General features: G+C 44.4%; 1 protein-coding gene across 2 annotated transcripts; it reads right to left on the minus strand.

The window, feature by feature from the left end:
• Positions 1-35,383: 35,383 nt before the first annotated feature.
• CCDC91 (coiled-coil domain containing 91) lies at positions 35,384-176,106 on the minus strand. 2 transcript variants are annotated; one of them, XM_080914761.1, is made up of 13 exons: positions 175,938-176,106; positions 143,336-143,370; positions 140,639-140,717; positions 118,810-118,967; positions 117,383-117,586; positions 115,681-115,785; positions 96,371-96,448; positions 83,057-83,164; positions 74,775-74,867; positions 74,246-74,314; positions 72,551-72,727; positions 59,191-59,304; positions 35,384-36,242 (listed from the first exon to the last, which is right to left on the minus strand). In XM_080914761.1, the coding sequence occupies exons 2-13, from the start codon at positions 143,363-143,365 to the stop codon at positions 36,132-36,134; spliced, it is 1,326 nt and encodes a 441-aa protein (XP_080770887.1). In that variant the 5' UTR covers positions 143,366-143,370; positions 175,938-176,106; the 3' UTR covers positions 35,384-36,131. The 2 variants fall into 2 exon arrangements, with proteins under 2 accessions (XP_080770887.1, XP_080770888.1); XM_080914762.1 differs by lacking the exons at positions 143,336-143,370; positions 175,938-176,106 and adding an exon at positions 119,662-119,748 and having other exon boundaries at positions 140,639-140,692.
• Positions 176,107-288,358: the final 112,252 nt, after the last annotated feature.

The raw sequence follows: 288,358 nt of genomic DNA on the forward strand, positions 1-288,358 counted from the left end.
AGCTGCCCTTCTCCGCTTATACCATCCCGGATCCCAGCCAGGGACTGGAGCCGCCCACAGTGGACAGTTTGACTACCTCAGCTAATTCAATCAGGACGTGCCTACAGATATGCCCCACAGCTCATCTGCCACGTGACTTGAGATCTTTTCACTGACAGTCACACATGAGTTCTTTCCCTTGAAAGTGAAGCCTTTGAAAATAACAAAATAAAGACAGCGTTGCTTAGAGGAAGGCAGTGTAGACACTGTAGGTGGACTTGACAGTCAGGCTGTATGCACTTTATCTATGTCATATGCGGATATAAGTTGTTTGTTGGCCCAGCAGGGCATTCTGTCCTCTGTTTGGATCTTACCACTTTCCTGCCTCTGCCTGTGTTGACTATAATCAGGGGAAGGATTATCTGCAGCTCTGCCCACACTTGCTCTGTCGAGGGGAAAAACTTCCTCCTTAGTGACCACATACGACTGAGTGTCCAAACCCTTCACTCCTGTCTTTCCCGGGGCCCCAGATGTCCTTGGCCATTGAACCAACAACCCTCTAGAGGCAGGACAGATTGCATGCAGTCTAAGAGTGTCAGTTGCTATGACTCGGCATGTTCTGTCAAGGACAAGCATGCTCTCATCCAGTCTGAGGCGGTGTGAGCAGGGACACTGGTGGGTACTGACCTTCCCAAGACTGTGCTGAGGACTCTGGGAGAGCGGGGGCACAACACCACAAAAGCAGCACGGTGCCTCCGCTGATGAGCTGGAACGTAAAGACGTGGTCCTAATACTGAAGGTGGGTCAGCACTAACCCTTCTCAATCCACATACTCACTTGGTCACGGAAACTTATACAAGGTTAATAGCAAATATATCTTGTAAGTAAAATTACGTAGCTCAATAAAAATGTAGCGAAGCTGCTTTACTGGGCCACTTCCACCTCACCCCCATCCTCCCCGTTCTTAGGCATCGGCCACGGAGCTGGAGTCATGCCCCTGTATAATATAACTCAACAGAACAGGACTTTTGACATGTTTAATAGCCGTATGAAATAGTATTCCCTCAAGTCTCTGGAATACAAAAGCAGCACCATATTGGCAACTTGAAGATTCTTTTGAGTACATGGCTTTGAGTGGAAAAAGACTTGAAGAAAAATCAGATTAACCAAAACCTTTGGCTTGGCTTTGCTAAATACAGTGATCTCTGTTTACTGTAGACACTCTGATAGAAGAGGGGCAGAGACTCACTTCTGTGAAAACCCCCCAACTTTCCAGGCTCAGATTCCTGTGCCTTCAACTATTGTGTAATCAATAATATTACAGAAAGGGTCATTCCGTCCTACCTTCTTCCTTCCCGTCTCCTCTGTCCCCTCTTCGAAGTCTCTGGAAAACACAGTGAAGTAGCAGGTCCACACCCTTCTCCCACTGGATGGTCAAATGATATTAATATTTTACTTTATTGGCTTCGGTTTTCCCCCTCTAAACACATTTAAAAATTACAAAGATATTGTGTGACTAGTGACTACATAGCATTCTTACAAGTAAATCTGTCTGAGCTGGGCTTAATGGAACAAACCCATAATCCAGACACTTGGTGATACTTACTGAGGGCACCCCAGCAGCTCGGGTGGGCTGTTCCAGCTCAGTCAAGTGCTCCTTAATTACAGCGCTCCTTTTTAAGTTCTTCATTTTTGACTTTATACACATTACACTAATATAGTTCTCTCTGTCTTCTCCTTCCTCCTTCTTTCCCCTCCCCATTCTCTCTCCCTTTCCCCTCCCCCTCTCTTTTCCTCCCCCTCCCTTTCCCTTCCTCTCCCCTTTTCCTTCCCCTCCCCCTCCTCTCCTCTTCCCCTCCCTCTCCCCCCTCCCCCTCCTCTCCTTTTCCCTTCCTCTTCCCCCTCCCCCTCCTCTCCTTTTCCCTTCCTCTTCCCCCTCCCCCTTCCCCCTCTCCCTTCTGTTCCCCCTTCCCCCTCCCCCTCCCCCTCTCCCTCCATTTCCCCTCTCCCTCCCTTCTCCACTCCCCTATCCCCCTTCTCCTCCTCCCCTTCCCCCTCTCCCTTTCCCCCTCCCCTTCCTTCCCCTCTCTCCATCTCCCTCTTCAGGATCCACTGATCTGCATTCTTTGGTGCCTGGCTGCCTCATTATAGGCCAGAACATGAGAGTACACTCTAGTCCTCTCCCTCCTCAGGGATCACTGAGAACATACCCTAGTCCTCTCCCTCCTTGGGGAGCACTGAGATCATACTCTAGTCCTCTCTCTCCTTGGGGAGCACTGAGATCATACTCTAGTCCTCTCTCTCCTTGGGGAGCACTGAGATCATACTCTAGTTCTCTCCTTCCTTGGGGAACATTGAGATCATACTCTAGTCATCTCCTTCCTTGGGGAGCACTGGTGTGTTGCATGTCTTCTCCCAATTTTGCTATTTCATGCAAGTGACAGAAGTTTCATCTTTCTTTTGTTTTGGACCCAGCTTTGACAAGGACGTCTATTTTTTTTTAACTAAACAAAAATATGAGGAAGAAGAATCTGTAGAGATGGCTCTGTGGTTAAGAACATTCACTGCTTTTGCAGAGAACCTGAGTTTGGTTCCCAGCACCCACATGGAGGCTCACAACCATTGTCTGTAATGCCAGACACAGTATGCACATGGTATACATACATATATGGGCAAACCACTCATGCATAGACACTATGCACATGGTATACATAACTACACACATGGACATACACTCATACACATAAAAAGTAAAATAAATGTTAAAGATGTTGACATTTTAATAGGTGCTTGGCTGTCCTCTCACTGGAGCAAGGCAAAGATCAGCTCCCTGGGATGCACAATTCTTACGCACTGGGAGTGCACTCTGATCTTTCCTCCCCACTGAGGGAGAAGCCGAGTCACCTGATCCCAGACTCCTGCCAGTACTGCAAAGCCCTTTGGTGCTCATCCCTAGCTGTCTACAGCATCTTTACTACGCTGGCCCTATCCGTGCACAAGGCAGGGGACATTGAGGCATGCTTCATCTTATCTTTCTTCTCTGAGGAAGAAGACACCAACTAAGTCAGCTGGCTTGGGAGAGGGGCTGATATGGTTGCCTGTTTCAATGTGGATCACACTGGACACAGCAGGTCCTTAATGGACACACCCTTCTATATGTTATTAATGTAGCACTCGTTGACAAACCAAGGACGTGGTGACACATCGTGCTGATGTCACTCCCTTGCAGCAGGGCTGAATTACACTTATTCATCTTAATTGGCATTTGATTGGAGGACCAGGGAATGGAATATGTCTCCCAAGGCAATCCAAGACAGGAGCTGCCAATGGCAGCTAACGCCAGAAAAATCACAACACAGCAGAGGATGGCTCCAGGGTCAGAGCATTGTGAGTAAGCCATTGAAAATTACAGCAAAGAGGGGCATGCCATCGGGAGGCACGGGAGGACAGGGCAGGGGTGTAGGCAGAGGGTGGGGAGGGTGGGGTGGCAGGCTAAAGTGTAGGCAGAAGGAGAGAGGGAGCTCAGGGCTGGGGTACAGCCAGAGGGAGGACGAAGACAACAGGCTGGGGTGTAGGCAGAGGTATATTCCCAGAGTTCACATCATTCTTGCCGAGTGGGGTGGTTTTACAGCACATGTCTCATCTGGAACATTCCAGACGCTCAGTTGCTGACAAATGTGTTTGCTTCCCTGGCCCTAGCCTTCAAAGCTAAATCAACAAGGCTCTCTTAAAATCGATCAGTTATGTTTGCTTTCTGGCTCCTCGTGAGCACCACAGAGGAATCGAACTTTTTAATTTCTTTCTCTCCCCACTGGCCCCGAATCTTCTTAGTCCTCTATCGCCAGCACCCCCTGCCCCAGCACCTAACAAGTTTTGAGCAGACAGTAGACATGGTGGTCAGAGGACGTGAATTTGGAAAGAACATCACACAGGCTTCAATCCTGCAATTCTTTAGAAAGTATATGGAAAATTCCTTTTGTAGCAACGCACATGTTTAAATATCTGTGTACACACTCCTGTAGAATCCAGTGTGTGAGACCAGGGAGCACATGCTGGTGACCGTCCAGTCAGCGGGGTCCTTGCTTCCGAACAGGTCAAGAGATTCCTGCTAGAGTGGTTCTCCACAGCTGCAGTGGTCACTGACATGAGGGAGTTAGAAGTCTCCTGCAGTGCTGAGCCACCCTCACGAAAAGAACGGCGAGGGACCTACGCCAAGAGGTGCTACGGCCACAAGGGCTGCAGAAGATTAGCTCTACCCTCAACGATGAGTTTCCCTGGGCCGCTGAGAGATGTACAGAAGTGTGTCAAGGAAAAGAGTGTGCAGCCCCAGCTGGCCAGTGCAGTCACAGCGAAGAAAGCACCGAGCCAGCGCCTCACAGTGTGGCTTCGCTGTGAGGGTGTAAGAGACAGGAGCATGGAGACGCTGGGTTGCTCTTGCAATGGCATCCAAGGCTTTGCCCTTCTCAGCTGCTACTTTAAATTTGGACCGAGTCCTTTCTGACTAAAATTAGCTGCCACGTGAGACCTTAGAGGACTTGGCAGGGCTAATCGGTCATCTCATCCCAGCCACCAAGAGAACTGACCTCACATGTGGGGCAACCTCCAAAAAGCCCCCCCCCCCGTGAATACACGGGGTCACACATAGTGGAAGGAGTCGACCTTCAGAAAGGCGGGGGCAGAAGAGGGAGAGGCAGTGAAAGATAAAATTCTTCCAAGACAAGCTAAATTTTCCAGTCAGGCTTAAGGAAGGTCACGGTGGGGGCTGGCAAGGAGAGCTGAGTTCAGATCCTCAGCATGCACATGAGAAGCTGTGCCCAGTCACATACGTCCTCCCAGTGCTCAGAAGGCAGAGACACAAGGATCCCTGTGGCACACTGGCCAACCTGTACGGCAAGTTGGTGAGCCCCATTTTTGTCTAGAGAACCATCCTCAAAAAGAATAAGGTGGATTGGCTGAAGAAGCCTCTGATATTGAGCTCTGGCATCTACAAGCATATGCATATATATACAGTACACATACATGTGCACAAACACATACAAGCATGTACACACACATACATGTGCACTCGCTACACATGCATACTTGTGGATGCCCACATACGTGTGTGCACACACATACATGTACATATACCGACACGAATGGCAAGGTGGAGAAGGGAGAGGGAACCACATGGCAGATGGTTTCAATGTGTCTATAACTGTGAAGAAGAGAAAGGCAAAGACTGGTGTGTAACAGGCTTTCCAGGATCACATCCCATGCAAGGGTGCCACTCACATTCTTCCCGCCTCAGTGAGAGACCTCTCACACCCTCACAGACACGTCTCTCCTGCAGTTCCCAGTGCTGTCAGGTAGACCTGCAGCATGAGCAACCACAGCATCCACGAGATGCTAAGAGCTCGTGAGCACCCTTAAGCCTGGAGCCAGTCCTGATGTCTGGAGAAGAACAGAAGGAAGACAGAGCCAGAAAAGAAAAAAAAAAAGCCACACTGTGAATACTGCAGACGTCCCCCCAGGGGAAGCTTCCTATGGCTTTGATCCACGGCATGTCCGCTTATACCCGGCACTGAGAACACAGCGTCTACTCATCTAAGGCAGTGGAAGCTCTGAAAACTGCCGGACGACGGCGGGGTAGCATGCAGTCCACAGACCTTCGTAGTTCCAGTTTCCCCCTTCATCTGTCATCTTCTCAGATCATAATCATTAACTCAGGAGGAGAACAGGAGACCCCGCCTCTACCTAAACACCCATTAATAGGCAACTGACTCCATTACAGGCCTTGCCTGCCTGGTACATTCACTCATTTTTGCTGGAAACCACCCAGGAAAAAAAATTCATAGGAAAAAAAGACTTTTATTTTTAAATTGGAAAAAACCCTACAATCTACTGTCCTAACATAACAAGAGGATAGATCACTTTTCCTGGGGCAGTTCAGGGCACCGTGTGCCCAATGGCCATGGTCGGCAGGCCCAAGGGTGGATCCACAGGCTGAAGTTTGCTCTTATGGAATTGTTGATGATGCTTCTACACTCTGAACAGAATGAAGTAGGGGCTTCTGACTGATTACCTGCCTTCAATGTGCAGGGCATGCCTGTGCTGGGCCAGAGACACTGCACAGAGATCTAAAAAGCTGAGATGGGGTCTACCCTGGGGTGATTAGAAACAGAGTTTCTACCCTTGTAAAGACCCAGGAAAAGTCACAATATGGAGGATGCTGGGTAATTACCCACATTGCAGTTTCGGGGTGCAGTAAAAAACATCGAACTCCCTTTTTTTCTGATCCCCAAAGGCCAGTCACTTTCAGCAAGGAAAAAAAAGCAAACGTCCCACCACATCCTAAACTCTCTGAACTCTCTGTCCACGAATCATGGAACTAGACTTCCAGCCTGCAAGCCCAAGGAGGATGTGAGGTGTGTTCACATTCACCGCGATGACTTGCTCAGTATTCATTGTTGTTTCTGGGAGAGCAAGGACGCATTTACCCTGCTCACATTGTCTGACAGGTACCAGACAGTCATTAGTTCCTGGGTGTCTTGAGGAAATGAATGAATGAGAATAGAGACAGCTTGGTGCATAAAGTGCCTGTCATTCAAATATGAAGACTCAAGTTCAATCCCCAGATCCCACATAAAAATCTGGGGTGGGGCATACCCCAGCTCTGCAGAGGTCCAGAGGAAGTAAATCCTTGTGGCTTAGCAGTCAGAACAACCAGAGGGGTCCAGGTCTTAGAGAGAAGCCCCATCTCAAGAAGCAATGTAGACGTTGCTTGAGGATACACACACACACACACACACACACACACACACACACACACACACACACACGAGTTACATTAGAAGAACAAGACACAGAGGAATCTACATACAATGAATATAAACAAGGACTTTGTGCTGAAACAAACAAATGAAGGGTCTGTTATCCACATACACGAATGGCCAGGAATCAGCCTTGTTTTGCCTCATGAAAGTCTTCAAAACGTTAATATGACTTTTACTCTTCTGCCTTAATTAAAATCTCAGAGCCTTTCTGTCACCCAGATTCCTGCCCTGCCTTGAAATGACTGACTCAAGAGGGTCCTCCTCACCACCCCACTGTTATTACCAGATAATTGCTCAGCATTTTCTGAAGATAATTAATCTTGCCTTTGAAGTGGAAGAAATCCCTAAATTGAGCAGTATCATGAAGGCCATACTTTTATGTAACTTAGGTCCCATCAGCCAGTGCCCGCCGTTAAGTACACCCAGTTCTGGCTCAAATGCAGTGAGGAGAGTTAGCCATGGAGATATTTTAAATTAAAGAAACAAACCCCAAACCTTGAGGTTCTTAGTACTGCTGATGTAAATTTCTTCAGGGCAGAATGTCCTCTTTTCTGACTGTCAGAAGTCAGTGGCTCCGGGTGAGCCCCACGTGCCCACCTTGATAAAGGGCTTTTGTTCAAATGAGTCTGAGAGCTTACCACGACTTAGGAGTCCTGGACAAAACTGTTTCACTGTATCCTTGAAAAACAAATCGGACACATTACACAGCTCTCTCATATTCTACTACTTAACACCCACTAGCACTGGCTCGTTTTGTCCCAGGTCTTTTTTTAATGAGTGAGCAGCCTCGAAGGTAATGTCATGGGGCTTCACAAGTCCACCATCCTCTGCCTCCACTCGAGGGTGTGCCCATGTGACTTTGGGCTGACAGGTGCCAGCACTTCCTCCTGCAAAGCAGAAGGTTTGTGGGGTGGAGACCAAATATGCCTGGCATCTCATTCCAAGGGCTGTGAGGCTCTGAACTAGCAAACCCCTTTGTAGACTAGTTAGATGCTCGGTGGCTCTGTGGTTATCTGGAGAGATGTTTACCATGAGGTCTGTATCACACAGCTAGGTGACCCAGGGCCACTATCCAAACAAGAGGGAGGCTTTCTTGACCCTTTGGGGATTCAGAGAACACAAAGTGGACCTACATGTGAGAAAAACAGGTACACAATGGTCTCTTTGGCGCCCTCTAGGGGCAAGATTCCACCACCTTGTAGATTGCGCAAGAGCGCACAGAGGCGGGCTTGTTGGATGTTAATGTGGAGACAAACATCTTGTCAGCGATTTCCTCATTTCCTCCTATGGCTTACCAGCAACCTTTCCACATTCTCCGTGTTGATTATTTTATATGACCACAGGATCTCTTTTTCTCATGGAAACTTCATCATGAAAGCCTGGACCAAGGGGAAAAAAAATTAAAACGACCACTAACAAAATGAAAGCCAGAGATGTTGGTCATGTCCATCAGTACTGTTTATTTTGATGCAAGCATTGGAAGGCAGTGCTTCGGCCCCGCTTTAGAATACTTCAGATTCATAAACATGTGACTAGAGGTGGTTTCACTCCTTCTGACGAGTGGGGGGGGGATTCTCTTACGAGAGGCTTTAGGTTTAGGAACATGGTGCTTGGAGTCTAACTGCCTTTGATTTCCAACCATGAATGCCTGCCTTTGGGTGAGTCACCCAACTTCTGTGCAGACGGGTAAAATAAGATGGCCTCCCTCCCTCACAAAATTGCTATAAGATTAAGGAGTTTCATCCATCTCAATGTGCCACCCCACATATTAATGTTTCTAGGAACCCAGGACAGTAGACAGGAAGAAATGAAGAAGTCAAATTACGAAAGTGTTCATCTTGTAAGGTGCTGAAAGCTTCAAATTAGTGAATCCTGGCACCTGGCTAGCATTCCACCACACTTACCTTTCTTTCCGTTTTCTGTGGAGCAAAACAACAACAGAGAGGAGAAGGCACTTCCTCTCAAAACAGATGCTACTCAGCACAGTCAGGAAGTAAGGACTGGCCCCAGACACCCTCATGCTCTCTCCACACCCAGTAACTATTGCAGCAAGATTCTTTGACAAGACAGATACATTTCAAGTGGGCTTGCTATTGCTTCTCTGAAAAGAAGTTTTTAGTTCAACAGCCCATGGGATGAATACACCACAGAAAGATCAATCTATTCCCAGAGACACATCCAAGCCAACCACCATTCCACAGAATTCCAGGGCACTAGGCAGATTCCTCACCTATATTATGAGAGGAGATGGTTTTTCCATCTGCAAAGTCTTTGGGTTGGTTAGTGTCTATTTTCTAGCTTCCTCCCCTTAAATAAAACACTTATTCAGGACTCAGACAGTAAGCAAAACTCACAAGCCTCAGGAAACTCCTGAAACATACAGGACTTAGAGGTGTCCTCCATAAGGTTATATGCACAGGGCTGGAGAGCATGGATTCCCTGGCCAGCCTAGGGACTCAGAAGTTATGTAGAAAGACCCCAGGGAATGCATCTGTTGTGGGTAGCCACTAATGCTGGACTGAGGCTGCAAGTAACACAGATGTCCCTGAGTCACCAATGCTCCTCTAAGTAGCTCCAATAAACTCACAGGTTCACCAAGCTGCCCCTGAGAGAAATCATTTGTCTTGTCTCTTGTTGGGGAGTCCTTTTGGCAAAGAGATGTTTGTTCACACCTTCCTGGGAAAAGTCACACAGTGTGTGTTAGTTACATTTGCCCTGCATTGCTGAGGCCAAAATCTCTGACTAGAGCAACATAAGGGAAATGTATTTGACTCCTGTTTCAGAGGACTTCAGTGTACCTGGCAGAGGGAATGGCCGCAGAAGTCTGTGGCAGAGGCTCTTCTTATTGGGGCCAGTCAGGAAGTAGGCGGTGTTGCCAGAACTGGGGCTGGGTATGGCCTTCATCAGGCCCTGCCTTCTTGAGGGTCCATAGCCTCCCTCCATCAGCATCTAAGAATTCAAAGCAGGAGTCTGTGGTAGACAGTTCATACTCCAATCCCAGCAGCTGGGAAGAGGACAAATGACAGAGGGGGTTTCAATAACGTGGAAATTCAGAAGATATATAACGTGTATATCCCTGCTGAGGTAAGCTGTGCCATGCTGGGTGCCTACTGGCTCTAACATAAGTCAGTCTAACATCTGAGGGGATGGCTAGGAATGTCTAGGACAGAGGACACTGGGAGGACCCTTAGAAGTGTATTCATTGTCACCATGGAGCTCAGATGGGGAGTCCTATGTTCTATGTTGACCCCGGCTTCTGAGAGTTCAAAATAAATGATACCCAGGACATATGGCCTCCTTCTGTGACGTCTGTGAGAATCTTACAGAGTACCATCCAAGCCATGAAACCCAGAGTCTTCCCAACATACAGATTTCCCACTGGGTGTAGTTTCCAAGAAGGCATTTCAAAGGAGGTAATGAAGTACTTATGACCAGATGGTTTCTGTTGAGGGACAGTCCTCAGCTTCTGGGGCTGGAGAAACTCAGGTCCCCAAGGGCAGAGAGCTAAAGCTAAATTGTTGTTTGGGGACTGGGGAAAGATACTTTCTCCTTAGACTTGTTGAAGGTAAGGGACAAGAGGAAATCACTGTGTTGGAAAACAACCAGGATTTTTCTTCTACTGAGAGGCTCGTCATATGTATTTAAAGTGATACTTTGTAGCCAGGCACAGTGGATCAGCAGTAAGGAAAAGATAATCAGTTCTCTCCTCCAGGAAAACTCAAAGTTCCTCTGTCAGATATCAGATGATATCTCCTTTGTCTTATTCTCTGAAAGAACAGGTAGGGAAACAAACTTGTATCTTTGTTACTAAAGGACACAGAACAAGTCTTTTCATGAAATAACACACATATTTCTTCTAGCATTTGGTACCTTTCCCTTTCAGATAAAGTGTTGAATCCCAGTAAGATGAATGTAGTATCCCTTGGGAGAAGGGAGGCAGGATTTTGTGGGTGTGGCCATCAACTTCATGGCCAGCGGGCATTCATTACAAGCCTGTTTTCTCTGCAGGCAAATGGCTCCGCAGCTCACACATCCCTTTGGTCCTCCGTGTGAAGCTTGTTTGGGTAAATAACTAGAGGTGCTTTCAGAAACCACGGAAGCTGGAAAGATTGACATTGGAGGGACAATGGAACACAGGTGGAGGTTCAAAGCAAGGGAAGATTCTAGAAGGAGAAGAGAAAATGGGTCTGTTTCTTAAGTACAGTGGGACGGCCAATGGAGCTTCTGGCCAGGAATGAAGCACATGCCATTTTACCCTCACTCATTCTCCAGCTTCTGGCAAGACATAAGGGCACCTGCCATGTCTTAACTGCACACACTGCTTCCCCTCAACATGCCCTGCCCCCACTGCAGCTCCAGTGCAGGCTCCCAGAGCCTCACTCCTGACTCTTCTCCAGGGTTTGCACTTAAACTATGGTCTTTCAAAACCCCTACTTTTCCCACTCTGCATATCTCTGAGAACCCCCAACCCCTCAAGACAGCCTAACCACCCCCCCAGGGAATCTACTGTTTCAGGATTTACCCCTTGGCCAGTAAGGTATTAACATCAAAATTAATGGAGGTCCTTCTGAGGAGTGGGCAGGGGAGGGGAGGCTGTTCTTACTTCCACTAGGACACAGCTCTTTGAACTGTGAGTCCCAGCCCTGTGGGATGGCACTGAATGTAAGTTCGTGAAGAAGTCAATAAAGTGAAAGGTTGACATATTGACCGAAATTAAATCATAGTCACATCGGAATCTGGGTTGTTGCCAGCAGAGCTGACAGAAGTTGTGTCACATGATGTCATTGCAGCCTTGGTTCTGACCACATGGCTTTGTGCAGTGACACTAAAACTGCCTGAAACACCACAGCTCCTGGTCGAGATGACATTGTGAGCTGCAGGGTTTGCTGCATGTGCAAAGACTTCTGCTCCTCAAAAGCAGAAAATCAAAACTTCACTCTCACTGTATCAAATTAGTTTTTCTTCAGATTGCATTGTGCTAGCTAGTACATTTGACTTTGAAAAAAATGCTCTTTGAATTGCTGATTTGAGTTTCATTAAAAAAAATGGTAAGTGGATTTTGACTTGGTATGAAGACTAAAGTTTTAAGATAATTTCAAATTTGGCCCTAAACACACTCCTCCCATTTGTCTCCTGTATTTGTACAACAGTATTTGGGGCATAAATCATAAAATCCAGGCATCCAGCTGAGAAATGGTGAAGATGGTCTGTGTTCCTTCAGTATCAAATATCCAGCCAAGACTTAAGCCTTTATGTAAAATTAAACATGTCCATCTCGTCAACATGCAAATTTGATTTCATTTAAGAAGTGGTAAAACATCAGTGTGCTAACAAATGTTAGGGTGAATAGGCTTGTGACTTATTTTTAATAAGTATTAGGTATGTGTAGCCCACATGTCCAGGGTTGCATACACATCTCTGGGGGTGACCACAAATGCAAACAGTTTAGGAAGCCATGTTCCAGGATGCCCAAGTCGGTCCTTAGGAGACAATACCTTTTTCTTGGCACCATAGTCTTTGACAAAGTGAAGACAGAGTGGCCTTGCTTTCGGGGTATCAGCCAAGACTCTCATTTTAAAGAGAGGCATTAGCATCAGTAGCCACACCCATCCTGGGCTCAGGGGAGCCCACTGACCTGGAGGAAGATGCAGCTGGGAGACAACAGAACTCTGTGGGATCCGTCTTCACTCAGCATCTTCACACAGTGTGGAGATGACCCCTGAGAGATGCTCGTCCTAGAGAGACCACCATGCTTTTACCCCTTCCTACAAATTGGTTTAATTAACCTGTTTCTTTCCTTGTGCCACCAAGGCCTCTGACACAGGAGTTATAAGCTGAGAGTGAACTGGGAGCCTTGACTGTCAGGACCAGAAGTAGAAAGGTAAATGTTCATGGAGGGGGAGGAAGATCTCAGCTTGGACACCGGATGCCAAAGGCCTGCTAGGCGGAAGGGAAAGCTGGTGTCTGAGGCCTGTCCTTAGTTTCTCTGGTTTTCTTTGCCTGCAGTTCTGAGTCAGCTCTCAGCACCTCCTCCAAGTGCCTCCATGTTTGCAGTGACACAGGTGTCCATGTTTGCCCTGGCTCTTACACTACACCCAGCCATGGTGGTATCTGGAGGCATTATACACCCCCCCCATCTTTAAACTTGAGAATTTGGTTCCCAGTGGAGAGAGGCCTGATTTCTCCTTGGATGGAAATGTCTTTGCCAGAGAGGTCTGTGTCAGATTATCTCATCTGTTAACAGCAGAGCCGGAAGATAATGAGGACTATTTGACAGAGACCAACACTGACAAATGGCCCACATTTTTGAACTCATTTCAAAGTACGAATTCTGATTTCCTTTCATTTTCTGGATCTCTGAGAAACTTATAGACAATTTAATTGGCTATATTTGAGGCAGGGAATTCCTAAAATGCTGGGTATAATATTTGGATTTAAAGAAACAGATACTATAATAGAGGCCATTGTTCAAGTAAATGGAGACAGGTTCATGTATTCCAAACCTTGGATAACATGTAAAGAAGATTATTGAGCCTGAATTTGAAAGAATTCTGTTGAAAGACAGAAAATGATCCACAGGGGAACTTGAGAAAGAATTCTAGTGTTTGATGGACAATTGCTTGCTAAGACACATTTACTTTATATCACTTTTTAATGAGAGTGGACTATAAAACTGTTTAAAATTCCACTGGAAACATTTGGATTATCAAAATAAAACATTTAGATTATGGAACACAAATGTGTTTACTCTTTTATTCTTCCATGTAGATTGGATTACTCACGGGAGACAGTGGAAAGAATCTAAGACAGGCTGCTTTGAAGCAGCAGCCTGACCCCTTTCAGAAATGTTATAGACTTCATAAATGGGTATGAAATTTGGACAGGCTTGCAGGAGCTGCATGGAGTGTGTGTGGGAAAGTACAGGCATTAAAGATTCCACAAGCAGCAGAGGGAGCCTCTGGAAGAGAGTGGCACACATCATTCTTCTCTTCGGAACAATGTGTCTGTCTAACAAACACAGAACATCTTTATTTTGTTTTGTTAAATGCTGTGCTGCCAGCATAAGTCCATTCTTAACCTGTGTGATAATTTATGATATGACAACACCAATCTGGACTCACGATGCTATTCCTGAAGCTGCTCCCAAGCACCTGAGCCCATCTCCTGACAAACACAAACCTAAGTCTGTCTAGAACAAGATTCTGTCCTTTGGTTGATGTGAAAGTTACATTTGGTTATTCATTGGAACACCAAAGAAGTGTCGCTCTCTCTGTGTTGTAACTGAGATCCAGGGTTGGAATTCACATCTGCCTGCGGGTGATTCTCGGGCAATCAAGAGCTGGTGTTGAGGACTCAGTGACTTACCCTTCTCCAACAGGTACACTGATTCTATGGCACACGTTCTTAGCTTAGGTCACACTCTTCCCACAGTGCCGTGAGTATCTTGGAGAGGATGACTCAAAAGTCATGACACTTACTTTGTGGTAGCCCAAAGGAACCAGTCAGAAACATTGTGTTCCATTTCCTTCAGATCTGTTGAACTTCTAACGCAGAATACACATGAATTTCACACCAGGTGCTCACTCTTGCATGACTGAGACAAGCCACGTGTGACCACGACCCTGCCACCATTTATTCCAATAGGCCACGGTCACATTCTCTTCTTTGGTGTACTGGTTACACTTCCTGTTGCTATAATAAAATATATGGAGAAAAACCGACCTAAGGAAAGGTTTATTTTGACTCAAGGTTCGAGGTCTGCCTGGTGGGAAACATGGCAACTGGAGGAGGCAGCTGGTTACATTGTGTCTAGAGCCAGGAAGCTGAGAGATACAAACTGATACCTTTTATATAATCAGAACCCAGCCCAAGAAATGGATGACCCACAGCTAAGGTGGATCTTCCCACCTTAATCAACCTAATGTAGATACCCTCCCAGGTGCACTGAGAACTTTAGTGATTGAGTCATAGAGTTTTGATCTGTTCATGAAAATTAGAGTATAAGCTGCCTCACAGACCTGAGTCACATCCAGCACCAGGCCTGGCCTCGAGGAGGGGAGAAAAAGTGTCAACAAAAGGATGGACAGCCATGTTATTTTCATTAATTTGAAGCTACATATATAGTTCTCATTAATCTAAAATTAGTTTCTTGCTGGATGTGGTGGTGTATATCTATAATCGCAGCACCTTTGAGGTGGAGGCAAGAGAATGCATGTATGATATAATGTATGTATAAAACCCTATCACAAACCAAACTCGTGAGAGAAAGGACTGGAGGGTGTCTGTGAGACAGGGTATGTCTCTGTAGCTCTCGCCATCCTAGAGCTTGTTCTATAGTCTAGGCTGGCCTCAAACTCAGAGATCCACCTATCTCTGCCTCCCAAAGGCTGGGACTAAAGGCATGTGCCACCATAGCTACATGGGGGGGGGGGAGACTTATTTAAAGGCCAGGGTAGCTAGAATGTGACATGAAGCTCTGTAATCACACATAAGGCTGCACAGTTACCTCTCCTTGGTCCCAATAGCCATCTAGTTAGGTTTGGCCCCAACCCCATCCATGTCAGGCTTTCTCTGTGTCAGACTCACACACTGGACAGTTGAAGAGTCATCAAGATTCCCTTCCCACACCAGCTACAAATGGAACATTGAATTCTTAATTTAAACATCAGCAACTTTTGAGGCTAAAAGTCCTCTTCCATAGCTATGATGTAGCCCAGGTTTATTTAGAGCCTTTTAGTTTCTTGTCTCCTTGGTGACTTGTAACTGTCCTTTACAGCCACTATAAGTATGTGAGAGAATAACATGTTTTTTATTCAATGGTTTAAATATGAATTTCATAGACGCAAGTTGTGTTTTTCCACAGCTTACACAATTTGAGTTTTGGTGCAATAGCAAGTTAATTTAAGCATCTGGGTCCCATCGCATACATGTTCTGTCCTGTGAATATTTTGAAAGAAAGCTTAGAAATGCTTCTTTAGCAGACAAAGTACAATATCTTTATTTGTACTATAGATATTACTGTACACCCTGTCCTTGCAGTGGACATCATCAGTGTTTCACGACTAGAAAGGAACATTTACTAACATTACTCGGGGAAAAGGTTTATTAGCTTCTGCGTTGAGGTGCTGTAAAAATTCTAAATAGCGTAACACAAAATTTGAGGAGACAACATTCTCCTGAATCTGGACAAAGATGGGAGCGGTGGGGGAGGGGTGGTTTACCTGGAGGAAGTGAGGGAGACTATGGTCTTAAAGTCCCTTCCCAGGGTACATTGTTGCAATTGACTAGGACTTCTCATGACCCCCCACTTAATGTCCCACACTTAAATTGTCACCCTGAGGCAGAACCTTGTAATATATCCCTAGCAAGCTGCACACAGCATCCATTGTTTTGGGAGGTTGATTGGCTAATCTGCAGGTCACATAGACAGGAAGGAAAGATGCTAAATGTGACTTGCGTTTGTGTTTCTCAACCACTCCCTCCACACACACACTCGATTTTGTTTCTGTTTCCTTTGAAGCGGTGCCTTTAGGCACCTATAGTCCCCTGGACATCACGGCTGAGCAGGAACACAGGAAGGCTAGGCCCAGACACAAATATCAAGGGCCCAGGAATCCTGAAGAGATGAACTCTGATCTTGGCAGGTGTCCATTCAGACAGGTATGCTCATCTACCAGCTAAGAGGAATCTCAGGATGCCTGGACCAAGTAAGCCAGGAAGCTAGCCACGGATTAGCCCGACATACTGACAGGTTTGAACTGAACCAGAAGTTGCCTGAAGGGAGAGGAAACGTTGCCCTTGGGAGTAATGCTTCGGTTTTTTTACCTTTGACCTGCTGGGTATATTCTGACTCTTTCCACTCTTACAGTTTGGCCTTATTGCTAGCATGGTTTATCTCTTGACGTCAGTCTGAACCCTTAGTTTGGGGAGTTGGTGGGTTTATCCTGTCTCTATGGAACACTGATTCTGATCCACCACCACCAGGCAGACCAGCAACTTGTGTGTGTGTGTGTGTGTGTGTGTGTGTGTGTGTGTGTTGTCTTTGCCTAACTTCCATTATGGGTAGAGAAGTTCTTACCACTGAAGTCAGCCACTTCATCTCTGAGCAGCTGTTGGAAATATGTTCCTTTCGAAAGGTTGGAGTTAGCTGAGGTCAACCTGCCCTTTTCAGATTTGGATGAGACTTTTCAGAGTTCTCCTTCCTCATGTGAGCATCCACCCTTTACATGGCCAGCCCTTTGAACAACCTTTCAGAGGCCCTGAAACCTCTGATGGATGGGCAGAGTGTCTACAACCATCCTTGGCTGTTTCTCCCAGAGGCTTGATCACTCCATTAATGGGTGCCCTGCCCCTCCTTCCCACATCTTGGTACTCTCTGCGTGCCATGGACCCGTCATTTTGAATGTTCTTCCTGTTTGGATGTGCCTCTCAGACCTGTGTGAGTCAGGGTTGGAGGTGGTAGCACACCATCTTACCAGGAGAATTAAGGAAGCACATGGAGTCTTGCCTGTGATAGACTGCCTTCCTTCACAGGGCCCCTCTACTCTTTCTAAACCAGGACAACTCCTAGAAACTTTTCTTCCTAGTCTCCTCAACCACCCCCCCACACACATGATTTTGTTTTTGTTTCCTTTGAAGCTGTTCCTTGAGGTTCCTACAGACCCTTGGACATCACTGTTGAGTAGAACACAGGAAGGCTAGGCCTAAACACAAATATCAAGGGCCCAGGAATCCTGACACCTTCACTTTGGAAACTCTCCCCTTATCTGTTGGTTCTAACACCAAATTGCTGTTAACTTCTCCTACATGGAAAGTTTATTTTATCTTAGTCTTTCTCTAGACTTTGACCTTGGGACTACAAGCTCTGTGTCTTGGGAAGTCTGTCTAAACGTCTCCCCCCCCCCCAAACACACCATTCCCTGACAGTCTTTTGCAAGCATTTACCCTGCTTCTAGGTGGCTTCAGAAAGCCCAAATCTGGCTATATTTGGTGTCCATGCAGCTCATTAAAATCCATCCTCTCTCAGGTAACATCTTAGTCTGTAGTCATTGCTGAGAATGGAGAGAACACAGGATTTGAACCCTAGATCTGCTGCCCGTGAGTTGAATGACTCCTGTTACGCTACCTTTTCAGACTGTTTCTCAGCCATGACACCATTAACAGATCTGCATGAGGATCGAGGTGATGTCAGCATCCAGCACCTTGGTGGATACATAGCATGGTGGACACCCTTTGATCCTTCCCAACCAGCCTCATACATTGGGGCTGCAAAGGGCAGACTTCCCTCAGCTTGATTATTCTGTCTGCTTTGTTCTCATCACAGATACCTGATACTTTCATTGTCTTGAGTGCTTTGTTTAGCTTCTGCTTTTATTCATAGCTTTGGATTTGATTTCACAGCAACTTCTGCCCCAGGCTGCACGTGTATGGAGTGGCTTTGAATCTCATTGAGTCATCTCTGAAACTTTCTGCTTTTGTTTTCCTGCTCAGACAGCTGCTACTCCAATCTCAGTTAGATATTCCATCTTCCAGACAGCTCCCTGGGATTTTCCAAGGCCAATTTGAGTACCACTGTTACCCATTCCTCTCATACCCCGATTTATCCTCACGGCAGCGTTCAGTAAGCTTTACAATCCTGTGTTACTTGGCCACTCTATAGCTCACCAGCTTCCTGGGAAGATGCCACATCTTCATCAAAGTCAAGACCCCCAGCAGGTGGTGGTTTGTCATTAATTTGAAACTTCCTGTCTTGCTTTCTTGTTATGTGATTATCCACCCCTTTCAAGACTGTCAGTCACAACAGCTTAGTCAGAAAAGTCAGCCTCCTTCCCCCTCCCCATTCCATGCTCTCCCCATCCCTTCTCATCACAGAGATACTGAGCAACACAGCATTGCTGCACAGGACTGCACCAAAGATGAGTGTCTGTCTCAGTTACTGATAAGAGAATTCAAACCACAGGAACAAGATCTCTACCATGCTAAGTTGCAGGGGAAACGTGAATGGGTACCTAGATGGTTTAGTAAAGGATCTGGTCCTTGTGGAAAGAAGGGGAATCGTGTCAGGAAGAACTGTGGAAAAGATGGAGACAGGCAGGTAAAGTTCTGCACACTCAGCACAAGCCCGGACCTCTGCTGCACGCTGTGACTAATGTTATGTGTGAGTTACAAGAAAAGACACCTATCCGTCTGCCTACTCTCTGTTTATAATATGACCTGCCTAACTTGCAAATAGCTTTAGAGATGAAGTTGTGGCATTGATTAGGGTTGAGGCTCATCTAGAAATGTCTAAGTGGCACTGGAATCTGAGGCCACTGTAAAGTGAGGGCCTCTTACTTTTTTTGTGGAGAGGCAGGAAATGTGTGAGGGAAGGTTGAGAGAAGCTTGGTCCTCTTTCTCCTCCCCATAGAGCTTGTAAAAGCCCCTCAGTAGCCAGAAAAGGAAGTACAGCCAGATGACAGGAGGGGTCACAGCCCACGGTTCACCAGCACACATCAGTTCACACATTTAAGAGGAGGAACAAAATACCTCAGGATATACTTTGTAGCTGCTTTAAATACACAACATTCCAAACATAAGCCCTAGATACTAGTATTAGATTTGCTATTGAGCAAAGATGATAATTTTGAAGGTTTATTGATCTATGATGCAGGTCATCCTAATTTCCCAGATTCCTTGGGGCTTTGATGTGGCTAGAGGCTGAGGAAGGAGCTGCATGAAGGTGCAGCTAGCCCTGTGTATTTACTGACAGGAAAGCTGAGCCGGGCAGAAGTCCCAGAAGGCATCATAGCCGAGATGCTGAGCCCTGCCCTACAGATAGACTAAGGCAGATTATTTCTTTTGATTTGTACCAGGCTACAAGAGTGAACACAGGGAGAGTGAAGGTAGAGACAGAGTTTTTCTCCTGACATACACTGTACCCAAGCCCCGTACAGTTGGGAGGTGGCTCCGGTGTGAGAGCCTCCCATGCTGATTCTCACCAATCTGCAGATCTTGCCTCAGTGGTGGATTGACAGTTCCCAACTCTAAGCCGTCCTCCAGTGTTTAAGCCAGAGGGAAATTGAGGGACTAGGAGGGGCCCAAGGCACTTCCTTATATGGGTCTGGCTCCCATCTCATTGGCTAGCACCAGTCAAGTGGCAATCAGTTGGTAAGAGGGGAAAGGGAGTTTTTCTTGATGCCATTGGCCCAACCAGAGCACAGGACTTATCTTCCTAATGGTACCAATAGGTGCTCTCCAGCCAAGCTAGGGGCCCCTGGGTTCCATTTTTATATTCTTCATGTGATTGACAGGAATGGGTTCATATCATCACAGGGCACACTCAGCTGTCTGCCATTCCCATAGTGCTTTGCTGTGGGATCCATATTTGCAGTTAGGGGATATACTTATATCTCCACTGTTCTCAGGATAAGCATTTATTGATCCAGGGGCTGAAATCCACTTTGAAACCGTAGAAGAGAATTTAGCTTCTCCACCCCTGGAAGTGTTCCTTGGATTCTCAGATGGTGTTCTGATCCCCCAGGTAGAGAGGCACTCTGAGAGACAGGTGTCATCTATGCCACCAATGACCTCATCCCCAATGACCTCATCACTGATGACCTCATCACTGATGACCTCATCCCTGATGACTTCATCACCAATGACCTCGTCACCAGCAGCAACAGCAGCCACGTCTATCATTTCAAAGTGTGAGTTCACAATCATTTAGTTACAACTACACACTAGGAATGACTGCACATGGACCAAGTCCAAGACGTGTCATTAGACAAGGCATTAAACCTAGTCAGGTGGCAGCAACTTCCTGTGCAAATGAGTGAATGACAGTGTCCAAACTCAGGTCCTCATGCTTGCACAGCAAGTGGAAGGGTGCTTTACCCACAGAGTCATCTCCCCAGCTCCACGACATTCAATTTTTGCATTTAGTAGTATATGGCCATCATTACAGTCCTTGCATTTCATGGGAGGGTCACCCATTCCCAGGCCTCAAAGGAAAAAGAATCTGATTGGCCATCATATAATACATATAATCCATCAGAGCAGTTCATGAGCTCACCATAGTCTTAGCTGCGAGATCTACGGGTATGCTAGGGCTTTGTGGGGAGTTAGTAGCAGAGTTAATGCTAATCCTTGGGTTTAGGGGCTCCTGGTACCAACTTATAAATCCCCTGATGTCTTAGACATCTACATCATAAAATGGAAGCACTCCTGAAAATCACCTGCACGTATGCCTTTTGTTTGTTCATTTTTTTAATCAAAAAGGTTAAGGCTGGAGATGATGAAACACATCCTTGTTGTGTATATGATGCCATACTGTGCAAAGACTGCATTCTTGGGGAGTTTGTGATATGACAAATGACTTCAAAGAATCTTCTGTGTGTAGAGTGCCTTGTGTCCAGGGCATTGGGAATGTCACTTGGGAATGTTGTAGGGAGGTGACTTAAACCATCTTGGAAGAGAGTGCCTTCTGCAAATACTGCAATGCCTGTGAAAGATCCTAAAACAGCCCTTCCTGGCTGAGGAAAGAAGGAAGGGCTGCCTCTCTCATGATATGCTCTTTATAAGGGAGAACACTGTGGGAATGAATTACTTCACATGTCTGAGAGGAGAGCTGTGCTCAGACTGGAGAGGAGCCAGCAGGTGGCTGCAGGCTGCACAGATGGAAGGCTGGGTGACAAGTATACAGTGCAAGGCTTAAGGATGTGTCTTTAAACCCAGGGAAGTGACTATTTACCCAAGCTGTGGGCCCAGACAAGGCTGCAGCAGCCTCCTGAGAAAAAATCAGGATTGGCAGCTTTCTTTCCAGCTCTGAGGCTCAGTGGCATGACAGGTCCCACTCTTCAGGTGTCTTCCAGGACAGTCTCGAGCCTCACATGATTTCTCATCTTCTCCAGGGCACATTTAACAACACCACAGCTTACAGTGTCAACGGCAGTGAAGGGTCATACTCTCAAGAGCATGAGTTAAGAATACAGCCAGACACTTGAATATGCATAGGTCATGGGGTAGAGATCACCCAGTGGCAAAGTGCTTAGTGTAACCATGAGGATTCGAGTCCAAGCCCCAGCATCAATGGGAAAGGGATCATGGTGGCACATACCTACAACCCCAGTGCTGGAGAAGAGGGTCCCTAAGACATCCTGGCCAGCCCATACAGCCACGTGTGTGTATTCAAAGTTCAGTGTCATACCCTGTAACACAAATTAAGGTAGAGTGTGATGGGGGAGACAGGAGACAGGCAACCATGACCTCTGGCCTCCACACATATGCTCGCGCACACACACATGGACCTGCACACACAGTCAACATACTCATGGCAGAGTACCCAGCTCAACAAGGGATCTTCACCAGGCGTAGGGACAATGGTGTGATGAGTCCACGTCAGCTAATTAATGTCCTGTTACCAGGATAATGGATTTAGAAAATATTTTTAAGAGAATCTATAAGTTTGGACATTTATGTGCAATATCATGAATTTCAAAATGTGCTGGCATTCCATATATATATATGTATGTGTGTGTGTGTGTGTGTGTGTGTGTGTATAAAATGCCCAGGATCAGCAGGGCATCCTGTCTTCAGGATGTCATGTGTTACAATTTCTTTAGCTGCAGACTGTCTCAGTAATAAATGCATGTGGTTTAGCTGAAAGTAGATAGTCCTCTTTCTACATCTAGTTATCTGAGCTACAGCTCAGCAGGTCAAGGTTAACCCCTTTTGTGCCCACACATCAGTGTGGTGAAGTGGATAAATCATTAAATTAAATACTATGTTATTGCAAAGGCCCAAGGCTAGAAGCCAGGTGTCCTAACTCTGGGTCCCAAAATCTTTGAAAAGGGAGGGGGGTAAGATGTGGAAGAGAGAGCCAGATGTACTATCAGAGGCTCTACCAGATGTGTTTCCCCAGAAGCTAGCCTCCTGTCTTAGTCAGGTTTCCTATTTCTTCACAAAACATCATGACCAAGAAGAAAGTTGGGGAGGAAAGGGTTTATTCATCTTACACTTCCACATTGCTGTTCATCATCAAAGGAAGTCAGGACTAGAACTCGAGCAGGTCAGGAAGCAGGAGCTGATGCAGAGGCCATGGGGGGATGTTGCTTACTGGTTTGCTTCCCCTGGCTTTCTCAGCATGCTTTCTTATAGAACCCAGGTCTACCAGCCCAGGGATGGCACCACCCACAATGGGCTGGGCCAGGGATGGCTCCACCCACAATGGGCTGGGCCAGGGATGGCTCCACCCACAATGGGCTGGGCCCTCCCCCCTTGATCACTAGTTGAGAAAATGCCTTACAGCTGGATCTCATGGAGGCATTTCTTCAAGGGCAGCTCCTTTCTCTGTGATAACTCCAGCCTGTGTCAAGTTGACACAGAACCAGCCAGCACATCTGCACATCTTCCAAACATGTCTGGGAAGCATTAGCTGGAATGGGGGACCTGAATTACAGGCCACATGAGGGGATCTGTGGCCTCTCAACCGTGAGGTGTGTGCTGGAGGACCACAGAACACTCTCCTGCAGGCAGCAGTGGGCACCTCACAGTTCACAAGGGGCCTGGAGCCGAAGCACGATGCTGGCTTAGCAAAGCACAGAGCTGATCAAGGGCTCCCCGGGCTCCCGCACATGGTCAGAAACCACGTCACTGTTAATTACTAACCTGAACTCGTGGCGTTAAGGTGAAGCTGCAAGGTTGGGGAGATGGCTCTGTTGGGGAAATGCTTGCAGCACAAGCATGAGGAAAACGAGTTTGATCTGTGGAACCAACATTAAACAAACAAACACCCAGATGTGGCAGCACTCTCATGGTCCCAGTCCTGTGCAGGCAAAGGCAAGAAGGCCCATGCGACATGTTGGCCAGGCAGCCTAACCACAGAGAGCTCCATGCCAGTGGGAGACCCCGTCTCAAACCGCAACAAGGTGGAGAGTCTTGAGGAAGAACACCTAAGGTTGACCTCAAGTTTCTGGACATACAGGCACTTCCTCCCCACAGGAGACACTCAACAATCAGATACAATAAAAAGTAAATTCTAACAAAGCCTCAGGGCTAAAGCTGTCTCCAGTTCTACCAAGTCTGTTCCGGTGTTCAGGTTGACTCCACTTACTGACCTGAATGCCTTCTTCTCTCAGCTCTCTGTCTAGCATGGCTGCTGCTGGAGGTTACAACAGTAACTTTGTATCAGCTTTCAGGAGATTCTTTTCCTGTTAATTATCATGTTTGGACTGGCAGGATCTCTGGGCCCACCATGAGCATCATTCTGGTGGTGCCGTCTGGGTAGAGAGAGGGCACGGCTCAGGTTGCCAGCTCCTGACGGTCGCTGGGAGGCTTGAGCAGGCTCCGCAGTTTTCGGTGTAATGATAGTCTGAGTTACACACAGGATGTAATTACCAACAGTTATTTGCAACAGAAGAAGTCCATGTGCTTACTTTTCCATTAATATGACACTGCCCTTTGTGGAATGCGCAAACCACCCTTTCCTTACAGCTCAGCTGAAACCTTACTCCCCCTTAGGCTTCCCAGCCGGCATCTTCCCTAGTGTCCCATAGTTACTAGGTGGGCACCACGGTCTGTCTGCTCTGTCACTTTCTGTGTGACACGAGCCTCGGAGGAAGGACATTTCTACTTTTCCTTCCTCTCTGCAAAACAATCAAGACTTCTTGTGTGATTTTTTTAAACCCCCCCCCCCCACTGTACATCCCAGTGTCCTCTATTAGGAGGGTTCACAGTTGTGGGCTTCTGTGAGGGACAGGGCCTGCTAAATGCCATGTTACTTCCCCGTGATTAACACTTAGAGGAAAAAGCAGAGCAATAGGTGGCCAAGGGGTGAGCTGGAAGACAGCTTGGGGTGCAGGGTGGCTGAACAGTGCAAAGGGCTGCCTTCCCTTGGGGAGAATCTGCCCCCCACAGGTGCAACGCCCTCCCAAAGGAAGGACAGTTAGCAATGACAACCATACTCCTTGCGGATTAGCCAACCTGAAGATTAGTCTATCTGCTTCCAGGGCAGTAAAGGGCAAGGCCTGTCTTTTAAGCGATAGTGACTCCAAGCTTTGAACACACCTCTTTCAAAACTTGTCCCAAACTAACAGAACCATTAGTATTATTTATTGGTCACTGTGGCATTGCTTGTCTGTGCAGGATTTACACCTTGGCATCTTAGTCTCTTAGCTGGACTGTGTATCTTTCACTTACTGGTCCACAGGATGAAACTCCATGTCCCCCAGCCTAACACTAGCACTTAACCAGGGATGTGTATGGACCCGGAGCTGGTAGGAACTTTCTGAAAAGAGAGCAGCCTTATATGGCTGAGAGCTTGGGATGAGTTACAGCCCCAGCAGAGAGAACACTGACACAGATGGTGTTGACTGCAAAGGGTACAGGAAAGGAGGGAGCTATAAACCAGAAAGGAAATGGTTGGAGCTGAGACAAGCCTGCGAACCAGCTACTTTTGGTGTTTAGAGATAGCTGGCCATACACTTAACCATGCTAGTTGGGTATTCATTTGTTTTTTTCTCTCTCTGTCTGAACCCCACCTCAGTGTGTATGTGTGTGTGCAAGCATGTGTGTATGTGTGTGTGTGAGCATATGTGAGTATGTTTGTGTGAACATGTGTGAGCATGTGTTTGTGACATCTGTGTGAAAGAGTATATGTTGACATTTGTGGGTGTGAACATGTGTGCCAGCTTGTGTGAGCATGTGTGGGAACATGTGTGTGTGTGGAAAAGCAGTGGTTGGTGTCAGGTGTCTTTCTTTACTGCTATCCACTTAAGTTTTCAAGGCCAGCCAGTGAGCTTCAGAGATTTCCTGTCTCTACTCCACCAGTGCACACAATGCTGCTCTGGGCTTCTTTGCACAGGGGCTGGGGATCTAAACTCAGGCCCTCAGGCTTTCCTAGTAAGCATTTTACCGACTAACCCATCTCCACAGCCGCAAACAATTGCCTGTTTTCTTGTGCATCATAGAAGGAACCTTTTCCCACATCTGTATATTTTCTGTAAAAAACACACATTGGAACCAACAAAAGGCCAAATCTTCCATGACCCCGTACTCACAGTGGCATGCAGGCCGCCTCCTTTTCCTAATTCCTGTTTCTGTGAATAACCCGCGGAACTGCACAGCATGTGGATGACACATGGAGCTCAGACTTACTGGTTTTGCCTACAAACTGCCTCCAGATGGTCAGCAATGGACACAGCTTTGTATCCTCCCGTTCAGCTACCTGTTGGGTGGAATCTGATTCCACGACTCTCCTGATGCCACTTGGGTTGTGAGCACCTGGAATATTCTCACTGGGTTAAAAGAGGTTAGTCTTCTGAGAACATAGGGAAGGAAGCACAAACAAGCAATGCCCAGCACCCTAACATCGCTGCTTAGAATGGAGCAGTTTATGCTTACTCTGAAGAGCACGGCACAGTAGGACCAGCACAAAGACCTGGATATGGTCACCAGGCCCTGCTGCTTTGATTCAAACTGACTGAGGGGGAGACAGAACCTCTGAGGGACTGAAAAGTAGCTGGGAAGCTGGAAACAAACCACAAGGCAGGGTAATTGGGTGGATGAAACAGTGGCTTTGGAGTCACCAGAACATGGCCGTTCTGCCATTGACTAATCCACTGGCCTTTGGCAATACAGGGACCAGCTGTGACTCAGGGTTTTTTTTTTTTTTTTTTTTTTTTGACTGGAAAACAGGATATTATTACTTCCGATGAAAGGGTTGTGTGCGAAGGTTGTTGTCAAACACTGTCCTGCCCTCCACCCATCTGACCGTCTGACAGCCCTGTTGGGTTGCTTAGAACACCTGCCTGTTTCCTCAGAATAAACCTCTTGATACGTCTTGATTTTACCAGTTCCTAAAGTGCTTTTTCCACATCTTAATTTTTTAACCAAACCAAACCAAAACTTGCTATTTTGTGTAACATTATCATATTTTTAAAAATAAGTAATATTTCGAATCAACAAAATGACGATTGTATGTGTGTTTATGTGACATGTGGTATTTCATGTATATTCACGCTTTGGAATGATCAAGTTCAATTGATTAACACATCTATCACTTTAGCACCCGAGCATTTCCTTGCTGTGGTAAAAGCGTGTGCAATCCAATTTCAGTAGTTCTGAAATATAGCCACTAACGCTTAAAGTCAGCCTGGAAATTAGAGGCTGGCTGCATCTTTGCCCTTTCACCTTTGCCCTTTCTCCAGCCATTCCACTTCACCTTCCTTATCAGATCACCTCAAGATCAGCCCATCTGTTTATAAGCATGTTCAGTACTTCTTCCAGCCACATGTCAGACCAAAGCTTCTAAGACCCCATCACCTCTCTGTCTGTCTCTCTGTCTGTCTGTCTGTCTGTCTCTCTGTCACTGTGTCTGGCTTCTGCTATAGCTGAGCTTAGTTCTCTCTTTAGACTCTTGACACAGTGACAAGGGCAATGTCAAAGAGACTTGCTGATGTGCTCTTTTGACTGAGTCACAATCACCTTTGTGATGATGACTTACACACACTGCTTTCATGTGTAACACTGTACTATTATGTCTGTGCACACATCTCAATATCATTTTTCTTTTCCCCCTTTCTTATCTCTTCTTCACTCTTCTTGCCTCCTCCTTGTCCCCTCCACCACTTCCAGCCCACTTCTGGGTACCACATTCACCTGAACATACACATGCACACAGATGTTCATGAGTGCAAACACACACACAAACATGCATATACACACATATATGCTCATAATACAGATACACATACATGCACAGAAATAACAAGCATAGACAATATGCATACATATACATGTGCACACATATAGTACACATACAAACACATCACACACACACACACACACACACACACAAAGGCTGAGAACTGACTTGATTCTCCGAGGGTGCTTTACAGTGCTGTCTTTTGGACTCTTTATAAACTAGATGCCACATAGATTTTAAAAAAGAAGAAGAGGGAAAAAATCAAAACAAAAACCCCCAAAACCCAAGCAAATGACCAAACCTGCACCTGACTCATAAAGTTGGCACCAAGAATTTAGATCCCAATTGCTAAGATCATTTCTCATCTCCAGTTTCCTCCCACAGGAGTGGAATTGAGCTGAGGGGTCTAGCTATTGGAACTGGATAGAAGTCGTGAGTAAGAAAAAAAGCCATATGGATTTGCGGGAAATTGAACCCAAGCTGCAGATTAGCCTCTGAGTAAAATGGTTTCTAGTCACAGTTAACTTTGCTTGATGTATTCAGGGAGTCATGAAGTACCACCTGTGTGAACATCTCCAAGGCAGTGCCCTTGGGATGTGCTGGGTGGGCAAAGCCTGCAATTCCTCTCCAGACCTGGGGGTTGAGCTGTAGATGGAATGTCCAATTTTGACACTGGCTGAGCCAGAAGAGGATTTAATGTTACATTCAGAGAGGTACTCAAGTTGTCAAGAAACCTTCAATAAAACAGCACTGTAATCACACTCAAACAGCCGGCGGAGTCCGCAGGGTGGAACTGAGGAACGCAGATGGGGCTCACCGCTGGCAACGTGTTTTCAGGGTTCACACACTGGGTGGTTTTGCTATTTACAAGACAGCCAATTTCCACCCCGCCCCTCTGCTTTGGGTTTGACACATGTCCAAGTCTTCAATGGGACTTGGTTTGACTGTGGTCTAGTTCAGATTAGATTTTGTCACCACTAGTCATGGCAGACAGGAGCCCAGCAGCTGGGCGAGGAAGAAGGAGGGAGGAAGGATGGATGGAGCGATACCTGGAGAGGCTGAACACACCGGTCTCAGGTGTGCAGTCCAACAGCATCTAGATCAGTGTTGGGGAAGAGAGCATCTCAGAGTCCTAGGACATTTGTTCTAGATGTGTGCACGTGTGGTGCACTAATGGACTATTACGAACTCACTCTGAAAAGGCCCAGTTACTGACAAATAACATGAGCAGACCTTAGGAACAGACGGGCTTTTGGTCTTCAGTGATCTCCTTGTAACTTTGACATGGTTTAACAGATGTCAATGGTAACACAGACTTGGCCAAGCACTAATATTCTGTCAACTGTTGAAGCACGTAGGTGCTTCTTTTACTTTAAGCGCTTCACCCACAAACCAAGATGTCAGGGAATGAACAATTTTGAATACTTACAATTCATTAGATTTAATTCCCCCACCTTCCTCTGTGTGTGTGTGTCTGTGTGTGTGATGTGTGGAGAGGTAATCTCAGGTAGCCCAGGCTAACCTTAAATTCTTTAATTCTTCACTGTGACTGAAGCATCTGCAGCTGAAGACCTGACACTTACTGGGACCCCTGGGGAAAGTTAACTGGTAAGTCTCAGAGTGTGCCCTAGAGAGGTTTCTTTTCTGAGGTCAGAAATTATTTACACCCTATGTTCTGAGCCTTGAACTCTAAGATATAACCCAGATATTTTTGGAGTGTACTGGTTTGCTTTCCCTTAAGCTAGCCAGAGCCCATGTGAATTACTTGCACCAAAGAAACATGGGTGAATGCTGTCCAAAAGAGCCAACACACAGTTGCCGGATACCCAGCGAGTTCCGGTTCCTAGTCCACACTGGGAGAACTGAGAGTGTTGGTAAGGAATATATACGTGAGCCAGTCTCTCACTGTCTGACAAAGCTGAGAAAGGCACAGACCCCTAGAATGAGTGGACAGTGCCCCGCGTAGACATTTTGTCAATGAGAATCAGTGCTGAGCAAAGTCCTGTCCTTAGCTAAGTGCTGACTCATGCCAGAGTTCAAGGCGCTGACTTAGCAATTTCCCTAGGGTTGGTTATACTGCAGAGCCAGGTATCCATAATTATGACTTCTTTTAAATGTTTTAATATAGTTTTACAGTTAAACTGGATTAAGTTATAAAATCCTGTTTAAACAGTAAAAGCCAAAGCACTTTTCTGGGGGGGGGGAAGAGAAAGAATTTTGTATAGCAAATTCCAAGGGAGGAAGCGCGCGCGCGCGCGCACACACACACACACACACACACACACACACACACACACACACACACACACACACACACCCCTAAGAGACATCTTTAAAACTGAGGGAAGAAAAGTTAGGTGAAAGCTCTTATGACAGTAAACAGCTCTCTGCTGTGTCTCAAAGGTTGTTGACAACACACAGAAAAGCAGTGAGCCAAGCATCCGTAGGCCACTGACCAAACACTGCAGGCATCACCGGCCCCTTTAGTAACAACACCATCATCTCTGGTCCCTTAGCAACAGCACCAGCATCATAGGCCCTTTGCCTCAGCAATACCACCAGTGGTAGGCAGTAAGGAGAAGCATCTCAGACTACCAGACATTGAAAGCCAGCAAACTAAAACTATACTTCTTTTTAAATACCTTTGTTTCACACCTTTGGCTCCTAACAAAATCTGTTTAGTCAGTCTTTGGGTTTTCTATGTGCACAGGAGGGAAGGTGTTCGTTGTTCTTGGGTCATTTCTGCCTGTTTTCTCCCAGTGAGCTAGAAGGTTCTATCCCCAGTAGGATGCCTGCTATCAGTGCCACTGAATCGCCATGTGGATCATCACCATAATTAAACGTCACCATGTGTTCTTATGTACTGACCTGTGTCCCCAGTCCCTACACTGTAAAGAATTTTAGAGTGGCTGCTTCTAATGACCTCAATATATATTTCACTTAATAACCAAACCAGTAAATAAAACATTCACAATAATTAATCATCCAATACCCAGCTAATAGATCCTGACTATTGTTTAACATGATTTAGCTAAAGTCACTATATTACTAATATTACTAAATCACTAAGTAAGGTCCCCTAAGAACCTGGAGTGACCCACATAAAACAGTACCCAGCCTGTGATAAATTACCAGAGTCTGAAAACTTGAAAGCAAATCCAGCCTGTGTTAAAATACCAGTCTGAGAACTCTAAAGTAAAATGTTCATTTCCTGCTGTTGTTCAGTGAGGTAATTGTTACTCAAATTCACAACATTGTACTGGATGAGGAACAGGGAAGGATTATGTGGCAATTTCTATATAAAATAACCTTGGGGTGTGGGGTACCCTATAGGAGCCAGGAAGCATCTACATTTGAGGGACTAGGCTCTGAGCTCCATTGGAATGGGAAAGAAGGCTGAGGGGGGTTTTAGCTTCCAAGGTGGGATGTTACAGTGAGAAGGGAGGCATCAGGTCAGATTGGAGCAAAGGGTCTTCAGGTGCTTCTAAAAACAGGCTGAACCCGGACAGGAGCTGTTTAAAATCTCTCTCTGATCCCCAAATGTGACACAGACTAGCCCATATGGGGAAATACACAGAAATCAAGAAACACTTTTATTCTGAAGGAAGGAAACTTTGACTCAGTACTGGCAAACATTCAGTTGCCGGAAGTCTGGAAGCTGACTTAGAAAAAAAAATAATAATACAGCCACAGAATGTACAAATCGCTGACTTTAACACAACTCACCGAGACAGATTCTAGAAAATTCTTTGTGGCAAGATATGTATGTGACGAATGTTGACTCTTTGTCCACTTCATTGAGGTATTGTTTTCTAAAAATGATAGTAACTCTGGTCATGGGGACAACACTGACCTTTATAAACCATTTACCCTGAAGTGTTTTTGGCTGATGCCTATTTCTCATAAATGCCAGAAATATAAGTGTTGAAAGTCTATTATAATGTTGACCACTTTGATATCAGATTAGTAAATAGATGGCTAGTAGTGCATTGTGCACTTTTGTTGCTCTGGGATGTGCCCTGATGCCAGTTCTCCACTGGAGGAGGATTCAGTCTCAGAAATGTGGTTTATACCTGTTTGCAATCACAAGCACATTTTCTGTTGTTTGTAAAATATAGTCCACAAAGAAGCCTAAACATTCTTCATCACCCATAATACAGTGCTGTCTGAACTCCACCCCAAGTTTAAGGGCTGGTCACCCCATCCATGTTTTTGGTATTTTTGTAATGATCTATTGGAGGGGTGCTCACACACACAGGCACACACACATGTGCTCATGCACAGAAGCTAGAGGGCTTCTCTCCCTTAGCTACTTCCATGGGTGGTAAAAGCCTAGCTCTGGCCAGGATTTCACAGCAAGAGCTCACAACCACCAAGCCATCTCTCCAGCCCCTCATTTGCTTCTTAGCCTCTCCACACTGGGATCCTAAGGGGCTGGCAACCACCAAACACATGTCTTCCTTAGTTCTACATCTTCATTTAGCTGCCTACTTAATGTATCGCCTGATGTTCGCCTTATGACAACCAGAAGTCTTCACCCCTGGAGGTTTAGGGCTGAAATCCTGCCTCCTGAAGCCCTGAGCAGGCAAGGTGGAGCCGTCCATCCCAACGTGTCGATGGAAGAGAGGGGAAATGGTGAAGAGCAAGCAAAAAGGATTTAATATATTTTAGGAAGAAGGATGAGTAAAGATAACCCCAAGTTTACCTTCAAGTATTGACATGAACTTCAGGCTTAAAGAGAAAGAACCGGGACCAGGGGCAGGGCTGTGAAATCAAACAGCAGAAGGTCTGGCCCAACACTGGCTCAGAACTAATGGTGTAAGGAGTTGGTGGACTGTGGACTACGTCACTGCCTTCTCAGCAGAGGTGGGGGACAGTTTGGTTCTTGCAGTGGGACCTGCTTCTGGCTTCAGCCTCTGCAACAAAGATGACAGTTCCTATCCAGGGGACATACTGTCCTGTGAGCTGGAATCCAGGGTGACAGCAGGTTTAGCACTGTCTCTGTGTGATTTAGCCTTAAATGGGAATGAGCTATTAGGCAGCAGCTATTCTTAGTGACTAACAAATGTGCAGAGCTGACTGGAGTCTGGCCTAAAAAGGAGGAGCCACAGAAAGGTGGCAAAGAAGCCAGCTTCACCCTGCTTTTTATTTCTATGTGGACCCAAGTAAGGTGTCACTGCTTTTCAGCACAAGCAGGGGATGCATACCTGTGATGTGCCTCTAAGGACTTTTCTAGGATTTAGTAGACAGAAAGCCACACTCAATCACACCCACACCCCCACACACACACACACACACACACACACACACTCAATCACATGCATACACACACGCACTCACACACAAGCAACCATACACATGCATACACACACAATCACACTCAATCACACACACACATGCACACTCAATCACACACACATGCATACATGCACACAATCACGCACACACTTGGTTGCATCACTCCATAGTAGCCTGGGGCACCCACTTCCCCCAGCCATCCTAGCCAGTTCTTGCCCAGTGTCTTTATGCCCCCTTACCTAGGGGTCTGAATCAGGATGCAGATGATCTTTGTTCCACACTTGCTCCCCAGAATCTAAATGCCACACTGACTGAGCGGAGCTGAAGTCTCCAGAAAGATGTGTTGACTATATCATCTTGGGTTGCAGGGTCATAGCCAGTGAAGAGCGTCAGGTATTGGTGATGCCTTGTCTCTGGGGTGACAGCACGGTGACCGACCATGAATGGACACCTGGAGTACTTTGGCAGATGAGCAGCAGGGATCCTATGGACCTCCGATCCTGGTCCCTGTGATCTCTGCCGCTGCTGCATCCTGTCCATGTTTACTGGTGCAACTCTTGATCTGCCTTTGTCTTCCTGGGATCAGAATTCAATGTCATGAGCACACAATCGCTCACAAGTCAATGGTTTCACCTCGAACAGAGAAGTGGAACCCTCCCAGGCCCGTTCGCGGTGCTCTCTCCTTGCCTTTGACACAACACCGACCTGACAGGCAGATGGTGGTGGATATGGCCGGGGAATGTTCAGCAGGGGGCATTGACAGCTGAAGTGGACAAACAGGGTTGTGTGGGTCTTTTTTCCTTTTGTTTATATACATCCAACACTGAGTTCTCCCAGTGTGGACTAGGAACCGGAACTCGCTGGGTATCCGGCAACTGTGTGTTGGCTCTTTTGGACAGCATTCACCCATGTTTCTTTGGTGCAAGTAATTCACATGGGCTCTGGCTAGCTTAAGGGAAAGCAAACCAGTACACTCCAAAAATATCTGGGTTATATCGTAGAGTTCAAGGCTCAGAACATAGGGTGTAAATAATTTCTGACCTCAGAAAAGAAACCTCTCTAGGGCACACTCTGAGACTTACCAGTTAACTTTCCCCAGGGGTCCCAGTGTCAGGTCTTCAGCTGCAGATGCCTCAGTCACAGTGAAGAATTAAAGATAACAGTTTAAGTGTTTGCCTGTGGCCAACACCCTCAGTTTTGCAGGGGTTTATCATTGTGCAGAGATGGTCACATCAGCAAGGCTCCTTATACAGAGAACGGCATTGTTTCATACCTAAAAATAATTTCCGAGCCTTCAGTGGCTAGGCTGTGTCTATGAAGAAGGTCACACGTAGAATGCAGCTGGCTTGGGATACTGAGATAAGCCAGGATGCGCACGTGAGGTGCTGCTGCTCTGGAGAGATCACCCGGCCACAGCGGCCTAAAACAGCAGAGGCCAGTGTTAAAAGGCCCAAGGTTGAATCCCACATGAGAAACTCAGTCCATTACCTTAATAATCTCCAACATGTCACCTCCTACCCAGGGTCACTCACATCACAGGAAATCACAGTTCCACTCGTGGGGTTGGGGGATCTTTTCCACCCAAGAATGGTTGTGTCACATTTGTAATTTGTGCATCTGTCAAAAAGGCAACTGATGGGCTTTCAACCTTTTATGAGACTCTGAGGGGGTTCATGTCTCTAGGATAGATTCTTACCTTGGCAGTAGGAAGTGATCATTTCATTCTCCTAATGTTTGCCACCTGAGGTGGTCTAGGCTCTTCTGATGACCACACAAAGATCACAAGGCATTTAACTGAAATTACACCTTGAACATCACTCAGTACCATTAGCTAATTCAGCCTGAAGAATCCACATACACATCAGACTTCACATACAACTTCCAGGTATCTTTAAGGACAGGATACACCCCCACGCCCCCTGGAAAAGGCACGTCAACAACCCCAAGTGAAGTAGCATGGGACCTGGCTAGTGTTCCCCAGTCTCTATACACTGACAGATCTAAGTTACTCCGAGTGTTTTCAGATAATGCACTCTGTGTAGACAACAAAAGCTGGAACCTCAATCAGAAAAAGACACAGCCTCCTGTGGTGGTCTGGTGAGGCAGACTGGAGACTAGATACTCTCCTGGTATCTCTGACTCTGTACCTCAGCAACAGTGACCGACACCCCACACTAACCTAAGGCCAATCTGAATGATGTGTGACGGTTCCCCAACATGTAATTTGGAAAGAAAGCATCAAGTGAACTTAATACTGGGCCCAGCTCTTCTAGCTTCCGTCTGAATTCAGAATTCCCCTTACTTTTTCCCATGCAGCAATTCAGGCTAATGGCTTGCTCACTGTGAACTTTGGTTTCTATGATAACTAAGGAGCTGTTAAGATTCTTGGTAAGGACTGTCACTATTTAAGGGGAGGTGTCCACAAAATACAACCAATCATGGTTTGAGAAAGAAAGAATGTTTTTAAAGAATAATAGTCTAGCATGGTGGAACAAGACTTTCCTAACACATAGGAAACTGAAGCAGGACTATACAGTGAGGCCCTGACCTAAAAAAAAAATCTTAAAGAAAACATGACAAATGAAAACAGCTTTTTGGAGTTCCTTTTATTACACTGAGAAGAAATCCCAGAAAGACACAAGGCCCCAGGAAGTAGAAGCAGTGCAGGAAGTGAGCACAGCATCCCCACTGGAGTATACTGCTCATGAGATATGACCGTCCCCACTTACCCGGTAAGTCTGTATTTGATTAAACAGATGCGTTATGTTCTTTCCCGATATTAGATTATGAGACATGACCTCCAGCCTTGGAAGAATGGCAGGAGCACAGCTGGGCCACACATCCCAGCTAGTGTTGTTCACTTTTGGTAAGGCTATGGAAACATGTGGGGTCAGGTCAGTGAGAACAGTAGCCATGCCAACGTCTCTGCGCTTTCTACTTAGAATCCAGTAAGTGCATGGTTACACAGTGCTTGTTTCCTGAACACCACCTTGAGGTGTCATCAGGTTACCTGACGCTGTACAGTTGACCTGATGAACTATGGGTAACACAGAACTTTTCCGTGACTTTGGGTCACATTCTTCCATAGCTACTCATGTGAAATAGCAGAGAATATGTTAGATCTGTTGATGGGTCTTCTGGATACTGCTCTGGCTCATCCTGGAACTGGTTTAAGCAGAAAACAAAAGCGTTTGTCTAAGTCACAGCATCTACCTTAGAAGCCTAGTGATGGACGCAGTGGCCAGGGCAAGGCAGCCCATCGTGTTCCCTTTATTCACCGTCACCAGGCTCTATGAGTGAACAGCACTCACGAGCAGCTTCACAGCGGGCAGAACAACCGGGACGGATCAGAGCTGCCTCTACTCAATGTCGACAGGCTCCGTGGCGATTAATGCACTCAGCTGCTTCTGGGCGCAGGAGAGGAACAGCTCCAGGCTGGACAGGCTACGCTGGCGAGTGACTTGATCGAGCTGTTGATTGTTTAGAAAGAGAGAAAGAGAAGCTTCAGTTGGGAGAATTCCAATCTGGTGCCAGTGGAAAACACCAGGACCTGAAGCGCTGTGGGGCTCCAACCGTCTGCCTGTGTGGTCAGGGCTGCTCACCTGTCCCCAGGCTGACAGGGTGACACTGCTCTCACAGAAGACTGTGCTATGCAGTCACTGGAGAAGTCAGATGTACAGCATCAGAATGAACACCCTCAAAGATCCTATGAGGCCACAGAGGCACAGAGCACAGAGACCAGCCAAAGCCGTCATGCTTCTGTGGGTGGATTGCTGTTTAGGGCTAAGAGTGGTGCTGCTTTTACACAGGACTAGAGTTTGGTCCCCAGTACCTATATATAGGCTCATAACTACCTTAACTCCAGTTCCGGGGGACCTGATGCCCTCCCTGGATTCTGAAAGTACATGTCCCTACCACACAGACACAAACATAAGTAATAATAAAATAAATCTTTGAAAAGAATATTTGATAATGTTGAAACCTGTATGATTTATTCCCCCTGTTGAGAGGTTTTAAATTAGGGTTATAGGGATGAAAACGAGGATCCGCAAAGATGGTTAAGTGGGTTATCTGCTGAGAATGTTCTGGATGATGATGAAGATCATGTTGCTAATGGGGCAGAAAGAAATATGCTAACAGTGAGAAAGAAGCCAGGGCCCAACAATGAGAGAGCTGTGGGGTTCTCTGTTATACTATAGGCCTGTCTTACATCCTTCCTGTAAGCACCTCTACATCCAAGTGAGGATTCTCTATTAAAATGCACTTCCACAAGCCTCTGAAATGCAGGATCATTGACCAGAACACAAAACTTTCATAGTATCCAAGAGTCAAATGACAAAGAATGAAATCTAACAAAACAGTTGTGTAACAGGACTGGGCTGGACAAGACTCTCTTCAATTCTGAGATTTCCATAAATGTATAGCAGAGGTCCTGCTGGTCTTCCTCCTTCAACCTTCCTTCCTTTGTCATGTGTAGATACAAAATCAAATACCATTGCACTCACAGAATTATACACAGAACAACCTTCGATCCCAGGTGAGCAGACACTGTATCTGCTCTCAGCTTCCAGAAATAGGCCTGGGCATGTCAGGCACTTGTCAAGTTTTATGAGACTGACTGAACTGATTGGTGTATAAGCCCAGTAAAGGCCACAACATCTACTGGGAATGGCTGACGTATAGTGAATCCCAAGAGTGACAAGAGGGGTGGCCTCATCCACAAGATGGGATGTTATACAGCCATTTTAATATGTGCTGGGCTCTCCCTCCCTCCCGTCTCTGTTTTATTATCTCTGAAGCAATAAGGAAATTTAAAATCCAAGTGCATACCATTCAGATGAGAAGATGTTCCCAACTATCCTGGACAGATTCAGCATGTGGAATTTCTATGGTATATAAACTGTCCAAGTTGTAACAGGTGTGACCAGAGTGAGGATACCTGGTCATCAGTCCCAGCATGAGGGACTCTGGCCCCACCCCACCCTGTTCTTTTAAGCAGCTCTATACTTCCTACTGCTATGTTATGGTACTACATAGTCCCACTGTGCATTTACTGTGTATTTAACACAGCTATTAACACTCTAGTGCTCACACAGGCTGACCTATGGTGGGTTTCCTTGGTTGACAGTGAGTGTGGGAGGAGCCAGATCACTGGGTAGTACTACCTGTGAGCAGGTGGTCCTGGGCTCTGTAAAAGAGCAGGCTGAGCAAGCCAGTAAGCATCACTCCTCTATGAACTCTACGTCACTTCCTGTTCCCTCAGTGATGGCAGAGGGTGACGCTCTAAGCTGAAATAGATCTTTCTTCCCCAACCTGCCTTTGTCATATTTTTAACCACAGCCACAGACATCCTAACAAAGACACACAGAGTCCAGTTTGTAGCAACTGCTTAGGCCGCAGACCGCTGTCTACAAGGTGACGTCCCTGCATGTGTGCTGGTAGCAGGCGTCCTCGCTTGTCTCCACACGGAGTCCCACCAATAAACTAATTTATCACATCCGGTCATCAGTAGACCTGGGTAACAATAGTAACAATAGTAACATCTCTCAGGAAGAGACCAGACAGAGCCTTAACCTTTTCAAAAGCACTCAGAAGTATATTCTCAGATAATAAAACACAGGCTGAAACGCTTTCCTTCCTTTTTGGTGGTTTGGAGATAGATTTATGGCTGACCTACAACAAAACAAGAAAAAAAAAGCTTTCCAGAAAAACCTAAAGCTCAAGCAGGAGCTCCATTTAAAACTAAACAGATGACCCTTCTCAGGTGTCAGATAAAGTCAAGCATTAGCATCTGAGGAGTGAGGAGAGGCACAGTACTTAAACTAGCATCTGCTAGTCCAAACCCAGAGCTGTGAGTGTGCCCTCATTTAGGAAAAGGGTCTCTCTATAGAGTAAGATGGCTTCCTACAGGGTTAGTGCAACCACCTCTGTAAGAGACACCAAGACAGAACACAGAGGGGCTGTCGAAGACTGGAGTTGGGAGAAGCCACATGGCAAAGCTGTCACCAGAGACAGAGGCCAGGGCTCCAGTGTCCCCTGGTGACTTCATGGAGAACCAGGCTCTGACATCTGGGTTTCGAGCTTCATGCCTCCAGTAGTGGACGAGAATGTCTTTTCCTTTTAAATCTGTTGTAAACTCATTAGTACCTTAGACGGCTCAGGTGAGGTATGACAGCTTCTCACCCCGTGTCCTGTGGGGACCGTGTCAGGGCAGCTTCTCACTCTGTTACCTATGCAGCTTTGTGCAGTAAGAATTCTGTTCACCGAGGGGCTTTCTGTTGAGTTTGTGAAATGCACATTCTCAATGGTGCATTGTTTGCTACTTTGGTATTAGCATGCAAATTTACAGACTTCTCTATCACGTCCTTCCAACAGGATTTGTTGAGCCTCCTGTGACCTTTCACCCTTGGCTGCCCCCACATTCACGTTACACGTGTTCTGTTGTCTACCTCCCTTCCTCACAACGGCTTTATCCCCTCTTGTGGTCCCCCTTCTGGCTTTATGGCCTGTCCCCACAGTCCCAGGCACACACAGACATATTTGAAGGTTAACTGTGAAGATGAGTACATGACAGAGAAATGTGGTACTTTCCTTTCTCAGTCTGAGTTACTCGGTTTCGTATAATAATTTCCAGACCAATCCATTCATCCTGCAAGCTTCACTTTGCTTTATGGCTGATAAAATTCTATTGCACACACACACTTAATTTCTTCATTATTCATCTGTCAACAGATGTCTAGGCTGAGTCTATTTCTCTGTTGTTACTATGAATAGAGCAGAAATAAACAGGGAAGTACAAACATTTCTGTGGGGACACAGCATCCTTAGGGGTGTCCCTGTGTGTGATGTAGCTAGGCTGTCTGGTAGTTATTTTAGAGATTTTCCCCCTGGAGCCTCCGGAAATCACGTGGAATGATTGAGAAGCATCTTAGGGTTTCTATTGCTATGGTGCTTACCAAAGGCCAACTGGGGATGAAAGGGCTAATTTCATTTTATTCTTACAGTCCATCATTAGGAAAGTCAGGGCAGGAACCTGGAAGCAGGAACTAAAGCAAAGGTCACAGTGGAGACCTGCTTAGTGGCCTTCGGTTTGCTTACCCTCATGGAAGGTCATCACACCTAGAGGACTGGGCCCTTCCACAGCCATAAAACAAGAAAATGTCCCATGGGCTTTCCCACAGGCCAATGGGAACATTTTCTCAACTGAGAGTCCTTCTTCCCAAATGCCTAGCTTGTGTCAAGCTGACTAAATAATGAAGAAGTCCCTGAATTCTATTACTAATATTACTAAATACTAACACCTGGTACAGGTAATAGTTCCCTTTCTAAATCATGGACATATAAAACAAAAATTGAAAAATACCCTGCCATCTTATTTCTTCTCAAAGTTTGTCAAGACCTGAGTCAAACAAATCACAAACAGAACACTGAACAGCTTCAGTGCTTGTATGGTTGGGAGCTTCAGTGGTGACACCGAACAGCACAGTCTAACTTTCCCACGTGGCAGTGTGGAGAACAGGCTTCTGAGGAGTTAGGAGTCCAGGCTTGCATCCTTGACAGTCCTCTGTATTAAAGAAGCAACAACCCAGCCCTTAAAAGGATATTTAATGCACTGGAATGGCTGTTGTGTATCAAGGAGAGTCTTCCATGTTTGTTTCTGATAAGATAGGTTCTGTAGATGTTCATTCCTAAAGCCCCTGCTCTATGCCCAGAGGGACATGGGAAAGTTTCAGATGATAAGACAACACCCTGTCCTGACTTAAGACCACCACCAAGTCCCAGATGCAGCTCATGTGTGTGTTCGTGCACACACACACACACACACATACTCACTCATAAACACGTACAGACATACACATACATGCACACAAACATACACATGCACACACACAAACATGCACATACACGAAAATGTGGGTGGACACACATATACACACAAACACATACACATGCACATACACACACAAACATGAACATACACACAAATGTGGGTGAGCACACACACACATGCATACACATGTAAGATCCTGGGCTTTTTCTGAGCCATCCATCAGATTCTTCTGTGGCGGTTTGCACTGTGGTGCCTGGATGTTTCCAGATGCATACTGCCACCTTTCCTGTGCCCTGTGTCACCATAGCGTGCTTACTCAGCAGAGCTGAAGGACAATCACAGTAACCTGTCTGGTTGCTCTACCAGAGGCTCCCTGGTCTTACACTAGTATGCACATGCCTGCCATAAGGAGTTTTTCTATTAAAAGGACTTTTCTATTTTTAGATAAATAAATAAGTCTGATGTTAGAGTCCACATTGTATAAAACACTAAATGTCAGATGCAGAGTCCCTCTCTGGGAACAAATTTGTGGCATTATCATAATCTTGTTGACAGAAACTTTTTAATCAACTTCAGGGAAATTAGTGTCACATAAAATAAATGTTTAGAATAAATCAGACTTGAAGGATTCAACAGTCTGGGCAGTGGTTTGACCTGAGGCTATGTCAGCTGCCTTAATCTTGAACTTGTGAGTGTGTGGGTCGGGCCTCTTCATCAGAACACTCACTGTCCACATCTACACCCCACAATGACTGCCAGCTCAGAGTACGTCTCAATGCATCCCAGAAGTCACCACAAAAAGAAGTCCTGTAACTTTCTCACGTTCCAGATGGACTGCAGATGCTTGTCAGGAGTAAATGAAAAGGGTACAGTCTAAAACGCACAAGCCACAACTGAAGGGCTGTTGCTGTGTTTTACGGTAAGAACTTCTCTGTTCTTGAATCATCTTAAGCACTTTTATGTAGCAGCTCTGCCCTGTCATCTCAGACCACCACAGAGCCCACGGAAATGTAAGCACTCACTCTGTTCTTCACTAAAGCGACGATACACACTGTGGAACATCACACACCTCAGCACACAATCGCGCTCAACTTCACAGGCTCAGTAGCAGTGCTTGGCCAGAAAGAGCACCCTGGAGAAGACATGGGGCTGGCAGGGACTTCCTGTGCTGTCAGGAACATGCCTCCTGAGGAGAGGCCTGGTTCCAGCCGTCCTAGATCTGCCAACGGCAATTTCAACACAACCAGAAAATAAGAGCATGGATTTAGAGTTCACAGAGATGGAAAGCTAATTACTGCTTCCCAGAGTGTCTCTGGCTCAACAATCTGGATGCTGTCACTTGGGGGTTTGACACTCATTTCCAGACTGTCTGAGGCTTCCCTGTGTGTCTGAGGAGCAGGACACCACCTCCTAAGGTGCCTCTGTCTTGGGAGCCTGTCTCAAGTCATGATTCTATTCTCCTGGCAACGGTGTGAGTGGGGCAACTGGGCCTTGAAAGGTTATGACCTGCCCAAGTGGAAGGGTGTGTGTGGTCACTGAACTCCAGGTTTGTGAGACACCCAAACCTACTCTCCAACCTCAGTGTGCGTGGCCTTCTCAGAGACGAGCTTCCGTTATGACTGGGGGCCTTGGCGCAGGGTCTATTTTGCTATAAATACACAGGGGTTCTTTATGTCTCATTACTGAAGTGCAAAAGCCTGTCAAGGTGCCAAAAGCCTGGCAGAGGCAGCCATCAAACAATGCAGTCCTCATCCCTCCACAGAGATTCAGTAAGTTTCTAAAATCAACACACAAAAAGATCCCTGAAAACATACCTCATTCAATTTAAGGGAAATCCAACTTATTAAATACACCATGAAAAGAAGCATTTCCTGGAAATGTCAGCAGCTATACAGAAAAAGTATAACCTCTCTCCTGTTCCTAATGAGAGGCTTTCAGTCTGACTGACACTATGTGGTACTAGGCACACTTTGCCACTTAAGACTGGGTGACTTCTGCATTTTTAACAGGTAAAGTAGGGAGTCTCATGACTTAGGACCCAAACAGAACACATGCCGCTTCATTAAAGCACCATTTAACTGAATGGACGTTACTGTGATTATGTTTTTTCCTTTGAAATCTTCTCCATCTTCATGGGCTTTTATACTGTATACATGATCATGACAATCTGATCACTAAATGATACCAATCACCTGGCACATCTTAAACAGGCTTATGCTATCCAGGGACTGGAGAAGGAAGCACCTTCCCTGTTGTCCTTTCTCAGAATCGCTGCTGCTGCCTCCCAGGTGGGTCTGAGAGTGGAGGAATCAAGTAACCTTTCCAGAACAAATGAAGGAGGCGTTACTTTCGCTCCAAGTTAAACTCAGAAGATACTGAAAAAGTAGAAATAAAAATGGGCAGAACCTGCTCAGACCGGCTTACTGTGACTCGTGCTCCTATCTCCTTCCACAGGTAGGAATCTGGGACAGCGCATATGCCTTCTAGTCACTGCTGGTCCTACGGTGTTTCTCTGCTGTGATAAACACTATGAACAAAGGCGACCGTGGAGGAAAGGTCTTACTGCTGCTTGCAGCTGCATTCTATCATAAAGGAACTTAAGGCAGGAACCTGGAGAGTCGGAGCTGCTTCCTCATGGTTTGCTTTGTCTGCTTTCCTGTACAACCCATAACCACTTGCTCAGGGGCAGCGCCCTCCATAGTGAACAGGGCCTTTGTGTAATCATTAATAAAGAAAATGCCCCGAAGACTTGCCTTCTCCCAGATAACTCCAGCTTGTGTTAAGTTGACAAAAACCAACCACGACCACATGGTTTCTGGTGATGGAGCTCCAAGACAGAGCCTTATAGGGGACAGACATCTATCTGTTCTTCCCACTTATGATCTTGTGTTTCTTGTCACCTCACTTCAGAAATGTACCTGCTAGAGAGCGAGCTGGCATGTGGCATGAATGATGCAGTCAGGTACCTAGACCCAAGCACCCTGGCCAGAGAGAGTACCTAGCCCCAGCAGCTCCAAGTCAGACCCTACTCGACCCTTGTGTTCCTCTGGACTTCAGACTTTGGTGTCCTTCCACTGCTGCTGATTTAGCCTTTATGATGAGGGAAGCACCTGCCCCTTCCAGAAATGAAAGCTTAACTTTTATTTTACTTTTTACAAGATTTTTAATCATGGGTCTGTTTGAGTATTTGTGTAAGTTTGTGTGTATGTTTTGGAGTGCACGTGCATGCAGTTAAAAGTGTCTGTGAGCCATCTGAGGAAGGTCCTTATGGCAGAGCAGCAGGTGACTGGAACCTGAACGACCTCACCAGCCTTGAAAACTCAGCTTTTAGATCATGAACACGACTGTGGTGGCAGGCTCAACATGTTAAGTGGACAACACAGGAGATTTTGCTTAGCTGGAAATTGTAGCTTAGGGGTTGAACGAGCAATCATTAGAACATAATTTCTGATAATGATTAGGAGTCCACAAAGGGAACTAGGTGAGTGTGGTCTCACATGCATGTAGTGTCAGGACTTGACAGGATGAAGAATGAAGATTCCCAAGGCCAGCCCAGACCACACTGAGCCAGAGAGGGAGGGGTAGAGGGACAGAGAAAGGGGGAGGGGGATGGAGAGAGGCACCAAGGAAGAAATGATGCTTTTTAGTTTTCTAATGTCTGTTGAACATTACATTGCAGAGCAGAGTTGACAGGTTTTTATGGGAGGGGTGTGGGGAGAGTTTATGAATCCATGGTGAGCCTGGCTTAGAAGCTCTCAGGCGTGGCTGGTCCTCCTACTTTAGTCATTTTCTTGTCAACTCTGATCAACTGATTTGATTTCTATTCATCCCAAACAAGCTAAAAAGAATATTCCTAAGAACCAAGCAAACAAAACCAGCCTGGACGTTCCCCATTTGGGTATTCTCAGCTGATAAGACTTCCTGCTTCCCTCTTAATATTTATAGGATGATTATATATACTAAGTTTTATATATATATATATATATATATATATATATATATATATGTTGATTAATATATTAACATTATTGGCAAAGTTACTTAAACTTTCTCATGTCTTTCCTAACACTCTATTATGTTGTGCTGGGAGACAGGATTAGTAAGGGGCAGGAACACTCTTTCTGACAACTTAAGTGCACACTTGAGGAAGTAAGTGTGAAGTGGGCTTAGCCTCAGGTCACCAGAGTGTGTCTGTGGGTGCAAGTTCATTCTCCAAGGACCTGGTTAATTAAGGCGACAGAGCAAAGATGGAAAAACTCTTTCCTTCTGTCTTAATGTAAATCTGTGACATCTGGCAGGGACTGGAAGGGTCAGCTGCAGGGCACCGACGTCCATTATACTCACTTCTCTCAGTGACCTGTCCATCTCTACAGCTCACACTGTCCTTGAATGCAGACTAAAGATGGCCTTGGCAGCACATGTCCAGATTCCTCTGAATGAGACATAGAGTTTAAAGTCCTTGAGAAATGCCAATGCACAGAACAGGGCCGTGTGCAAGTGAAATCTGTTCAGAGTACACATGGTGAGCTGCCAGTCTGACCTTATGGTCCCTGAGCATCTGGGACTCTTATCTCCTCTCACTGAAGATCCTCTCACTGAAGATCTAGCATAGGAGGACCTTCCATTCTACAACTCTATTTCTTCAAAGAAAGAGCAAAACTCTATTTGCAAAGGGCGTGTTTCAGAATCCAAACCTTACAAATAGGTAGTCTTTGGGTGGTAGAAAGGGGCTTAGATAAAGTGTCTAGTGTAAGCTAGTTGGGTTAGGTATAAAAGAAATGGGAATGTCTCACTGCTCACCTGGGAGCATTCTTGCTGCCGCACTTTCTTCAAATGTAGGATAAAAGGCATAGTGACCAAAGTTCAGCAGTTCAAAGTTTAGTCTGAAAGGCAACCATATGGTGCTCATTCTTACAAGAGTCCTAGACTGCGGATGAGACACATTTGGGGCTTGCTCAGGGGAAGGGTGTGGCTTACAAGAGTGTTAAGAATAGTTTCTGCATCTATCCTGCTAGGACAAATAAAATCACAAGTGGCAAGGTATTCGACTGGCTACATCCCAGAAGCACCAACGTGATAGACGGGCTACATCCCAAATGCCCCAGGGTGACACACCAGGTACATGGCAGAGCCACCGGCAGCTTTGTGTCACTGTCTCATGACCACTTCACACGGCTTCCTGCATAGACGATGCAAGTGACCTGCCACAGCTGTCAATTTAAACTCTGCACAGGGGCTGTACAACTTCAGTGCCCAGCTTCATGGGCTCTGTTCTGTGGAAGAAACCTGTAATCCTAGCATTTGGGAGGCGGAAGCAGGGGGGTTAGTTAAGTCCAAGGCCAGCCCAGGCTACAGAGTGAAACCCCATCTCAAAAGTCAAAGCAAAACAGAACAGAGTCTGTCTGAAAACCAGCAAAGTCTGCCTCATACTTCTACACAGTGGGAATAACAGCGGTGGAAAGTGATTTTTCTAAAGGAACTCATTAAGTTCTTTAAAATGAACGAACAATTCAGCACAAACTACCCACTCCCCAAATACGTGATGATATACAGGGCTTGGTTCGGTTGCTCAACTGTTTCTGCTGCCCTTGCAGAGGAGCAGAATTCATTTTCCAGCATTCACGTGGTAGCTCACAACATCCTGTAATTCCAGTTCTAGTGGAATCCAATGCCCTCCTCTGGTCTCTGTGGACACTGTAAGTAACACACATACACACACGCACACACACACGTATAATACACATAAAATGAATTAATATTTTTAAAGTACATTGAAAAAACTAATTGATCAGAAAATACCTCTAGTGAAAAAGAGTACAAGGGGCTTTGATCAAATAGTAAAGCTACAGTAGAGGCTAAAGAGACACCTTAACACAGCTCAAAATAAATAAACCCATCCCTGAAAGGAAGACTTTTAAAATCTGCAGCCTTCAGAGGCAAGAAGTAGGGAGCATGGTGAATATTTAGGGTCATTCTAACATCCAATTACTCTGAAATGTACTTCTAAACAACATATACCTCAAGCAAACCTTGGGTGATAAAAGAAGTACATTTGAAAGATAGTCATGGAGCAAGATATCAAAACCATAGTTACAAATGACAACAAATGACTAACTACCAAATTCACTTTATAAAGACAGACTACAAAAAGCTTGAAGTATTCAAAAAGTAGTATGTGTTTTATAGGCAATTAAGGCGTGCATAGGAAATTAACAAATTTACTTAGTAAAAATAAAAGCATTTGGTTTGCAGATAGAACTGCTTCTACAAATTCTAACAAAGAGGGCGGGGCTATGGCACACTGTGGAATGACTACAGTGGAAGAGGCAGTGCCCTGGTTATAAATGAAGTGTGCTTTATGGATATTAAGGAAATTTATGGATGTAATTCCCACATGAAATACAGGCTGGGGTCACCATCAGTAACTGCAAGGGCCCAAACCCCACATTCCGCAGGGGGCCCATAACCACAGGTATTAACAAAGATCTCTAGAGAGAGAAAATGCTGTTCCTACTATGTGCACCGCAGGGGAACCCATAACCACAGGTATTAACAAAGATCTCTAGAGAGAGAAAATGCTGTTCCTACTATGTGCACTGAGAAGTTCTTCAAAGGATGAGAATTCATGTCCATGATGTTCTGACATGACCGTGACCTTCACTCTTCTGGGTTTCTTAGCTACAGCTTCCACCAATGTAAAGCTATGCTAATCTATTACTTTTGAAGAGACACAATGTTTATGTCTCCCTTCTCTTTAGGGACTTATCCATGTGTCCTTTAGCCTTTCTTTTAGGTCTGATACTCCATCTTAGCCATAAAACTCCAGGGGATTATTCTATCTTACATCTCTAACATAGATATGTGCATTTTAATTAAAAGAAACTGCTGCAGTCATAAATCTATCCATTCTCTCCAGGGATTAAAATGATATGTGAGTTCTTTCAACATAGACTCAGATATTATATTAATTAAAGGTTGCTCATTTTTTTATCCATATTTTGTTTGACAAATTTACAGTATTTGATAAAATATTCAAACCTCCAAAGTCATTTTCTCCTCTCTTTTTTTCTGCTTTCATCCGATGTTCTATCCCTTGCTCAACTCCTTTGCTGCCCTGCGTCTGCCTGGACTTCCCTCAGGGCTCCCCGGGTCCTCTCTGTGCTCAGCATGCTCCGTGTCTGTGAGTCTCGACCATTCTCGGCTCAGCTCTTCTTGCCTGTTGGCTCTGTTCACTCAGAAAGCCTCCTGCTCCGCCCTCCCAACACTTACTCACAGTCCTCATCTTTTCAAGGTCTTCTTAGAGTACTACTGTGCTTTCTGTCAGTTTTATGTAAGTTCTCTAAGGAAAAAGGGCTTCTGGAATGTTTACTTCTATGGCTTCAAGGTCCATTTCCTGACTCAGTGGGAGTGGCACTGGGGCAGCATCTAGAAGACTAGACGGCTAGGTGCTTGTTGTCGTTTGGATGAAGCATCCTTTAAAAAGCAAATGTGTGCCTTTGCCCTGATGCAATGCTCACATGTGGAAGGGCTCATCCTTGTGTGATGCTTTTGTGGGAGAGAGAGACTGAACCTGTTTCAATGCCCCCTTATGGGAGGGTTGGTCCTGATGTGACGCTCACATGTGGGAAGGGTTAGTGCTGATGTCTGAAGTGGTGTTTTGGGGGAGCAAGAACATCATGAGAGCTTTGACTTTATCAATGGATTAGTTTACAGATGGATTTAAGACCTCATTGCAATATTGGATGCTGGTAGATAAAGAAGGGGCACCTACTTAGAAGTAGACAACACATCCTTGGATCTAGTGTCTCCAGGGTGGCTCCAGTTTGGTTCACAGCTTGAAGGCTCAAGTCTGTGAGTAGAGGCAGGGTTACATTATTTATCAGCATATAACACATGTTTTTGGAGGGCCAGATAGCAGATATTTTAGGCTTTAAGAATCATGGAGTCACTGTTATATGGCTGTCTGAAGGACACACAGCCCAGGGTCTGCAGAGTCTTTTAGGAATGCTCCCTCCCCAACCTCAGTCCTGTCAGATCTTGAGTGAGATTCCCACCCTGGTTGAAAATTGTTTCTCCCATCCAAAGCGAGGATTAAACAGCTCTCTTCTTGGCACACACTTGGGATCAAACACAAGAGCGTTCGAGGAACAGGTTCTTTGGGGAATCCCACCACCTGAAGGCATAGTAGTGTGTTGAACACAATTGTTCTGCCACTAGGCCTGATGTTCCCTTTCAAGTGGCAACTTAAATTTCATTTTGGGAATTCTTTCTTCTTCTGTGGAAGGAGTCTGCTTGTCTTTCCTAATGATCCAAGTGGGTTAGAGACTATAGAGAATTGGGGTGGGGTGGTGGTGGCCATCTTTTCTTCCTTATTTGTCTTTCTGGGGTTATCATTAATGTTGCTGCCTGTAGCTTCCAAGACATCTTGCTTCATTTCTTCTTAACTCGTCTGGTATACAATGCTAACCAACTCTGCTGCCTTTCAGTGAATTCCTATTTCCTAGAGTTGGGCTGGTCCAGCTTCTAACACTCGCAAGCGAAGAACCAGGACCCTCAGTGGCTGTGTATGCTTCCTCTAATTAGTGCTGAACTAAATTATATATAACCACTCACTGTTTCGCCTCTGCTTTCAGCTCCAGCATACACCACTGTGGGCAGGACCTACAAAGGAATGCAATCCTTCTGGAAAGAAGCTTCCTCTGGCCCAGAGGTGTCAACAATCAGCACTGCTCCCAAGGAAAACAAAGCCACTGTGCAAGTCCTATGCTATAGGCACACCTGACATCTTATCTAGGGCTCTTCTGGATCTTGGGGCAGCTTGGGCTACAGAATAAAGTGTTCCAAGGCAGCCTGAGCACAGTGTGAGACAAACAAGTTAGTAAGATTAGCAGGATCATTTTGTCTGCTTCAAAGCTCAAAGAAAGATATATTCCAAAGTATTTCATCTCAAGCACAGAGCTCAGAAAGTTCTATCTAAAGACAACATCAGGAAAACCACCAGTGGACTAGAAGGTTCTATGTGTGAAGATCAGTGTCACATGCTGGTGGGAGCTATTAACCTTAGTATCAAACAGTGAGGCAGAAGGAAAAGACAGCGGTAAATCTACCTCACACAGCCAGGACTTCAGCCACCCTTTCCCAGGTTCTACTCCCCCAGGCTTAGGCCAGCAGTTGGCTGGCTGGCTGGTCCTTAGTGAACTCTGGGCCTTAGACATGCTAAGCAAACATTCTGCTACTGAGCTATTGCCCCAGCCTAGGTAACAGGTTTAAAATGGCAAGAACATAGAAAAGATAAAAAAAGGAGAGACTCCCTAACAGAGACTCTTAGCTATAAATAGAGAACAGAGATAACCCGAGGGGCCAGGAAACATGTTGGGATTTAACCCAATGCATTCTGTGGAAAACCAAGTCGACACGTTCCTTATCCTGAGGAGCTCTGTAGTGAGCCTTCAATGAGGAAGACTATGTGACCATTACACACAAGACACCCCAGATTGTATGGGGGGGTGCTGATGGTTAAAGCAAGACAATAGCAGAATCACAGACACCTGCAAACACCCACCTGAGACACAGCTTCTCTGTCAAACACTGCAGAGCTTCTGGAACATGCCACAAAACTTGGGCATCAGCTACAGAAACTCACAGAAAGTTTAGGATTACTGTTGCGGCCAAGTGGAAACATTCGCTAAGATGCCTGACAATCACTCTGGCTCTGTTTTAATAAGAATGACCATGCCACCCCCAGCATGACTTCAAAGATCAGTTTTAGAAGTAGCTGAGAGGATAAAAAACTAGAAATATTTCTACAGTAACCATGGTGATGTGGAAGAAATGCACAAAGTATGTGGTGGTAATTTGTAAATGCTTCCTGATTTCTGACATCCTTCCTGTTTGGAGGGGGGCACACAATATTCAAGTAGGCCTGAGCATCTCATCTTAGATGAACTGTAAACACTGAGAGGTAGATGTTACAATAAAAATCAGCTTTAGGTGCTGGGCAGAGAGCTGACTGCTGACAGGCAGGCACTGCTATAAGGAAAGGCCTGGGCAGTTCCCACGTTCACACTGGTTGGTGGCTCACCATCTGCAGCTCCACTTCCAGGAGGATCCGACACCCTCTGTCTCCAGGGGAAATGTCATGCATATTAAAAGAAAACATTTAAAATGAGTTTACAGGGTGCAAGGCAACATGGGCTCTGAGTTTGAGGCACATGGCAGAGGATGACAGACTTTCACGGAATCACAGCTCGACCAGTTGGCAATGAGGGAAGAAAACCAGGAGTCACTAGCACAAGGATCCCCACAACCAGAGAGGGAGATGGGGAGGGGGAGAGAGAAAAAAGAGAGAGATAGGGAGGGGGAGGGAAGAGAATGAGGGAGGGAGGGGGAGGGGAGGAGGGAGGAAGAAGGGGGAGAGAGAGAGACAGAGAAAGTGGGGGGAGAGGGGGTAGCTTCACAGGACACCACAGCCCCAAAGGTGGTGAGAGCTAGCAGAATTCCCCCTGTGACTATGTGGTTAGAAATCCCTGATGAAGAAATAGCAAAAGAATATCTGTAATTTTAGTCAAAGGTAAAGCCAGACTTGTACCCACAAACGATGGACTTCATTCAGAAACAAAATGGTGACTAGAGATGAACCATCCCCCTTCTCTTCACAGACTGGTCTTCCTGCAGAAGTGGGAGCCCAGAGGCAGTGACCACTGTGGCTTATGACTCAGCAGCACACAGACTGGCAGGAAGGTCAGTTTTGTCTCTGAAGGAGAAGAGGCACCACATTCCTCAGAAAAGGACGTTTTCATGATGTTCTTAAGACAGTATTAGTTACAACGGTATTTTTTCTTTTTTGGTTAATTTTTTCCTTTCTTTTAAGAAAAGGAATGATGGTTGTAGAGACACACAGAATAGAAAAAATAACGGCACAATAAATCAACAGATTAAGACACTGCCAAGTGTCCTTTAGTGTAGTGGGTTGGCCTGATGCTGCTTGTTTTCTAAGGCTAATACTGGCTCTCAAGATCCGGTTGCCCCCTGAGTAGACCGGTCCTGACATGCACCCAGTGGTGCTATGTAAACCTCACTCCCCAATTTAACTGGGCAATAAAAGGCTAGAGCCTGTATGTGACGGGCAGTGGAGGGAGGAAGGAGGGACTGGAGCACAGAATGAGGGGGTTTCTGGTAGGGAGAGAGGAGAAAGGAAGAAAGGACACAGGTGGAGGGGCTGCCATGAGAGGAAGTGGACCATGAACACATGGCCAGGGGAAACAGCAAGTAACAAGGGACACAGCAGCTGGAAACTTAGATAGCTCCAAACAACCCCATCTAGTCTCACAGCTTATAGATAAAATACCTGGATTGTGTGTCTTTTACATGGGCTAGCTAGAATGTTTCAATCTTGTTATAATTTAGCCATGAAGCTATTTCCTTTCCACTCGAAATAAGGAAATAAGATGATAATTCCTGGAGGTACTATTTGGAAGGTAGTGCCTGCCTCACAGTCACGCTAAGGCACAGTCTTCATCAACACGTGGGTATTAATACCTGCTACTGCTACCCTGCAACCCTGCATCCGATTCCTAGGGGGGCTCTGCATGCCCCGGGGAAGCATGACGTGAAGTGAGTTGGGCATCATGCTCAAGAACGTGAAGTCCTGTTGGAGGCTTCGGAGCTAAGTCCTTATTCCCTCCATGTGAGGATAGCGTACAGCTGGAGGCATGGAAGGCAGGCAGAATCTGACAATTAGCAGGAAGGAATGAGCTACTGACCATGGACAGATTTCACACTTGAAATAGAAAATAACCCTGCACAGCCTCTGCAGTAAAGACAGGGCAGTTTGTGAAAACGAGATTTGGTCTCTTACAGGAGTAAGCAAACCTGCATATGGAGATGTTGCTGTACCCGTCTTTCCTGGGGGTTCTTGGTGCAATGTGAGGTCTTTGCCCAATGAGCACGGTAACTAGCAGAACAATATGGGGGGCAGGTCTGTGGTACTGGTGGGGGTCTGTGGTACTGGTGGGGGCAGGTCTGTGGTACTGGTGGGGGTCTGTGGTACTGGTGGGGGCAGGTCTGTGGTACTGGTTGGGGTTTCTGTGGTACTGGTGGGGGGCAGGTCTGTGGTACTGGTGGGGGGGGGTCTGTGGTACTGGTGGGGGGGTCTGTGGTACTGGTGGGGGGCAGGTCTGTGGTACTGGTGGGGGGGTCTGTGGTACTAGTGGGGGTCAGGTCTGTGGTGCTGGTGGTAGAGCTGTAGTTGAACCAATTTAAATTATCCCTGTCTAGCTTACTAATGAGTGAGACTCAGACTGTGGTGGTTTTATTTGGCTTCGACAATTACTGGGGATAATCCCTAATCTATTTTTCTAGCTGCTGGCTTCGCCACCTCCCCGGTGGTGTACCCCAGATACCTGCTGTCTCCTGGCTGTGTGCTCAGGTCCGTTTCCTCTCATGGCTGCTTCCTTCTCCCCTGTGCCCTTCTTCCTTCTCTCTGCAACCCTCAAGAAGCTCACTTAAAGCCCACCTGCCTCTAATCCTTCCACTATTGGCTGTAGCCACTTTTATATAACCAATAGTTTTAAATTAAGAAACAAGGTTTGCACAACAAAAGCTGGTAAATGTGAGCATCTACTTGCTTATAGGCTACTAGATCTCTGGGTGCAGAATTTAGCATTGCAATACATAGCAACAGATCAAACCTCTGGAGAGGTAGGCAGGGCTTCTGTTCCCAGGATTGGGGTCTAAGGAGAAAGAGTAAGAAAGGAAGGGGAGGAGGAGGACACGGCCATGAGAGATGTTTCATGAGCGCATGGCCATAAGGACCAGCCTGAGAACATGGGAAGACATCCTGGGGATCCTGATAGAGAAATAAACAAAATGGCATATAGGGTTGATACCTGTCCAGCTCTAGGGCTTTAAGGCTTATTGTAAAATATAAAGGTTTGTGTCTTCCATTTGGGAACTAAATGATCTAAGGCTAGATAGAAACCCCCAAATAATATTTACCATAAAACTGGACTTTGGTGAAATCTTACTTTGGTGTACCACCAGTGAGCCATCTGGGCAGAAGAGAAGTTCACTGTGTTTTCCCAGAAAAGGTTACCATGGAGATTTTATTCAATGTTTTCTAGATTTTTGATAGACTTTTTGGGTGTAGTTCTCTGGATGCTTTGGTTCATGAAACTCAGATTACTTTGACTGGACTATGGAGATTAAAATTTACTGTGATGATTTCACTTTATCGGGTCTGTTTATCTGATAGCTATTCTTAGTTTTAAGCACACAGACATATACACTTGTGCACACACATACATAGTTCATTTACTTAGTGGCTAAGTATTAAGTATCTCAATTCTAACTATTAAGGATCTCAATTCTTCATTATGCTATCTTCACTAAACCATCCTGGTGCTGAGAGGAAAGATGCAGGAAAAGCTTCATGTATCTACAGGGGGACATCCTACTTCCTCATGTATCCACAGGGGGACAATCTACTTCTTCACGTATCCACAGGGGGACAATCTACTTCCTCACATATCCACAGGGGGACATCCTACTTCCTCATGTATCCACAGGGGGACATCCTATTTTGTCTATTCTTCCCTGTTTCGCATGTTTGAGCCCCATGCTCAAGACATAAAGATGAAGATCACCTGGACAGGATTTATATTTCCGATATCAATAATGGGGGGAAAAGGCATACATTTGGGATCTCATGTAGTTTGGGATAGCCTGGAACTTACTGTGCATTTGAACTTTGAACTCCACCTCCAGCATGCTGGGATTACAGGCAGGCACCACCACACCTAGCTTCATTTCGTTTCCATCCTGCCCAGTGGATGCTCACCCCAAGTCAATGCACAGACTTAGGAATCTGAGTGCCACTTTCTGCCTCTGTGACTTAGAGATTGTTACTACTGGTTTCTGGGGTGTGGAGACTCAGAGCTGCATGCTCTCTCCTCAGATCTTCTGAGATTAGTAGGCGGCTTTGGGAGATGACATATGAGCAGCTTCAGCACCACTGTCATCACAGCATGTTCTGACTTCAGACCTCCACAACTTCCAGAGGCAGTCTTTGTACGTCCTTCCTGGGGATCCATTATTTGCATCATGAGGCTTTTAGCCACTATTAGCACAACACTCCCTGTTTGAACCACTTCAAAATATTGTCATCAAAAACATAAGCCCTCAATAGCAGTGTGATGGCCGCATGTGATGGTCTGATGGACAGACAGATGGTGTGGCCCCTGCTCACATGTCTGTGAATAATACCAGGAGTGAGCTTATGCAAGAACACTTTAGATCAGGAATCAGGTCAAGAGGGTGACACTCAGCTATGCTGAGGTTCAGTGTGCTTACAAGGAGGGATACAGGACAGCAATCAGTGTGCAGAGCACATCTGTACTGACACGGAAGCCACGGGTCCCTTTCAACCTGCACAGATTGCTGGCTCTGCCAGGCTTTCTTCTCCATGATGCTTCCCTTCAGGAAGGATGCTCATGGGGGCCTCTTGGCAAGGCAGCTACAACTGGCTGATCTTACTGACTCTGGTGGTATAAATTAAACCAGAGAACTGAGAAACCTCTCAACAGGACACAGTCTTCAATGTCACGTGCCTCATTTCAGGAAAGCAATCTCAAATTATGACATCCAAATCAAAAGTCACGGTTGGTCTTGTGGGCCTCGACACTGACATTCCCTGAGATTATCCTTTTCCGTCTACAGAGCTGGTCCAGGCCACACAGGAGGAATGATTGATTAGGACGAGGGAAGTGGGCAGGGTGAGGGGGCAGAAGAATGGCACGGCCTCCACAGAGACTTACAAACAATGCGAAGAAAAACTCCCACAATGCAACTGACTTATACCAGGAACTGAAAAGGCCTCAGCATGCTCAGCAGCTGCCAGGAACATGTCGCTCACACTCTCCGTGGAATGTCAGAACCATGGGGAGACTTAGAACAGCAGAAGTGTCAATGTCGTGACAGGCTCTCTAGTGAGGGTAACTATCAGAAGTAAAGCTCTCGTTGGCTCATCGCTGCTTGTAATGGCCTCAAGTGAAATCTCAGAGGACTGCAGCAAGGCTGGTCTTAAAGAGCTTGGCCATAATTAAAAAAATTCTAACAATGTCTTGGCCACAAACCTTTGAAATAAAGATAATTGCTCCTTACTCCCCTCTAAAGATCTAAATTAAAAAAATCCTCCCAAGTGAAGGTTATTTTCCTGGAGGTGATTTTGAAAACACAGGCCATAATTCTGGTTCTTAAGAGGAAAAAAAATAATCTTTTATTACATTTGGATGAGGTTTTATTTTTAGGAATCTCCGCCTGGCTGTGAGTGGCTGCTGCCCGCTGGATGTTGTTCAGACTTCCTCCGTCACAGCGAGCTCATGTGTAACAGTCTGAACTTACGGGATGGGCTGGGACCCTTCAATCAGGTCTAAGGGCTATCATCTCTATAAACCACAAACTCTTCCTCCCTCACGAAGTGTCTGGATGAGGCCTTTCCATTTCTCTGTGACCTCGTTTATACAAAATGAAGCCTGTGGTACTGCTGACTACACCACTGGGCCAGGCAGTCTGTACGATGAGGGAAAGATTTCTCCAGAACACCAGGGAGTGCCAACTGCCGGGTTCCACGGTGGGAGGACAGGAGTGTTAGGGCGGAGGGCCCTTCGACACCTGACTGAAGACAGTGCTGCTTCAATAGGAGACAGCAGAGGCTCTCTTCTGCCCATTCCTTGATCTAAAATTGCTGCTGCTCCAAGAGTCTCAAAGCACAATTAAACTTGATTAGGACATAGTAAGGTTGCAAAGCAAGTCAGTGTACCTGCTGATACATTTCCAGTTCTCACAGTAAAGATCTGGCTCCAGCTTCTCCGGCTTTCCTGTATGTAGTTCCTTCTCTGCCATGTAAACAGCACAGATAACTAGGCCCACTGACTAGCAGACAACCAGCAGATACTACAGAAAACTTTTGGAATGCTAAGCCAAAAACTGACATCTTTTTCATACCAAATTTAGAAAATTAACATTTTCCTTTCAGTAGTAGGTTTTGCAGAAAAAAATTTTTTGAATCATTTTAAAAACTTAATCTTATATTTTTTACTTTTTCAATTTATATCTCACTCACTGCCCATCCCCCACAACCCTTCCCCCATTCCCTTCTCCTCTGAGTAGGTGGGGGCCCCTCTGGGTATCCTTCCCCCGAGCCCTGGCACTTCAACTCTTACCCAGAGATTTTTAAAAAATATGACAGGGCTGAGTATTCATAACCATTTTAAGCACACAAAATGATGCATTAATAATTTTTCCGATTAATCATGAAATTCTTAGTAGCAGGATGTTTCAATAATATGATGATTTTTTTTTTTTGGTGGTACGGACCAGAAACTCAGTCTGTGCCACTGCTTGAGTGACAGTGCTGGAGGCATCTGAGCATGCACTGACAGCAGGGTCTCAGGGCTTACCCTGCAGGAGGCCGCTCCAGCGCCGTCCTGGACACACATGTTCGTCAGTGAAACCCACTTAGCAACAAGTAGTCCATAACTAGTGCAGAACTAAGTCCAGATGCTTGCACCAGATGGGTGACAGCCATACTTAAAGTTTAGTAACATCTCTGTTGATGACATTGATAAAAAAACAAAAATGTCACCAGAAATGTTTTCACAGAATAAAATTGATCCTGGCTTCATCCTGGGTGTATTTTTAACACCCCATAGTCTTGAGTAATTGATGTCTACCGATAGATATTTACAAAAAGGCTGCTTGCCATATTATATGAAAAACTCTTAAATTATTAAGGGAATTTAGCATTTTGAATCTTCCATTCCACAATAACTAAGTACTTTGAAGGTAGAAGCAAACGGGGAAATGTGGGGTGGGGAAGTTCAATCTGACTTCCCAGGCTTTGTGGAAGGGCTGGTGAGCTGAAGGACCCCAGAGCTGAGCCTTCTCCAAGACAACGCCCCATAGGCATGGACTATCTGCACAGGAGACTTCTTCCAGTAGAGACTTCTCAAAGTTCCAAGACTGGGACCTACAACTACAGGCTTCTGAGGTGTCTGAGGTTAGGAATCTTAAGCTTGATCTAGCTTGTTATTTATTTACTTCAAGCTGGGGGAAAGAAAAGGACATTTTTTTTTAAATCCTGAAAATGAACTTTGATCAAAAAAACTAAACTAAACCAAGTCAATCCAAGCCAACCAACCAAAACAAACAAAAACAAATAAACACTAAACCAAAAGCCTATCATGCAAAGGAAGAAGTGGAGAAGAGCTGCCTCAATTTAGGTTTTTGTTGTTGTTTGCAGTTTTTGGAAAGAGACAAGAATAGTAAGAATTTGTTAAAACAAAAAGAATGAAAACTGTTTCCTCTAAGCTGGTTTATAGACTATGAATGTCCTTTACTTTCCAAAATTTCTCTAAGTCCTACGATGACACATTAAAATTGTCTTGAGACAGTATGGGTATCATTCTAGAGGAAGAAGGAGATACAGAATCGAGAAGCTAAAGTTTAAAGTAGAGACATATAAAGTGGCCGGCAGTCACTGGCTTCACTTTCGGTATTGCCTTGTACTTTTCCAAGTTAGTGTTTCTCTTTGGGAGAGAGAAACACCCACACATTCAAGTTTCCCCAGTGTCACTCACACACCTGCAATCCCATAGCAAGGAGTAACGTCCCCATGAGCCCACAGCTCGCCCTCCTGTGTGTCAGTGACAGGACTGGAAGAAGGTCTCAGGGCTTACCCTGCAGCACCAGCGCCATCCTGAACACACACTTTCGTCAGTGACACCTACCTAGCAACAAGTGGCTTCTGGGAACTTTTATGACCGTGCCGAAGGCAATGCTCAGAACAGCACTGATGCGGCAAAGAGTGTGTCCTTACTCCCTCTGCCGGGCCCTGACTCATGACTACTCTACAACAAGGGTGATGACACTGACGATGACAAGTCAAACGAGGCTACTTCCCACAGGCAGGCAACTGACGGCCCTTAGATGGACTTAAAGACGCACAGGTCAAATGGCTGAGTCTATAATTGGTTCTTTAGACAACTGACACACAAGGATCAGGGACCAGAAGAAAAGCCTCTTACTCTAGAAGCTTTTCCTGATTCCACATAGTGCCTTTGACGGAAGAGTAATACAGCCTTGAAAAAACTAATTTTCTTTGTTACATATTCTTTGTTTAGATTAACATCTCAAATATGGATTGGTTGATTCAGGAAAGTATATTAAGTATGGAGAAAGGACCCAGATGTTTACCAACAGACAAATAAAGAAAATATACACATACAACCAACCAAATCTGCAAATGCAAATCTGCAAATACATGGCGGTATTCCCCGCCCCCTCACACCACAGGTCTAGAACTATCTTTCTGAGTAGGGACCCAGGGACCCAGCCAGAAACTGCTTCTTGTTGCTGTTATCTGATGGGGTGCTTACAGAGCTAACTGCTTCACAGGAGTATTCGGGGAGCCCACCTTCCTGGGAGAGTACCCATCGTACACTGAGGCACTGATCAGTATCTCCACTCCACAGCCTGTGGAGGCTCTGCCATCACAGAGGCACGACACTGGGACCAGACAGGCCGCTTACCCTTCTCTGCTCCCTCACGTACTCCACCAGCTCGTCTCTTGTTCTCTTCACTGCCTCCTCCATGGCCTTTTCACTTCGCCTCTGCTCCTCTACGATGGCTGCCTTGACGGCTTCCTGTTTGGGAAGGAGAGCACAGTGAGTGTGGCACACCCCAGGAAACATCGGTGCAGCTCACATGGATGTGTAAAAGGCCTCTCTGACAGGAGCAACTCTTTCTGTGCCAGGCTTTACAGAGGAATATCCCCTTTCAGTGGGTTTTGGGAACCGTTAGAGGCTTTGGGAGAAAGAAATGGAATTAGCTGTTTACCATAGGACGTGGTGAGGCAAACAGGGGTTCCATGTCCTAACTGGGTTCCTCTGCAGCCTGTCGCTTCTGCTTTCTATCAGACTGCCCCCCGTCCTCTGTGTTCACACAAGACTTGAAACTCAACACGTACTCTTCCAAGAACACCCTGAAGTTCAGTGGCTGCACCCACATTGAGCTCTGCCACAGCACAGTAATCAGATGTGGTCTGGGTAGTAAGTTACTGCTTTAGCCTTGTGCCAGGTCAAGATGCTGAGACGGACACCAGGTTAACTCCACCCTGTTAGCTGCAGGGAGGGAAGAGGAACTCATTGCCTCACTGATAGGTAATATTCCAAGAATATTGCAAGACTTCTCAGAAAGCAACAATATCTTCTACAAAGTAGTATTTTATTGTTCTATTTGTACATAAAAATAAATATGAAGATAGTGAGTGACTTTAATGAATGCTAGAACGCACAAGTACTTAACTCCCAGCATGCTTGGCGTGTTTTCACTGGGTAACAGTGCCAAGTGTTTTCTTCACTTCTGATTCTTGACAGCTCTTCCCAACAGAAGGTCCATGTATATTTTCTCAAACACTTCAGACATCTATGTATGACCCAGAAAATATAAAACAAGGCTTCACAGTTACAACTTTCTTTCCTGTAGAAATTCTGTCATAGCTCACCAACAGGACATCGGAAGCTCCAGGGTCTTATCCACACAGAACAGAAACGGCAGTGTAATAACAGATTTCAAAAGACATCTGGGCCAATGGGTGGTGCTGGCACGAATTCCAGGAGTTTCTAGGAAAGATGTCACATGTCTGCACAGCCACACAGCAGTGACTGCGTTCAGGGCTCTCAGTACCGAATGTGCACCGCTTATGTTCCTGCCATGCAGGTTGGCAAATGTGGGTGTGGTCAATCCCTATGGCCACCTGAGCCTCTCTCCAAAGCAGGCCTCTACTTGGCCTTCTCACCATATTCTTCAAACTCAATCATTCACGGAAAAAGGAGAACTGTGAGTGAATTCTCACTCCCTTTACTGTGGAGAATGGGTGGTTACAGTTTGGGCCCCGGTCTGTATGTTGAATGCCAAGAAAGCAATGAATAAGCTAGAATTAGAAGGGACATCTGGACAGGCCCAATAATTGGGAACACAGATGCTTCAGTGTGGTAGGTGGTGTGATCTGGAGTAACGAGCACAAACGGAAGCTGGGTGAGTGCTAAGGTTTGGGCCTCAGTGTCCCCAGAGGGGTGGACCCTGATGGAAGGTAGCTACATCACTGAGGAATTCCAGAAGTGACTAGTCTTGACCCAGTAGGCTCCTAGTTATGCAAGCCTGAGTTTATTAAACATATTATATATATAAATGTGTATGTATGTATGTATGTATGTATGTATGTATGTATGTATGTATATATGTATGTATGTATGTATGTATCTCATTCCTGGCCTCTGAACTCCTCAGTTCCTGGCTCACCACTGTTGTTCTGCCATAGGCCTGCAGTGAAAGGACCCAGAGCCCTCATTGGAGACAAATGGCAATACTGTCTTTGCTATGCTTTCAGCTTCCATCCAAATCAGTGAAATAATTTTTGTTTTCTCTTCATAATTTTGAGCATCAGTTGTATTACCACTCCCTCCCACACACCCAGACACAGCCTCCCCCCCCCCCACACACACACACAGGGACACAGCCACACATGCAAAGGTCTTGGCTATGGAAAGAGATTGTTTTCAAGGACAGAGTTCTGGTGTCCTACAGAACAGTGGGATGACTACAGTGAAAACGTTGAATTGGATCTTCAAAATAAAAGTGGCAAGTGTAAGAAGAGGAATATGTCAGACACCCTGATGTACCACACAATATGTACATGAATTGAGACAACAGATCTCACCATCAGACACTTGGGCGCCTCCAACAGTAGGAGCTGAGTTTGAGGCCTTGTCTTAAGCAGAGAGAGGAGACTGGTGGGCTGGCCTGACACAGACCTCTTGCTGCCCCTTTCCCTGTTGCCAGGTGAAATCACTGCACTAGAAAGTGCCTTACTGGCTGAGTTACAAGTAGCAGTGTGTAAACAGAATCAGAGGAATTTTTCGTACGTTTGTGTCAACAGACCTTCATTTCCGCACACACTTGAAGCTCAGACTGGTTCAGAAGGGTTTTCTAGACACTGAGAGGAAAAAGAAGATCCATGCACTGTGCTATAAAAGCCTTTTGGGCCATCCTGACTTTGAATTAGTCTGCACTGGCACTGAATGCCAGAGGACATTGAGAGGACACAGGGACCGATGCTCTCCATCAACTGGGATGTGAGCCCTGGAAACTCAGACGATGGGAACAGCGGACCCTGAAATACATTTGAGCAAAATGAAACCCTCAATCAGAAACTTATTCTTTGCATTAGAGAGTCTATACCAGTTTAAAAAACAAAAACACAACAAACTATCATCCATTGTTCCATTATTTGCTTATTGATACACTGATTTCCACTATTATTATAAACATTTCCCATTGTATTAGAAGCTTATTTTGTTAAACTACTTGGACCAGAAACCCTGCAAGATCCAATCCCTGGTATGTTAGAAAGGCATCTGCCAGCACCTGGTTTCAGCCATGGTTTTCCATGCTGGGGGGCTGGGCTGGGCTCTACAGGTCCTTGCATCTGTCTGGGATCAGTTGTTGAGTTTACTATGACTGTCCACAAGTACAGTGACCTAAAAAGATGTGTGTCAAAGGCAGAGACGGCTTTCTTTTTGTGATCTCCCATCCTCTAGAAAGGAAGATGCTTAAAATCATTCATTCATTCATTCATTCTGTAGGAAAGCCAGATGTACTTTCAGAACAGAGTGGCAGGCTGGAGGCCATCTAGGACTGGCTAGGGGACAGCACAGCTATGGGCGGTCACCGTGCTGCTTTCTCGTTCTCACTCATCTGTGGCCTTCTCAGGAACATCCAAGGCGCCAGGCATGTCTTGAGGACTTGCTAGCCTCTGCAGACATCCTGGGCTCTCCCTCAGCCACATTCCTGGGATTCTCTGCATCTCTTTTCAGCAGTCTCTAGACTCCAGGTCCATGAACTGCTTCTAACTGGTTGGTTCTTGTCTTTGGCAGACTGTCTCCTGGAGGTTCTTACAGCAAGCTCTGTGTCTGAAAATGCCCTTGTTTCTCCTCACCATGCAGCTGGTGATCTGGATTCTTCCGTAGCTGTTGACACTGCTGAGATCCTGATCCAGCTGGTTCCTCCTCACTGCAACACTGCTGAGGTTTACTCTAGAGTTACAACTCTTTGACCCTGCACATCACCTGCAACAGAGTTCACACTCAAGAGCCAGGAGTTTGAGTTTAAAAAAACAAACTGTAAAAACATCAAACTTAAATTTTTTATTGGGCTCAATTCCTACCTATTTTGGGGCAGTGGGACCTGTGGACTACAGGTTGGGTCCATTGTCAGGAGTCTGAGAGAATACTTACATATTTTCTTCATTTCTCAAAGGTTTCCCTAGCTATGGGCTGATCCAAACATGAGCTTTAATAATCAAGAAAGCTGCACATTTTAATTCTGGATTTAATAAAGTGATTAAAAACATCACTACAGAGTCACAACTTCCCAGTTTGATTGCTTAAACTTAAAAAAGTTTCTTAAAGCTGCAGGGGGCTTTTAATGGACTGCCTTGGTCTTTTTCATATCTGCATGGACTTATTTTTAGCGTTTTAAACTATCATTTCTATTTTAATTAAAGTATAATTACATTTACGACCGTTCCTTCTGTATCTTCCTCATACTCCCAAACTGACAGCTTCTTTATTATTGTTGCATAAACCTATGTTATTTGAAGGTAAATATACACATAGAATTACAACAGTTTGTGTGGATCTGGATTCAGGGCTGACCGCTCTGCACTGAACATCCAGAACACAGCCCATCCCTAAGAGGTGCCCCCTCTCCTTCCCACAGAAGTCGTTAGTTTGCCCACTGCTGTTCTTCTCAGGGCCGGCCCATGAGGTTTGCCCCCGGTCCATTTCTGCACGCCTACTGACACTGCCATGGCTTTGTTTATGCAGAGTTTCTAGGAGAGGCTGTGTCACATCAGGACGCCTGGAATTCTGGGTCCTGCACTCTGTCTCTCTTCCTCGGTTGCCTGAGCCATGAAAGCCGGAGTCGTGACACACACGTACCCACTGGAGATGGGCTCCACACAATCTGCTGATCTCTGCAATGGGTCCAGTTGTGGATTTTCTGGGACAGTCTCTACTTGTTCTATACATAGCCTTATTTGATGAGGAATGGCAGCCACACTTACCCGGCACCGGTGTCTCAAGGACAAGAAGGGATGTGAGGCCAAGCTTCTCAAGTTGGGCTTATAGATTTGTTGATGGTGGCAGGCTGAGGGACCACACTGGCCACTTCTGTCTGTCCTCCTCCCTGGAAGACATCTACGACTTTGTCTTTGGACTCCTGGGCTTGATATTTTTAACATGTGTTCTTATTCTCCTGCTTAAAAAGTACGGCCGCCTGGACTGGAGAGATGGCTCCGCTGTTAGAAATACTTACTGGCTGCTCTTCCAGAGGACCCATGTTCAATTCCCAGCCCAGACATGGCAGCCTACACTGTCTGTAAGTCCAGCTCTGGGCCCGGCATCTTTCTCTGGCCTCCATGTGTGCCAGGCGTACTTGTACACAGACATGTATGCAGGCAAAACACATACAATAAAATTAAAATAAAAAAATCTTTTTATAAAGAAATACAGACTCTTCTTTGTTTCTGCTAAGGAATCAAGGGGAGCTTTTTAATAACTTATCTTCCCCAAATCTTTCTTTCACTCTTTGTGCTCACAAGCAACCATCTCTGTTCATACTTGACTCTGCTGTGTTTAAGGACTGCACACAAGAGCCTTGTGCCTAAAGCCACAGCTTGTGCCAGGCCTTGAGAACAGAGCAATCTGGCCACCTTGCTTCCATGGGGCCATTTCTTGTAACAATGTACTTAGGTCTTCTATCTTGGCTGTCCAGATTCCTAAAGAAAAAGAAATCTTTTATTTCCCATGGCTCTCAGCCTGATGAAAACGGAGCTGGGGTCACTGGGGAGGCCAAGGTTCTCAACACTCAGCACGGGCGCTCAGTTACAGCAGGGCCTCCTGCTCCTGGTTCCCAGACCTTCGTCTCCTTCCTTTCAGTCTTTTGTTCAGTTTGGAAGCCAAACCTTCCCTTATGTAGTCTCCCTGTGGACCAGCTGAAAACTCTCTCTAGCATCCCCATGTTGGCGCGAGGCTTTGAGAGGGGAAGCATCAGCAACTCTATTACACACACTTCCCACTGGAGGTGCACGTGTGACTCTAGAGGTCTCGACGGTTTCAGATACACAGAAATGTCACAGACACGGCAGCTCCACACAGACACGACAGCTCCACAGACACGGCAGCTCCACACAGACACGACAGCTCCACAGACACAGCAGCTCCACACAGACACGGCAGCTCCACACAGACACGGCAGCTCCACAGACACGGCAGCTCCACAGACACGGCAGCTCCACAGACACGGCAGCTCCACAGACACAGCAGCTCCACAGACACGGCAGCTCCACAGACACGGCAGCTCCACACAGACACGGCAGGTCCACACAGACACGGCAGCTCCACACAGACACGACAGCTCCACACAGACACGGCAGCTCCACATAGACACGGCAGCTCCACAGACACGGCAGCTCCACAGACACGACAGCTCCACAGACACAGCAGCTCCACACAGACACGACAGCTCCACACAGACACGGCAGCTCCACAGACACGGCAGCTCCACACAGACACGGCAACTCCACACAGACACGGCAGCTCCACAGACACGACAGCTCCACACAGACACGGCAGCTCCACACAGACACGGCAGCTCCACAGACACGGCAGGTCCACAGACACGACAGCTCCACACAGACACGGCAGCTCCACACAGAAACGGCAGCTCCACACAGACACAGCAGCTCCACACAGACACGGCAGCTCCACAGACACGGCAGCTGGCACTCAAGTCATCCTGAATTTTCACTGTATTCACCTCCCTTTTCTGCTTCAGATGTAAGCTGGAAGGAGGACACACTTAAACATCACACCCAAGTCCCAGCCAAAATGCAAATCTTAGAAGTATGGGGTTCATCCTTGTCCTGGTTGCCAGGTTTGTAGTTTCCAACATGTTTTTCCAGGTTTGTCTTCTCCCATGCCTGTCTGTTCCTCCTCTCCCATTTCAGCTGCCACCACACAATCCAGGAGGCCATCTTCCTGCACATTGAATATCCAGTCATTTCCAGAAAGCGTTTGCAATGCTCCTGTTTGGATAAGTCATACTCAGGGCTATCTCTGGAATGTGGCCAAGGGTGCTTAGCTCTTGTCAGTAGTCATTAAGTTCTAAGTTGACCTCATTCAGGCTCTCAGGACATTGGTGATGTGATGACATCATTAGGCTCTCAGGACACTGGTGATGTGATGACATCTAGTGAGATTACCAAGGGCTCCTGTGGCATCTGGAGCTCAGAGAGTGGAGCCTTCACTGTTCATGCTTCCCCTCTGCAGTTGCTAATCTCGGAAAGTACTTGCTTAATCCCCCTGGTTCAATTCCCAGCACCCACACAGCAGTTCACAGCCATCTTACTCCTAACACAATGGTAGGTATGTTTCCTGCTTGTGTGCTCCTGTGTCCCCAGGTGATGTCACCATGGGCACAGAGGGCTCACTGGGCAGGAGGCTTGCGCTTCCCTTTAGGCTTGCTTACGTAGGCTGATTCTGCCATCTTCCACCCTTCTCTCATTCCTGTTGGGCTCAGCAGCCAACAGAAGGTGTTATTCCCATCAACATGGGTCACTTTCAGGTCTCCTGTTTCTCTGAATAACTGGGTCACACAGAGTTTGGGGCCACTCTCCGGGGACCCCCATACTGCCAGGTACTGCTAAAGGGGCTGACAGAGCCAGCACTGGCCCGTTACTCAGTTGTGCACACTGGAAACTGAGCATGGCCTAGTTCATCCTATGTGAATCCAAGTGTGTGGTCACAGTCACCTCCACTACCACAGACAATAATCTGAAACAAACTTATTAATAGTTAGCAGATGACAACACACCATAAAAATGTCACAGAGCCCTATCCAGAAAGTTTTTAATTTGTTCTAAATAGCACCTGTACCGTATCCATTCCATAGTACCTTACTGAGGCATCTGACTTCACACCAGTATTTCTTTCAAGAATTAAAATTAAAATTTTCATTTAAAAAATTTAAAACTAGAGTAATAAGTTTTTGACACCTCAAAGGGATCACCTGGATACTTCCAAGCAGAATTAGTTTTAGTTTCTCCTTCTCTATTCACTAGTGCTCACCCATTCCTCATGCCCTGCCCACTCCCCTCACTCTTTCTGCCCATCCCTCAGTCCTCTCGAAGCTTTACACCCTCTTTCACCTCTACTTACTCTTTAGGTTTTAGCCACGTTCCCTCCTGTCCATCACACACATCTATATTAGCAGAACGGTCTAGGATCCAGTCACAAGCAAGAATGTGAACCCTTGCATGTTTGGGGTTGGTTTGGTTGGGTTTGGTTTGATCTAGTCTGAGTTTGGGTCTCCTCCATTAACATACTACTTTCCAGATACATCTCTTTTCCTGCAAAGTTCCTCTGTGCAGCTGCGTCAAAGCTGATGTGTTCCCAATACATTTCCACCGTCCATCATCTGTTGTTGATGGACATCAAGGTCAATTCCACTTTCTTGTAACAGTGGCGCCAATAGCCATGGGTGCACAGGTGCCTTTAGAGCATGGTGCAATAAGCCTGTGTCTCCAGCTACCTACTCTCTTCTCTAGGATCATCTATAGATTGTCAACAGGCATCACAAACCTAATACAAAGCAGATTCTTAATCCCAACAAAACTCGGCGCTTTCTGAAAATTTACTGTAATAGGAATTTGTTCTTAAAAACCACAATATTCTAGGGAATGGCTATGATGATTGATAGGTCTGGCCAAATGTAACCATCTGAGTTCAATTATCACCTGACAGGAGCTGCCACAGTGGAGGTTATTCTGAGTGGTGCCACGTAACCTGCATATTAATTCCTCGACTCTGGCTTCCTTCCTGTGCCTACGACTTCTCCACTCAGTCAAACAAACACACAGCCGTAATCTTCCCCTTCACAGCTCACAACACTGCATCAGACTCAGCTTGTTTACCACAGTTCCTTCTCAACTGTGCTTACACTTCACAAGGGCCATGGACTTGCCTATTGTCATCAGATCTGTGTGCCCACACCTCCTTTACACATGACCCGTGGATGGTGCTCAGAGAAAAGACAGGATAAGTGAGCAGCGTGAGGAACTGTCCAGCTACGGATTTTCTTGTGCAGTTTTCTATTCCCACCTAAGACAAACCTGCATTTTATATGAAGATGGGAAGCTCCAGGTGGAGAGGTGGGGGTGGCAAACTTCAAGACCTCTAGAGACAGGCCCTCTAGGATAAGTTATAGAACCATAATAACTTCATGGTGGTATGGGCATGGTAGGGCTGGAGTAACAGCTCAGTAAGCCTGAGGAACTAAGGTTTACAGAGGTTCCGCCTGCAGAACCCAAGTAAAGATCTGAGCGTAGGAATGCATGCTTAGGTCTCGGTATGTCCGGACAGACAGGAGTCTCTGGGGCTCCTGCAGTTACTCCAGGACCACTCTGAGAGCCTAGATCACAGAGAAACAGCCCATCTCGGAGAGGAGTAGCTAGCCATACCAACAAATAAGATGGTTGGTCCCCAGCCTCCACAGACACAGACAGGAACCCACGTAAGAAGCTTGCACGGGAGCGATGGCAGTACCTGCCTCACAAGTCAAGTCAGACACAGCATTGAATGACCAGAAAATAGCTGCCACTCACTGGAGGTGGTGACCCAGGGCTGGGACAGTCAGTGATCATGTCAGGACAACCACAGCCAGCTCCTCACAAGACTTCTACTTCCTACAGGAAGCCGTCCCTCTCCTCCTCCTCCTCCGAATCCTTACAGTGGCTTCTTTGTCTGAAACAGCCTATAAAATCATGGGGAATAAAACTACCGGTGTAATCCTGAACATGAAGACCACCACTGTTCTCTGTTACACGATACAACAATGTCTCATCAACTTTTGAAATACTGTACATTTGAGGGACTTTCCTAAGGAGAACAAGGACATTAGTTATGAATCTAAAACACACAGCTATGGCGCTTCAGGGTAGGAACAGAAAGTAGAAGATTTTAGATTCCTATCACTAATAAACCAAGGGGAAGTCTATTTATGAATTATGTTTCTGGCCTAACCACATAACTCATTGAGAAAAATTAATTAAACTCCTAGGAAAAACTTTAGGGCAGTTTCTAACAATTCATTGCATTTTTATTTTTTTTTTAAACTAATTTTCTCTGGGGAGTGCAATTAATTCATAATGTGATGTCTACAAATTTATTAAAAAATTCGGGGTAAGGCCTGGGATCCCAGCACTCAGGAGACAGAAGCAGGAGGATCAGGTCTACACACACCCACAGAAAGGGACTGAGAAAATGTAGCAGCTAGTAGGTAAAGCCTGGTGACTCACAGGAGGAGATCCAGCAAGAGCCAATGCAGAGACAGGTATAGGTGTGACCAGCAGAAACCTGGGGACACTGATGGGTTTTAAGGGCACATCTGTACCAGGGAATGGCTGCTGCACAGGATACACAGAGACATTTCTACATGAAACCTCCATGTGACTCCTGATCCTATTTACCAACAGCCAAGCAAACACCATCAAACCCACCCAATGGCACTGTGGATGATCACACAGAATGTGTGAGGTCAGATGGCCACTCACATAGGGTTAACTACAGGAGACTTCAGTTCCTGACTTGTCTTAGGACATGACTTTTTCTGGAACACATGTGGCGAGCTAGACACTACTTGAACCTCCTAGGAGATATGGGGTGGGCAGAGGTAAGATGTAAAGCTCTCAAGAAAGGTCAGTCAATCAAGCAAACACATGAATCAATACAGGTCTGAGAGAAAGTAATGGTGGGGACATGTAACCTGGGTGGCTGCACTCAGGGGAGCAGTAGGAAGTCTGATGTGGCTGTGACACAAATATTGTGTGTACTGAGAGTGGAAAGCACAACTCTCAAAGTGCACAAGCAGCCTGCAAAAGAACTGCGATTTTAGAGGGGCCCAGGTCCTGATATAGATGACCACAGCTTATGGATTCAGAAAACCATACCTCTGAGCTCCTTGTGCAGAGTAAAGTCTTAAGTCTTTTAAGCCATTATTAGGGATCACTTGCTAATTTTCTGCCTATGTGTGGACTGTATTTCCTGTTTCTTTGATATTATTTTTAGTTTTTAACAATGCACATTTAAAGCAATACAAAGCAGGTTCAGAGTCAGATCTTTTCTGTCCCTTCACACTAATTCCCCGCCACGTGGTTGCTTTGGTATAGTTTATTTGTGAGTCTTGTGAGGTAAGTTCCTGAGACAAATTCTGCAAAGCCTGTGCTGTTCCTATGTCCTGACTAACGTTTCTTGTCAGTGCTTTAGCTGGGGGACGGGGCGCAGAGTTTGCTTCTCTCTTGATTCACTGAACTTTAGGGATCTGCTGTGTCTGGAGAACACAGATTTCCTTACTCTCTGGAGCCATGGAGTCAGTGATCTTTTTCTGGAAGATTCCCTTGCTGGGGCAGCCAGGACACAGTCATTACAACTGGGAATCACAGTCTTTACTCTGCGTCTCTGCCCCGTGAGCCAGTTGACTGACCTGCTCAGGTTGTGTGTGACCCTCAAGAACGCACAGCTTTCCAAAGCCATTTATGGAAATGAGATTTCCCTCAGATCTGATAAGGATCACCATTTCCTGAAACCGACAAACATCTTAGACTTAGAGCGTCTAAGGGGCAGTGGGGATCTGTTAGGAGTTAGGGACAGGAGTGGGGATATGACCACAGTACATGACATTCATGTATGAAATCCTCAAGAATTAATAAATGTACTACACTGAAGAAGACAAACAGCAGGTTTCCCAAGCCGCAGAACCTGTACAGAAACAGTCCACAGGTGTGCAGCTTCTGTGGGGTTGCAAACGTTGCACCTTAGTAGGCCCTAAGATTGGATTTTCATACTTAATGCCCTGTCCATACTTTGCAGCAAGGGAGAAGAAAATGAGAAGAAAACTGGTTAAAAGTTTATAAAGCTAGCTTAGTAATATTTAACCATTTTTGAATAAACACTGATGGCTACAAAAATTTAGAAAGATATGATTTTGATAGTTTTTGCTAAATTTTTTCTACTTTTATAAAGCGATTTTACTTGCACTTAATCCACTGCTCTGACAGGCTTGCTCAGGGTCTTCCTTTCAAAGAATGTTAATATTTTCCCGATTGCTTTTTAGATAAATATAATTTATATTTTAAATATTTAATCAATTTGAAATAGATTTCACATACAAAGTTCAGAAGGCAATGGGAAGCCAATTGCAATATTTCTTAAAAGTTCCTAATTAAAATAATTTTAAGAATTTAATAAAAGCATAAATTGTCTTTGCAGAAAAATCTGCACAAATGTACATTTTTTGTGTAATTTTAATAAATGCCCAGACTTTCTAGGCCCCTTCCAGGGGATCCAGACTGGGAGTCAGGATGTGCACAGGGCGGCCTGGCTGGCGCTGTCACGTGACAGTATGGAGGGACCAGGTGGCTCTGGACTGTGCCTGCTCTACTGTCCTAACTGTTTACTGTCAGGTGATAGCACAGTTCAGCTAAACCAAGCATGTTTCTGCCTTGTTCTCTGCTGAAACATTCTCCTGTTCATAGCAAGCCCCTCACACCTCCCACTTGGCATGACCAACACTTGGCGTGGCCAGCAGCCACTTAACCTTAGTTAACTTCCTCATCTCCACTAAAAAGGCTGGGCTACTGTTTTTCTACCTCTGCATCTAAAGAAACACACGAGGGAGAAACAGGAAGCCACATCAGCTACTGCTGCAACAAATTAGAGTGTAAGTTCGGTCGCAGCTTACTGATTATCCTAAATAACGCCATTTTCAGTTTCTGTGAGCAGGCTTTAAGCAGTGGCGTGGCAGCTGACCACCCTGAAGTCAACATGTGGCTCTCAGTCTCTGACAGGCAGCTCAGTCATGCTGCTGCCTCAGCCCACTCCCGGCCCCAGTGCTTCCTGCCCCTCACACAGCTCCTACCAGAACCTTATGCTTCTAAGAATCTTCAGTTCGCTCTCAGCTCACAGGGGACATATTTCCTGCGGTCTGTGCTTTGTCTGAGTCAATGTCCTTCGTAGCCCAGGCTGGACTCAAACTTGCTATACTGAGGTCAGTCTTCACGTGCTGACCTTCTTGCCTCTACTTCCTGAGAGCTAGGACTATGGGTGGGCAGGACTGTGCCCAACTTCGGAGGGGACACATTTTAAAGTATAAGGCATGTTGTGCTATGTCTTATAGCTGCCGGGCAACCAGCACAGAAAATGGGCTTCCGGGAGGGCTGGCGTTGCCGCTCTACACTTCTGCCCACAGGAAGCCTGGGTCACCGTAAAACACAGCATGCAAGCTCAACGGTGAGGATGAGGCTTCGGAGGGTCAGTGGGCAGAGGCTATTCTGCAGGACAAGATGGCTCACCGAGGTGTTCCTCTCATGGGACCCTGGGGATACCTGTGAGGTTGTGTTACCATTGCTGCCAATCTACAGTGCATAGGTATGTAAGTCAGACATTAATTTATGAGTCTCACAGATAATTACTTATTGTGTGAGTGTGCACCCATTTCTGCACACATGTATGTGTGTATGCATGAAAGGTGGAAGGGGAGAAAAAGAATGGATGGGGAGCTTAACACGGTTAGAATGTTAAAATGGGAACATGGATTCTGATCCTCCCGAAATAGAAGGAAAAGGCAAAATATGTCATAGAATTCTTAATATAGGAAAGGGGAAAATTATGGGAGTATGTAAGAGAATAGGTCAGAATAGAGACACTGTGATGTGAGCTGACCTCTGCAAGGGGTGGGGACAGAAGGAACCAGGCTTCTGTGTGACTTTCTCACCTGACTCATCCTCTGCTGCTCCTGCACAGCGGCCTGGATGGCCTCCGCTACCCTCTCTTGATCTCTCGCGTGCTCTGTCTTCCACATTTCCCTCTCTTCAGCGTGAACTTTCTCCAGATTTTCCCTTTCTTCCTCCACTGCTTTAGCAATGACATCTTTCATGGCTTCTTTCTCAAGCTTCAGAACAAAATGACAGAAGCAGAAACATTAACAATGAGGCCAAACTCCAGCCACGGAACCGCCCAACGCCACTGGTTTTATGCATATTAAGTGCATTCATCATTTTTAAACAGGTTTTCATCCTGCACCCTGACATTTCTGTCCTTTAAAGAAATCAAGCCTTAGCACCAAGCAGCAGGCATCAAAGCGTAGGTCTTAAATTAGTTGTGATAAGGAAAATACTAGCAAACTGAAACATGTTACTACACAATTCTTTTCCTGAATTTTCAAAGGCCACAGTGATTGATGAGTGATTTCTACACAGCTGGTATCTGGAAGTCTGCACATCTATATGTGACCTCTGCACATGTGTGTGTGACCTCTGCACATCTGTGTGACCTCTGCACATCTGTGTGTGACCTCTGCACATCTGTGTGTGACCTCTGCACATTTATATGTGACCTCTGCACATGTGTGTGTGACCTCTGCACATCTGTGTGACCTCTGCACATCTGTGTATGACCTCTGCACATCTGTGTGTGACCTCTGCACATGTGTGTGACCTCTGCACATCTATGTGTGACCTCTGCACATCTGTGTGTGACCTCTGCACATGTGTGTGACCTCTGCACATCTGTGTGTGACCTCGCACATCTGTGTGTGACCTAACAGACGCTACTCATACTCACCCACAGTACCCATCCCACACCAACCTCCCTCAGTCCTGGACAGCAAGTGGGAACTTTCCCAACTACACTCAGTCTACCCCAGTCTCTACTCAAGGATGGGGCCTCCTCCCCACTCCCGCCCCGGGTTCACTGTCCTTGCTCAGAACTTGGCAGGCATCCTAACAGACTTGCTGGATTCACTTTACAACCACTGGCTCCTCTCTGGCAACTCACTTGTCCCTTACTTCATGCTCTCGTGCCCTAACCAGCGCTGTCCTGGGTCAGCCTCCTGCTCCCTGCAGCTAAGGCCTGTTTCCTAGAATAACACACAACTCACAGCTCCTCACATCTTCCTTAGCTGCACACCCAGACCCCCCGGCTCAGCTGCTTCTCAAGGCTCAATCCCTTGGTGAGTTATCACCGAAACACATTTGAATGCAGGTATACAACTTACGTGGCCAGATAATTTAGTCCCTCACTGCCTTGCTGGTGTCATATTTTTATCCAACTGTCAGTTTCATAAGGAAAAGACAAGGTGAGATGACTTTCTAGTCACAGCATGTCTGTTTATTTGTCTTCCTGTCTCTCTGCTGACAGTCACTGCACTGGAGGTGGCTATCCTAACATAACTAGTTTTAAGGAAGGTAACTAATAATTTATGTTGTAAAGCCTTCCAGTGCCATCCTGTCATAGAATATGAATCAACAGGAAAATGAATGGTCAAAAAATGTGAGGAAAAATGGATTCTGGAATGAAGCATTGTTCAATGATACTGTTACTCCATTAATGAGATGGGTGCAATTCCACCGAGGAAGAGCACCAGCATTATGGCCGGGCATATCCTCACAGCCTGGACAGGCATGTCTACCTTCACAGCGGACTCCAGTGTTTCTTTGTTCCTCTGCATTTCTTCTTGTAGGCACTTTTCCAGTGTTTCCTGCAAACAAGAATGCAGCATGGAGGATGGAGGATGGAGCATGCAGGCAGAATGGGGGATGCAGGCAGCATGGGGATGCAGGCAGCATGGGGGATGCAGGCAGCATGGGGGATTCAGGCAGCATGGGGGATGGAGCATGCAGGCAGCATGGGGGATTCAGGCAGCATGGGGGATGAAGGCAGCATGGGGGATGCAGGCAGCATGGGGATGCAGGCAGCCTGGGGGATGGAGCATGCAGGCAGCATGGGGGATTCAGGCAGCATGGGGGATGCAGGATGGAGCATGCAGGCAGCATGGGGGATGCAGGCAGCATGGGGGATGCAGGATGCAGGCAGCATGGGGATGCAGGATGGAGCATGCAGGCAGCATGGGGATGCAGGCAGCATGGGGATGCAGGATGCAGGCAGTGAAGGCAGCAGACACACTCCTCCCCAGCCCTGCCAGGTACACAAAGTCTTACCTTCTGTTCCTGTGACTGCTGAGTCAAAGCTTCCTGGATTTTTTCTCTTAATAGTTCCTTTTCAGTGTCCAGCACTTCTAGGAGTCTCTGGTGCTACAAAGAAAGACACCTGAGCTATGATGTGGCTCTGAAAATCTACCAGGGAGGAAAGCAGAGAGTATCTGTACCAGGTAATGGGACAACTGAAGGAAACATGGCAAAGTGAGAGTGGAGGGTACGGGAAACTGGAGCTGGCACGTCTCAAGCCACGGGACCTTCCTGCATTCTCAGGCTTAGCCAAGCATGTGTCTCAAGCTCTGGTTACACATGATGACCTCACACTGACCACTCAATTGTAACATGAATGTGTGCACAGAGCCCCGCTTGGAGAGAGGGCTCCTAAAACACTGAGTATTATCACACAGCAGCAGAAGCACTCGGAGCTCAGATGAGAAAAACAAGTTGCTGTCTTGAGATACACCTGTGGAGTAGACACATGTCTCTGTGTCTAGCTAAGCTCTGTGGAAGACAGAGAGATGACCAGTTTTTCTCACTCCAAGATTTCACCAGTTTCTAAATTGGAATCTGTGAAATCAAAGAACATCAGGTGTGCAGAGCTCACTCCATACACACGGGCCCGCACACCAGTCACTGATGTGTGCTGTCTGAACAGAGGTTCCTAACAATGTTCTGCCTTTAGGGCTTCAACAGAATGACCCGGGGCCTGGATGAGGACATCAGTGATTCTCTGATTACAATGTTATTTCCCATCTCATATTTGAAAAGCAGTAAGAATGTAGTTTCTCCTGTAATTCCAACATATCACAACTGCCAATACAACCCGAAGGAAAGAGAGAATTACCTTAATTTTTGACTGATAAAAATAAGCAACCATTTTTTATTTTTTTACAAAGTACAGTGAAAGGAAAAGAAGGCTGGCACCTCTCTAACCCTGTAGACATTATACTGAGCCTCCCTAAATCACGTGATCTGCAAGGTTCCCTGGTGAACACCACCGCTGACCATTCATTGTCCCCAGACAACGTTGGGAAACAGCTGTGGGTAAGATTTACACAGACCAGCAATGCACTAAAACTACATGGCTGGCTCAGTGCAAAGCCAGGTCAGAGGTAATAAGAGATAAAAGGTAGATGTACAATAAGAAAGAAAAGGCTCCCTGCCCACTCCTCACCTTTGGGCAGACAGTCTTGTGATCATGAAGGAGAAGACTCACCACGGCTTGAGCTGCCTAAACACTAAGTGATCAGAATGTGTGGACTGAGGTAAGACCAGCTTGAAAATGACGTATCTTCATGTCTTTATTGTCTTTAGCTGAGGCAAATAACTTAGTGCTACTGAATATCACTAATGCCCTAGTTCCCTGAAGGATCGTGTGCTTCATATCAGATACTGCTGGAGATGTGCAGAGCAGAGCCTAGTGTGAGGCTAGTGTAAGGCTGGTGTGAGGCTGGTGTAAGGCTGGTATGAGGCCAGTGTGAGGCTGGTGTGAGGCTGGTGTGAGGCTAGTGTGAGGCTGGTATGAGGTTAGTGTGCGGTTGGTATGAGGCTAGTGTGAGGTTAGTGTAAAGCTGGTGTGAGGCTAGTGTAAGGCTGGTGTGAGGCTGGTGTGAGGCTGGTGTGAGGTTAGTGTGAGGCTGGTGTGAGGCCAGTTCGAGGCTGGTGTGAGGTCAGTGTGAGGCTGGTGTGAGGCTGGTGTGAGACTAGTGTGAGGCTAGTGTGAGGTTAGTGTGAGGTTAGTGTGAGGCTGGTGTGAGGCTGGTGTGAGACTAGTGTGAGGCTGGTGTGAGGTTAGTGTGAGGTTAGTGTGAGGCTGGTGTGAGGTTAGTGTGAGGCTGGTGTGAGGCTGGTGTGAGGTTAGTGTGAGGCTGGTGTGAGGCTGGTGTAAGGTTAGTGTGAGGCTGGTGTGAGGCTGGTGGGAGAGTAGCATGGGGTCCTGTCTTTTATAGAACAAATAACATCAATAAAACCCACTGTCTCTCCTCTATAGGCAAAAAACATGTATTAGCTAGAAAGGGGGAATTTAAATCCTAATATTTTATTTCCTAAAGTAGAAAAAAACCCATATTTTACAGTTTCCCTCAGAAGTTATACACACAGTAAGATCAACATAAACAGGGGACATGAGGTGACTGAGTAACGGACTCAGTTACACACAGCCCCCTCCTCACACAGGCGCGCACACCAGACATGTCTTCGGCAGAGTGTGCTCCAGACCGTTGGTCATCACATTCTGCAGGGGAGAGTTCTAGAAACTCCCACTCCTAATTCATCTTTGTAAGTTTTAAGTTTGAGAGTAACTTACGGTGCAACACTGTTCATAATGCAGCAAGGAAATATAGTAATTTGATATTTACAACCAATAATATTTAAATATGAGTATTACATGAGTTAATGCAGTAAAATGCTTTGAGCACATACACACACTGTGTAACACAGTCACATATGGGTTTTGAGGGACAGAGCACATATGCTTTAGATAATTTTATAATCTGAACCTCACTTACTAATTTGCTCCTTTGATGATATGCAAATGTTATGTCTGCTACAGTAAAGGTGTATGTGGACTCATGCACATTCAAGTAAACTCACCATATGTAATGAACCTTTATTTCCTCAAACAGCTGTAAAAGGGGTTCAAATGGTGATACTGAATGCTTGGTCCAGAGAAGCCTTCGCACAGTGTTACAACACTCCTGCATACTGAGAGTCTATGTATTAAAGGTAGGCCTCTATTAACTCAATTTTAATAATTCTGGGCTACAAGGCCCCAAAAACAACAAATAACTCTAACTCTTTGTTTGGGAGGGAATCTGCTAACACAGACCTTTCTCTTGCATGTTCAATAAATAGCTGTCACCCAGCACCTCTAGTCATAGAAACGGAGACTCTGTAGAAGCCAGGAGCTGTTTATTTCCCCGTCTTTCTCCAAGTTTCTTTGGATATTTTCCTGCTGAAAGCTAATAAGTGTATCATAGCAAATTACTGTAAATAATAACCCACGGGAACACTTGGACAGATACATTTTTCTGAAGAGATAATGGGATTCCTGAACTATTAAGGTAAAGACAGCAAGGTCATCAAAAACACTCCCAGTACAAGGGGGAATGAACAGCCACCACCACACAGTGTCCTTTTTGGGTCTTTCAGTCTAGAGGGAAGTTAACTTGCCCTAAAAAGGGACAATGTTCTCACTTGGGAGCAATGGTGCTGAGGTGACAGTAGCTGAGGGGAACGAGGGTCCCCACTAAGGAAAGGACAATGTGGTGTGAAGATCCAGAGTTGTTTCCAGAGCCATGGAAGCAAACCTGAAGAATATTCGTAAGCCAGACTCTGAGCTTAGGTAAAACCCAAGTGGGAACCAGACTTTCACCCTCTGTGATTCTAGCACTGGAATTCATTCCTTTACTTACGCAGACTGCAGGGTGGACACCGGGACACCGGACATCAGACAGTGCTAGGGTAAGAAGGTTACAGCCTTGAATACAGGCTCCCAACACCTCTGTGGCCTCTGCTGATGGCTATCTAAGGCACTACAGACAAGAACTCAGACATGTACAGAGAAAAGCCAGGTGCGGTGGGGCGTCCCAGGCTTCATATCGACCACAGGTGGATGAGGAGAGCCTATGGGTACACATCACTAAGGATATGGTTCACCAGAGAACCATACTAACTGGCTGAGAGGATAGGAAGAGGCAAGGAGAGGAGTCAGTGGGGTGGATGTGCAAGAGCACGGGGAACTCAGACAAGGCCACACTGCGGTGCAGCGAGTACTTCTGTGTCGGGAAGTACTTAAAAAGCTTCCAAGTGACTGAGCTTAGAACTGAGAGTAAGACATCATGCCAGCCTTCAGAGTGTTTACCCTTTTCTCTCTTCAGGTGTGTCTGTATCTACATATGTGCGTTCTTCCTTAAACCTCACACCCTCTTCCACACTGCATCTCTCTGTCCCGCTTGCAAGTTCCTTCTGGACTCTGAAGTTGGAAGAAAGTTCTGACTGCAGTGGTAAATTGTTTAAGTCACAGCTCAACCTCTGTGAAACTTCCATTTCCTTGAAGTTTTCAGCCTTTGCTAAGCAATGCAGCTACATTAAAAGCTATTTTCTAACAGCACATTATTAATCTGTGATACAAATCCTATTTGTCACAAGTTTCTAAATACATTTTGTCTGAGAAACTGAGCAATGAAAATACACTTTTTTAAATCTATTCTCATGACAGTCTGATCCACTGAGGTCACAGCTGTAGGGAAGCAAAGCCCCCTCAACTTTTATTTCATAAAATGAATCTACTTCAGGAAAATAAGTTGTCACAATACATGTCTACATTTTCCTTGCTTTCTGATTTCGATTCCTTCAGTCTTGTTTCTTAATTCTTAATTAGGAAGAACTCAAGTTCTTCCCTGCTGAAAACCCAGTGCCTACACTGTTACCCACTGGAAGTGACTGAAGGAATGTGCTTTGCCAGGCCTGGGGCAGGGGCAGTGCATGGCTGAGTGTACCAACCAAGGCAAGCAGGCTACTCCAGGGACAACTGCAGGGTGGATCAGCAGACAGCCAGGAGAGAGAGGCATAGGAACAAGGTAGCTAGTGCTTGAGAAAACAACCCATGGTTGGAGATACACACCCAAGAAAAAGGTCCAACTAAATCTCACAGAAGAGATAGTGGAAAACACCCTTCAACACACTGGTACAGAAGACAATTGCCTGAACAGAACACTAATAGCTCAGGCTCTAAGGTCAACAACTGATCAATGGGACCTCTTGAAAGTGAAAAGCTTTTATAAGGCAAAGGACACTGTCACTAAGACAAAACAGCAGCCCACATACTGAGAAAAGATCCTCATCGACCCTACATCTGACATAGGGCTAATATTCAATATTTATAAGTAACTCAAGAATTTAAACACCAATAATCCAAATAACACAATTAAAATAAGGGATACAGAGAATTTTGAACAGAGGATCTTGAATGGCCAAGAATCATATAGAGAAATGTTCAAAGTCCTTAGTCATTAGGAAAATGCAAAACAAAACAACTCTGAGATTCCATCCTCTGCCTGTCAGATGGCTAAGATCAAAAGCTCAGGTGACAGCACATGCTGGTGAGAATGAGCACTCAGCCATTGCTAGTGGGACTACAAACTTGTACAACCACTTTGGAAATCAATTTGGCAGTTAAAAAAACAAACAAACAAACAAACTGGGAATAGTTCTGAGGGCCCAGCTATACCACTCCTGGGCATATACCCAAAAGATGCCCCAACACCCCACAAAGACACTTGCTCGACTATGTTCATAGCAGCTTAATTTGTAATAGCCAGAAATTGGAAACAACCCAGATGTCCCTCAACTAAAGAACAGATAAAGAAAAGGTGGCGCATCTACACAATGGAATAATATTCAGCTATTGGAAACAAAGACATCATGAATTTTGCAGCCAAATGAATCTTGAGAATATAATCTTGAGAGAGGGAACTCAGTCTCAAAAGGACATGCATGGTATGCATTCACTCATAAGTGTATATTAACAGTAAAATACAGGATGCCTATGCTATACTCCACAGACCCAAGGAGTCTAGACAGGAAGGAAGGCACAAGCAAGAACACTTGAGCAACACTTGGAAGGAGAAATGGAATGTGAATGGTCGTGGAAAACAGATAGAGGGAGGGAACTGGGAGAGTGTGGGATGGTTGGATGGCCATGAGAGATGGAGACCTGGGACAGAGGAGGTGCCCAAGAATCAATGGGGGTGTCCTTAGCTATGGCTCACAGCACTGGAAATATGAAGCCTGGGAGGCCTGTTAGCATTCTGTCTAAGCTCCACCCCACAGTTACCTGTATGCCTGACACTATAAAAGGGGCTGCTTGCCCCTTCCTCACTCTCTTGCTCTTGCCTTCCTTCCCCTGCTCTCTCCTCCCCCCTTCCCCCCTCTCTCTTCACATGCTCAAGGCCAGCTTCCACTTCTTCTCTACTCCTCTCTCTCTCTCTCTCTCCCTCCCTCCCTCCCTCTCTCTACCTCTCTCTGTCTCTACTACGCTCGTAACTCCCCTCCTCATACCCTGAATAAACTCTATTCTATACTATACCATCCTATGGCTGGTCCCTCTGGGGAAGGGATGCCTCAGCATGAGCCTATGAGCCTGCTGCTGCTGCCCTTCCCCTATACATCAGCACACCTCCACAGAACATGTTCCCCTCTCTTTATCTTTTTATAAACACATCAGAGTCTACCTCCTGTGACCAGACAGGAACCTTTCTGGAGTGATAGGGACACTAGTCCACCTATAAAACTTTCTAACTTAATCCTGCCTATAAGAAACACACAGGGACAAATGTGGAGCAGAGACTGAGGGAAAAGCCAACCAATAACTGGCTCAATTTGAGACCCATGCCAAGCACCAATCTCTGATATAACTAATGATACTCTGTGATGCTTGCAGATAGGAGTGTAGCATGGCTGTCCTCTGAAAGGCTCCACCCAGCAGCTGACTCAGACAGATGCAGAGACCCACAGCCAAACAGTGGGTGGAGCTTGGGGACTCTTACGGAAGAATAGAAGGAAGGATTGCAGGCCCCAAAGGGGATAGGAATTCCACAGGAAGACTAACACAATCAACTAACCTGGACCTTTGGGATGCTCTGAGACTGAACCCACAAACCAAAGAACATACATAGGCTAAACCTAGGCCTCCCTGAACATATGTAACAGGTGTGCAACTTGGTCTTCATGAGGGTCCTGAACAACTGGGACAGGGGCTGTCCTAAAAGCTGTTGCCCGTATATGGGATATGTTCTAGCTGGGCTGCCTTGTTTGGCCTCATTGGGAGAGGATGTACCTAGCTTTGTAGAGAATTATGTGCAAGGGTTGAGAGACGCCCTGGAGGACCCCCATCCACACAGAGAAGGTAGTGAGGAAATTGGGGAAGGGTTATGGGAGTGGGTAACTGGAAAGGGGGCAGTGAATGAGATGCAAATTAATTAAAATTATTTTAAAAGGGAGCTTGATCTATTTCAGATAACATATGCATTAATAAGTTTAAACTGATAGACATCAATATACTTACATACCTCCAAAGCGGAAATCATTTAAAAGGAAACATAGAGAACATTTTGAGACGGAATTAGGTGAAAGCTGTTTACCAAAGAGACTGAGACCATGGTAGGTGTCTCTTGACAACCAACCTCCCTGTCAGACAACTTCCTGCATGCTGCAGCCTCTGGCTAGTGGGACATGTCTGTACCCACAGCCTTACCCTGACATTCATTATCCCCACACCTTGAGACGTCTGAATGTGGGATACAGAAACAGCCAATGGCCATATGAGCAGAGCTGACTGTAGCAGAGCAGTGAGAGGCCAAAGAGACTGCTGGCTACACAGAATGTTCCTCTGCATACACACACATATACACACACAGACACACACACATACACATATACTCACACACATACAGAAACACAGACACACACTCAAACAGACACAGAGACACATACACACACACACACTCATATAGACACACTCACACTCATACACACACAGACACACATTTACACACTCACACACACACATTCACACACTCACACATATTCACACACACATACAGTCATAAACACACACACACACACACACACACAGAGAGAATGATCTCTAACAGAACAGAGCCCTACTTGACTCTAGCCTATCCACAAACCTCCATCAAATTTTATACCTAATTTTGATTCCTCCATTGTAGTGCATGTTCTTCCTAACTATGAAAAAGTTGCTTTCATTTTCCAAGTTTTACATCATAAAGCATCACAAAAGAGTATCTTACAAGCATTACTGACTATGGTATACCCATAAAAGCTTTTTGATTGACGGCTTTATTAATGTAAAGGAGCTTAGTGGTTTGGCATTTAAAAACACTAAGAAGTTCAAGCAGAAACTAGTACTTTAGAGAATTATTAAAAACTCTAAAATTAACAGGTTGTTTCCCTGTTAGTATATTTTGTTTTTATGCATCAATTAAAATTAATTTTACAGCTATCTCTCTGCTTCTGTGACTCTGTCTACCTTAATATGACCTGAAAATGGAAATAAGAGTGACCATGGATTAAGGGGAAGCCCACGCAGTGTAGGCCTTTGTAGTCTATCCTAAAGTTCTTGAGCTACATCTATTTAAGGGTACTTGTTCTCCACAATTCGTCAAGGATCATGAGCAGCTGGAAGCTGACAGAGGAGAGCCTACAGTCTGGAGGAGGGAGGCGGAGGGAGCGCTGGTGTGTGGAGGGCACACAGTCAGTACCTGAGCATGCAGGAGCTCCTCACACCGGTGAGCTTGTTTCTCGATTGCAGACACATACTGCTTCTCGATGGCATCTAGCTGCTGCTTAACTGAAGACTGCAGAAGTGCCTGGCGAGGGAAAGAGCTTGGATCAGACAACCTGGAGCTGACAGCTGGCACGGAGTCCGACAGCTCTGCATCTGCAGAACCCACATGCACGGCAGCAGGGTGCAGAGACAGGGGTACTAAGCATCTATCTTCAGGTCTGATTGCTGCTAATACTACACTTTCTTGGCCCATCGTCTACACACCTTTTCCTTTAAAAAGCCAAGCCATAGAGAATGGTAAAGAGAGTAAATACTTTTGTTAAATAGCAATCTAGTCCAGCAGAGACCACACAGGATGAGGGGCAAATGAAAGGGGGGGGGGGCGAGGAGAGGAAGAAAAGCCAGACATATTTCACTGGCTGACAAAACTCCACATCCTCTGGGCACACTGCAGTACCCATGGGCCAAGCATGATCTTCGAGACCACAAGGCAAGTGGAAGCAGATGGAGGCTCTGAGCAGCTTCACTCAAGCCTGCCCCCCAGGGTGCTCATGCCCCCAACACGCAAGCAAGGGTGGAGGCGGGGTACGCGGAGGGCCAGCAGAGCTTGTGATACACAACTGTATAATGTGGACTTGGGAAGCCAGGAAGGACATAAGGAAGTCAGCAAGCGGCGGTGCCAACAGCCCCTTCCTGGACATGTTCACACGCCACCTCTTCTTCCCCTTCTCAGCACTGTGTGAGTCTAACGTGTTTCCACGTCTTATGTGCTATTTATAGACTCTAACATCCTAAACGTGCATAAGGGCTCTTTAGCACACACTCTGTTGATAGACCCATGCTATAATAAACTACTCACAGTCAGAACAGCAACTGAAGGCAGACACATCTTATGGGAAACAGACCTTTGGCATATTCGCCAGTAAAAGAAAAGTGAGCCAAATCTCTTAATCTTTGTTTTGAAAATAGACTTATTCAGTTGGAAACAACATGCATCAAAATCCTAAATAAATAGGCACGCATTTATTTATTTATTTACAAAACTAAAAATACTTTCTAAACCTCTGGCTATGTCTCAAGATGCTCGGAGGCGGGGGGGATGGTTCTTTTGCAATGGGGGCTGTGAGGTCGCTGTCCCAGCTCCATTTCGGGTCTGAGCAGAGCACCAGGGGTGAGGGCCAGTGCCTGTGGGAAGGAGAGGACATGGTGCTCCCAAAGTGAGTGCTATCTGGAGCAGTAGAAGCAATGGTGGACAGAGAAACCAAAATTAAGCCTCTGGGCTGGAACTAGATGCTCTAAATCTCCAGTTTTCCTCTCACAAAATTCATTATTTATTAGGTTTTAAGAAAATTCTTTTCAGTGTTTTGTTCTGTTTTGTTTGAGATAGGAACTCATTATGCATGTAGTCTTGCTTGGCCTGAAACTGGCTATATAGACCAGGGTGGTGTTGGAGTCACAGAAATCTGCCTGCCTTTGCCTTTCAAATTCTGAGATTAAAGGTGTGTCACCATGTTTGGCATAAAAAGTAATTAAAGGATGATATAGATAATTTTCTTGAAATGACAGGTCCTAAGGAGTATCTTGTTTTGAAAAGGGGTGTTAAATAGCCAAGGATTCCCCCTCAAACTCATTATACTGCTAAGGTACCTTTCCTGCCCCCACCTCACATGTCCTGGGCATTCTCTTCTGGGACGTGACAGAACTGTTCAGTGGAAAGAGGTGTTCTCTCTTCCCAACTTGCCATGGCCTAAAGCTACCCCAAATTCAAATGGCTAGTTCTAATTTCTGGTCAGTTATGTTTTCAGAAAGACAATAAATAAAACAGCCTCTTCCCACAGCAGAGCATCATCTGAACAGCCTACAGCTACTGAGTCATGTTCTCCCTCTTCTGAAGAGCTGTTGAGAATGAGTTGCTTGGTATCAGGAAGGAAAAGCCACATGACAGGCCAGCACCCCATCCCTGCACGCTCCTGTCCACATTACACTTTTCTGCCTCCCGGAGCGTGAACAGTCATTCGGATACGCAGTGTGGGTGTTGGGGTCTATAAGGCCGGCATGGCAGCTGGCACGAGGAAGCCAGAGGCCAGGACGGAGGCAAGTGCACAAAGCGGAGGTGACACAGGGGAGTTAAGCAGGAGCCAGGCTAAACTTCCAACTCAGGTCACTGAGCACAGGGGCTGCTCTGCCTGGCTCCAGGCTTCCTGTGTAACTATATAAAACAGCAGTTGTCTTCCTGTGTGAAATACTCACGGACTTTATGTCAAAAAGGGGCATATTAATATTAACCTTCTGTAACTTGTCTCCAGCAATCATCTTTACAGACAACTGCACGGAACAAAGGCTTCAGTCTGGATGCAGGGTGTCCAGTTACTGCATCCTGGCTCCTGAGTCAGGCAGAGACCATTCAGACCCCATATACTCAACCTCTGAATAGAAGGTACAAGTGCCGTCTCAGGAGTGACCACTGTGCCCGAGGAGAGCTAATACACATTTGATTCTGTCATTTCACCAAAAAAAAAAAAAAAAAAAAAAAAAAAAAGTAAAAACCTATTGTCTAAGTTTCTTAACAACAATTGAGACATCAAAGTTTCTCTGGTTTTTCCATTTTTTTCTCCCTTTTTCTGTTTTTAGTAAGAACACCAGCAAGGTCACACAGAGGCTGCTGGAGTGCTGGAGCTGTCTCTTACCATGGCGGGTGTGTGGAGAAGTGCTGGCATGTAGTGTGTGTGTGTGTCAGAGTCTTACAGGCTCTTCTGTAGATGAAGGACCAGTGCAGCATTCATACACAATTCAAAGAGAAGAATGTTAGGTGATGGGCGTGGATCTTAGCGGAAATTCACTACAGTCTAGCCATGCTATAAAGTGCTTCGGAGGCTGCGAAGGCCAAAGAAAACCATCAGGACAGAGGGAGTGGCTCCTGCTGGCCTTGTCGTTACAGGATTCTAGTAACATAAGAGTCCTTACCTCAAACACCACACAAGCCTCCCAGTGAAAATTTCTTTTGTGCCATGGACAACACATTAAAATTAAGAAGTTTCTAAAATTAAGCACAGTGCAGAGGCTATGTGTGTCTGCCTTCCAGATACCTCAACCTTTGGAAAAGCTACCATGTGGGCTGGCCTCCCTCTGATGCCACAATCTTGTTCCTTGTGACTTGAATCACAACTATGGTTTCAGTTGAAAGAACAAAGAAATTAAAGCAAGAGCTACTTCTGCCTGAAACAGCATCCTCCTGCTGAGTCCTCAGAGGATTAAATGAAGTACAGGGTCACTAGAGCAGGAAGAGAGACAGTGGGAAGGTGGCGTTGGGGAGACATCTGTGGAGCTGGAATGGACAGGTCTGAACTTCCCAAGCACAAGCAAGCCCTACATCAATCAGTTCAGGAGGGATAAAGCTTTTACTATAAATCACCCTCCTTCACATGTTCACCTGCATTTATCACCACTTCGCCTCTTGTCCCTATGTTGCCATGGTAACTGGGAAGAACTTCAGACTCTCCCCCTCGGTGATGATGCTCTGTCTTATAACAGAGGCAGCTTCACCTTCTTATTAGTGAAGTTACACAATAGAATGCTCTAACATCTTTCTGCCTGATCCGTGGTTTAGGCTCCGCACTGTATACACATGAAATGGAACCAAATAGTATCAGCATTACTTTTAGTAGTTGCTAGATTTAAAATCAGTACTTTTTCCAACTTGGAGGGATCAACTTATGAAGTACAGGTCTCTCAGGAAAGTAGAAAAGGTTCCTCATATTCGACCTTCGCCAGCACTGAGAGCTGAGAGGCTGGCCTCAAATCAGCTAATCACCACAAAGGCCCAGAGAGACCTGTACTTTGTGAGTTACTCCTTCAGGTCTTGGCCTTACTGCAGTGACTTCTGTCATCTGCTGTCACCTCATAACTGTTCCTCACATCAAGGTCTTGATCTGCCCAGACTCAAGCCTCCTCGGGAGTGAGGAGAGGCCCCATGGACTGTCAGAACGAGCACAGAAGAGTCTCTGTTGAATGGTGTGAGGTGCCCTGGCAGCCTTGCCATCAACCCAAGCTGGTCTTTACAGACATTCTAAGGAGGGGAGGACCACATGGATACCCCACATGAAACCAAGGGGTTCTGCTACTGAGCGTAGGGTGGAGTCATGGGTTACTCTTCCCCAGAAATCCCATCTCACCAAGACAGGGAACCTTACAACTCTTCATAAATCAGAGACAAAAAGACCTGAAGTTCCTACCTCTGAAAAGACAAATATTTTCCAAATTATTCACTGTGTATGCTAGCATGCAACCTCCCAAAAAAGGCCAAATAGCTTTAGTAAGGCAAATTCTTTAATATTATATAATTGTATAGAGAATTCTATGTTCTTACACACTGGGTGTACACAGAAATCTGGCCTCAATTTAAGAATTAAAACCCAACTTGGCCTCTCTGATCTAAGTGGTAGGTTGCACACTACTTAGAAACAAGATAGACAGTTAAAGGATTTTTATGGGGTCTGTTACACAATAAAGAAGAAACTGAACCACTTCTCTCTTATATCTGTCAAACAGGCAAGAAATTCCAAAGACAAATGCATTCTCATAGACAGTGCCCTGCACAGAGATGTCTGTCATACCCCCATCTGCAGGTAGAGTTCAACTGAACAGCAAATTCTCATCTGTTTTCTCTGCTAGCGACACCCATTCCTGTCCACACTGAATGGACACTGTTGACAAGTGAGCAGTAAGTCTATGTGACAAGTAGGTTTACTCTTTGTCCAGGCTGATCCCTGTGTCCCAGGCACTTCTAAGCTGGGTCCATGGATGTGTACTCCCGGGGACTTAAACCGCATGGCTGACACACGACACTAATCAAGGTCCCCCGAAAATGTGTTTTTATAGATGCTCTTCCTAAAGCATTAGCTGAGATGGGCACTGTTGGGTCAGCTTGGATTTCCAGCTGCGCACTCCATTAGAACATGGGGTTTATTAGCTGTGGATTCACGGTCCTGACCCGTTACTAACAGAAGGTTCAGGGTGACAGGGAGAAGCTGGCCATCTGTCCTGTCTGGAAGAATAAGATGGACACTGACCAAAGCTCATCATAGAACAGTGCTGTTTGTACAGTGAATGCTCAGAGTGGGGGAAGGCAGGTGTTGATTACTCTGGGATCACCCAGGAAAAGCAAACCTGGTTCATTCTCAACTTCACTATACTGGGAGTTTTTCCTGGAGATCTGCAATACAATGAAGGAAGGAGAGGAAGGGGAAGGAATAGGGGGAAAGGAGAGTATGGGAGGGCAGGGAGAAGATCTGTGTCTTCATCTGTAAGTCTTTCTCCTGCCCCATACCAGGCTGCCATTCACTACAACACAGGCAAAGCCCTGACCTATAATAAGACTAGATTTCTTCCAATGTTCCAGTGCCTTTGGTTTTGGCCTGGCTAAAAAACCCACAAGAATAGCCTGGCACACAGAGTTCTGGCTCAGTCCTGTAAACTTAGAGGCACAGAAGAGTGATTCTCAACTACTCAACCTTCCTCAGTCTTCCAGTGAAGCTGAGCTGGGTGGGAGGGGCCAGGGAGAACAGGCCAAGGCTGAGACCTGTCCAGTCACTCATATCCAGCAGCGGGCTACTGGGCCAAACTTCGCTGGCAACAGCCAACAACTTTAGTGTCCAGGAAAAAATCTGATCAAATGATAAAACACGGAATTTATGATAGTCCATGCTCAATCAAATAACTGAAAGCTGTAAACTTAATTCATACCTCTGGGCTAACAGAAGGGTGAGATTCAAATAAAAGTATCTTAGAATGTACTTTTCCCGTCTTTGGATGCAGACCCAGAAAAGTCTAATCAATGGAAAATACTCAACGAGAAAACAAAGTTGTTTCTCTAGTTGGGAAAGAACTTTATATAATATGAAGTAACTGTACACCCTGGGAAAAAGCCTCCTAAACACAGTATGTGAGCAAGCTCTTCCTGACTGAATGGCACAGTCATCTCAAGAGCTGCAGTAAAGCACAGGCCAGTGAAGGCCTGAAAACGGATGCACAGTCATGTGAGCTTCTAGGCTTAGAACTGACACCAATTTACTAAAATCCAATGCACTCTTTACAAACAGAACTCAGGACACATTCAAACTTAAAAGACTAGTTCTCCCACAAAACACAATTTAGTTACTGGAGGAAGCTGGGACACGAAGAGTGAGTTGAGAGTATTCCAGAAAAACTGTATGCAGCAACCTCACACCACTTTTCCATTGCAAGTAGCAGAAACCTCAGTCCTTACACTTCAGTGCCTGAAGGATATAGGGACTGGGGGAGCATCAGCACACGTTCACCCTAAGAAAAAGACTGCCCACACACTGTTTTCTCAGACAGTCCAGTGCTTACAAGTGCATGTGTGCACTGAGTAATGAGGGGAACTTAGCGCCTGCATTATGCAGAGAATTAGAGATGGCGTGTGGAGTTGCCCTCAGAAGCAGACTGTAGGAACAAAGCGGCCATATGTGCTTGTGGGGAAGTCGCCTCTAAGTGTGTAAATACCATAAAGTACGGTAAACTGGCCGGTTGTTTGGCAGTATGGCTACTCATTTGGTTGGTTGGCTAACTGGCTGGCTGACTGGTTGGTCAGTTGGTTAGTTAGCTGATTGGTTGGTCAGTTGGTTGGTTAGTTGATTGGTTGGTCAGTTGGTTGGCTGGCTGGTTTATTCATTTATTCTGATACTAGATTTTAATATGTAGTTTAAGTTGGCTGATAATTCACTAGGCAATTCAGTTTGGCCTGAAACTCAACAACCTTAACAACTTCTTCCTTAACCTCCAGAGTGATCTCACACTCAGCAAAAAAAAAAAAAAAAAAAGTTCTTGAATATATGCTGCTTGGCCAAGTGTATGCCAACAGTAAACTGGGGAAAGAAAAGGTACCCACAATTGGAAACATGAAAATTAATTCTCTCTTGGTGGGTAGCCAAGCAGGTAAATTTTATTTCACAAGAGACAAAAATGATACAAAAAATATACACCTACATACACTGTGTCAAAACTTACATCACAGCTTAATAATTACAACTTGTTGGACACCATGTGTGAAGAACAAAATCAAACTCTACACAGTGTTTTAACTTATGAAGCAGGAAATACTCAAGGTTTTAATAGCACCATCCAGTGTAATCTAAAAAATGCCTAAACTTTTTAATGAAAAGTAAATATTAAACTTGTTTGTTTGAGTGGGATAAAACCACTGAGATTCTGTCCTTTAAATCTTTTAATTTAAACAATAGCAAAAGAATGTAATTTAATTCTAAAATTAAACGAGGCTAGCTAGCCACTACAGAATAAAATTCTAAGTCCATATTTAAGAAGAGAAAAAGAAAGGCTTTTTATTAATGACTGATCTGTAAGTTCAAAGCAGACAGACAAACAGGAAGGTGGGAGGAATGGGCTGGCCCAGGAGGGATACCCTCTGTACAGGAGCAAAAACATGTTCAGATTTCACTTGTGTCAAGCTGGAATCTTTAATGAACTGAGATCCAAGTGAGATAAAATAAAAGCAACATGTTTCTCTTAAGTTTCTTGAGAACTCCCCGTCTCTATTAGAGCGAGCTAGAAGTTGGATTTCAACACTGAGTCAACCAAGTTCTTCCCTTGGAAAAATTTTCCCCAATGTTACTTGGGAAAAGAAAAGTTTTTGAAGTGGGGTTAGTAGTAGAAATTACTTTACCTCGAGTGTTGATGGGCCCTGTACTAGCTGGACTGAGGCGTGAAGAGAAACTCTGCAAAAAGCAATTGAACACAGTGTCTCCTCATGGGAGAAGTCAGGACAGCCTAGTCCTGTCTCTGTCAGTAAATATGGTACACTGTTCCAAGCGCAACTTTCCTTCCTGCCGCACTGGCCCTCCTCTGTACAGAGCTCTCTGACTGTGACCACTATCCCACTACAGAAACAAGGCTGATTTTGTTATAAACCATTTTGATGTAAGTCAAATCCTGCTTGCTAAGCTACAATTAAAACTCCAGTTTTTTCTTTGTCCTCTGAACTCTCAAGAAGAAAGGAGAATCCTCCCTACATTTACTTCCTTTCTCTGAGTTTATCTCCTTTTTATATGGGATTTCAGTGAGAAACCACAAATTTATATTCAAGTAACTACAGAACTTATACCTAAGCCACAAAAATACCCAACAGAGAAAGGAAACTTCAGACCAATTTCCCTTATGAATATTGATACAAAAATACTCAATAAAATTCTTGCAGACCAAATCCAAGAACACATCAAAAAGATCATCCATCACTATCAAGTAGACTTAATCCCAGAAATGCAGGGATGGTTCAATATATGAAAATCCATAAATTCAATCCACTATGTAAACAAACTCAAAGGGGGGGGGCACATGATCATCCCATTAGATGCTGAGAAAACATTAGACAATATTCAACATGCCTTCATGTTAAAAGTCTTGGAAAGATCAGGAATTCAAGGCCCATAGCTAAACATAGTAAAAGCAATATATATCAAACCAGTAGTCAAAATCAAACTAAATAGAGAGAAACTTGAAGCAGTCCCACTAAAATCAGGGACTAAACAAGGCTGTCCATTCTTTCCCTACCTATTCAGTATAGTAATTGAAGTCCTAGCCAGAACAATTATACAACAAAAGAAGGTCAAAGGGATAGAAATTGGAAAGAAAGAAGTCAAAATACCACTATTTGCAGATGTTATGATAGTATATCTAAGTGAGCCCAAAAACTCCACTAGAGAAATGCTACAGTTGATAAACGACTTTAGCAAAGTGGCTGGATATAAAATTAACTCAAACAAATCAGTAGCCTTCTTCTACTCAAAGGATAAGCAGGCTGAAAAAAGAAATTAGAGAATCCACACCCTTCACAATAGTCCCAAATAATATAAAATACCTTGGTGTGACTCTAACCAAGCAGGTGAAAGATCTGTATGACAAGAATTTCAAGTCTCTGAGAAAGAAATTAAAGATCTGAGAAGATGAAAAGCTCTCCCATGTTCCTGGATTGGCAGGATTAATATAGTAAAAATGGCCATCTTGCCAAAAGCAATCTACAGATTCAATGTAATCCCTATCAAAATTCCAACTCAATTCTTCATAGAGTGAGAAAGAGCAATTTGCAAATTCATGTGTAACAACAACAACAACAACAACAACAACAACAAAACCCAGGATAGTGAAAACTATTCTCAACAATAAAAGAACTTCTGGGGTAATCACCATCCCTTACCTCAAGCTATTATTACTGGTATTGGTACAGAGATGGGCAGGTAGATAGATCAAGGGAAAAGAATTGAGGATCCAGAAATGAACCCACACACCTATGGTCACTTGATCTTTGACAAAGGAGCTAAAACCATTCAGTGGGAAAAAGTTAGCATTTTCAACAAATGGTGCTGGTCCAACTGGCAGTCAGCATGTAGAAAAATGTAAATTGATCCATTTTAATCACCCTGTACAAAGCTCATGTCCAAGTGGATCAAGGACCTCCACATAAAACCAGATGTACTCAAACTAAGAGAAGAGAAAGTGGGGAAGAGCTTAAAACACATAGGCACAGGGGAAGATTTCCTGAATATAACAACAATGGCTTATGCTCTAAAATCAAGAATCAACAAATGGGACCTCTTGAAATTGCAAAGCTTCTGTAAGGCAAAGGACACTGTCAATAGGACAAAACAGTAACCAACAGAATGGGAAAAGATCAATCCTACATCTGATAGAGGGTTACTATCTAATATATACAAAGAACGCAAGAAGGTAGACTCCAGAGAATCAAATAACCCTATTAAAAAATGGGAGACAGAGCCAGACAAAGAATTAACAACTGAAGAATATCGAATGACTGAGAAGTACCTAAATAAATGTTCAACATCCTTAGAATCATCAGAATGGCTAAGATAAAAAACTAAGGTGACAGCAGATGTTGATGAGGATGTGAAGAAAGAGTAAAACACTCCTCCACGGTTGGTGGGGTGTAAGCTGTACAACCACTTGTGCAATGTAAACTGATCCAACCACTTTGGAAATCAGTCTGGCAGTTCCTTAGAAAATTGGACACAGTACTACCAGAGGACCCAGCTATACTACTCCTGGGTATTTTCCTAAAAGATGCTCCAACATGTAACAAAAATACATGCCCCACTATGTTCATAGCAGCCTTATTTATAATAGCCAGAGCTGGGAAGAACCCAGATGTCTTTCAACAGAGGACTGGATACAGAAAATGTGGTACATTTACACAATGAAGTATTACTTGGCTATTAAAAACAATGACTACATGAAATCTTTAGGCAAATAGATGGAACTACAAAATATCCTGAGTGAGGTAACCCAATCACAAAAAAAAAAAAAAAAAACACTCATGGTATGTACTCACTGATAAGTGGATATTAGTCCAAAAGCTTGAAATATCCAAGATACAATTCACAGAACACATGAAGCTCAAGAAGTAGGAAGACCAAAGTGTGGATGTTTCAGTCCTTCTTAGAAGAGGGAACAAAATATTCACAGGAGGAAATACAGGGACAAAAAATGGAGCAGAGACTGAAGGAAAGGTCATCCTGAGACTGTCCCACCTGGGGATCCATCCCGTAACTGCCTCCAAACCCAGACAATATTGCTGATGCCAAGAGGTGCATGCTGACAGGAGCCTGATACAGCTGTCTCCTGAGAGGGTCTGCCAGAGCCTGACAAATACAGAGGCGGATGCTCACAGCCAACCACTGAACTGAGAACAAGGTTCCCAATGGAGGAGTTAGAGAAAGGAGTAAAGGAGCTGAAGGAGTTTACAACCCCGTAAGAACAACAATACCCACCAACCAGAGCTCCCAGGGACTAAACCACCATCTAAGGCTACACATGGACAGACCCATGGCTCCAGCTACACATGTAGCAGAGGATGGCCTTATTGGGCATCAATGGGAGGAAAAGCCCTTGGTCTTGCCAAGGCTCAATGTCCCAGTTTAGGAAAATATCAGGGAAGGGAGGCAGGAGGGAGTGTGTAGGTGGGTGAACATCCTCAAGAGAAGCAAGGAGAGGGAGGATGGAGGAGAAACCAGGAAAGGCAATAGCATTTGAAATGTAAACACAATATATCCAACCAATAAAAAAAAATGTTGATAATTTACCCGATGTTTCTCTAATGCAACAGGATACTTCATTGGTTACCTCAGAATCATGTGCACTGCAAAATTTAACTAGCTAACACCAAGAATTGACATTTCTATGACCTAACATTTATGAGTGACAGAGAATTCAAACATAGCTCCGAATTAGCAACTAACCTATGAAATAAAAACCATGAGACATTTTAAAAAAATGTCATCTCACCTAAGCAGCAGCATGCTTACACAGGGACACCCCTGCCCGCCCAAAAAAACCTAGTCAACAGCATAGAACAAAGACTGCTAACCCAGAATTCATACTGCATCCCTGAAACCACTCTATGATTCTTTGAGGAAAGGGAGTTGCAAAGATATTAAGGGCCAGAGGGGGTGAAAGACACCAAGGAAACTGTTATTTCACAGAACAGTGCAGAAGTGTAAACAGGGAGACTGCCAGCATGCTCAAGACCTGCTCAAGTGCTGGCTAGAGAAAATCCCAGCACAAAGGAGAGGTGGACATATGATCCCATTACCCGAGAAGCAGTTGGCATTTGATGGCTGCTGGGAGACAAAGCCTGAGATTCTTTAACTACGGAAGCCTTGTGGGCTGACCTCAGACCATAGCAGGTCTAACCCCAAGACAGCAAGCAGACTCAATGGGAAAAGAAGGGCCAAAAGGTAACCTTAAAGTCAAATGGGAAGAAACAAGAGAGCATTAAAGGATATTGGTGAGACTGTCTCGGAGGGGCAGAGCAGGCTGCCACAAGGACCAACACGTCAGTCTAACTCTCAAAGGAGCATAAATGTGGCAGGCCACACAGCCTGGCTACACTCGTGTTTCTACAGCACCTGAGGGTCACCGGTACATAGGAGCTGCTTCTCCTCAATGGACTCAACTCCCTTGAGCTGCAGGAGTCAGTAAGGAGAGGCACATGAACAAGCCACACAGGGGACCACGGGAATGAGTTTAGGCTGTCTGAATAGAAACTCATTATCTAGGATATGACAAATTCAACATCACTCTGTAGGACATTTGATTAATTCCCAGTTCTTCTGAGTAAATTACAACGGAGCACACCGGAACTTTTAGGTCCTCTTAGATGTTGAACCATGTCAACGGCAGACAAGCAGACACATGAGTAGCTCAGCCATTTGCTGAGAATATTACAGAAATGCATATGATTTCAATCTCACTACCAGTGTTAGAATAATACCAACATGTCTGTTGAAAAAGGAAGCTGTGGGGCTGGAGAGACGGCTCAGTAGTTAAGAGCACTAGTTGCTCTTACAGAGGTCCTGGGTTCAATTCCCAGCTTCCATGTGACGGTTCACAGAAATCTGTAACTCCAATGTTAGGAGATCTATGACTAACTTTTAGTAAATTCCACACCAATTTTACCATATATCACGGCTATGATGTTACTATAATCTGTTACTACTTAAATATATACAAATCTATTTAGCCAATTTTAAAAATAAAAAAATAGGTTTTTAAATTTTATTTAACACCTTAAGATTTTCCTATAAAAATGCAGACAGCACATGACAGGTGAAGATAAATATGGTAATTATATAATCTTGTACACTAGACTTCACCTGCTGATAATCTCAAGTATTTTCAGAGTCTCAAAAATATAATAGTTAGCATAGCTTTGTAACCAATCACCATTTCCTCCTCTCAGTTGATTATTCACTAAAATAAAGTTTGGGGTTTGGAGCTTAACTATCCCACAAAGGCTTGTATGCTAAAATCTTGGTGTCATATGACTTGACCTTCTGAAAATGACAGATTATGGTGGTTCTAACCTCTTGGTATTTGGGGGAACAGTAGCAACTTGGAGGCAGTACCCAGTTGGAAGAAGTAAGTCCCTGGGAACATGTCATTTCTTTTAACCCCCCGGGGCTGCTGTAGGGCAGACATGTCTGTTGTACAGGGTTCATCTACTATCTAGCTTTATCTTGGGTGCAAAGCAAGGTGTCAAGAACCAGAACCCCGAGCCTTCTTCCCAGAGGGCTGAACCCCCCATTCCCCAGAGGATGTGTTGAACCACCATCTGTGGCAGTGAAGAAGGCTGACACACACAGAAATGCACACAAGGCCTGGGACCTGTGAATGGTTCCACGTGCCTGAGGCAAGCTTTCCCTCGCCCTGGGGTTTGCGTCGTCAGCAAACCTCCTGAGCCTACCTTGTACTCATCCACTATAATGCTCAGCGCCTCGTGCCCAGCCTTCCTCATGTCTTCCAATTCTTGTTTATGCTTTTCCTGAAAGGGAAGAAAGAAATCCAATCTATACTTTTTTCTTTACGTTTGTTCCACAATAGCAATAAACTGATGACTCCTCTATATGCCTTGTGGTGTCTGAACATTAAGTCTATAGGTGACATCAAGACCTAGGTTTGTTGGCTTGTTCTGTTTGTGGTTAAGAAAGCAGTCTGGCTAAAGCATGATCAACCTTAAAGGCAAGGAGGCTTTTGTGAGGCAGATCTCTGTGAGTTTGAAGCCAGTCAGGTCTACACAGTGAATGGCAGGCAAATCAAGACTGAATAATGAGACTCATTGTCACTAAGGTACAAAATAAATGGTAGTATCTGAGTGTTGTTCCTCAATAAACAGGTTTGTTTTCTGCATAAAGCTCAATGATACATGGACTCTTATGTCTTCCATTATCTTTTCTGAAGAGTATAAGACACTGTGATCATGCGTAGCAACCCTGAAACACCTACCTTTTAAAGTTCATTTGTGGCTAAAAATACTGCAATGCAAGTAAGTGCCGGGCATCTGGATGGAGTCAGAGCCACAGTGCAGCATTGTGCTGCACTCAGCACTTCAGCCCAAATCCCACAGTCAGGTAGCCACTCTGTTTCCAAGGCAGATGCAATGGAGATTCAAAGAAAAAGCTACTGAATAAATATACATGCAAATGAAGAGCTGTTCCAGCTGCAGCAGCATTTACATATCTACTGGAGTGATTCAGGGAAGGCTCACTCTTCAACACCCAAGCTATAAACTACTTTTCAGTCCACACTCCTATACTTTGCCACTGCCAGTCCTACTAAAACTCCTATGAATCCCTTCTAATTAATCCAGGCAGAGCCAGACACCCTTAGCCACACAGATGGTGCAGAGCCATCCTTTGACTGACAGGTTGGTAAGGAATAAGAAAACAAACTGTGTGCCAATCACACATGACATTCTACCTAAGATAATGTAACAGATTATCTTGCCTTCCAAATTCTTTTGCAAGATTCAGTCTAGAATTAGCCCCACTTTACTGATGTCATCTGATTGAAGCAATTTCCCGATTTCAGGCTTTACCAGCACCATCTCTGAAGCCACAGGTCAAAACAACTAATCAACCCAGCTGGAGAGGGCAGTGCTTATAGCTTCAGACAACCCAAAAGTAAAGGATCACAGCAAGAGACCTAAACAAAAGCAGCAGGGTAGATAGAGCCCAGGGCTCTGAGGAGGCTGGCCTACTATGGTCTGTGGGACTACTCAGGCTGGCCTACTATGGTCTGTGGGACTACCCAGGCTGGCCTACTATGGTCTATGGGACTACCCAAGCTGGCCTACTATGGTCTTGGGACTACCCAGGTTGGCCTACTATGGTCTTGGGACTAACCCAGGCTGGGCTACTGTAAACCATAGCATGGGATGCCCATGTTGTCACACATGTGCTACTTGTCCAAGCAAAGAGATATGATGCCCCACTACCTACATGCTTCTCACTAGTTGTGATACAAGACAGCTCGCTCAGGGTCTTTGTTTTCACACAGGTCTCTCCCTGCAGCCTAAGGTGAGCTAGAACTCACTATGTAGTCTACCAGACCAGTTTTAAGCTCACAGCAAGCCTACCTTTGCCTGGCAAGTGCTGGAATTCAGGCTTGAGCCACCGTACCCAGCTTCCTTCTGACAAATCTGGCTGAGCCCAAAGGGCTCCATACTCCTTGCAGAGAATGTAGGCAAAGGCAGTAAGGTGTTTGGCACTTCTGGTTTTTGATACACTTAGCATTGAGTTAAACATGGAGTAGAACACCTGGGAATCTTCCCATTGTCTTGAAATCTCATTGTTTTAAGAGGAATGTCAAATGTCGAGCAATGGCGGATATGAGAGTCAGGCTACAAGTGATTGTAAGAGAGAAGCAAAGCTGTCACAGCTCTTAAGAATGTGACCTTAGGAAGACTGCTAAGGCAACAAAAATCTCCCAGGATTCATCTGACCAAACGGCCTTGTCTACTAATGGCTACCACCACACACTGCATATATTATATCAGCAAGCTTAGAGGGGTCTTGCTGAGTCCTGCTGACCAAAAGGAAGAAAATAAAGCAGATTCCTCCAAAACTCTAACAAATAAAAGACAATGTTGTACAGCTGAACAGCTCTGCTCACAGCACAGAAGTGGCTCATTTTCTCCACGCCAGCTTACAAAGGACTTCACTTAGACATGGTAACCTCACAGCCATGTCTAAACCACAGTGAACAGCAGTTAGTACTTTAACAAGTGAGGGATGCAGGTAAAGCATCCACTCCCATGGAGTTCATCCAAGAGGCCGTTGGATGGTGCCTCTGTCTCCTTCCTGAAGCACAGAGGCTGGTCTGCTCACCTGCAGGCCAGATCTGAGGTATGAACAGATCCACCCCATGAGGACCAGGCAGCCTGTGAAGGCCCTGGGCATCGAGTTATCACCATTTCTGGTGCTAACCTTGGGAAGACATGCTTAGAGCTAATTTAAGCCAAACAGGAAAAATGGAGATGAAAAACAAGAAAAGAAGAAAATATAGTAGGAAAATGAGGGGAGAAATGAAGGGGGAGGGGAGGGAGAAGAGGAGGTGAACCTGAAGGGGAAGGAGTTCAACAGCCACCACCATCCAGGGAGAGCTGCACCCTGTGCTGAAGAGTGACGTCCCGTCCTTCCTACTGAGCATCAGAGGGTAGTGTTTAGCCAACCAACAGCGGAGCAATAACTCCCAGGCAGTGAAGGGTGGCTCAATGGTAAATGTCGGTTGTAGAAGCCTAAGTGCCCATTACAACCTGGTTGTGCTGGAGTGGTTGGTCCCACAGTCCTAAGCTGGGGCTTGCTGGACAATCAGCCTCAAAAATCAAAACAAAGTGTGATTTAGGAAAACATTACACATCAAGCTCTTCCCTATACATGCATATACATACATGTGCACGTATACACATGTGCACGCATATATACATACATACATGTGCATGCATATATACATACACACATATGCACATATACATACATATACACACATACACACCTAAAACAGCATTCTAATCATCAAGGATGCAAACTTCTCTCTAATGCTGTAATGTGTATGGCTGCTCCAGGGACTAATACATTCAGAAAGCCTGCTGTGCTTTAATCCCAGTGACAGAAGCATCTCAGGACAATTTGTCCAAATAGTAACACTGTTCAATGTGAAAAAGCTGAGCAAGAAACATTACTTAATGCCTTGGTTTCTGCCCACAATGTCATCATCTGACCTCATGGATTTCAGTACTCCAAAATCCCATCACTGACGTCCATAGGGATCTGAAGTGACCACACCTCCAAAGATACGGTTCAAGTTACCACTCCTGTGTGTGCCACTGCAACTATGCCTGGATAATGGTCAGATGTGATGCTGAGATCCTTGCAAGGGAAAGGGGAGGAGCTTAAGGCAGCAACGCCAGACTCAAAGGACGTGAAGAGAAGTAGGAGGTGTTGACACTGTGGCTACGCAATCAATACACAGCACCACCCTCACAAGGAGCCTTCAGCAAGACAGAGGGGGGGCTTCAGAATGACAGCATGGGCGGGGGCTGGGAGAATGTGACCTGTGGACCCGGTGCCTCTCTGAAGAAGTCTGTGTTGGAAAACAGACATTTCCATAAGGCAAACTAAGAGATCTGAAGGAGCAAAGATCACAGTGGAAAAAGCCACATTTTAAGCGGGCTCCTGAGCTCCACCTAATGTGTGGCCATGGGTCCCTGCATCTGTTTCCATCAGCTGCTGGAGGGAGCCTCTCTGACAGCCCTTGTGCCAGGCTCCTGTCTATCGGTAGAGCAGAGCATCATCAGGAGTCATTTACGTTACCTTTTTTTGTTTTGCCAGGCATGTGTGGTTCTATCCTAGGTCTCTGAGCCATCTGGCCTCTGGTTTCTGCCCTCCAGGCAGTGTCAGGGGTGGGGTCCCTCACATGACGTGGGTCTCAAGCTGGACCAGTCGCTGGTTGGCCACTCCTACAGTTTCTGTGCTACCTTTTCCCCAGCACATCTTGTAAGTAGGATGAATTGTACACTGGAGGTTTTCTGGCTGAGTTGGTGTCCCAATCCCTCCACTGGAGTCTAGCCTGATTATAGGAGACAGCTCTTTCAGTACCCCATTGCTAGCACCCTAACAGATTCTCAGGAGTTTCCTCTGTACTGTTTCTAGCGTGGCCCTGAATAGCCCCCCACCCCGGATTTCAGTTGTCCTGCCCAGCACTCTTGCTCTCTTATCCTCCCTGACCTGATCCCTCCTGTCTTAGTCCTAACCCCAGGCCCAAAGCACTGGCAGTAATCCAGTTCCTCCTCCCAGGGAAATCCAGGAGCCCCCCGGCCCCCAGTTTACATAGCCTCTCTGGGTCTGGGGATTGAAAGGGTCAAGGACACCAACAAGAATCAACTATCAGTGAGCATGGGTCTAGCCTCTCCTGAATATATGTTATAGCTGTGCGTGTGTGTGCGTGTGTGTGTGTGTGCGTGTGTCCTAACAGAGGGAGCAGGGGTAGGAGGGTGGATTCTGACTCTTTTGCCTGCTTTGAGAACCTTTTCTGCTGAGTTGCTTCTTCCAGGTTTAATGTGAGGTGGGGCCTTATTGCAACTTGGTATGCCATGTTTGCTTGATATCCCTGGGAGAGCTGCCCTTTTCTGAAGGGAACAGAGGAGTGGAGGGGGGAAGAGGGAGGAGAAACTGTGATTAGGATGTAGTATATGAGAGAATAAATTGATTTAGAACAGCCGTAAAATACTAGTGTACATGTGAATGCTAACAGTGGCTCTGGGAAGGCACAGAGAGCAATGAGTCAAAGGTGACTTCTGCCAGAGCCACAGGCATTTTGCCATCTACTACTAAGCAGAAATTAGAATTTACAAGTGATGTGTCTGCATATACATACAGACATACATACCACATGCATACACTACATACATTATATATGTATAGATACAGGGTGTAGGCATAGGTAATGCATATTTATGAAGATATGTCTGAGCAAAGGCTTGTTAACATAGCCTACTTTCCCCTTGCTGTTTTTAGTGAAATGCAAGAAGAAAGAGGAAACTGGAAGTAAGTCACTGCACACCACACAATACAAGGAAGTGGTGTGCAGAGTCAGCAACAAGCACAGGAGAGCGTCTCCAGCACCCTGCAAGCTACTGTACACAGTGCTCCTGAGTATAGGCAGCAAGGAGAACAATGGCCAAAAGAGGAGAAACACAAGTTCAGAGCCAGCTTGAGTAGAGCCAAAGACTCTGGGTTCAATCCCTAGCACTAAGAGCAATGACTTAATCAACTGACCAATCAAAAAGGAAAAGTGGAAAAAGAATCTGCCGATGCTGTTTTCTTAGACTGTGACTGCAGTTTGTAATTACCTTGTTGAGATCTTACAGGCAGAACTGAATCCCAAAGTCATCACAGCAGTAACAATGTCTAATACACACAGATTCAGAGCAAGGTGCACGTGACTCCCTCTCAGTCAGTAAGATGCTCTTCCTGCTGCTGGACACACTAGGGACGGGCACCTAGGCGCTCATGTACTTATGAGAAAGGAGGAACATTGAGTGTGTGTGCACATATTTACAAAAACATGGTGGACTTACATAGAACTAAAGACTGTGAGAGGATATGCAGAAGCAGGTCTCATGGGCAGCACACTGGGAGGAGAGCACGCAGCTGATGTCATGGGAAGACCGCATGGCACAGAGCCCTTTGAACTCTGAACTTCATGAGTCTGGTTTCAGTGCAAAGCCTGAGGACTACATTAGAAACCACACTCAATTCTCCAATGAGAGGATGGTGGCGCCAAGGCTGGGATAAAGGAAGGGGACAGCACGAGGGGGAAGCAGCCATACCAGCTCCTCTGGACCAGGGCCGGGAAGGGAAAATTGAACAAGAATGGAGTAGTGAGTAAGGATAGAGTGAGAAGCTCGTGGGCTGAAGAGCTGAAGTACAACCTAAGAGCTGCTGCTGTGAAGGCAGCGTGTGCAAGACTTGACACGCTCTTACTAGCTTTTCTGATCATCTCCCTTTTGCTTTTGATGAGAAATGGAAACTCATAAATCAAAGAGATTTCATTAATCTGTCACAGAAGGAAGATCACAATCCTAATAGCATTTGATACCAAATACCCGTAAGCATACTACATGTGTAAAGAATCTATGCTTTCAGACGAGGGAAGAAAATATCCATTAAATGGGGAGCAAGTATAACCAAGAAAATATCTTCTCTATTGGTGGTGGCCAGAGACAGTGTTCCTACTAAGAAGTATTTACTGAAGTTCAACCATGTTCCAAAGAAACGAGAGGGTTAAGTGCATCTGCTGTCTCTCCTCTCCTCTCTCTCTCTCTCTCTCTCTCTCTCTCTCTCTCTCTCTCTCTCTCACACACACACACACACACACACACACACACATACACACAATTTCTATTAAGAATAATCAAAAACAGTTAACAAATAGCTTTTGAATTCCAAAAGCTTTGTTCAAGATCATAAAACAGATACATTTTCTGAGTAAAAATTGAGACAAACACTCTGGACAGGGGCTTGTTCTCACTAAAACTAGTCACGAGAGCAGCCCTTCCCTTGCCTGAGGAGCTGAGTGTGTCTGTCCTCACAAGCGAACATGCTCCCTGTTGGACACTCCACATCTGCTTTACTTACACTTCTGTCAGTGTGCTGACTGCACCACAGCTTAGCCGTGCACTGTGTACTGTCATAACACGCAGGCCTAGTTACCACGACTGCAGACAGAGGAATCTTTCCAGAAATAGACTAATTTGTTGTGACTATCATCGGCCATAATGTCCTGGGCTTCAGAAGAGGGGGAAGAGGGTTCGTATTTCAAGAGTTCTGGCTTTTTCACTGTTTAAAAGATTCATGGTAAAAAACTACAGCAGCACCACCACTTCCAGAGAGCCCAGCACTCCAGATTCTCTGGCCTCCAGGAACGTTAGCCCAGCCCGACTCTTCTCCTTGTATGAACCTGTCAGGACAGCTGTGCTGGCTGCAGAAAACGCCGTCCTGGGTATTCATCCTGAGACCACAGACAGCTCAGAAACCACAGGCCTGGAGTTGAAGACAGTTCTCTGTCTTTGGGGTCAGGATGTAGTTTGGCCTGTAGCTCATCACTTTTTATATGGTGGAAGTTAAACAAAATTAAGGAAAAAATCCATATTTAACTAACTTGTCTCAGAATTATTTCCTGATCATTTAAACAAATGCAGAAGAATCTAGATTAACTATCTTTAAAAATGCATTTAATTCAACATCTAATTGAAAATAATTTCTGATCCAAAAGCAAAAGCTTCATTTCAGAGGAATCCAAAAGAACAGGCTCACTTGGTATTTCGCTTACTCAAGAAGCCAAGCTCACCTTCTCAGAAGACACCTTCCCATAACAACCAGATTCAGTTTGTTTTTCTTTTGGTGAAGGCTGAAAACCAGCCATGAGCACTCCTATACCTGGAGATGTGGGCACCCATGTCCCACTGGAAAGAAGTGAGTCCCAGGAGAGCAACAGTCTGAGTGCTGTCCCACCCTGCGAGTGTTCCCGTCTGAGCAGCTGGAGTGACAAACTCACACTGTCCACAGACACTAAGTCTGACAGTCCCTTCACCACTAATTATTCATTATGAGTCTCCCATGTAAATTCAAAGTGTGACAAGGAGATATGGAAGCAAGGACACAAAGCTGAGCACGTGGCAGCCTGATGTGGTGACACTCACCTGTAAGGCGCTGGGTCTCTCTGGCTGTCAGGTCAGCCAGGTACTGCCTCAGAAAGAGAAAAAGAGAGCACAACGCACCGAAGTCCACAGAGAAGGTTGTTTGTTTGTTTGTTTGTTTGAATACTGAGAGCAATACAGCCACGGAGAGCAGTCTAGTTACAAAGAGCACCTTCGGGGTTAGGCTGGTTGTCCACATATCCGCCAGTGACACGAAGCGAAATTTAGTGGTAATGAGGTTCACTCCACAGTGCTATAAGCTAGTACTCTAAATGAAAAGTCAACCAGGGACAAAGGCTGCAAAGTCCAATCCACACACCTCCCTGTAGTGATGCTTCCATTACACGTCTTGGTCCTGGAAGCCCCATACAAGCGGCTTGTACATAACAGGCAGCCGATTCCCACGGCAGCTCATGAACTGTGACTTCAGGCTTAGTGGGAAGTAATTCCCCTCAACATCATCACTGAGATCTGAGAGTTATCTCAGCAACCTCTATTCAAAAGCTGCAACTACATAAGGTACTTTTATTTTAAACATCTATTTCCAGTCAAATATTCTATTACTGAGCAATTTAAAATGAAAGCTAAAAGGGTACTTATTCTTAGTTTGTAAAATAAAACTGAAAAGGCAACCAATGAGTTAGAGAAGGACACAAAAATAGTCTTCCCTGGGAAGGACACACCAACTGGTGAGCCAAGCGCAAGTGGCCAGGCTTAAAAACATACATACCAGTAACACTGCAGAGCCTTAACAAATTTTATTTGTATATCTAGGAACACACACACAGACACACACACAGACACACACACACACACACACACACACACACACACACACACAAAGATTTCGTCTATATAATGCTATAGATAGAGAAATATTCCAAATACTCACACGATCCTAATTTGCTCAGAAACTGCTTCTGGGTTGAACTAGTGATCTCACACCCACAGAGGAGGAAGGAGACTCTAAGCCCTGTCCAGGGCAGGCACTGAAAACAGCCCAGAGTCTCTAAGGTGCCCTGCTCATCAACTGCTGCTGTTCTACTCACTAGACACCTTCCTTCAAACAACAGGAAATATTTCAGTGGCCCTATCTCACAACAGAGAAACAAACTGCAGATGGGCCCTTTGCCAAGCAATGCATGACTGACTGACTGACTCTCTCTCTCTCTCTCTCTCTCTCTCTCTCTCTCTCTGTGTGTGTGTGTGTGTGTGTGTGTGTGTGTGTGTGTATTCCCGGATGATCCAGCCCCTGCTTCAGTTTCCAAATGTTTCCTTAATATTCCCAGATGATAGTCATTTTAATCAGTGATGACAACATGTGAGCATTTCATATTATTCTCTGTGCTAAGTTCTGAGACTATAAAACCAAAAAGCATCCACTATTTCAAATCTGAGTGCTTTTCCAGCTTAGAAGGGAAGTTGGATTCTTAAAATGTAACAAGAACAGCAGGAAGGAGAGCCTGTAAGGTCCTGAAGTCGGCCCTGTTTTAAGGCCTTCAGAATGTGAGCCTGCATCTTCACAATAGCTGGCAGGGAAGCAGAGGTGCCACTCTACGACTCCTGTTGTGCAAACCATGAAGGAGGGGACTAGAAGTCACACTGAGAGCAACAGAGTACTAACAAAGAGTTTCAAGTCAGAGAAGAAACAATCAGTCAGAATCAAACTGCCTGAGAAGTGTGCAATAAATCAGCCCAGAGTGACTGCCACCCAGAGGGAGCACCTGGGACTCCCGTGAATTTGCTATCTGACTGCCCTCCACCTCTCCAATTTCAATGTTAATATACTATATGGTGTTGGAAAGCAACCACTATTGTTAAGAAGCATACATTTGGTAGAGATGATGAACAGGAAACAAGGCCTAAAAATATCATAAAGAAAAGGCAAAGCTTCCTATCCTTCCTGAAAGTGACTGGATTCACATTCTGCCTAGCACTGTGTCTTCTCACCTCGACCATTCTCTATGTCACCGCTGGTGACATCCTATTCCCCTGACTACTGAGTCCCCTCAAACCCATCCAAACAAATGTCTTTTTAAAAAGCAAGAGGAGCACACCTTTGATCAGCTCTAACAACTTCTGATTTGACCCCCTAAGTAGTTCCCACTCCTACCAGATCCCAAATGGACAAACCAAAAGTACCCTCACACTCAACTCTATTTTGCAAACAGAGCATAGCATGGCCTGACTGGGTGCTGCTCATAACCTCAACAACAAACTTTATCCAGCTCAGGTCCAGAAGCTCTGCTGCTGAGGTCTCTCCCCAACTGGGAGCTCATCTCAGCCACCTTTACAAATTGCATGGCAACCTCCCATGCACATGAGCTTACATATTGACAGCCTTATATGTAATCTGCACAGCAAGCTCTCATGCACATGAGCCCATGCGTTCATGGCCTTACATGCAGTCCACATGGCAACCTCCCATGCACACGAACTCAGGCATTCCCAACCTTACATGCAACTGTTGCCATTGCCTAAGGGAGGATATAGGGATCTTAGTCTGTTAACAAGTTTTAGCACAAAATCAACAGCAACCTGAGGTGCTAGCATAATTTTTAGCCTTTCAGGATGATAACAGGAAATCTAAGATCTAAGTGGGCTGACATTACGGGAAGTGAAGGAAACCATCTTTAAACGTGTGGGAACAAGTTGGCAAAAGTGTCAGAACTCCAAGAAGCAAACTCTAGAAATGTGTAGCTCCAGGCTGGAGAGTTCAGAGTGGAGACAGGATCTATCCTAGCAGAGACTGATTCGAAACTCTCATCAAATTTCCAGTGAGGGCCTGCGAGACAGCTCACTGGGTTCAGTGTCGGGACCACATGTATGACGATCACATTCCAATCTCCAGAAGCCCATGTAAATGCAGTGTGGATAGACAGTGCACACATGAAGAATGGGGATGGGAGGAGATCCCAACAAAACCAATATCCACTTGTCTTAGTTTGGGTTTTGCTGTTGTGAACAGACATCATGACCAAGGTAATCTTATAAAGGACAACATTTAATTGGGTCTGGCTTACAGGTTCAGAGGTTCAGTCCAATATCATCAGCTAGAAAACTGGCTTCCAGGCAGCCAGGACTAGGGTCTCAAAGCCCACACCCACAGTGACATACCTGCTCCAACAAGGCCACACCTCCCAACAGTGCCGATCTTTGGGCCAAGCATATTCAAACTACCACAATCTACTCCTGGCAATCACAGGCTTGTTCAAACACATGAGTCTATGGGGGCCATGCCTAAACACAGCATAATGCAAAATACATCCAGTCCAACTTCCAAAGTCCCCACAGTCTCAACAATGTTAAAAGTCCAAAGTTCAAAGTCCCTTCTGAGATTCAACCAATTACTTAACTGTAATCCCCAAAGAAAGACAGGAAACCAGCTGGGCAAACTGCAAACTCTGTATCTGTGTCTGATGTCAAAACAGTCTTCAGATCTACAACTCCCTTTTCATCTTTGTTGACTGCAACAAACTTCTTCTGGGCTGATTCCGCTCTTTGTTAGAACCTTTCTTCAGCAGATATCCCACAGCTCTATTGAACAAATTGGAGTCTCCAAGGCAACTTCAACCTCACAGCTTCTTGTTCTAATGTTTGAGATCCACACAAAAGCTTTTGGGATCTTCCAAAGGGCTTGGTCACATCTGGAGCCCTGCCCTCTACGCTCTGGCTAGTCTTGACGGTCATCCCATGGCACTGGCATCTCCAGTACAATAGGGTCTTCTGCGGCAACTAGGCTTCACCAAGAGCTGCTCACAGGCTCTCTTCATGGTACCAAGCCTCAACTCCTTTGCATGATCCCTTCAGTCCTGGGCCATCAACTGCAACTGAGGCTGCACCTTCACCAGTGGCCGTCCATGACTTCTCACAGCTGTGTCAAGCCTCAGCTGTTCTTCATGCTCTACTCATGCCTTCAAAACCAGTACCACTTAGATGACTCTTACACATTACCAAGTCCAGCCACAGCATGAGGTACAACCTTGGCTATCTCTGGAACACATCCTCTTTGTGCTCTCAGAAAACACTCCCCAGAAGATTTCACCTCAGTAATGGTGGTCTCTTCTTAATTACTACTAATTTCTTAGCTCCAGCTGACCAGCATCAATAGTCCCAGCAGTCCCTTCTATTTTTGACTCTCGAGATAGATCCACGTGGCCAAAGCTGCCAAGTTCTGCTGCTTGCTGGGGTTGAAACATGGCCCCTTATTTTATTATGTTATCACCAGCTTTCTGTTTTCCAACTCATTCACTGCCTAAACTCATCTGTCCTGGAATTCTCTGTTGATGATCTTGAACTCAGAGATCTGTATGGCCCTGTCTTAAAGGCCTGTACCACCCATGCCTAGATCTGCTTAAGTTTGCTTTTTCCCCATCTAGAATTTGCTCTATCCCCAGCTGGCTTTGAACTCAGAGATATGGCTGTTTTTGTCACCTGGGATTAAAGGTGTATACCATCATGGCTAGGCCTAATAGTTTTATGGTCACTATTCCTCAAAATCCAGATCAAAAGCCTGTGTCTTCCAGTCTCAAGATCTGGATCATAAGTATGCTCCCCATTTCTGGATTGTAATTCTTTCCAGATTAAAAGTCTAAAGTATTCCTTGTTCAACTGCAATCATAAACAATAAGCTTAGCTGGGTAGGATCTTGCACTAAAATCACCATTCCCTTAATCTCTTTTTCTCCTTGAACACAGGCACTTCCTCATGCCCCTTTATTATTTGAACCATACATTTTATATTTATATTTTTCCTTTCCCAGCTTGCTCCTTTTCATTAAAACACTTTCATAAGACTAAACCAGAGAATAAAGTCTCTGTTAGGCTTTTTTGAAATTTCCTGTCAGTGCTATAGTCACACACACACACACACACCTTGGCCTCAGGTGGGCCAGGTCTGAATAGTTCAAATCACTCTCAGCAACAAAGGCTTCTATATTCCTAATAGGATGGCCCATTAAGCCCCATTTAAACATTGCACTCTAAATCCAAAGTCCCCAAATCCATATTCTTCCAAACAAAAGCATAGTCAGGCCTATCACAGCAACACTCAAGTCCTGGAATAACTTCTGTCTTAATTGGGGTTTTACCTCTGTGAACAGACAACATGACCAAGGCAACTCTTATAAAATCAACATTTAATTGAGGCTGACGTACAGGCTCAGAGGTTCAGCCTATTATCAACAAGGCAGGAGCATGGCAGTGTCCAGGCAGATGTGGGGCTGGAAGAGCTGAGAGTTCCACCTCTTGCTCTGAAGACAGTCAGGAGAAGACGGCTTCCAGGCAGCTAGGACAAGAATCTTCAGGTCCATACCCACAGTGGCATATCTACTCTAACAAGGCCACACTTGCAAATAGTGCCACTCCTTGGGCCATGCATATTCAAACCACCACATCATTTTTATCTATGAACCTAAGAATTTAACAAAATTTTCATCAAAATCCAAATAAATTTCTGTAAAACACAAAACCTATACAGGCAAGAACAGCCAAAAAAGGGACACATGGCTCCACTGACATCCACTGAACCAACACAGGAGCCCTGCCCCATGAACATGGTAACATTAGTGAAAATGAGACTGGATGGCAGAGCTCAGCCTGTTAGGATGTGGAACGGGCGAGTCTGAAATGGAGCAAGCCAAGGAATGGTACTATTTAAACACTGTACGAGCAGCCAGTCAGACTTGAGACAGAAAAGTAACTGGGCCTGTCTCAGCCTTTAGAAAATGCAGATGAGTCAGAACCACAGTGAACAACCCATCACAGAACAAGGGACATCTGCACCCACTGCAGGATAGAACAACAGACGACTGAACTCACTACAGGACAGAACAAGGGACATCTGAATCTACTATGGGAAGGAAGAGCAGTAACATGATGCACAAACACGTAAAAGTGGTGCACACAGCCTGTTATGTGCACACAGCCTGTTATGTGGTGCACACAGCCTGTTATGTGCACACTGCCTGTTATGTGCACACAGCCTGTTATGTGCACACAGCCTGTTATGTACACACAGTCTATTATGTGCACACAGCCTGTTATGTGCACACAGTCTGTTATGTGCACACAGCCTGTTATGTGCACACTGCCTGTTATGTGCACACAGCCTGTTATGTGCACACAGCCTGTTATGTACACACAGTCTATTATGTGCACACAGCCTGTTATGTGCACACAGCCTGTTATGTGCACACAGCCTGTTATGTACACACAGTCTATTATGTGCACACAGCCTGTTATGTGCACACAGCCTGTTATGTGCACAGAGCCTGTTATGTTCACACTGCCTGCTATGTTCACACTGCCTGTTATGTTAACAATGCCTGGAGAAGTGTGAACAGCCCTAATATAGAACAGTATTTGTAAATAATATCAATTGAGATAGAGATGACAAAACAACAAAAAGAAGAAATATGGGAAATGCAGAAAGTGAAACCAACAGTGACCATTAGAAGGGGTAATAAAAGGTTTAAAATGAACAAATCTCTATTCTCCACCTGGCACACTATCTTCAGTGTAGACGAGCTCGTGGACCTGGATGACATCGTGGAAGCAATCAGCAGGCTTTGACTGCCAGAGTGTCCCCCATAAGGTGTGAGACCACGGCATCTCTCATCTAATGTATGGATTTTTACACTATTCAAAATTCTTATAGACTGCACTGCTAGAAAAGGATTTTTGGAAAAGTACAATTTAAAAAAAGGCTTAATGTAGGAGAAAAGAAACTAATAAGGCCAGATATGGTATCAGGTGCACTGGGAAAGGACAAACATGGACATTACAGAGTGACTAAACAAGGGGTAGAGGGCAGGTCTGCAGTGATGGGAAAGGATCCATCAATTACAAGTGAGGGAAAATGGTCAACATCTTCTGAAGTGGGTGATGTCCTTGCTCAAGACTTACAGCCAGGCTGAGCCCTCTGTTCAGTTGTCCTGAGGACTGCTCTGACACTGAGCACTGCTCTCTGAATGTCATTACTCCAGCCAGAATCTGGTGCAAGGTCAGACCTACTGATCTCTGTTCCTCTGGTTCCCGATTGTACTGTATCCACAGCTACCAGCAAATAGGGTACTTCTTGAAAGATGTTATATAACAGCATACTTTGGCTTGGAATAAAATAAACATTAGTAATACTTTTATCACAAAAAAAAAAAAATCCCCAAATCGGTGCTAAAGGGATAGCTTAGCAGTTAGTAGCACTTCTAGAGGACCCAGACTCAATTTCCAGAACCACATGGCAGCTCATAACTGTCTAACCCCAGTCTCAGGGAACCCATGTCCTCTGCTGGCTGGTGCAGAAAAACGTCCCACAGTACCCATAAAAATAAATGATTAAAGGAAAATTGACCATATTGTAAATTCATTTAGTTACATTATACTGTGAACTAGTGTTCTAATCATACTTTAAAACCGATGTCTATATAATCATATTTAAAACTGATGTCAACAAAATCTAGCACAGATGGACAGACAGGGTACATGGACTATAGAAAGTCTGAAATTAAAAACCAACTCTGCTTCATTTCTTAGAATGTTGTGCAATCTAATGGAACAGCACAGGACAGCTTAGACACCGCGCATTAAGACCTCATACTTATGAAGTACAGGAGAAAAGGCCAGCATGGCTAGGTTCTGCCGAGGGCCTTCTTGGTACCATTACAAGGACGCTGCTCTCTGGACTCCATCTACAGCTGTCTCCTGTGGACTTTACCACCATCATCTTAGGCCTGAGTCCTGGACATGGCCAACTGGTTCCAACAGCACACATTAATTCTGGACTTCACTCACAGTGAAGGTGGAGTGGGCAGAGCACTTAAACCCAGGATGGAGGCAGCAGTATCTCTTCAGCTATACCCATGCCACAGTGTACACAACCAAGAAGTCTGAAACCCAAAGTCCTTCCACTGAGCACAATGCTAACACCGCCCTGGGTAACAGCTACCTCTAGTCCAAAGCCTTCTCAGATACCCAGCCTGAGTGGGACTTCTCACCACGCTATTCTGACAACAAACAAACCTATCTTCTGTGTTTTATGTGAAACTTTGTAATTGTGAGAAAGGTCTCTGTGGAGTAGCCACTAGATAGTGTATGGATTTTATGAGACTCTGTCCCTGACTTGTTTCCTCATTCACTGCTCAGGTCTATGGCTTGGTTCTAGAATGGCTGAGGTCCGAGTCCAGCCTCAGATAAGTGGAAAAGCTGAGCAAAGGCATCCCTGGAGACTGTAAACTGGTGTTTTCAAAAATAACAGGTTCCTTTACCACTGGGTGAGAGCAAGGCTTAGCCACATCACAAATCTGAGCTTTCCTCTTGCAACGATGTCGCTAAACATAACAAAAAATAATCTATCGTGAACACTTTCTAAAGAGATTTACCAAGTATAAAAGCCAGCACCCTGCCGCTTTTCTGTGGGTGAGGGATGACAATGCTTTACACAGGCATCCGCAGAGCAAACCCGGTGGCTGTCAGCATGAAAACTCTGTTCTTTCATAGTATAAAGCAAAGCTCCAGTTCCATCAGTGAGTACAATGCTGTCATTTTTTAGGTACGTTTGTGCACAAGCCTTTACAGGCCAGCACCAATCCTCAGAGGTCCTGGTTTATTGGGTCAGAAAGCTCCCGTGGCTAGCACTGAGAGTTAAATGACCAAAAATGTACGCCTACAAGAACATAAGGTAGAAATGGCTGTTTGACAGAGACTTCATGTAGCAGCACACGAGAATGCAGAGGCCATAAGGCAGACTCCAACTAGAGCATTCGTTTTATCACACGGGAACCTTGCTCTTTAAAGTGCTTGACGAACTTAAGCTGTAGAACTGACTTCCCTGTGGGCACCTGCTCTTGTGCTACCCCTCCACCAACAGCACCCCATGCCCAGGCTTTCTGGAAACTGCCCTGTACTGTAAGAGTCTCAGCTTCTCCCCAGAATCCCTACTGTGCCTTCAGAGCCAGAACCACCTGGCAGACACCCTTGGCCCGGTACGGATCACAGCCTCCGTGCACTGATCCTGAAGAATCAATTCCAGAAGATCTGACCTTAACAATGCTGGGTCGCTTCTTAATCACAGCTGAGTCTGTGGCCTTAGCAGATTAGTACTGATTGTCCCAGCAAGGCAAGTTAGTGGTCCTTTGTATTGTTTTGTTTTTGGCAGGGTTTCTCTGTAGCCTAGGCTGTCCTGGAACTCACTCTGCCTGCCTCCTGAGTGCTGGGATTAAAGGTGCACTCGGCCACTGCCCAGCACTTTAGAACTTCTTAATTCAAACCTGTGGATGCACCATTAGAATTCTAAGGGCTCTTAACCTTCACTGATTTCACAAGCCAGGCCTCCACTGCTACACTGCTCTCAGTATTGTCTTCCACATCCTCACACAGTCCACTGGGCTCTCAACACGTAATGGCTCCTCTAACGCAAACGTCTCTCAACTCTGCCCAAAACACAGGTCCGTCTCAGCAATGGCCCACTGGCCCACTCTCTGGTACTAATGTCAGTCTGAGTAGGGTTTCTATTGCTGTGATAAAACATTGTGACCTAAAGCAGCCTGGGGAGGAAAGAGCTCCTTTTGATTATACATCACAGTCCATCACTGAAGGCCATCAGTGGAAGGACACTCAAGGCAGAAGCGGAAACAGAATCCACAGAGCAGTGCTGCTTACTAGCCTGTTCCTCGTGGCTCCTACATTCTTATATCACCCAGAACCAGCAGCCCAGGGGGTGGTACCACCCACAGTGGACTGGACTCAACCACATCAACTGTCAGTCAAGACAATAGACCACAGGCTTGCCCACAGTACTGTCGGGTGGAAGCACTGACTCAACCAAGGTTTCCCTCTTCTAAAATGACTGGAGGCATTGTCAAGTGTCACAAAACCCAGCCAAGCACAGCCTTGCTTTAAAAGCAGGTCCACCACGGGGTACTTCAGGCTAAGCTTCCAGTGTACTTCCTGCAGTGCTCGCTAGACAGTACATGTGCTGCATTTTCAGACCTGCTTAATTCCAGACAAGAGTCACCAAATAAAAGGCCCAGGGCTAGCAAACCACTGATTTAATACACTCTTAACTAAAAACCTCAAGACAATGTGAACAGAGCAGAGTCAGGCTGGGTTCCAACACTGAGATGTTTAAATCATGGCAATACTGAGAACACCCCCCCCCCCCCCCACACACACACACTCCTAAAGAAGCTTCACGTGGTTTTGTGGAGTCAGGAAAAGAACACAGGTAGTGACCTAATGCAAACAAATCCCTTTCAAATATACAGTCTTTGAAACACTTTATTCCCCCATAACTGGGTGTGCTCTTTAATATTCGTTTTTAACTCTCAAGCAGAAAATACTCAAGCTCCTGTAAGCAGGAAGCTCCTCTGTAGAAAGATGAATTAGGAAGAGCTGGACTGTCTAATGCCGAGAAAGAATAAGAACTGCCCACTCCATGCTCACAGGAAATCGGTCACCATCAGGCAATGGTCCCAGCAAACAAGCATAGGCCAGGAGAGCCCTGAGCTGGCCATGGCCACCAAAGCTGACAGCCACTAGAAATGAACCCTTGGTGGGGCTTTGTCTGTCAAAATGCCTTCGAACCAAACACTATGGCATGCTTTCTGAGATGCTAGTGACTCCCTGCACCACTGCTGGAGGAGGTTCAGAAGGAAGACCCTAGGACCCACAGTGGGAAGGAAAGGGGAGGCGTCCCCATTGTTCCCTGGCTCTCACAACTCTCTAAGTCTCCTTATGCCATGGGATTTTCACACTTCCCACCTCACCCGGCAATGAAAATGTGTCACAAAAATAAACCTCTCCTCAATACTTCCTCTGAGATAGTCAGCCGAAGTTTTACAAGCATCCCATTGGCCGATTCTCTCTCCTGCATCACTGAAGCCCTTCACTGGCATGCATCCCTTTCTGACCTTACAGCAGCAGGTTTCCTTTAAAACTTGAAAATTAAAAGTCAAAAGTTCTGAAACCAAATAAAAATATGTTTAATTTTCCTTGTGATAAATAGTAAGAATTTTGATTTCTTTCTCCATATTGTTTTCCAAAGGTCACGTCATTTTGAAACTATACACACTGGGGGATTCCTCTGGACAAGTGTTCTGCATTCAGTCCACACATCTGCCACTGGCACACCTGGGACAGTTCACACAGTTCTCCTCTTGCTGAGGACACTGCAGAAATCCAGCCTCCACCCCACCTTGACATTTTAACAAAAGACGAAGCTGGCTCCCCTTTCCTTAGCCCTGGGTGTATTCAGAAATGCACACTAGGTACCTCAGTGTAAAAAGCAGGGACTGTCACACTGTGCTCTAGAGAACAAGCTGGGTGTTTGGCTCAAGCAAGCCTGGAACAAACGCGGCAATGAGCAGTACCGATGACAATGACCCAGCTAAACACCTCTCTTACCACAGTGACTTCCTAAGATTAGAGTATTGCCCTCAGAAACAGACTCAGTTTCCCCAATGCCCCGAGGCAGGGACATACTCACTCGGCATGTCACTGAGCATTTCTGGGGTTGCTCACCTGAAGCTCACGGTATCTGGCTTGAAAGGACACAGCATCCTGTTCCTTCTCCTTCAGGAAGCCTTTCTCCAGGACGCTGTGTTTCTCCATCAGCGACTCCACATCCTACAAGGAAGCCAAACACAAGCTCTTTAGTGTTCCACAGCACAAAGTACGTTTTCAATTAACAGAAAATATTTATCAGGGAAGGAAATCGGGAAAAAATGGCTTAATGTCTACAAATTATGCATGTGTAACATTGCCAAAGCTAACTAATTTCCAATCCAATATTGAATATTGATGGAACACTAAAATTTTAAATCAACAGGAATAGGCTGGAGGAGTGGCTTGGAGGGTCAAGTGCTCGCTGTACAAGGGCCTGAGTGCTGACCCCACAAACCTCATAAAAGCCAAGTGTGTTACTCCAGCAGAGACACAGAGAAGGGGCTGTCCACGGAGCCTCTGTCTTCCCTAGGTCAGGGTAGACTGAGTGCGGAGTGACAGATAAAAGTTTCCAGATACTCTCCACGGGAGAACACATGGGCATATCCTCCTACACGCAGGGAAACATCCTGCTACATGTATGGGCACGTCCTCCTACCTGCAGGGGCATGTCCTCACATACACACAACCATGTATATTGATATATACCACAAACACAAAACAATGAATAAAGAACAGGAGCCTCTCAACCAATGTAAGAAACAAAACAATCTCTAAGGCCTTCCAATGAACTAAGAAAGACATACGAATAGTAAACAGACACTAATGGATATTAAACAGGTGAAAACTGACAGATGATAAATGATAGAAAATAGGCAGCTGGATGGACAGACAGATGGAAGGACAGAAGAGAGCTGAGAGCACATGGCAGTCTCTTCCCTGAAAAGGTGTGTTGAAATGTGGACACGGGCACCTAACTCCCTACACGCCAAGCCTGAAATCACACATGCAGTACAACACTGCTTGTTTTCAATAGATGAAGATAAAACAGAAAGGAAAGCCTTAAAGGAGCAGGAAACAGTGAAAAGCCCCATCAAAACATATGATTCCCTTAACAGGACACTCGACTTTGGTCCATACTGGGCCCCACTGACACCAAAGTCCCACATGTCTTGTTTTCATACAGCCTCCGAGTCCTACCATGCACACTACATTATCTCTAGCCACTTAAGATATGTGTGACAGGGATTTAAATTAAATCGTTTTGCTTGTGAAAATGGGCGGGAGTCTGTAAACACATCCCTACAGCACATAGAACATGCATCTCTGAGCACTTCTGATGTATGGTTGGTTCAATTAGATGCTGAATGCATGGATGTGGTTAAGTTTCTTTACTTATGTGTGTGCCGAAATGTATCCATTGCAGTTCATGCAAAGAGTAACACTGGAGGCCAGAAGGGGCCATGGAACTAGAGTTACAGACAGTTATGAGCTGCCATATGGGTGCGGGAACCAGACTTGGGTACGCTAGCAAGAAAAGCCAGTGCTCCTGCCCTCTGAGCCATCTCCCCTGCCCACGACTGAAGGCCTCTAACAAAACACCTCTGCCACCTGTGTGGTGTGACTGACCAGAATCTACACTCCAGGGGACTTTCTGTCCATTTTGGAATGTATCAAATTGCTAGCATATACAATTCTACATTCTCAGGCTAATGTACGTGTACACACGCAGACACACACACACACACACACACACACACACACACACACACACACACACCTTTTTAATTCTCTGCTTTTCTTCTTCAGAGGCTTTGAGTTTAGTCTCCAGACTTGATATTTTTTGCCGGAGTTGAGAGTTGGGCACGTGGACTCCAGGACCCTCGGGCTCATCCTCCAGGACAAGTGTTCCATGTCTCGGCTCATCCGTTACACCAAGTGGGAAGAGAGGGATATTCAGATGTGTGTGTGCTGACTGCTGAGTCTAAACCATGTTAACAGAACAGACGCCAGACAGAGAAGAATTAGACTGATCCACTGAGGAAATATGCAAACAGCTTCAAAAGCTACATACACTTGGGGTTAGGTTGTAGTAAAGAAATAAAATTAATCCACTCTAAGTAAATTAACAAAAGACTTCAGATTTTGACAACAGCTGGTCTTTGAATCCTGAAGAAAAAGCCTCTTCTGTCTGCAGAGCTCACTACTATGTGACTGATAACACACTTAACCTTTGTGGAAAATGTGCCCAGTTACACATAAACACATCTGAGACGCACCAGCTCTGAAGTGAATACAGACTGAGGATGCACTTACAATAGAATTGCAACTCAGAATCTCACACTGATCAATTATGTAACTTATCAACTCCTAGCAAAACTGACAGGTCACACAACATCGCACGTGGCAAGGTATCTGGATGACATCATGCAAAGGTCTCTGCAAATATCTGAATGAAGACACTATTACGATGCTGTCTTTGGGGCTTTTGCCCTAAAACTAAAAGATGTTCTTATACCTAAAAACATGTTAGTATTCCCACACAATAAAAAACTATTTTTAATAATAGTATTACTATTTTGATATTTAACTTTGAACTTAAGTTTAAAATGAAAAAAAATATTTTTGTTATTATTTTCCTTGAAGTCTAAGATTTCAAAACAACACTAAGTCCATTTTAACAACCACACACACTTGTTTACTGCAAAAAGCACTGAGATGACAGAAACGGCACCAACTGTGCCTCAGTTTCCCCAGTGGAGCCCAGCTCCATCTCTGCCAGCAACATTCTTATGGGATGATCCCCTCTGTGCCTTAGCTTTCTTGCCTTTGAACAGGAGAAGCAATGACACACTGCCTTCCCTCATTTGTTGTCTATGTGCAGAAGTGTGCACATGTGTGCACAAGTGTGTGTGTGTGGTAGCAGAGGCAGGAGGGACAGATGCTGGAGCTGCTTGATGTAGGTGCTGAACGGAACTCAAGCCCTAGCTGTCTCTTTTGAATCTAGGATCCTCTGGGCACCCTAAATGAAGCTTTGGGCCTGGGAAATGAGTCTGTTTTAATGAATGAGAAGCTCACAGCACACTTCTGTAACTAAGGTACTTAAACCTTGTAGTCATTTCACAGAAATATTATCAGAGACATACGAGAGTTGAATCAGCATACGTGTCGTCTCTGTACATCCTTCTGAAGCATACCCATGCTCACCTGAGCTTTGGAGATGGTCTGACTCAAGAGGCTGCTGTCTGCACGTGTATCATCTGCTGAGGAAAGAATGGCATCTGAAGGGAGGTGGCCAGAGGATGGAGAGGAGCAGTCATGGTCCAGGAGAAGCTCCGAAGCTGGTGAGAGACGCACTCCGGATACTGAGGACAGAGCACGGGGGGCAAGGTTAGAAGACAAAACAGAGACAGGGTAGGTGAATAGGAAAGGGTGCAAGACTTAGAGCAGTGGGGTGGAAACTCGAGATTTCATGACTAATGTCTGAAATCCAAAGGAGTGTTTCTGAACTGCACATACATGATGTTTCCAAGTGAGTTGAAGACAAACATGTTTTAACATCTTAACACACAAGCTAGCCGAGCCTAATAGAGATGTTCACTTCCTGCCAGAGGAAAGACGTTCAACTTAAGACACACCCACTCACTAGTGACCCCGCTCCAATCTAGCAGAGTTCAACTGCCAAACATTCACTGTGGCAAAACAAAGGGGGGACTGCAATAGGAACCTGGAATTTCCTCTTTTATAATAATCTGGTTAAAGGTTTCATGCTAAAGTCAAACTTCACTTACTGAATTATTTCCACAAAAGTAATGCTGAGAGACAATTTTGCTATTATTCCCATAGTGAACCTTGTCATACTGGGATTAAGGCTCACACTAGGTGGTGTGGAAGCAGCTGATGGACAAGGACAAGAGACACAATACAAATGAGAAAAACATTTATATTAGTTTATTTTAAATGCTTCCAAAAGTTCAAATGCATCTAATATTTTGAAATGTAAGGAATCATCTGCAATAGTGAACTCATTCACACACACAGTGGCCTAACTGCAGTGACCTTTATTCCACATTGGCATCAGTAGCTCTGTCCACGGGTCCTACCACAGACTCTGAAGATGGCTCACAATGGAGACTGCGTGTTCCCCTGAAGAAAGACACGTATAAGGCTGGTAAATACTAATGAACTAATGTATAGGCTTCTGACTGCTACTTTAAGGAGCTGCTTAATTACCTTATATAACATTTTATCATGTTACACGTGGGATATGAGAGGCAAAAATAATATACATACAGTAACCACACATGGAATTCTCAAGATAAAATTAACTTAAAAGAAAGGAAATTATTTAGCTGCAGGATAAACTTATTCTCAATGTAAGAAAGTGTGCACAGGCATATTTGCCTCTGTGTGCATGTACATCTGTGTACATATATGTATGCCTCTATATGTATGTATGCATGCCTTTGTGTGTGTGCATGTGTTTGCATATATGTGTGCATGTATGTGTATGGGTGTCTCTGTGTACTTCTGTGTATATTTGTATGTACGTGTGTCTTTGAATTTCTAACTGAAGTACAAAGAGGCGTTTCAATTTTTGTTCATCTCAAATACAAAAGAAAAAACTTTTATTCAAGTTTGGACTTGCCGTATATTTTTTCCAAATCTTCTCTATAGATAAAGTGGATTCTCTAAAAATGTTAAAATATTTCAATTTCTAATACTGAATTTTAACTGATAACAAACATTAGTGAACTCTGAAAGACATGAGCAGAAATCCTGCCCAAGGAGGAAGCCACCTCAGAGGCTGGCCCTGGCACCTCAATGTAAAACCAAGCTCCGAGCCGTCGGGCCTTCAGTGTCTTCTCTGAAGCAGACAAAGCTGTCAAAGCAGGTCTGTGTCAGCAGTTAGCACACTGTGGCTGGTATTTCAGCACACGTTCTAATCTGAACCACCTTTGTACTGCCTAGTTTTATGTCAACTAGACACAAACTGTAGTCATTTGGGAAGACAAAACCTTGGCTGAGAAAATAGCCCCACCAAGTTGGCCTCTGGGCAAGCCTGAGGTTCACAGTCCTGTGTGGTGATCCCGGTGGCATAAGAAAACATAGGGGTGAGCCAGAACAACCCGGTAAGCAGCACTCCTCCAGGGCCCCTCATCGTCTGCTGCCCCCAGGTTCCTGCCCTGACTTCCTTCAGTGGTAGACTGTGCTAAGAATCTGCTAGTCACACAAACTCTAGCTCAGCCTCAATGCCTGAGGATTCAGTCATTCGCATCAATAGCCATGATTTTAAAAAGACGCCCTGTATTCCTCAGTGAAATTCTCCAAACACTGAATATTTAACTGCATCCCATGAAGAAGAGGAGAAAGGATAACAGGCAAGAAAGCAGAAGGATGAGGAGAGGAAAAAAGCAGGGACAAAAGCAGAGAGGAGGTTACAGAAGACAGGAGGCACCCACACCTGCACCTTCCCCTTCATAACCACATTTCCTCAACAGTCTTTGCCCATCTCTACCTTCCTCACGCTCATCAGGACCAGTCCCCTGCAGAGGTCATCACTGTTCTGACATCCGCAAGTACAGACTCTCAGCCTTCCATTTCTCCAACCACTTTCAAACCCACAAAGCGATAACAACCCAGTCGCCATCCTGAGCACCAAGTGCTCTCTGACCTGGCACCACACACTCACCTGATTAGCACAAGGATCCATCTAGATGTCCCACAGGCACATTATGGCTGACTATCAGTTCACACAGCCCAGATTGGCCTCACGTTTCACTCCCATTAACTGAACACTGGATCTGCCAAGCCAGTGATATCTCATCCCTGTGCTGCTAACATGCAAACCTTTGCCACACAGTCCAGGGCCTCTATGACATCACAGCACCACTGACCAGACACAAGCCAACCCCGGAGCTCAGACCAGGCGTCTAACATGAACAGCAGCCACTTCCCTGCCCTACAGCTTTCAGCAAATTACATAAACTCTTCAGAGTCACAGCGTCCTCTTACAAAAGCAAGAGTCAGGGAAATAGCATGCGCTTTAAACATGTCAGGCTTACATTCGAATGCGTAGGTAAGCTGGCAAAGGCCACATTTAACAGCAGGGATGCAGGGTGTGCTGAGTGAACACAGCAGTGACTAGAATCAGGCTGGGGGAATCTTCCCAAGACACTGAAAACAAGCTTTTCCAGGACCATCCCACCTGCCTCATCATCCACCTTATCACAGTGGAATTCCAATTAGCTGCTTTTAGTTAAAAATACCATTGTGTTTAAGAAATACTGATCTTAAAATATTACACACCAAACTGTGATATGCACTAGGATGTAGATGTGTATACATACATATACATATGCACATGAGCACATACACACACACACAATGACACACACACACACACACACACACACACACACACACTACTTTCCCAGATCAAACTAATAAAATGGAAAAGAAAATTAGCATAGGGTTGGAAACAAAAAAATAATACAGATATTGAAGATGATTAATCATATTGGTCTAATGTTTAAAATTTTGGATTCACAATAGCAGCTAATCTGATAATATGGGTAATATACAAATATATACAATTAAATAGCAATGAACATAGCATAGAAACAGGAAGTGTCCCTTGTTTTAAGCCTTTAGACTTTTAAGTAACTTTAAACTTTTCATCAAAATGACAAGTGATTGCAGAAACACAGTTTGTAAAGTTGGTTTGGTTAGTACTTTAAAACAGGTTTCTTGAGGAATTCCTTTGGAGAAAATCAAGCCACTGTGCAATAGCCTCACAGAAAAACTTGAGTCTCCAAAGACATCACAAGGCTTTTTCACTCAAGAGCAAAAGCTATACAACGCCAACAACTCTAAAATAAAAACTTTATTAATTTGAATGCAAAATTCAGAACTAAACTTGAAAAGACAATAAATGTGCCTGCAGGGTAGCACAGAGGAGAGCATCTGCTGCCTAGCCTGACTGCCTGAGTTCAAACCCCAGCACAGATACAACAGAGAGAACAAACTTGCCCAAGGTCCCCTCTGACCTACACACACACAGACACACATACAAAATACCTGCATATACACTCACATACATGCACACACACATAACACACACATGTAGGGGCAGTTCTGATGTGAAGGTCATGTTCCCCAATAGGTTATTAATCTGTCAGTAAAGAAACCAATGGGCCAATTGCTAGGCAGAAGGAATAGGGGGGACTTCCAGGTCCTCAGAGGAGAGACCAATAAAGGAGCGAGAGTTTGCCATGCTTGGAAGAGAGAAAAGCTAAGCACAGGGGGTCTCAAAATGCTCAAAATGGAGTGGCCACATAGGCTGCTCCTGCAGGCGGGCGTTCAGAGGTGTTTAGAGGGACTACATGTGACTGAGCCTCTAAAGTTCAGGGCAGGTGGGAGGTACGAAGATAAGACTATTGTTAAGGGCACACGTTTCCAGGCGGGAGATATGGCCCCAGCAACTGTGTCTAAAGGCAAATTGAAAAGGAACAACTGCGTGTGTGTGTGTGTGTGTGTGTGTGTGTGTGTGTGTGTGTGTGTGTGTGTGTTTTACCCATGGATTCAAAGAAAGCTGGTTGGGTACTGGTAGCACTGCCCATTCATAGAGCTAAGGCAGGTTAGTGAAAGCTACACACATCACACATACATGCATACACATATACACAAACATGTATACACATACACATACATATATAAGTACAAGCATACAGACACAAATGAATGTGCTTTGAAGTATTTTTTAAAAGCTTATAGACAACGGATTCTTTATAAATAAAGTAAAAGTTGTAATCAAATAATAGTGAACAAAAAAATCTAACAACATACTAAGGAATCTCGGTAAATAAGATTTTATTCAGAGAGTCAGCTGATTCGGTATTGGAAAATTCCTTAACACTTCACTAAATACACTTAAAGAGGAAGACAACCTAACTGTGTCCAACACTCTGGACAGGGTAAGACTGAAGACCCTTCACAACCATTTCCTCTCAGTACAGAGTAAGATGAAGGATGCTCACCGTCTCCATGCCCGTCAGTCTAATGAAGGCAAAATCAAACCACGTAAACCAAAGAGCTCAAAGATGGCATACAAACGGGAAAGAGAAAGAAGCCACCTAGGTTGCTACTCTGGATCTCAGACCACAATTTATTCTATAAAGCAGAAAGACAAACTTTAAAAACTGCATCTATGGTATTTATTTGTAAAAAGTAGAGAAAACAAAAGACAAAGAACAACCAGTGGCTTACAGGCAATATGCAGCCCAACACAAGCCATGAACTTACTTTAAATGCCATGAGGACACACGTACACATACACACATGCACACGCACGTATGTCTTCAGTAACGCAACTACACAGGTCTCAAGCATGGACCCTGTAGAGCAGTGTCCTGTTCCAATGTCAAAATGCTGGGTACCCTGTGGAAACTCACCGACAGAGGAACTAGCGCGAGAAGATACTTTGTAAACTTAGCAAGCAATGGGAGGTAAACACAAAGTCTCCAGAGATACCAGGGGACGCTTTGGCCAAGACAAAACTAGTCCTGGAATCATAAAGAGCTCAACACCATCCTGGTGCCCACCCTTCCTTGGTTAAATTATAGGCTTAACGTGATCCCCATACAATACCTACAGGTTTTTTAATGAGGCAAAATGAATGGAAAACACGTGCCAATAGCCCCTGGGATGACGGGCTTTCTCTTCCTCACTGCCATCTTCGTGGAAAACTCCTGTGTGAAGCCACACTGAAATACAGGAAAATCTCAATGACCAGCACATTACTTGATGCAGCCAAAGCGATCAGAAGGGCCCACTGAAGAGACCATGACACATGAGGACAGAGTAGATATGGTGTATTAAGTCACTGAGATTATAAAATGAGATTTTCAACCTTTTAGAAAAAGAAAAGACACTCTTTTATGGATAAACTCTTGTAAGATAAAGTATGTAGGGGCTTAAGAGAAGGCTCAGCAGTTGAGAGCACTTGCTGATTCCATAGGACCCAACTTCAATTCCTAACAACCTCTAATGTGGCTCACAACCACCTCTACCTCCAGGGAAGGTAATGCTCTCTTCTGGCAATATGGAGGCACTTGCACACATGTGTGGTGCACACACAAAGTAAAGAACTAAGTAAAATCTTTAAAGGACTGAAGATTTGAATATTTTAAAAACAAGATCATATAAAAATTAGACTAAAACAGGGGTGAGGATGTGATGTCAGATACAAGAAAAACATCCTAATGTCCAGTTATTAAAAAAAAAATCTGGATGATTACAAAGGATACAAAAATTTTCAAAAGATACAAAATAATATACAAAAGATAAAGTTTTTTTCCATCAAACATTATTGCCTTTAAACAGCAACAATTGCAGAGCTAGAAAAAAATACATGCTAACACACCACAGACAAAACCTAATATTCCTAATAAGTTAAAAACTTAAAACTGGGCAAAACCTTCCTAAGAGTCTTTAAAGTATGGCTGGAGTAAATGAGATGAAAAAACCACCAAAGACAATTTTAGAACTGTGAAGTGGGGAAGACTCGGGCAGGAGAAAGAACCAGAGGCTAATGGGCCTGCTGGGCAGACAGGTGGGAATTCTGTGGGAATAGAGGAGAGGATGCGAGTCTCTTCTCTCAGCATTGGCTTTGGGAACATTTGAACCTCATTAACACTTCGCATGCTCAGTATAAAAAATATATAATCAATTAGCAGGAATAGGGACACTGAACCCTAAAACAGACTGTAAAGAGCAAAAGGTGAACTAACCAGACTGAATGGCTGTCCTGATTTTCTCTGTCGCTGTGGTAAACCCCATGATCAAAAGTAACCTGGGGAGGAAAGGCTTGCCTGGATTACAGGCCATAGTCCAGGATGCCAAGGCAGGATCTCAAAACAAGAACTGTAGACAGGGACTGAAGCAAAGCCGAAGGACTGAAGAATGCTGCTCACTGATTTGCCCTGCCTCAGAATTCATCATCCCAGGCCACCTACTCAGAAATGGTACAACCCATAATGAGCTAGGCCCTTCCACACGCATACCCACAGGGGGCTCTGATGGAGAGAATTTCCCAGCTGAGGTTTCCTGTTCCCAAGTGTGTCAAGTTGAGGGCTGAAGGTGAGCAGACACCCTCGCTATACTGTGAGGTGAGATCACTGCCACATACTGCAATAAGACACAGTCTAGACACTGTCCACATAGCTTCACTGTAAGAAAGTCATAATAAATAAATGCTGAGATGGAGAAGCAACAGCAGATGGGGGAAGAAGAGGAAAAGTAACCATGGAGAACCAACCTGGGATGGCCACTGAGGGAGAGCAATGAGGTGTGAATGCTAGTTACTTGCTTTCTCTTCCATGTGAGAGACTAGCATCAGGCAGAAGTTGACCTGGAAAGGCAACTGAGAAAGGAGCACAGCAGAGGAGCTGCCAGAGCGTGAGCTGGGGAGACAACACTGCGGACCCAGGGCTCTGCCTGAGAAACTAACTTCATGCCATCAGGAAAAATATGTGGAAAATTCCATTACCTAATTTGGGGTTGTCAGCAGGCAAGGTTTGTGAGCAACCCCCAGGCCTAGGGTTCAAGCTCTGTACTGGGAAAAATAAAGACTCTGGACTTAAATATTGTACTCAAGTGAATGGAAAGAAGTAGCCAGCGGGAATAGCAGGCCAGTGTGAAGAGAGAAAAGTCGAGATGGGGACTTTACAACTCTTATCTCCTACTTGGCACTGAATACAACCTCCAAACTGCTACAAGACCTGCTCAGAAGCACGGAGAGACACTTGACAAAAGAACAAGGTTTCTCTCCAGAAGCTTCAGCAATCTAAAGCTGTTCCCTATTCAAGCCACACAGTTCATTTAGAAAGAATCAGGCAGGCTCTTTGTGTGTAAGCAGGAGGCCCTGGGGTTTTGAAGTCAGTCACATGCCCAAGAGTGTCTTGGAGCAATTCACTTGCACAACTATTAGTGTATCTCCAGAAAAGATACTAGATACATTATAGCTCAATCAGATACCAGGTTCTGCATGAAATTTGCTCACAGAGGTTATTTTTACCACTAGAAGCATCTTCCCTCTAAACAAAGATGTGGGGAAGTGAAACTAAAAGTTGTCCAACACCAGGTACATCTATCTTTACAGAAAGGACTGATTTTGAATGCCTGACTGCCAAGGGGAATGGTGAGTGGATTCAGGATATGAGGACTGAAAGAAGCTAGAGGTTTTAATCTATTTATAATGGTGTTCCCCAAATAATAACAGTAACACGCAGTCTATTTCTCCTAAACAGACATCCTCTAAATGTGCTTTCAATTGTCTTTTCTGTAACAGTTTTCTGCATAAGTTTCTTGAACTATCCCTTTAGAAAAAATGCACTTGGAGATTTACTGTCTTGAAAAACTTATATCCCTACACTCACCTCTATCTCCCAAAACACAATTAAGCTGAAGAATAAAAGTCTGAATAGGGTAGAGTGTATAGTATTTTAGACTGACCTGTGGGTCATGACTCCTTTGGGGGTTGCTTATCAGATATCCTGTACATAGATATTTACAGTGTAATTCATAACAGTAGCAAAATCATAGTTATAAAGTAGCAATGAAAATTATGCTATCATTGTGGATCATTACAACATGAGGAACTGTATTAAAGGGCCACAACGTTGGGAGTGTTGAGAACCCCTGGTGTAGATCGGGATGGAGGAATGACCATGCAAACACATCTGTGTATTGTGTACTTGTGTGTGTGTGTGTGTGTGTGTGTGTGTATAGACACTGTAGAAGTTTCTAGTACAGTGGTTCTCAACCTGTGCCATGCCCCCCACCTTGGGGGTCACATACCAGATATCCTAAATATTAAACATTCACATTTCAGTTCACAAAAGTAGCAAAATTACAGTTAAGAAGTAGCAGCAAAATTAATTTCATGGGGGAGGGGGACCAGCACAACACGGGGACCTACATTAGGAGTAATGAGAGCCACTGCTCTAGTGAATAGAGGTTTGCTGCAGAGATACTTCCCATCATACAGTCACTCCAAGAGCTGAGAGGGAGGATGAGCTGACATGACTGGCAGCTATAACTGGAACCAGGGAGTTCCTACTGTCGCCCAGGGACTAGGAAACACACAGGATGACTGGATTATTACCCAGTGTGTCCATTGCAGGCCAGACGCTTCATGAATTCTTGTGAGTCTATGAGCAACAATCAACTTCTCTTTACCGGAACCCACTACTTCATATGCAAACCCGAGAGCTCTCAAGATGCCATGTGTGGCAATTTGCTAAAGGGGGAGGGGGTTTCAACTGGCTCAGTAGGTACAGGAGCATGCCTCTAAGTCTGAGGACCTGAGTTTGATGGAACAAGGAAAGAACAGACTCTCACAAGCCGTCCTCTGACCTCCACATGCATGATGATGCATGCACACAGAGAAACAAGCACTAATAAATAAATAAACAATAGAGATACACAGACAGACATACTGACAGATAATGGGTGATAGGTAGACAGACAGACATAGAAACAAGCACATATAATAAAAAATAAATAAATGATAGAGATAGAAGATATATAGACAGACAGACAGACAAATGATACATAAAGGCCATGGCAGATAGATATAAAAAGGAGGAAACCCTCTAAAAGACAGTGGAGTAGAAACTTAAGGGTTCTTTGGAAAGTGAGTTGGGTTGGTGTTTAGATGGTGCAAACACAGTGTTCTGCTGAAGCAGACACAGGAGAAATAAAGCAAGCACCTGAAAGGACACATGATGAGGATTCCTTGCTAATGACACACATGTATTAGTCAACCTTACACTGTGGAGTTGAGCTGAATTTGTGGGAATGCCATTGAAAGAAAAGCACCAAGAAACTTCTGGTGTGTGCTGTAGTTTCTTGCTGCTTCCGCAGACTCAGGCTTATCAGCAGGGCGATGTCGGCTGAGACAGACCCGTGGATGGCACATGATGTGTGGTGAGAACATGAACAGAACGTGATGGACAGCGAGGGAAGCTGCTTGCTTAGAGAGAGAGCTGTGCAATGCCTGTTGGTCTTGTGTCTTCACCAATCTTCGCTCGCTGAGAGAGGCTCAGCCGGGAACTCCTGGTGTGCCTCTAGGTCCTCCTGCCGACTTGTGCTAGGTCATGTTTGCTATCCTGACTCTACAGGACTAGACTGCCAGTGTACAAGTAAAGTGTTTGCAAGAGGATCAAACTGCCGATACCTACTCCAGTGTGACCTGGACTGCCAATTTCCAGACAACACAGATGGGAACCACTGTCTTTACAGAGAGCCATTTCTAAGCAGGCCCACTTTCCCGTGTGCCTCCTCACCACTACCTGGTGGGTGTTGTACTAAAAGGGAGGTTAAAGTGTTTAAGTACCATAATTAAAGGGGGATTTGAAAGTATTAAAGGTACAAGACAGCTAGCTCTCAGATAGTTCTTCATGAGGAGGGGAAAGGGATGATGGAGTAAGGGAGCTAGGGTATGTGCAGTGTGAACTGCAACTCAGCTGACAGGGCACAATTTAACAGGGAGATCAAGAACAAGAGGCAGGAAGAGCCACCTCTAGACTGCGCACACAAGGAGGCTAGGAGGTAGGCATGGGGGACACGGGAGGAACGTGGGTATGGGGGGGAGCGGGAATGGGGAGACTCAATGGAAAGAAAACACTGAGTAGACTTTGACCATAAAAATGTCGAAATGCACTTGTAGAAACAGAGAACGTTCCAGAAGAGGAGAAAGCAGAACAAGAAACCAGATGCAGCAGGATGCCAGACTGTGCTGTGAGCCTAACTGCACACCTAAGCGTGACACTGACTGTGCCTGTCACACAGAACACACACACAGATAAAGCAGATCTGAAACCAAGGCATTCTCGTAATAAGCCCTGGATGGGATGTTCTGAGGACGGGAACTTGAACCCTGACTGGCTAAGAGATGGAAATACAGCCCGCACCATCACTGGGCTGCACTCAGTGTCTGCTAACTGTAGACACTGACCTAACACAGGACGACCTGGTACAATAACCACACCAAGAACTGATGCCATCATTAAAGAAAACACGCACTGGGCTGCTGCCCACAGAAAGCCCACGCTGTGTAGACTGTTCAAGAACTAAGGAGAGGCGAGGCTTTGGGGCTCAGGCAAAGATGTATTTGGAAACTGTCTTTCCCAATTTAAAACCACTAATTAATTGTAATATTCACTGTGTAAGGGCTCACACAGAAATATTAAATTATCCTTACCAAATAAGAACAGCTACCACTATGAGTTACAGGTTTGCAAAACTCAGCTTTAGTTAGCATAAAGGAAGCTGACATGCATCTCTGAAAGTGGATTTCCAGTAAACCTTAGCACTTAAGTAAAACATAATGATATAATGAGAATTATAAAACAAAAAGCTGAAATTTCATTAAACAACACACATAAGGGATGCACACTGACATTTAAAATGTACATTTACACATAAACTTCAATCAACACAGAAAGGCTTATAGTAGACTGTGCTACTTAGGTACACTACAAAAAAAGTCTTATCTAACATTTTTAACAGGCAGAAAAATAAACAGCTTTTCCAAATAAAAATGACCAGCTAAATTTCTGTACTTTCAAACTCTGAAAATGTACCCTTTCATGAAAACTAAAATTACATTATATACCAGAGGACAGAAGCTGTGTCCACACCACGGTGTACTCCTCACCACAGAACACAGAAAGTGTGTTTACACCACAGTGTCCTCCTCACTACAGAACACAGGAAGTGTGTTCACACCACAGTGTCCTCCTCACTACAGAACACAGGGTGGGGAGAAATAACACCTGTGTCATCAACACACCCCATCAAAGAAGACACTGTATTTCAATCAATAGACCAAGGGTTTAAAAATCTTGAAGACTGGCTAGGGACAGGAACACCCGGTGAGTTTGATGAATGTTTACTCAATAAATGTACAATTCTATCAGCACCAGTTTCCTCCAGATAGAAACAAATGACACTGTGTGCTCATTTTTAAGAGAATGTTAGAAGCGGGCTTCGGTTGGGTCTGCTGAGGCCCTTGTTGACACACAATGCTGGATGATAAAAGGTGAACAGTGTACTTGCCAGCCCGTGTGTCAGACTCGAGTGGCATTTTCTCCAAACTGACAGGTCATTTTAAGAACTTTAAACAAATTTGTGTGTGTCATATATATGTGATATGGTGTGTGAAATACGGGTGTGTGCATAAATAACACTGATGTGTATGACATGTATGTATGAATGTGTGTGATGTAGGTGTGATATGTATGTGATATGTGTGGTGTGTGTGAGATGCCTGTATGTGATGCATGTATAATGTGTGTGATGTGTGTGGTATATGTATGTGTGATGTGTGTGTAATGTTTGTGATGTGTGATGTGTGTGTCTCTGTGTGTGTGCACTAGGCAGGCATGGTAGACTGCCAGAATAACTTCTTTACTTCTATTCAGGTACACAATGACCAAAGCTTCACAACATATATAGACAACACTTCTGCAGAATTAAGCATAGATAAAACTTTCACCATTTCTCCACAGTTCAAAAATACACACACACACACACACACACACACACACACCCCACATATTTCTGTTCTACTTTCTTAGTGTATTAGGCAGTTTCTGTGTTGTTTATCCTAAAATTACTTGGCATGGTCCAAAACAATTTATCCAAAGTTGTCGCCAATAAAACTAGCCTTCATTACATTCACCAAAACAAAACAAAGACCTCAAAATATTTTCCATGTTAATCAAAAGGAAGCAAGCTTTCAGTGCTGGGAACTGAACTGGGCTCCTTACACATGCTTGGCCAGTGCCCAGCCCTGGGATGAATGCCCAGCCCTCTTTCCACTTTTTATTTTGAGATAGGGTCTCACTAAGTTGCTTGGGGTGGCCTTGAACTAACCAACGCTCCTTCCTCCCCCTCTGGAGCAGCTGAGATTACAGGCCTGCACCACCAGGCCCAGCTTCAGAAGTTTCTTTAAGAATTACCTCTTCACACCAGCCACACATTGATGACCAAAAAACCAACTATGCAAGGCCAGAGAATCAAGTAAATTAATGCAGAAGTCAGAAGTGAGATTAAAAGGCTTCTACCAGGCCCAACAGCAATACTTAAATCAAGTGAAATTTTGTAACTGCATAGTTCATATGATTTATTCAGAAGAACACAGTAATTATAGGTATGAGCCTGCAATCCACTGCAGAGGTTACTAAAACACTCAGAGGGATATCATAAAAACAGGTCAAATCACAATCACCAAAATCATAGCTAAGTAGATGTTTTATACCTCATTATTTTGGAATCCACAAAAATGAGAGGAAAAAAAAAAAAACCTTTTGAAATCAAATTTCACAAACAACACACTGACAGCTACAACCCAGTCCACTGGGTTCTCACTGGAGACTGGAGCAGGTACAAGAATTGAACATGCACACATAGAAACAGCATGGTGGTGGCTTTGCTCAGGCAGTAACACCGGAAGGTGAGAAGAGCAAAAGGTCTCTTCTCACATTTGGCTGATGTACTGATGGGATGCTGGACAGCCACAGAGCAGACAGAGTGTGCGACAGATCAACCACAGAAGGACATGGGATGGGGGACAGATAGCCATGCTGAAGAGACATGGGGGGGACATGATTCCAGAACCTCATGAAATAAAGTCAACTCTCCAGTGGAAAGGCCAGAAACACAGAAGAGCAAACACCAAGCTCTGGTTCTCTGAAATCGCAGACTTCTGAGAGAGACAAAGAGGAAGCTGGAACATGACTCTTAGCACAGAGTAAAGTTGATATGAACCCACATTTGCATGGACGACACACGTGAAAGACAGAGGCCAGGTAGGGCCCTGGATTTGTCAGGGTTCTCTAGAGAAGCAGAACTTATAAAAAGAAAAAATGCATGTGCTGTACTGGCTGGTTTTGTGTCAACTTGACACAAGCTGGAGTTATCTCAGAGAAAGGAGACTCAGGTGAAAAAATGCCTCCATGAGATCCAGCTGTAAGGCATTTAACAACTAGTGATCAAGGGGGAAGGGCCCAGCCCATTGTGGGTGGAGCCATCCCTGGGCTGGTAGACTTGGTTCTATGGGAAAGTAGGCTGAGCAAGGCAGGGGAAGCAAGCCAGTAAGTGACATCCCTCCATGGCCTCTGCATCAGCTCCTGCTTCCTGACATGCTTGAGTTCCAGTCCTGACTTCCTTTGGTGATGAACAGCAATGTGGAAGTGTAAGCAGAATAAACCCTTTCCTCCCCAACTTGCTTCTTGGTCATGATGTTTGTACAGAAACAGAAACCCTGACTGAGACATATGGGATTTATTAGAATGACTTACAGGCTGAGCTCCAGCTAGTCCAACAGAGGCTGGCTATAAACAGAAAATCTTAGATAAGAATCTAGTGGTTGCTCAGCCCACGAGGCTGGATGTCTCAGCTGGTCTTCAGTAGACACTAGAATCCCACAGACGTAGGTTCTAGTGCCAGAGAAGGAATGGACTTGCTAGCAAAGCCGAGAACAAGCAGGCAGAGCACAAGCCTCCTTCTTCCATGTCCTTCCATGGGCTCCCAGCACAAGGTGTGGCCCAGATTAAACTCTTCTTGTCTCAAGATATAGATTACAAGTTTGAATCTTCCTACCGAAAAGGTCTTGAATAGAAGTGGATCTGCTCACTTCAAACCAAGCAAAATACACATGTATATACATATACACATGCAAAAACATGGGTACATACATACCTATATATACATATACATACATATATACATACAAAACTCACAGGGGTGCCCTCCATTTCTGGATTATGATTCACTCCATATGTATCAAGCAGACAAGAAAGAAGACCCATCACAGGCCCTGAAGTCTACACCGGCACCTCTGCCAGAGGTGTACCAGCCACCCAACTGCACATCACCCTCTCCTCTCCACCTTATACCTTAAAGAATTCCCACTACGGAAAACTTCCTGTTTCCATAGATAGCTGAGCTTGTATGGGGTCAATACTGTCATGCTGGGAACAAAGAGAAAGAGGGACATTCTTCTGTCTGCTGCAATGGCCGGCCAGTCCTCATCTCTGGAACCCACACAGCAACATAGACCAAATGTGAAAAGCAAAATACGTAACACAGGACAAGCTTCTCGTACGCCACTGGGAATTTCTGTGAAAGCACGTGTATGTTAAGTGTGTGTTTGTCTGGAACAAATGTAATTGTGACATTAGTTCCCTATCACTTGGTCCAGGCATGATAATTCATGTCAAGTAAGCTTTGCAAATTACAGAGCTGTAACCAGAAAACATAAAATAAGTTCAGAACTCAAAGTCAGGAAGTATCCGTAAAGATCACATATATTTCAGTTTACACACTGGCTACAGCATTTCAGGGAAGCCATGGGTGACTGGAGACAAAGGCTGGCTGCTGTAGTAAGCTTCAGCTGTCAGCCTGACACACTTGGGAAGAGGAAGCCTCGACTGGGGAATTCCCTCCTTTGAACTGGCTTATGAACAGAATTGGGAGGCATTTTTTAATTGCTAATTGATGCAGAAATACCCAGCCCACTGTGGGCAGTGCCATCCCTATTCTGCATATAATAGTCTAGAAGTAGCTGGACACTTGGGAGCAAATCAGTAAAGCACATTTTCTCCCCCGTCTCTGCTTGCGAGTTCATGCCCTGACTTCTCTCAGTCATGGACTATATCACCTTAAGCTAAACGACCTTTTCCTCCCAAGTTCCTGTTAGTTGTGTCTGTCACAGCTGGAGAAAGCAAGAACACTTGGACAGCTGCAGTCACCACTTTCACCTGAACCGCACTGGAGAACACATCCTCAAAATCACAGCAACATTGTGGTGTAATTCTTAGTATTTGTATTAGCAGAGATGTGAACTGCAAATCCTGCAAAGAGCCCACAAAAGATCATTGTGTGTTACCGAAGTAGCTACTCACAGCTCTATACAACTATCATCCTCAGTATCATTTAAAGAGACTGAGGTCAAAAGCAGAAAGGATGGTGAACAGCCTTGGCCTGAGGAGAACATGCATGAAGTAGCAAAAGGAAGCTACATGATGTCCTTCATTCACATAGTAACATCACAATGCTACAATGACACCCTGGGGCTGGAGAGGACTCAGAGGCTTGAGAGCCCTGGCTGCTTTTCCAGAGAACCCAGGCTCAATTAGCAGCACCCACATGGCAACTCATGACTATCTGTAATTCCAGTCACAAGGGATCTAAAGGTCCCTCCTTACCTGCACTGGTACCACAAACACATACAGTGTACTGACATACATGCAGGCAACACACGCACATATATACACAAAATATATTAAAAGTAAAACCCAGTGTCTGACCTAACAAAACGTCTAAATGAATAATAGGACGGTGTTGCATGAAAAATTAAAAAGAATCCCCATGCTACAGTTGGCAAGGCACCGTTAGGCAGGTCAGCCTGGCCTGTTCTCAGTCCGGTAGACTCTCTGACCCTGAGCTCCAAATCTCTCCATCTGGCTCGCTTTTGGGGTGTACTTCTCGAAAACCCAAGCCATACATTCCTCTCTAGAACCCAGTTGAACCCACATGAAGAAAAACACCATATAAACTTAGTTTAGAATCAACAGGTAACACAATTGCTGGGTGCAGCAACTAGTATTCTAATTTGTCAGCCATTCTAAGTTAAATTCCTCTGTTATGGGATCCTAACAGATCCCCCACCTGAACTGGGGGCCTCCTCTACCTAAATTTGTCTCCATCGTCTTTCCCATCCTAAGGCAGAGAAAGTTTTAAATGTCATCACATTGCTGCCATCCAATTTGGGGACCCAAACCAGTCCCCCCAAGTCAGGTCCAGGCAAAAGAGCCAAGTTAAAAGTACAAAGCAGAAAAGAGGGGTGTATTTGACAGGGCTATATTTGGAAGAGGGACGAGGCTTAGTGAGCAGGTGAATTGCACATTTCTGCAGTCTTGGTCAAAGTGTGGCTCTGCCCAGCACTGCGCGCGACTATCTGGACTCCAGTTTCATCTGTCAGGTAGTCTGACAAGTCGTTAGAACTGTGTGAAATCTCGTTCCGGGAAACAACCCTAACCCCTTTTCCCTCCGCTCAGCATGAAATTTCTGGGAAATGCTCATTTCTTTGGAACTGTTATTTCACCATTCTGCCATTCTCGTTCTCAGACTAAGAGTTCTCTTTAAAACGTCTTCACATGCCTGCCAGTCATGCTGCCTGTAAGGCACAGGTATGTGAGGGTCTAAGAGGGCACTTTCCAACCTTACCACAGATGCGGATCCGATCAACGAATCTCGTGTTTTTACTGCAAACCGCATACAAAACAGTGTGCAGACTCAGGTCCTGAGTCCTCGAGATGCTTCACACAGATGCCCCTGGAAAGTGGGGCTGCTGGTGAGAGGGATGGCAATTAATAAATGGCCGCTTTGCTGTCCTAGGCTTTCCTGGCCAGGAGAATGGAGAACGGAAAGACTGAACCATGAAATCAAGAAGGCATCTGTCTTCCAGGTTCCCCTCTGCCAAGGTCTGGAGAGGAATGCTTGAACTTTCCTGTTGGCTTTGTATGCAAATAGCTCCAGATGCGGAAGAACCACATCTAAGCCACTTGCTTCAGCATCTGCTGGTCCAATTCCCATTATTTCTTCTGCAGGGCCGGCCTGTGACAGACAGTTTAGTCTGTCCTCTTTATAAGCTGTTTTGAAGGAGCTAATTTGGATTAAAGTATCTATCTGGATCGCTTGCTTTTCCTTTGATGGTCACTGAGTTCTAATGTGGTCTGTGCAGGGCTGCAAGGAGCTCAGAAGCAGTATTGGAAAGGACAGTATTCAAGATTTGTGCCTCCCACCTCGACTTCCACACAACTCATATCTGTATGGTCAAAGGCAGAAACTGAACAGTCTTTTGCCTCTTAAAACTGTGCCACCCACGGTGAACAAAATGGCTGCATAACACAGCCTGACCTCGTATTCGCTGCAGGCAGCTACTCTCAAAGACATGATGCTACACCAAGTGTACAAGGTCTGCCCGTGCAAGAAATGCATGGCATCCTAGGCAGCAGCTTCCACAGTCGGTGGTGGTGGAGATGGAGAAGACTGTAACCCACAGAACCTGTGACTGATACTTTAAGAGCCTTTGGGACTATGGCAAGGGACCGAGTCACTGGTGAACACAAACAACCTAATTAAGCTCCATGGATTCTGAAACTCTGGGTCTGCTGCAAAAAGGGGCACAACTAAAAAAAAAAAAAAAAGTCTAAGAACTACGAACCAAGGAAAGGAGTATTAACAACTGACATCAACTAAACACAGCATAACAGGCTACATACAATAGGACCAGGCATGTACCAACACACCAAGGCTGGATGAGGCAAACCAGCAGGGAAAAGTGTCTCAGGGGAGGCAAGATTCGGGGACAGCCTCAGCTCCCACTGTTCGGAGTCCCACAAGAATGCCAAACTACTCAGCCATAACAAACACACAGAGCAACTAGGTCAGACCAAAGGCTCCCTGATCTCTGCGAGCCCCCATGAGTCCAGGGCAGTTGATTCTCTCAACATCCTTTTCTTAAAGAAAGCTTAGAGTCAGTGAGGTGGGAGGCGGGGCATCGGGAGGAAGCAGTGAGGTGGGAGGCGGGGCATCGGGAGGAAGCAGTGAGGTGGGAGGCGGGGCATCGGGAGGAAGCAGTGAGGTGGGAGGCGGGGCACCGGGAGGAAGCAGTGAGGTGGGAGGCAGGTTGTCCACATCAGTTTGGCTGTAGGGTAAAGCTGGAAACTTGTCATAAGGAAGGCCACATTTCTCCTGCATTCTCGGTGGAATGAAGCAACGGCTTCCAGGCTGTGGGCGGCAGAATGAGGGCCATGGTTTTGTGCTCACCACCTTCACTTATAGTCTCCAACTCCCATAACATGCTATGAGTATGAATTAGGTTGTGTGTTTATGTGACGGTCAATTCTTGTTATCAACCTAACAGGATTTAAAATCACAGAGGAGACACATTTCTGGGTGAGGGGCTTCCAGAAGGTTCAAGGAGGGAGGACTCATCCTGTTGCTCCTCCATCCCACCTACGGTGCTGCCTTAAGTGAGCACTTACGTAGAAGACACATGTCCCGAGGTACTGGGAATGCTTGTCCCTCAAAGAAACACAGACGTTAAGTGTCTGCACATGAGCAGAGAAACAGTCACCCAGCTCGCCCTGCAGCTGCTCTCCCTTTACGATACGGCATCTTACGCTTACTGCTTAACAAAATTTACATCTTGACCCTAAAAGTTAGCCTTTCCATAGTCCCCAAAATACTTAAAACTTGAACAGAATGTTTGAGATGTCTTCCAAGATATGTCCTTAAAAATATTTTTTCTGTACAGGTGACAGACAGGTACACTGTGGAAGGGACCGTCACATCTAGTACCCAGTTCACATCACCATCCTGGAAATGATCTCCACATACACCTGATGGATGTGGGATCCTGGATGGACCTGCCTGAATCCAACAGCCGGAGGGAGACAGCGGTACAAAGAAGGGAAGAGAAAGACAGACGGCCATGGCTTTAAGGCCAGCCCTCAGCCACATCTGCTTGATCCATTTCTGCAAATCAGTAAGGAAGCCCAGAAGAACACCATCGTCAGATCTGGGCTTCTGGGGGGATGTGAAGGAAAGCAGGAAGAGGGAAGTAGCTGGCTCGCTGGTCTACACACAGCCTGCTCCAGTGGCAGGAGCTGCCTGGGAACTGCCTCTCACACCAGGCACTGCAGGAGCCTCTCTCCCTCACCTCACAGAATTCTGCCTCTCCAACTGCTTCCATTCCAACTGTGAGCATCCAAACTAACCCATGTCTTTAACACATGGTCTTTACATCTTTATCTTGTCCCTGTGAGAAGAGCAGCATCAACTATGGATGAGCAAGTATCTCTCTGCAAATGCCTTTAGGCATGTGCCCAGGGGTGGTAGAATTGGGGAATATGGTGGTTCCATTTTTCCTTCAAACTGACTTCAGGAGATTGTGTTCCCAGGAGCAGTGAATAAGAGTTTCTCTTTCCTCATATCCACTCCAGCACCCCCGCCTGGTATCTCATACAAACACAACCACTGCCATCAACAGGAAACCTTCCCAGTCAGGAACTCCAGCTTTGAGCTTTCCCATGGGTTTCTGGCTACTCAGATACACAGGCTGAAGAGATTCCACATGGCCACACTGTCGGAAATCCAGCCCACCCTGCTATTTCTGCTCAGGGCCACATTCTATCAGAACCAAGGCTTTATCCTCAGAACTCAACTCCGCCCCTTTTGTCATGACCACATCCCATCAAGTTTTCCTGCTGACAGACTTTCAGATGCTTGAGCTGAGAAGGAACAAAATGGTCAGGAAAACTAGAAAAAACAGATCTCATCCCTATACACACCCATCGCTAACAAACTATACAATCTTCCTAAGCCATAATGTCTTCATCTCTTTGACAGAATGAGGATAGCTAATAGCTCACCTTCTAATAGAGTGCTGACAGCAGAGACACCCTGAGCCGCTGGATAATGTAAAGATCACACTGACTCTTCCCACTGGTTCTCATGGCCATCCAAACCACACGCTGATTCGGTTACTAGTCCACGCAACTGTGAGTCTGTACTGAGGGCATCTGTGCCCTACACACGGCACTTAGTACAGAACCACAGGGAGGCTGGAGATGCTTTGGGATTGAGAGCACTTGCCAGTCTTCTACGGGTCTGTCTGTAAGCACAGCACCAGGAAGCCTGACATCCCAAGAGCACAAGCTCACAAACTCACACACATACAAGGGAAATCTTCCACTGAGAAAGACATGCCCCTCACACAGCAAACACGACACCTAACCCCACACAACTGAAGTGTCAAACGCTGAGAGTCTGATAGTGGGCATACTGAGACGTGGGGGGAGGACCTGGAAATCTTCCTGGGAAAAGAAATACTAATGCAAGAAACATTTCAAACCAGAAGTCAGAATGTTGGGGGTAGGAGAATGCAGACGTGGTGAAGACAAAACTAGCCTAAGAATTCGTTTGTTTCCTCTACATATATTTTCTGTCGTTTTCTTTGCTTTTTCTTTTTTTAACATGCAAAGCAGCAGCTTTCCTTATGGCATCTACATACTTTCATTGATCCTTTCCTCCAGCCCCTAACCCTGTACTGCCCGCTCCCACCCAAGTGTAAACTCCCGACACCTCCCTCCCCCGACGATCAGGTCACATGTGCTCCGTGACCTTCTTGACCACTCCTCCTTCCAGTTCCCTCCATGATGCTCCTCAGTCCCAGGTACAAGCACGCACGTGGAAGTCAGAAGCCGAGACACATGTATGACAGAACACATGGGTGCCTGTCTCCTACAAGCCTTGTAACTGTTTTTACAGCTGATCAATATGCATACGTATATGCAGTCATCTCTCTGTGGAGACCAGGGAGGCTGATGCCCTTGCCTGGCTTCTGTGAGGAGCAGCACTGAACACAACCGTGCAGGCGTCTGCGGTGAGCATTCACTGCCACCGACTCCTAGACGTACACTCTGACAGGGACAAGAGGAAGTCTCAAGTCACGTCATGGGCATTCAAAGGTGGGTGGGACACTGAACACTTTCTAAAAATATTTACTGGCCAACTATTATTTTTAATTTGTAGTATTTCTGATTTTACTATAAAGAAATGTCTACATTTAAGTAAACTGTTTTAGATTTAAGGGTATGCCATGCACAGATGACCCAAGAAGCTTCTTGACACCTTCCTAAATCAAGAAATTTGAACAATGTATGTTGTACTTAAGGTTTGCTTACTCTTAATGATCTCCTTTTACAAGCAGCTGACAAGAGTAAGCAATGTAATCCATGCTTTAAAAAGAAGAAAATTTGGATTCAGAGTGCATTCAAGACACTGTATTTTTCAGGTCAGGAAAAAGTAAATTTAAAGAACATGAGAAGTAGGTTTTAAAAGCAGCAAAAGCACGTTGAATAGAGAAAAAAGGAATCCTGTGATTGGGAGGTAGTACCTGTAGGAAAAGTGGCCCAGGGGACAGCAGGGGACACTGCTTGGTTTCCGCCTTGCTCACCATCAAAGGTCTCTGCAGCCTGGAAGACAAGGCAAGATGACCTGAAAAGACCTAAAGAGCTGGACTTCCCAGCTGTCACACTCAGCCCTGCAGGGGCTCCTCTGCGTGTGCCTCTCACTCACATTCTCTCTACACCCTCTGTCCACCCTGCCCAGCCCCTGCCCACCCTGCCCACCCTGCTCAGCCCCTGCCCACCCTGCCCAGCCCCTGCCCACCCTGCTCAGCCCCTGCCCACCCTGCTCAGCCCCTGCCCACCCTTCCCACCAAGCACTGCTTTCCACCAGCAGTGCCCAGGCCCCAGTTCTCAGGTAAACATTCCCCTTCCTTACCCCAATAACCTCCCATCACCCAGATGTGTACTGTATGTTTCTGTCAAGCTTCCACATGTGAACTTCCTTCCAACCTTTCTAACTTAACTCGCCACAATGTTCATTTGTCTAGGTAAACTTTCATTTAGAAAGATCACTTAGGTTAGCATAAGTCTTAGAGACTGCTCTAAGAAGTACTGAGCCTGAATCCTTCAACCATCTCCTCTGGATTCACGGGCTGAGCGTTGGACAGTTGCTGCAAAAGTTCTGTCACTCGGGTAACTGTCAGAGCACAATCACTGCAAAGGCGGAGCTACAGCTCCAGTGTCAGCTCCTACTGTGCAGCCTGCAGACAAGGAGTCAGAGGGCACAGGCAGCGGAGGGCGAGGCTGTGCTGCCCACTAGCTGTGGAGATGAGCACACTGTAAACACAGGACAAAGACCCTCCACCTTCCACAGCAGAACCGAGAAGGACGCAGGTGAGCACCGTGAAGCTGGCATGCCGGTCCTCAGGACCTGGTGTGGAAAGGTCCAGTCACACTCTGCAAAGATGCTGGACTCAGCGGTCACTTGTGGAAGCACAATGTGGCTTTCCTACGGATCCTTTATAGTTTGGAGAGACGAAAACAGGCTTGAATGGGGCCCTGAAATGACTTCCAAACACCACTGCAAGGTGAGTGAGCGGCAGGGTCATCCTGTCACTGTGCCACTGGAGTTCTCACACGGTTTTAAACGTTTCTTTTCAGTAACATGAAAATGTTTTAAACACATTAAATAAAGTATGAAACACTCAAATGAGCTTTAAAAAACATTTTTGGAAGAAACATGGACTACACATATGTCAACGCTGACTGCCTGCCTGCACATGGGGAACATGTGTGTCTACAGTGCCTGCCTGCACACGGGGAACATGTGTGTCTACAGTGCCTGCCTGCACACGGGGAACATGTGTGTCTACAGTGCCTGCCTGCACACGGGGAACATGTGTGTCTACAGTGCCTGCCTGCACACGAAGAACATGTGTGTCTACAGTGCCTGCCTGCACACGAAGAACATGTGTGTCTACAGTGCCTGCCTGCACACGAAGAACATGTGTGTCTACAGTGCCTGCCTGCACACGAAGAACATGTGTGTCTACAGTGCCTGCCTGCACATGGGGAACATGTGTGTCTACAGTGCCTGCCTGCACATGGGGAACATGTGTGTCTACAGTGCCTGCCTGCACATGGAGAACATGTATGACCACACTGACTTCTCTGATGTACACTGAAAGACAGAACATGACCTACTACTGAAAAGAACCACATTATCCTTCCTGCTTCTCCTACTAACATTAATTATGCTCCCTAACTTTTTTTTTTTTACCATATCCAAACTAGATGAATATCTAAAAGAAAAACTAGGAGGAAGAGGAAAAGCAGGAGAGAAAGTCCTCCTCTGCACTGCAGGTAGCTCTAGGCTTGAGCCCTGGCATCCCAACTCTTAATCCAGAGATACTCCTGCAGGACTATACCACTCCATAAAAATAACTGGGTTCTAAAATACTTCCATAAAATGAGCAACACTGGAAAGGACAGAGGAAAAGACACTGCATTTGCAGCTGACAATGACTCTTCCAGAATGCTGCCCAAACCTGAGAGAACAAACACTGTGACAAACGCACAGTGTCATCACGGTGGGAACAGCCGTGACAGTCCTAACTCCTGTTTCTGACCACACCAGCATTTCCTAAAGATGTGCCCTCAGCCCCATCCGTGGCTGGCAATCTCAGAAATGCTCCCTGATGCTTCACCAGCCACAATAAATTACCAGAGTTAGACCATCCCTATGGCAACGAGATCGAAGCTTCGACAGCAATCTACCTCAATGTCTGGATGGATGGTTTTCTTAATTTTCCTTGATTTCAATCTTTGTTTCAGAGTTACACTGAGGTGAATCAGAACAGATCCAGTGGTTAGGGCAACAGCTCAGTTGGTAAACTGTTTGCCTTGCCAACACAGGATCAGAATCTCTTCCCCAGGACCCACTTTTAAAAATCTGGGCAATGGTGGCGTGCATTTGTAACACTAGTGCTAGGAAAGCCAGCCTGAGGCTGGCTAGCCACCAACACAGCCCACTTGACAAGTTCCAGGCCAGTGAAAAACCTTGTCAAAAATAAATAAATTAAACACAAGTGAACAGGTCCAAATATGAGACATAAGAGGTTGGCCTCTGGCCTCTAGACACGCACACATGTGCCAGCACACAGGATACACACAAAAGGAATGATGGTAAATGCAGTTTTACTTGACAGTTGGCTGTTACCCTGCGTTAACGACACAGTACCTACCTCAAAGCCGCCGAAGTCATCGTCATCCATAGTGCCTGCAACACAGAACAGCTGAAGTGAGCCACCTGCGCGACTTAAAGGGGACAGTGGGTCATAAATCACAACTACTCATCAGGATTATGCGATTATCATGCTTTCTTAAACTGCACGCATCCATTTTTAATCATTAAACAAAACGGCTAGTAATTGGTTTTTACTTTCTGACAAAATTAGCAATTTCTGGAATGTTTTCAGTAACCGTGTATTTTGCCATTTTCTGTTCAGACTCCAGGAGTGGAAAAATATTCTTTTACATTTTAATTTGCTTTTCCCAAAGTGGCGCTAGGGCCCCATCAGTAATGCTTCCTGCTTTCCGCATCTACCCCTCAGCTGTCTGGCAGCATCAGCACAAACTCCAGCTAAGAACAGGACTGTGGTGAATTTTTGGAAATCTGTCCCCACCACAAAGGTTCTTCCCTCGGTTTCATGGCCGGGCTGAGTTAGATTTTCAAAATTGATCAGCATTTTTGAGCTGTGGCCACGACTTCTGGAGCATTTGATATGTGTATTTTTAGCTAAAACTGCTTTGCACTTTTGGAAAAATGTGGAGCAAGTTACTGGGCTGATCAAGGTAAATCAAGTTGTGTGTTCATGAGAGACGAGGCAAAAACATGAGAACATCCAGGACGGCTCCTGACGAGCTTCAGCAGGGCGTGCACGGGGTCAGGCCTCAGCACACCATCTAAAGCAGCAAGGAAGAAACAGCCTGGGAAGGTGCAGGGCCAGCAGTGCTGTGAAGTTCTCTCCCTGCAGCTGAGGACGGCAGAATCCACATGCAGTAGAGCGGCCCTCACGCTGGGACACCTCAGGCATGTCCCACGTCTGGAGAAACACATGGCTACACCTCCATCAAGAAAACACACACACTTCACACAAGTAACAGTGAAGAAATTCACAAGTTGCAGACTGTTTTCACTAGGGCAAGCTAATTTATCTGCAGGAAAAGTAGACAGTACAAAGAATGTGTGGATGGAAACATAAGATCAGTTTATAAATAGCACTGAGTCTCTAGAGTTGCTAACACAGAAGAGACAGCAGCTCTGTCGCCGTTCACTCAGTCTGACGACACTCCTCAAAAGATGTACTTCTGTTTGTAAATTTGGAAATGAAAGCTAAGCTAGCCATCTCTATGCAGCTACTTATATTGTACAGAAAATATAAACTGACTTCCAGGAACTGTCGATGGTTGTTATTCTGAAATGAAGTCACATTCACTGTGTCTCCACTGAAGAGAATCCTGCTTTGATTACAGCTGTCATGAAGAAGCCATGAGAAAAGACACTATGTATCCTAAAACCTAACAGTCAAACTGCAAACACTACACTGTCAGAAAAGACACTACCTACCCTAAAACCTAACAGTCAAACTTCAAACACTACACTGTCAGAAAAGACACTATGTATCCTAAAGCTTTACAGTCAAACTGCAAACACCAGGCTGTCCTTTCACGTGGGTACCACAGCCTCCAGAACTAATTACTATTTTTAGCATCTGTGCAGCCTGCACTGGTGTTCATTTCAAAGGCGGAATTTTCAGAGTTAAGGCTCCCATGTTTTCACAAGGCACATCCTGACATGGGATGGGAAGGGTGCCAGCAAGCAGACAACACAAGCACACAGCATGCTCACCTGTGGTAAGAAAGCAGATCCCTCAGTTCTGATTGTGTGGTGCAAAACAGCAGAGTGGTGACCAGGGACACTGCAGTTTCCAGCAAGTCCTACAACCAAGTAAGACAGGGCAGAGTCTCTCTTCCATACTGTCAAAGATAAATGTGCCCTGGATAGCTTAGGAGGTGGAACTACAGAAATGTTATTTTAAAGCCTTCCTACCAATAATTTAGATTCAAATCCTATGATGGTTTCCTTTTGCATATTTAAGAGATGAAAAACAACAGATGTATTTGGTGTTGATTGTGTGTACATTTGGGAGGGGGTGAATTTTTTTTTTTAAACAGGGTCTCACTATGTAGCCCTAGCTGGCCTAAAACTTGCTGTGTAGACCAGGCCATCTTCAAATTCACAGAGCCCTGAGTGCTGGAATCAAAGGCTTGAGTCACCAAGCCTAACCTCAACAGCACTGGTTCTTATAACTTAATGTTTTAGGGGCTGGAGAAATGGTTCAATAGATAAAGCATTTGCCACTTAAGAATATGAACCATTGTTTAGATCCCCAGAATCCACACAGAAACCAAACATATAAAATTTTTTCTGTAATCCCAAAACTTGGGAACAGAGAATATCCTGGGGCAAAGTGGCCAGCTAGACTAGCCTTAGCTGCACAGCTCTGGCTTCATCAAGAGAACATACCTCAAAAAATACAGGGTGGTCAAAAACAACACCCAACACTTACTTGGGCATATCGCCTACACACACAAAACACATAAACATGCAGCCCACAGCACACAAACATACAAAAAGAAAATTAATTTCTAACAGGAAAAAGTGAAAACTTAATTCTTAAAAAAAGGAACTACTGCAAAGGTGGCTTCTTGACGGAATCTTGGCTGTATCTGAGGTGATTCTGATAAGGCTTCATGTAGCATTTCTGCAGTTTTGTATTACAGGCGTCTGTTACCAGGATGTACCAACACCAAGTAGCACCTAAGTCACAGAGCGATGAGATTCAGAGGATGACTATCTTCTCAGAGCTACATTCTGATAGTTTAGGGACCCAGCGTAAGGTTTTATAGCATTGAGGCTCGACAGGCCAGACCTCCTTATGTACACTAGCCTCTCTGGTGCTTTATTATTTAACTCCCTTGGTATTGACAACAGGGCTGGTTGGAGGAAACCAGACGAGGACACAGGGAGCCTCTCCACAGCTGCCAGTCTCGGTCCTTAAGAAGCTCGTCTGCTGTGATGTGGAGAAAAGCACACAAATATACAAATATGACAATTCCTATGGAGAAAACTATCCAGTGTTGGGGAATAACCTCAAAGGGGACCTATCTAATGGAAATACCAGAGCACACATCAAGTTCAGGGGACCATTGAGACAGACTGAAGGGACTGGACAGAAATCTCACATTTAAAGCTTTAGGTTTAAGTTTTGAACATATATTTTATCAATTTCCACTGGAAAGTCTTCTTAAAATGTCAAATAAAATAAAATAAAATGCTTCTGCTTGGTCCTAAACATAAGCAAGGTTTTAAAAAAACAAGCAAAGTAAAGAAGGAAGTAACAGTAACTGCTAGGATGCTGCTAAGTGAAGGAGGCTCAGCCCATTTCCCTCATGGAACCCTGGAAGGCTCAATGGGAGACTAGCACCTGGGAAAAGGTGAGACTGAAAATCGAACCAGACTGAGGACTTGTACCCCAAACCCCTCCCAAAACACACACAACCAGTCACTTCTAATTCTTTACCCCTGTGATGATCTGACAGCAGGGAGCACCACCTACTAAGCAGAAAGCATAGCCCACAGAGCAGGAAGAATGGCTCACAGAGCTGGGAGCACTGCTCACAGAGCAGGGAGCACCACTTACTAAGCAGAAAGCATAGCCCACAGAGCAGGTAGAATGGCCAACAGAGCAGGAAGAATGGCTCACAAAGCTGGGAGCACTGCTCACAGAGCAGGGAACACCAACTACTAAGCAGAAAGCATAGCCTACAGAGCAGGTAGAATGGCCCACAGAGCAGGGAAAATGGTTCACAAAGCAGGAAGAATGGCTCACAGAGCTGGGAGCACTGCCCACGGAGCAGGGAGCACAGCCCACTTCCACCTTCGTAGCTGAGTAAACTGCAGCTCGAGTGAGATTGCTCCTCCTGCTTGTCTGTGCTCTCAGGGGTACTAACAGTAGCCAGATGCAATGTGTTCCCCATGAGCTCCTGCCTTCATTAAGGGACACACTGGCATAAAGGCTAAAAGGAAGGAAGGGTGGTATCCAGCTGCCCTGTTCAAATTCCAGGTCTGACATGCACTGTGCTACACTGGACATGGAACTTAAACATCTTTGCAACTCTGGAGGTCACTGAAGACATTAAATATGCTGAGAGAGAAATGAAATGCTTAGAAATAGGGGCCCATCCCTACACACTCTATCTGCACACGTGCACCATGAGTATCTCTGTTTCAGATCAAGCTATGTAATATCTACTCTCTGGGAATTCTATAAAGAACACAGAGAACTCAGAAATCACCATCAAGTAATTTAAAAGAACCTTTCATTTATAAGACTACAGTGGGCCTCCGGAAGGTGGGGCAGGCTCCATCCAAGCAGGGAGGCCACATGCAGCAGCCTCAGGAAGGCAGAAGGCACTGTGGAGGGGTTCAGCGGGAAAATGGCGTGCACCACAGACTCTGACAACCAGACACATAACTCATTGAGTTCAGGAAAGAATAAAGTCATATCCACACCCAAGAGGTGTTTATATTCCACCAACTCTTTCTTACAAATAGAACTGGGAATGGGGCAATGGCAGAGTGCTGGCCCAGCAGGCACAAGGCCTGGGCTCTGGGTTCAAAACTCCAGTGACACAAAAAGACAAAACAAAAACCATGTGTAGGACAAGAAAGAAGACATGAGATTGGGAAATCCATCTCTCCTACAGGCAGACTGCCTCCATAGCAAGAAGGGCCAGGAAGACTGGATAGGGCCAGAAAGCTCCTAGGAGACATGGTCAAGAGAAGGAAATTAACAGACCCCTCATGGCTTACAATCATGAAAGGAATTTTCACACTGGGAAGGAAGTTTAGAACTGCGTGAGTGGGTACAATGTTAGCCAGCTTAAAACAGAAACCAACACACTGGACAAGGAAACACCCAGTTCCTGTGCTGGGCCTATATGACTATGACTGCATTAATGCAGACACTGAGTGGCTGTACCCAAATCCCCATGTGGCCACTGAGGGCGTAGGCAGAGGCTGAGGAGAGGGTCACAGCTTCTTCTGGGTTAGAAGGGCGGAGGTCTTCGGTGAGAAAATCGCGCGGCAGCCATAAGCACGGGGTTTAGATAAACTCATCTCAACACCTGCCCCTGGAAATGTGGCAGGCAGGGCAGGGAACACAGATGGCCATTGTTAAACAGAAAAGTACCTTGTACAACTTTAAATTATAGGCAGAAAAACAAAAGTTACAATCCCATCTACAGTATTTCCATCAAAATATTAGCAAAAAAAAAAAAAAAGTCAAAGCAAGTTTGTTTCTCATAGAAACTAAAGACAAGCACAAATGCTTTAAAATATCATTTTACAAGTGACTCTACTGAATTTTTATGTTCCCATGCTACACTTTCCCACACTGCTAGTATTTACACACAAATATACTATGTCTCTGACATCAAAGCTGCTCAAAAGCAAAGCAGACAACCAGAAAGAGCTTTCAGAGAAGGACATGTGTGTACTGAGTGTCTCAGTTCTGCTGAACATGGGCCACTGAGACCAAGGAAAGTCACTGCCCAACTGGAAAAGGCTGGCCACCTACCTCACTGGCCACACCCCTTCGTTGGCCACATCTGCTCGTTGGCCACACCCCTCACTAGCCACCCACCTCACTGGCCACTGGCCTCACTGGCCACACCCCTGCCTGGCCAACTCTGAGCCAGTTTTTCCTCTTTGGTGCTTTCTGAGTTTCCAGGTGTGTCAGAGGAAACACTATGGAACAGGATCATGACAGAGCCCATAATGTCACAAGTCTCACGTGAGATTAGATGGCCGTCTCGCCAGCTAGAGGACACCCTTGTGCTGCGCAGGCCATGGCCTTTGCTTCTTATTACCTTGCACTAGGCAGTTCCTGGACTATTAATTCAAAGAACATTTTTAATTGGTGCTTTGGGAAGCTGACTGATGAAGTAAAACAGATCAAAGTTTTCTAGGCCCTTGTCAGTTCAGCTCCAAATCTCCCAAGAAAATGTCTGGCCTGCACCTCTGTGCATGAAGGGAAGACAGATTCTACATTGTGTCAGTGCTCATGATTAAAAGCAAAAATATGCAAACGTGTCCTCCTAAAGACCACTATGTGTCACAGCAACAGATGAATGCCTTTTCACAACCAACAGTAAACTCAGTGCTGAGGACATCCCTCCCTGCACCTCCACCTACAGTCTCCCCTTCCTGTTACCCTTTCGTTCTTCACTGACTACCAGCCAGCGTGCAGTCTGATTCCTGCTACTTTCTATTGCACTCGAGTTTGTGACCATGCATGCAGAGACAGGACACTGTGTAGGTGTCATGAGTCAATGCCTCTATCTGTGGAGCCACATCACCAGCCCAAACGGTCAAATCCATGTACTGTAAGCATCTTCAAAATTATAAGCTAGGTTCTCACTTTTTAAAGGCAGCTTTTGGTGAACAGATTCTTTTTTAATAATCAATTTTAGTCTTTTAAATCTTCTGAGGTTTGCATATATTTAGATATATACCTGCACTTGCTACAAAGAAAGCTAACATTTTTAGATATGTAAATGTTTAAGCTAGCTACAGTTTCCCCCCATTTCTTTTAATAAACTAACACCTGTCTTCATTAACATCTTTATCGTATAATTTATTTTGGGACATGAATATGTCTGTGTTTCCACAGAATATTCTGCAGAATTATTCTGATGGACATGACAGTCACGCAGCACTGAGCAGTCCTGCCCTGGGCCTGGCAACTGTCACTAAGGTACGCCATGGCATATGAGTGACTTCTGTTGTTTTCCCTAAAGGACTCATGTACATTTGCTGTCAGGTTTACTCCTGATGCTCTACGGTTCTAGCGTCTCCTTTCACAATATCTAGCGAACTGTTTACCCTCTATAGTTCTTCGGTAAGCTCTTGTTGGTAATAATTTATTTCTACATTCTTTCATGTTAATTTTGTATGCAAATGATCATTTTGCCTCCAAACAGCAAGCCTCCTTTCCCCCATTACAGCTCCTATGGCAGGCTGCACTTGCTGAAGACAGTCTCAGGCATCCTTCAAAAACCGGACACCAGCACCATCCTCTCTCCCGACCCTGGCCACCTTAACCAACCGGAGAGCACCACCATGTGTGGGAATGCAGGCTCCTCTGACATCTGTTCTGCATCTCTTGCCTTTGCAGTACAGATGCCAGGATACGAAAGACCACACAAGCCCACGGAGACCATTGGAAGCAGCTTTCCAACGGAATGCCAGCCACTGGCATCAGATCACTAGACCAGAATGATCGAGCATAATTTCAGATGATTCCAGATGATACCAAACCACCTCCAGTGACAGATCATCCCAGCTGAGGACTGAAAGACTGAACACCATTTCTATAGCCAACTTCCCGATTTTGGAATCCCTCGTAGTGAGTGCAGTTGACACTATATATTAACATAAGTGTGACTTTACTATTCCTGGTCATGGGAACCTTCTAACATTTCCCCATATAGAAAGGAGGCCTGCTGAAAACAGTTGGATTGGTTCCTAAGGATAATGGAGGTCCCTACTTCCTTTATTTGCTAAAAAACATGATCAAGAATTCCCGGTGCTTATGGAATGAGACTGTCTCACAGCTGTTCTTTAAACTGCTGTCACTAGAGTCGTGGGCCGTGTGATATAGCTATCCTGGCACACCTAAGGTGACCTGTCTGGTGGAAGGACTGTCCTTCGAGAGCTCCAGACTCCATGGAACCAGGAAGCATCTGCAGTTTCCGTTTCTCATGGTGTCTTCTTGGGGTTTAGATATCAGGTTTGAGCTGGGCTCTCAGAACTGGCTAGAAAATATTCCTCATTTTCTGTTCACGAAAAAAGATTGCATCAGAATGGAATAATCTATTTCTTAGAATTTTGGTTAAAAAAATAACTTTGGCTTAGCAAATCATGAGAGCTTGTTGCTTGCTTTGTGGGAAGATTCGGTTTCTTGTAATTATAGGACAATTGAGACTTTTAATTTCTCCAGAAGTTTTTGTAAGTAATATTTTTTTCTTAAAAAAAAAAAACTATTTTAAAGGGTTGGCACACAATTATTAACATTATTCTCCTTAGCACTTTTAATGACTGATTTATCTTGCATTCCAATCTTTTTATTTTAGATAGATAGATAGATAGATAGACAGACAGACAGACAGACAGACAGACAGACAGATAGATAGATAGATAGATGACGAACAATATGTATTTAAATCTTCTATACTCTATGGGTCTCTGTTTTGCTGTGCTCTTTATTGACTCACCAAGGCGAGCAGAAATACGCCACACTGAAACAGAGTCAACAGCTTCTACAAAGTTCTACCAAGTCAGGGAGGTAAATTCTAGTGTTTGCCAGAAAGTGAGCAAAGAGCTGGGAGGCTGTGCGTGTGAACAGTTCCCACGAGACATGTGAGTGTGTGAACAGTTCCCACGAGACACCAGCATTGAGAAGAAGAAAAGGCACACCATTTCATGACACACATTATCTCAAGCTTTAAGAAATCGTGGGTGGAGGACTGGATATGACTCTGTGGTTATAGCACTAGATGAACAGAGACCCAGGCTCAGTTCCCAGCCCCCACATGGTGGCTCACTACTGTCTGTGATCCAACAGCCTCTCCTGTAATGAAGCAGGACTTGGTGTTTATATTCAGTGTGCGTGTGTGTGTGTGTGTGTGTGTGTGTGTGTGTGTGTGTGTGTATGCATGCTCGCACATACATGTGGGTGCCATAGCACAAGTGTGGCAGTCAGAAGAAACAGTACAAGAGCCGGTTCTTCCCCTCCACCATGTCGGTTCCAGGATTCAAAAAGAAATAAAAACTAAAAAAGAGCAAAATTAAAAATGCCAGTGATTTAAAAATGTAAAAGAAAGCTTCACAGCAGGAGAAAAGTAAACACAGTGACAGAGAGTACCAAAACCGAAGCACAAACAAGTGATGCACACACACATGCTCACACTGCCAAAGGCACATACACATGAATACAAGAGATGTACACACACACACATACACACACAGTCGAAGGCACATGCATGCTCAGATAGGCAAAGGCACAAATGCATGTATATGTGATATATGCATAAAAACATGAGATGTGCACACACATACATGTGTACATACATGGTCATACAAGCAAAGATACACACACATGCATACAAGAGATACATGTACACATACATGTTCATACAGGCAAAGGCATGCACACATGCATACATGATATGCACACACACATACACGTGCACACATGCATACAAGAGATGAACATACACATACATATATACATGCTCATACAGGTGAAGATATGCACAAATGTATATAAGAGATGCACATGGAAACACATGTGCGTGCGCGCGCGCGCGCGTACACACACACACACACACACACACACACACACCTGGCACTTAAAGGGAGAAAAAGAAAATGAAAATCCACTTCTGGAATTCTAGACACTGCCATAAAATCAACCATACTGTAATTAAAATTCCAAAAGGAGAAGCCATTGGGAATGGGATGAAAAAATGGCTGAACGTCAGACAGCCAAATCCTCTCAGGACTAATAACCAAGAACAAATCAAGGGCAGACAGGCAACCCAACAAAACAACACTGCACACCCTCATCAGCCTAGTACAACACAATGAACCCAAAAAGCACAGTGATAGGAAGGGACGTGAGATGTCCAGACCTCCCCAAACAGGGTCTCCCTCTCAACCCATCTCCCTCCAGAAACATGTTACTTAATTAATCCTCATGCATCTGTGTGGATTTCAGGAGTAAAAATGTTAGTCATCAAATGAGTGACTAAATAGTACACGCTAAACTCTCCTGAATTGCCTGGCTGGTGCCATCCTCTGGTTTTAAGATGTATACCATTAGGCTAACCAGCCCAGAGAATTTTGAACCCAAATATAAATACTGTACATGTACCTGAGACATCATTACAACTGTCTTACCACATTCATCCCACCTCCCCAAAAAATGTGCAGAGTTGCCGACCCACATGTAACCGTTTCCTAAATTTTGCTTTCAGTGTTGCCAACACTTTGTCCGATTTTATTGTCAAAATAATGCAGAAGCCTTCACCATAATCCTGCCTTTCTGTCTGCATTTCATCCTGCTTCCTTCTAGCACAAAGACATACATTCAAACTGCACATGCTGCTTTAAATTGTTTCTACATCTACTGTATTGCAAACTACAGTGCTAACTTCCTAATAACCGCACAACAGCATTTTGATTGCTCCATTACCATCCTCTACTCCATCAATATGCAAATTTAGTTATATGCCAATTTTTAAATATATAAGATGTCTTCATGCATTAGTGGCCTTCTTCTTCTTTTGGGTTACAAATTCCATGTAAACTAAGTATGGATTGCTTGACAGCTCATGTGACTAAGTTTCCAAAGGAGCTATACTTCGTTACCATAGAACTTACAAATCCTTAATCAAATGCACCAATGTTCACTTGAACTTTAACATAGAGTTATGAGGTGGGAACAGAAGAGGTGGGCCTCCCCAACCAAGAGCACAAAAAGTCGTTCAGGGTCAAACAGTCAGCATTAAAAATATACATGCATGTAATATTAAAGACTAAGCAGCTTATATTTAGGGGGGTGTATGTGTCTGTGTGTAGGGAAGTGTATGTGTGTAGGGGTATATGGGGCTGTATGTATGTAAGGGAGTATATGTGTATAAGAGTTATACAGAAGGGGTGTATGTGTATAGGGTGTGTATGTGTGTGGAAGATATATGTTTGTAGGGGGCATACGGAGAAGTTGTATGTGTATAGGGGTGTATGTTGTGGGTGTGTATGTGTGTGAGGTGTGTATGTGTAAAAGGTATATGTGTGGGGATATATATGAGGGTGTGTGAGGGGTATGTATGTATATAGAGGGTGTATTCGTGAAGAGGGTGCATGTGTATGAGGGGTGCATGTGTATATAGGGTGCATGTGTGCATAGGGTGTACATGTGTAGAGAGTGTACATATGTAGAGGGTGTACATGTGGAGGATGTGTTGTGTGTGGGGGTGTGTTGTGTGGGGTGTAAATGTATGCAGTAACACATGATGAAAAAAGAGGTCACGACTGAGCAGAGTGAGGAGGGCTACAAGGGAGACTGCGGAGGGAGGAGGGGGAGGCAGAAATGCTGTAATTATATTATAACCTCAAAAATAAAATGTAAAGCTATGCCACATCACTATGGCAGGACACTGGGAGACGGCTCCACTAGTGAAAACTGTGCAGTACAAGCAGGAGGGCCTGAGCGTAGGGTCCCAGCACCCACATGTGTATGACCTGAGGAGAGCACATCCTCATACACACTCATACACACTCTCTCTCACACACACACACTCACACACATACACACTCACACACACACACTCACTCACTCACACACTCACACACTCTCACTCACACACACATACACTCTCTGTCACACACACAAGCTTTATAACTTAATGGTCTTACTATAATACACATTTTCATTGCCTTGCTAACAATAACTAAAAATGTGGTATGTGGCTCTACAAAGTACACGTATTTCCTTGATTATTCCCCTACTGGCAGACATGAATTGTGTGTTCAGTTATCTGTTGTTATAAACAGAAACCCTTCCATGCCGAATATGTTTCTATGGGCTGAATTCCAAAGAATGGAAGTGCTAAGTCAACTGGCATATGTATTTTTAATTTTTATAGCTAGTGTCATATCACCTTCCAAGGGGTTTGACTAGTTCACATTTCCAACAGCAAAATATAAAAATAACCTCCCTCGTCAGTTCCTGCCTCCAGAGCGTTGCTGTCCCTCCTCTCCGCCCTCTCCCTCTGCCCCCACCCCACACTGCAGCAGTCCACACTGGTGGTCACTAGTGAGCGGGATGTGTTTACATCTTTTCCTGCTGCTGGACTCTGCTCATTTTCCTCTACCGCTTTCTTTGTAACAATTCACAAGCAACTGTGAAACACAACAGATACCAAATCTGTCTTTTCTCCACATTCAAAGTATTTTTCCCACACACACTGTATTTCTTACTCAAAAGTTAAGCTCCACACATAGCTTTTTTTACTCACAGCCTGCCAGCAAGAGTGGCTAAGGTTTCTCTCACAAAAAACATACGTGTGATCTGTGCATTCAGCATGTTGATTTTATTAAGTCTCTCTGTGTAGAAATGATGTGCTGTATCAGATACCAATCCAATCTGATTGTCTTCCAAATCAACAGCTGTCCAGGGACTGAGTGGGTGGGTGAGTGTGTAAGTGGGTGAGTGGGTGGGTGAGTGAGTGAGTGGGTGAGTGTGTCAGTGGGTGGGTGGGTGGGTGAGTGGGTGAGTGAGTGGGTGGGTGGGTAGGTGGGTGAGTGTGTGAGTGAGTGTGGGTGAGTGCCTGTGGTAAGTGTATGTCTGTGTAGTGATTCTCAAACTGAGTCTCCACACACACATTCCTGCTCCTGCAGATGGCGTCTGTTTCAAGACCCCGTGTCTGGTCCCCTCCTAGCTCTCTTCAAAGCTATGACAGTTAGATTTTGTCTGAAACAAAGGAGACAATGCCTGCATCGGACTGGCCTGTCCTCACGCCTTTGCGGCGTTTTCTTGAGTAATGCTTGATATGAGGGCCAAGTCCATGGTAGTGTCGCTGCCCAGGAAAGGTTTCCTGTTGTCTAACAGGTTAACAGAGAAAGCCACCGGGAGGAAGCCAGTAAACAGCTCCTCCGTGGCCTCTGCTACAGTTCCTGTCTCCAGGTTCCACACCATAAATACTCTAATTTTACAAAGTCACTCAGAGAATCTAGATTTTATATACTTATATATTTACTTATACATTACGTAGCAACATATTATTTCATATCTTATATAAAATTAAATAGAAAAACCTTCCCATGAAGGTACCTTTATATTCGGATATAAAATACACAAAATGGAAACAAAGGCAACAGCTACAAAAAATAACTTATTTCTATGAATCATGTAATAGAATAAAAATACATAAGAAATTTAATGAGTCATTTCCAATAACAATGTTTTACAAGTCACTGGAAATAACCATTCTTTGCCTAGAGAGGAGAATCTCTTTGGTTATAGTGGAATTCACATCTGAAAGCAATTCCTCTTGGCAGGATCTCGGAAGCAGGTGCCAGCACCAATCACAAGACAGCATTTTCCTTACTGTCCTGCTTGAGACACAACCACTGCCATCGTTAGTTACGTTCTATTGATATCGATTAGTGAAATGTATAAATCAAAGACTCTTGATTTACATAATTCTAGCATTTAACTGAGCATGACACCAACACCATAAATATCGACAGATGTCAAAAAGCCTGCATTAGCTGGAGATGTAGCTCATCAGGGAGTGGTTGCCTAGCAGCACAATGCCCAGGGTTCATCCAGGAAACAAGAAAGTAAGGAAAGGAAAGAAGGTGGAGAGAGAAGGAGAGAGGGAGGGAAAGGGGGAGGAGAAGAGATGAATTCCAACCTAGAATCTAGAAACACCTAAAAGATTTGAGTCCAAAATCCAAACACTAGAATAGAATAGAAATGTTTTAAGGTGTATACATGTTTTCATAACTAAATTATCAGACCTAAATGTCATACTAACAAGCTTGTGTCCATGTGTTTTGTAAATGCTTTTACATGAAGAAGTAAGGATAAAGCTGTGTAAGCTGCACTTGCAGGCCGTGGTGCACCAGATGCCTCTGGACTGTGCGCTTCAAGGTCTGAAACCATCAACTTGTACCACCATCACTTTGCCACAATCTTTACAAAGAAAGACGCACCCCATAAGTACCTGGCGTAAGCCTCTGTGAGGGAGGTCCCCTAGTTTATGGTAAGACTGAGGACAGAGGAGCATGCCCGAGAGGACCTGCGGCAAAGGCCCTCTGTCATGTAGGCCCACGGGGTCTTCACCGGAACAAGATAGAAACGGGAAGTGAGAATGGTAAATGAACAGAAATGGACGTTTCTCCCTTCCAAACCTGAAAAGGATCTGAGCCTAAGAGTTTGATACTTAGATCAAATCCACCTTTACAACAAAATGAATAAAACAGTCCCTTATTTCCCACATGGACCAGCCTTGTAAATGCCTGAGAGACTGTCACAACAGGCGAAGAGCTGCGGCACGAGGTGCCATGCCCTGCTGAAGCATCCTCACTCTGGAGACACCGTGATGCCCGCTGGTACTTCTCACCCACAGAGAATGTGCTAACACTCCTGACCGCTCTTCAGAATCCTTTCACCATAGGGGTAACCATGGAGACGAAAGCAACACTGGACCCCGGAAGCCACAGAACGGGGGTAAAAAGGCAGCCAAGACTCACCATAAGGAAATAAGGAAAAGAATGTTCTAGGACACAGCCATGTTTTTTACAAGGCATGTTTAGCATGGTTCAGCAGGTCAGTGCATTTTCTCACATACTGAAGTGAATGCTAGTACTTGAAAACCAGGATGTGCAGGGGGAGGACAATAGGTGTGCAGAGGGAGGACTGCAGAAATGGACTGATAGGTGTGCAGGGGGAGGACTGCAGAAATGGACTGATGGGGTGTGCAGGGGGAGGACTGCAGAAATGGACTGATGCTGTTGATACACTGTGTGTGTCCTGTAACACCAGAATCGCACACTGAACAGCTGACTGAGGCAAACACTGGACGGCCACATGGCAACAAAGCATAGAGCACCACGTGGGGCTTGAGGTTTGAAGGTAAATCGTATGTGAACCAGCAGTGTCTGGAATGGCTACAGGACCTTGTGCCCTGTTGTCACCCTGAGCACCTGTGCAGCTACTCCCCTCGAGCCTGAGCAAACCAACTCAGCAAACTCTTCATGCTGAGTTAGGGCAGTCATGATCTGGTAGTCATGCTGAACTCCACTCTATTTCCAGCCCAGATAAACCTCCTTTCTTGGATTTGTGTTTCCAAGAGAATAACTGTTAAAAAACTAAAAGTGCTGTAAACAAAGTCCTTTGTTTAAAAAAAATCTAAATAGTCTGAATTTTAGACTATACCTGTGATTCTGGAAATCTGAAAAGAAACTTTGATAGTTTGTTTCTTAGTCCACCAACTCCCCAGGAGTAAGCAGAGAAGCTGTTCAAAGTGTACAAGACACTTGTTTAGCTGTTCCATTCTCTGTCTTCTATGTCAAGCAAAGACACCAGAAGAAGTTAACAATGTGTGCACAGCCAAGGCCCTTGACTAGTCTCACAGTCTGCTTTTCTGCAGGAAACACACCAGAAAGTTCCTGAAAAGGTGTCCACTTCCCTTCTGAGATCACCTCAGTGTCAACCCTCAGCCAAGGTTCCCAGTTTATTTCCCACAATCCATGCATCAAACCCAACAGACACCACAGAAAAAGAGGTGTGAGAACCACTTAGAGGACCAACAGAGCAAATTCACAACAGGTCAAATTCACCTTCTAGGTCAGCCTCTGGGGCAGTGCTGTAGTATATCAACACTAAGATCAGCAACTGAACCACACACTGGGACATACGTGGCTCCTGCTTCACGGTGCAAGTGGCAGAGAGGCGGCCACCGCATTCACAGTGAGCACAGTGCTGCTGTTTGAAAGAGGACGTCCTGTTGCCTGCTGGACACAGAAAAAGAGTCTATCTCAAGCTAACCAAAAATCTCCCTCCCTGCTGGCCAGCATTTCCCAGTGCACTGGGGGAGCAGTGGGGACACACTGATATTCTTACCCAGTCGCTGAGCCCTGCACGCTATAAGAGACCTGGAAGGCCAGCTGGGCAACAGTGGCACCGCAGTTAGGAAACAGCTGCTTCTGACTGGGTTTGCGGTCTGCCCCGTGGGAGGGGCTTTTCAAGCCTGGCACTATAAACCTACTTAAGCCTAGGGAACATGTGGTCGTCTGAATAAGAACAGCTCCCATGGGCTCACATACTCAAGATTTCAGCCCCAGTTGGTGGAACTGTTAGGGAAGGATTAAGAGGTGTGGCCTTGTTGGGGTTCTGGCACTGGGTGTGGGGCTTCGAGGCTTAAGAAGCTCAGTCACACTCTCTACTGTGGCTCCAGCACCATAGCAGCCTGTAAAACACCATACTTCTGGCAATGATGGTCCGCCTGAAACTGTGAGGAAACTCCTAATCAAATGCGTCCTTCCATATACATTTCGGGGACGTGGTGCCTCATTGGATCCATAGTAACTAAGGCAGATGGTAAGATCACAGGCTCAAGAGTAGAACCTGCTATTGCTATTTTGCTAAATTGTCAGGTTAGATTGCCTTCTAAACATTCGTGGTCATACTCATGTATGAAAGTGGCAGGGCCACTTTCACCCTTGGTCAAGGCAGCAGTCAGTGGGAAGATGAATGATGGACACCAAGTGAGGGTTGAGCTATACGGAACATCTTTATCACTGGTCCCTGGTCCAAGCACAGCACAGACTCACATACTGTTGGCAGCTGTTCTCTACTCCCTGCACACTCACTCAGTGGGACAGCTGGAACTGTCTGTGAATCGAGGACCTGAACCCTCCTTAGAGACACAATTCAAAACTTCCACTTCCTAGTTTGCAGGTTGACTTTTTATTTTGTTCCCTGCTTCCTCTTGACAAAGGTACCTGAACCCCTAGGTTCAGTAGAGCAGTGTTCACAGCACCCAGAATATAAAACAACGTGTTTACCAATGGCAAAGAAGATGTAAGAGCCATGGATGGGTGGAAATGGTGTATCATCATATTGAGGGGTGGGTGACAATGACACAGTTCAGCATGTGAAGCAGCCAAGCTTGATGACCTAAACTCAACCCCTGGAACCCACATGGTGGAAGTAAAGAGTCAACAACTCCCACAAGTTGTCCTCTGATGTCACCGAAGTCCTCTGTGGTCCTCTGGACTAATGAACAAGCAGCAGTAGCTTCATGCAACTGGGAAGGTCATCAGCAAAGGTCAGATCATACTGCATCAAGGCAGCCAGGAGCCCGACTTCCCAGGCTTAGTCTCTCCAGGGTGCTACAATCCCATATCTAGTGCACAGTGTACTTCTAGTTTCTAAGCTTAATTCCTACTACAGAGCTGTAAGGGAAGAGAGGAGTAAGGAGATCAGGTTTTAACAGGTACACATATGCCCCTGTAACTAACAGAAAACCCTGGGTCAAAAGTGCTCCAACAACAAATCTGGTGTGCCACACTGCAGAGGGGGGCCTCAGCACTTCCCTCTGACTCCCTGAAATCTGCCCCCACCTGTAGCTATACAGGAAAGCTAGAGGTAAAGTCACGAAGATGGTTTGAGACAGTGATCCACCTATCCCTGAACTCTCAGCTCAAGCAAAAAAGGTATCAGGTATTTCATTCAGACTAATCAACCCTACAAAGTAGAACAAGGCACACTTTCTATAGTCCACATAAAGGAGGGCTAGATTCCTGAAGCAGAAAGAGCCTACTAAGTACAGGAAGAGCTGCCACTAAAAATGAAGTAACAGTGCCCAACAGAGATCCCTTGTCTGCTATTTTCACAGATTGAGAACTTTTACAAATTATTTCAAGTACTTCATTCAAGAGGTTGAATGAAACAAAGACCACATTTTTTTTTTCAGAAACCAAAGGATAACCGTAGAAGCTATCAGCACTAGCCTGGACGTCTAGTGAGGTGGGACGGGTGCATCTGGTGTTTCTGCGCCGCTTACGCTATTTTACTCTCCAGCCTTTGCTGACAGACAGGACGATGAGCACGGAAGAGCACTGGCCATGAGGTGGAGGCTCTCCCATGACGAGCAGCACAGCTTCCTCTCAGTTGGGAGTCTTATTTCTGGCTAGCTCCTAATTAGGAATAATGCACATTAGTTAGCTGGAGATTTGTGGAGACTATTTAAAGCTGTAACTGGGCAAGCCAAGCCCCCGAAACTCTTCCCAGATTATGGTGACATGTGAAGCTGTTTTCCTATGGCGCTCAGTTTCACAAAAAAAACCTTCACTGTGGCCAGAAATGTAAATAGCATGATGTTAGAACTTCTAAAATAACTGAAGAACTTAATTCAATTTCTCTTTAAGCCCAGAGTCATTATTAAAATGCTGCAGTGTACCTACATGCGCAGACCCTCACTGTTGGACAGAGGAATGGAAAATGCCAGAGCGAACCGCTCTGCAACTCAATTAAATGGGAGATCTCTAACCACGAAGCCCAACCGAGGAAGAGGACGCTGAAAAGGAACAGTGAGAAGCTGGGACTCAAGTCACAACCAGAAGTGGAAACTTCTACAGTGTGAGAAGTGGGGGATGTCTCCCATGCCAGCCTACAGGTCTAGAGAATTACACCTCCATGTCTTGTTCAATTTCTCTTAATGGTTGTTGACTTAGGCAAAACTCACAGAAGTAATTTCCACAACCAGGCTGCTGACAGTGAGAACAGGAGGGATGTGGGATGGACAGGCATTGGCAGAGCAGACACAAAACCCTCTGGGATGACACTGGATAAAACACAGTGGCTTTAGCAACCATGTTTTGACCTAGAGTTGGTTCTTCTCAAAATTATTAATAATGAAAAATACATACACAGGATACACGGGATTGCCAGGGGGGAAAATGCACTCCTTTGAAAAAAAGTTTTTAAAACAACAAGCTACCCACAAAAACCACACAGACATAAAATGAAAAAAACCTGGTCACAGATCTGAAGAGTGTGCAAGCTCCCCTGAAAAACAACTGTAGCCAGGACTACTCCTCACACTAGTAGATCATGTGTTGAGACACCTGACAGTCAGTTCCCAAGAAGCAGACCAAGTATACACATGGAAGGCCAGAGGAGTGATTTCTACAGTGAGAACTTCAAGTCTGGAAAGACTACCTGTTTCTACAACCTCAACTTCTATCCACAGTGGGATGGACAGAAAGCATGACACTTGGACAATGTGAAGTCCATTCAGCTGCACAGAATGAGTCATGGAAGCAGATAACATTAGGTTCAGAAAGACAGGCACGGCATCTCTCCTCTTCTCTGTAGAAAACTGCATGCATGTGTGTAGTGTGCACTGTGTGTGTGCATGAAGTTATCTTACAGTGTGCACTGTGTGTGTGCATGAAGTTATCTTACAGTGTGCACTGTGTGTGTGCATGAAGTTATCTTACAGTGTGCACTGTGTGTACATGAACTTATCTTACAGTGTACAGTGTGTGTGTAAATAAAGTTATCTTACAGTGTGCACTGTGTGTACATGAAGTTATCTTACAGTGTGCACTGTGTGTGTACATGAAGGTATCTTACAGTGTGCACTGTGTGTGTGTGTGCATGAAGTTATCTTACAGTGTGTAGTGTGTGTGTAAATAGTTATCTTACAGTGTGCACTGTGTGTACATGAACTTATCTTACAGTGTGCAATGTGTGTGTACATGAACTTATCTTACAGTGTGCACTGTGTATGTGCATGAAACTATCTGAAGGAAGGAGGGAGTGAGAAGGTAATGGAATGTGTATGACAGAGAAGCAGAAGGTGGAAGAACTGGAGAAGAAAGGAGACTAGCAAAAGTAGAGAAGAGGGAAAAAGGGAATTGAGGGAGGATTCAAATAATGTGTGTGTGTGTGTGTGTGTGTGTGTGTGTGTGTGTGTGTGTGTGTGTGTACTGCCCTAGAGCAAGAGGAAGAGGTATATCCTCAAGTCCACAGGGAAGATGGAGTCCAAGTCTTGTGGCTCTGTGAACTGATACTGGGACCACTCCTGATAATGTCAAGCAATGCAGGCCTGCCATTCTCCCGCAGATCTGAGGAGCTGTCAATCATGCAGCAACTTCAGCAACTCTTCAGCAGTCATAGCCACAGATGCTGAGAGGCAGGGCTACTCAGCCACCCACATCTGGAGAAAATCTTTTCTAGCTGTCAGAATCACAACCACAATTTCCAACACAAACACACACACACACACACACACACATACACACACACACACACACACACACACACACATACACACACACAAAACAAGAGGCTACAGAAGTGTTCTTCGTATCTTTAAGGAAGAAAAATAGAGAGTGTGGGAGAGCAGCAAGATTTACATGGAACTGAGAACTAAAGCAAAGCCCCAGGGTGGGGCCGACATCAGATGCAGGCACACCATGAAGAGATACCCAGCAACAGTGACTACTCCATACTGTGAAGAGAGCATACGGTGAGCACAGAGCAAGTTCAGGTAACCTGGAGTGTGTGACTGAGAGCCTTTCCAAAATCCACAAGTGCAGAATGAAAAAATACAAGAAATGCAACTTCCAAAAGCCTAGAGCCTGCAGTGTAAACACGAAATAGTGTGGCGTATAGCACAACATAGGACATTTTTAACAATCCAGAAAGGGGATATATTACATACCAGGGGATTAAAGTAGGAATAAAAGCCAATTTCTTACCAAAACCTTTTCAAGATAAAAGCCAATGCAAAGGTGACACTCATGTGTGATGGTTCATCTTGAGTGAACTGAGCTGGAAGGCGTCATGACTAGTAATTCACAGTTTGGATGGGGAACCACACCCTAGCAGGCAAGCACAGTCCTATGTTCTTTGGTTCCCACCATACGTCCCTGCCACTGTGACCGTATGCCTCACCAGAGTCCCACAGCAACAGTACACATGTGCGTGCGCATACACACACACACACACACACACACACACACAAACACACACCCAACCAGAACAGAACCTTCCTCTCTCCCAGATGCTCTCTGGGTACTGGTCAGTGACTTAGGCCCACTAATACTTTAGGGGACTGGGGGGATAAATGGCAGTGCAGAATTCTTGAGAAATATCTTCAATCAGACAAACAAAATGGGAAGAATTATCCACCACAAGATCTGCACTTAACATGGAGACATTTCTCCAGAAAGAAGGAAAATAAAACCAGAAATGTGGCCCTCACAAACAGAACTCATAGGACTAGGAATGCCAGCAGGGTCAACTTGGCAGACATGAACATTTTAGATGTAACTGGATTTATAGGGAAGAAGTAAAAATGCACTGTTGACTCACAGAATATAATGTTTAAAGACTGTAGACCAATACCACATAAAGATGAAATGACAGTATTTTAGAAAGTAACATTACTATACATTAAAATATGCAGTATAAGTTTAAATGTAGACTCTTGTATCGTTTAAAAAATAATCAGCAAAGATCTAAGTCAGCCAGTCCACCATAGGTATAAAGAAAAATTACTAAGGAAGAAAATAAAAACTCAAACCCACTCTCCCACTCAGGAAAAGATGCAGGATGGGAAACAAAAGAGCAATGAGTGAACTGATGTATAAATCCGGCCAGGATGCTAAGTGAGTGCATGGAGCACAAACAGTTCCAACAACTGAATCTGCTGCATGCAGACTTAACACAGCACAGCCAGCAAGCACTTTGTAAAAAGAATGGGGAGCGAGCTAAATCGGTCACACCAGGCAAGCACTCCTCAAGAGAAAGAGGAGGAGGTACACAAAGAGCACTACTGGGCACAGGTTTATCAGGTTCATCAGGAAGACGTGAGCACAGTCAAACACACGTGCACCTAACAACATGCTTCAGAACACACAGACCGCTGAGGGCACAGCTGACAAGATGTGTAAGTCAGCAGCCATATGTACAGGTAAATACTTCTCTTAATAGTCAAACATAAAAGGGAAAAGGCCAATAAATATACAAAAACCAACAATATTATCAATACCTTGATATAATCAGTATTTCTTCAGAGTGGGCTCTACCCAACAAGGTCAGATTTGGCCTTCAAGTACAAGCGTTCAAAACTGGATGATATTCTGAGCCACACAAGTCTCAATTTGATTTAGAAAGTTGACATCATCCCAAAAGTCCTCACTACCCACAGCCGAGATACATTAAAAGTCAATAAGGATGGAATTTGGCGAGTTCTCAAGTAATTTAAAAATAAAGAACATAACATACATCTTCGTAACTCGTCGTAAATGTAAGGAATCAGAGGATTCTGCACAGTGAACAAACTAAACTGGGAGAGTAAGTGTGGATGCCGAGCCAAGGACAGCCCTGAAGAAGGTACAGTGTACTAATGCTGTGTGCTTCCTTTAGTAGACAACAGAGGGTCCAGTGAACCATCTGAGAGTTCTCCTAACCAAGTGTGGAAGTGCAGAACAAACTGGACCCAGAAGTCAGGGTCTCTAGACAAGGAAAAGGGGGACGAGAGGAGGGAGAGAGGGAAGGAAAGGAGGGAGAGAAACAAAGACAGAGACCGACTACAGAGACCGGCTCACATGATCATGGGTCTGAGAAGTCCTAGGATTCGCAGTCAGAGCACTAGAGACCTGGGGGAGACAGTAGTGCAGGTCTGACAGTAATTACAATCCTGAGTCCAAGTCTGAAAACAGACCAGAAGAACCAAAAGTCAGTCAGCAGGGCACTGCATCTCCTCTGACAACACTCCCATTCAATTTGGATTTTCCACGAACTGGATGCAGCCCACTCTTACTGGAGAGGGCAACAGTCATGCTATTCAAAATCACCCTCAGACACACAGAGAATAATGTTGGGCCATGCATCAGGGTACCACAGGCCCAGTCAACATCACAGGTAACCTGCGCATTGAAGGCACAGCCCCGTCAGCCTCTCACGTGTACACCACAGTCTCCTAAGCCACAGTCAAATGTACCACACAGCCTGAGACAACTGTCTTGCACAGAAGCTGAAGCATTCACTCCTGTCCCCAGAGAGAAGGTAAATCCCTGAGCGATGTTCTGCCTTCTGGTGCTGGAGCTCCAGTCACTTAAATACCACAATAAGAAGACATGCTATGAAGTAAGTAAAAATATTTCATGCTACACCAGGAGGCAACAGAACAAGAACACAAAGATACCGTCTTTGTGTGTATTGCAGACTTGGTAAGAAAATGCATGTGCAACTGTAGCTGATGCGTGTCTAGCCTACATTAGCAACTTCCATCTCCACTACCCATCCCACAGTCCCTTGGAGAATAGCAACTGCTTCGACTGGCTCTGACTATTTACCTACCAGGACAACCCTAATCCTTCTGAAGCTCCAAGGCCAGAACCGGGCCAGTTTCTGCAAACCCTGACCACTGAGCATGGCAGTATAAAGAGCTATAGGGACTGCCTGGACCCTGGACCCTGAGCCTCTACTGCAGAACAGCAGTTCAGTTTCTCCTTGACAGGATCAGCTCTCTCCTGTCTGCTGGTTCAGAGGCGGGAGCCTGAAGGGACCATGAGCAAGCCCTAGCGTTCAGCAGAATCACTGTTGTAACTTCTGATAGCAATGTTTCTCTCTCTGGAACTCAGACCCCTAGACCAGCAAGGATAAGATTATGGGAACAGGAAACAAAAGCCCTCCTAACATCACTAAAATAATAGCCAAGCTTACTTCCAGTTTTGAATCTTGGATCCCGTGAATCCTCACAAGGGGAGGAACAGTGCCACACTAGGTGCTGACAGAAAGTAAAGGCAGACTGCTGGAGAATCCAGTCTGGGTCCTTCAAGATTCAACCATGAAGCTGGTATTGTAACTGAGTCTTCAAAAGACCATGTTACCCTTCTAGCAAGCCGTTGCTTTAAATACCATGGAAAATAGTAGTCGGTGAACCCCATAAGCTTGGGGCTATTGCCACAGTACCATGGGAGATGGTAAAGTCGGTGAACCCCTTAAGCTGCCACACTCCTATAGTCATGAATTCCTTGGCCAGATTCACCATGAAATAGGTTCAATGAGCAGAAGCAACTCTTGTGTAGAACATCACACAAGTGGTGAAGGAATGTGTGACCTCCGGGCAGTCTCCACAAAACTGCACACAGGAACATCCATGTCAGCATCCTCCCGGTAAGACCAAAGATCTTCCCCTTCCATAACACAGGTGGTCCAATGGAATCAGCCTGCCACTGGGGAGCTGGCTGACCGTGATGGCATTATACCCATGCCTTCCTATCAGTGGATGCTGCTGGCAAACTGTACGCTCAGCAGTAGCCACACGCAGATCAGTCTTAATGAGTACAAATCCATAGTGCTCCTTAGAGGGTCAAAATCCATGATGCTAAAACATACCTGTCACCCATGTCTTTTGGGATGACTGAGTTAGCCAGAAGCCTATGAGGCACTGTGGAAGCAGGAGAGGAGGTGGGCTCAGGCCATGTATAGATCTTCCCCTAAAAGGAGAGCAGACCTGAAAACAGGCTGTCCTATCCACACAACCAGTAATTCCCTCTGCTGACATCACCCCCTCGTGAACAAGTACATGTTGCACAAATATCTTGAAGATGCTTTGCCCATTCAGATGTGTCTGTTCATACACTTCTCTCCTGCGTCTCTTTTCATCAGTTTTCCAATCCTGTCCTCTGTACACCGCAGACTACCTAGCCAAACATTGGCCACAACTCATAAATCAGTCTGTAACACACACCAGCACTTTTCCTTCGATGCAAAGTGAGCGACTAGCTCACCCCTCACAGTTCTCTTCTGTGAGGATTCCCCAGGACCGCTACCCAGAGGTGTTCCAAAGGCATCATGTGCTACAGAGAACCTTTGCTGGGGTAGTACCTGAAAAGTACACATGCCAGGCACTAGTTTTCATTTCCTCTGTCAAAGGATGTTAGAAAACTCCCCATAAGGCTGTAGGTGCAAGCTGCGGGCATCAGGAGAATAGCAAAGTGGGCGTGGTAGGCATGTGGAGCACTGGAACCTGGATGGCCTGGTCACAGGTAACCCGTGCGTGCGTGAGTCTCCTTACATTTGGTGATGGAGTACTCATCGGGAAGACAGAAATACAGAAGCTTAAATACTCTGGTGTGCTGATTATTTGTGAGAGAGAACCAACTGGCATTTTCCAACACTGGCTTGTCCTTTATTTAGGACAAACAGGAGAGCTGAGCAGACCTGGTGGCAGTCACTGCTCATGTCCTCAAGGTCTCAGTAATGGTGCTCATCTAACCCTCCTGAAACGAGGATGCACTGTCTTCTTTTTCACCACCCCAAAGCTTGGTCCTCTGATCTGAACAGTGAGTGGGTTCCGCAGATCAAGAGTCCAAATCAGGACTCCACAACTGCTCCACTTCAGCATTCTAAAACTAGGGAGATGAACACAGGGTGAATTTGGTGACCCATGAGCCCCACTAGAAATAACCAGAGTCAAACAGAGACATTCTGAGTCTTAAAACTATCACAGCCCCGTAGTTCCCCACAGGTATGGTCATGAGTTCACGTAGTGCACAGTTGCCCTTGGAAAGGCTGGGGGTGAAACTCAAAGTGTGCATGTTCACAGCTGTGCAAAGGATATGGCTAACTGGAACCCAGCCGGCCTCTCGTTGTGAGTTTAACTCTGTAAGTTGCTCAGGTTTGGAACTGACTGAGGGCTGGGTCTCGATGCCTTTTCTTATTCTGCCTTAGATATTATCTTATATTAACTTTTCTGCTTATGAACATCAACTCTCAGTTTCAGTTATGAGAATACCATAATCAATAAGCCCTAGGTCTGCAGAAGCCAGACTGTTCTGTTTGGTTCTGCTGAATATCCTTAGAACCCTGCCCATCTAATCCTTAAAAACTGAGTACTGCATTCAGGTTCCCCAATTCAACTGCTGCAATTTCCACTGTAAGTTTTGCCCTTTAAGGACAGAACCCAGAGTTCTTCCAGGATGTCAGGGATCCTCTAAAAATGCATCCCAGGAATTTTGGTGAGTAAATCTCTTAAAGTAGAATGCCGTGTGGCCCAGGCTGGCCTTTAACTCCCTCTTTAGGCGAGGATGGCTGAACTTTTGATCCTCCCAGCACTGGGATGACAGGAATGCTCTCCCACTCCCAACCTCACTGAGTAACCTTAGGTGGCACTCAGACTCACTTTCCTGTCTCCCTAAACCTACAGATTCCAACTTGGCCTCCCGACCATAGCAGGTCCAGCATTCCCAACCTGCTCCGGAAACTGCATTTGGGACCGTGCGAGGGATGAAGTACCATAGTTCGTCATAACCCAACTTTCTTTCCACTGCCAGGTCACACCATGGCTACTGATCCCATCGCGCATGCCTAAGACTTGTCTGTGTCAATTATGAAACTCACACAGTTCTTCAGAACGCAGCATATCCTCACAGGGCACACTGTGTTTCCCCTGCATGGGCTGACTGAGGCTTCTAGCCAAACGCCTATAGAAACAGTGTTGGGAAGTCCTGAGGAGTTGAAGCATTCCTAGAGCTGTTTCCTCTGAGGCACACACAAACTAATTTCTCAGGAAGGACATGGAGTGGTCATTCATCTCAATCCAGGGTGTGGTCCTATCCCTCATCAGGGCTTTGTTCTATCTCCCAGTTCCAACTTTCAGATGTTCTCAAACATATTCAGGGAAGTATGTCTCTAGATGCCAGTCCAGCTGCCCAAACCCTCAGTATAAAGTACTGAAACGTCTCTCCCCCGGATGTCCTGAAGAGCTGAGGGAGCAGCACTCAGAAGGGAGCCCTGAGTGAAAGTGCCACAAACCCTGCAGGTGCGTCTCCACACCCCTCAGTTTGCCGATTCTTCACTTTCAGACTGAGTTCTCAGATCCTACTTTATGCACCTATCAAAGGTCTGACCTGCTACTGGTGTCTCTTTAAAAGAAAACAGACTTGTTCACCAAGAGAAACACATAAAGTACTTGCCTGCTCACATTTTTCCAAGATGATATAAAACTTATTCTAACCACTAATTTTCATTTCCCTTGAATTAAAAATACCAGAATCCTCAGCACATATTTTTCATGTGATTCTGACTTTCAGTATGAATCACCTGTAATTTTTTTTACCTCCACACCTAGTAAGTAATTGGGCACCAATTCTAATAAACCTTCTATCATATATAAACTAAACTCATCCAGTAGAACACTATTCTCTCATGTTACATTTAAAAATCCTTTTCAGAAACACACCTTCATGCCTTAACTCTGACAACTCAAAATCCAAAAGCAGTAGTTAGGCGTGGTCTTCTTCATCACAGTGACACCTTAGTGAACTAAACATTCCCAAAGGGAAGCCAGACCCTCCCAGTGTTGTCCCTGTGCTCTAAGATCAGCAGTGTCCTACAGGAGTGCCAGCTGGCCCTGCTTCTCTACTGAGTCAATTAATGTAATTAAATCCAAACAATGTTACTTCCTGGGAGACAGGAATAACAGTACATAAATTCCTTAAATTGTGTGTAAATCTTTAGTTGGTGTTTTATATGTTATACTTAACCTTAAATAACTATACCAGCCAAAAGAGGAGCTCTGCCATAGTAACCAACAGGTGAAAACCTAGCCCCAAACTACACATGACTGAAGGAACAAGAAGGACACACCCTGGGCCTACCTAACAAGGATATGGAACTCTGAGCTTGTCACGGCCCTGCTTCCCAGGAGCTCTGTAAATAAGGAAATGAAGTCAGCACAGGCCAATGGGAATGAAATCCTATCACTTCACTACATCTGCACACCATTCCATCTTCCTCAGTTATAAAGAGAATGCAGACCATACCACACAAGATCACAGACGTGCACGATGGACAGACTCATCATATCAAATATCAAGGGTGTGTAGACAGGAATCCCTTCTGCAAGAGTATACCTGTACATGCTCAATTATGACACTCAGACATGATAACACAGAAACATTCTACCAAACAGGGGAAAATCAATTGCTTTTAGCAAGTGAAACATGAAAATATACAAAAAACATCTAGATATTTTCACCCAAGCAGAGGAGAAATGGACTCTGGTTGTCTTTTACTGGGGAATTCCTTATGCAGAAAACCCAATTTCCCCTAAGCAATGTTGTTCAGGCATAGTACACAACTCAATAAATGGCTTGTTTTGTTTTCTACTTTCCCTCTGAGCATAATGACTCTGGCAATCCAGCTGTAATTCACAAACCTAAAGCTGTAGTAACATCTGTGTAAGCAAACATGGCTACATAAAAACCATGTCACATACTAGCTAGTGACACTGGTGACAAGGACAGTGTTTATTACAGTGAGAGGTGTGTAGACACACATGTAGACACACACACACACACACACACACACACACACTGCTCTGCAGTGCCCTGCTAAGGGGAGAGCTCATTACAGGCTTTAGCAAAACCGCCTGTCAACAATCTCATGACTCAGCACTAATTCAACTCTTGTAATAACCCAGGAAGCTTATGTCCAAACACCAGCACTGACAATCAGAACCTCTGTTCTGACACTGTGGGCCCTCCTACCCTCACCTTCTCCCCAGCACTCATGACCTGAGAAAACAGCGGGTTCAACGCACAGGGAACACCTGCAGCCTGGGACCCACCCAGAACTCTTCCAAAGGCCCATTCTCAGAAGCTGCCATTCCTGACCTGTCCAGCTGCTTGCTCACCTGCATTTGATTTCAGGTTGCCAGGGCAGCAGCCTTTTCCCCAGAATGGCCTCTGTCAAAATGCAACAGGGCCACCTTGTTCATAAAGCTGTGTGTGTGTGTGTGTGTGTGTGTGTGTGTGTGTGTGTGTGTGTACAATCTAGAGAAAGACTTGAGACTTTGCCTCTGGATCTGCAGTGAAGACTAAGGCAGTTTCTGCTCACATAAGCACTGGGCCCCTGCGCTGTCATCCACAGATCCTTGGCAAAGGCTAGATGTGTTACCTGTTATTACACATGGAAATAATTGTGTGTGCCCAGTAATCTAAACAAACTTCAGTGGCTGCACATGAGGACACAGCGATTCCATGATATACCAAAAACAAGATAATTACACAAACACCAACAAGACCGGTCCAAAGGAAGAGAAATAAGCAAACACCCACAGAGCACATAATATATTTTTACATGTCCAGTTTAAAAAAAAAAAAAAGCTGAGACAAGCAATAATCAACAAAAAATACAGTGTGCACAGGTAGATGGGAGAGGAAGCCATCAGCAAAAAGACACACCCTGTCTGGACTTACTAGAGAACTCGAACATTTTTATAGATGCATTCACCAAGAATTCATGGAAACTGCATTTTAATAAAGGGGAAAGACAGACTCGATGTCATTTCCAATGGAGTAATTAATAATTGAGTGACTGACAATGATTTATAACTGAGTGACAATGATTTATAATTGTACTGACAATGAAATGCGTATAGAGTTATGACATTACAGCCAAGGGACAAAATCTCCCTAGCAAATTAAATTACTCAAACTGCAAGACTTCAAAAAAGTGGATTAAAATATAAAGTATTTATAATTTTGCTTAATAAACTTCACAATGAAAAACAATGGGGGGCACCAAAGTGTAAGTAGCAGCCTCATCAGAAAAACAGAAGGGTAATTTTTTACCATGGCTAACAATGATTTCTACAAAGAGGCAAAGCAATACAACAACCATTTAAGATTGAATTTTAAAAGTTCTAAACAAACCAGGAATCAAAGGCAATTTCCTCGATCTGATCAAACTGATTTTTAAAAAAAACCATGCTTTAAAGAAAATTGCCAGTCACGAATGTCTCCTGAGACTTCTTATTCCGCAGAACTAGAAGTCTGAGGTGCAGTGAGATAATGAAGTGCAAACAGGTGGGAGGTACCAAGTGGAACTGCCTGTGGATGGAACACACGAACACGCAGACAATCCCAAGGAGTCCATCAAAGTCACATGTACTCACAAGTGAGCAACACTGCAGGGGTCAGGAACACGTAACATCAACATGGCAGTACACAGGACTGTACACGTGCATGGATACCATTTGCAGTGGCACCAAATGAACACATGCAAATGGAGCAAAACAGGAACAAGGTTTTTATGCTGAAAGCTGGAAAACATTAAGAGAAACCTAAGTTCTGCATAAGCAGAGTTACCGAGTAGATGAAAGACACCTAAGATGCCAGTTACCCCAAAGGGATTAACTTCAATGCACTCCTAACCAAAACCTGCACTAGACAAAGTAAGCTTCCTCTAGGAATCACACAGGAAGGAAAGGAGCTACAGCATTTGAAACTATTTGAAACATAGCCAAGCTGGAGAATGAAACCTCTGACTTTAAGACATTCTATAGAACTACACTGCAGAGTGGTTTGGACCAAAGGAGAGACCCCCAGAGTGATGGAACAGAAGAGAATGCCCAGAGAGAGACGGAGCCTCACAAACACAGTGAACTGCCTTCTCACAAAGTGCCAATGAGAATCTGGCTGAAGGACAGTAAGAAAGGTTCCCTCAGATGTAGCCAAATGTAAAGGAAAGGCACAGAGAAAGCCACAGCCTACACCTTACATCATAAAGGAAAAGTAAATGACAGCACATTCTAAGTACAATACCTAAAACTAGAAAAGGTCTAGAGAAAAACAAATTCTTTGCAAACTTGAATAGTATACCATTTTTTTTTTTAAGGAAAAAGAACCAATCCAGTGAATTTCAAACTTCAATCCAGTGAAACTCAAAATTGGAGTTTCACTCACATGTCAGGAAAAGGAGCAAATGCAAGACTCAAAGAAAACGTGTGTGTGTGTATGTGTGTGTGTGGGGGGGGAGTTTTGCCCAGATTGTATAAGACTTTTTAATTAGACAATAGAAACTCACAAAACACTTTGGAGAGATGCCCCTTGAAAGAACATATAGACTGCAAACAACAGCAGCAAAGGAAAATGTCTCACACATTAGTTAACTAGAACCTCAAATAAAAGCATCTGGAGAGCCAGGTATGGAGGCACAGAGCTGTAATCCCAGCCTCAGGAGGTAATGGCAGGAGTGCAGCTTACAGCATCAACCATGGCAAACAGCTGAGCTAAAAAACATTAGCCATGCAGCTGCCGCCTGGTCCAGCATTCCGCTTCTCAACACAACCAAAGAAAATGAGAACTAATCTCTCTTAAGATTTAAATAATTGTTCCCAAAATACATTTTTTATAACAGCTTCATGCCAAAATACAAAACTCAGAAACTACCCAAATGCCCACTAGTGAGTAAGTACATCGTGGTCTACTCACAGATGGAAATAACACTCCCCCTTTTTAAGGAGACACCAAATCTGGGCACAGACACTGAAAGGGTGGGCTAGAAAAGCATTCTGAGAAAAAAATAGGAACAAGGGGCTGTGCTTTGCCTTTCCATTTACACAAATCCAGAGTTAAAAACAGACAGGATGAATCTGTAGCCATCCTGGGTGATATCAATGGGCAAACTGTGGTGACAATATATGACCAGGCACACTTGTCAGAGTACACAAGAAGACATACTGAACTAGTTAGTGGAAGGTTTACCCTGAACTAAACTGAAAAGAAAAAAAAAAAAAAAAATGTCCTTTGGGAAAATGTGCATCAACTCTAGGTCAAATAAGCAAAACCCAAGTTACTAGAAACTGAAGGAAACACAACCAGAAACTGAACTGTAAAATGTACCAAATTAACATACACATTAATACTGAGTCGCCTTTCTAACATTTACAGTTTACAGAAAATGACAAAACTTAATGGGAAATTATAAGAAACCAGTAGCCAGTGGTGAACTGTGATTGTGAACCTTAGAATTTAAACATTTTTTCTTCTTTTTCACTAATAGGACGATCCCACTTGGCTTGTATCATCGAGAGAGATTCACTTCAAAGTTTTATTTATTAATAAAAACTATATTCTTTACAGAGCTGATAGTAGCTGGCTGTTCAATAGTGTCCCATTAAGCAAAGTTCTGTCCATTCAAGCTTGAAACAAGCTAATTAGTGACGGGTTCTTTCACACACACACAGGGGGTGGGGGGAGAACAACAGATGTTTCTCCTGGTGATTTTCTGAACAGTTTTTCTTTGAAGTATTATGAAAATTAATATTTTTCTTAAAAACTCAAAAATTCTAGACTTTATTTTGTTTTATGTTTTTTCCATTTGGATTATGATGTTGCTAAGCAACCAGCTGACATTTGCCAGCCCACTGAAACTCCTCCTAACTATCCTACGGGACACCAAACTTCCTCACCCCTCACCAGGCAATTCTCCACACACTATGCCAAAACATAGGGGCACCAAGAAGATGCAGCAGGCCTAGCATCGTCCCTGAGCACTTCTCCCCAGTTGCTGCCGCCCCTTCCTGTGAGTACTCTGCAGGCTTTTGTCTTAAATCCCGAGGTGATTGTTGCCCCTCCCAGTGACAAGATCCCTTAACCACGGAGCAAACATGGTCCATAGCCATCTACTGAGCCGGGCGGTAAGGATTCAGGGCGGACGTTGTGATAGTGTCTGTACAGCGGAGGGAGAGGGGGAACTCGTGGGCGGCCTCTGAGGGACCTCAGCTGAGCCCAGAGCGGAGGGCCAAGAGCGCGGTGGCCTCACCAGCCCAGAGCTGCCAGAACAGCTGACAACTCCTGTGCAAAGCTCCCTCCAGCAGAGGCGGCCGCGCAGACGCGGCATCCTGGAGGCGGGGAAAGGTGTGTGACAGAGGCCTCGCGCTTTGCAAGGTGCTAGTCTCGGGTAAGGACCCGAGACGCCGCTGTGGGTGTGTCCTGCGATCAACTCTCCAAGAGGACTCCATGGGAGCGCAGCCAGCTTTCCCAAGGTCTGAGACCGGAAGGGGTGCGCCGCTCAGCGCCGGCGGGAACCGCGGCAGAGTCAACACTTCCGTTCCGCCGTGTCACCTGCGGCGCTACAAGCGTGCGAACTTCCTATGGCTCTCCACTCGGGACCACGCAAGTGCAGATCCCCACGGGCGAGGACGGGAACGGGGTGCCTCCCCGACCCAGGTCCCAGGAGTCGCTCGGCCCAGGCCTCGCGGCTCGCCGTGGCTCGGCCACGTTCCCACCCGCGGCCGAGACCCGGACCCTGACGGCGAGCACCCGATTACCTGCTCCTGCCGCAGCCGCAATGCTCCCCGCGCTATTGCGCGTCACACCCGGCTCTCAGACACGTGCTTCGGGACACCGGCTACGCAACACCCCCCTCCCGGTGACTGCGGGCCCAGGGACCCACGTTGGGGCAGCCCACGCACCACCCGGCGTCCAGGACCTCCTCACCGGAAGTTGATTTCCACCTAGGTCCGCCCAGGCCTGCGCGCGGCGCTCCAGTCCTCCCGGGCGCATCACGTGACCCCAGGCTGCAGCCAGTTGAGCCTCATCTGAAGAGAGACCTACCTCACCTGTGAAATGGACTAACGTGATTTCTACTGCCCTTGACCATCCTCAGAAACTGCGTCATGCCTTATCTTTTTGTCCTGAGCCAAAACAAACCATCCACCAAATATGCCTCCTATAAGACAGTCGGCAGGCTAGGACACAGTAAGAACCTCCTAGTTGAGTGATCCTCAGGCAATTGCACGCTGCGATAGATTGCCTTCGACTTAATGCTTTTCCTGACCTTTCTCAAGATCTACATCCTAGGAAAGGACCTCAATCTCCCTTAGTGACGGGCCCATAAAACGCCATACCAAATCAAAATCTTTCTCCTGTCCAGAACTCGAATGTACCGCAAGAAGTGTCTTCAGTTCCCTTTGCCTCTTACAAGCAACCAAAAAAATTATTTTGAGGACTGAATAAAGCACCTGGCACAGCAAACGTCTAGAGCAGTGTCAGATCAAGGACATGCTCAAGAAATGTTTGGCGTGATGTCTGGCTTAGCAGAACTCTCGAGTTCATGAGCATTCCCAGGCTGAAAGCTTCTCTAAACCACTGGGTTTTGAAGATCTGTGGCGCTAGGACTGTAGCACCTGTAATTGACTCTGTCATAGCAGGTTGTTCAGGTTCTATTAAGGACACTTGATTTTTTCAGCCGCGCATCAAAGCAGTCAGTCAACACCTTCAACACACACACACACTTGCTATGTTTTTGTTGGAAAGGGAGAGTAGTTGTGTAAACTGTCATGACTGAAATGTCATTACATGGAAATGGTGAACAGATAGCACACTTCTCAGATGACTCAAACAATATTCGCTTAATTTTTATTGAATGTAACATTTGACTTGGGAACCGGTCAAGTGGTGACAATCTGGGAGTGAACTAGATATATCCAAGATCTTTGAGTGTGGGTCTGTAGACTACTTCTGTTATTCAGACAAAGGGCATTATTGGGAATTGCTTTTCTCTTCCTTCCACTGAACAAAATTGACTGGCCTATCTGTAGTCTCTGTAGTCAAAGTGGGAAGTGTCAACAGGATCTTGACGCGCCTCCACTGAGCTCGGGCGACCTGAAATGGTTAGTGAACTGTAATGCTGTGCAGACCTCCTCTGATCTTTCCCATCCCACCCATTCTTTACATACACAGAAAAAGTTGTGTCTATCTCATAGAAACGTGATGCTTTACACATACATACTTTTTGTGTTACCAGTTGAGCGCCAGGTCCGGGGCCGTTTCTTATTCATATGCTCAGCAAGCTTCTTGTACATCGAGAGTCTAGTAGTCAAGAAGGTGGAAAGGCATCCAGTAGACAATACTTAAACCGATACCTGAACGTCACCTTTAATGCCTTTTTGTCTCCGTTGAAATATCTGTATGCTTACTCTATATCTCACCTAACCCAAAATTCGGTACTGCCCGGACTTCCTAGTGATGGTGGTAACATCGGCAGAGCATTCTGTGTGTCTACGGCATTGGGGAAAACTGAAGAATCTGTTCTCTCAATTTGTACAACACGGGTATATTTAATCTCTTTTCAGATAAGAACACAGACTCGGGAAGAGTAATTGAACATGCTGTAGAGCAAGATGGAAAGCCAGATTTACCCAACAGAATGATTGCTTATCCCTACAACACACCACCCCACTTTCAAATCACTGTTTATCAGTCATCAGAATCTCTCCTCAGAAATCCTTCAAAGTAATCTATATTTCTCAACTTTAAAGTTTTTAAATGCTCACACGTAAGCACCCATCACCACAGTCAACATTATTTCCAACCTCCAAAGGAAATCCTGTGCTCCTCAGTGTCTCCCTTCCTGCATCTCTTCACACCTCACATCTGCCCCAGGCAACATTAATCACATTCTGTCACACCTGCTTCCTCAGGACGAGTCCTATATAGGCGAAGTGTAACCTTTTGTGCCTGCTCACTTCACTTAGCATAATGTTTTGTGAGTCCACTTACATGAATAAATACATCTATGAACAGTCTTCTAGAAGTTTCATGGTGACCCTTACCATTTGGATATATATTGGACATAGACTATAATTATCCAGTCACAAGCTAGTTCTATACTTTAGGAACTCAGATCCTCTTCGACACCATGTTACCCCCTCTTCTGCAAGACGAGAGGTCTCTCATCCCTGCTGTGCCTCACTTCTGGAGCTTGTACCTTGATCTTGATTACTCAGTGCAGCGCTTCTACACACCATCTGACACTGCTCTAGACGTTTGCTGTGCATATGTCTACAGACCCAGAGAACCTGAGATGAGAAGTATGGCCCCCACCTTTGAGAAGAGAAAATGTGGAGAAAGATGTAATCGAATCAGAAATGAGGCCAACCCAAATTAGAGGCATGAGTGCGCCTCTCAACCTGGTTAACCAGGTGATGTTCGTTGGATGAAAACTCAAGACAAGCCCTGAAGAATCAGTGGGAACCAATCCAGTTAAGAAAGAGGAATATGCTCCAAACAAAGAATGGAGGGAGGAAAGAAGGAGAGAAAAGAGCGGAGGAAGGAAGGAAAGACATGAACTTAATGTGTTCACTTACCTGGAGCTGTAGGGTAGATAAGATTTGTAGGTATAGTAAAAGCAAACATGGTGGTGGAGAGAGGCCATGACAGCCGTCAATGCAAAACACAGCCTCCATTCCAGAAAAATAAATAAGGGATACTTTATTGGTATCCAAATATAAGTAATCATGGACTGGGAACAGTGACTCAAACTACAACTAAATGATATGTTCCACCATGGGTAAGATTTTATGACCTTTTCGTTGGCGTAGGACAAAATAAAGTCACAAATAAATGCACTTTGCAAATGTTGTTGAAGACTTGAGCTAGACGGGTTACAGGTAAGCAGAGAAGTCTCTGCCTATATATTCCAGATGTTATGACTTTCTGAGCCCTTGCTTTAGTGGATTCCAGTGTCCTTCTAAATAAATATATTCCTGAGGTGTCGCCTGGTAGTAGAGGGAATATCAGATTGCATAAATGTGGGGGCAAATGGCTATCATGGGAACTGAAGACAGCCCAGGTTCATTTTGTTCCTGGATCTGTTTCTTTCCACCACTTGGTAATCAAGGTCCCTTTAATCAGACATTCTGCAGAATCCTCAGCATAAATATCACACTGGGGGCAGGTGGTGTAGCATGAGATCACACAGGAAAAATAGGACTGTCCAGAGGAGGCAAGGTGTGTGGGTGAGGAGAGGTAACCAAGATAGATGTGAAGTAGCTGAAATAAGGACTTATAAGTGAGGTGGCCATGAAGGGGGCAAAGTTTCTTGAAATACTGTAGGCAGAAAAGTGGGCACAGAGGCGGGAAAGATCAAGAACTGAAGATGGATCCAAGTTCTGAAGCTGTTTAAAGAGATGGAGTGTGGAGAGACATCTGGTAAGAAAGCCGATGGAATACTAAACACTCCCAAGTCCCATCTGACAGCTGCAACATATAGCCCTGGGTGACTTACAGATAACATGTTATTTCTCACAACTCCGAAGACTGGAAGGTCCAAGATCATGGTGCAAAGCAGATGTGATGTCTGATGGGGGTGCTTTCTGGTTCATAGGCAGCACCTCACTATGTCCCCACACATTAGTCTTCCATCTGAAGACACTAGCAGGGAGTTGCCAAGTTCTTTCTGCTCACAACCATGGTGGTTCAGATGCTGCTGGAGTTAGCCACAGAAATGGCAAGGATCACAATGAGATGTGTGTAATATTTCAAGACTTATGACACCATGTGTAAGTTGAGAGTCTGGAAGGGTTTATCACTCGTGAGTCTCTGCAGAAAGTTCAGCCCTTATTTCCCAAGTGAGCAGAAAAATGAAAGTTTGGGAAGGACGTTAATTTATATTGGTATGGGGGAAGGGTTGTTTTGTTTTGTTACCATGGCATAGAACTACTGGGAAGAGCCCCACACTGAACTGAGCTTATGATGAGCTGAATTGTCTGCTTGCTCAGCACTTTGCCCTCATGTAGGGCAATGGGTAACAAGGTACGATTTAAAAGCTTCCAAGAAACATTAAAAAATGTAATCAATCCGTTTATTATGTGTGTTACTTGTGCATGTTTATGCAGGTGTACTTGTGTGTGCATGTGAGTACACATGGATGTATGTGTATATGGAGGCCATGGCATCCCACCTTTTCATGTTTAGTGAGTTTGAAGTTCTGTAAGAGCTTGTGAGTTTTGCTATGCTTCTGGCCAATGAGATCCCGGGATCCACCTGTCTCAGCAGCACCACCAGCAATGGGACCGCAGATGTGCATTAGCACACTCAGCTTGTATGTGCATGATGGGGATCTGAACCCAGGTTCTCATGCTTGCACGGCAGGCACTTTGCCAACTAAGCCAACAAAGAGTCCTCGTGATAAGAAGCAGTGACTAATTTGTAATGTTTTGGGCATCATTTCAGTTGAGGATTTTTATCATCATTTTTGACCTTTCTCACTACATTTTGTTTTTTGCCAGGAGTAGATGTTTGGGTATACCATGCTGATTGCTAGACTTTAAGGATCTCCAGAGGGGACCTGAAATATTTGACAGTGAATCTGAGTAGGCAGAGAAATAATATGTCAGTTAACAGAACAGATGGCAAAGAACTCCCAAATAGAGGATCTGGTCGTTTTTGTCTGAGTATGCATTCGGTTAGTGTGTGCTCGAGGTAAGCATGTTCAGTCCAGTTGTTCTCTGATGACAGAATCTAGAAGGAGGTACTGTTACCTCTGTGCCACAGCTGCTGGGGTTAGGGGTGAGGTGGGTGGTGCCCTATTCCTGGATTTATCAGAGTACTGCTTCCTGGAATAATATGGACTACTTTGGCAATCACTCATATAGAACTGTTGGACAAAACTTCATCTCTTCTGAGAATGTAAGTGAAGAAATGTGTATGTGTTGGTGGTTTTATAGCTAATTTACAAGCATAAAGAAAACATATCTAAGGACAGAGCAGACCCAGGGAGAGAGACAAAGCCACAGAATCCGGAGATAGACTAAAGCTTTGATGGAAGCAATTCTGAAGCAGTTGTAGCAAGTGTCGAATCTATTAACTGCTGAGTTTCCTGTTAACCTGCACAGCTAAGTGTGTAACAGTGTAGAAAGCGTCTGTATTACTAGCTTCAAATGAAATATTACAAGATGAGTTGTCATCTCCTTAAAACAGAAAAGGGCTTTATCTACCTTCTCTGTTAGCTTGGTTCAAGCTGTGGAGTGGTGAGAATTAAGCAGCTGGGAGATGTCCTCTCAGATTCCCGTGAGACTTGCCTTGCACATAAGTCAGCAGGAAAGGATTTCAAACAATAGTCTGAGATGTGCACAGCTGAAGGACACGGTGAACTGTCATCCTTTCTGATCTTTCTTCAACTAGATCTCTGAGTCATGCCTAACACACAACGGCTTATGACGTTTCCATCCTAAAGGACATGTGTTGCCCCTAACTCCTCACTCTGAGAGAGGACATGTGTGATCCCTAACAACTCACTCTGAGATCCTTGGCAGCCTCCTCTCCAGCCTGTCAACACAACCCTCACTCATCATATGCATTTTGGTTTACATGGTTAGCCTAATTCCAAATGAACAACAGTCTCCCCTAATTAATGTCTGAAATCCTGAATTGCTTCTTTGGTGGCAAGGGCAAATGCATAAAAGTAAAAACAAGCCAGGGAATGGGGGGGGGGGGTAAAAGGGTCACAATTTCATCTGTAGAATGACATAAATAATGAACACGAATTTCATGGTCATTTACTTTTAACTGGGACCTCTTAGTAACTCATAAAAGTCATGGATGACGACAGAAAGTACACATGCCCTCTCTGTACTGGAGCTCGACATCACAGCCTTTAAAAATAAATAATTAATTCATTTCTGTGCACGCAGAGTTCCTAAAGTTGGTGCTGCAAGTAGAGGGTAGCAGTGGGTTGGGGTGCTTGCCCACCATGTGCAGACCTTGGGTCTGATTCCCAGAAAACAACACCCATCTAACCCCACTGTTTATTTACAATCCTGATCACAAACAAACAAGTTAGGGATAGACTCGGGTTGATTTTAATAGGCAAGCTATTCACATACTTACAAGGGGTTATTCAAGTGGCATACCTCCAGCTGCTTAAACGCAACATTTTTATAACGCGCATTGGAAAGTCAAAACAGAAGCTGAGTTTCCGCATCCTTGTTGGACCACCATATTGTGCCTTTCAAAGCTGCAGCAGACCTTGCAATCAGTGCTCCGGGCAGGACGCCAGGCAAGAGCTGCCGGTATGACTAAGATAAATTGAGTTTGAACTAAACATGTTCATACATTTTGGTGTACCACAAAATTAACACATCACGAGAAAACTCTGAAGTTTAAAAAAATGGGGTTTGAGAGAATGTGACTGCACCCCAGGCAGCACTCTCTTGCATCTGATCCCCCTTTCAAGTGGACCAGAAAAAGGAGGGCAGTGCATGGGAAGAGGGGTGGGCTTCCTGTTCACTTCTCCTTCTTTCTTTTCCCTTGCTTTTTCTTTGGTGGGTTGGGCTTTTAAATAATTTGAATTCTGAAAGGTAATTACCTCTTTAATTATGTCAAACTTTAATCTAGCAGAGAATAAAAGAACCGACAGCAATGTCTTGCTAGTGAAGATAATTTTGCCTGCTTATACGTTTTAGGGTCAGTTCAAAACCACTTAATTTAAAATGTATCTATGTGTACTTTGTGTGTGTGTGTGTGTGTGTGAGTGTGTGTGTGTGTGTGTGTGTGTGTGTGTGTAGATATATACACACACATGAAAATCTGGGGAGTGTTGAGATGTCATAGCAGGTACAAACCCTTGCAATCAAACTCATGATCAAGTTTGATCCCTAGAACACACACACTAGAGAAAAAGAAATCAAACTCCACATATGCTGTGCGGCATGTGCATGTCCCTAAATCACATGACGTACCCGCAATAATGGTAAAGTCAGCCTGCAGCATTGCAGTATGCCTCTAGCAACAAGCAAACACCTAGGGAAGGGAAGGAGGAGCCAATTCAGGTTAAGCCTTGCAGGTACACCCATCCCGCAGCCTTGCAGGTACACCCATCCTGCAGCCCACAAGCCGGATATAGCCACACATACACTCCAGGATAGCTATGAGTGCTGCCCAAAGTAAAACAACGCTTAAACTGCTATCATTTGTATGTGACTGTTATTTACCTTGATCATGTGGTTCTCCGTGGCTCTTGATCTTGAACTTTGTAGTTGACAACACAGTTCTGTGATGTCAAAAGCGTCAACACTCCTAAAAAGTATGATCTTCTATAGAACAATAGAAGCTTTTGTGTTCTTTCAAAACACTTACCAGACTCTTTAATTAAGACAGGCATATTAAACCTGAGTGTCACACAATAATTTACCTGATATTTATCTACCAGATGTTATAATTTAACAAATGTTAATGTCTTCCTCAGAGATTAATTGGCATATTAGCTTTTAACTTTGTGATATCATTCACTGTATTAAAATCATAAGGCATTCCCCAAACCTGAACTTCCCCCCAAATTTAAGCTTTTATGCAAATATTTGAAAATTGGGCTCCTGAGTAGAATACAGATTATCTGAATGTTATTAGGAATATAAATAATACAATGCTCTTTGGTTTCTAGGAAAATACAAAGAATTACTCAGTTTCCCCAGTGTGTGTGCCCAAGGCCTCACACATGCCAGGGAAGCAGTCTACCACCAGCCTACATCCCTATCCCCAAATGCAGAGAATTCATGACCACCTTGTGAGTACCTTTAGTGTAATCAGCATATCCCACCAAGCTCATAACAATGGCATCCCTCTGTGAGGTAAACATGTTTCATAATCATTGAGCATGATTTGTGCCCAGTTCTCTCTTCGCTAAGATGTCTGAGCACTTGAGAATGGAATAGAAGTCTTTGTACAAATTCGCTTACCTATAAGCCTCAAGTTCTCTCCTGAGATTTTAGACTGCTCTTCGGTTTTTGGATTCTGTGTCACTGTCCTTCAATCTAGCCTGTGTCCTACTTGGTCCCGTCAGCTGTGGAAAATCCCCACTTGTTACAGACTAATCTGCTCCACAGACATGACTGTGGGATACACAGGTATCTTTGACAGGAGACTTTCTCAGTTGCATTCTGTATGCCTACCCAAAACTCATCTCCCTACCCTTGATGGCTATGACAGTTTTAGTTCAACCCATTAGCCCAGAATGAGCTCCTGAGCTGAGGATGGGTTTCACAGCTGCCTGCTAGTTGTGCTGGATGCATAGCTTCCCACATGAGCTACCCCCCTACTCCACAAGACCTATCCAACCCACTGCTTAACTCTAATTCCATCTCACATTAAAGCCCTAGATGGTGTAGGACAAATGTGTCAGCTGCTTAGAGACAACAGCATGCTTATATCTGTTTGTCTTTCAAAACATGGCCTTTATCTGCAGTCCAGTAGATCCACTCTACCTCCAGCATCACAATCTGTCTTAGGTTACAGGGTCAGGGAAAGGTTAAAAGGAGAACATAATACACATTTCCCTTCAGTGCACATCCTGCACACTGACACACAGACATACTGAGCTACAAGGGAAGTTGAAAAATGCTTGCCGGAGCAGCACTGTGGCCTGCTGTATCTCAAGGATTCTATTATAAGGAAATATTGATGATATTTATGGAGGGTTTCCTTCAAATCCAATTCCATAAAAGGCTCATTCATTTTTATCCTTTTATTTCACTTATGTTATAGCCTTGTTTGTATATGTATGTATTAATATGCATAAGTAAGAGTTTGTTATATGTATACATATATAATATATATAATATGCATATGTGCATATATAATATATGCATTGTATGGTATACTCACATATATATACACATATACACACACACATATATATATACATACACACATACACACACATATATATACATACACACACACACATATATATATATATATATATATATATATATATATATATATATATATATATATATATATATGTATAATTGGATGTGTCCTGAAAGGCTTTGGATCCTGGAATCTCAATGTGATAGAAAAGAATACAATCATCAAACCAATAGCTATATATCATGTGTATTAGTATTCATAGTTCTCCAGAGGAACAGAATTTAATGCATGAATGAAGATAGTTTGATAAGGATAGATTAGATAGATCAGACAGACAAACAGACAGAATTTATCAGAGTGGCTTGCAGGCTATGGTCCAGCTACTCCAACAAAGACTGTCTGCAACAGAAAGCCCAAGAATCTATTAGTAGTTCAGCTCATGAGGCTGGACGTGTCAGCTGGTCTTCAGTTTATGCCAGAATCCTGAAGAAGAAGACGCCAATGCCAGGAAGGAATGAACTTGCTATCAAGAGTGAGGGCCAGCAGGCCATGAGCACAACCTTCCTTTTCTCTATGTCCTTAGGCTGCTACCAGAATGAAAAGCAGATCTTCCCACATCACAAGATCCAGATTAAAGGCGGGTTCTCACACTTCAAATGATTTAATGGAGAAAAACCCCTCAACGGTGTGCCAGGCACTTGAGTTTTAGCAAATCCCAGACATAGTCAAGATGGCTACCAAGAACAGCCATCAAACCATAGGTAGGCAAAAAGGCCACCCCTAGCACTGTGGTGCTCATTAACACAGCTACTTGGTTGGCATGGGGCAGTCTCTGTAGATCCTTCAGGCTCCACCTAATTTCCACAGTGAATCAAGCAGAAATGCAGAGAATAGAGAACTAATTTTTCTCAATAAAGCAAGCAACAGGTAAGCTGCTATTCTAAGCTGAAGCGTGGCAGAACCTCCCTTTTATATTTCTTAACTCTAAAGGGATGTTCCTAGTGGTAGGCTTATCTCGGTGCCAATGAATTGTTCCAACTTCTCTCTCTTTTTTTTAATGTGTGGGGCACAGTGCCTGAGTAAACGCCTTGTGCTCACTGTGGGAAGGGATCATGGGGAGGATTGCTGTCAGGTTCAAAAGGACAAATGGCTAGCTAACTGTGGTAACTATTACCATACCAAGGCACACACTGGCCTCCAGGCCCACTGCACACCCTGGTGGTTCTTCCCAGCTCTGTTCACCCCATCCCAGCCTTCACGCTCCCCCACCCCCCTCGCCCCCCAGTTTCTATGAAAATAGAATCTATATAAGCCCATGGGCTTAGATTTTTTTAACCCACTTTTAATAAGGGTTCCCAAACATTTCAATGCCCCCTTTCTAACCCACTGTCCAATGGTAGGGGAGAAAACATGGTAAATCGGACAAGGGGATGTGGACCTAAATGAAGCAGTTCCTTGGGGCAATTCGTCAGGATACCAGCAGTCCATTTCAGTAGCGTGAAGATACCAAACAAGAGTAAGCGGTGACGACATAATCTAGGCCTCTACTGAATCTGCACAGGTCAGCAGGAACAACCAGGGCGCCAGGAGAAACTCTCCGCTGTGCCTCTCTCAAAGAGGCGAAGCTCAGTCAGCAAAGATGAAGACCCAAAAACAAAGATGCGTTGCAAAGCTCGCTATGCAAGCGAGCATGCGCTCACCCTCTACTGAGTCTTGCTTATACTTTCTCCAAACACCACGTGCCCTCCCTCGCGGCTTGCTTAACCAAACACTGCATGAAGAGGCCTCAAACACTGTGTGAGCCTGTATCAGCTGAGATGTCAAGAAAATTCCACTCCATAATCCTGTCCTTTCAGCCAGGCTCCTCCGCTCTTTGCTCCTGGTCCGTTCACTTTGTCCTCGCACCTCGCTGTTCTCGCTTTTCTGCCTCTCTCTCCTCCCATGTCCCAGCCCAATCTACGTGGTCATGTTTAGTCCACTACTTTCTCTCCCTACTTAGGATTCTACCAGATGCCATGGGCAGCACTCCCTCATAGCCACAGTAAACCTTCTCGGAAAGCACACCACGGAGCGGTCATGTCCCCATTTCATTCGTTTACCATGTACTTGCCGTCCAGCTCAGCACTCGTCCCTGTGCAGGTCTTCCCATTGCAATGACTGGGTCCAGGTTGAAAGTTGGCTCAGGCCCACGCGCAGGATGAAGACGCAGAGCCACGCACGCTATGATGGCTTCTCCTAGTTACCCAATGCTTGACTCTTCCTGTGCCGCATCCCGAACAACCTCTGTTGCTGCTCATTACGGTGCCCAGAGGATAATAACATTCGATTAACTTCCCGTAATCTCGCCTGACATTCAGACTTTTCTGGCTCCATTATTTTTTTCAGTAATGAAATGCCTCGGCCTCTGGGACTCAAGTGTAACCACCCGGCCTCTCTCGTTTCAGGGCCCTGTCATCTCCTTCACTAACAATGTGCTAAGCTCTATAGCAGCCTCTCTGTCAAGTGCTACCGAGAAGCCGCATCTCCATCACCGCTCCGCTGCACGCAGCTCCTGAGGCCCTTCTCACCAGATGGTTCAGCGCAGTCTTGGTAAACGTTAGTCTTCTGTGAGCACATTCATCCCACCAGGCTTGTGAATCCAGTCCAGGCCTGTCAATCCAATCAAGCACGCCTGTTCCCCGGGCATTTTACGCCATCCTGGCCTTCTACGGTGCAAGCCTGGCACGTCATCCCTACTTAATTTTGATCACCCTGCTGGACTCGTAGCTAATGATTATAATCCCGGCAAATAAGGGGACAGAGGCAGGAAGATCGAGAGTTCAAGGTTATTTTCGCTCGTAAGATGATGTCATTATGCAGCAAGGACAGGTCCAGCCTATCATTGGATGAGAAGGAAGGATAGGTGGGGGAGGGGGGAGTCTAGGAAGGAGAGAGGAAGAGGAGAACCTGGAGAATCAAGGGAGATGGAGGAGGAGGTGGAAAGCGAAGGACCTGGGCAGCCAACATGGTGACAGATGTAAACATTCTTCTCTGCGCATACATGCAGATTGTTATGAGTATTTTGGTATGTTCTTTAATGTGGCGACTTAATTGAGTTCAAAAGAAAGTGGAGTGGCGGGATTCACAAAGCCCGCCACAGAGAGGGTGGCTCACGGACCGCGTGGAAGAGAAGCAGCCAGGGCGCGTGGCTCCCCATGAAGCGGCTCCTGTGGTCTGCACAGAGTGAGAACACACGAAACTCAGTAGCCACCGACCTTTTTATTTGTACCGCAACATTCAGGTACATAGTGAGTTCCAGGTTAGCCTGGGCTATTAGCCTGTCTCCAAAAAATTAAAATAAAAAAAGCCTTGTGAAGTCATACATGAAGATACTGGTGTTACAAATAAGCAGTCAAAGCCAGCTTTAAATGTCATATCTGACAGGCTGAATACCACAGAATGTGTAGTATTTTTTGTTTGTTTACTTAGAGGACGTCTCACTGTGTAGCTTCTGGCTGGGCTGGAACTTGCAACATAAACCAAAATGTCCTTAGACTCAGAGATTTACCTGTCTGTGCCTCCCAACAGCTGAGATTAAAGGTGTGTACCACCGCTCCCTCTCGTAGGTATTTAATTAACAATTTCGTAATAAGGGGGAAGCAGACAGTGCTGAAAGCTGAAGGTGCTTGTCTCCAGCTCAGTCCTGCTGAACATTATTAACAGAACAAACAGAGCAGGAATCTACGCTGGGCAGAAACTCCGCCAACACAGCAGGAAGTTCATCTGTACTTAGAGTTCCAAAACTACACAATCCTGAGTGTGCCGTTCGTCTTCATGGTCAGCCTCGCTACATTTAGAGTCGGGAAAGTGTACCTCTGAAGAGCGATCCAAATGCTTAAACTCACAAAGAGGTCCGCCATGAATGTGGGCACCACGGGCTGGGGCCTTAGACTGAGCCAGGAGGAGAACCTGCGCTGAGCACCAGCGTCCGTGACTGCTTTCAGACTGTGGATGCAGTGTGACCATGTGGCTCTTGCTGCTGTACCCTCAGATCGTGCATCCTTCTCCTCACACTGCTCTTGTTGGGTATTTGGTCACAGCAACGAGAGAGTGAATGCAGGTGTACTATAGAGGCAAGCACACCTGGCTGACAGACATCTTCTTCTGTGGCTTTGTTTGTCTTTGATTTTTAAGCTTCATCTCATATAATGATGCAACAATTGCATCTAAATACACATCCTATGCGATGATACTTACATTCCTTGATATATATATATGTATATATATGTATATGTATGTATATATATATTTTTTCTACTCGAGAGAATGTAAATGCTGTTTTAATTAAATTTCTCAGAATCAGAAACTTGTTTACCCTCACTGAAGCAACAATCAGCAGAAACTGGTGGAAACCCTCCCACAGAAAACTTTTCTTCTTTGAAAGTAAAATAAATTAAGAGGAGTAAAGGCCAGTTTAATGAATTCACAAGTAAATTGCCTCAGGAGCTGCAAAGCTTGACTCAAAAAAAAAAAAAAATCCAAGTTTGGTATAAATTAAAATTTCAATTACACAATAAAGAATATCAAGAAAAAAATATTTTCTTCTAAAAAAAGTTTGAGATAAATCACTTGTTTGTACTGGGAAAGTAAAGATATTAATACCAGAGGTTTTTTTTTTCAGATTTAATTTTCATCAGGCAGGCACTCGCTTCCCATCCCCACAGATATCTGCTTCAGAAAGGAAACTGGCACTTATCAGAAGATCACTGAGGACTGGGACAATATTGATTACAGAAAACAGTGAAATGCCTTATTGGCCTCTGGGTTACTGGGATCCACCCTGAGATGTGAGAGTCAGGCATGCTTGTGTCTGTTTTGAAGCACTCCGGTTGTTGATCCAGGATCCCAGTCAGGTGGCTATGAATCCACGGACACAGCTGGCCACATGGTAACATGAGCAGATGTGTGGTCAGTCCAAGATCCTTGTGCTGTTGGATGCCTGTTTGGTCTTTGGCCTTCTCTTCAAGGCCTGTGAGAATCCTCCAGAGTTTTATATGTGAAATGGTGCTCATTTATATGAGTGCAGGATGACTTAGCCATGTTCTCTGCACATGGGGAAGACAGCACTTATGTTTTTCACGTGACACTTTGGGAATATTTACAGGTGAAATGTAAGTATAAAGTCATTTTTGAAGCCTAGGTTAATATGACTCATTACAATTCTGGATCCAATTTTGGCCAAGCAAAGAGGAAACTTTTACCAACCGATGGCCGCCCGGTGACCTGAACAGAAAGAATTGGTGGCCCCGGGAGAACACACAATTGAGAGAAGTGATCACATCACCAGATATGACATCACAGTTTGGCACCAGCTGCCATCCTGGGCACAAAGAATGAACAGTTCACTCAAGTGTGAGCTTCCTTTCTGGATTCCCCTGGGGTCAGTGTGCACACTGTACCAATGGAAAAACCAAGGTAGGAGAGCCTAATGGTTATGTTCATGCCACGCAGAGTGTTGTGTCCTGTAAATAAGAATAAATGTTACAGGTCCACTGAAATTCAAATGTAGAAGCCAGCCAGCACACAAGGTGACAGCCTAGGAAGTTACTGCATCTGTGTCCACACGGCACCTCAGGTGATACTCCATGATGAGACTTTAAGTCATTTCATGTTACAAACTTTCCAGTTTATGACAATCATTGTGGGATTACTAGACAGATTTTCCCTTTTAATGTTAAAAATGTAGAATATTATGAAAAGGTAGGTGTGTGTGTGTGTGTGTGAATGTGTGTATGTGAATGTGTGTGTGTGAATGTGTGTGTGAGAATGTGTGTGTGTGACTGTGTGTATGTGAATGTGTGTGTGTGAATGTGTGTGTGACTGTGTGTGTGTGAATGTGTGTGTGAATGTGTGTGTGTGACTGTGTGTGTGAATGTGTGTGTGAATGTGTGTGTGACTGTGTGTGTGTGTGAATGTGTGTGTGACTGTGTGTGTGTGTATGTGTGTGTGAATGTGTGTGTGAATGTGTGTGTGTGAATGTGTGTATGTGAATGTGTGTGTGTGAATGTGTGTATGTGAATGTGTGTGTGTGAATGTGTGTGTGTGACTGTGTGTGTGAATGTGTGTGTGTGACTGTGTGTGTGTGTGTGTGTGAATGTGTGTGTGTGTGAATGTGTGTGTGTGACTGTGTGTGTGAATGTGTGTGTGTGACTGTGTGTGTGTGTGTGAATGTGTGTGCATGTGAATGTGTGTGTGTGAATGTGTGTGTGTGAATGTGTGTGTGTGTGTGTGTGTGTGTGTGTGTGTGTGTGCATGGAGGGTGGAGGAGGACATCATCACACACCTGCTCCATCAATATTCAACTCAGTCCCTTGAGTCAGGGTCTCTTACTGGAGCTAGGTTGGCAACCAGAAAACTACAGCAATCGCTTCCTTCCAGATCTGGCTTCTTATGTGAGCTTTGGGTATTCAAACTCAGGTCCTTCTGCTTATCTAGCAAGTGCTCTTAACCTACTAAGCCATCTTCCCAGCCCCAGAGCTGTCTCCTGATACATGCCTTACACCTAAATACTCGGGAGTCTCTGTTTCTATGCATAGATGATCAGAGAGCACTGACCAAAAACAGGAAGAAGCTCAGACACCTGTCAGCCCTGCTCATCCACAGCTTGAAATCTGTCATGTAATCACAGCAAGAATGAAAAGCGAAATACATCACCTAAACAGAATTAAAGGGGGGAGGTGAGTAAAAGCACCAGGCAGACTCAGAAGCTGAAGCGGTGAGGATGCCGGAGGAAAGGCAGGAGCCATTTGCGGGTTCCCAAGACAGATAAGAAATGGTAGAGCATTGCCCATACCTGGGACATCTCACAAAGATCATGGCAGGGTCTACTCAACTTCATAAAGGCAATGGCCAAATCAAGATAAAACCAGTTATGCTTGTGTTGTCTGGCCAGGGAGCTGGCTTCTCAGAAATCAGGTGACTGGCAGTTTGCTAATCTAGCTGTTACTCTTGGAAGAAGTGCCCCCACTGCAGCACTTCCTGCTTTGTCCTTTTTTTCCCTTTCCTTTCCCTGATCCCAGCTATAAAAGCTAGCCCCCCTATTTCAATAAACAAGCTGTCCTCTGAAACAATCTTTCAGGTAGTTCATATCCACTGCCTCCTGAGACCCTGCTTCCCAGCTCCATCACATCCTGAGACCACCAGTGTCCAAAAGTTATTGAGGGCAGAGGACCCGCAACCATCAGCATAGGGACACTCTGAGGGTAAAGAAAGCCCCTCCCCCTCAGATAAAGGAAACAGCATTTTTAGAATCAAAGAACTCAAGGGCTTAGGCCATGCAAGAATTGTGAGATCAGGTCAAATATCAAAGACTCAAACAGTGAGGCTGTTTATGACTTTTGAACATAAGTCAGGCTGCAGACACTGAACCAACAGCAGGTCATGTGGGAATCAAAGGCCCACTCCACAACGATGCACACAAAAGAAACCAACCTGGTCTTTCCAGGGCTGTGTGGATGGACTAGCTAATGAAGATCCCCAAAGCAGTGTGGTGGTCTGAATCAGAATGGTCTGAATGTGTCTCATCTATTTAAATGCTTGGTGTCTAGTTGGTGGAACTCTTTGTGAAGGATTATGGGGTGTGGCCTTGCAGATGGGGAAGTGTTACTGGGGGCAAGCTTTAAGAATTCAAAAGCCCCTGCCATTCCCAGGAAGCACTCACTCTGCTTTGTGCTGTGGGCTCAGATGTGAGTTCTCAGCTACCACTGTAGCACCATGCCTGCCTGCTGCCATGAGGGTCACGGACTCTAGCTCTCTGATACTGTGACTTCCCAACAGGCATTTTCTTCTTTACATTGCTTCGATCATGGTGTCTTATCACAGCTAGGACAGTAACTAAGCAGGGCATTCAAGTTCACTTTCTGTTGCTGAGATAAACACCTGGCCCAAAAGCAACCTAGGAAGGAAAACATTTGTTTTGCTTAGAATCCTCAGGTGCATCCTCAAGAAAAGTCAGGGAAGAGTCCTAGAGACAGAAGATAAAATAGAGGCCATGGGGAAGTGCTGCCTATCAGCTTGCTCCCCCATTGCTTGCACATCCTGCTCTCTAATACCACATAGGACCACCAGCCCAGGGGCAGTACTACCCACGGTGAGCTTGGCTCTCCCATGTCAATCATTGATCAAGAAAATGCCCCCCCCCCCACAGACTTACTACAGGATAATGTCTTGGGGGCATATTCTCTATTTCGGTTCATCTTCTCAGATGATCTGAGCTTGTGTCAAGAGGACAAACCCCAAAAAAGTGCATAAGCACATAAACATACTCAGACAAACACTGGATTTTTCCATGTGTAAAATTTTTCTTTAAGTTAATATATACATATACATATTTGTGCAATGAAAATAGAAGCTGTGAGAGGGAGAGAAGTCTAAAGGAGTCAGAATAGTGAGAGGACGATGGGCTATCTGTGGCATGAAAGAGAAAGGGGGTAATAAGGATAAAAGCAAGAGCAAAGCAAAGGGGGTGGGGGAGGGGCACCAGGACATATTGAAAAAAATACATGCATGTGCATGAACACACACAATGGTTGAATAAACAAAAATATACCCACATTTTGCACATCAAGAAAAGAAAATAGATGAAGAAAAATAAAAACCTTCAAAGAATAAACAGAAAAGAAGCCAAGTCACCCAACAGCAGGGATTTTGGTTGAAAGAGGCATCATTTGAAAGGGGATCGATTGAAAGGCTCCTTGAAAATCCCTGCAGACTTTAAGACTGAAAAGGAAAGCAAGGATGATCTTCTTTAAAAGTAGAATTTTGTCTGGGTGAAGCTAAATAGCTGTGGGTGGAGTAGAGATTGAAAGAAGTCAAAACATAGTCTGAGGTTTTGAACTGAAGTGGGAGGAATATGACATCATCCATTGACACAGGGCCCATGAGAAGCAAGTTTGAGGGGGGAGGGAGAGAGAGGAGGAACGGAAGGAGGGAGGGAAGAAGGAAGGGAGGGAGGAATGGAGGGGAGAGAAAGGGAGGGAGGAGATTCATTCACTAATTTTTATAGGGAAAAGATCTCACTCTTTATTTGTTTAGTTTTTATTTATTTTTCTCTCATAAAATACATTTCTATCCCAGCTTCCTTTCCCTCTGTTTCTCCCAAATCACCATTCCCATATTCACTCGTCCTGCCTCACCCCAAAAGTCAAATGCCTCCCAGGGACACCACCCAAACATGGCACAACAAGACCCAATAAGACTGGGCACAAAAACTAAGGCTGGGCAAGGCAACCAGTAGGAGGAAAGGATCCCAAGAGCAGGCAAAAGAGTCAGAGACACCCCACTCCCACTTCAGGAGTCCCCCAGCCCCCAAAGTACCAGGCCAACAACCATAGCATATACAGAGGACCTAGCTCGGACCCATTTAGGCTGTGAGCCCCTTTGAGCCCTACTTAGTTGATTCTGAGGGATATCACCCTCTGGCTCCCACAATCCCTCCTCCTTTTCCACAGGGTTCCTCAAGCTTAGAGGGGAGGGACCCAATGGAGATCTTTCTGCCTAATATCTGACTGTGTCTCTCAACATCCACTTCCATCATCTGCCAGAGGCAGCTTCTCTGACAAAGACTGAGCTAGGTACCATTCCATAAGTATAGCAGAATATCATTAAAAATCATTCCATTGAGTTTTGTTGTTGTTTTGGTTTGGTTTTTGCCACTTGTTGACAGAAGCCATCTAGGGGAGGCTATCACAAGCAAGTGAGTTTCCTAGAGATGGCCACCATTTTTCATGGCTGTGATAGGTGCACTCTGGAGAGGCATGGCCCTAGAGACCAGGATTGCTTCTCGCTGCTGCTAAGCCTTTCCTGTCACTATACATAGCCTAATGAGTCCTGGACATCAGCCCACCCTATTGGGTAAATTTCCTGCAGATCAACATGAAAATGAATGAACTATTATGAATTAATGCTATTTAGATAAATTAATGACTTTATAGCATCCCTGATTTGATTCAAATGATTTTAGGAAGAAATTTTAAGGAGATGACTTTAGCTGTTTTGCCAAAAAGATGTAATAAAGTTAGAATCAAGAATAGAATGTGCCCCCTACTCATAGAATAGTAAGTAAAGGCTGCATTATAAAGAATACAATGAACTTTCATAAACTGCATTAAGAGGAGAAATAGACTTGGGACAGATTTGTGATGAAGGAAAAACATTCATTCTAGATCAGGTCTAAGGATGAGGCTACAGGTGTGCCCTATGAGAAAGCAAGGCCATGTGAAACTGTTGTTTTGAACTTATAATGAGCTTACAGAATGAAACATTGCTTTGAACTATCAACATCCTTCTGTGATTCCCCTTTTGTGTAACATTTTATCTATGGGGTAATTTTATAAATAACTTTTGTCTAAGAAGGTATAAAAGACACTGAGAGAAGGAATAAAGTGTCGCTGTTGCTCTATCCAACAAATGTATATATGTGTACATATCTATATACCTCTGTATGTACAATATGACTATATGAATATATGTTTTACTGTCTACATGTATTTATATATATACATATGTAGATATATGTGTATGTATATAAGTATGCATGTGCACTTGTGAAATTGATGAAACTTGTGGCCAACTCTGTGTGTGTGTGTGTGTGTGTGTGTATGCCCACACATGTGCACATAACTTTCTATCCCTTTCTTTCTCACTTCTCTTAAGAGTTAAAAAAGAGTTCAGAGTTTCTCACCAGGCATTCTTGTCAGCCCCAGATAACTAAGTTATTTTTTCTGTAAGCAGTGCTAACCCTATACGTTGCCCACTGCTATTAACAGGGGCCTCTGTTGTTACTATTAACCCTGAACCCAATTGCTGTTGCTATACTCCCATTGCTCCCTTTCCTCAGAAACCCTGGATGCTGGGCAGGCCTGGGCAAGTTGTGTTTTGTTCTGTTGTAAGTCTCTGGAATATCCAGCCTTCTGTTCCTGGCCATTCAGGCAGTGTCAGGCATGGGCTTTCTCATGTGACGTGGGCCGCAGATTAGACCACTCATTGGTTGGCCTCTCGCCAAAGCTCTGAGCCATGATTACCCCAGTACATCTTGCAGGCAGGACAGATGTGAGGGAGGGAGGGGGTTGTGGCTGGGGACCTTGCCTGGAAACAGAAGATGGACAGTTCAGGGTCTAAACCCTCCATTACTTTGAGTCCTCTCTAGGATCACTTTCAGATTTCAGCAAGTTTCTACCTTACTCAGCTTCCACATCACCCCCTAAATTCCTTTCAATTTGAGTCTTCTTCACTCATTCTCTCTGTCTCTCTGTCTCTTTGTCTCTCTGTCTTTCTATCTCTATCTGTGTCTCCATCTCTGTCTCTTTGTCTCTTCTGTCTCTCTCTCTCTCTCACTATTCTCCCCCTAATCTGATTGATTTCTCCTATCCCCACCAACCTTCAATCCACAAAGTCTAATATATTTCTCCTTCCCAGGGAGATTTATTTATCCCCTATAGAGCACTATTTGTTTTTGTTGTTGGTGGTTTTGCGTCTCTGAGTCTGGGGATTATAATAACAATTATCATTTACTTAACATTGAATATCTACTTGTAAGTGATCATATACCATGTTTGGCTTTGTAAGTCTAGGTTACCTCACTCAGGATGATTTTTTTCCTAGTTCCATCTATTTGCTTGAAAATTTCATGATCATGATTTTTAACAGCCAAGTAATACTCCATTGTGTAAATGTATCACATTTTTCTTTATCCATTCTTGGGTTGAGGAACATTTAGGTTGTTTCAAGTTTCTGGCTATTATGAATAAACCTGATATGAGCATAGTTGAGCATGTGTCATGTGGTAAGACAGAGTGTTCTTTGAGTATATGCCCAAGAGTGGTATATCTAGGTCTTGAGGCAGATTTCTAACTCTTTGAGAAACTGCTATATAGATTTCAATAGTGTCTTGACAAGTTGGTACTCCCACCAGCATTGGAGGAGTGTTCCTCTTGCTCCACATCCTTGCCAGCATGAGCTGTCACTTGAGTGTTTTACTTAAGTAACTGTATCTGGTTTGTGTTGAAGTTTTTGGTCCACTTAGATTTCAGTTTTATGCAGAGTGATAGCATTCACTTGAATCAGCACCATTTGTTGAAGATGCAGGTATCCATAGGTGTGTGGCCTTAAGTCTGGGTTTTCAATTCAATTTCATTGATCAATGTGTCTGTTGTTATGATAATACCATGCATGTTTTATGACTATAGCTTTATAGTACAACTTAAAATCAGACATGGTGATTCCTCCAAGAGCTCCAAGAGCTCTATTATTGTTCAGGATTGTTTTAGCTATCCAGGGTTTTTCCTTTGTATTTTTTTTTCATATGAATTTGACTATTGTCCTCTCAAGATCTATAAAGAACTGTGTTGAAATCTTGATGGAGTTTGCGCCAACTCTGTAGATTGCTTTTGTTAGAATGGCCATTTTACTATATTGGCCCTACTGATCTATTAACAAGGGAGATATTTACATCATGTGATATTTTCCTCAATTTCATTCTTCAGATCCTTGAAGCTTTTGTCATACAGCTCTTTATTTGCCTGGTTATACTTACCCTGAGATATTTTATACTGCTTGTAGCTATTTTGAAGGAAGCTATTCCCCTAATTTCTTTTTCAGTCTGTTTGTAATTTGTACACAGGAAGCATACTGAATTTTTTTAGTTAATTTTGTATCCAGCCACTTCCCTGAAGGTATTTAACAGGTGTCAGAATTCCCTGGTAGAATTTTTGAGATCATATATGTATACTATCATAGTATCTGTGAACAGTGGTACTTTAATTCTAAGCACTGTGTTGAATAGATGTGGAGAAAGTAGACAGCCTTGTCCTGTTCCAGATTTTAGTGGAATTGCTTTGAGTCTCTTTCCATTTAATTTGGTGTTCTCTGTAGGCATGCTGAAAATTGCCTTTACTGTGTTCAAGTGTGATCCTCGTATTACTAATCTCCCTGGGACATTTATTATGAAGAAGTGTAGAATTTTATCAAAGACTTTTGCCATCTAATGAGATGGTCATAAGGTTTTTAACTTTCAGTTTGCTTATGTGGTGGATTACAGTGACTGAGTTTTATACATTGTATCTTTATATCTCTGGGATTACTTCTACTTGGTGGATGATCTATTTTATGTGTTCATAGATTCTGTATGTGAGTATTTTGTTGAGTAATTTTTGTATTTATGTTCATAAGACAAATTGGTCTAGAATTCTCTTTCTTTGTTGAATCTTTGTGTGGTTTGGGTATTACGGTGACTATGCCCTCATAAAATGGATTTGAAAATGATTCTTCTGTTTCTGTTTTACGGAATAATTTATTTGAGGAGTATTGGAATTAGTTCATTTTTGAAAGGCTGCTAGAATTCTGAATGAAAATCATTTTTTGAGACTTTTAATGACTGCTTGCATTTCCTTAAAAATGTTATGTCTATTTAAATAGTGTACCTGATATAGACTGAACTTTAGTAAGTGGCATCTATTAAGAAGATTATCCTTTTCTTTTAGACTTTTCCAATTTTATGAAGTATAGGTTTTTAAATTATGACCTAATGATTCTTTAGATCCTCTATGGCTGTTATGTTATCTTTCTGATTTTTGTCAATTTGGATATTTTTCTCTACTTTTAAGTTAGTTTATCTTGTTGATTTTCTCAAAGAACCAACTCTGTCTTTCACTGATTGTTTGAAGGGGGTTGGTCTATGACTACAATGATTCACATGCTGTCTTAGTCAGGGTTTCTATTCCTGCACAAGGCACCATGACCAAGAAGCAAGTTGGGGAGGAAAGGGTTTATTCAGCTTACACTTCCATGTTGCTTTTCACCACCAAAGAAAGTCGGGACTGAAACTCAAGCAGGCCAGGAAGCATGAGCTGTTGCAGAGGCCATGGAGGGGTGTTACTTACTGGCTTGCTTCCCCTGACTTGCTCAGCTTGCTTTCTTATAAAACCCATGTCTACCAGCCCAGGGATGGCACCACCCACAATGGGATGCGTCCTCCCCCCTTGATCACTAGTTAAGAAAATGCCTTCCACTAGGATATCATGGAGTCATTTCCTCAACTGAGGCTTCTTTCTCTGTGATAACTCCAGCTTGTGTCAAGTTGACACAAAACCGGCCAGTACACACGCTAAATATTTGCTTCCCCCAAATTTGGTTGCTCTCCACCCCACAAGGAGATCCTCACATATATCAACTTTTATTATGGAAACCTTTCCATCTGTGTTATCCCTGATTGGTTAATAACAGTGCTAGGGCCTGGGATGGGCAGAAGAGAGGGAGGTAGAATGAAGGTTCCCAGGCTTGGGGTCTGAGGTGAGGAACATGAGGAAAGCAAGAGGAAGAAGAAAGTTGCTATGAGGCAGGTGGATCATGAGTGGGTGGTCATAAGGGATGGGATGATGGAATAGAAGCAGCCCAGGTGGAACATGGCAAGTAATATATTGGAGATCACCACAGGGAAGTAGACAAAGCACAAAGGGCTGGTAACTGCCCAGCTCTAATGCTTTTAAGTTTATTAAAAATATAAAGGTTTCTGTATCTTTTATCAGGGAACAGTATGGTCTTGTTCCTTAATAGTGAGGTAGAAATCCTTAATAGATAAGTAAAGGCAACAAGGCAGTGTAGCAAAACTCTAGAATGATATTAGTCATATCTCTTGGTTTCTATATTATTGACTTTAGCCCCCAGTTTGATTATTTCCTGCCATCTACTTCCTTTAAGTGTGTTTACTTCTTTCGGCTCTTTCAGGTGTGCTGTTATTAAGTGACTTGTATGAGGATTGCTCCAGTGTCTTTATGAAAGCACATAGTGCTATGAACTCTCCTCTTAGCACCACTTTCTTCATGCACTATACATTTGGGTATGCTGTAAATTCATTCTCATTGAATTCTAGAAAGTCTTTGATTTCTTTCTTTGTTTATGTATGAACCCAGTAGTCATTCTGGGTCAGTCGGTAGAGAGTTGTCCATTTTCCATGAGTTTGTATGCTTTCTGTTGTTTTTTGTTGTTGTTAACATCCATCTTTACTCTATAGTGATCTGGTAGGATGCAAAGAGTTATTTCAGTTTTCTTAAATCGGTTGATACATGGTTTGTGACTGAGTATGTGGTTTTGGATAAAGTTCCATGAGCTAAGAAGGAGAAGAAAGAGAAGGAGAAAAGGAGGAGGAGGAGGAGAAGGAGGAGAAAGAGAAGGAAGAGGAGGAGAAGAAGAAGAAGAAGAAAAAGAAGAAGAAGAAGAAGAAGAAGAAGGAGGAGGAGGAGGAGGAGGAGGAGGAGGAGGAGGAGGAGGAGGAGGAGGAGGAGGAGGAGGAGGAGGAGGAGGAAAAATATTCTTTTGTGTTTAGTAAAATATTTGGTACATATTAGTTAGGACAATTTGGCTTACAATATCTGTTAGGTCCAGTATTTTTCTGTTTAATTTTTGGCTAGATGATCTGTCCATTGTTGAGAGTGGTGTATTGAAGTCTCTCACTATTGATGTGTGAGGGGCAATGTGTGACTTAAGCCTCTGTCATGTTTCTTTTATAAATGTGGTACCTTTGTGTTTGGAACATAGATGATAATTGAAACATCATCTTGATGGATTTTTCCTTTGATGAGTATGAAATGTTCTTCTTGCTTACTTTTGATCAATTTTTATTTGAATTCTATTTTGTTAGACAGAATGGCTGGCTATACCATCTTGCTTCTGAGATCCATTTACTTGGAATTTTTTGAACTCTTTACTCTGAGGTAATGTCTATCTTTGATGCTGATGTGTGTTTTGTGTGTGTAGCAGAAGGATGGATCCTGTTTTCACATCCATTCTGATGTCTGCTTCTTTTATTGGAGAATTGAGTCCATTGATATCAAGATGTGACAATAACCAATGATTATTCATTCCTGTTACTTTTTTGTTGTTGTTGGTGGTGGTGGTAGTATGTGTGTGTGTTTCCCTTCTTTTGATTTTGCTGATGTGAGACTATTTATTTCTTGTGTTTTCATGAGTGTAGTTAACATTCTTAGATTGAAGTTTGCCTTCTAGTACCTTCTGTAGGGCTAAATTTAGAGATGTTGCTTAAATTTGAATTTTTTAATGGAATATCTTATTTTCTTCAACTGTAATGATGGAAAGTTTTTCTGGGCATTTTTGTTTTGGCTGGTAACTGTGGTCTCAGTGTCTTCAGCACATCTGTCTAGGCCCTTCTGGATTCTATAGACTCCAGTGAGAATAATTCTAATACTTGGCCTTTTACCCTTGCATCTTTTAAAATTCTTTCTTTGTTCTGTATGTTTAGTGTTTTGATTATTTATGTGGTGAGGGCACTTTTATTTCTGGCCCAATATATTTAGTGTTCTGTGTGTTTCTTATACCTTTATAGGCATCTCCTACTTTAGGTTAGGAACATTTTCTTCTATGATTTTTAAAAATATTTTCTGGACCTTTGAGCTGTGATTCTTCTCCTTTTTCTATTCTTGTTATTCTTAGGTTTGGTCTTTTCATAGTGTCCCAGATCTTTCATTTCTAGAATTCCCCCAGTTTGTATTTTATTTCTTGCTTCTCTTTCCATTTTCAGACCTTGAACAGTTTTGTTTCTATCAACTATTTGGGTTTTGTTTTTTTTTTGTTTGTTTGTTTGTTTTTGTTGTTGTTGGTTTTTGGGGGGGGGTGGGTTTTTTTTTTTTTTTTGCTTTGTTTTTGTTTTCATTTTTGGCTCTCGTTTTTAATGGAGCCCTTCATTCCCATTGCTTCCAATTTTTTCCCTCAATTTTTTAAAGAAATTTTTTTCCTCTTTAAGGACCTCTATCATCATAATAAAGTTGGTTTTAAGTTCTTTTGTGTGTCTGTGTATGTGTATGTGTGTTTGTGTGTGTGTGTACGAGTGCATACTTCAGCTGTGTTGTAATATTCAGGGATTGCTTTAGTAAGGCAGGTAGGGATGGCATATGGTTGGCTACAGTTGATTGTGTTCTTACACTGGCATCTAGGTACCTTGAGTTTGGGGTGATTATAGATCTAGGTTCCCATTTCTGAGTTTGTTTTTGCTGGACTAGAGGCCACCCAGGCACCAGAATTCCGGCCCCCAACACAGGCAAATACCCCTTGTTTGACAAGAGACCACAATGGCCACCAGAAGTTCAGCTTGGGTAAAAACCTCCTACTCAACCACAGGTGACACAGGTCAGAAGACCAGAGAGGAAACAGAAAACAAGGAATAAAATATGTATCTAACAAAGACAACCCCTGATATCAGTACCTAGACCCATAATCACACTAAACTCAGATACCTAGACATCAGTGTATAAACACAATCAACAACCACCAGGGCAATATGTCACCAACATATATATATATGTTGTACATATGTGTATATATATGTATATATATATATATACATACACACACACACACACACACACACACACACACACACACACAGACTAGTTTTACAGCATCAAAATAAGCACAAAAACCTATAAAGTGTTTTCTCACTCCAAGGAAACTAAGAATTGTTCTCCTTTATACTGATTAAAATTTAAATAATGACTCTAATTTTAGCGAATTGAGCTTCTGCTTAACCATAAAGGAGAGAATTGCAACCTTCCTCTAGTGCAACCATAGTGAATTATTTGTCATGCAATGGGAAACATGATAGAATGCTCGAGAACCAGTAATAACTTTACTGTAGAAATAAGAAGCAGACCCCTTAGCACTCTCTAACATCCTGGCACCAGCTGCAGCAGCCCTGATGGAACCTCCTCCCTCCCTCCCATGCTCTGTTGGGTTTTCCTCAATGTGGTTGACAGTTGACAGAACCCAGAGGCTTAATTGTGAAGCAAATTTTCCACTTGAGACACATCTTTCTGTGGTTACATTTCCAATCAATCAGATTGAGCATTTTGGGTTGTCTTGACTTCATCTATTCTTTTGTACGTTACACATATTAAAGTTAATAACATTCTTAGTATCAGGGACTTAACTTTTGTTCAATAGAAACATTTAACTGCATATTCTACCTACTTAGCTGAGTTCAAGACCCTTGCTTTCTTGATCATTAATAGATCTACCTATTCAAATTGGTCTTGTTCATATTTGATGACTCTATAACTTGAATTTATTTCTCTATATACCACAAAGGAAGTCTTCCACATTTGTTTATGCTCTCTCTACTCTCCTGCCTTACGTATAGAATTATTTAGGATAAAAATAACCTCCCATTTTGATGGAAATTATAGATGATATTTTGATGCATGTCCAATCAAGTGAGAATTCAAAGGCTTTTATACAATTTCTCTAGTTCATGTTGCTTAATCACTTTTGTGTGCTAAAGTCCTAAGGGAATCCCTCAGAAATTCAGCCTCAGCCTCATCAGATGAACTCTTAGAATATTAGACCATTACATTGTGCCATAATCACCCCTACCCCCACCCCCTGCTCTAGTTAACAAATCCTAACGGAAATGAAAGCCATCTTTAAAGGCAAGGTGTGTCTTGAACACCTGTCTGTGGAAAGCAAGAACAGGACTATCCCCAAGAGTGTAGGCGTGTTTTGGCTTCAGGCCCACACTGGCTTTGGTTTTGAATGAAAAATTGAAATTCCAGTCTCATTCTGTTGTGTGTGGAGGTGCATCTACTTAACCCTGCTTGTTGAAAAGCTGCCATTCCCCCTGAATGATCTAAGATCCTTAATTTGGCCACATGTGCAAGGGTTTTATGTGACTTTTTTATTCTCTTTCAGTGGTCTTGATGTAAGCTCTAGGGCATTGCCAAAGTTTGATTAGGATGACTTTGATCTGTTTTGAATGTAGATGCATTCTGCTCTTTCTCAAGATCACCTGGCCTGTTTGCTGTCCTGTGTTTTCACGTGAATTTCAGGATGTGCTCTGTTTGGTTTGTTGGCTTTGGTTTTGTTTTGGTTTGGTTGATTCTTAAAACTGGTACAATTGTCACCGATTTCAGAAAGGACCACACTGGACCTGTATGTTAGCATCTTTCTTGTTATGCTATTGTCACAAACTACCAGACTGAAACAACTCAAGGGAGGAGAGTTAAACTTTGGTTTACGGTCTAAGAGGACATTGTCCATCATGGTAGGAAAGGGAATGGGGAAGAGAGAACTAGATTATTAAAGTGGTATATAGTCCTCACATCTCACCGCCATAGCATAGTGTCCATCAAGGTTCATGACCTCCCAACAACAGCACCTCCAACAGTAGACAAGACATTAAAACACACGAACCTGCCTGGGGACAGCTCATATTCACACTATATCATTCCATTCATGCGGTAGTCACTTCACGGTTATGTCGTAATTCACTATGATTTCAAGCATAGTCTCACTACTCCCATCACTGGTCAAGGATAGAAAGTATCTTCCAACCAACAAGGCAAAGTCTTAGCCCAAAGGATTCTGTAAAATGACAAATGGATTACTTACTTCAAATATAAAGTGGCATAGAATAGATATTCCCATACCCAAAGGGAGGATTTGGTCAGGGAGAGGGGTAGTAAGGAAATATTGGACGACCATAAGACCAAACCCTCAAAAAGGTTAACACCGATCCCCAAAACTGTATATCCAACATCTGTTTGCATAGTATATTCCAACAGTCCTGTCTCTGTAGCCCTGCCATAGAAAATACATGCAGCCTCTCTCAGACTACAGCTTTTCTCAGCTGACATCCTAGTTCCTGGCATCCACAACATCCTGGGATGTCCACTGAATGTTAGGCTCCAACCTCAAAACTTCTCACTCCAACTTCTGTTCAGGGCCAGGTCTGTTACCTGGTCCCTGGTTTCATCAGCTCTTCTCTGAACCTTGGTGTAAGCCTGGATGGTATTGCAAATTCATGTGTCTTTTAATTCAGTCTTACTCAAAATATGAGTACATAGTAGAACACTGTGACATTATGAATGGCATCTACCCCAGTTCTCAGAGAGTCTATGATCCCTTCTAGTAGCTGGCTAATTTATAACCATTTCTATTGGCACTCTGGTCATCAGCCTTTCTGCCACAGTGGCATATAATTCTCTGCCTATAGCATCCCGAGTCTTCCCCAGCTCATGGCCCCAAACTTTTCCACATTCTTCTTACAAAGCAGTTGCAAAGACCCAAAGACCACGGCATCAAGGTAACACAGTGGTGACCATCTCTGACACCAATTCTTTGTCAGCATATCACAGTGGTAACCTTTTCCCCACACCAATTGTATATCACAATGAAGACCCTCTCTTCATACCCATTCCCTGTCAGGACACCACAGTGAAGACCCTCTCTTCACACCTATTCTTATTCTGATTCATAACTTGAGATACAATGGAGAACACATGCCTTTTTGGACTGTGTTTTTGGTAACAAGAGTTTGTGGCACACCTTCTTGGTGGATTTCAATTTAGATAACCAGACTAGAAAAAATGGAGTCTATAAACCTCAAAAATTATGATACCTCCCAAAACTGTATTCCTAGCTAAGGACTAAGTATTCCAGCATAAACCCTGCAGGGATACAATGGTGCCAGTCCATAGGCTCAGGCATAAGGACATATTGTTCCTGATTACTGGTGCTGTTGGGGAGGAGTGGGGGATGGGGGGTTAGGTATGGTTTTCAGAAGGAAGTACATCAGGTGATAGAATTAAATGTTTATAGCCTCAGCCTATTTCCATTTCCTTCTTTACTTCATGCTTGTGGTCGAAGATGAGTTAGCTTCATGTTCTAGCTGCTGTCCCAGCTACTGCATTTCTCCCCCACCATGAGGACTCTCCCTCTACAACTGTCTCCCCCACCATGAGGACTCTCCCTCTACAACTGTCTCCCCCACCATGAGGACTCTCCCTCTACAATTGTCTCCCCCACCATGAGGACTCTCCCTCTACAATTGTCTCCCCCACCATGAGGACTCTCCCTCTACAACTGTCAGTCAAAATAAACTCAGTCCATCAGTCACCTTTGGTAATGGTGTTTTAATCACAGCAAATAACACAAGGGAATATTGTATATCCAAACCCCCAACACCCTGCCTGATGGTTGTGTACTATTGCCATTTTAACATCAAGTCTTCAAACCTCCAACATGCCTTTGAGGCTAGCAACAAATGCCATCTTTGTAATGAAAACTCCTACTTATTAAATGACTGACCCACTAAACATTTATCTAGGTGGTTGTGATATAAATTTGTAAGAAATCAAAGCAGGGTTTTGAGTGACCTCTGTATTGTTTTTTTAAAAATTAAGTGATTCTTTATGAATTTTACATCATGTACCCCAATCCTACTCATCTCTCCATTGATCCATATCTACCCTCTGCCCTTACAACTACCTCTCACCAAAGAAAATAAATAACAAAAAATAATAAAACATAAAAAATTCTTGCTAGGGAAGCTGTAGTGTGTCATAGTGTGTTACAAAGTATGCCCTTTTGGCAAAACAGCTTTTCTTGCAAATATTCACTGCAATGAGTCATTGGTTTAGTTTGAGGCCTTTGGCTTCTGCTGTAATATCAATACTGGGTCCTCACCAGGACCCCTCTCAGATATCCTGCTGTGGCTCATATCATGGAGACCCTGAAACTTTGGTTTGGCAGGATTGGCCTTCACATGCTTCAACAGTTCATAGATAGGGTGGGACCACTCAAAGCCATGGATCTGGGACAGATGATAGCTGGGTTGGTCAGACCCCGAGTTCCCCAACACTCCTCAGGCGAGGGGCAGGGCCAATTCTCCAACACTATCAAAACCAAAGACCCACACCTGAAACCCTTAACCCCAAATTTCCTTGCTTTATTTAAACATTTGTTTTTCTCCTTAACATTCATGCCTTCTTGTTTCTTGATAGTCAGAAACAATTGATAAATATCTCTGGTCTGGATCCAATACATTTTATACATACCGCTTCCCCTTCACGTACAGATACTTCTATTGCCCAGTACAAAACATGTACCTCTGTAATCCAAAGAACCCAGTGTCTGAGTCAAGCTAATGATATGAAAATGCTAATGACTAGATTTATTAAAATATTCAAATTCTGAAGAATAGAATTTCTGCTTTGCATAGCGTCAAGTTACTTAGTCAACTCAAAGGGCCATGTGATGGCACCGTGTCCAGCGTGGATGACAGCGGGCAGGCTTCAGCAACAGAACACCAAGAAAGATGACAGCTCAAGTCTTAGGTAAGGGATTTATATTGGAGCTGTAAAATTATTTTAGGAAAGAAAAAGATCATCAAAGCCCAAACTAAATCTATGTCTCCTTGGAGGTGAAAGAGAGAGTAGTTGTTACTAGGAACAAACTGTTTTATTTGCATGTCAGTTGTAGAGAAAGGGCAGAAGAGTGGTTACAAATATCTAGGTGCAGGGGATGCAACTCCCCAGGAAGAGCATTTGCCTATAACACACTATATTTTCATTCTTAATACATCACAAAATTCCATCCATGTGGGACAACTGGATTAAGAATGGATTCCTGACATCCTCTGTTGCTTTGAGGAGACATAGCAAAACAACATATAAGAGAAAGCATTAACTAGCTGACTGCTTGCTTATAGTTTCACAGTGTTAGTTCATGACTGACCATAGCTGGGAGCCTGGTAACAGGAAGGCAAGTTGAGAAATAGAAAGCTCACATCTTATCTGAAAAGTTGGGGCAGAGACAGTGAGGCTGAGCCTGGCTTTTCAGAGCCTGAAGCCCACCCCAATGATACATCTCTTACCAGGCCACACCCAATCCTTTCCAAACAGTTTCATTCAAACATCTAAATATATCAGCCCATGGGGCCATTCTCACTCAAACCACTACAGACACAGAGAAGAAAATTCAGACTTCTGGAGTACAAAAAAATAATTTCATGTTGGCAAAGACCTTGAGGTATCTGTCAGGAGACTGTAAAAATGCCAAGCAAATCGTTCAAAGTCCGGATGGGAGCTCAGGTTTAGAGATGGAGACATGGGTCGGGGAATCATCGGTGGACCAGACTGAAAAGATCTGAATCAAATTCCCCAGGAAGAAGGAACAGAGGGAGGAGAGGTTGGGGCCACAACAGAGAAGGTGCCAACATTTAAGTGGTTGAAAGAGGAAGAGTTAGCGGAGGAGGCTGAGAAAAAGCAGTCTGATAATTAGAAACAGGAGAATGTGGGATCCCAGAAGCCACATCAGGAGGGAGAGAAAGTGTTCACAGGAAAAAATAGCCAGAGTCACAAGACATCAGAATTCGGTTCCACAGACAGTAGTCACCCGCAGAGCATTGTTGAAGGGGTGCATGGAATCTTCTAGAACATCGTGAGTTTGGAGAAGTTAGAAAAGCCTGGGAAAGATATCTGTTATAAACAGATATTAAATATATCCCTGATGCCTTTCGTTTCATATAAGTTTTGTTTTATTATCATTTCAGGCAAGTGTATGAATCCTGCATACTGCTAACTGAATTCTGACACAGTGAATAAATGCACATAATCAGCACACATTAGAGAGACAAAGTACATTCACCTTAAAAGCAGGTTTTATTGTCACCTAAAAGCAAATGTACCTAATACAAATGAAATGTTCTGCCCCAAACTCACACTTATTATGAGAATTAACTAAATGTAATTGGTTAAATGGAATAAGGCTGTAACTATTCTCTTTTGTATCCCTAGATCCTGGTAGAGTGGCTTCTTAAAAGAGCTTCTAAATTAACGAGGTGGCGCCTACCTGCAATCCTGACTCTTAAGGTAGGAGGACAAGGAGTTCAAGGCAACCTGCACCACCTGCATCTGAGAGACTTATATCAGCATTTGCCACCCAGATGCCCTGATATCTCAGTCTTCACATCCCCAAGTCGCTGGAACCGCTCAGCATTCAGCAGGGGCTGAGTCTCCATCCACAGCGAGGAGTGAAGATCAGTAAGGAAAATGCTACATTGTAACGTGGATTAAACTGAGGATACAGTTCAGTGGACAAACACTTGACTGGCGTGCTCACAGTCCTCAGATCAGTCCCTAGCACTGTAAACAAACCCCCAGGAGTTGAAACTGTGTTGCTTTCTTTTGAGAAATGCCTTGGAACTTGCCATTCTGGCTGTCTAACCTCATCCAGTTTGCCGCTTCTGAGCTGCCTCTACACAACCTTCCAGAATTGCCTGTTCTGTGATCCATGAGTAAAGTCCTTTCTGGGATTCTTTACGGCTTTAATACAGCTTTAACGGGCATAGCTGTTTTTATTAATGTTGAGATCTGTAAGAGTTGGAATATATCATAAAATCATACTCTTCTCTGTAGAACCCCAAGTGATTTACATATTCTTATTTCATTGGTACTAAAAACCAATTAAATGGAAACCTGAGTACAAAGTAACTGTCATTGATTTCATATGGTTCTGCCCCTCCTCCCCATCTCCACTGTGTTTAATCTGATCTGATACCATTAAAATATTATCCTCAGGGGAACTCATGGGGAGTCAATGTTAAGATTAAAACCATACGTTAAAGATGTTCTTGGCCCACTTTCTGTGTGTTCCTAACAAAAGCATAGGCTAAATAGAATCCATTCTTCCCTTCTACATCCTTTGCCTCAGTACACCAGCACAAAATGCACTCTGGGAAAGCATCCACATGACTTCTAGGGACATTTCTAGAAAGGCATTTTTGTTACTTTTTGAGCAAAGGAAGCCAGATCATTCCCCTCCCTCCCTCCCTCCCTCCCTCCCATCCACCCACCCCCTCCCTCCCCTCCCCCTCTCTTCCTCTCCTCTCTCTCTCTCTTTTGTAAGAGTTGGGTCCTCTGTTATACCAAAAGCTCACATGTGTGAATTTCAGGGACTGTTGTTGAAAATGAACTGGAATTTTCTTCATGCAGTGAGCAATCAAGAGACAGGATCAAGTAAAAGCACCCCCACTCTAGGAAGAACAGGCTTCTTACACCCCTCATTGAAAGGGGAGGAAAACAGCACAACTAGAATGTTTATTATTTAAATCCTAATTTATTTAGAGACCTCAGACAGAGTTCATTATAGAAGCAAATATAAAATCATGAAATCCAAGGAAGATAAAGAGGGACATTTTTATAATATCAACACTGAAGATTTTAAAATACTTTTACATCTGCATAGCTTTTCTAAAAAGAGAAGGGAAAGTTGAAAAATAGAGTTTAGAGTGAAGAAGCCAACAGAGACTAACATTAAACCAGGTCTCAGGGCTCAGCAAGGCTGCCGTTGCTGGATGTCAACCTATTTGTGTTGATTTCTGCATCCCTTCGTTAATTTTTAAATTACTTTCTCCCAGATTTATGAGGCACGAAGGACTGTAAAAATTATTCTAAACATTAGTAACAATATGAACTGCAGAAAATAAGATGTATATTTCATGACTAATCTCCTAGTCTTTTTTTTTTTAAACACAGACTCTTAAACTCTTCAAAATACAGGTCTAGAATATGTGATGATTTTGCATTTTTATCAGCATGATTATTGCCTTCTATATTGATAATATGGGCAAACAGCTTTCTCAGGAAACAGAACTCTGCCTAATATTTAGATATCATACTTTTAAAATTGCTTCATAAGTCCTAAAAGTATTTCTCTGAAGACATTTTCCATGAGAGAGGCTTAAATGATAGGGACTTCTCCCCACAGTGGTGAAGTGTTGATTTCTGTAGGGCACCTCCATTGCATTCCCCCTTCACTCTTCAGTTGTTTCAACAGAACCTAGGAGTGAGCGCAGCTCCGTCAGCCTAGGCCTCCTCGGCAGAATAAGAAATAGTGCTTATGGCTGCCTGTGCACGCTGCAAACTTCGGGCAATTAATTTCAATTAAGTTATTTACAAGGTGTGCCACTGTTAACTTTGTGCCCAGATGTTTCGCTTGGCAGAACGAGGCGGCCACCAATGAAGTCGGTTTCGGCAACAATCACTCATTGATGGGATTTTCACCGTGAATTTCACAGCACCTTCCCCACACCAGTGCATGATGTCATCACCCTGCCCCTCATCCCGACCATAAAAATGCAATACAAGTTAGAACAAATGACTGGGGGCAATGGCTCAGTTCTAGAGCGGCTGCGCCGAACACCTGGCCTCTGCTGGAATCTATCAGCTTTTCAAAGCTTCGTTACCAGATGTTTGTGGAACAATTTATGCATGTATGGAAAACATACATTACTTTTTCATTTGAGTGAGTGATTACCAGAACGTTGGAAGTAGTGGAAACACGGGTTTCTTTTCTTTTTAAAAGGCTAATGAAAGTTTACTAGGGACATAATTTTTAATTAAAATCAGCATTGTTAATCTTAACCATTAAGGATTGAATCTGCATAATAATATTCTTAAGTAGTTGTTCAGATAATACTTATTTTTTTAAAGTAAGTGCTGGGTGTGTAACCTTGAAGAAGAAAATAAAAACTTATGAAGTTTTTATTAATTTTCAAATCAGCTAATAACCATCTCACTGTGTTTAATAATTTTGCATGTTTTAGGATGCTATTTAATAATCATGTCTTACTTTTCTTAACTATTCTCTGTGCTCTCAAGAGAAGGCTGGGCTGACACCTCAGTGGCTAAGAGCCCTCCTGCTCTTCCAAAGAATGGGAGTCCAACTGTCAGCACCTACTAGGCAGTCTCCTGTAACCCTAGTGCCAGGGGATCCAACGCCCTCTTCTGGCCTCAGTGGGCACTGCATTCATGTGCAAATACCTCTACACAGATACACACATATGAACAATGATGGTGATACTGATAGTAATGATATACAAACACAATTTAACCTCTGTGTGTTTACATTTACCACAGTACCTTTGTCTGCCATCAGAAGAATGGTGCTTTGTGATCCAAATACCACATTGTTTTGGGCAAGGTGGTTTTTCATATGTCAGGTTCAACTGTATTCTCCACCTTCCGAGACTCTCTACCAAGTAAGAGAGCTTTACCAGAGTTTTGATGCACATGTTTTATACAGGATTGTAATTCTTTTAATTTTAAGAAAAATTGATGCTTTTTGATTTGTAATTAACTAAAATGACAACCTGATGAAAATGGCAGCTGACTGACTCATCTGTGAAAGTTCAACCATTCTTCTTTGTTTTATATTAGGGGATGGAGTGGGCCATGCTTCCTCCCTCTCAGCAGCGACTAAAAGTTTCTCAAACTACGCACAGTTGTGTGGTAAGAGACTCCCGGTGATTTCATTTTGGTTCAAAGAACTCTGATCTATGTAGGGGTGAAAATGATGTAAGGTTCTGAATAAAATCAAAGCATATTCTATCAGGGTCCGATGAATGTGTTATGTTTCTAAAACACAGCTTCAAGAAATATATGTACGCTGCTTCCTGAACAAACAGGTAAGTGACTAAAAAAAAGAAAAAGAAAAAAAAAAAAAGAAAAAAGCTGTCTTGTTTAAGAAGCAAACATTTCAACCATTTCAACACCTAGACTAAGAACTGGCCATTAAATCGAACCTGTTCGCTATCAGGTTATAAAATGAATGAAGTGTCAGAAGCAAACACACATTAATAGGTGGGATAGTAAACATGAAATGAAAACATCTTTGCAAATTTAACACTTAGGAGATGGATTCCCACCACCCTTTGCCTTGCTGTGAAGTTCATGGTGGTCCTTGGGTAGGGCTGGGATGCCTTCCTTTGCCTTTCCATCCTAATGTGTCCAGGATTCTGCCAGATCTCCAGGGAGCCATTAGGAGCAGCAGGGTGGTGATGTTGGCTGACGTCTTATGGCATCTCCAGGGAGGCCCTGTCTGACAGCCACAGAGCCACTGGGAACACACACGTCCTTGCTCCTAGCTTGTTACAAGCTCAGCCCGAGGTGAAGAGAACAAACACTGTGTGGATATAGATACTCTCTGTGTTTCCCTAAGAGAATGTGCTTGTCTCCCTGTTGTTTGTTTTATTTGAAATGATTCTACCTTTTAGTTTTGACCCGGAGGCAAATTAGTAGAGAACTTCCGAATGCTAATGGTAAACCGGGCTGCCGTCTGTTTTCGGTCTTTAGGATATTTTTATACCACCATTAATAAAAGCAATAATCACAAAGGAAATTAAACTACAAAGAGAATATGGTAAAGCCATGTTAATGTCTGACCTAAATGTGTACAGCAAAGGGAGCGCACAGCTGTGGTTCCGGCTTGCTTTTTAACTCACCTCCTGCATTTACTGCACCCGACAACATGGCTACCATGTGCTAAGGATGCTCTTAAGACCCAACACATTTGGGAGGAGAGCGAAAGAGACACTGAATTATCCCCAGTGTTTTGTTCAGTTGAAGTAAAACTTGCAAGGTGTACTTAGCGCCGGCAACCAGAGAAGGCTTGCTAGCTCCTTAGATGCAAAGACAATAAGTATCATTTTCACTGGAAATACCTTTGTTCAACTGGAAAAGATTGAACAGTTAAAGCCATGCCTGCCAGTCCGTGGCTTGAGTTGTCTGTGTTAGGCATGAACACAGGGGGGATGCTTTTACCTGAAGCACTTCTTGAGTTTCTCATAGCCAAGGTTTTGCTTTGTGGCTACTTTGTGGCTACTTTGCAGCTACTTTGTGGCTACTTTATGGCTACTGAAGACCAGGCTAGGCACATTGAGTAGGTGAAGACACTTCTCTAGGAAGACTGGCCAGAGGGCTCTGTCCTCTTGTCTGTCTACAGCATGCTGGGCCACTCGCAGGGGGCTGAGCAGGGAGGAGAGTTCTGTTATGCCGCTGGCAAGAATCTTGCTGAAATGCATGTCTTTGGGAAGGTTAATTCTTTTGAAAAAGTACTTGATGATATCTTAGGATTTCCCAATCATTTGCAAAGATTTCTTTTACATGGATTTTTTCCCATTTAATTGCATGTCCGTCTTCCCCTGTAGATCAGATGAGCCAATTACTTGGATGTTAGTCAGTTACAAAAACAACTAGGAAAGGTATAACTAGAGTAGAAGAAAGAAAACACACAAGTTCTTTGTTTAAATGTGTACTGTCATCATAAAACTTGGTCCTTATTCAGAAGCCTTAAAATCAGGATCTACAGACTGAGGAGATAACTTAGTAAGTTAGGGCTAAATCTTTGATTCCTAACACCCACATAAAAAGCCACACCTCATAGCCAGGGAGGCCAAGAGAGGCATTTTAAGTGGGGGTCACTAGCATGCCAGCCTCCCAGGTCCCACGAGAGACATCCCATGGTGTCGAAAGACAAAGTGGATGGCTCTTGAAGAACAATTCTCAAGGCTGATCCACACACAGGCATACAGATACATACCCCAGTCATAAACAAGAACAGCATTTGGGGAGCCAGATGCTAACTGCGTGTGAGAAGGAACTACTGTACCCAGAGAGAAGCCGGGAAAGCTGCTGGAAGCCTGCGGTGGTGGAAATGAGCCCCATCAGCAGCAGCTTCTCTGTTCACTCAACTGTTCAAATCCCGAGAGGTGATCCGTATGAGAGCCGGGCACAAAATCAGACTCGGGAGTTTCTTGCCCTTCATCAAATTTAAAATCTCATTAGAGGAAAAATCTCAAAAGAAACAGCATAGTTCACTTGGCTCTAAAAAATGCCACTGCAGCCCAGGGGTTGGAGAACATGATCTAGAGAGCCTTGGGGTCCACCTTCCCAGGAAGGGGTTCAGTTCTCACAAGGTACAGGACTCAGTGAGAGTGTGTCTTTGCTCTGCTGCGTTTCCTAGAGCACTCATCCCACACGTACGTGTCACAGCATGCAGTGATCCCACAGACCAGAGCACTCATCCCACACATACGTGTCACAGCATGCAGTGATCCCACAGACCAGAGCACTCTAACCCACACGTATGTCATAGCATGCAGTGATCTTACATACCAGAGCACTCTAACCCACATGTGTGTGTCATAGCATGCAGTGACCCCACAGACCAGAGCACTCTAACCCACATATATGTGTCATAGCATGCAGTGACCCCACAGACCAGAGCACTCTAACCCACATGTATGTCATAGCATGCAGACTGCACAGACTCTCTGTTCAACATGAAGTGCTTCCCACAAAAGCTACCCAAAGCAGGACCCAAGAGTCTCACATATTCCCAGGAACACAAACATCCAAAAGTGTGCTGCATGTCGTCAGCACATCAGACTAAGGATTTTCGGCCGACAGGAAGCTGCTGGAAGAGGCGGTGCACTCTGTGCTGGTCCTCACTCGCCTTCTCAAATCCCAGGGTCTTGAGTCTTTTCAACGCAGAACACACACTAACCACTTCAACACGTCAACTATGGCCTGTTCCTCTTCCACTTGACTTTAAATCAGCGCAGACCCTCCCTTGGCAGTCAGGGTAACTGAAACTTGGGCATGTGGGAGGAAAACTGTTTCCTCTTCCACCAGACTTAAAAGAAGAGACGCCCTTCCCCACTTTTCTCACTAGCATTGTAATATAAAACCATCTGTGACAGTTTCGTAAATCAGATACACCGAAGTAACAAAGGAAAGACAACCTAATGTACTAAAGACAGAAGAGCCATGTGGCTGCTGGTTTCCCTTGACAAAGAGCATAAGCAAGTGGCCAATGTCAGGAAGCAAGGAGGCAGCAGCACCAAGGCAGGAGCTCCGCTGTCAAGTCTCCCGCGTCCTGATTGGCTCCGCTGTCAGGTCTCCCGCATCCTGATTGGCTCCGCTGTCAGGTCTCCCGCATCCTGATTGGCTCCGCTGTCAGGTCTCCCGCGTCCTGATTGGCTGTGCACTTAGACCACAGCCCAGACAAACCTCCCTTCCTCAAGATCTGTTTGTCAGGTACCTGTCCCAGCAACAGGAAAAGTAAACAAGCCAGGCACCAGCTTCAGATGACTCTTATGGCCCGCCAGCCTAACACAATGTAAATAGACTTAATTTATTAATTAGACAGAGTCTATTTTTAAAAAATAGACTCGATTTGGCTTGTGGAGAACAAATCCATCACCCGGGAAACAGAATCTCTGTTATCTTAAAATCTATTATAAACCTGCATTCTCCAGAAATTACTTCTTTTAAGTGTTTCTGTTCCTCATCTCCGTTTTTGTAAAGGTTTATGTGCCTTTACACAACACAGCTAGCTGCTTTCTATGTAATTCCAGTATGGATGTCTCATTTTCTCAGCTACTTAGGAAATGTATTTTATTTAAGGCAGAAGCATATATTGTGATTCTGCGATCCTCATTTCCAAGGGTTAATCTTCTACTTGAATGGAGTGTGTATGTGAGTGTGTGTGTGTGAGTGTACGGGTGTGTGTGTGAGTGTGTGTGTGTCTGAGTAGAGTGTGTGAGTGTGAGTATGTGTGTGTGTGTGAGTGTGTGAATGAGTGTGTGTGTATGTCTGTGTATGTGTGAATGTGTGTGTGAGTGTGAATATCTGTGTATGTGTCTGTGTGAGTGTGTGTGTGAGTGTGTATGTGTGTATCCATGTGATTGTGTGTGAGTATGTGTGTGAATGTATGTGTGAGTGTGTGTTAGTGTGTGTCTGTGAGTGTGTGAGTGTGTGTATGTGTGAGTGTGTGTCTGTGAGTGTATATGTATGTGTGTGAGTGTGCATAAATGTGTGTGAATGTGTGTGTATGTGTGAAGTGAGTGTGTGTGAGTGTGTGTCTATGAGTGTGTGAGTGTGTGTGTGTATGTGAGTATATGTGTGTGTGTGAGTGTGTGTGTGAGTGGTTGAGTGTGTATGTGTATATGTGTGAGTGAGTGTGTGAGTGTATGTATGTGTGAGTGAGTGTGAGAGTGTGTGTGTGTATGTGTATATATATATATATACAGTTCACATGCCCTGATGAATAGGACAGCAGGTAGCATTATATGCTTGGTCATTCTCCATGTGTATTTTGAGACAGTCCGTCACTGAATGTAGAATTCACGGATTAGATTCGATGACCAGAAAAACCCAGGGATCCTCCTGTCTCTGTCTCCCAAGCTCTGGGATGGAAAACTGCCGTGGCCCAGATTTTTATTTAGCCACCAGGGGTCGGAATCCAGGTCCTCACACTTGTACAGCAAGGGTTTTCCTGGCTGAGCCATCTTCCCAGGTCTTTGCTCAAGGTTTTACATCTATTTTTAAAAGGCAGATATCAGAAGAGTTCATTTGAGTAGTGTCCCCAAAATACACATAGTCAAGTAAAACTGTGTACAGTGGCCTGGGAAAGGTGGCAGGACTGATCACACAATGCGCATCAGACTCCCGCTTAAAGGGACAGTACAAAGGGAAACAAGCACCAGAGTGAAGAGAGCCACCAGCGTGACATTTGGGAGAGATTTTAGTTTCCCGGGAGCTGTCTGGATAGTGTTTCACGTGCAGTGTAGTTCTTCTGTCTGTAGGAAGAGTGGGAGGGGCATGAGCTCGTCAGCAGAGAGCTACCGTAAGAGTATCCAACACCAGAACACACTCCACTGAACACAACAGGAACCACTGACTGACTAGCTTTTGATGTTGGTGCCGGTTGAGCTATCAGTTGAATCTCCTCAGGAGAAAATCACACAAACGCCCTCCTGCACTGACCTATAAAGGAACTTGATTTTGCTGATTTTCAGTTTGGGTCCTCCCTGGGTTTTCAGAGGGCACATTTCTATACCACACCATCTGTGTAGGTGGAGGTCGAGTGCTGCTGTAGAGAATTGCCACAGGTCTCCTGAAGGTCAGAATGTGCTCCTGGAAAACCTGCCGGGAAGGAACTAGCCCTCAGAGCGGGAGCTGGTGCTGTGCCGAATCAGACGGCCCCACAGAGGGCCTCCCTCCTTTCTGTAGTCTAAAGTGATTAATTTCTACAACTAGAGAGACCGACAGAAGAGAAGGAATAGATGGGGAAAGTAAAGGAGATGGAGAAGGGGAAGAGCAGAGAGAGAGAGAGAGAGAGAGTCAAGCGCCTGCTCTCCTCCATCTCTGGGCTCACCAACTAGTGGACACTGGCCATCTTGATGTCTCCTCCTTTTTTCTTTTTATCTTTCTCCTCTTATTTGTTTTTTCCCTTTTTTGTTTTGTGGTTGGTATACGGCACAGGATCTGACTCCGTAGCCCTGACTATCCTGCAATGTGCTATGTAGACTGGCTGGGCTGGGACGCACAGCGAGTATGCATGCCTCTGCCTCCTGCGGCTAATGCCAGAAGCCAGGCTGCTTCAGCCTCTTGGTCTAGCTTCTCCTTCCTTCACCTCCAGCAAACAGACAGCTCCTGCCACAGCCTCCAGTGGCCTCCTGCCGAGGAACTGATGGCCTTTCCATTGCCTCGACTTATATGTAGAACTCAAACTATTCCTCAAATGGCACTTGATATGCTTACTTAGGAGGGAACAGAGGTTGTCTGCAGCTCACTGCTGTCTCCACCCTGACTTAGTTTCTGTTAGACATTGGGATCTTTTACTCTGGTTTTCCTTCAAGATTCCTTCCTTGCCAAGTGCACCCTCCTCTCCCCCTCCACTGTAGACTGTGACACCATCTGCTCAACGCTCTTGAGGCAGATGAACTCTTACCATAGGCAGCAAGCCGCATCCTGACCCTCTGACCTGTATTTAAGCTCCCAAGAGATCCCACACGGCGTGGGAACCCCAATAACCTACAAGAGTGTTCCTTCCTAATCTCGTCTCTTCTCTTTGTGTCTCAGTCACTTTCCTTTAGTTACCTGTTTGTCAGCTTCCTCATGAACTTAGAGGCACCCCTACGCCAGTGCTTTCTGGTCTTCAGAATCCCTGTTTCGCCTGCTCCTTGCTGCAAGCCTCCTCTCAGTCCTCTGCTCCAAATGCTCTCCCACCTGGCTTTCCTCTTGAATCTCTGGTCTCCATTTTTGCTTTGGAGATACCTGCTTTATCCTACAGAAGTAAAACTGCTGCCTCCTTTCTGGATACTCCCCCCCACCCCCGTAAAGTTTACTTCTCTGCTGGTCCTTGCTTGGTTTCTATGGACAGCTTCACAAACTGGTTCAGAGGAGCTTGAAGTTCGGGGACAAGCTGATTTGTTAGCATTAAAAGCTTCACTCATAGTCCTATACCTCACCCTCCTGCACATTTTCTTATAGAGGCCATTAGCCCTGCTTGTGGAGGATATGCCTCCATTATTCTGTCTGCCTGTCTGTCTCTCTCCTTTACTCCTTCCTCCCCCTCTCTCCTTAACTTTCTATCCCTCTGTCTTAGTCAGGGTTTCTATTCCTGAATAAAAAAACATCATGACCAAGAAGCAAGTTGGGGAGGAAAGGGTTTATTCAGCTCACACTTCCACATTGCTGTTCATCACCAAAGGAAGTCAGGACTGGAACTCAAGCAGGTCAGGAAGCAGGAGCTGATGCAGAGGCCATGGAGGGATGTTGCTTACTGGCTTGCTTTCCCTGACTTGCTCAGCCTGCTTTCTTATAGAACCCAGGTCTACCAGCCCAGGGATGGCTCCACCCACAATGAGCCCCACCCCCATCACTAGTTGAGAAAATGCCTTACAGCTGGATCTCGTGGAAGCATTACCTCACCTGAGGCTCCTTTCTCTGTGATAACTCCAGCTTGTGTCAAGTTGACACAAAACCAGCCAGTACTCCCTCCCTGTCTCTTCCTCCCTTCTTGCCTTTCTCCCCCAACCTGTGTGTGTGTGTGTGTGTGTGTGTGTATGTGTGTGTGTGTGTGTGTGTGTGTGTGATATGTGCAGGTGCCCACAGAAGCTGGAAGAGAGCATCAGATCCCCTGGAAGTGAAGTTACGACTGGTTTTTAGTTGCCTGACATGAGTGTTGAAGACTGAACTGGAGTCCACTGAGGAGCAGCCGGTGCTTATGTTTTCTGACTCATCTCTGCATCCCCTACAATTATTTTCTAAAATCCCTTGAAAACTACTTTTCAGAGAAGCAGAAAATTATATAATAAGAAAAAATTAGAATACTGAAATAATCCAATTTCTTAACAGAGGGAACGGTTACCCAGAGAACAAAAGAATCTGAATTCACTAACGAGAATTTCCCTCTGTTGGCTCATGGGTGAGATGAGAGATGAGGCCTGGCTTCTGCCAGGTTATTCTCTCTCACACTGGAAACATTTGGAAAGGAGTAAACTGTCTTTCAACCCGTGGGGTCAGTTCTGTCCGATGAACAAAACACGGATCTGTGCGTCACCATCTCCCTCGCAAAACCTCTGGGGCCTGCAGCTACATGCGAACTGCTGGTTGTCTAAGACGTTGTACGTGACAATGAACATCTCAGCAGTGAGTCTAGACTGCAAGGTCATATTCAGAAACGTATGACCTCAGTGGGGGTGGAGATTGTGGGGGAGCAGAGCCTGGGTCAGCTGAACTTCTAAATCGGAAAGGTATTTGTGAGCTCATGCGAAAATAAACAAGGAACATGGAGAGAGGCAAGGTAACAAGAGAATAATCGGTCATGATTTTGGAAGCTACTGGGGCAGAGAACTGTTATTAATGCCAACAGTCGGCTGTCTGGTAACTGTAGAGACTGGTGCATCCTTCTGCAGGAGGATTGCTGCCAGTTCTTGGATAGGAATGGAGCAGGCTAACAATTAAAAATGCAAATTAAGATTTATTTAAAAGTTAGTTTTTTCATTAAAATTAGGAAAAAGCATTTTTCCCTCTTGACACGTGGTAACATTGGGTTGGGGGAAACAAATAAACCAAACCCAAAACGGGGAAACCCTGGGCGACACCCTCCGATTGAGATACAAATAAAGACACTTCAGGAGCCGGAAGCATCTCTCAACAAAGAAGCTCCTCTCTCCTCCCACATCCAACTTTCTGTCTGACAGCTCCTCTCCTGGTTTGCAGTAATTACTCATAACCTCCCTAATAATTTTTCTCTTCTTATTTGGAGAAAAGGGTGACATTACCAATTCTGTTGAAACCAACTACTGAAACCAAAGCCCCAAGCGGGGATACAGCCAAGCTCCACCCCACTGTAAGCCAAAGTCAAACATCAAATGCATAGAAAACAGAAGTCCACGTGAGATAGTATTTTTAGTTATTTTTGTGTCTCTGTGAAAAAAAATCCTTCCCACCAATATTTCCACTTAAATCCTTAAATTACCAATTCTGAACAGGAATATTAAATGGTAAGCTATCATTTGGAATTTATAATGGAAAAGAAGAAAGCCTGGCCATCTAACAAACGCTTATTGACTTAACTCAGGCCTTTGCCTCTGTGGCAGGAAAAGGCAGGATATTTTACAGGGAGACGTGAGGCTAAATTTGCTAATGTCAAATTGTTTGGAGTCACACTCCTAAATTCTTTTTTTCCTCCTGCCAACTGTGCCAGAAGTCTTTCTCTCCCTCGTTCATATTCACAGTCTCTGTTTTCTTCTGTGGGTAGTGAACCCCAGGTTTTCCATCAGGCACAGGACAGTGCAGGCCCCCCACACCTCTACAGCCACCCCAGGTTTTCAGCTTGTTGAGCTTTTGCAGCTCTCCCTTTATGTGGAGATTCGCGACTTTGTGCTTTTAGGAACTTGGTTTGTTGTTGTTGTTTACTCTGCTTTATTCTTTTAGCAATCTAGCTTCTCAGGCTAAAATATATAATTGCGACTTCCTTGAAAAGCCCCAGCCATAGACGGGGACTGTCAGCTGCTTTTGAGGGCTACAGACGAACCTGTGAACGCCTGATTTCCCCAGCTGCGGTTTAAAAAGACTTCCATTTTGTCTCCCTCCTGCTCTGCCTCTCCATCCCACTACATCATTTTAGAACCTCCTCTGCTCGCTTCTAGACTTTTTAAAAAAATCCCTCATTTTTATGTTGCAAACATTTTCATCTACCGTGGAGCAAACGTATCAACCATTCAAAGAGAGATAGATGTCTGTAAGATGTTTTCGGTGGATAAACACAAATGAAGAACTATTCGGTGTGTTCTCACTGTGATAATGATTTTTAAAATATATTTACACATTCACGGAAAGCTGAAAATGCATGTGCCTGCCGGGGATTGGTTCTGATGTTTCTTGTATTAATAAAAATTGATTACAGAGGAACCAGCATGTCTGCCTGTACAGCATTGAAGGTCCTTGCCTCCAGTAGGCTTTGATTGGCAAAATAAGAAGTTGTCTGCAGCCAGTGGCTGGAGAGAGAGATAGAGGCGGGATTTTAGACTCCTCCCACCCCACCTCCCCCACAAGGGACTAAGGGAAGAAGAAGGAGCAGATCACCATAGGAAAGCAGAGAGATCAGATTTAATTACTGCAGGAGAGAAAGCATCCAGCCATGGAAGAGTCAGGGAAGCGGCCACAGTGGCCATTCCCGGATTGGGTCGGGGTAGCAGAGACGAAATATAGATTTAGCAAGTATTAACTCAGGAATATCCGAAGGGACCGTGTTAGCCACATGGAGGTTCAGGAGTGGCCCAGCCATTAAGTTGGTTAAGGCATATTAAAAATAATACTCATTTGGGGAATCCAGTGGGTGGGTATAGAGGAAGAGTGCACACCCACCGGGAGTTTAGGTAGGCTTGACAATTTACCAGTTGATGTGCCTGTGGTTATCACAGGGTCTCGGCAGAGGGGGCTGTTGAGAGCCTCCTCCTTCCCATTTATTTATTCACTTAAAGATGTCACCATGACATAGATGACTTCCCAGAGCAGATCGCACTGTGTACGTGTGTAGGACCATGCACACAGAAGACCCTCCTTGAAGGTTGCGACTCCAGTTTGTTTGTCATTTGCCGCTTCCCACTGAAAATTTTCCACAGGAAATAGTGGAGTGTTTTCATAGTAATGCGTCTGCCTCTTGATGCACTCTTCGTTTGTAAACAGAAATTCCCATGATGCAGTGTGCAAAGAGGAATATTCGGGGTCTGTAGGCCCACTCGTGTCTGAATAAAACCTGAATCACCCTGTTCCAGTCAGAGAGCACATCTGTTGTTCAACAACACCATCAACACTGAACACTTAAGAGTCTTTGCAGATAGACTGTGTGAATGACTAATTATTTATCTGCATTTCTTTGACTAACAGTTGGAGAGAGTCAGAAGTAGCAGCTCACATCTATAATCTTAACACTTGAAAGGCTGGGCAAAGGGGTTGCTGAGGGCTTGAGACTAGCTGGATCTATCTATACACAATGAATTTCAGACCAACTCATGTTACATAACTGTATGCTGCCCTGCCACTCCCCACCCCAAAATAGGGGTTGGGTTTGAAACATGCTCCAAAAGAGGGAATTTATGCATGGTAGTAAACTTGGTTTAAGAAAAGTCCATGGCTGGAGGCTCTTGGGGAAAACACACCATTATTTTTTTTAACTGAACTGTCACAGTGTCAAGCTGCCTTTTAAATATTTGTCTTTATACCCACAGACTAATACTCCTCCAAGCCTTCGTCAGCGAAGCTTCTCTTTGCAATGACTGGCAGAAAAACCAGAGATCCTTAGCGGCTCAAGGGGCTGAGAGTAAGGCACTTGAGTGCTCAGCCCTCACAGGACAGACGCTCACACCACCTCCTCAAATGCTCGAGGATTATCTTGGGAGTGGAGGTGAAAACAATGTAAGAGTCAGAAGACAGAAAAAGACTGTGGAACTGGTCATGTGTTCACAGTACTGTGGCTGTCTGCAAGGGTCTACCCAAGCCTGGGCCTCTCGACTGTCCGTCAGAGTCGGCGAGGGCTTTTGATGCTGTGTTCCTCCTTTCTGTTGGATTCTGAGGGAGGGACAGTCATTGTCTTCAGCCACAATGCCCTTTATGTCTGTGTGAAGTTATCAAAGAACATTAAAAAAATCTTTAAAATTAATTAATTAATAAAGTATAATGCAAGCCATTTGCTGTAGGGCCAGATGCTTCATGGGGCCTTAATAAAGATGACCGACAGACAGATATATGGAAATAATGATAAATATATAGCTACAGATAGATATTATAGATAAATGGATGATATAGATAGATGATAGATATAGGTGATAAGTAAATGATAAAGTTAGATAATACAGAGATAAATAAATAGATGATAGATATGGTAAATAGAGGCTAGAGATAGATGATGGATAGATAGGTAAATAGATGATAGATATAGGTGATAGATAAATAGATGATAATGTTAGGTGACAGATGATAGATAGATAAAAAGATAGATAGATTGATTGATAGATAGATAGATTGATTGATAGGTTGATTGATTGATAGATAGATGATAGACCTATAGATATGACTCTGGCTGTGGCTGAAAATGCAGGTAGAGATACAGTGGCCAATCTAATAGTGTCTTGGTGTGTGGGATGGATGATAGGCTGCACCATGCCTCACAAACAGTGGGGGATTCCTGCTCACATTTGGCAGGAGCCTGTCCGCTACTCACTTGTTCTCCTTCCCAATACTGGATGACCTCTAGCTTAATGAACTGAGCTGTCCCAGCTCCACTTGCCACAGGCATTTTCAAACCGATTTATAGGATGAGCAGGAGGATCAAGGAGACGACTCTGAGTGGCGATTCTACATGAGAAACACTGTCATATAAGCAGTGAGCGTTTCCATGGCTGGCCTGTGGCTGTTAGAGACACACATAAGAGGATGAGAAACCAGTGGTATGATCCCAGGTGGCCAGTCCAGGCCTGTTTTTCTGACCTGAAATAGAAAACTATCTTCAAAAAGGGTGTGATAGCTCAGTGGATAAACGTGATTGCCACCAACCCTAAGGATCTGGGTTAATCTCCTGGACCCAGTTGGTGGTGAGAACTGACTTGTGGAATTTGTCCTCTGACTTCTACACACCCACCATGGCATTCGTGCATCCCCCCAAATAAATAGGTGTAATAGAAAACTTAAAACTCCCACAGACAGGACTAGTCTATCCTGCCAGGCCACACTGCTCCTAGGACCCACATCAGCCACCACAGCCATTGGGAAAGGAGGTGAGGTGTGTCATGTGGGCTCTGTCGTACGTGATCTGAAGGTACGAACGCTCATGTTTCAGGGATGTGTACTAAAGTCGTCTACACTATGTGGCTCTCTGCCAATGCCTCTGTACAACTGACTATACAGCCACAAGACTTGAACTGTGTAGTCATGGCTTTCCCCACTGCTCACGTAACACCTCCCACACTCTTTGCTGCCCGGTGACAATTATTACTCACCAAGTCTCAAGGAAGAAGCTACGTGACTACACATGAGTAATAGCAATATCTGCCATATTGCTTTCTCTTTAGGAATCATTTATCTTTTAAGTGTGTGTGTGTATGTGTTGTTTATGTGCACATAAGTAAAGGTGCGTGTAACGGCATCAGATTCTCTAGAGCTGGAGTTACAGGCAGTTGTGACTCTTTCAACAGAGGTTCTGGAATCCAGTGTGGGTCCATTGCAAACTTGGTGTGTGCTAGTAACTGCCGAGTCACCCCTTTACCTTCTGCTCTTCAGAAAAGGTTACAGCAGCATGACTTGACATGTGTGAATACGTGTGTCTCACAATGACTGCTACATTCGTATAATTAACACTAACCCTGGGTTTGTCATATTTATCTAGAAACTGCTGTGTGTCCAGAGCTACAGTGACCGTAAGAACCATTTGGTTTCAGTTAATAATCTTCAGAGTTTCGTAATCTTTGGAGGTGCAGTCCCTAACATTTTCAGGACTGTAGCTCTTGGCTCTGTCCTAAAAATCTGTGCCCACACTAGAACCCAAAGACTGAGAACAGAATGGTGAAGTTGGCCTCTAGGACACAACTGGACCCTGAAGTCAGAACACTTACGGATGTGACTTTAAGAGCTGCCTCTTCCTCCTCTACCTTGTAAAGATAGAGTGAGAAGCTCATTTCTGAGACAGGACACAAACTCTGTCTCCAGGCCCTCCTGATCCATAAACACCTATTCCTCCTCCCCCTTGCCTCCAAGAGGGTGCTCCCCCCCAGGCCTGCCCACTCCCTGGAGTCTCAAGTCTCTCAAGGATTAAGCACATCTTCTCCCACTGAGGCCAGAACAGGCAGATCTCTGCTATATATGTGCTAGGGCCTTGGACCAGCTCCTCTTTGCTCCTGGTTGGTGGCTTAGTCTCTGGGAGCTCCCTGGAGTCCAAGTTAGTTGAGACTGCTGGTCTTCCTATGGGTAACCCTCTCCTTCAGCTTTTTCAATCCTTCCTCTAATTCCACCATAGGGGTCCCGACTTCGGTCCGATAGTTGGCTGTGAGTATCTGCATCTGTCTCAGTCAGCTCCTGGTCGGGCCTCTCAGAGGACAGCCATGCCAGGCTCCTGTCTGTAATCACATCATAGCGTCAGTGAATAGTGAATGTCAGGCCTTAGTCTCCCCTCTCCCCCACCATGAGATGCATCCCAAGCTGGACCAGTCATTCGGTTGCCTTTCCTTCAGTTGCTTCTCCATTTTTGTCCCTACAGTTTTTTGGGTTTTGTTTTGTTTTGTTTTTTGACAGGAACAATTTGAACAAAAATTCTGTCTGTGAGTTAGTAACCCAGTTCTTCCACTTGAGGTCCTGTCTATCTACTGGAAATGAACCCTTAAAGTTCTCTTTCCCCAATGTTGGACATTTTGGCTAAGGCCATCCCCACAGAATCCTTAGGGTCTCTCATCTTCCAGGTTTCTGGTACTTTCTAGAGGGTCCCCCCACCCCTCAAGTCTGCTTATTTCCATTCATCCTTCTGGCCCTTTCAGATTCTCTACTGTCCCCCCCAAACCTGATCCTGTCCCACTTTCTGCTCCCCCTTTTCTCTCCCACCCAGGTCCCTCCCTCCCTCTGCCTCCCATGATTATTTCCTTCCTCCTTCTACGTTGGATTGAAGCATCCTCACTAGCCTTTCTGCTTGTTAACTTCTACATTTGTGGGCTGAATCCCAGGTATTCTGTACTTTTTGGCTCATATCCCCTTATCAGTGAGTACATGCCATGTGTCTGAATTACCTCACTCAGGATGATATTTTCTATCTCTATCCATTTACCGGGAAAGTTCATGATGTCGTCATTTTTAATAGCTGATTAGTATTCTATTGTGCAAGTAAGCCACATTTTCTGCATCCATTCTTTGGTTGAGGGGTGCACTGACTGGTTTTGTGTTGACACAAGCTAGGGTTATCACGGAGAAAGGAGTCTCAGTTGAGGAAATGCCTCCATGAGATCCAGCTGTAAGACATTTTCTCAACTAGTGATGGGGGTGGGGCTCATTGTGGGTGGTGCCATCCCTGGGCTGGTAGACTTGAAAGCAGGCTGAGCAAGCCAGGGAAAGCAAGCCAGTAAGTAACATCCCTCCATGGCCTCTGTTTCAGCTCCTGCTTCCTGACCTGCTTGAGTTCCAGTCCTGACTTCCTTTGGTGATGAACAGCAATGTGGAAATTGTAAGCTGAATAAACCCTTTCCTCCCCAATTTGCTTCTTGGTCATTATGTACAGGAATAGAAACACTAAGACAAGGAACATCTTGGCTGTTTCCAGCTGGGTTATCACAAATAAGGCTGTTATGAACATAGTGGAGCATCTTGTGGGTATATGCCCCAGAGTGGTGTAGCTGTGTCTTCAGGAAGAACTATTTCCATTTTTCTGAGGAACCACCAGACTGATTTGCAGAGTGGTTGCAAATCAGTTTGCAGTTTATAGTCCCACCAACAGTGGAGAAGTGTTCCTTTCTCCACATCCTCACCAGCATCTGCTGTCACCTGAGGTTTTGATCTTAGCCATTCTGACTGGTGTGTGGTGGAATCTCGGGGTTGTTTTGATTTGAATTTCTCTGATGACTAAGGGTTGTAAACATTTCTTTAAGTTTTTTATTTTTTGTTTTGTTTTGTTTTTGGCCATTTGAGATTCCTCTGTTGTGAATTCTCTGTTTAGCTCCATACCCCATTTTTAAATTGGGTAATTTGGTGTTTTTTTGGAGGTTAACTTCTTCGATTACTTATGTATTATGGATATTAACCATCTATCAGATATTAGGATTAGTGAAGATATTTTCCCAACCTGTAGATTGCTGATTTGTCTTATTAATAGCATCTTTTGCCTTACAGAAACTTTTCAGTTTCACGAGGTCCCATTTATCAATTGTTGATCTTAGAGCTGGGGCCATTGGTCTTCTGTTCAGGAAATTTCCCCTGTGCTAATGAGTTCGAGGCTCTTTCCTACTTTCTCTTCTATTAGATTTAGTTTATCTGGTTTTATTGAGGTCCTTGATCCACCTGGACTTGAGCTTTGTGCAAAGTGATTAATATAGATCCACACAGCTGCCAGTTAGGTCAGCATCATTTATTGAATGTGCTTTCTTTCTTTCTTTCTTTTTTTTTTTTTTTTGAATATATGTTTTTGGCTTTTGGTTTTTTTTATATTTGTCAAATATCAAGTGTCCATAGGTGTGTGGGTTTACTTCTGAGTCTTTGAGTCAAATTCACTGGTCAACCTGTCTGTCTCTGTACTGATACAATGTAGTTTTTATCACTATTGCTCAGTGGTATACCTTGAGGTCAGGGAGGGTGATTTCCCCAGATCTTTTATTGTTGAGAACTGTTTTGGCTGTTCCTGGGTTTTTTGTTTTTCCATACCTGTGAAGAACTGTGTTGGAATTTTGATGGGTATTGCATTGGATCTACAGTAATGGTTCTTAGCCTTCCTCGTGCTTCGGCCCTTTAATACACTTCCTCATGTTGTGCTGACTCTCAACCTTAAATTTTTCTGTTGCTACCTCATAACTGTAATTTTGCTACTATTATGAATTGTAATACAAACATCTGTAGTTTCTGATGGTCTTATTAGGCAATACCTGTCAAAGGGTTTTTTGACTCTCGAGGTTATCACAACCCACAGGTTGAGAACCATGACTTTAAAGGATGAGTTAGGCAGGCAGTAGATTAGAAAATTCGATGGTGCATACCACACCAGATGTTGTGGATCTTCCCTGCAGTTCCAGCAATCAGGAGGCAGAGATAGGTTTGAGGGCCAGCCTGAGCTACAGAGTGAGAACTTGTCTCAAAAGAGGGAGGGAAGAGGGAGAAGGAAGGGAGGAAGTGGGGCTAGTCAGACCCGGTCGAAATTTCTCAATCTTAGTCAAAACAGATGTGTGGTACTGGGCTCCTCTCTAGCTTCATGTCACCAAGTAACTTGCCTTCTTCAACTTTGGGGAAGACTAGATCATTATTAGAGCAATGGCAGAGCTTAGGTTGAAGGAAGCCAGGTAGTATCAGGAATTGAGTAAAACACCTAATACTGGAGACAATAGCACAGGCCTCCATTTATAGCTGTCCCCCATTTTTGACACACAAACTTTCTAATTTATTTACACAGGCATCCACAGCTTGCAAAATATAGTGCTATTCAATAAGAACAGAGCCCAGAGGAGATGCATCTGAAGGATCCCAGAACAATAAGGATCAGAACAAAGATGTGGAAAAGGAACTCCAGAAGAACAAGGTCATTCAGAGAGAAGAAAAATGCATAAATAGAATAAATCAAAATTGTAGTAGAAGAGTTATTTATATTACATAATTGTACCAAGAAAACAGTGAAAAATAAGGACAATAGTTGAAAATATACAAAGGTTCAACCTTAGATTTGTGTTAAGCTGATATATGATTGGACAGTAGAAAGATAGGCGAAGAAAGGTTGAGGAGAAGAAGGAAAGAGAAAATAAAGATAGAGCTCAAGAAGGATGAGCTTAATTAAATCCAGGTGGACTTAATTTGTGATAGGTAGATATGAATATTGTAAGGGATTCTATAGTCTTCTATTTCGTATAGAAGGGCAGTTTGTATCTTTGTCCACTGGATATAATCTTATCGTGCAGAGGATTTGTGAATTGAGAATTTAATATATAAACCTACATGAAAAGCTTTTGGAGTCATATTTGTGCGAGGCAATGGAGAGGTGGAACTTGCTGGGGTGGTTGTATCTACCTGGGACAGAAGCAACAGGGTGGCAGTTGAACCGCCTGGGAAGGGAATCATATGGAGAGTATAGCTTGCGGACCAAGTGACAGATTCCATGCGCTCAGCTCCACACTAGAGCAGCATCCGCAGAGTGAGACCCGGGGGCTGATAAAAGGCTAAGCCATCCTTTTATTTTTATTTATTTATTTTTTAAGCCATCTTTTTAACATTTACTGCAACACAACTAGGTTGTGCAGTAGCCAAGCTCTAGAAGCCTTAGAAAGTAAAGAAAATACTCAACAAAAGAAAGCTTCCAAAAAGGAGATTTGTTTCAGTCACTAAGAATGAAAATAACCCACTAGTAAGGAAACCATCATGAACTCTCATAAAGGCTAACTAGAAAGTTCCAGAAAGATAGTTAGGTCACAAGAACAATTCAGCAATGAGAGGCACCATCGGCGGCTTCAAAATCTTGAAGGGTAGTAGCAACAGCTATTCCCTGTGGGTTACTTCTGATGTGAAGTGTGGAACAGTCTAGTTCAGGGCTGCAATGAAGAGTCATCCGTAAGAGTCTTGACCCTTTCCAGCTTCTTGGTCCATCATTTGTACAGTTCTGAATTTGGCTCATGGCCTTGAAGTTCATGATAGTATCAATGTTTAAGCCTTGACAAAGGAAATCCTTACAGTCTGCTCTTTCTACCTCCAGTTCTCTGGAATTCTGTCTACACTACCACAGCCACCCAAAGGGCAGGGACCATGCTGTTCAGGTTGGCAGAATGGTCATTTCCCTGGGGCGAACCCCAAACCACAGAATGTTCTATGTCCAGGAGGTTTTCCTACTGAGTTCAGAACACTCACATGTTCATTTAAGAGCACACCTTACACTTTCCTCCAAGTACATTGGGCTCTTTAGAGCCACTACTGATGAAGGCTAAGCACCTGGACACAATGCACTTCATCATAATAATGGACCTGATCTTGCTGTCACGTGACTGCTGAGTGGATAACATACTCAGTGAAGGATGAGCCACATCCAGGGAGGGGCTGAGCAGGGCTGCAAGAGCCTTCCTCATGGCACACAGAAGGCTGCACAATTTCAAATGTGTACTGGTTTGTTCTCTGAAATTTCTGGTCAATATATTTGAACTACAGTTGACCTTGGGGAAAATGAAGCTGGAGTAACTCAATAGTAAGTGGGGTCTTCCCACAAGGGTGGCACACAAGTGCTCAAGGTGCCTGTGTGACGCCATGAATGAGTTAAGGTCCCTCAACACAGAGGATGCCCTCTCTCTGACATGGGAGAGCAGATGGAGACAGGACAGCAGCCCTTGTCTGAGGAGCTCACATCTGGGCCTTGCAACCTACAGAACTGTGAGAAATAACATTGTGCTGGTTGTGACCCCTCATCTGTGAGGGGCCCAGAAACCAAAACCATGTGTTCCTTCTTAGAAAAACCCAAAAGTTGTGCAATGAAGGAAATGTAATCACAGTATATCATAATGCTCCAAAGAGAAATGATTCAAAAACAGACTCTGAAAGAAAGCAGTTCCCTGGGGAAATGAGACAGGGGGAGGAGTAGGGAAGGAGGAGTGGGAAGGGAGGAGTGGGGAGGGAGGAGGGAGGTGGAGAGAGGGAGAAGAGAGGGAGGGGGAGGAAAGAGGGAGAGGGTGGTAGGGAAGGAGGGATGGAGAGAGAAAGGGGGAATAAAAGGATAGAGAGAGGGAGGAAATAGGACAAGGAGAGAGAACGAGGGGGAGGAAGGAGGGCAGAGAGATGGGGAAAGAGATTTTCTTACTACCTATATTTAAAAGTAAGTCCCTTCTAACATTGGAACAGAAGTAAAAAGTAAAAATATTGATAAAACATGTCACTTGTTAAAGCCAGAGGGTATAAGTCAGAGTTAAAGGGTGTGTAAAAGGCCAGATGGAGGTAAAGGGAGGAGAAGGTCGTTGACGACTTCTGACTTCATTTTCCTATCCCCACAGTACTTTTATTCACAAAGAATAGAATAAACAGTGGCTAAAAACAATCAGGTAAAATCTAACCCTTTTGTTTTATTAAGGATGCCCGCTGAAATTCTTCCACCGTGAGGCTGGGCACCATGCACTTGCCTGTCATTCAGCATACTTCAGAGACTGAAGCAGGAGGGTCAGGAGCTCAAGTCCAACCTTGGCTACCTTGGTGAGCTTGAGGCCAGGCCTGGACTACATGAGACCCCATTCCTCAAGATGAGAATGCTCCATTATTCCTCACCAAAATAGAAGCAGAGACAGTTTATGGGGTCCCGTTTGCTTGTCTTGGAATTAACTACTGGTGTTAGAATTGGGATGCCATTATGCCGAGGTCGCTATCATTGTGGTTGTGGGTATAGTTAGGGCAAGATGGCTCTCACTGTGCAGGTCCTGAACACATGCTATGTTGTTCTAATTCTCAGTCATATGAGCAAAGCATCTGCAGTGTCTTTACTACACAGGTGGGAGAGGCAGCCTAGGGGTAGCTCCCAGCACTTGCCCGGTAGAGCTTGGCAAAGCAAAGTCGGTAAATACAGAGTTGAAAAGGACAGCTTATTTATTGACTGACAATAGGTGTCCCTTTCTTTGACCTGTGAGTATGATTTACTCTTCCAAAACTGGAGTAAACACCTCGAATAGACAATTTAGAGATGTGTAGCACCTTTCCTCCAAGCCCAATAGGACACCCAAGAAGTTTCCCACGGGCAACATGGCCAAGAGAACCTGGGTCACGACCTGCAGCGCTCTTGGCTCTTCCAAAAGGAGGATGCCAAAATCTGTTCAATGATGTCAGTGGTTTTATAACAGTACCACACCGAGGCTTTGGGGCTCCATAGGGAAAGTTCCATTTGATGAGGGCTTTCTTGTAAAGTACAATTAAACAATTATCACTTCTCAGTCATGTCTAATGAAGTCACCTCCAGGAGGTCAAAAGGCCACTGACTCAGGTGAATACAAAAAGATGGGCTGTTCTGTCTGCTGTAAGACTCCACCATTTTCATCCAGGAGGAGAAAGTACTGTGTGTGTGTGTGTGTGTGTGTGTGTGTGTGTGTGTGTGTGTGTGTGTGTGCTCCAGCACGCATGCGTGCCTTTCCATCCCTTTTTTGGGAGGGTTTTGGGGGCTCTCCATTTTTTTTCTGACCCTTTCCTCTCTCATAAAGAATATCGTATACTTCACCCTGAATCAGTATGGGCAATGAACACTAACCCTGCCCTGCTCCAGGACTTTGACTGATAACGCTCCCTGGGGCTTTCTGCTGGTTGTCCCTTAACATGGGATATCCCTTCACTAAAAACTGAGTCACAGCACAAGCTGAAAGAATGGAAGAGATAAGGCAGACACAGAAGACAGGAAGGAAGCATTTCCTCCAGAAAACCTGAGAGTAAAGGTTCATTATTCACTGTAGACAAAGAATCATACTCTGTGTAGCTCAGGCTGCTCTTGAACTGCCTCAGCCTCCTGGGAACTTGGGTTAGAGGTGTGTATTACTATATCCCGTCCCTTCTAGGGCACTAAGTAGGTTTGATGGGCTATAAAGGCTAATCCTGAGGTGGGAGGCAGCTTTTTGTTGGAAGGTCCGTTGTCAAGGTGAAATCCCATCTGAGGTATGTGCAGAGTGCTCGGAACCCAGAAGATGCCACTGGGATCCAACAGAGGCCCGTGATGAGAAAGTTTGTCTCATTCAGGGTGTGGTAGCATGGTCTGAACCAAAACGACTGTGTCTCCAGACATCAAGAGATAGACAGAAATAGCTCCATCCTTTGTTTTAGTCTCACTGCCTCCTCTTAGCCTTTGGAGCGGCCCCTTCTAATTATCCTCATCTGTTTCTGCTTTAATGGCCTCTCTGGCTTTCTGTTTACCTTGGGTTGGGACATGCAGATGCCTTTCTGTCCCGCCCATGCCTGGGTAGATGGGGTCACTGAGCAAGACCTTTTTTCTTCTGAGTCTCGGAGATGAGTGGCACTCTTCCCTGCCTACTGATCCCAGCAGCGCCCAGAGAACAGCAGGGAGAAGACCCCGGTTTCATCCTCATTGTCCTCGGACTCAGCTCTCTAATCTACACCCCCAATTATCTGGGTTTGCTTTTAGGACTCTCTCCCTCCCATTTTCTAAACATCTCTTCACAATTTTTCCTATTTCCGCCCCTCCTTGATTATAACCATCCTTGGAAACTTCCAACTTCCAAACCAAAGGCCACAAATTCCACAAGATGGAATTATGGAGGTGCAAGAGAAAAGCCTTGGCTGAGGACTCCAACACATGTGGACTCAGTCCTATTTCCTTACCTGCAAACCAGTGCACAGGGGTGGGAAAGCCTACATCACTAAATCTGCCACAGCTGAAAATGGTGAAAATCACCTAAAGGATTATTCGGAGTCCAACTACTTCACACACAACTCAGCACCTAGCATTTGTTTTTATTTGTTTGTTTTGAGGACCCTCTCTGTCTCTGTCTTCTGGAAGGCACCAAGTGCCAGAGAGCCAAGTTCATGCTTTAGCTTGTTTTCCTCAACACCCACTGTACCATCATAGGTTTGCAATACAGCCTCAGTCTATTCTTTCTGAATAAACATGTAAGTTACTTGGTGTTGCTGATAGAAGTAGAGATGCTTTCCTTTTATTTTAAAAAGACCAAGATATACCAAAACAAGAATAACCATCATTGTCTTTGAAGTCATCCAAGTAAACATTCATTCTGGGCTCATACTGTGCCCAGGTTTGATTGAGAGTATTTCATGGGACAAACCACTTACCCCTCCATCCAGAGGATACTGTTATTACTTGCACATCACAGGTAAACATACTGAGGCAGGGGGATGATAGATTACAACTACATATCATCTAGATAGTAATTCAGAGATTAGGGATCAAGATCCAACAGGTCGACCTCCAGAGCTTCAGAGTAGAAGCCTCCCCCCCAACATTCAAAATAGATTCAGAAAATGTCTCTGAACAAAACCAAAAGAACTTACTTTAAATAAGAAAGCCACACTAGTTTGTAGAGAGAATACCACGTTCCTTGTCCCCAGGGCCTGACTGAAAAGCTGTTTACAAGCACAAAAGGCTGACTCCCCAAGCCCTCACCCATTCCTAGATTTGATTTAGTCATCTCCATATGCAAACAATCCACCTTGGAGTGTGTCTTTTGCTTTCTCGAATACCTGGGTCCCTGACCTGAGTGAGAGAGAGTAGGCAGGAGTCCCAGTGGATGGGAAGGTGGGACTGCAAACTCATCAACACAAACATCACTGTCACTGTCTTCCTCTCCACAGCTGGCCTTTTCATTTCTTCTTAATTTCTCCTGGGTTGTACGGGTATCCTCAAGGGCAAGGGAACCACATGCCCAGGTCATATGCACCCAAAGGGCTCTTACTACGCCTCCAAGTACCAGGTTTGAAGAGTGTTCAGAGGTGATGAGTTCTTTCTGACCTAGGTACAGGTCTTCTTTCTTTCCTGTTTTTGTGCCGAGATTTGAACCTACTTCACACCTGCTAGATACATGCTCTGCCACTGAGTTACACAGCCACTCCCTGTCCATCTTTTCCCTTCTGACATGTTCCTGGGTCTTTGGTTTTGGTGGTGGTGGTTGTTGGCATTAGGATAGCACCTTCCCCCAGCAATGGCTCCATCCACAGGTGACAGGAACCTAGCACATCAATTGCCATGGAAACAGCCAAAGCATTCCCAGAAGACATCAGTTCAGAATCCCATCTCCTAGAAGCAAGTGAAGTCACTACCCATACAAAAGACTGAAACTCCTCCTCTTCCTCTCTTCTTCCTCTTCTCTTGACCTTGACCCCTGCCCCATCTCATTCTATTAAACCTCTCCATGTGGAACCGTGTTTGCTTGGTGTGGTCTGTCTGGGCATGGGCCGAGACATCTAATTAACAGCAGTGGTGGTGGCGGTAAACTTTTGCTTTTCTCCTAGTGTCTTCTGATTGGCAGGAGAAGACCATATGACACCACCCACCACAATTCCCAAGTTTCATCCAGGGCAGAACTTGATCCTTTTCACTGGCGAAAAGTTGGTCTTGGGTGATTGCTAGAACTCATTTCAATCTGTAGTGCCACATAAGCCAGGCACGGTGGCCCACGAATGCCACCTAGCACTTAGGAAGGGGAGGAATAGGATCAGAAATTCAACCCCAGCCTGGGACAGGGAAGAACCTTCAACAACAAAACCAAGTTCACCTTTCTCTAATGACCAGTGATGAACATTTAGTCTTCATTGCAAAGCCATAGTAGAATAAAGAAAGCTCTTGCTCAAGATGAGAGAATAGAGAGACCCAGCTAGAGACCTGGCTGGGCTGTACTGTGAGGGGGTCAGCCGCATGAGGTCCTGAGTCCCAGACTCCACCCATTACCACAACTAGGGACATTCATGTCCTCTCTTGAATTTATTTCACAGCAAATTAATAATAATGGTCGGTGATGGGTTAGATACTTGGTCCTGTTCAACCCATTAACATAGCAGCTTTCCTGACCTCTGCATAGGTGTGATGAGCAAGGTTCTAGCATTACCTTCTGACCAGTGAGTTAGCTAAGAGAGAAAGGCTCCAGTAACTTGCTCAAGATCTTAGAGCTGCTAATGTGGACTCGGGGTTCTCCCCCGGGCAATTGGGATCCAGAGAGGAAGCCATAAGAGCACCTAAGGTCCTTCTCAATTTCCAAGTTTTCCAATCTCCTAGAACCCTGTTTGAGTATCTATGGCAATTGCTTGACCGCCGCCAGACTCCATTCCAAACTCCACTGACGGGAAAGAGAAGGAGCTTCGAAGGATTATTCACGGAGTTACAAAACACCATGGGCTAAAAAGCAATTGTTACCAAGGTTGATCTGGTAACAATAAAGGTTTGCATTCCATTAGAATATGTTATTTTTAATATTTCGGTTTACATGTTCTGTACAGAAAAGGCTGTGGACTGTTCACATGTATTCCTATATGGCTGAGATAATGGCTGTTGGTATCTTACATCCTTCCACTCCCTGGGCAGAGAGTGCTGCACATGTTCTCGTGACAGTTCATTCACAGGACTTGGGGCTGACACAGCCCTACTTTGAAGACCCTCAATGACCCCCATTGGAAAAGTTCTCTGAAACACTGGGTTTTAATCCACTTTAATTTTTGATCCAAAGCCTCTCTTACTCATTTGCATAGAAGAAGAAATCACAAAGAAAGTTTTTGGTTTTTTTTTTGTTTTTGGAGAGGTGAATGCTGCAGTGTTTCACAAACCCACTCGAAGGTTTAGAATGGCAAAAAGCACACATGAACGAAGCCCAGACCATAAGGACAGCTGCTGATCTTTGCCAACATAAGCATATTATTAGCATTAAAATTAATTTTCCATTATCTGTCTCATCTTGCTCTTGGAAGAGCACAAGAAGCCTGAGTTCTCATCAGAGACTTGGGCTGCCTTTCGGTGAATTTCTCAGTCTTTTCCCTGACCAGGCACCGTGCAGAATGACCCAGTTATTACTGTTTATATCTCTAATAAAAAAAAGTGTGTTTAACGAAAGAAGAGCAACATTGCCCTTCAATATAATTTGAAGGAACAGTGCCAGGACAATATAATCAGGTGCTTGACACTTCCACGATAGTTAAATTGTTACAGGTGGGGCTTGAAGCCTGTAGAATATCAGATCTGTCTTCTTCTTCTTCTTCTTCTTCTTCTTCTTCTTCTTCTTCTTCTTCTTCTTCTTCTTCTTCTTCTTCTTCTTCTTCTTCTTCTTCTTCTCCTTCTCCTTCTCCTTCTCCTTCTCCTTCTCCTTCTCCTTCTCCTTCTCCTTCTCCTTCTCCTTCTCCTTCTCCTCCTCCTCCTCCTCCTCCTTCTTCCTCTTCCTCCTTCTCTTTCTCCTCCTTCTCCTCTTTCTCCTCTTCTTCCTCCTCCTCCTCCTCCTTCTCCTCCTGTTCCTCCTCCTCCTCCACTATACTTCCATGTGTTAGTTTAGACTTCTGCTTTAAAATGTGGAGAGTCAGTGGAGGTTCAAGGCTGACTGTGGCACACCAAGGGTTCCCTGGCTAACAGCATACAGAATGAGAGACATAGACAAGCTAGTCTTTTATCTCAGGAAACTCGAGTTTCTTTTCCCCTGAAAATAGGTCCATAGGGACCCTCGTGGAAGGTGAGGGTTTTGAATAAAGTCAGGACACTGCCTACAGGGAGTATGCCTTGGAAAGAGCCGGGTGTCTTTCCTAAGCAGACGGCAAGAAGAAAGCCTTTGGTTCCTTGGATGTACTGCTTCCATGAACTTCTCACTGTACCCATTTGATGGGCTGCAGCTAATTAACATTTAAACACTGGTTTCTTTGCTGTTTTGGGCTTGTTTGAGAACCGCAGGAAAAAGCTACCTTTTCTTTGTCTGGGGTATTGTGAATCACAGGCCTGTCATTTCCTCCTTTCCATCAACAGCTTAGCATTTGCAGACAAATAATACTGGAAAGGAGCCGGCCTTTCTTCTCAGCCAGCTTCATTCTTTGCTCCTTTTCTGCTTAATTTCCCCAAATCCTATGACTGACAGGATTGTACAGACCTCATCTGACTAGAGTATCCTATTAGAACACCTTATAACTCACAGATAAGGGCTGCATCTCCTCCATCAAGACTAACACATAGTATTGGTTGGTCATCTAACACATACTCACTTTGTGTTCTTCCCAGAACTCTCACATATTTGATGAGGAACAATAGTCTATGTTTTCTCATCCATGAAAGAGGGATGGAATGCATGGTTGTAGTCCAGTGCTATCAGGAACATGTGTAGATTATAAAGTGGTCCAGTGCTGTCAGGAAGATGTGTAGATATGATGTGGTCCAGTGCTGTCAGGAAGATGTGTAGATATGTTGCAGTTCAGTGCTGTCAGGAAGATGTGTAGATATGATGTGGTCCAGTGCTGTCAGGAAGATGTGTAGATATGCTGTGTGGAGTTTGGAGACATCAATGGCATAATGGAATTGTCAAGCAGTTAGCAAGTGGCAAAGCCTTAACCTCAGGTCAGACAGAGCTTTTGTGTTTGTATTTTAATATTCCCTTTTCTTTTACCCCCTACCTCTGAGTTCCGCATACTAATGCGGTAGCATTTATAAAGGTCCCCTGTGTGCATTCTCCTTGGGAGTAGCCTCTGTTATTTTTTACATTATTAACAGTGTGAGACAAATAGTAAATGACTCATGGTTCATTTGATCAGGGGGTAAAGAGCTTACTACACTACACTATACTCTCTCCGTGTCTCTCTGTCTCAGTCTCTCTTCTTGTGAAAGTGTGTGTTTACACATACATTTTACATGCATGTTCATAGTTCTGTGTGCATGTGCATGAGTGTGTACATGTGTGTACATACACAGGTAGAGACACAGATGAACAGGAGTCTTCCTTGATGGTAGCCCAGATCAGTGTCTTCCGACTGAATCCAGAGATCACTAGCCTAGCTAGTCCATTTGCTTCAGGGGATCCTCTGTTTCTACCTTCTGAGCCCTGGAATTTTAGACAGGTCACTATGCCCACTTAGCATTCACATGGGTTCTGGACAAACTTAGGTCCTAGGGCTTGCATGGGAAGTATTTTACCTACTGATCCCCTCCCAGCCCCACACTCCTCTTATCCCAAATCAAAACATTTTTTCAGTGCCTTCATTGTATCAGCCACTGTGCTTTACAATCTCAGTTACAAGTCCATGTAAATACACTGAAAGCAGAGGAAACCCCACATAACCTCCCACAGAGAAGCCTCAGGAGCCGAGGCAGGGTTCTTCCATGAACCCTCCATTCTTGCCCATTGTCCTATCACGTTTGGAGTCCCGAGTAGCTCAGTCTTTCCATTCCCTCTGACACTCCCAGTCAGTATGCCTCCCCCGCCCCCATCTTTGTTTGACTCGCTTATTCAATATTTCCAGATGCAAGTATCACGTTCCTTTCATCCCTGAACACAGTTGTCTTCACAGATGTTCAAGTTTGCATAGAATTTCTCTTTGTGTTAACTGAAGTGGCAGGTTGCTCATTACTTCACGAGGTTTACATGTTCACACGGATTGCTAAATACCTTCCACGTTATTCTTCAGTGGCTGCGCAGGAAATTCTCAATGACTCAACTTTAGCTGGTGCCAAGTCTGTGATTGAGAGCAGGACTCCTCGACCACGGCACCTTTTCCTCCTACTTGCTCCCTCTCCCCAGGTAAACAGTGGGTCAGTACTGGGGCCACACAGGATGGATGATTGTTTTCCCAGGGTTCTTGTCTAGCCCGAACTTGCTCAATCCATAGGCTGCCGTCTACTACTATCCTAGCGGGGGAAACCGAGGCAGTGAAGAAGCACTCTACTCTGCTTTATGGCCAAGTTTCTGGGCTCAGTGCTTAGTCCTGCTGCAGCTTTACAATGACCACCGAGCTACACTCCTCCTCAGTTTCCTCACTTGAAAAGGCAAGTGGTTGACTACAGCTGCCTTCCAAGGTCATTATGAAGATGAAGTGGGTCCCAGCTCAGCAGTGCTCAGTAGATGTCCTTGTGATAGCAGATTGCACATTAATTGGCATTTACAGGGCTTGCAGGGCTTGAAGGGCTTTGGGAAATGATGTACTTTTGTTTAGCTCATAGAAGCCCAGAAGACCTACCATGTTCCATTCATAATGAAGGAATAGAAGCAGAGGGAAAGGAATTCCCAAGAGCTCTTACAGTAAGAAAATGGTAGATGAAGGAAGTGGCTTCTGCCCAGTTTCATTTCTACATGCCAAGAAAGAACCTTAGCAGTGCACCTGTACCCAAAGCAAGGGACCACCAGGGCTGTCCAACTTCATCCCTCATATTAACCCTTTAAAGTAAGCTCTGCTGAGCAGCCAGCCTTTTCACAGTTTGAGGAATGGAAGCTTAGTGAGTGTGACTTTTCAAAGTCTGGTCTAACTGATCACCAAAAACTACATTTTTTTTTAAAACTAAAAATAACATCTCGAAACTAGGTGATTAAGACTGAGCCACTTTGGTGATTCCAGAGCATATTTACATCAAGGTCAGCACCATAAAAAGAAAGAAAGAAAGACAAGGAAGGGAGGGAGGGAGGGAGGGAGGGAGGAAGGAAGGAAGGAAGGAATCCCTGGAGTGAGGATTGAGTGAAAATGTGGACAATGTGTATGAGCTGGCCTACATTTGGTGCCATCTCCAAATGGAGTTTGAAGGAGTCAGATGCCTCCTCTAAAACAAGCAAAAATGTAACGTGGTGCAGCAGCCACTGTGGCGCAGGGTCTGTCTTTCATGGCTCCCAGGCTAAGGCTCACACTAGGACTAGAGCTGAAATACTCTCTTTGGCAACAAGGGAGGGACACTAAAGTGCAGAGGCTTCAGAGCTGGTGAGGTCTCACAACAGCCTGTAACTCCAGCTCCAGGGAAGCTAACACTCCCTTCTGTGAGCCCTTGTAACCACAGATGAATACCCACAGACAGACAGACAGACAGACATAAAAACACAAAACATACATTTTCTAAAAGTTAAAAGAAAAAGTAATACCCCTGATAAGGCTCCTTAAAAAAATGAACACTCACAGAAAATATACTTTCCTTCATGATGTTATGTTTGACTAGTAGTTAGAGCACAATCCAGAGCTTCGTAGGGAAGTATGGACAGGACTCCTCTGGACAGACTGACATGGGCAAGAAAAAGTGTAATTATGTAAGGAACTCAGCCCACGCTGATTGAACACACACACACACACTCTCTTTGTAATGTTAACATACTAACATTAAATCAGGGGGAATAAGTCAACACAACTGACAGAAAGGATGGCTTTGGGTTGAAATGAACACAACCAGAGATACTCAATCAATATAATCTTCTCAGTTTTTTTTCTATCTGGGAAGCAAAGGAATGTTGATGTGAGGTCATTTTACATAAAATGACAGGGGTTTCTGTCTTTTGGGCTTTTTGTTTGTTTGTCTGCTTGCTTACTTGCTTTAGGAGAACAATTATTCCTAGAATGTTTGCTTAAACCAGGCCATCCCTCTGTGATACGGTCAACATGAATATAAATTCTTCATAAAGGGATTTTGCTCCCCGAGAATACATCTACTGCAGCATTAACACACATATATATATATATGTGTGTGTGTGTGTGTGTGTGTGTGTGTGTGTGTGTGTGTGTGTGTGACATTCAGAAGAGAACAGCTTCACAGTTTCTTTGAAAGGAATATATACTCAGGTCTTATCCTGCAAACCTGAAGGGAACCTACTATATTCAGCAGCTGAAAGTTGAAGGCCCACAGTGATCCAGAGCCTACTCCCCTATCTAGGGGTTAACTTTAGACAGTAACATATAAGGGCTCCCTTGGCACATACCTTCCCATCTTTTATCTCCTACATACAGCAAGCCTGGAACTACTTGTACATTGTTACAAAATTATTTCCTCAAATCCTAACAAATCTACAAATCTTTAACTGCTTTTTTTCTTTCCAGAAAGGGAAGAAACAATATTGTGAGTGTTCACTGATTAAAAAGAGAAAACTGTTTTGGAAACTGGAAATAAAGAGGGAAACCTTTCACCACTGTCTTTAGGCCTCATAACAAGCCCCAAAGCAGCTAAATAACATGGTAGATTAATCACCTCACCCAGATTCATTTTCTATACTAAGTGGCTATTGTAATTACCCACAAGAAAAGCACAATTATTTGAAACTCTGATTTCTGGAACAGATCAGCAAAAGAGTACACAATACTCTACCAGAAGACCTAAGCTTTCTTCCTGGGACCCTCGGGCAGTTCAGAACCATCAACACTTGAATTCCAACTCTGGGGAGATCCAATACCTTCTTCTGGCCACCACGGGCACCAGCACTCATGGACACATACCCTTCCCCAACACACACACACACACACACACACACACACATACACACACACACACACACACACACACACACACCAAGAACAGAGGAGAGATCTTGTATAGTCTACAGAAAATTGCTCACAAAGAGCCCCCACCACCCCCCGCTTTTTACAGAATAGTCCTTTATTTTACCCTTAAATTCCTTTCTGAAAGTCTGTTGCAAAGTCCGGCGCTGTGAAAGCAGGGCCAAGTGGCTGCTGAAAGCATTTTGGCTTCCTCCCCTTTGGCTGTGCTTTATGTATGGAAAGGGTTTTTTTTTTTTTTTTTTTTTTTTTATTTATTTATTTATTTTTTTGGTTTGGTTTGGTTTCTTGGTGTTTTGTTTTGTTTTGATTTGATTTTTCCTACTCTGAAACACCGGAGTCTTGGCAATCCTTTATGATCAATCCGCATCACAATAGGAGAGAAGGATCTTAGACACAAAACGTTTCTTGGAAGAAGAATAAACAGGTTACACCAGTTCAAACAAGCCACGGAATTCAGAACTATAATACCTGTGATGTTATTAGTAAAGCAGGTACAGTGTGGGGGAAACCCATAATCAAAATGCTTGCAACAGACCCAGAAAGATATTTAAAGGAGTCTGGTTCACAAACAGCGTAGATGTGTTTAGCAGGGCTGGATAGAGCCGGCGTCTGCCGCTCGCCTTGCTGTTGAGCGCTGTGCGGCTTCTCTGGCACTGATGAAACTGATCGGGCATCTCCATCGGTTCCTCACAGTGAGGAACTCATCTGCTCTGAGCTGTCTCTTTTCATCCTGTTCCCTGGAGATGAGAAGCTGTATCGAAATAAACGTCTGTTCTGCTCAATAAAGCACCGAAGCCTCTCACTTTCATTCACAAAGGGAAAAATTTTTTTTCTTCTTCTCATGGTTTCTACCCTGGGGCCTGACTAGGATCCTTCTCCATCTCTTTGAGAATGTCAGAGTTTAAAACTTCAAAGTTAGGGGATGATGGATATACGGCGTCCACACTAGGCTGCTCTAAGTAGTGCGTGTGTGTAGTGATTCATTCTCAACATTCCTTTGAAAGCCGAAGCCCCATTCTTAGAGATAGCACTGAGAAGTGGACCATGAGAAAGGGCATTGCTGTGAGCTCCGTGCCCTGGGGCTGACTCCTAACTGTACTGGATTCTTAGCCGTTGCTTTCCTCATTTGATTCCCTCCTCATGTCGTTATTTTATATTTAAATGCTGTCTGAATAGTTTTGACTTCACACAGAAGATTTTGTTTAATGTTTCTCCTCTCCTCATTTAACCATGATTTCATGTTTACAGTTGTGCTTTATCTACACCTTTGATAGTCAATGTTGCCCCATTTTGAAGGAATCTTATTCTAATTTTGTAAAGACAGGGTCTCACTGGTAGCCCCATCTCTTACTAACTGGATAAAAAGGAATAATTTACAGTACACGGGAGAGATACTTCAGATGAATATTTTTCTCATAAAGATGTAGCTTTTCACATTTCAGAAACAGTGATGTGGGTTAAATTCGGAGTGCAGCTACCATGAAAGGAAAGCACTTGGGCCTCATAATAGAAAATTATCTTTTATGGAGCTAAACCAAATGTATATGGCAGAGCAAGGGAGAGAGGCGCGCGGGGGGGTGGGGGTGGGGCTACAAACAGGCTCATCGCCCAGGAACTAGGTTTAGATCTGACCAACAAGTCACTTAGCAACTCTTTAAACCCAAAGCTTATAGAGCAGGGACTTGGATAAGGAATGCTACACACCAGCTTCAACCATCATAAAGAACACAGCAAAAATTCTTCTTCATGGCCGAAAGTGCATTTCCTGAAGGAGTGCTCAAAGGGAACAGCACCCTGCATGGTACCAGGCATAGTCCCCGGCACCACTTCCTGTCTTGTCACCAGAATCCACTGGGGCAGCCTACCTGTCTCCAGGTCCAAGTTCATGGTTTCATCTTTCATTATCTGAAACATACTATATGAACTTGAGAACTTATGGGGGAGGCATTTAAACAGATCCATTAAAAACGATGAAGAAAAGAAAAATCCAAGCTAATTTATCTAAGTGTTGTTGGATAAATGTGTTTTGTTGAAGAATATGTGGTTTTTGTTTGGTAGTATTTATTTAAAAGATCAGAAAGGCAAATCCAGCAGTGAGGCCTTTCATCCAGAGGACCCAACCCTGTTCTGACCCTTGCTCTCTCCAGAGCTCCCCATTGTTTTCTTTGGGGCGAGGAGTAGAAATGGGATGGAGACCATTTGTGCAACAGGATTTTGTGATCAGAAGACGGTTAGGGCCCCCAAGCCCCAGGTTTATGGAAACAAATCTTTCTATACCTCTCGGTGGAGAGAGGACCACTGGTGGTCTGTTCTGTTCCACAAGGATCCATATATTGGAATACAGTCACGGAGAAGAAGAGACAGGAGAGGAGCGGCTGAAATCATCCAGAAGCCCTTTAGCTGACTTACTAAACACTTCCTTTAGAGGTGAATTAACTTCTTTGGCATGGCCTCTGTCTATTCTGACATTATTGGTCCTTGTGTATATAAACTTGCCATCGGTCTGTTTAAATCTAAGAGGGTTTTTCTAAGTCACAAAAATAGACACCATCCAGTGAATGTTGGCTTGGTGGTACACACTTCCTGTATGTCCCCCAGGAGTTATACTAACCTTGTACTGGTGCATTATATCCTTTCACAGGGAAGGAAACAAGAGGTCCCAGAGGCTAACGGCACTCTTTCAGACAGAATAGGAGAGTATGTCTAAGGCACAGTTACAGAAGGTGAAGCCAGGATTAAAAGCAGTACGATTCTCAGGACGACATTCTTTCTGCTACAACACACAGCTTTTGAGTCCTCATCAGAAACAAGCACAGAGACTAATTAAGGGCCATGCCAAAGAAAACGCAGCAAAGCTTGATTCATTTAGCCTTGGCTTACAAACTAAAGCAAAACACAGCCAGCCATACTGGCCCGAAAGCTTGCAACATTTTCTTTAAAAATAAAAGCAAGCAAGCACAAAACTGGTATTATGGTGTGTTTTAAAAATGATATAAAATCTACCCCCAAACCCTATCCCCCAAACCTGTGCATATAAAAAGACTCAGAAGAAAAAGGAAATCCTTCAACTTCCAGTAAGTAAAGGGACAGTGGGTATTTTATTTATTCTTCCATTTTCTTCTTTCCTGCCTTTTCTTTGGTAAGTATGAGCTGCTTTTCAGTGCATTTAATCTTCAACATTACTTAGCCTGCTAAACTGGTGATTGGGGGGAGGTTGGGGGCTTTGCTGTAACCACTTGGGTTTTAACACAGGGGTGGGTAAGGCAATGTCAGGTGATTAGATATGTACTTATTAAAAACAAAAAAAGAAGAAGAAGAAGAAAAGAAAAAAGAAAAACCAGTCATGTTTAAGCAGGGCTTAGGAAGTCAGGAACCCCCTGCCAGGACAAGCGTGCTCTCTGTTTGATGGAAGGGGTCGGGAGCCACTTCAATGAACTAAACTTTGGAGTTTAATTACTGTTTGAAAGAAGAATTAAGATTAGAACTCAGCTAGGCATTAACTTCCCCAGGCCAGTGACAGGCGATTTTAATAAGCCTCTGAGCTGACGCTCATGGGAAATGGGAACAGAAATTTTCAACTCAGTGGGTGCCCGCATTGACCTTGAGCCTGAGGCAAATGAGCCAGGTGCTGAAATCAGCAACTTCAGGTCCCAGCAATGAGCTAGTCTCAGAAAACCATGGCCCTGAGGAGGTTGAGAACCTGAGGGCTGGGCAATCTTCTCAAACTCACTGATCTTCAGACCCCAACAATTCTTCACTGCCCTTAATCTGAGGGTAAGCCTCACCTTCCAACTCCACCCCGATCTTTGCATGTAAATCATTTGATTAAGATGCAGTTGACCTGAAATCTGTTCTCTTACATTATCATAATGACGTGGGTTCTTGGAGTCACAGTAGCTGCACGCTGTCTCCCCGGGGACAATTCTGCCGCACACGGGAAGAACTGCATGAGAAGTCTTACTTGAGCCACTGCTTCCTCAAGGGTTTCCAAGGTGCAGAGAACAGAGACAAATCTGAACGGATTCTGATCCTGGCCTCCATGAAGCCAGGTGATCTACTAGAACAGATGAGGGTCAGCATTTGTAATGGAAGCAGGGGTCTATATTACCTTGTGTTTCTGAAAAAATACTCAATTCGATTCTTGATTCGTACAATCCAGGGTTAGCATGTTCTTGTGCGTGCACATATGTAGGGTCATGTCTCTGTGCGAATCCACGCTAGTGCAAGCTTATAGTTTATAGCCTGAGAGTAATGAACAGCCAGCCCCCTGCATCCCACCCTCCACACAGCTTTGAAAGCTGAACAACAGCCAGTATTTGCTCCAGGTTACTGCAAATTCACCAGAGCTTTGAAGTCTTCTCTGCCTGTCTGAACCTCCCATTCTGCTGTCTCCCCATATACTGCACCAACTTGACTTTGTGTTTTATGTCTCAAGCACACTCAGCATCTGTGCATTCACCAGTGGGGATGGACATGTGGGAAGATAATACTACACAGGGTGGGCGTGCTTACTGCGTGTCCAAACTTCCATAACTGCTATCCTGTGGAATGGACAAATCTGTGAATTTCAAAAGCACTGTGGGTGCCGGTACACACATGCAAGTGTATGTGCATGTGTGTGTATGTGGAAGCTACAGTTAACCCCCAGTGTTCTTCCTTAGTCACGATCCACTTTGGTTTGTTTGTTTGGGTTTTATTTTTCTGTTGTTTTGTTTTTGTTTTTGAGACAGGGTCTCTAATTAGCTTAGAGCTCATTTAAAATGATCAGACTGGCCAATGAATCCCAGGTATCCACCTGTCTCCGCATGGGGGGGTGGGGGCAGCTGGGATTGTATACACGTGCTACCCCACCTGGCTTTCATATGGGGCTTCTGATGACCTAGTTCGTGAAGCAATGCTAGCTCCTCAGCCCTCGGCCTGAGATAGATCATCTTAGTACAAACATCACTAGCGTGTCTTATTTTATTCTATATTTTTAATTAGGTGCTCATCAAGTGGTTTTCTGTGGCCCGGCTGGTCTCAGGCTCACAGTCTTCTTGCCTGGGCCATAGAAGTGCTGGAACTGTAGGTAGGAACCCCAGCAGCTGCGCCCTTCTGCGTCTTGTGAAACTCGGTGTTACAATATCCCACTAAATGTTCCATCAGAGCAAATTCACCCATTTCTCTAGGCAATACTAGTTTGGCTTTTTTTTTTTTTTAAGTATTTATCAGAAACTACGATGCACAACAGGTGTTTTTCACGCTGGCATCGTTTAACGCCTGCTCACTTTCGAAGTTGGCGTGGCTAACCTAGGAAGAGTGATCATCAAATTCAGGAGACATTTTTAAATCAGCCCCGCAGACTGGTGTTCCTGGTGCTTGCTGGCAGCTCATGGAAGTGAAGGCTACCCCACAAACAACAGCCACTTCCTCCCACTGTGACTTAAATTATGTGGGTCTGACTCAATGGCTTCTGCTACATTTTTGCCTTCTCCAACGGTCAGTAAACTGAGTACTTTTTCCTACCCTAATTCGTTTATCCTTCTCTTTTATTCACTGCCCAAGCACTCATTAATGGCCCTATTCTTTTGAGTTAATTTTTCTCTCTCTCACACGGGGTACGGATATCTTTTCAAAGGTTATGTTTTTATCCCCTCCCTTTATTTCTCTTTTTCTGTCTTTGAATCATGGTGTCATCAGTTTTACCAATCTTTTCGGCAACCTTTTGTTCCTGGAGTAAGAAAGTTTCCATCTGGATCTTTAATCCATCTGGAGTTTATTTACTTTTTTCCTACGTGTGAGAACGGGATCCCATCTTCTTTTTCGGTAGGGCTCATCAGCGGCCCCGTCCCATTTGCCAGGACTTCCTGTCTTTTCTCATTGTTTTGAAGGGCCACATTGGTCACAGTTCAAGTTTGCACATGCAAGTGTTTCTGGATTCTCTGCCACACTCCTCGGCTTTATTAGACTCTTCTTAAGCCAAGATCATACTTCTTGCTTTCTAGAGCTGTATAAATTCATGATAGAGTTGGTCAGGCAACTGCCCCCCAACCTCACACACATACTCACCCTATTCTTCTCTAAATCTAAATTGGCTTTTCTTGATACCTTTTATTTCTATATGGATTTTAGCACCCACTGAAAAGTCCCATGAAGCCCCTGGTATGTTTTTCAGAGTATCAGAGGTGCGTTGTGTGCTTTGACTTGGTAGTGATACCTGATAGTTCTAAGGTGCCCATCCTCTAAGGTTCTCCATCCTCATGTTCATTTCTTCTTCTTCTTCTTCTTCTTCTTCTTCTTCTTCTTCTTCTTCTTCTTCTTCTTCTTCTTCTTCTTCTTCTTCTTCTTCTTCTTCTTCTTCTTCTCCTCCTCCTCCTCCTCCTCCTCCTCCTCCTCCTCCTCCTCCTCCTCCTCCTCCTCCTCCTCCTTCTCCTCCTTCTTCTCCTCCTTCTCCTCCTTCTCTTTCTCCTCTTCCTCCTCCTTCTTCTTTTTGTTTCTTCAAAAAGTATTTTATTTTCTCTCAAAAGTCTTAGCCATTATTTATTAGTTTTATTTCTGGGTACTTTATAAGTTTTTTTTCCCCCAGTTTTCTATTTCATTCTCAGTCTGGTGTTATTTTATTTAAATGCACATTATTCCTTTTGTGTGTTGGCTTGAGTCCAGGAATCTTATAGAGCTTTATTGGTTCTTGTAGAAGAAAAACACTTGAATTTTCTTGGCTGACATTGTTTACAAACAAGGACAGTTTCATAGCTTCTCCGTCCAACCACTCTACTTAACCCCTTCTTTCCTGCACTGCTTTGGAAAAGCCCTTGAGCACAGTCAACCACAAGTCTTTACAGAGAGCCGTGTCTGGTGGCTGGAGGCTGTCTTAACATCATATCTTTAAGTGTGAGGTATTTAGTTTTTCCATAAATATTCTTTATTCAGGAGCTGGCTCTATTCCAGCTGGTTGTGATACATACATGTATGTGTATCAACTTAACAGAACCACAGTGTCCAGACAGTTTTAGTCAAACATTCTGGGTGTGTCTGTTTCTAGAAGAATCTAAGATTTTAATCAGTAAAGCACAGGCCTTCTCTGTGGGTGGCCCTCACAATCGGCTGGTGTAACAGAACCCAAGGGCTGATTGTGTCACAAGTAAGAAGTGACTGATGTCCTGGTTGTTTTCAGGATGGAACATCTGATTTTCTCACCTAAGGATTCAGCTCACGCCATGCTCTTCCTAGGTGTCAAGCCAGTGGCCTTCAAAAAGGACTACAGAACTGGTTCTCTAGGTGCCCATGTCCGCCCATGGGCACTGCAAACCTCCATGGTCACCTGTTCTCATTCACTTTCCTAAGCCTCAGTTGTGAGGAAAGCCAGGGTGCTTACAAGCATTGCATCCAGGGGCCTGTTTGGTGACTGCTGAGATTACCCAGAATGCACAGCAGGGCTTCAGCTGAGGTAACCCTCTGCCCCTTCACTGGTCTCCCCCGCTGTTGGGTTTGCTGTCAACCATGCCTTAATGTAGACTAGTCTCTACACAGTAGCCAGATAACTCCAATGAGGTCATCCCAAGATTTATTGTCTTATTCGGAGAAAAATCCAGAATCTTCTCTTGGGATTCTAGGTTACCGTGCTTACTCATGGCCTCTCCATCCACCTTGTTACTCCCTCACCTACCAAGCAGGTCCCTGAACTTTCCTCCCAAACCCAGGATACAAACAACTACGTTCCTGCCTTGGGGCCTTTGCCTTCGGCTTCCTGTCAGGGTTATACTTACCGTCATTCGGGCATCTGGTCAGAACAGTATCCTTTTCACGGGGGAACCTTCAGTCCAGCTCTCTGCAATGTGGTGGCTCTGGTTCACAGTCCTTGGTGAACAAGACAGAGACCTACTCACTTCGTGGCCAGGGTCTGAGGCGATGAGCTTTCTCGTGGTTTTGTTGTCGGTAGTTTGTTTCTGAACTCACTATACCTACCGGGGGAGGATGCCCTTGAACTCGAGATCCTCTTGCTGCTGTCACAGGTCTGTGCCATCACGCCCGGTTTATGGATTGTTTCATACCTGCTAGGCAAGCACTTTATCACGGAAACCACATCTCCAGTCCTCAAGGGCTGTTGCGTCTTCAATAAGTAAGTACACATGTTGGTTTTTCTCACCTTTTTTGTCCTCCAGCAAGTCGGCTGGTATAGACACACTGGATGCTTTTGGGGGGGAAAAGCTCTTCGAACAGGCTGTACCTTTCAGTCCTGATTAAATTCAACTTGTTTGTATTTTAGTTTGATCTTTGACTTTTATGACCACATAGGAGTGATTTTTGGACTCTTCTATTTTAGATTCTTGTATGCAGTAGATATCAACAGTAGCATTTCGTTAAAATCTATATAACATGGCAGATGTGTTTGTGCCTAGCAAGGTATTAAAATGCATCAGCAATAATGTTTCAGTCTATATTTTTAATTCCTTTAATAGTAGCCAGCTTATTGAATTCCACTTTTTCTACAATTCTGATATTTTTTCTTTGGGAGACATTATCATCTAAATTTTTAATGACATGACAAACTACATTCTTATTTTTAGTATCTACACTTGTAGTTTGAATATGCTTGGCCCAGGGAGTGGTACTAAATTAGGAGGTGTGGCCTTGTTGGAGTGGGTGTGGCCTTGTTGGAGGAAATGTGTCACTGGGTCAGCTTTGAGATCCTCCTTCTAGCTGTCTTCAGAAGTTGGTCTTCTCCTAGCAGCCTTCAGATCAAGATGTAGAACTTTTGGCTTCTTCAGCTCCTTGTCTACATGGACACTGCCCTGCTCCCACATTGATAATGGACTGAACCTCTGAACCTGTAAGTCAGCCCCAATTAAATGTTGTCCTTATAAGAGTTGCCTTGAAGGCCAAAAAGTGGAAGCCTCAGTCCGTAGGAAAAACAACAACAAGAACAAATGTATAGCACCCACTCAGAGTGGGGTACACCTAGACCTTAAATCATTAATAACTCAATAGCTAAGAAGATAGCCTTGTGGTAATTTTTGGTATTTAAAAAATCATTATGTCTAATTTATACACACCAAGAAAACTTTGACTATTTTCATGTTATGTTTTGTTTTACATGTACTTTATGCTTATGATAACTAGTAAGATTTCAATGCATACTATCAAACCTTAAAAAAAAATCAAGTACTGACAAAAATATGATCATATAGTTTTATGCCTTAAGTGCTTTTAAAAAATCTCTACATGTTTCTCTCTTTTTAAAATAAAGTTATAAGAAACAAAAACAATAAAAGAGTTACCTTGGTCATGGTGTCTCCTCATAGCAATGGAAACCCTAACTAAGACAATACTGTATATCTATGTATACCTATGTCTTCTCTTATTACTAAATATGTACTTTATTTACATTTTCTATAAAAGCCCAAGGTTAAAGCCTGTTGGTCCTTTACTCCTTTATTTTCATATTGTTAACTTGTATCCTTACTTCCTTAGAGTATCTATATTATTTTGTTCCAACACCCTGTTCTGGGCTCCTTGTGCACATACACTCATGTGAATGCACACATCCACACTCACAGGGACACAATATACATGTAAGTTTTTAAAAAATCTTTTCAAAATTATGTTAAATGCTCATATACTAATTTTTAAAACTCTAAAAATATTTACCTGGTTATAATGCATTGCCAGTCCTTTTTTTCTTCTTTTAATTTTGGTACTGTTTTTCAAATATATATATTCCAAAAATATATTTTCCAACTATATATTTCTCAAATATATTTATATATATAATTATATCATGAAAATATGAAAATTTCATATATATATATATATATATATATATATATATATATATGATATTTACCTGCCTGAGGTAGAACTATCATCCAGTAGCCCTAGGGGTTGGTCTCATAGGCCTCTCTCCCTTTCGGGTATTCATATCTCTTATAAGAATTTCTTAATCATTTGCTTGTAACCCACGAATATCCGTTCTTACAGCCTAAACCATCCCCATATTGCTTAGACAGATATGTTCTATGTGACTAGCTAAGACACTGTGTTGTTTAGGGCTCAATGGACAGGAACAGTTTGTACGTGGTGTTCCCTCTGGGGCTAAATCCATGAATGCAGAGCCCACATTTGTGAAGAGCTGACTGTAACTCTTTTCATGTGATACTCCTGAAGACGTTGTGGACTATAATTTCACTTTTAGGGTCTCGTAGGGTGCTAGTTTGTGAGCATGGGACTGCTTTTCTGTAGTCACAGAGACGAGCATTGAGGGGGTCTCACCGTGTGTTCTCCCCTGCCCCGCCCCCTGCTCTGCACCCCAACAGGAGTTTCTCCACAGCACTTGTCTTTAAGCTTACACCTCCACATTCACATCCTCTTTTAACCTGTCTCCTCTGCCCAAAATGTACCTAGGAAAGCTCTTGCACACAGACTCCTACTGCCCCAGCCTGGCGGTGGCTTGGGCTTCTCCGGCCTTGATACAGCTCTGAGGTCTCTGGAGAATCCTCTGGGCCTCTCTCTGTTCCTGTTCTGTGGCTGGCGGCCTCTTTCCCATGTCAGGATCCAGACTTAACAGACTCTCTCTCGGGGTCATAGAAGAGAAGGTTTGGACAGGTGTGTGTGTCTTATTTCTTAATTATTACTATTCTTATTGATTTGGGTGGGTTTTTTTTTTTTTTTAAAGAGGAAGATAAAAAATCTGCATTGCACTCCCTGTAAAGGTGAAAACCTTGTATGAAAAATTCAAAATCCTGTAGCGAGTGACTTTTACTGCTGCTTTAAATGTGCTCAAGTTTTCATCCCTGACCTTTGTATCTGTTCAATATGTTTCTTTCTTTCCAACAATCCACACCTATTTTCAACCCTGCTCAATTTTTGAAACAGTTGTGCCGTGCTGAGAAGCCTAGAGAAAGAATGGATTTTAGAGCCTTACCCATGGCCTCTAGCAATACTGCAGGAGTATGTTATTTTCCTAAATTATCGTTTCTTATCACAGAAAAACATTTTAATTTTATGTTCAGGGCTCATAGTGAAATCATGACAGGATGCTTTTAGCTATGATGAATGAGGTTTTATAAACAAGCGAAATATCATTCTATTCTGAGATACATGTTACCACAAATATCCTTATTAAGCAACCATGCTGTATCAAAACCTGGTAAGTTGATTAAAGGGAGTTGTTTTGAAACAGGGCAGCAATGGTTGATGAAAAGTGTGTTTGTGTTAAAGGTGGAAGCCGCTGGTAACACCATTTTACTTTCTTTAGTTTGTTAAGGAATTAACTGCATTCAGAAAAGCTGGCAAGTTTTGTTTTTGTTTTTGTTTTTTTAAATGCACATTTATCAGTTTGCAAGGAGAAACCGAAAGCCACACTTCCGAGCACATTTTATACAAGTGTGGTGTTTTGTTCAGCCTCCTGTCTCCGCTGGCCGCCTGCTTGGGAACTGGGCAGCGCTGTGTGATTGCAGCAAGGACTGGACGTAAATTTATATCTTTGGCATAAAATGAAAGATACTGTGATCAGAAATGTGCAAATGTTTCTGCTTGTCTAACAACTTGATCTTAGAAGTTCAGTGCACCTCTCAGAAGGGGGGAGGGGTAGTGACCGAATGAATGTCAATAGTCTAAACATTGGTTTGGGCTCCTGGCAGATTCCCCATGAGAAGCAGTGGGGTGCGGTGTGGTGAATGCTTACCGAGCATGCTGGGATACTCTCCATCATGGGCCCACACAAGATCTGCTTGCTGTTCCCCAGACAGTGAAAACTACTTGGCCCAGGGTAATATCACTCTGGATTCTACAAGTCAATAATTCTAGTTGGACTAGGTAGTGTAAGAGATGTAAATTTATGCCTAGGTTCTTGGAGAAAAAGAACCCATCAACAGAAGTGCATCAGAACAAAGTTTACTAGACCAGAAGCCCCTCCCAACACCCACCTCCTCACGCCACTCTGAAACCCATGCCTCTTTATTTTCTCAATTTCTAAATCGGATACCCTTGATCTCTGACAATAAGGTTGTTGCCACAGCTGTACCAGTTCCGTCTCCCCCTTCTCTGACTTTGGGGGGGAACTGGAAACCAATGTGGTTTGTTTTTGTACATAGAAACTTGGCCCAGGTCGCAGGAAGACCACAAAGACTCTGATAACACACTTGGACCCAGTCTGCACATGCACAGATAGAAACACATCCCATGCCTGGTCTCCATGCTCACCCACAGGGCTGAGGTGTTCCTGCTTTCAAAGTCAGCGAGAGTTTCTGATCGTGGAATGCTCCTTTAAGATGATGCTGTGTGTCTCAGCCAGGCATCTAGTAAAGCACTTGAAAATGACCATGCTCTCTCAAAAACAATGCACCTCATGACCTTACTCTTTTCTGGTCAGGGTCTAAACCTAACAATGTCCTCATAAGTTAGGTTTAAAATGTGGTCAGAATGGTGAGTACCATTGTTTGGATGGCTAAGTTATGTGCTTGTTCATTTAAGAAGCATTAGGCAGGGACCCAGGCTTGCACTTGAGGAAACCAGGAAGTAGAGGGAAGCAAAAGTTAGAACAGAGACAACATACTTCCTAAGCGAATGGTTTCTACATTCACAATGGTTATAGATGTCTTCCTGAATTGGAACTTCTATGTTAAGTTCAAAGTCCTAGCACATAGAGCTCCCTGACTGATGTGAGTGGGTGTCTTGATTCTTTCTTCATAGTTCTCTCCTTCAATTTCCTCTAACAGCTTAAAAAATACAAGGAAGGTTTTTAAAACCCCACACAATCTCTACTGCAATACACATAAATCCATTTCTTTAGTGTACGATGTGTACGCATAGATGTGTGTGCACTCACTTCACGGTGCATATGTGGAGGTCAGCGGATGTCTTCTGGTATCAGATATCAGTCCTTGCCTTTCTAGCCTATTTGAGATAAGGTCTCTTCCCTGTTGTATAAGCCCGGCTACCGAGTTCCTAAACTTCAGGGGAGCCTCCTGGCTTGGTCTCCTCTTCCACAGAGGTACATTGGGGCTGTAGACACTGTGTTAGCGTGTCTGACATTTCCATGGATTCTGAAGATCTGAACTTAGGTCTCCCAGCTGGCACGGCACAGGTTCTTCCTCAGTAAGCTGGCTCCCCAAACGCGTTCCCGAATGTTTGGGAGATGTTTTGTTTAAATCTTACTGGCTTTTGACTTGTAACAACTTTTTTTTTTATTTGTTTGTTTTGGTTTTTTTTTTTTTTGAACAACTTTATGTTAAAAAACAAAAATAAATGTACAAATTTTAAGCAATTTTGCATAAAAGTATACAAATAATTTTTGTCAGTGCTTGGTTTTTTTTTTTTTTTTAAAGGTTTGATAGTGTGCATTGAGATCTTACTAGTTACAATGAGCATAAAGTACACATAAAACAGGATGTAACCTGAAATTAGTCAAAGTTTTCTTGGTGTATAAAGATTAAGCATAATGTTTTTTTTTTCTTTTCTTTTTTTTTTTCTTTTCTTGAACTTCATATAGTCTGTGAGTTGTTTCTGGGGTGTTCAGAGCTTTCTGGGGTTAGTATCCAATTATCAGTGACTACATATTATGTCTGTTCTTTTGTGACTGGGTTATCTCACTCAGGATGATATTCTCTAGATGCAAACATTTTCTTAAGAATTTGGTTAAGTCATTGTTTCTGATGGCTGAGTAGTACTCCATTGTGTAAATGTACCACAATTTTCGTATCCATTCATCTACTGAAGGACATCTGGGTTCTTTCCAGCTTCTGGTTATTATAAATAGAGCTGCTATGAACATTGTGGTGCATGTGTCTTTGTTGTATATTGGAGCATCTCTGGGGTAAATGCCCAGAAGTGGAATAACTGGGTCTTCAGGTACTATGTCCAATTTTCTGAGGAATCGCCAGACTGATTTCCAGCAACTTCTTATCCTATGAGTTGGGATAAGTTAGTCACATGCAGACTACTGTGTGTGTAGAGTAGAAATGATAGTGGTCACACTGCCATGAGCCCTTAGGAAACTGAGACAGGAGGATAGCAAGTTTTAGGCTAGCCTGGGCAACACAGTGAGTGTCTGTGTGAAGAAAACCAAAGCAAGAAAGCAAATGAAACACATAAATAGAAATGGATTTGGACTGGCATAGGGAGGGAGGGTCGGGTGGACAGCTTGGTTCTCATCAGACCACAGAGCTGGACAATGGCGGGCAGACAGGAAAAGGCTCGAGCTCCTGGTTCGTGAGAACTGGCATTGGTCTCACCCCTGAGTGCCATCTGACAAGAACAAGGGGACAGGGACTCGTGTGCACTGGGGCGTCCTGTTGGCCTTGGGTTGGAACAAACATGATCTTACTATAAAGTACTTCTTAGGTAGTAACCTAGTTCCCAGAGACTATCCTAAGCTCTATCATAGTAGAGTTTATAAGGCAGGTTCTTGAATATAACAGCAAATTAAAACTTCATATATTTAGTTCTCCCTTTGAAGAGAGAGCCAAACTTTCAACGTTCCGTGGCCCTTACCAATCTGTTCTCTATGTACTGACCTCTTTCTGTCATGTAAAGGCATGGCTCAAATGACAGGCACACTTGGGGGCCTAGAGAGATGGCTCGCTGGGTAAGAAAAATGTTTGGCGTGTAATCATGAGGGCCTGCATTTGGGTCTCCAGCACCCAAGTAGAAATGGGACCTGTCTGCAACCCCAATATCAGGTAGGCAGAGGCAGGGAAATCCCTGGGGCTTTCTGGCTGGCCTAGCCGATGGCAAGCTCCATGCTCAGTGAGAGAGCCTGCCTTAAGGAAAGAACACAGAGACTTGGTAGAGCAGGATGTCTGACTTTCTTCTCTTCTCTCTAAAGGTGCACACACACACACACACACACACACACACACACACACCCATGCATGCACATGCACACATGCATGCACACACCCACACGAATATGCACATGCATGCATCACACACCAGGGTGGAGGGAATAAAGTATGCCTAGATTATGAGAGGGAAAATAAATATTTACCATTTGTTTGGAATTACAAATCTCTGGCATATCTCATGATACGGGCATCCTTTAAACATACAGTTTCATGACCCAGCTTCCTGGGAACATTTTGTATCAGGTGATCTTTTTTTGCTCACTGTGCTGGTTTCAGCAGCACATATACTAAAATTGTTTTGCTCACTAGATCTTGAGGAAAATATACAGAAGTTAACCATAAATATAAGTGGGTTACAATCCTTGAACATAAACATCTAAACTGGATAACTAGAAGAGCAGAGCTGACTGTTAGGATTAAGAGTATTGCAGAGGAAAGGGGAGGAGGAGGCAGTAAAAACAGCTCGTGCCAAAATCCTAGAGGTAAGTCCAGATTCCAAACTTGATCAGTGCTTGTTAGAAATATCTGGTGACAGAGTAGATAGCCCTCATGGAGAGGATGCATATTGATTGATGTCAGTGCAGAATTCCTGAGGGTTGACAATCCCTCTCAGCTGACCTAAAGCTACTTCCTCTGCATGTGCAGCACCCAAGAAAGGACACCTATGAGGATCACCTTCACATCAGACATCCTTGGCATTGAGTAATATTCCCCATCGAAGGGAAGCATTAGTAGGAAGAAGAGCTTTTATCATTGCCACACACCTGCTGCACACCTGCTGCACACCTGCCGCACACCTGCCACACACCTGCCACACACCTGTCACATACCTGTCACACACCTGCCACACACCTGCCGCACACCTGCCACACACCTGCCACACACCTGTCACATACCTGTCACACACCTGCCACACACCTGCCACACACCTGCCACACACCTGCCATGAGCACTCACTTCCCTGAGTGTAATCGCATGTGCACCCTCTGGTGACTCATCCCTTCTCTCTTTTCTTACCATGATTACAAAGGGGTGGAATGGATTCCAAACTGTTGGTCTGATCCTTGGACCCTTAGCATCTTGAGAGTTTGCAGTCAAAAGATGAAATGAATCTGAGACAATTTTCTGTGATAACACAAAATGGGGATTGGGCAGGTCCAAGCAAACAAAAACAGGAGTTGTAAAGGATGGGACATTTCTTTTCCTGGATGTTTACTGGCACATTTCTTTGAGAGGTTTAACAGCCACTAGAGAAACTATTTCAGGAATGAATGAGTCTCCTTGGGAGATGTCAGCTCTAGGATCACCCAAGGTTTTATTTTCCCTCGGTGTGCACCAGAGGCCAAGTGACAAACCACTGGCATGGCAGAGGTGACCCTAATGATTTGTGACTTTCCTAGACTTGATTTCTTCATACCCAGGCATCTTTTCTCCTTTTTATGCTTAGCCCAGTGTCCATGCTCTGGCAGGTTCTCATGCACACTTGACATTTTCATCAGCACAGAGGAAATCATTCCAAGCCCAAAGGATAAGGACCTTCAGAAAAGGTCACGAAACACTGCGGGTTGCTTTTAGCGATAGATTTCTTTTTTTTTTTTTTTTTTTTTTTTTTTTTTTTTTTTTTTTTTTTGAGGGCAAGTCCAAAGAAAACATGGGACATGGTTTGGAACAAGAGTATACTTCATCATTGGGCTGTGGTACACAGGACGCCACTGGAAAGAGGACTTTGCTTGCGTTGGCGATAATAAACATGTTTTTACAGTAAACAAATGGGCAGTCGTAAGACATCCACGCTGGAGGCTGAAGGGGAGCCTGTTTGCACCAAATAAATTACAGAAACAGTTCAAGAGCAGTTCACCCTAGTGAAAATATTATCCCTGAACTACTGGCAGGGTTAGTGTCAGGCTAGGTTATCTGTTGTGTGGGTGCACTGCATGCTAACCCTGCATTTGGTAGCCTGTGGAAACCTGCACACTTCGGATGTTTTCAGTAACTTTACCCACTTTAATTTGGCCAAACCTTACTCTTTTCCATGCAGGGTCGGATCCCCCCCCCCGCTTTGGGGAGGGGGCAACAGTGTTTCCGTCTGTAAGTTATCTCTCTCTGCCTCCCTATGCCTCTCAGACCTGCCCCAGCCTATGTGACTACATCCCAAATGAATGTCTGAGATGGGGGCCAGGCTGGTGGAGGAGGATTCTAAAGAAATCACAGTACAGACAGGAAAGATCCAAAGGCCATCATTTATTCAAAATCTGGCCCTTCGGTTCACAAAAGGGGAATGACTTTTAAAACGTGGCCAGAAAAAACAATGAAGTAAGAACCACCGGGGTGAGGGGGGAGTCATTTCATCAAAACTTGAAAACTTTCAGATGTTCATAAATTTTGACCTTGTAGAACAGCACAAGAATATCATATTTGTATGTTTATTGTGATCTACACATATTTGTATTGCAACACAGATACTTAAAAGTCATAGTTTTCAGAGCCTCTATGCGAAAATAAACACAGAACCAGGAATGGCCTGTAATCCCAGTGCTTGGGAGGCTGAGGCAGATGGACAAGGTCATGGCCAGCCTAGAAAGACAGTTGACTTGAGGCCAGCCCAGTCTTCATAGCGAGTCTCTGTCTCATAAAACAAACAAAAGTGAACATGGATTGTTTGAGTGCCAAACAAGACGCAGGAACACGGATCAGAATTAACCATTGCTGTTCTAACAGCTGTGATCTGCGAAGCCTTGTACATACAATAAATCAAGCAATTGCCTGTCACTAGATACTCACTGACCACCCACAGATTGAAACAGGTGCTTAAAGGAACCCCCTAACTTGTGTGTGTGTGTGTGTGTGTGTGTGTGTGTTATGTGCAAGCATGTGTGTGTGTGTTATGTACAAGCATGTGTGTGTGTGTTATGTGCAAGCATGTGTGTGTTATGTGCAAGCATGTGTGTGTGTGTTATGTACAAGCATGTGTGTGTGTGTGTGTGTGTGTGTGTGTGTGTGTGTGTGTGTGTGTGCATGTGTGTTATGTGCAGGTGTATGTGTGGAAAGGCCAAAGGTCAACACCTGCAGTCTTCCCTAATCTCAACTTTAAATTCTGAGACAGTCTCTCAATGAACTTGGAGCTCGCTGACTGACTGCCCAGTGAGCACCATGGGTCTATCTGTCCTCACCCCTACTCTAAGCACTAGAGTCACAGCATGCTCCCCAACATCTGGCTTTACATTGGGTGCTGGGGACCAAAACTCAGGACCTTATCCTCACGGGGCAGGCACCTTACCAACCACCATCTTCACAACCAACTTTCCATCATTTTAGGCAATATGGCTGCCTACTGGTACTTGGAGCTATTGTTGTTTATAGTGATGTTTCTTTCTATATGGAAGTTCCTTTTGAATAATTTCTTTTTGAGATGTGGTCTCACTGTGTAGCTTTGGATAGCTTAAAACTTTCTGCATAGACTAGGCTAGCCTTGAACTTACAGAGTTTTGCCTACCTCAGTCTCCTGCTTGCCAAGATTAAAAGTGTGTCTATGAATACTTTTTGAGTGGTCAGACTGGGTGTTTTTTCTACTTGTAGGACATTGGTGCTTTAATTCTGAAAGTCCTTAACTGCAAGCCAAAGAGCAGGATTTAAGTTTTTAGTTCACCCTTATAAATCAGGCAAGTGAACCTTTATCCCTTCAAATAATGAAGAAGGACAATTTATATTCTCTTCCCGTGATTGCTGGTGATACTATATAAGATGACATCATTCCAGTTTATGCAAATATGCCTTGCTATTCAGAATCACCTTTTACAGCCTGGTGGAGCCCAAGGCAGATGAAGGGTACAAGTCAGAGCTACTCCATGAGAGAAGTCACTGATGAAGAAAGCAGTGAACAGCTCTGAGGGAAGAGTGTTAAAACACGTCTGCATGGGTTTGATCACAGGCGGCACATACATTTTCTATGGGTGTTATCATAGTGTCCCAGTACTGTTTGTGAGCATATGGATGCTAAGACTCTAGTGATGTCATATGTGTTCTCAGCCTCTGGGGAGGCAATCTACCTGATGGTAGCAATTTGAATTAAGTCATAGAAAGAAAAGTTTGTTTGTTCAGCCCTGGTTGTCCTGCAACCCATGATATAGACCAGGTTGGTCTTGAACTCGAAAATATCTGCCTGTCTGTTTTCCAAGTGCTGGAGTCTAAAGGTGTGTGCCACCACACTGGTAGAAAGTTCATTGAAACATCTACATCATCACTAATGTCAAGCAAAATAAATGAAAATAGAACCAACTCATTATTTAATGGAATCTGTAGTTTCAAAAAAAAAGGATACTTAGGTACAAAATGCAGAGGAGACAAGACTGCCCTCTTCTCCTCAGATATGCTAGGAGACCCTGCATCTCCTAACGCACAAGTGAGGTCTGGAGTTGCTGCTAATACTGACTCAGTACACTCTTTAAAAATATTTGAACTGAACCTTTCTGAAGTAGGAAAAAAAAGATCAGTTACCATTTTATTCTTTCTCATTCTCCTTCACCTCTGAACTTCCTGGTTCAGTCTGAGGCCAGAGTCAAGCTTGCCAAGACACCATAGGGAAGGCTGCTCTCACGGTGTTCCTGGCTCACCAACATTTTTCTTGAGAAAGCCAGTTTCCATGAGATTTCAGTTCCAATTCCTTAGACCCAAGAAAACTGAGGGCGGTTCAGATTAAGTTCAGATAAGCATTCACATTTTCAGTTACTCACGCCAGATCAACCACGAAGCCATTTGACATGTTCACATCAGTGTTTTAGAACAACAACAAAGAGATCAACCAGGATTTTGACCCAATGTGGAGAGTATGAGGAGAGTGCAGTGTAGCAAGAAACCACGAGATACTCATAGATGCTTTCTCCATTAGAAAAATAATAACAAGACAAAAACAATGGCCCTGAGACATGTTTAAAGTATAAACGAATCTCACATGGGGGAACCTCACAATATCAACCTTGAGCAGCCACTTGCCCAAGGAAGGCTACTGTGGTGCTTGGCACACAATGTGACCTGCAGGATTAATTTACTCATGTGTTTATCTTCCCTGGCCTTCTCCTCCGCCATCACCCCGTCAAAGTGGGCATATCAGTACCAACATTGTTAAAGGCTGTGTGTCTGGGAGGCAAAGTGGACTGCTCACTTTGAGACCTCACAGCTCTCAAAGATTTCTCCTCCGGCCGGCCGTGGTGGAGTAGAACCATGAGGAACAAAGGCTACGTTAACTTCCACTACGTGTTGGGGGAGAAAGGTCACCTCTGGGACCAGAAACAGAATTTGACTTTTTCAAAGGGTGACTTGAATATGAATTCACTCTGCAGAATGTGAAGATCCTCCTGTAAGTGTCATCGGATGGAAACAAAGCACCCCTGGTGTGAGTGGCAGATGGAAAGAGGATGGTCATTTTCAAAGGTTGGCCCATCCTAAGGGACTCCACCATAATGAGGGCAGAAGAAGGTTCTTTCTTCATTTGTTTCCGCTGCTATAGGCAAAACCGCACTCTTCACAAACACAGCAACACTGCACTAAAATCTTAGTGTGCTTGTTGACACTAACAACTTCACCAGCCTTCTCACGTCCCCGGAGGCACACACGCACTGGCAAAAGGAAATTTGTATTTTCTTCAACCAGCACAAATTGCTGATTCTTAGCTAACAGAATTTTTGACAGAATGAGTAAAACCTGACGGGCTCTCTTCATCTCTCGACTTTACCCTAGAGGAGCATTGTAAAGAACATTCCCAGTGTAGCTGGCCATTGTCAAATACTGAAGTAAGGAAAATTTAGCTAACTCCAAAAACTCCAGGACACTACGTCTGCTTTCTTCTTATCCCTCCTACTTGGGGTCTGAATTTCTCAGATTCCCTAAAGATTATGGCTTCATACTGTGGGATAGTTCTGTCCTCAGGGAAGAGTTAACTGGCTCTTACTACTGTCAATTTTTCAAAATTAGAGAAAATTAGGACTTTTAGTCATATGTCATCTCTAATAACTATTGAACAAAAGTGCGTTTTTGAATTTTAATTAGTACTCATGTCATCGGAAGGAACTTCTCAAGGAAAAAATATGCCATACATAATATACTAAAAATGTCAGTGAGGATGGACATTCATATTATGTGGACTGAAAATCACTAATGCCAACTCAGCAACTCTTGTCTGACCAGCAGCAGCTTGAGGCACAACCCTGCAACACTAGACTTCCTTCTCTAGTGCCACACATTTGAGTATGAACATGACATGTGGTCATTTGTGAACAAAGACTGTAAAAATGAGTCTTAGAAAATATACACAGATGTACACATACTACAAATATTTAAGCCATATGTTTTCTTGTAATTGATACCATTTTAGTGGTACTAATTACTGGAGACTTTACAGGCACTGAACCTGTGTTTCATCAGTTAACTTACACTTAGAAGAACAACCTCAATAAATACACTACACACACACACACACACACACACACACACACACACACACAAAATAGAACTAAAATGTAAAAGCCAGGTCTGCTTGAAAAAAAATCTCTGCTCACTGTTTGCTGCTAACTTTATTCTAAGGGAGAATATTTTATGTGCATCACGACTCTGTAAATGTCACTGCAGTGAAGACTTCAATGGAGGAAACCAACGTCAGAGTTGTCTAGGCCAGTGTGATGTGTACAATTCAACACCAGCCTACGATTTCTTTTATGTTCACTAATGAAATCATTGCTCGTGCTGCTTCAGTTGCCTCCTGCATAGAAATGTTTCCAGATTTGCATCCAGACTGAACCACTTACTTTGTTATCAGATTAGGGAAGCGGTTTGTCAGACACCAAAAATCTGGAATACAATGTGTCGAAACTAGAAAATATCTTACCACAGAGAAGTTAACACCACCAGCTTATTTGGAAGACTTTATTTTAAATGTTAGACCTAATCAAAGAAAGAAGAAAGGTAAATGCTGCCCTGGTTTAAGTCCTGGGAAAATCTGGGATCTGGGCCAGAAATACACTGGGCACAGGAGGCTCCCGGGGTGCGGGCCCTGGAATTGATGGCCTTCCGCTAACCCTGCAGAGGCGGTAGCAGTTTGTAAGAGCACCTGCAAAGGAGAGAACAGACACTGGCAGCTGCACAGGCCTGAGTCAAGAACCACCCTGGATGCCAATGTGCAACTTGGCCAAGACAACCGCTCAGAACCTTGGGTGGGAAGCAGAACCTTCCAGGAGGAGAAGGCAAAAGATGTCAACACAGAAGAGCCACACACTGATCTTCAAGATGGGATGTGAGCAGATAAAGGCTCGGGAGACAGCTCCTGTTTGAGGGGAACTCCAGGAAATATTCTAAGAGCTCTGAGGAGCCGGAGGAGCTGAAAGGGTCGTTGCACACCAAGGGGTTAGTCCCTGAGCCTTCTGCATGGAGAAAGGAGTGGAAAGCTGCTAGCTACGCTGTGGCTCAGACATGGACCTCTATAATCTCCCAAGCAATTCTAAATCCACAAAGGGAAACCCTGGCCTGTGTGAGACAGTCTAATGTCCAAACAATGAGTAATCCCTAAGGGAAGAAGCTGAGGACCAAGTGCTGCCCTGAATAGCCCAGTCAGACTAAGGTTAAACGGATGTTAACTACATATCAGTAAGGAATCTGGTAAACTTGGGCTTTGAGGAATTCTTAACTTTCTAGATTTATTCTGTTGTAGGAAAAAGATCCCCAGGCAAGGACTCACACAAGAAGTCTCTAAAAAGCCTAGAAGAAAAGAGAATTGTCTACTTCTCCCCCAAAAGAGTTGAAGTGCCCAACACCACTTGTGACTGGGTCTGTGGAGGGGTGGCTTTCTAGAAGTTTCATCTTGAATCTCCAAGGAGAACTTGAAAGGGATTTCCAAGCACAAAGTCAGCCGACAGAGAGTGTCCCAGCCATTCTCCCTGGCTTCCTCTGCAAAGCTCTCACTTCAGTCTATACTGCTGCCTATAGGTATGTTGCAGGGGTAGGGGTGGGGGTACAGTGCCTCCCAAGAGCGGTAAGAAATCACATGAGCCCCAATGCCCAGACACAGTGGGCTAACTAAAAAGTTAGGGATGAGAGCTTCTGAGTTTGGCTTTAATATGGCAGGTGTTAGGATTCTGTAAACCCACCCCACAGTTACCTGGCAACAGCCAGGTATGCTCCACCCCAGTTACCTACACTATAAAGGGGGCCACTTGCCCCCTCCTCTTGCCTTCTTGGTCTCCTGACCTCTCACTGTCTTCCCCCTTTGTCCCTCCTTTCCCCATTCCCTTCCCCCATCTCTCTCCACATGCTCATGGCCTTACTCCTCTATCCCTCTCTTCTCTCTCTGCCCCTAGCACCCTTTTAACTCCCCTCCCCATGCCCTGAATAAACTCTATTCTGTACTATAGCATTGTGTGGCTGGCCCCTCAGGGGAAAGGGATTCCCAACATGGGTTCCCAGAGACATCCCTTTGCCCCCAGACCTCACAGCACCTCCATGGAGCATATGCCCCCCTCCCGACTCTTCATCCTTTTCTTAACATTGGTGCTGAAACCTGAACATCTCTTTTCTTTTTTATATACACATCAGCAGGGACAGAGTTGTGGCTCTCACTATTCTTTTCTACAGAGCTAGAAGCAAAACTCACAGAAAAGATTTTTTTTTTTTTCTGAAAGCTTGGGCAACTCTCCGATGGGGACATCTGCATCATATTATTTTCCCACATGTACTCCCAACAAAACTGCCTGGCTAGATGCTGCACAGAATTACTCCCATGCTTAAACCCAATTGCATTGCTTTCCTCATTTCTGTGACACAGTGCAGGACAGAAATAACTTAGGGGGAGTTTGCTGGGCTCACGGCTTCCAAGGTATCAGCCCACTGGTGGCCTGGTGAGCCCAGCACAGAGAGCTCTTCATGGTTCATATCTTGACAACCAGGAGCCAAGAGAAGGGAAATGGTGGCTTTTTCCAGGCTTTCTTCTCCTCTTCATCCCATCTCAGCCTCTAGACCAGGGGCAGTGCCGCCCACAGAGGTGGCTCTTTCCCCTTCAGCTAGACAGTCCCGTCTGAAAACACTTATCATCGACAGACATACCCTGAGTGCAACTTGCCACTCTCCTGAGTGATTCTCTGCTCAGTCAGGCTGACAATAACGACTAGCCAGCAATGCAACAGCATGTTGAAATCTGCAAATATTTCGAAAATCAGAAATACTGTATTTCAAAGTCACTACAGCCGATTAGTCTGACACTGAAGATAGAATATGTAACTCTTAACAGGTCACCATTCCACGCGGGATTAAATTTTGTTCTTCTAAACCACAATTGAGAAGCATCTAACACCTTTGCAGTGGTTGTTGTGGGAAGCAAGTAAACAAAAATTAACCCAAGGTCTGACAACAGAAAGGCAAAATACTAACTCAAACAGGTGCATAAGACACTGCAACATTAAAACGCGCTTTTGGAAGATGCTTGGCAACCTACACAGGTCAGAGGTTTGAATTGTGTGTTCCTAATGGACAATTACACCAGGTAATGAGGCAACAAACAAATAAAAAACAAAACAAAACAAACGACGAAGAGGCAAGAGGCACCATTTGTGTCTGCCTTGTCTTCCCAGGTTCCCCAGTGACATGGAGCTTGTATCTCTTCTTCCGTGGCCCCAGATACAGGAGCAGCTTCTATGAGCTTTCTCAAGGTGTTTTTGCTTATTGTTGTGGGCACACGTTGTTTTAACACCTACTGAATGGCACAGCACAACACACAACATGGAGCAGGCACCTGGATCATGGTTGTGCATCTGGAATGAGGCTGCGTTAGAAGACCATGTGCTGAAGCCTGCTTGGAAGAGCACGGAAGGCTAGATTCCTCTTTTCCCGTGACCTCTCCTTGTACCATGGACCAGGGTGGAAATACTCATGCACAGAAACTGTAGCCTGGTGAAGACTCTCAGAATAGAGACATTGTAACTTTTCTTTCCACAACTACCTTATAAACTGCTTTTGTTTTTTTTTAACTCAGTAGATATGCCTCCCAGGTAAGACTTAAACATAGAATTGATACGTTTCTAAAGTAATATGATTAAAGTTATTTTTATAACTTTGTATGCAACCAGTCTCTATTCTTTTACTTAGTTTATATAAAGAGCAAGTACTAAGAGAAAACTGCAGTTCCATTTTAGTCAGAAGTACTATTAAATAATTAATAATGACTCTAAAATGTAGTTTTTAATGACCAGGAAATTAAATTGTCATGTGTAAAATTGGAAAATAATATTGTGTACTAGAAAGTTAATTCCATCACATTAAAATTAGTCTCTTTGGAAGTTCTATTACTGCTTGACAAAATAATTGTTGTCTTAGCCAAATCCCTAACACTTTTTTTTTGGTCTAAAATAGCTTATGAGTTTCAGATGCAGGCCAGGCCATCACTTTCCAGAGCATGCACGGGAGAGACAATGGTCTTTTGAAGCCAGCCATCTAATGGGAAGGCTATATGTGCTGTGAAGGAACCAAGAACTGGGGGACAGCTAGGATCTATTCTCAGAGGAAACACACGCGCGTGCACACACACACACACACACACACACACACACACACAGTGTACTAGCTTATGGCAAGCTTCAGAGAGTCACTTCCCACTGAAGTGCCTGTTTCTTCACACATAAGGTGACTATGGACCCGATGCCTACTGTTCCATGTCCTTCTATGCACAGAATCTTAAGCAGACCCATCTGCTTTAGTTATTAAACACGCAGTCATTAGTTAGTGTGGTACAGATGAGCTAAGACATGGCAGTGGACAAGATATGCAAGGGCACATTATTTAGTCCAACTGAGTAGACAAACCCCATCTCAACACTGTAATGATTGAAAGAAGGGTTTAAATTATTTAAACTCCTGGTCAGTGTGATAACCTGCTGCAAATGCACTGTGAATGCTAAACCAGTGTGACTGAAGGACTGGCTCTGTATGGCCTGGGCACACCCCATTCCATTAAGGGAAAGAAGAATGAGAAATTATTGCTTGGCCAGAAATGATAAAATACAACTGAAATCTCCCAACAGAGAAAGCTGAATCAGGCGAGTCACAAGTTGGAGGCCCAGCTGAGCCACCCTGATTTCTTGACCATTCCGGTGTATCTAGCAAGATCCTGTCTCAAAAATATATTTAAGATTAGTGCCTTCAGTTCTTTGTATCACCCACTGACAACTTCATAGAACCACCCAATGACATGGAAGCCGGGAAAACGTGTTCATTGTGAGTGACCCCATGACAACCCAAGGAAAGAAAGCAGCCCAGACTAGCAAAAGGAAAAAAATAAATAAATGTAAATGACATTTCAGAATGCCAGGTGCATTCTATGCCTTTGCTAGCACTTCATTCCCCTGCCTCATCCAACTCCGAGTGAGCACAGCATGTGACTGTTTTATGAAAACCAAACAACCCAATCATTTGCACCTGGTCACTCAGAATAAATGACACGGTTGGAGCAAGAGGATGGCCAAAATGAGAGCTTCTCTTCGGAAGGGAGAAGGCAGAGAGTGGAGTTGTCACAGGCCTTGGAATGATCCGGTCATGTTGGAAGGGAAGCCCGGAAACGTCCTCCCAGCTGCTGGTGTGAGTCCTCCAGATGGCTGTTCTGTCTGCTGCAGCTTCTGCTCCAGGGAGAATATCTTACACCTATCTCATTGCTTAGCCGCTTCTAAAGCAGACATGGAAAAGGGCTCTGACTTCTCCACTCTGCTCTTGCCGATCCTTCTCTCAGGGTTAGCAGGCTTCTTTTCTGGCATCGCTGCCAATGCAGTCCCCTTGAAACGGTAAGGATGGCTTCCAGGTCATTTGTCTCTGCTCACTTCCATGTGTGGGAAACCCCAGCCAAGGCTCTACTCTTGGTGCAGACACAAATGCTAAGTTCTGATCCTCATAAGGACTTTGGCGTCCCTGGGAGTCTTGGAGGAAAGAATTCACATCCTGCTCCCTGTTGACAAGGGTGTGAAGTCGAAGCCCACCCTCCTGTCGAGAGTTCTGTGGGTGACAATTGCTCTTGAGCCATAGATGCTCAACTTCTGGGTCTCAGCCCACCTCCTGCAAACTGCTCCCAGCCTAGTGCTGCATTGTCTGTCTGAGTTTCTCCAATAGCAGTCAGTCCTCCTGCCCGGTTCTTACAAAGTTGGTTCCTTCTCATTGAGCCTCTGAATAATAAAAAGTTATTCCCTTCTCTGTCCACACCTGTTGTGCAGAGGCCACAACCACAATTCTACAAGGGGGTTCTTTACCTGTGTCTCATTCACAAATCCATCTTCTTTAGCCCTTTTGAACACCCAAACTGGGAACCAGGTAATGGCTGCTAGGTAGAGCAGTAAGATATGGGCTAAAGAACAAGCTTTGCCACTCGGCCCCTATGTCTTAAGAAAGTCATACTGCCTTTCCAGGTCCGACTGTATTTGTGTTTTGTGTTTTCTTATTGTTGCTGCTCTGAGACAGCATCTCACTCTGTAGTCCAGTCTGACCTCAGACTTGCAGCAATCCATCAGCCTTGTTTTCTAAGGACTGGCATTGTAAATGTGTAGGGTGTCTGCCTAATTTCTTAATTTTGAAAACTAAGAAATATTACTAGATAGACTCCTTGTCCCACATGACTCTCATGTTAGAACTCTATAAGCATCTATGACCATACACATGCTGAGGTCATTCTCTCTCTGTCACACACACACACACACACACACACACACACACACACACACACACCTCTGCAGGTTTTATGCCACTTTACCTGCTTGTTTTAGTCTACCAAATGCTCACCTTAAGAATGAGGTCATCAGACTCCAGACTCCTGGGGACCATTGTTCCAATTCCCAGAATTCTCTTTCTAAACCTCCTTTACAGCAACTGCAGATGTCCTGTCCGACGGGGCTTCCTTCAGGAACTTTGGCACATTTGTAGTCTTTTACTGAGCCCATGCCACAGTATTACCTGCTGAACTGAAACTCGAGTCCCCGAGTGCTGTAGGTGAGCGCAACACCTAGAGCTACTTGGCAACATTTTAGTAAATCCTGCGGAATTTTAACATGAGTGCACATCACCGAGCATACCAGAAACTGAGACTTTTTAACTGAAGTCTGAAGTAATAGGACTTCATTTTTTTTTTTTTGGTTTGGTGCATGTATATGTACATTTATATGTATATATGTGTGGGCATGTGTGTGTGTCTGGTGGGTATGTGCATATGTATGGATGTGTATGCATGTGTTTGCATATATATGTATGTGCATATATAGATATATGTGCATATCTATATATGCATGTGCAGGTACATATATGTATGTACATGTATGTGCATGTTTGTGTGAATGTGTGGAGGGTATATGCCTCATTTGTTGCACATCTTGTAATTTTTTAAACTACATTTTATTTATTTTGTGTTTGTAGGGAATGTGGCACATGGGTTAAGGATCTGCAGAAGTCAGGTTATCAGGCATAGCAACAAGCTCCTGTATTCTCTGAGTCATCTTGCTGGTTCCACACCACCTTATTTTTTGAGGTAGATTTCTCAACAAACCCAGAGCTCCTATAGTTTGCTAAATTGGCTGGCAAGCAAGTCCCAAAGATCCTCTCTCCCTGGTATTGGGGTTACAACACAAACTGCCAAGATCAGATTTTCACGTGGGTGTTGAGTATTAAACACAGGTCCTCAGACTTTTGTGGCAAATATTTTACTGACTGAGCTTTCTCTCCAGTCTCATCTGCCCTTCTGTTACCACTATTCACATTATTAATTACTATTATTAAGTGACAATATTAGCTAACTCAGAACATGCCAGACATCACTCTCAGAACCTCAGGTCTACTGACAATTATGAGACAGTGCCCCCATTTTACAGATGAGGAACTGAAGGATAGGAAATGTAACGAGCTTGCCTAGTTTGGTACAGCTAGTGTGTAACGGGACCAGGCAGCCTAGCTGCAGAGTCTGTACCCTTAACCAGTACATATTCCTGCCTTGTTTATTCTTCCTTTCACCCATAGATGAGGTCAATAAAGCCTACAGGGCAGTGGGTTGGAAGACGAAATAAGGAAGATCCCAGAAGATCCCTGATACAGAAAGACCTTGACAGTAAACCTTCAGTGTTTCCATAACTTTATTGTGCTCAGTGGTTCATATCAAGCCACTGTGAAGAAAATCTGCAACAATGGACCCTGCAGAAGTGAGAGAGCACAGCCCACTCCCAGCCCAAACCAGCTGGACTGTCTGAGATACCCAGCCCCCCAAGTCCCCTGTATAATAATTCAAGTGGGGTCTGCTCTCCAAATAAAACTAGAGATCATTTGATCCGTGTTAGGTTTACTCCTTTGAAGGCAATGCCAAATAATCAGAGATCAGTGAGAGGAACTGAGGTTGACCAGAAGCCTCTGATTCCCATTGATCAAGTTCCCAACACAGATCCCGGACTGGCAGGTCACTGGAGATACTCTGTCAAAGTCCAGTTCCAGACCAAAGGCTGAGCAAGGGCTGTAGTGTGCTGTGGTGTGATGTGGTGTGGTGTATCTCCCCTGCATGAGCCACTTTGCACAGAGTGGCTGAGAATTCCAGTTGGGGGGCTAGGCATGCCCGTACCTTACAATGCGCTCACATTTCTGTGATGCTAAGGTCTTAGGCAAAGGCTTGGCTATTTCCAGCTTAGCAATTACACAGCTTTCTCACTCAACTTCTGAGTGGGACTGGGCCCCTACTTAGGCCCTGATGACTTTCTGATGCTAGGTTGCATCATAATGAAATGAAATAAAATGAAATGAAATGAAATGAAATGAAATGAAAAGAAAGAGAGACACTTTCTCACATACCTCAGGCACAAGACAGGCAGCTAACAAGGGACTTAGAGCCCTAGGTTCCCTGTCTCACATACCCTTCCACTGGGGCAGGAAAACAGCTCTTAGAGTTTGGTTGGCTACTCACAAAGAAAGAGAAGAGCCAGGTCTTCCTTGTGTCTCTGCAACTAAAGTCCTTTGTCCCTGAGGTAGGAGAGACTGGGACAATTGCCAAACTGTTTCATCTTACTTCCTTCATCTATGAAAAGGAAGCTTGACTTTAAATATCTATGTTTGTGGTCTTAGAAATTTAATTATTATTACTCAAGAGTGGGAAGCATTACCTTAAGGAGGAAGCACAGGAAGATGAATCTAAGTGGTGGAGAGATTGTTGGGGAAGTTCCCAATCTGCAGACAAGAGCCTCCTTAGTCTTTTGAACTGGAGAGCCCCCAGGAAGCCGTGGGCTCCCAAGAGGAGAGGAGGGTGGGCGTATACAGAAGTCACACAGGCAGCATGAATATTTCCCAAAACAATCTCAGAGAGTCCACACAACTGGAGGTGTGGTGTGGCAGGGTTCTCTGAAGAATGTGTCTGTCTTTGTCAGTACATCCAACAAATACTAAACCCTTTGTTGCTCATGTATCCAAAAAGGTCAAGAATTTTAAGACAGATTCAGAAGCAACTCCAGGCTAAGCTAATACTTGGTAATCAAACATCTCTCTCTGTTGCTGACTCCAGCTAAGAGGACCATCAACTGTACTTGCAAGGGACATCTTAAAACCAGGACCGTATCAAAAACACAATAATGCCTGTCTGTGCGGGACGAAGTCAGAGTCTGTAAACCACAGTATCTCTGTGAGAAAACAGACTTCCTGTCTATTTTTTATGTGCCCAATTAAGTGCAGATTTTTGGCTCCATGAGCAACCTAACTGAGCATTTTTTTTTTGTATGTGCCCAGAAAAACCAAGAAATGAACAAAAAAACTAAACAAGGAAAGAGCCGTCTTACAAAAAGGTAGTTTGATAAATGTGAGATAATTTCTTTTAATGACTGAGTATCTCTAACCTGGATGTAACTGACCTCTAGCACTGTAGCTGTAGATCATATTTCTAGTGCCCTGCCAACAGCCCAGCCCAGAGGGGTCACCATCCAGTCAGGTGGGAACACCTCAAAGCCATGCATGAAATCAAATAGCATAGCATCCAGGCTGGGGACAGCTTCTTGAGAAGAATGCCCGAGAATTAACATGGAATTATTTGATGGATAAATAAAGCCTGGTGACCCAGCTCCAAAGCGATGGAAGCCAGCCTAAAATCTGGTTCACATCTGAATATATGAAGTCTATGAAAAATTACAGGTTTTCATGTTCCTCCTGAGCTCTACTACATACCTGAACACTTCCTGGCTTGAAACAGAAGCCAGGAAACTGGAGCAATGAGAGAAAGACCTCGTGGGACAATAGCAGGGCCTTGTGGGGTGACAACAGGACTCAACTCTGATGCTGCCAAGGAATCCAAGAGTTCTTAGAGAGTCCGTGCTTGCTCTGTGGATCCTGTCAGAAGCTCCAATGTGCCTGATCAAATCACTCAACCTCCCAGAGACTACAAGACCAGAGCCACTGAGCGCTGCAGTTGGGTCCACACAAATCTGAACATAGTTTGGTGCCAGCTGACCTTTGTCTCTATGATAACAATAATATAAATTTTGAACCTAAGGCTCAATAAACACCACAGTAGAGGGGAAAGACTGTATGAGCCCAGTCTGTACGGAACCAAGAAATCTTCTGTGAGGCTGTATCTCTGAGAAATTATAGGGAAGCTTCCCCATGATGTGTCAACAATGTATTATGGCTTCCTCAACAAGACCTGAACCATGCCAACACCGGCAGACATATAAACAGATAATGGGAAGACCCTCATGAGGCCCCACTACTAGACAAAGAACTATGGGCAATTAAAGATGCTGAGAGCAGAAGAATTGATCTTTCCCATTGATAAGGCCCCAAATGTCTATCCAAAAGGTCAGCCCTGAAGGTATACACACACACACACACACACACACACACACACACACACACACACACACGTAACATAAGACAGACTTAGAAAGTTGTATTTATGCATGTGTGTGTGTGTGTGTGTGTGTGTGTGTGAGAGAGAGAGAGATAGAGAGAGAGAGAGAGAGAGAGAGAGAGAGAGAGAGAGAGAGAGAGAGAAGGGGGGCATGAATCCAAGAGGATAATATTTGGAGAGGGCATGTGGGAGGCATTGGAAGAAGAAATAGGAAGCAGGAAAATGGTGTACTTATATTTTTAAAACATTAGCAATACTTTCAGCAGGGCGCCCAAATTAGCTGAAAAGACCTTTGCTCTTATGTGAGGCTCGGCTTGGCCAAGAACACCTGTTTGGGGTAAATTGATCTAATATCTTCTGAACATTTATAAAGCTCTGGATTACTGGATTTCAGAGTCAATAGTAAGTATTGATACATAAACTGTAACTTAAGTGCACAGCAGGGTTATGTTTTCCTTTGTGCCCCAAAGTCTACTTGTATTGGTGGGATGGTGACGAATCAGATGATATAGCTGAAAATGATTTTAAAAACTCTAGAAAAAGAATCCCCATCATTTCCCAGTGTAAAATTGAGCCCAATGCTAAAGCCAAACCACAATTGTTGTTTTCAAAATAAAGGTTATAAACAGGCAAAGCCAAACAACCAAGTGCTTCAATGTGAACTGGCTTGTGATTTCAATGTGTTTGAGACACAATGGAAAATGTGATTTTTGGAGGGTGGGAGGAGCCCAGGGGAGCCATGTTTACAATTAATGGGCTGTGGCGACTGGGATGGCATTGTTACATGTTTATATATGAACATGTTTTATTTTATCTCCTGTCATATAAAGATTGAATTTAGACCCAATTTTGTGTGCCAGTTTGAGATGTAAGTGATATCAGACTTGAAATAAGCTCATTAAACACACATCACACCCTCTCAGGACTCAGTATGCTTCATGGACCACAGCCCTATTGCTCACCAAGAGCCCTCCTAATGAGGCCAAACTGACTAATGCATATTCCAAGAATAATACTTGACCAAAATTGAGTGCAATTCTCCTGTACTTATTATAATTTTCTATGACAGAGAGCAGAGGCTAAATTCGGTGAAAGTATTGTTTTTCTTCTATGTGTGGGTCTGCCAAATTTTGTTTTTATTTCTGTCCCTGCCCTCTCAGCCATCCACATGGGAATCATGGTCAGATGACTTGACTTGACTTATTGGTTATCTGAGTGGTGACATCTTTCACAACTTTGCTTTATCCCCCTTGATACGTTTGTGGTGCAGAATGGAAATAACCCCAGATGAAAGACAAATTAAAGAGCAGCCTGGAAATGTGTCTGGTATTTCATATGCACAGTGCAGTAGTCACAATGACCATCTGATAGTCTAAATGCTCAGGGCAATTGTCATGGTGATCATGGAGAATCCATCAGAGTTCTGAAGTTTTCTTTCTTTCTTAAAAATGAGAGCTGACAGTAAGCCACATGGACACAGGAAATGCAAACATGTGTGGTCACATGATAGTAGAGAAGACTATAAGTTCAGCACTTACACAAGAAGAAGAGGAGGAGGAAGGAAGAAGAGGAAGAAGAGGTGGAGGATAAGGAAAGAAGAGAAGGAGAAAGAAGAAGGAGCAGAAGAAGAAGGAAGAAGAGTAGAAGGAGAAGGAGAAAGAAGGAAGAAGAAGAGGAAGAAGAGACAACTACAGATAGTATGCTTGTATCATTTGTTTCAGCCATTGGTGTCAAATACTAAAGAGAAATATTTTTATTACATGGAAACTGAGATCTCCTCCCCAAAATATTTTCCACTAACTTAAAGCATCATTGTACAAACTCAAACACTCCCATCCTTGTACCATCCTTGTAGAGTTAATCTTGTGAATACAGCAATGTGTGGAGGGATGCTTGAAGTTTGCAGTGCTGGAGCAGAATGGTACCATCAGTGGGATAAACCTTGTCTTATCAGTGGGATAAACATATCTCAGTGGGTTTAGCTGAAGGTGTAAGACCCAAATTGAGTCTTATCTATTTGAGGCTCCCACGAATGAGATAAGAGATAGGGGATCGATGCAAAAGCAAGAGGTTTATTTGTCCAGTGCACTGGGGTGACCTACATCCAGAGAAGAGGTGACCCCAAAAGGCTGTTACAGTTTTTATACTTTTTAGGGGTACAGGTTACATCAGAAAAGTTATAATTTAAATTCATTGGCTAAGCATATTGACCTTTAAGCCTATTGGTTAGTGAGCATATGTTTCAGGACCCTAACTGGGACTTTCTAGAGGGTCAGATGGCTATCAGTCAGCACATTTTATGATTCTCCTAAGAATTGTTTACTCAAGGAAATCCCTTAGGCCAAGGCATGGTGGGCCATGCTGGGCCATCACAAATTCAAACACTCCCACCCTTGTAGAATTAATTTGTGAATAGAGCAATGTGTGGAGGGATGCTTGAAGTTTGCAGTGCTGGAGCAGAATGGTACCATCAGTGGGATAAACCTTGTCTTCACATGTCTCAGTGGGTTTTGCTAGAGCCAAGGCGTACAGTGTAGTCTCAGCACAACACACTCCCCCCTGGGCATTTGTTTATTTGTCTTGGGGAAATAGACAGTGGAGCCAATGGAAACCATTGGATGAAGGATGAATTTATTACTGTTTTTTTTTTTTTTTTTTCTGGCTATGACCAAGTTACCTGGCAAAAGCAATTTACAGAAGGAAGAGTTTAGTCTTGACTCACAGTTCATCACTGGGAAAAGGCTTGGCTGGCGAAGCCTGAGGCCACTGGTTACAGAAAACTCTCAGGAAGTAGGAAGAACTAAAAATTCTTAACACCTATCCCTAGTGACTCACTTCCTCTATCAAGGTCTCACCTCCTAAAGATTCTATGCTTTTTCAAAACAGCATCACCACCTGGAGAGTACGTCATATCAAAGCCACAGAAGCTAGTCAGCAGGCCCAGAAGCTCTCTCCTCAAAGCTTGGAATATCTTCCTTTCCATTCCCAAGACCCTTAGTCACTTCCCAAAAGTCTCCTGAAACAAACTCGCTTTACTCTTAGATGCTGGAGTGCAAGGCAGTGTCTTCTCTTCCTCCTTTCTGCAAGGCTTGTACCATAGGGCTTATTGATACATGGACAAGGACAGGAACAACTATTAACACTGAATGTTCATATATGTGACATGCACAAAATGACCAATGTGCTGTGCACTTATCATGACTGACAACCCACACAACTTGTCCATTCTGGTCCATTCAGGGCATAAGCACTGTCCCCAGCCCCTCAGAGCTGAGGCATCCAGGAAGCCAAGATAGACTGTAAGGCTTTGTCTTAAACATGTAGACCATCATGCACAGTGGTGTGTGTGTTGGGAGTAACGTGGGTTACAAACATTCCTTAATAAGAGAAAACGTCTTATCACTGTTCACTGTTACTTGGGGTCTAGTACCCTGCAAGTTATTTTAATGACTCCTGAAGATGTGTGAATTCATCTTCAAAAGGAGAACTGAGTATTTTGTCTATCAAAAACTAAACACATTCAGAAGACTCAATGTGTGTCAGACACCCTTGCAGGCAAGAGAGGTTAAGTATAAAATGAATCACACAAAGTCCTTTTCTCTGGGGACTTGAATTCAAGTTGACTAAAAATGGAAACAGATAATAGAACAGGGACCAGTTAAAGTGTAGCATGGCAGGGGGAGCAGGTGTGCTGCAAAGAAGAGTAAAGACCAGCAGTTAATGAGATGGAAAACCAGCTGCGAAGGCTGAGAGCTTTCTTTCTGTTGTGAGGCTGTTGCTTGAGCAGACAGCTGCCAAGGTGTGTGTCTGGTACAAGGTGTGCAGAGAATCAAGTCAGAGGCATACTTAACTTGCCTGAGGAACAGCTAAAGGACATGCTCAACTTACAAGGTACTAATGGGTCTGGAAAGAGTTGAAGAGATAATCAAAGACAGAGAAAAGTCTTTGCTTTTCTTTATAGTAAGCTGCAATCGCATGCAATACTCAAATCTTAAGGAGGCAGAGTGCACAACCTCACCAACAAGTGTCACTGTCTGGCTTCCTCAGTGACACAGAATCCAAGAGGGCCCAAAATGTCAAACATCAGCTTTTAAGTAGGCACCTAGTAGAGAAAATTCCAGGTAGATTCCAGGGGAATTTGGGGTGAAGGGGATAAGGTATACATGTCAAACAGTAGGGAGAGAAGGTTTTGCAAAAACTCCAGTGTGGGGCACACCTGGCAGTGATCTCTGGTGAGAGGCAATATCTGGAATTTCAAGGAAGAGCAATGTCTGAGCCTCCTTTTCAAGTGACTGTTCTGACTGAAGTGTTAAGACTTGGCCCAAATAAAATGAGGGTAGGCATGAGGAACAGTCCTGAAGAAACTGTGGGGTACCAATACTGTCAACCTGACAAGGTCTAGAATCACCAAGGAGACATGTCACCAAAGACTCACCCTTACCATATGGGACTGACTGTTCATGGGCTGGGGTTTCAGATGAATAAGAAATAGAAAATAAGGCAGGCACCAGCATTCCTTGCTCTCTGTTCTCTCACTATGGATACATTGTAATTCCCTCTGGATAGCTCACCGTCTGGCTGCCATGCCTTTTCCACAGTAGATTGTATCCTTCCTAACTGTGAACCAAGCAACAACAAAACAAAAAACAAAACAACAACAACAACGAAAAAAACCTCTTCCCTTAAATTTCCAGGCCTTTGCTCAGAGGGATGAGAAAAGTGCATGGAGGGAGGCAGAGGCAGAGTAAGAGAAAAGGGGTTGCCAAGCAAGGAAGAGTAGAAGATGGGGTGTTGCCATAACTTGGATTGGAAAGACCTGAGACAGGGGGATTAGGAGCTGTGATCAAACATCTGACCATGTTGAGCTTGAGATGAGTTATAACTATCAACACCTATTGTGCATCAAGTCAACATCCCTGTGATCCAAGCAGCATGTGAGCATCTTTGCTTTTGAACTGAGGTAATTTGGCCCAAAGAGCTGAAAAGACTTGCTCATCACACACACAGCAAGTAAATCAAACCCCTTAAGAACTTAAAGGAGGGCATTCAATCCTGAGTCGAATGTTTTTCCTGGGATACCTTCCTGAGAGCTAAAGAACATTACAGGTAGACAACTGAAGACAATTTCCCTTTCTGTGACCTCTGGACACCAAGATTTAAATCAAAACTACCAAATTTAAGATGGAGGGAGTCTGCTCTAAAAGGGGTAAGGAGGAACTTGATCTCAATCCCCTTGAAAAAACTGAGAGTTTTTTTTCCTCCTCTTGAAAACTGAAACAGAACTGAGGTGAGTCTAAGGCCAACCTGCTGATTGCATCAGAGACAAAGATGAAAAGAGGAGAGAGGAGAAGTGGGCAGGAACCCTAAACCAGCAGGCTGAGGGGTGGCCTGGAGGCTCATATTATCAGACATTAGTCAGAGAAGGATGTGCTTTAGCTGGCTTAGAAGAAAACTGAAATAGCATGTTAATTTTAGGTTCTTTGATATTTTTTTTCCTGGAGATATTTAGTTCTGATATGTCCAACAACAGCCAAAGAGAAAGGTCCAGAAGACAGACATAATAAAAACAACCGATGACCCAAGACAGCCGCACATGAGCTCCATTTTCTTAGTCCTGCTTAGACCCAAACTACAGATCACCAAGGTGCTGCAGAGCCCAACCCCAGGATAACTTAGAGTGAGCATCAACATTGCAAATCCCCTGCACTGGGCTCCTTCAGTTAATGGCTCTGAGACCTGTTAAAACTCAGAGGATTCTGACAAGGACACAAACATGCAACTCATTTTGAGCGCCCTTAGCTTACTGGGGCATGGCAGGGTGGTTACCAATAAGAATCCTACTGGCTCAGCCTGGAAACTTCTTTTGGGCAGGGGAAGACTGGTTTCTAGTGGTTTAGAAACCAGGCTGTCACTGCTGGTGAGTGGCATGCTCATCCACTTAACCAGTGTTTATTGTCAAAAGTTATAACCATAAAAAAAGAGAGCCTGAAAAGATGATTGGGAGATAGTATGAGATTGTTTGGTTGGTTTTTTAAATTTTTAATTTAGTTTAATACTAAAGATATTGCGGACACCATAAAGATGTTGACCAGAGCAAGTAAAAGCAAGGAATGAGGAGAGATTGGACAAGGGCACAGTGGGAGGAGCTGAGAAATCAAGGAAAAGAATATATTTTATCATGTAGTCTTCCATAATGCTTGCCCTTTAAAGACTTGATTTTATTTTGTTAATTTACTGTCTGCTGAAGGGGGGCAGGCAGTTGCATATGAATGAGTTGCTTCTGGGAGCCAAAGGCAATAGATCCCCCTGGAGTTGAAGTCAGGGGCAGTTTGTAAGCTGCCTATGCAACTTCTGGGAACCAAACTTGGGTCCTCTACAAGAATGCTGCACACTCTTAGCTCCTAATGCTTACCTTTAAAAAATTTCACTGACAGTTTAACTGGAGTGAACATGAAAATTGTGTTTATATAAGAGCATGGAGTTAAATGGTGACTGTTCCCTATTGTCAAGGAAGCTGAAAATGGAATATTTAGAAGCAGAGAAGAGTAAAAAAAAAAAGAAAGAAAGAAAGAAAGAAACTAGAACTAACTATAAGAACTGTGTAGGGAAGGGATGGAAATCTATTTACTGACAGCTTCTTCTGCCAACTGGTCAACCAGCATTTTGAAGCTATACCCAGTCAAGTCGCTCAAGGTTCTACATGTCCCAGGTTATATTCTGCCCCTCCCTTCTTTATGTTAAAGATAGATCCACACTAGGGAAGGCATTAGGAAGGATGGGGAATCCGCACACACTAGAAGGGCCCATTTCCCCATTTCTACCATTTCCCTTGGATATTGCAGGTCTGACCAGCTGCACTCTTATCTACCAGATTCCCAGCTGGATCTTAAGAAAGACATTTCAAAATTAAGTTGTCAGAAGCAAAGAAAAGCATGAATACATTTACATATGTTTGAGGTGAATTATTTCTAGAAACTCATACTTCAAACAAGTAATTATTAAAATTATTAATGTTGACTCTGAGGCCTGTTCTCCAAAGGGCAGGAATGTCAGGCTTTCTGTTACAATACTCTGACAACTCTTTCTTTATATAATTGGTGCAGTGCCTTGAGATTCTCTTTTCTTACTCCTCAAAGAGCCCTCCTTCGGTTATCTACCTAGAAAGCCTCTACAAGTTAATAGCTGCTGGTCAGCATCAACCCAGGATGATCAGCATGATTTTGCAGTGAAATGCAGGCTTGTCCTTGATAACACTGTTGGTTTACATCCCATGCACACATCCATGCCCTGAACTCAAATACGATTTAGTTAGTATGCCAAAATCATAAGGGCACTGGGAAGAAAGAATACCTCCTCGATCTTAGGAACACACAGCCTATCAAAACCAAAATAAAGCCTACTGCATGTTTTAATACAGTGGTGCTCCTTACCATTCCTAGTGAGCATCTTACCACACTGTTTCCCAGTGGCCTTTGTGGATTGGGAGAAAACAGATCCCACTCAAGGGGATCAGAGTGTGCCAACCCATATATTACTTTGGCACATGAATTATTCTGAGCTGGTCAGCTGGGCAAACAACAGATGAAGCTCTTAGCCTCCCACTTTCAGCCTGTAAATGACATGATTTCAGTCTTTGATGGAGACTCCTCTCCACACCAGAAAGATGGGGAAGACACTGACTTGAGTGAATATCAACAGTCTTGCCAAGGGACTCAATTATCCACTCAATTATCAATTAGCCCTTATATATTTACCCTTTGAAGATTAATGTCTCCCTAGAATCCCAAGCATGTCCCTTAGTGTTGCCAGGCTGTATCTCTGTTAAGATGACATACAAGCTTCTGTGGCTTTGAGCCCTTGCTCTTCTTTTCTCTTCTGAATACTTCCATATGTTTATGTAAAAAGACAAAAACAGTTATCCAATCGATCCTTGTGGGTGTAATCTTCTAGCATCAACTGAAGAGCCTCAGAGTAAAGGGAAGATACGACACACATTTCACAGAGGAAAGAGCAGAAGAGCCTATGCTATACCGTGTGGAGGTCTGGACGGGGATAGTGTAAGTCAGAGAGTTCAGACTTTCATAACTGTTCACTACATTTTGAGAAAGTGTGAGATGCCAGAGACAAAGGCAGCTTAGAGCTGCCTGCATCTGGAAGACGCCAACATTCGGCCTCATATACACTGGATTTTATTTCACTTCCTGTTTCTGAGCCAAAGTCTCTTGTATCTGAAGCTGGCTTTCAATCTACTATGTGGCCAACGATGATCTTGAACCAGATTCTACAGCACCTGGGATGGCAGATGTGTGCCACCAAGTCCTGCTGTCATGCTGGGAACATATGTGGTGCTTTGTCGATGTAGACAAGCACTCTGGCAACTGAAATAACCCAGCTTTGTATTTTAATTTGCTTCTTCAAAAAGCTAAGTAGTAGAAAACTTGCTTAGTGTGTGCAGGGCCCTGGATTATAGTCTCAGAACCAAGAAAAAGATACCCCACCTGTCTATCAGAGGAACTGCACACTCAAATAGAAGATTTAGAATAAATTATTAAATGTTTACCTTGAGCTGTCTTATGGGAAGTTCACGAGACAACCAACCACCATGTGGATCTCCAAACTGAACAACAGCTGAAGTCAAAGATCTGCAACTTTAGCTGAGGCTGCTTCCATGTGTATCACCACAGGGTCTAAATGATCTCATATTTATTTTTAAAAATTTAGCAGATGTAGTTGCCACATACTCATTTAACAACTAGCCGAGCCTTCATATTGGCTTTCTCACCTATGAAACGGGTGGCTGTGGATGGAAGGACAAATGGAAAGATCTATCCCGTCCTCCAGCAAGGCACTCCATTTTGGGGAGTGTATAGAGAGTCACAGCACCATCTAGGGCTTGGTGGTACTGGTTGGTAAATCCTAATGTGTTCTTCTTCAGATACCTTCTCACCCTGAGCAAGAGACAGGTAGGTTATAAAAAAGGACAGTCTGTGATCATCAAGTCACATGTTTGTGACCCAAGTTGGGATTGTTGCAGGTGTTTCTTTGTTGGACAAATCAATACATGTGGGGAGGGGCTTGTACATGCCACAGCCCTCATGTGGAGGTCAGATGACAATTCTTGAGGGATGGTCTCTCCTGTGCATGGGTTCAGGGATTGAATGCAAGTCCTAAGGCTGAGTAGCTGGAGCCTTCAACAGCTGAGCCGTCTTGCCAACCCCTCTGGTACAGTCACTGGTGTGACGATGACTTCAGTATCATTATCATCATCATCTAGTTGGCTTGTAAAGACACTAGAACCCTGTGTTTCTAATTTGAAAAGTCCTTTTAAGTTCTGTTCCACCACTTAAAATTGCTCATAACTTGGTCTGTAATAACTTGGTCACCTCTATATTCCACAGAGAAAATTATTTTATTTTGGCAATCTTGGAAAGACACATTTCTGCCCCAAGATGCTGATATAGACACCACCAAAACCCAGGAGCCTGTGGCAAAGGAGCTAGTGCTATATACATCTGTGTGTGTGTGTGTGTGTGTGTGTGTGTGTGTGTGTGTGTGTGTGTGTGGTCTGATATCAAAGACACCAGGTAAAGAAAGGTACTGGAGATGCTCAGGTAAGATGGTGGGGACTGGAGCTAAGGGGACAGTCAAAGTAAGTAAGTAAATAAAAAAAATAGAAAATAAAATTCCTACAAGAATAGGAGCTTTGAAAACCCACAAAGAGAGTAAGGGAGACTTGGAGAAGGAGTGGGAGCAGGGGAGTTATGAAGAGGATGGGGGAATATGGTACAGAGGGGTGAGTGGAACTGTGGTGGGATGACCAGAATCTACCTCCAAAAGAAATGAGAGACAAATGAATGGGGAGGGTCAGAGCACCTCCTGGAGTTCACAGACAGTCAGGGTGACAGGGCACCTCCTGGAGCTCACACAGGGTGACAGGGCACCTCCTGGAGCTCACAGACAGTCAGGGTGAACACAGCCTAGTATGATCTTTTCTCTTTTCCTGACCTAAATGACGGACCAAAAACCATGATCTAAAACCCCCCTTTTTTTTCTTAAGTTTCTTTTGTCAAATATATTGTTAAAGGCCCAGACTCATCTGTCTCCCATGAGAGGACTGCACCAAGAGCTGTATATGCAGGTGTTAACACAAGAAGGCAGAAAGGCAGAGGTTGGGGGCCACTCTTGCTCTTTTGATGTGAACTGTCTCTCAGAGATAGTGTTCCAAGAGAGCAAGAGCAACATTCACTGCTTCAAAGTTGGTGTCCATTAATGGCTCAGTTACCACTGGGAACCACATTTCTCTCACAAAAGCCTCCAAGGAACAACTTCAAAGCCCAACCTGCCACAGGAGTAACTCAGCAGAGGCTGAACCTTCTGCTGGACTTTGATTCCCACCTGTTTACCTTTTTTGATCAGTTTTGCTTCCATGTTCACTGGAGGCCACTGGTCTGTGCTTTTTTTTTCCCTGCCCAGTCTGCGTCTGGCTCTGGTATCAAGGCAATGCCGACTCTGTAACATAAGGCTTGAGGTGCTTCATCTTCCATCTGAGGAAGTGCTCAGGAGCATCTACTGATGCTTCTTTAAAGTCTGGCTCTAGACTTGGCCTTCTCGCATGCAACCTACCCAAACTGAGTCATGAAGCAACAGGAAACTTGACCAAAATAGAATAATGGATAATGAGATTGAGTCGGTAAACAAAACCCTCCTAGTAAGAAAACTCCGGAATCGGACAGCTCTGTGACATAGACTGTGAATTTTCTACTGCTATTACCACAAATTGTACCAAGTTTTGAAATGATCAGCCCAATTTATTATTTGGTAGTTTTCATGGGTCATGAGTCTGTGATGTCTTCTACTCAAGGTCTTTACAGTCTGGAATGGGTGATAGCTGAAACTGTGTGTCATCAGAGACTGCATGCTCTTTTGACCTCACTAACTGTTGGTAGAAATGAGTTCCTTTTAGGAGTAAGATCCCCAGTTCTCAGCTTGCTGGCATTCAGGGACCCTCTGATGCTGGAGAAACCCTCTGTCTCACACCACACAGATCTCTCTGAAACATGGCAACTTGCCTTATGGCCAACAGGAATGCTCTCTTCAGACCCCCAACTAGTCTGTTAAGGAGTTTTAATGGTAAACACAGGAGTGGCTGTCCCTTTGTGGTGCACACAACATTGCTGAATCCAGGCATAGGCCCCCACACAACCCTCACAGGCTCTGCTCAGACTCAGTTTTGTTCCTACCACTTAGTCTGTCAAGAGGCAAGATTAGAAGATGCGGGGTATTTGGGTAGAAGATGAGAACAAAGGCTATGAAGCCAAAGTGTCACATGTGTTCTTAGATGATTACTTCAGTACTGAGACATAGAATTGACCCACAAAGATACAGGGGGCTGGAGAGATGGCTCAGTGGTTAAGAGCACTGACTGCTCTTCCAGAGGTCCTGAGTTCAAATCTCAGCAACCACATGGTGGCTACAACCATCTGCAATGAGATCTGTCGTCCTCTTCTGGTGCATCTGATGACAGCTACAGTGTCATAATAATAATAAATAAATCTTTTTAAAAAATATACACAAACCCAAAGAAGTACTACTGCTGAAGGTAGTAAGTAGGGAGTGGCACCATTACAGGTGGAAAATGGGCTGAGATCTGAAGAACTTACCACTATACCAAGAACGGTTCTCAGTAGAAAGAAAGCTCAAACCACAGCTCTGCCATCCTCACTAGGATGCACTGCACCCTCAGACCAGAGCCAAGGAAAACTCCCACCCCCTTCAGCTGATTCTTGTCAGCTATTTTGACACAGTAATAAAAATATGATGAAGCGCAATGATACAACAAAAGATTATTTGGGGTGAAAGGTAAATAAACTCCATCGCTGGAGCCAAAAAGCAGGAGGTAGATGAGGAAAGTCTGGGACATCTTTGTCCTTTCCGTGTATGAATTATCTTAGCCTACAGTGTCTTTGGCTTTGCAACCTTGCTTACAGCTCTGTATTCGAGGAACTGTATTCCACGCACTGCTTGTGCACTGACCCGGGTGGGTCATGATGGAAGAACGTCTACCACTTAGGCTAATTTTCACAGCCATACCCATCATACTGATGCATAGCCAGAAAGGTAGTGTTGAGTAACGTGCATGGCTAATGGGTACGAACGTTCCAATTGGATTCAGGCCTTTCTTCCTCCTCACACTGTGATACACTGCCTTCATAAAACATCAAGGTCGTTAGGTTGGTACAAAAGGCACTGCAAGGACTTGTTTCGCTCATAATTGCTATAGTTTAATATTCTCTTTTTTTTCTTGTCCACACGGAGTTTGATCTAGAGAATTCTGTTGGGAGAGGACTGAGAACATGGAGCTGTGCTTCCTCAGTCTAGACTGAAGGTGAGATCACATGCTGGTGGTCACTACGAGAGAAGGCTCCTACAACACCAAGAGCATCAACAAACATCTGTTCTGCTCCCTGCCTTTTCCTCTTTTTAGTTTCTTCCCCTCACTCCTCCCCTGTATTTAAAAGTTATCGAGTCAGGGTTCTCCATTTCAGGCTGTGTTGAGGGGAGATAATGTTTATTCAGAAGCAAGCAGCAAGATCACCAACTCACACACCCCAAAGGCTCCAGGAATAAAAAATCAGTAGATCACACACTTTTAGGAAAGAGGGGGTGGAGGGTGGGTGGGGTGGGGGATCTGGCAGAAATGTGGTTTGAAGGAGCAGGAAACTAATGTCAAGAAAGGGAAATGCATGGGCTCTCTGTCAATAATCTTTCAGAGTGACCTTAGCGTTTGAAACAATCTGTGGTTTGATTTACCCAGATAATTACATTGGTTCTGCATCTGGCATATCCGAGGACACAGGGCTGCGGTTCAGCGGACTGAACTGCCCTTTGCAGACTGAGTTTTCTTCCTGAAGGAACTGCACAGCACCGTCCTCATCCCAGCTCCACCAGAAGGGGACCCTCCTGCAGCCCTGCTGGCTGACAAGTCTAGACTCAGCCTCGGCCCTGTAAATCCAGGCGTGCATGGGTTCATCTCCAAATGCTAGCATGCCTGCTCCATCAATTAAAGAGTGTTAGGCGAGGGAGCCAGCAGTAAGCACAGCAGGATTAAGCAGCTCACGGGTCTTCACACCCACTTATAGCACTGCCATGATTCCAGCTGAAAGCTCCAGTTATTAGTTCTGTTAAAAGAGGGGCAAGAAGGAGGCGAAGGAGAAGCCACAGGCTCGCTTCCCAGGCAGGTTAATACACGCCCCTCCTCGGCGCTCTTGATTTAAGGAACATTCTCAAAGGGAGAAGAAAGGCGTTTGGGGTTGTATGGAAAATTTGACTCAACCCAAAACCCCAGCCAACACCACAAAGTGGAGTGGAGTCAAATCAGATAAATAGAAAAAGGAAAAGAATATAAAACATCTTTGAGTGACGGTATCAAAAAGGTTAAAAAGCTTAGCAGAACCAGCCCAGAACACACAGATCCAAGTCTTGATTTCTCCTGGGAAGGTGCTCAGGTATCGACTATAGGGTGCTCTCAGGCCCATGGAAACACAATGGAATGTTCAAAACTTATATGTTTCTCTGGGTTCAGTTTCTGAAACTACCAAAAATAATGTTTATAAGAAGTCACCCACATCTCCCAGTGTATTATTCATGTAACCTAGATATCTCATGAAAACAAGATGTCCATGACTATAGGGCAGAGAGCACATGAAGGCAGACGCCCTGCAGCCAGGGAGCACGTGGAAACACCCTGCCTACAGCATCTGTTCTCATGTCTTTGATATGCTGTGTTGTATTTCTGCTATAATGAAAAAGGCCCAGTCCAGCTTAGTAAGTAAGGCAGCAGCAGCTGCCCTCACACCTTCGCCTGTGGTTGCACATCTCCAGGACATAGATCATGAGCAGAATGTGGAGGTCTTTGAAGGACTAATAGAGGGCAGGCTTCAAGGTCAACAGCCAACATGAAGAGCTGGGTCAAGATGAGGACTCCGGCCATTCTTACACTGCGTTCTAAGTGCTGCAACCGGAGCCAAGGCCCAGACTCAACTTAGCAAACGC

This window comes from Micromys minutus (genome assembly GCF_963924665.1).
Source record: "Micromys minutus genome assembly, chromosome: 3".
Classification (NCBI taxonomy): Eukaryota; Metazoa; Chordata; class Mammalia; order Rodentia; family Muridae; genus Micromys; species Micromys minutus.

Excerpts from the sequence above, each read along its gene's own strand:
- CCDC91 (XM_080914761.1), bottom strand. The coding sequence starts at position 143,365 with ATGGATGACGATGACTTCGGCGGCTTTGAG. Across the intron at positions 74,315-74,774 it reads AGCAGTCACAGGAACAGAAG|GAAACACTGGAAAAGTGCCT; the intron begins GTAAGACTTTGT and ends TCTTGTTTGCAG. Across the intron at positions 72,728-74,245 it reads CACTGGAGTCCGCTGTGAAG|CTTGAGAAAGAAGCCATGAA; the intron begins GTAGACATGCCT and ends TTTGTTCTGAAG.